At 35.0% G+C, this 285,425-nt stretch overlaps 31 protein-coding genes, 2 long non-coding RNA genes and 1 pseudogene across 45 annotated transcripts; 18 read left to right on the top strand and 16 right to left on the bottom strand.

The window, feature by feature from the left end:
* Positions 1-818: 818 nt before the first annotated feature.
* Positions 819-3,964, top strand: LOC140747570 (uncharacterized). Its single transcript, XM_073080112.1, has 5 exons — positions 819-828; positions 1,055-1,223; positions 2,136-2,176; positions 2,506-2,564; positions 2,639-3,964. The coding sequence occupies exons 1-5, from the start codon at positions 819-821 to the stop codon at positions 3,962-3,964; spliced, it is 1,605 nt and encodes a 534-aa protein (XP_072936213.1).
* Positions 3,965-4,872: 908 nt separating this feature from the next.
* On the bottom strand, positions 4,873-12,087 carry LOC140747569 (uncharacterized). Its single transcript, XM_073080111.1, has 11 exons — positions 12,072-12,087; positions 11,610-11,615; positions 10,865-10,981; positions 10,301-10,354; positions 10,112-10,208; positions 8,952-9,138; positions 8,084-8,305; positions 7,261-7,410; positions 6,242-6,313; positions 5,797-5,922; positions 4,873-5,328 (listed from the first exon to the last, which is right to left on the bottom strand). The coding sequence occupies exons 1-11, from the start codon at positions 12,085-12,087 to the stop codon at positions 5,107-5,109; spliced, it is 1,269 nt and encodes a 422-aa protein (XP_072936212.1). The 3' UTR covers positions 4,873-5,106.
* A 274-nt stretch (positions 12,088-12,361) lies between these two features.
* LOC140747565 (uncharacterized) lies at positions 12,362-16,182 on the top strand. Its single transcript, XM_073080098.1, has 9 exons — positions 12,362-12,615; positions 12,886-12,969; positions 13,436-13,605; positions 13,861-13,896; positions 14,275-14,331; positions 14,618-14,692; positions 14,953-15,202; positions 15,600-15,752; positions 16,018-16,182. Exons 1-9 carry the CDS (start codon positions 12,487-12,489, stop codon positions 16,180-16,182), a joined length of 1,119 nt encoding a protein of 372 aa, XP_072936199.1. The 5' UTR covers positions 12,362-12,486.
* A 146-nt stretch (positions 16,183-16,328) lies between these two features.
* LOC140747564 (uncharacterized) lies at positions 16,329-18,135 on the bottom strand. Its single transcript, XM_073080097.1, has 2 exons — positions 18,124-18,135; positions 16,329-17,838 (listed from the first exon to the last, which is right to left on the bottom strand). Exons 1-2 carry the CDS (start codon positions 18,133-18,135, stop codon positions 16,564-16,566), a joined length of 1,287 nt encoding a protein of 428 aa, XP_072936198.1. The 3' UTR covers positions 16,329-16,563.
* A 3,294-nt stretch (positions 18,136-21,429) lies between these two features.
* On the bottom strand, positions 21,430-34,925 carry LOC140747092 (transient receptor potential cation channel subfamily V member 5-like). Its single transcript, XM_073079341.1, has 16 exons — positions 34,765-34,925; positions 34,144-34,322; positions 33,485-33,613; positions 32,849-32,987; positions 31,523-31,712; positions 29,333-29,486; positions 28,718-28,972; positions 28,122-28,356; positions 27,493-27,636; positions 26,384-26,478; positions 24,891-25,015; positions 23,655-23,789; positions 23,282-23,391; positions 22,670-22,851; positions 22,182-22,424; positions 21,430-21,654 (listed from the first exon to the last, which is right to left on the bottom strand). The coding sequence occupies exons 1-16, from the start codon at positions 34,853-34,855 to the stop codon at positions 21,502-21,504; spliced, it is 2,559 nt and encodes an 852-aa protein (XP_072935442.1). The 5' UTR covers positions 34,856-34,925; the 3' UTR covers positions 21,430-21,501.
* Positions 34,926-35,379: 454 nt separating this feature from the next.
* On the bottom strand, positions 35,380-41,931 carry LOC140747102 (transient receptor potential cation channel subfamily V member 5-like). Of its 2 annotated transcripts, none has more exons than XM_073079355.1 (16): positions 41,841-41,931; positions 41,210-41,388; positions 40,829-40,957; positions 40,023-40,161; positions 39,464-39,653; positions 39,100-39,253; positions 38,554-38,808; positions 38,110-38,350; positions 37,890-38,015; positions 37,726-37,820; positions 37,332-37,456; positions 36,927-37,061; positions 36,720-36,829; positions 36,464-36,645; positions 35,939-36,181; positions 35,380-35,556 (listed from the first exon to the last, which is right to left on the bottom strand). In XM_073079355.1, the coding sequence occupies exons 1-16, from the start codon at positions 41,929-41,931 to the stop codon at positions 35,404-35,406; spliced, it is 2,547 nt and encodes an 848-aa protein (XP_072935456.1). In that variant the 3' UTR covers positions 35,380-35,403. The 2 variants fall into 2 exon arrangements, with proteins under 2 accessions (XP_072935456.1, XP_072935457.1); XM_073079356.1 differs by having other exon boundaries at positions 37,890-38,013; positions 38,114-38,350.
* Positions 41,932-48,047: 6,116 nt separating this feature from the next.
* On the bottom strand, positions 48,048-70,398 carry LOC140747283 (pancreatic triacylglycerol lipase). The gene is made up of 11 exons (XM_073079611.1): positions 70,058-70,398; positions 66,940-67,046; positions 62,723-62,872; positions 61,618-61,755; positions 59,607-59,710; positions 58,549-58,676; positions 56,305-56,445; positions 55,646-55,741; positions 54,568-54,679; positions 50,298-50,437; positions 48,048-48,660 (listed from the first exon to the last, which is right to left on the bottom strand). The coding sequence occupies exons 1-11, from the start codon at positions 70,152-70,154 to the stop codon at positions 48,464-48,466; spliced, it is 1,410 nt and encodes a 469-aa protein (XP_072935712.1). The 5' UTR covers positions 70,155-70,398; the 3' UTR covers positions 48,048-48,463.
* Positions 51,180-52,561, top strand: LOC140747098 (uncharacterized). The gene is made up of 4 exons (XR_012102847.1): positions 51,180-51,255; positions 51,686-51,863; positions 52,011-52,155; positions 52,457-52,561. It is a non-coding gene; the product is annotated as an uncharacterized LOC140747098 (long non-coding RNA).
* Positions 70,399-73,801: 3,403 nt separating the features above from the next.
* polo (Serine/threonine-protein kinase polo) lies at positions 73,802-82,192 on the top strand. The gene is made up of 10 exons (XM_073079605.1): positions 73,802-74,060; positions 75,243-75,467; positions 75,861-76,065; positions 76,538-76,730; positions 77,937-78,163; positions 78,588-78,721; positions 79,380-79,561; positions 80,273-80,406; positions 80,876-80,988; positions 81,125-82,192. The coding sequence occupies exons 1-10, from the start codon at positions 73,962-73,964 to the stop codon at positions 81,317-81,319; spliced, it is 1,707 nt and encodes a 568-aa protein (XP_072935706.1). The 5' UTR covers positions 73,802-73,961; the 3' UTR covers positions 81,320-82,192.
* On the bottom strand, positions 82,180-84,455 carry LOC140747279 (stromal cell-derived factor 2). The gene is made up of 4 exons (XM_073079606.1): positions 84,319-84,455; positions 83,934-84,129; positions 83,524-83,748; positions 82,180-83,038 (listed from the first exon to the last, which is right to left on the bottom strand). Exons 1-4 carry the CDS (start codon positions 84,404-84,406, stop codon positions 82,861-82,863), a joined length of 687 nt encoding a protein of 228 aa, XP_072935707.1. The 5' UTR covers positions 84,407-84,455; the 3' UTR covers positions 82,180-82,860.
* A 242-nt stretch (positions 84,456-84,697) lies between these two features.
* Positions 84,698-86,585, top strand: LOC140747282 (steroid receptor RNA activator 1). The gene is made up of 3 exons (XM_073079610.1): positions 84,698-84,922; positions 85,005-85,406; positions 85,805-86,585. The coding sequence occupies exons 1-3, from the start codon at positions 84,886-84,888 to the stop codon at positions 85,957-85,959; spliced, it is 594 nt and encodes a 197-aa protein (XP_072935711.1). The 5' UTR covers positions 84,698-84,885; the 3' UTR covers positions 85,960-86,585.
* Positions 86,578-100,922, bottom strand: IntS4 (integrator complex subunit 4). The gene is made up of 16 exons (XM_073079604.1): positions 100,694-100,922; positions 100,178-100,510; positions 99,586-99,834; positions 98,973-99,148; positions 98,232-98,424; positions 97,224-97,398; positions 96,344-96,549; positions 95,967-96,089; positions 95,505-95,640; positions 94,823-94,960; positions 94,105-94,264; positions 93,358-93,504; positions 92,626-92,846; positions 89,881-90,023; positions 88,401-88,620; positions 86,578-87,768 (listed from the first exon to the last, which is right to left on the bottom strand). Exons 1-16 carry the CDS (start codon positions 100,745-100,747, stop codon positions 87,572-87,574), a joined length of 2,871 nt encoding a protein of 956 aa, XP_072935705.1. The 5' UTR covers positions 100,748-100,922; the 3' UTR covers positions 86,578-87,571.
* Positions 100,923-101,198: 276 nt separating this feature from the next.
* On the top strand, positions 101,199-103,670 carry LOC140747276 (mitochondrial nicotinamide adenine dinucleotide transporter SLC25A51). Its single transcript, XM_073079603.1, has 3 exons — positions 101,199-101,461; positions 101,746-101,957; positions 102,701-103,670. Exons 2-3 carry the CDS (start codon positions 101,793-101,795, stop codon positions 103,424-103,426), a joined length of 891 nt encoding a protein of 296 aa, XP_072935704.1. The 5' UTR covers positions 101,199-101,461; positions 101,746-101,792; the 3' UTR covers positions 103,427-103,670.
* Positions 103,671-103,824: 154 nt separating this feature from the next.
* CTL17 (C-type lectin 17) lies at positions 103,825-108,707 on the top strand. Of its 2 annotated transcripts, none has more exons than XM_073079602.1 (5): positions 103,825-105,286; positions 106,022-106,279; positions 106,610-106,804; positions 107,096-107,335; positions 108,394-108,707. In XM_073079602.1, exons 1-5 carry the CDS (start codon positions 105,226-105,228, stop codon positions 108,678-108,680), a joined length of 1,041 nt encoding a protein of 346 aa, XP_072935703.1. In that variant the 5' UTR covers positions 103,825-105,225; the 3' UTR covers positions 108,681-108,707. The 2 variants fall into 2 exon arrangements, with proteins under 2 accessions (XP_072935703.1, XP_072935702.1); XM_073079601.1 differs by having other exon boundaries at positions 106,007-106,279.
* A 649-nt stretch (positions 108,708-109,356) lies between these two features.
* LOC140747274 (retinol dehydrogenase 12-like) lies at positions 109,357-113,897 on the top strand. The gene is made up of 5 exons (XM_073079599.1): positions 109,357-109,725; positions 110,579-110,941; positions 111,171-111,292; positions 112,878-113,095; positions 113,521-113,897. The coding sequence occupies exons 1-5, from the start codon at positions 109,608-109,610 to the stop codon at positions 113,663-113,665; spliced, it is 966 nt and encodes a 321-aa protein (XP_072935700.1). The 5' UTR covers positions 109,357-109,607; the 3' UTR covers positions 113,666-113,897.
* Positions 113,898-114,043: 146 nt separating this feature from the next.
* LOC140747272 (retinol dehydrogenase 12-like) lies at positions 114,044-118,987 on the top strand (annotated as a pseudogene).
* A 991-nt stretch (positions 118,988-119,978) lies between these two features.
* Positions 119,979-127,306, top strand: LOC140747270 (lysosomal acid phosphatase). 4 transcript variants are annotated; one of them, XM_073079597.1, is made up of 7 exons: positions 119,979-120,161; positions 120,615-120,883; positions 121,276-121,371; positions 122,952-123,195; positions 123,885-124,181; positions 125,208-125,428; positions 126,165-127,306. In XM_073079597.1, exons 2-7 carry the CDS (start codon positions 120,653-120,655, stop codon positions 126,306-126,308), a joined length of 1,233 nt encoding a protein of 410 aa, XP_072935698.1. In that variant the 5' UTR covers positions 119,979-120,161; positions 120,615-120,652; the 3' UTR covers positions 126,309-127,306. The 4 variants fall into 4 exon arrangements, with proteins under 4 accessions (XP_072935698.1, XP_072935697.1, XP_072935695.1 ...); XM_073079596.1 differs by having other exon boundaries at positions 119,981-120,161; positions 120,637-120,883; positions 122,952-123,191; positions 123,881-124,181; XM_073079594.1 differs by having other exon boundaries at positions 119,981-120,161; positions 122,952-123,191; positions 123,881-124,181.
* Positions 127,307-128,968: 1,662 nt separating this feature from the next.
* LOC140747273 (uncharacterized) lies at positions 128,969-129,791 on the top strand. The gene is made up of 2 exons (XR_012102859.1): positions 128,969-129,091; positions 129,303-129,791. It is a non-coding gene; the product is annotated as an uncharacterized LOC140747273 (long non-coding RNA).
* Positions 129,792-131,135: 1,344 nt separating this feature from the next.
* LOC140747271 (uncharacterized) lies at positions 131,136-133,626 on the bottom strand. The gene is made up of 4 exons (XM_073079598.1): positions 133,495-133,626; positions 133,050-133,408; positions 132,567-132,753; positions 131,136-132,154 (listed from the first exon to the last, which is right to left on the bottom strand). Exons 2-4 carry the CDS (start codon positions 133,397-133,399, stop codon positions 131,900-131,902), a joined length of 792 nt encoding a protein of 263 aa, XP_072935699.1. The 5' UTR covers positions 133,400-133,408; positions 133,495-133,626; the 3' UTR covers positions 131,136-131,899.
* A 4,604-nt stretch (positions 133,627-138,230) lies between these two features.
* Positions 138,231-139,575, top strand: Mnat9 (microtubule-associated Nat9). Its single transcript, XM_073079609.1, has 4 exons — positions 138,231-138,360; positions 138,643-138,752; positions 139,069-139,125; positions 139,207-139,575. The coding sequence occupies exons 1-4, from the start codon at positions 138,284-138,286 to the stop codon at positions 139,554-139,556; spliced, it is 594 nt and encodes a 197-aa protein (XP_072935710.1). The 5' UTR covers positions 138,231-138,283; the 3' UTR covers positions 139,557-139,575.
* A 487-nt stretch (positions 139,576-140,062) lies between these two features.
* On the top strand, positions 140,063-141,233 carry CNPYb (FGF signaling regulator protein canopy b). Its single transcript, XM_073079607.1, has one exon. The coding sequence runs from the start codon at positions 140,321-140,323 to the stop codon at positions 140,978-140,980; it is 660 nt and encodes a 219-aa protein (XP_072935708.1). The 5' UTR covers positions 140,063-140,320; the 3' UTR covers positions 140,981-141,233.
* Positions 141,234-144,100: 2,867 nt separating this feature from the next.
* LOC140747269 (choline-phosphate cytidylyltransferase A) lies at positions 144,101-182,378 on the bottom strand. 3 transcript variants are annotated; one of them, XM_073079592.1, is made up of 8 exons: positions 181,885-182,378; positions 162,304-162,526; positions 154,380-154,477; positions 150,739-150,901; positions 148,997-149,166; positions 146,327-146,553; positions 145,812-145,881; positions 144,101-144,596 (listed from the first exon to the last, which is right to left on the bottom strand). In XM_073079592.1, the coding sequence occupies exons 1-8, from the start codon at positions 182,023-182,025 to the stop codon at positions 144,540-144,542; spliced, it is 1,149 nt and encodes a 382-aa protein (XP_072935693.1). In that variant the 5' UTR covers positions 182,026-182,378; the 3' UTR covers positions 144,101-144,539. The 3 variants fall into 3 exon arrangements, with proteins under 3 accessions (XP_072935693.1, XP_072935691.1, XP_072935692.1); XM_073079590.1 differs by having other exon boundaries at positions 145,820-145,881; XM_073079591.1 differs by lacking the exon at positions 181,885-182,378 and adding an exon at positions 174,147-174,594 and having other exon boundaries at positions 145,820-145,881.
* A 2,475-nt stretch (positions 182,379-184,853) lies between these two features.
* Positions 184,854-197,951, bottom strand: Karybeta3 (karyopherin beta 3). Its single transcript, XM_073079589.1, has 18 exons — positions 197,793-197,951; positions 196,818-197,051; positions 193,606-193,748; positions 193,029-193,230; positions 192,403-192,528; positions 191,867-192,078; positions 190,777-191,008; positions 190,540-190,683; positions 190,328-190,447; positions 189,756-189,951; positions 189,321-189,473; positions 188,919-189,092; positions 188,380-188,684; positions 187,998-188,138; positions 187,573-187,792; positions 187,098-187,398; positions 186,570-186,783; positions 184,854-185,824 (listed from the first exon to the last, which is right to left on the bottom strand). Exons 1-18 carry the CDS (start codon positions 197,907-197,909, stop codon positions 185,741-185,743), a joined length of 3,318 nt encoding a protein of 1,105 aa, XP_072935690.1. The 5' UTR covers positions 197,910-197,951; the 3' UTR covers positions 184,854-185,740.
* A 619-nt stretch (positions 197,952-198,570) lies between these two features.
* LOC140747267 (mitochondrial import inner membrane translocase subunit TIM14) lies at positions 198,571-200,180 on the top strand. The gene is made up of 3 exons (XM_073079588.1): positions 198,571-198,779; positions 198,858-199,097; positions 199,927-200,180. The coding sequence occupies exons 1-3, from the start codon at positions 198,777-198,779 to the stop codon at positions 200,041-200,043; spliced, it is 360 nt and encodes a 119-aa protein (XP_072935689.1). The 5' UTR covers positions 198,571-198,776; the 3' UTR covers positions 200,044-200,180.
* Positions 200,181-201,366: 1,186 nt separating this feature from the next.
* Positions 201,367-207,591, bottom strand: LOC140747266 (growth hormone-regulated TBC protein 1-A). Its single transcript, XM_073079587.1, has 6 exons — positions 207,430-207,591; positions 207,159-207,343; positions 205,675-205,941; positions 205,136-205,318; positions 204,552-204,805; positions 201,367-203,516 (listed from the first exon to the last, which is right to left on the bottom strand). Exons 1-6 carry the CDS (start codon positions 207,447-207,449, stop codon positions 203,412-203,414), a joined length of 1,014 nt encoding a protein of 337 aa, XP_072935688.1. The 5' UTR covers positions 207,450-207,591; the 3' UTR covers positions 201,367-203,411.
* Positions 207,592-208,074: 483 nt separating this feature from the next.
* Sec5 (exocyst complex component secretory 5) lies at positions 208,075-218,975 on the top strand. The gene is made up of 17 exons (XM_073079586.1): positions 208,075-208,310; positions 208,551-208,703; positions 209,163-209,355; positions 209,651-209,762; positions 209,846-210,005; positions 210,339-210,553; positions 210,762-210,877; positions 211,106-211,242; positions 211,940-212,127; positions 212,805-212,969; positions 213,605-213,757; positions 214,275-214,469; positions 216,544-216,716; positions 217,055-217,283; positions 217,764-217,936; positions 218,266-218,325; positions 218,690-218,975. Exons 1-17 carry the CDS (start codon positions 208,202-208,204, stop codon positions 218,772-218,774), a joined length of 2,616 nt encoding a protein of 871 aa, XP_072935687.1. The 5' UTR covers positions 208,075-208,201; the 3' UTR covers positions 218,775-218,975.
* Positions 218,957-232,259, bottom strand: LOC140747264 (ATP-binding cassette subfamily C member 4). Of its 2 annotated transcripts, none has more exons than XM_073079582.1 (29): positions 232,121-232,259; positions 231,607-231,701; positions 230,903-231,056; positions 230,179-230,250; positions 229,186-229,387; positions 228,631-228,768; positions 227,965-228,049; positions 227,641-227,797; positions 227,284-227,497; positions 226,881-227,016; positions 226,716-226,796; positions 226,534-226,631; positions 226,246-226,402; positions 225,711-225,907; positions 225,509-225,591; positions 225,307-225,430; positions 224,898-225,065; positions 224,409-224,575; positions 223,684-223,863; positions 223,287-223,434; positions 222,821-222,971; positions 222,278-222,505; positions 221,745-221,908; positions 221,310-221,444; positions 220,850-221,005; positions 220,484-220,604; positions 219,851-220,089; positions 219,331-219,471; positions 218,957-219,015 (listed from the first exon to the last, which is right to left on the bottom strand). In XM_073079582.1, the coding sequence occupies exons 1-29, from the start codon at positions 232,195-232,197 to the stop codon at positions 218,986-218,988; spliced, it is 4,098 nt and encodes a 1,365-aa protein (XP_072935683.1). In that variant the 5' UTR covers positions 232,198-232,259; the 3' UTR covers positions 218,957-218,985. The 2 variants fall into 2 exon arrangements, with proteins under 2 accessions (XP_072935683.1, XP_072935686.1); XM_073079585.1 differs by having other exon boundaries at positions 232,002-232,138.
* A 3,740-nt stretch (positions 232,260-235,999) lies between these two features.
* Positions 236,000-245,408, top strand: ana1 (anastral spindle 1). 3 transcript variants are annotated; one of them, XM_073079580.1, is made up of 12 exons: positions 236,000-236,233; positions 236,340-236,550; positions 237,176-237,299; positions 237,786-238,342; positions 238,938-239,287; positions 239,498-239,611; positions 239,779-240,430; positions 240,665-240,692; positions 240,765-240,839; positions 240,912-241,015; positions 241,089-241,131; positions 241,367-245,408. In XM_073079580.1, exons 1-12 carry the CDS (start codon positions 236,165-236,167, stop codon positions 245,265-245,267), a joined length of 6,228 nt encoding a protein of 2,075 aa, XP_072935681.1. In that variant the 5' UTR covers positions 236,000-236,164; the 3' UTR covers positions 245,268-245,408. The 3 variants fall into 3 exon arrangements, with proteins under 3 accessions (XP_072935681.1, XP_072935679.1, XP_072935680.1); XM_073079578.1 differs by having other exon boundaries at positions 237,786-238,597; XM_073079579.1 differs by lacking the exon at positions 240,765-240,839 and having other exon boundaries at positions 237,786-238,597.
* Positions 245,409-245,476: 68 nt separating this feature from the next.
* LOC140747263 (HIG1 domain family member 1C) lies at positions 245,477-247,445 on the bottom strand. Its single transcript, XM_073079581.1, has 3 exons — positions 247,313-247,445; positions 246,500-246,610; positions 245,477-246,294 (listed from the first exon to the last, which is right to left on the bottom strand). The coding sequence occupies exons 2-3, from the start codon at positions 246,591-246,593 to the stop codon at positions 246,104-246,106; spliced, it is 285 nt and encodes a 94-aa protein (XP_072935682.1). The 5' UTR covers positions 246,594-246,610; positions 247,313-247,445; the 3' UTR covers positions 245,477-246,103.
* A 4,353-nt stretch (positions 247,446-251,798) lies between these two features.
* Positions 251,799-253,814, bottom strand: CAHbeta (carbonic anhydrase beta). Its single transcript, XM_073079577.1, has 5 exons — positions 253,584-253,814; positions 253,104-253,188; positions 252,826-253,013; positions 252,553-252,741; positions 251,799-252,477 (listed from the first exon to the last, which is right to left on the bottom strand). Exons 1-5 carry the CDS (start codon positions 253,674-253,676, stop codon positions 252,268-252,270), a joined length of 765 nt encoding a protein of 254 aa, XP_072935678.1. The 5' UTR covers positions 253,677-253,814; the 3' UTR covers positions 251,799-252,267.
* Positions 253,347-255,413, top strand: LOC140747259 (serine/threonine-protein phosphatase 2A activator). 2 transcript variants are annotated; one of them, XM_073079576.1, is made up of 2 exons: positions 253,347-253,400; positions 254,064-255,413. In XM_073079576.1, exon 2 carries the CDS (start codon positions 254,064-254,066, stop codon positions 255,048-255,050), a length of 987 nt encoding a protein of 328 aa, XP_072935677.1. In that variant the 5' UTR covers positions 253,347-253,400; the 3' UTR covers positions 255,051-255,413. The 2 variants fall into 2 exon arrangements, with proteins under 2 accessions (XP_072935677.1, XP_072935676.1); XM_073079575.1 differs by having other exon boundaries at positions 253,355-253,553.
* A 2,125-nt stretch (positions 255,414-257,538) lies between these two features.
* Positions 257,539-261,941, bottom strand: LOC140747258 (HIG1 domain family member 1A, mitochondrial). Of its 2 annotated transcripts, none has more exons than XM_073079574.1 (3): positions 261,568-261,941; positions 260,682-260,783; positions 257,539-257,953 (listed from the first exon to the last, which is right to left on the bottom strand). In XM_073079574.1, the coding sequence occupies exons 2-3, from the start codon at positions 260,773-260,775 to the stop codon at positions 257,730-257,732; spliced, it is 318 nt and encodes a 105-aa protein (XP_072935675.1). In that variant the 5' UTR covers positions 260,776-260,783; positions 261,568-261,941; the 3' UTR covers positions 257,539-257,729. The 2 variants fall into 2 exon arrangements, with proteins under 2 accessions (XP_072935675.1, XP_072935674.1); XM_073079573.1 differs by lacking the exon at positions 261,568-261,941 and adding an exon at positions 261,270-261,373.
* Positions 261,942-265,638: 3,697 nt separating this feature from the next.
* Positions 265,639-270,818, bottom strand: RagA-B (Ras-related GTP binding A/B). The gene is made up of 7 exons (XM_073079572.1): positions 270,570-270,818; positions 270,392-270,491; positions 269,250-269,467; positions 268,721-268,887; positions 267,945-268,038; positions 267,124-267,276; positions 265,639-266,436 (listed from the first exon to the last, which is right to left on the bottom strand). The coding sequence occupies exons 1-7, from the start codon at positions 270,579-270,581 to the stop codon at positions 266,257-266,259; spliced, it is 924 nt and encodes a 307-aa protein (XP_072935673.1). The 5' UTR covers positions 270,582-270,818; the 3' UTR covers positions 265,639-266,256.
* Positions 270,819-271,151: 333 nt separating this feature from the next.
* HBS1 (translation elongation factor EF-1alpha (GTPase) HBS1) lies at positions 271,152-273,710 on the top strand. Its single transcript, XM_073079570.1, has one exon. It carries the CDS (start codon positions 271,285-271,287, stop codon positions 273,301-273,303), a length of 2,019 nt encoding a protein of 672 aa, XP_072935671.1. The 5' UTR covers positions 271,152-271,284; the 3' UTR covers positions 273,304-273,710.
* The last annotated feature ends 11,715 nt before the right edge of the window (positions 273,711-285,425 follow it).

Raw genomic sequence — 285,425 nt, 5'->3', positions numbered from 1 at the left:
TATTTTAAAAAAGAAATGATTCAATTTTAGTTTTTATCAAAATCGGCCTCGTAACTCCTTTCAGCATTTTTCGAAAATCCTTATAGTTTCGGATGTAGCCCTGAAGGCCTATTTGCAAAATTCACCCTGTATACGCTAAAAAAATATCACCTTTATCGAGGGAATTGTGTGAATTTTTAAATTTGATAGATTATTTCATTTCATAATTGAAGAAGATTATAGCCTAAGTGATCCTTTCACAGTTCTTAAACTGATTTAACCGCGGGGCACAACTACTTAGTACAAAATATAGAAGAAACTATCATTTATAGAAGTCGCTTGAGTATGCATATGTTTTCTTGTGGCTTAAAATAATTGTATTCAAATCAATTTCTAAAATTATTTTTATAATATCAATTGACTTGACATGGTCATATGATGGCATTTATGACGTATTATTATTCAATAGTATTGGCGGATTAATTATATTGGAAATTTGAAGCTTAATTTAATTTAAATTTTAAATATTATAACTTTACTTAATTTAAACGTACCCAAACGTAATTATTGATTAATCTGTTAAATTATAAATATATGTCCTTTTCAAACACAAGAAATAGTCAAATTGTTCACGCACAACATGTTATAATTATTTTTTAAATAATTTGTGTTCATACAAATGGAACCCGTTGATAAAGCTGGCACGAAAAAATGGAGCTCTATCGACATTTATCTATTTTCCAATGGACAACAATATTCTCCGCCGAGGAAATACCACCTTCGGGCAGAAGAACTGCAGTGGTGGGGAGCTACTATCAGCTACCTGGGTCGGACGCACTATGGCTCCGGGTAATGTTCTAGAATTGTCTACACTGTAACCTTAGATTTAGATCCATTGATTTATAATCCTGCCTGAGATCAGCCACAAATGCACCGCTACCCTTGAGGACTAAACTGGAAAGCCTCGAAATTGTATGTCTCTCTGACCCTTCAAACCAGAACACAGCGCTTAACACTGCTGTTAGAGCAATGGACAATATAGAACTCTTAAAAGTCACTTAAATAAAATACTCAGTAGTTAAAATATATAATTGCAGACATTCTACAATAGATATCTACACGACAGATGGTAGAAAAATTAACGGTCCTCTTGAACTGATTAATGGAGCGGCATATGTAGCTGTGGAACCACCAGACACCTTTGTGGATACTGGTTACGAAGAATATCTTTTGAAAGCGTCAAGGTATTTCTTTTATTATTGTCAAAAGTTGTCTACACTAATATTATAAAGAGGAAAACTGTGTTTGTTTGTTTGGCTGTAATGAATAGGCTCAAAAACTACTAGACCGATTTTAAAAATTATTTCACCATTCGAAAGCCACGTTATCCACGAGTAACATAGGCTATATTTTATATAAAATATATTTGATAAATTGATTTTGAGGCAGTGCAAAGTTTGCCAGGTCAGCTAGTCTTAAATTTATATAGAAGCTTTCATGTATTTAATCTAATGTTAAATACACCTGTCACCCAATTAAAACGGAACATTTTTTTAATAGAGAGCAAACGAGCATGCTATTCACCTGATGGTAAGTGGTTACTGGTGCAAATTGACATCAGTAACCAACTTCATATAGAATAGGGACTCTACCGCCTAAATCCGATCACAGAAGCGTTGCTACTCCTTAGGACTAAAATGGTCTTCTCCTATGTAAGTAAGCTAGCATCCACACTCTTCCATTGAAACAATACCAAAATGATTTACGCTAGAGATGGGTGTGGTGGTTACTCGTGTATGTCTGTGGTCGAACAGTCGTACCTCTAAAAATTCTAATCTAAGCTGGAAGTATGTAGTATGCATGCCCAACACAGCTCTGAAACAGGGCAAAGCAGCTTTGAAATAGAAATCGATATGACGAAGAGTTTTGCCACCTTCTATCTTTACTTATTACGTTTTCACATTCATCATAGCATTGAAATCGTTCAAGTAAAACCAATACAATTTTCATATTGGACATCATAACAATGGCAAAAGACAAATGATTGCCTCTGGCGAGCTCTTTGTTATTCCAAATTGAGATTTACTCGTCACGCTACACTTATAATCCAAAATAGACTTTGTGCATGTCATCAATTAAATGCTGATTCATTGCAGGTCGTGGGACAAACGTTTAGTTCAGAAATCATATAATTCAGGTATCTGTTAAAAATAATACACGTATATATGTTTATATAATACAGAAGTAGCAGAGCCGTCCAGATGGTAAGTGCTCTATGCCAACTATAGACACATGTAATCGACCTCCGAAAAGTTGAGAATCCTACAAGAAGTCGACAACAGATGCTTAAACCCCTGAGGACTAAATTAGAACGCCCCGGATAAGCATATCACACTTATCACACTCTGTCATGAGGTTGTGTTGTTATAAGGCAGAAATCGGTGGAGGTGCCTTCCGAGTCGAACCACTCAGGGTTTTACCACCTTAAAGTAAAGTAAAGTAAGAGTATTTTTTAAATTATTTCAGACACTAAAGATCCCAAGTTAAACCTGAGTGCCGATGACACTATTAAATCTGGCGAAAATGTAAGTGACGAAATAATCTATGATTTCAAGGAACTTTTAAAGTTCTATCATTAGTAAATATATTATTATTTTAGGCTTCACCAAAAGTTGGTGACAATGCAACTTCGTCAATGAAAAATCAGTCAGCTAAGTCTCGACAGATACCACAAAGGAAACCCGTAACTTGTGCAAAGCCAATTCAGAAGAAGAAACCATCAGACCCGCACAATGCGACGTTAAAAAGGATTTGCGCGGAGACAGATAAAATATTTCCTTGTCCTAGAAAAACGTCTTTAAGAAATGAAGTTTCTAACAGAAAACGTTCATTAGTTCCTTGTAGCAGAAATGTGAGCCAAGAGCAGTCAATGTGCTCCAAAAATGCCAGTCAATGTGCAACAAGACGGGAGAAAAGCCAAGACAGCGAATACCATGGTACTCCATCTGATATCAAAACTTCTAATGTAGTAGGTAACTTACCGTATTCATTACTTTCTTGTAACGACTCATTGGAAGTACAAAAGAAGACGCAAAAGAAACGGATATTAAGTGATACGATCCCAGATGAAGTTCAAACAGTCGTCAGTTTATACCATAACAAGGATCGTGACGTCACATCCATAACATCCAACGCCGAAAGTGACCAAACGACTGACATATCTGTAAACCAGCAAAATGATAAAAGAAATTATGATTTGAAGGATCTAAATACTGAAAACAATGGTGCTATTCAGCAAGATGCCGTTGTACAAGAAACTGAACAAATCAACAATAAAGGGATTAACGATCTTACCGTAGATGAAATAAAGACAGAAACGCAACACGATAATGAACCAAATGCCTTTCCTGTAAATAATGAGATTCTAAAAGATGAAAAAGAGAAAAACACTCCATCTAAAATTCCACCGATTGAAAATGTAAGGGAAAATAAATTAGAAAATGAAGATACCACTTCAAACAATCACATTTCCGATAAGCAAGCCACTGATGAATACATTGCTTATATGAATAGAGGAGGCCTATTACTCCTTAAATTTAACATTAAGGTCAAAGACTGCAAAACCATATTTAATAGGGATAAAAGTAATGACACACAATTGACGACGTCACTTATTAATTTGCTTAAAACTGAAAAAATCTCACAAGTCAACATAGACGTTAATTTTAGTAGTGAACTATTGAAATCAAATAATGGACGATGTGTTGAAGATAAGTCCTTACAATCTGTTATAAATAAACTTTATTCTGAAGATACTGATCACATAGATAGTAAACAACCAAGAATAATCATAATAAAATGTGCTTGTCGGGATTATTTGAAAGGTGAGAAAGAAAGAGATAGCACAATATGTGGATGTAGTGATGAAGAAGAAACATATAGAACAAGACCAAAAGAAAAACTGAACGGAATGGTACCTTGGTAGAGTAATACATTTATTTAATTATATTTTATTACCGTTTGCTCTTAGAAGTAGTGCACAAACTTTAATATATTAACATTATTTTATTGGATGTATATTAGTGACATAGAAATAAACAAATATTACATATTTTAGTTGCCAGTGTTACAATGAAAAATATAGAACCTCAAAAGATAATCCACAGACTAATTTTCGTGACACATTCTTAACAAAAGACCACAGATCATCTTTACCAAAAACGAATGGACCCAGAGTTAGTTACTTAGCACAAAAATTTGAAAACACAGATAAAGTAATACCATATAACGGTAAACCATCCAGAAATGAAAGTCATACACCATCTGTGGCTACATCAAGATTTAACGATTCATCAATACTAGAAAGGACTATTGAACATCCTGTCGGCGAAGATAATAATTCAACTTCAAAAAGTCTTTGTGATAAATCCATTCAGACAGACTGGTCTAATGTAATAGTAAGTAATTTTGCTTTTCTAGCAGTCTTTAAATCGTAATGGCTGTATAATTTCATTCCATTACAAAAATATTTTTCAATATTAAGATATCCCTATTTATTTATTTTTTTGATAATGTAAATTGTATTTATGAATTTATGGAAATTTTATTTAAATAGTATCATATAACAATATTCATTAAATATTTTTATTGCTAAGTAAGGATTAGTAGCACTAATCCTTAGTAAGGATTAGTAGCACTAATCCTTAGTAAGGATTAGTAGCACTAATCCTTACTAATATTGAATACAAATGAAGCTTTATTGGTGTTTTCTTTATTATTCAACTTATTGTATTTTAAAACACTTGTTATCAACATTTTGTTTTTAACAGTTTTATCTCTCAAGTATTTAGAATATGAAATATTCATTTTGTGCTCTTATATTTTTAGTTGGAAGCAAGACTGCATGAAGACGAGAACTACACATTTCATTTACCTTCTCTCTATGTGCTGAAACATTTAAGTTATGAATAGTGTACCAGAATATACGATAATTTATTTAAAACAATATTTTTATTCTAACTTAGTCATAAATACATCTATTGTCATTAAATATGACATAATTAATTAAGATTTACTATACAACACTATATATTATTATAACAGCGCTTGTCAATAACTTAATAATTATTAAACGAAGCATTTAACTTGAACTTCATACTTCTGCGCGCAAAATGCTAGTACATTAATGAAAACTATAAAACACAACGGCATTTGCCTAAAACTAGATAAGTTTCGACCGTCGAATGTTTTGAGTTTCTTATTCAAAACGTTTAATGGCTTGTCTGAAAGAAATTGCAGTTGGTGATCGGTTAAATACCGTAAATTCTCAGGTTGCATTCGCGCCATTACCTGAAAACAAAATCATTTATATCGCTGCCTTAAAGTGAAAAAGCTTCACGTTTTTCTACATATTAATAAATAATCATAATCTTATATAATAAAATTCTCGTGTCACAATGTTAGTTACCGTACTCCTCCGAAACGGCTTTACCGATTTTCACCAAATTTTCTATGCCATTAAGAAATAAGGGTTGTTCACCCTTAACATTTTTTTATTTATATGGCAACACAACGTCTGCCGGGTTAGCTAGTATTATAAATTAATAAGCGTTAGTAAAGGAACATGCAAACCTTTTAAAACCAAAAATACGAATATGTGTTACAATATAATACAATTAAACTATTCAAATTTTATCATAAGACAACCTTGAAAACAATAAACACATTAGATTTGAAATATGGAAGTTTATCATACAATGGTCTGTTCGCTTATTACGGTGACATACATAATGATGTGGCATCAATAGAATTGCTTACTTGAGTAGTCAAGCCGGCCAAGGCCTCAGGTTTAATGGAGGCGAGATCCCGTCCCGGTACTTCCGTTAGGAGCAGGCCTAGCCGAGATACGTCAAGTGCGTTCCAACTGTACGCTTTGCCGAGCGCCTGATGAAAAATAATAGGAAATACGCCCATATATATGGAAAAATGTATGCAGATTATTTTTTACTTCTATGTACTTGTAAGGATTGTGGAAATCCTATCACCAATTCGCATTTGCGTTGTTGGCAATAGCCTAACCCGCTCTCATTCTGAGAGGAGACCCGTCCCACCCGTGGGACAGTAATGGAATGATTATGGGCAAATGTTTTCGTGTTCTAAGTGAAGCAATGAATGTAGGCGAAGGCGTCACCGTCTTTCTCACAATCTTTTTCTTCTTTCACATAATATTTTTGTAGACAATTTTATAATTATGAATGTGTACCTGAGTTTTAGTCATCATAGCGAGGTAAAACCGTAGCTGTAAGGAGTCACAAGCTCGCGTGTGATAAAACACCTGAAAAAATTCAAACTGATTTTATTCTTAGATTTTGCTATTAATTTATCTAAAGTTAATGTTAATACTTTAGACTTTTACATTTATGTTATAATGGTGTGTTATTTTTATAAATGCATTATCAACAAAATATATCTTAAATGAGGCGGCCCAACTTAGTGACCATAAAAATCTTTGAAATGTGTATAAATCAGCGAAAAATAAATTTTCTTCAAATGTTTATAGGTAGGTATGCGCGTGAAAAATAGGGCGCCAAAACCAAATAATCAATAAAGTACGTATTTGTGAGCGAAAAATGTCTATAAGACAATTGTAAAATTAAATTACAATATGGCGAGTTTCTTAGGGCCCCATACACTGAATTACCACGGGTCCCATACGGTATACTTACACCACTGGTTATGAGACATATATACTTACTAATATTATAAAGAGGTAAAGTTTGTTACTTTGATTGTTTGTTTGTAAGGGCTAATCTTCGAAAATACTGAACCTACCATGAAAATTCTTTCACCATCAGACAGCTACACTATTCAGGAGTGCTATAGGCTATATTTTATTATGATTGAACAAAAAGTTTAGAAAAAAAATAATGGCATATGTATAACAAGTCAGCCGAGGTTGGGCAAGATGTGGTGGTTTACCGGCGTGCGCTGGCTACACGGTTCCGTATAGACGAACATAATGTGCATCAAAAATGTTGTTATCTATTAGTCCTACAAAAAAGTTAGCGATACTGTAATGCTAGCTTTTATATTCGAATCACTACAAAGGCTTTTTTATTCAATGAAAGAATGAAATTTTATGGGAAGCTTTCAGTTATATGCATGTTAGGTTATGTTTTAACGCGGACAAAGCCGCGGGTGCTGCTAGTAGAAGAATATTTTTGAGTCTGCCTCGCCTGACACGCTCTATGTTTGTAGATGGTAATAGTTATAAATTGTAACCTGATGAGAAAGCTGTAAGTATATATTTTCCGCTATTTTCCTCATGAAAGCCATCGGTACGCCGCAAAGTAAGTTGTTCATCAGATTTAGATAGTTCGGCTCCTGCCACCTTCTGTTCAGCTTAATGTACTTGCTGGCTATCACCCCTACCTGCAATGTCAACTTAGAGTTAAAAGGATTTCCGTTGATTTGTTTTGTAATCACACTCGCATGAAACTATTTTTACTAACAATAGGTATAGTCCGCCTAAACCTGCTAGTCCGCTCTGAATATATAAATGAATCGCGTCGCCATAGTAAATTGTATAACTACACCTGCTCGCAACAACTTCAGAGCGGACTAGCAGTTTGACGGGAACTATAACTATGTAAGTATGTTGTTCTTCAAAATGACAAGATTAAAGCATAATATAATCCGCAGGTAAATATTTTTCACATAAAGAAAACATTCGTTTTAACGTAAAGAAAACAAAAAAGCTATTACTCAAGAGGATGAGAGAAAAACATAAGCACAAAAATAAAATGCATGCATAGTGATTTCTTTTATCAATCATAACCCACACAAACAGAAAGAACAATCTAATACAGACGAGGAAACTCAGTTTCAGAAAAGAAAAATATGTTTGACTTAAGTGGGACAAAATTGTCTCATTTATTTTTCCTATTGTTTTAAATTTTCCTATTAAAATTTTTAGTACAAGAATATTTAAATTGCGCCCTTGTTTCATGTTATCTTAACTTTTAGGAAAGACCATACCCTTAGAAGACCCTCGAAAGACCCTCGAAAGACCCTCAATAAATTGAGCATAAATGATAATACTTACCTGGTGCCTATCTAGATCAGGATGAGTGCCAATATAGTTTAGTATCCGATCGTCCAGCAGATTCAGCCTCGCCATCTCCCGAGCGTTGATGTGTTTGAACAGTGGCCGGTACATCTCCAAAACTTCAGGAGACACGTGGATGGTATCATTCGAGCCTTTCACCACGATCCACGTCATTGCTAGCTTCTCGCGAGATATTTTCAACATAGATATTGTACGAGCCTAAAACATTCAAAGGTTATAACTAAGTTGCAAGAGTGGAAGCGCCTTAAATTTCAGAACATCGGTGATCGTCTTTAGGCAATTTGTTATATGCAGAGTTGGTTAGAGATGTTCATAGGCGGCAGTCTTCTTATCATCATGGGAACCGCATACAAGGAATCGAATTGTTCAAGTCGAGAGTAGATAAGTTTTTTCTAGGCAAGTTTGGTATATCGAATGCTGTATCTCATTTAACATCAAGGAAGATTGCAGTCAAACGTAAGCCTATCGTAAGAAGTAAAAAGAAATGTGAAGGTGGTAGAACCCTTTGTGGTTCGACTCCGGCGGCACCACCGCCACACCTATTTCTACCTAATAACACCAGTGTTAGGCGCTGCTGTGTTCCGGTTTGAAGGGTGTGGCAAAGGAGACATACTTTTCCGAGGCGTTCCAGCTTAGTCAGCAGGAGTAGCGGCGCATCTGTAGCCGACCTTAGATAGGAATATCTAATCCTATCTGGGGTTGATTACATATGTCCATGGGCGGCAGTAGCCACTTTCCATCAGGTGGACTGCATGCTCGTCTGCTACTCCTATATTAGGTATATAGAAAAAATAGGAAGGGTAAACAAAATACATATACAGATCTGTGGTAGAACCTAACTTACGGATCGCAACACATAATCAGCAGGTAATCGCTTGATGTCCTCAACGGTACCCTCAACAAAGATAGCGAAGGCGTCCACCGCGGTCTGCATGTGATCATCGGTGATGTTCAGCATGCAATGCCCGCGGTGAACCATCTCGGCGAACGGGAGATGAACACTGGGCTCGTTGGCGAATAACTCTGCTTTACTGGATTAAAATAAACTGTAGGTATCATAATCAGCCCTTTATTACTTACTAGCTGACCCGGCAAACTTTGTACCGCCTCAAAATCTATTTATCAAATATATTTCATATAAAATATAGCCTATGTTACTCGTGGATAATGTAGCTTTGGAATGGTGAAAGAATTTTTAAAATCGGTCCAGTAGTTTTTGAGCCTATTCATTACAATCAAACAAACAAACAAAGTTTTCCTCTTTATAATATTAGTATAGATACTGGGCTCAGGTTAAAATAGCATTTGGTTAAGCTTTTAAACTCGTTTTTTCTGAAAAAGCTTCCCGTGTTCTTATTAATTTTTTGAGATATCGTGAATATTTAGTTAATTTCACATTTGACTCCAAAAAATTAAAAAACGTACCAGAATCCCGTAAAACCTAGGTAGCAGGTAGAAGTAGATTCTGCGAGACTATTTCTATATATAACTATATGTTATATATAGAAACAGCATTTTACCAGGTTATATGTACATGGTTTTCAATATCAATGCTCTGTTAAAGAAGAAAGAAAATTTGAAGTACTTAGTTCAAAAAAAATTCAGGGAAATTAAGAAAAATACAATCGACGATAATGTATCCTCATTTTGGACGCCGTTTCGACGCTGTTGCCGATTGCAACATTTAAGCTGGCTGTCCGCCAAGGCTGTGCAAAGTAGGATCATTCTAGAAAAATCTAGTAATATCCTGGCTGCGCTCTATTGCGTCTACAGATCCATTCGATGGTGATTTAGCGACATAACAGAGATTGTGTATTAAGGGAGACATATATTTCCAAGGCATTTCAGCTTAGTCCTCAGGTAAGAATCTGATCTTATCTGGAGTTGATTACGGATTTCCATGGGCGGTAATAGCCACTTACCATCAGGTGGACTGCCTGCCTGCTACTTGTATATAAAAAAATATTAGTAAGTAAGTTAGGCCTAAATACTTTTGCTACGTACCGCAGAGCTTGTCCCGTCGGATAGTGTAAAAGTTTATTCTTCAAATCTGTTTCATTAATCCCACTACTATAATTTTCCTTATCTTGTAGGTCTGGAGCTAAAAAAATATATTTTATAACGTAGTAAGTATATAAATATTAAAAAAAGGAATCTTTTAAAATCAATTTTATAATAAACTGTAAACAATACCGTGATCCCCAAATAAAAATGTATATATCACATCTTGAAATGTTTCATACGGATCTGAAATAAATAAAAAAATGTTATTTTAATCATTAAAATAATAAATACTTAATTCATCATAATCATTATCATGATAGTTTTAATGATCCAATTTAATAATTATCCTCATAATCCAAATTATCTACTCCACGAATAAAATCACCACCTTCGTCACCGCCAATTTTTTTTAAGATGTAGCGTTAGCCAAAACGAGCGTACAACCGCGTGGTAACGGTTCTGTCGCCAATATATATCTGTAACCAACTCCATATAAAATATAAGTTCTACCAAAAAACACACAAATGCGGTGAGTGGCACCGCACTTAAGACTACGATGGTCAACTCATATGTAAGTCAGCCGGCATTCACGCCCTTCCATCGAATCGCAAAACTGCTTCACCCTTTAAACAGGCGGTGGTACCATCCTGGTCGAGCTATACTGCTGCTACCAACTTTCATAAATCATCATCATCAAAATCATTATCATCGTTGCGTATGAAATGCTCGATTTTATTTTTAAATGAAAACAACCTTCTTCCGCAGATGTATGTAGTTTGTCGGCGTTAGGTCGTGTTATAATTTTTTGTTTAAAATGATTATCGAATTCGATAATAGTTGTTGGATATTGATAAGCATCACATATTTCGTCTGAAAATGAAAGCTCTTATGAAACTGTTGAACTGAGCAAGCTTAGGTATACAAATCTGTGTTTTATTGTTAATGTTTACCTAAAGCGGATCATAAATGCGATGCTTCTCCTTCAAACTAAGATCACCTCTAAATCTCCGGCGGCACCACCGCCATTTCTGCCTCATCACAGAAGTGTTCAACGCTTCTGTGTTGTGGTTTGAAGGGTGTGGGAAGGGAGACATTCTTTTCCGAGACGTTCCAGCTTAGTCCTTAGGCGTAGCGGTGCATCTGTGGCCGACCTCAGGTAGGAACATCTAATCCCGTCTGGTGTTGATTACAGATGTCCATGGGCGGCAGTAGCCACTCACCATCAGGTGGACTGCATGCTCGTCTGCTACTCCTGTATTATATAAAAAAGAAAAAAAAATAACAAAAAAATACAACCGACTTCTATGTCACTACAAAGTAAAGAATAATTCAAATAAATGTTGGTTTAGTACATATTTCTGAAGTCGGCGCTCTATATATTTCATTGGATAACGATGTAAACAGCGTGTCTAATATGAGCGCCGACTTCAGAAATATGCACTAAACCTCCTTTTTGAAGTCGGTTAAAAAATAACCTCAAGTATGTAAGTCAACCTACATCCACCTTCCACCGAAGCGCAATTGCTTCACGCTCGAAAAAGATATGTTGGTAACGGTTAAACCATAGGTCTACACTGAATCCATGCAACTTACTATTTTGATAAGTAAAAATTGATTTTTGTATTGTAAAGTATCTGTTGGAATAAGCTATCACCAAAATATTTCGACAATATAAGACCGAGATGTAAAATAACAACATTTTACATATTATAACCATTTATCTTTTATTAAAGTCAAAGTTCATGATACATAATTGGTATAAATCAGGTTGGCCTCGTAAAAAGTCGCAATAGATTACTATGACGAATTACTTTTTACCCCTAATATATTATAATACGAGTATATCAAGTAAATAAATTTAAAAATTTAATAAGTAAATATATTTAAAAAGTTTTTAAAAACAAACTTCTTCGGAAATTTTTTCATATTATGGGAATGCATAAAAAAGTTGGCGGACAACTTGGGGCGTCCGCCATATTGGTATAAGAGTAAACTTAAAAAAAAAACTAATAAACTAATCATGGAATTGTCATCGAAATATATGTACAATTCCATAGAATAACAATAATACATACAATTCAATCTGGTTTAAAAATTTGTTGTCGATATATGACCCTCACATATAAACAGGCAATTAAAACTTGAAAAATACTGTTGATTATCATGATCGATGGCTTTGATGATGGTAGATTATTTATAAAAACGTTATACGTTGGCATTATAACGATCGACCATAATGCCCAATAAGTAAAAAACAAACGCCGAAAATGACACAAAGTTGATATTCTCTTCAATAATTGCAAATATTTTTCCAAAGATCGCAGAGTATCTTTTCGTATAAATTTTTATCAGTATTTATTTTTGATAATTTTGCAATGAATTCAACATCTTCGAGTGAGTACCATTTCTCCGGGCCGTACCAATTTGGTACAACTTTTCCGAATATTCTGGGAAATCCGTTCTGCTCCGCAGTACGACAACCTCTTATTTACTACGCAAAAATTGTAAGTACTTAAGAATCTTAAGTTTATTGAACCAAAGATATTGTGTGATTTACTTCATATAGGAATTCTCATGATGTTATGCGCAAAAAATTCTTAGAATCGTGATCAGCAATTAATTTTTAAGCAGCAGCGTTAATGATAATTCTGTTCTGATTATTTCTGGAAACTAAATCTCATCATGATTTTTTAAGAGTATTTAGATTAATTCTACCTTTTTATTTAATTTAATTTTGTGATTTTGTTTTTTTAATTTTGTGAACAATATTTTAGGAAGAACCTTTTCATGGACAGCAAAGTGGAAAAAGGAAAGACAAGTCTAATTATTTTATGAAAGCCTTCCGATGGTATACTCAGGTAAAATTTTGTTAAACTCGATAGAGGCTCTTATATATTCTGATTCATTAAAACTTTGTAGAAATATAACTCTGCGAACATAAGCGACGCTAATCATTTAATTTATATAGTTCCAAATATATTTTTAAGATTGAAGTAATACACAAGCATGCTGATGGTATATTTTTACCGTCCTAATGGATTTTCTTAACTAAATCCATAAAGAACAGGGATTCTAACTGAAATTGATAATAGGCATGTTGCGTTATCACACTTGCCACTCCTGAGGACTAATCAAATCTACAGAAGTAATTTACATAACTCTTGTTGAACGTCAGTATTAACTAAAATGATTCCGACAAATATAAGTCAGCCTCAGCAATATTTTTTGACATTTAGCCCTATACGGATAAACCCAGCCGCGTATTTTACATATCCACGACATAAGGACATAAATTAGTTTATAAATTGATTTTATACATTGCAGGAACATGGATCTTGCCTTAAAAACGAAATCCCTAATTCCCAAGTAAACAATGGTTTCGCAGCATGGCTTGATAAAAAATATAGCGAGTATCTCAAAGGAAGTAATCAGGAAGGATCGGGCTTTGTTCCTAAACAACCTTCCACAATCGAGGCTGATGGAATTCCAAAAAAGTAAACATTTGACTTAATAATTAATTCAGATATTTTTGTAAATCAATCAATATGCAATGTACCTAATGATAATTTTACCTATTCAGACTTTTATTTTCAATATTCATGTATATATCCCTTTTTGTGTTTGTATCGCCGTGGTCATTAACTAGATTAACATATTTAATCCATGCAATCTTTTTTCGTAATTTCACAAAAAACGCGTAATACATGCAATAATTTTTCGTATTTTCTCAGAAACACTCTTATTTTTAGGAAGAAATCCTCCAGAAAATTTGGAAGAAAACGCAGGTATTATAATCAAAATGAAATCAAATCATTTTTTTTTATTCAAAATAGGTTCTTTACAGAGCACTTTTTGAATGTCAATCCAACTACCACCACTTCACAAGGTGTTTCGTTATGGAGAAGAAGCGGCGGAAGAAACTCCATAACACACGTCTTTTAAAAAAATGTTTTTTACAATGTTAAACTTAACCTAATGGTACATATGGAGCTGGAAATACTTCAGACCACACCGTTTTGTCAGTCAAATAATCACTTAGTTTATAGTACGCTTTACATAGCGTTTGTTTAACGATATATATATTCTTATATATTCGTAGGTTCTGTATATTTAAAATATATTTGTATATAAAACGAATTCAACTAATTATGACATTTATTTAGTCCCTGGGGCAAACGTCATGGCTTGAACAGCAAAGAAAATAGCATTGTTCCTGTTAAGTGAGTATTTTTGAAAACGAGGCTGTATTTGTTTATCCTATGAACCTACAATCCAATAGTAGTCCTCCTTCAAAAATTTTACAGATAAGTCATATCTAATAACTTTTCAGAATAAGTATTAATAAATTGCTCATTATTTCAACATACAATTTCGCATTTTTAATGTGCACCAATAAAATGCATAGAATTTGTCGTACGTATTAGAATCTTAGTAATACTACTGTTGTAGAACCCTTTGAATATAAATATATAATTTATGTAACTGATTAAAACATCACCTGTATAGCAATCCTCGTCTAAGCTTCCAGTACATATTGCAACCGCAAGATTTATCCAGAACGACATCTGAATGCTGTCAAAGGTGAGTCCAATTTCAATATACGTCTTACTGTTCTCATTATTTGCACTTATCGATTCGTATAAAAATCCGTATCAAACCGAATTGGACTGAACTCTCGTGGGAAGATAGTAATAATAGTAGGTATTTAGAATATAGTTACAGTCTTCTCTTTCATAGACATAATTGTCTTTACTGCAAAGGATAACGTAACAATCGTAAATGTAAATATAACAAACCTGCGAGAATAAGATCGAATTAAGAAACAGTGCTAAAAATTTCAGAACCTCGCGGTTACAATCCACCACCACAATCATATCAAAGGATTCGGCGAAATGTACGAAAGTCAAAGTTAAATCTAAGAGTTTACTGAGTATTTATAGAGCGCAAGGGGAACGTGAGAATAAGGAGGTGAATCCAAAGTTAAACGCCAAGAATGTTATATGCGAGTGTCTTAAGAAAGACGCCGGCACTCAATATGAAACTTACTCGCTCGAAACTTTGTCACCGCGTTATTGTAAGAAGAATCGTGAGGTAAGTTTAACTAATAACTTAAATTTGGAGCAATTCGAAACGTTAAAGATTCCATTAGAACTAATAACACTTTAGACACAGGTTCTTATGGTAACGGTCGGACTCCCATAATTGACCACCAGTTGTAGCATTTATCTTATTACTATGCCTAATAAAAATATGCACTAATAAGTAGATCAAGCATAGGCCAGTAGACATCTGTAATCAACTTTAAATTTTATTAGTAGTAACATGAATAAATGTTTTGTGTATGAACTCCTCACAATGAATTTAGGTTATGTTTCAGTCAATAATTTAGTCAGCTTAATTTCTATATCCACATATTTAGTCAAGATACAATTTTTATAGCGTATTTACCTTTACTTATTGCAATAAAATACGTATAAAAATATTTTAGTTTGAAGACACAAATAAAACCGACGAGGACACAAGAAAGGTTTGTCTTACAAATAAGTCATGTCAATGTGATGAACAGATTATGACAGCGAATGCTTACCCTCCTCACAATACTCAGGAGTTACAAGAACACTTCAATAAAGAGAATAAAAAGGTACTTAATAAATTTATATTAAAAATATTTTTAAAAATAAGCTTTTTAGTAACCTGTTACTCGTAAAGCAAAAGCCTTTCAATTGAACCTATACTATTTGCTATCTTGACATGCCCCATATTAGATCAAAGAAAGTTTAATAAAAACTAAAAATAAATAATAATATGCGTTGTAATATTAGATCATTTAGCTCTTAATCTTAGCCTCTCAGATATTTATTGTCTAATAGTTTATCTATCTTTTAATATAAACCCTAATATTATAGGACAAAATACAAGGGCCGTTGGTAGATCAAGCTACTTCGAAATTGCCTAAAGCTGCAGTAATGTTTACTGACAATACTAACAGAAACTCTTCAGAATTACAAAACTTAAGCGTACAAACATCTGATCATTCGATAAATCTTGTAAGTACCAATAGAAATGCTTAATACGATTTATATCACATTATTTAATATTGCAATGTATCATTTATATGGAATATCAGAATGTAGTGTTTTTATATATCATTGTTTGTCTGTTTTCTATTATCTTGTACGTCTCGTCTTATATGTTAATATAACATTTACAGAACTATATGAAGTATCAACAGCCAATATATTTGAAGGTCATACACGTAAATTAATAAAAGAGATTGAACTTAAGGTATGTGTGTTGAATTTTATAGTGACGCATCTATTTATACAATAAGTAGGCATATACTTTAAAACAGATAGAAATAAAAAATGTATTATTTACGTGTTTTATTTACAAAAGTCTTACAAATAACATATCACTGACTTGATCTAGCACGACGTAAAGCTTATTTTTAATTAATTCGGAACACCATATGAAATTGATGGTCTAGTATTTGGCAAGAATCCAACAGAAACGCTGCTATCACTTGATTGGCTGCTGCCGCCAGAAATAGGTGCGTCATAACTGGACAAACTTGCAGTAGATGATGACGATGATGATCCACCGCTAGATGCTGTCCTAACATCTATTGACCCAGCACCATCTTGAGGCGACGTGTGAACGAAAGATAATAGTTCCACGCTTGGTCTAGCATTCTCCAGTGATACACCCGACACTAGTGACAGGTATCCCGCTTGTTTTGCTGACGAGTGCTCATTTTCCGTTATGATATTCTGAACACGGTCAACAACAGTTTCGTCCAAAGCTTCCCTGTGTATTTCATTCTGCGATGAGTATTGGTTAGAGTCTGATTGGTAACTTGATATATGATTATTTGTCAATGGTTGGGATTGGAGGGGAAGTGGGGCAGCGAATTGTGTTGACTGAGAAATGGACTGAGGGTACGAGTATCCTTGAGAAGCAAGTTGCTGATGATGGTGTGCAATGACAGCGTGATTCGATGAGGTGAATGGCTGTGGTGCTTGGGGTTGCTGCGGCAAAGGAGCGGGAAGGGGAGCAATGGGTGCTACAGGAGCTTGAGGTACATGGTAAGCAGGCAACGGTTGTGGTTGTGGCTGTGGTTGGGGCTGGGGCACTCCATAGCTCGTTTGTGGGGGAGCTATCGGTTGCGGTTGCGGCTGAGGGTAACTTATTGGGAGCGGTTGTGGTTGAGGTGCAGGGTAATGCACTGGTAGTGGTTGAGGCGCAGGATAATGTACAGGTTGTGGTTGAGGAATAGGTAGGGGATAGGGTTGAGGATAGTTAATTGCTGGTGGGTGGGGAATTGGAACGGGGCGTGGATGAGGTGCAGGTACGTAGACCGGCGAAGGAGGGTGCACTGGTATAGGTTGGGGTGCGGGTTGTGGCACTGAGTACACTGGTGGGGGAGCAGCATGTGCAGGAATAGGCTGGGGTGCAGGTTGTGGATACACGAATGCGGGTCCGAAACTTGGTTGCTGGTAATTATATCCTTGGTTAGGGTTGAATGATGGTGGAGGCGCAGGTGGATGAGGGTGTGGTGCGAATGGTTGTTGTGGGCGCTGAGGGAGTTGCGGGAATGGTGCTGGTGGCGGTGGAGGCGGCGGTGCGGGCCCGTGCGGATACACGAAGGCAGGTGCGTGCGGTGCCGGACGCGGCAGGTGGTACGGTGCCTCTGCCGCTACAGCAGCCACCGCAGCTAATAATATTACCTGGAAATAAAAAAGGACACATTAATTAAAATCTTAGTAAGAGGTATTGTCAATCACTTATTCGTGGTTTCTTAGAAACCACAATCGATCTGCCACGCGCCTATCCAATACACCGTAATGAATAGCAAATAACTTAAGTTCACTGTCTGTAGGTTAATGTTATGCAAGTCATCACCGCGTAATACTATAAGTAATCATATTGTTTGACTTAGGAGGAAAAGTTGACCACGCCTCAGTTGACACCGTGCACATAATTTCACTTTTGGCTGTTAGATGTGTACTTACCGCACTCCTCATGATTATGTCGCTTGGGTCAGTGTGCGGTGTCAACAGAAGATCCTCGGCTATATATACTCACCTCCACCACACATCGTGCGTGCCCCAGGAAAGTCGTAGATACTTTGACCGATTGCACAAAACTTAGATACGTATAGTAACTGATATTTTCAGGACTAACGCATTGTGTGCTCGATCACTTAGAGGCTCTTACGGAGGTTGATTGTATATTGTCGCGTGTTATTAAAATTGTGTCATGCGTTTAAATGTTATACGCTGTTATGCTACTGTTTATACTATCTATTTTATGTATTTATATTAATAACATTTTGGTTATACTGTCGTGAATATTATCATTTCTTTGTAATAAGCTCACAACGGAGATTATTATTAAAATTCGAGTAAGCTTCTATCGTGTAATTCCGGATTTTAGTTTCTCAATCCATTGGGATTGAGGAACTAAAATTTGTTGTAATATAACTGTAATAAATCTGGATATTCCAAATTTCAGTTCGTTTTTCGCAATTTAGCAAATAATTTACTCTTATCAGACGGTATTAAAATAGGTTTTGGTAGATTAGAAATACACTTTCATATATTCCATTTTTCCACAAAATAAACATTAAGTCATAAATTATTAATACTCGTAACACAAGAAAACATTTCTCAATTTTTCAGATACATTCAATTATTTACATGACGTATTCAGGTCACATCCCTAATCTTATAAATCTGATTTACATAACGCCTACAAGCAACATAGTCTTCCCTTTTGTAACATTTAAACGTGGCTTATCTTTTGGTACAAACAATGTTCAAAATTTAAGGTCCTGATAAGATTTTGTTCATTTTGCGAATGATGTAAGCCACCGTAACACAGGTTGAAACAAATGACTCGCAAATACTTACACCTTTGACAATAAGTCGTTCTTGAAAATATGGTCTTGTAACATAATGCTTTCTCGCAGTAGCAATAGAATCTTACTATGTATTTTCAAGGAAAATACTTTGCATAATTGATAAAAATTCCATTTCTATTGTACAAAAATGTCCATTACCATTACTGCGTTTTGCGTCAAGTTTCAATAGTTAAATTAGGCTAGAATACGTATTTAGATTCCAGACATGATTAATAGGAAAAGTTTATCATGGTATTCCATTGTATCCTGTCTCCTTTGCAATACTTATTCCACTTTAAACCCTTCTATTTTTTTATCACCTGGTTAACAGGCTCGTGGATTTATTTTTTATATGACCAACTTTTGGTTACTTGTGTGTTTAAAAGCACGTGTCCATTTTCTTGTCAAGTGCTAAGTATTTCTCAATATATGATTCATTCACAGTTTTCAACATCGCTTATTTAGTTATGGTTAGTAAATATATGTCCTATATTTACTGTTCAATTGCTACTCTTTCTATATGAAGTGATGGTTTGTGTTTGGCATACATTATGTAAGATAAAGTTGCGTTGTGAAGCGTTATGGACATTCAACTTATTAACTTGAATAATGAATATTAATTAATATTAATATAGTTTAATTATAAGACACAGCAACAATAAATTGAATTAAAAAATGGTACTACTGCAAAAGTTGAAGTGAAAACTCCATCTTAATGATAATGACTTATTTCAGTGTAATAGTCTAATAAAATTGATAGTAACACTATTGTTAAATCATTAAAGGGATTAAATTACATTGCAATTATTTTATTCGATTGGTATTAATACTTTTTTATGGTTCTTTTATTCTTGTACGTGTATAAATTGTACTTTACTGTCACATAGTTTGACGCCATGTTGCTACACTGACCTTCCAAAAAACTACCAAGTGTGCATGGTACCATCTTGGATCAGGGTATTTGCCAATAGCATCTGCACCCGTGAACTTAATCCATCATTACGAAATAGTCATTCATATTATAATAAAGATTGTAATAATTTATATTTGCATTTTTTCTATCAATTCATAAATGTCTACTGAAATACTCTTAGGAAAAGGTTTATCAACCGCTATTGGCTATGTAGTTTCGCAAACGTGGTAAATGAATGTATTTTCGGGTTAATAGTGTTACCTAAAGATTAGATTGAACCCCACATTGGCTGCGTCATCCAACAAAAAAAGTGGTTCATTTCGAATCGGCACTAGACGACTTTCTTCATTTGTCTATTTTATTGTTATCTAATTCCATATGAAGGTTTCTGAATCCTGAATAACTTCTTATGTAACTATTACATATCCTCCTCTTCCGAAAGTTTATTCGGAAGAGATTCAACATATCGATAAGACCGCCTTTTGTCTTCACGTATGTAAATCTTAATGTTATGTTCCGTTGTTCTAACAATAGTGTTTCTACTCCTACTTTAAGTTTAATGGCTTAGTGATAGTAAAATCTCTATTGAACTCTCATATAAAATGACGTACGCAAATTTTACGGTCTCACAACGTAATCACTATTTGCTTATCAAACATGGTGGTATCATGGTGTTTGCTGGGAGCCCGGAGGTTGGTTGGAGCAAACAATGAAGAAACAGTGAAATGCTTAGGTTCAAACGTCACATGGTCACAATTTACACCTTCGTTATCTCCGAACGACCGACCAAAATGTGTCGTAACACGGAATATGGAATATTCTTAGATAATAATTCACCGCTCAGCGAGACCTTTAAAATTTCTCCATGTTTACCGCTATGCAAATTGAAAAATGTGTCAGTAGACACACAGAACACGTGTACCTATAGTTTGTTGATACAAACTTTTGTGTCAACGAAACCGCAAATTTTAACTGTTTTAGTCGTCTTTATTAGTAGTATATCGATGGTTTTAGTCCCAATAAGAATTTATTAGATGAATCAAATTAGGTACTCATTTTAAAATATTAAGTAGCAAAATCCAAATGCGGTGTCAGGCGTCTATGACGCTTAATTTTCAATTGCAGAAAAGTTTTAGGTATATCGTGCATTGTATTACTTAATATTAAATAATACAGCAATTTCCTAATATTTGTATTTATTTTAATAGTCATGAATTAAAATTATACATATATTTGTGTATTTATAAACGCGCCGCAAGCTTGTTTAATATAAATCGCTAATACATTGTGTACATAAAACATTGTTTAGCGATAACACGACCTTTTGTATTTTAAATTATTAATTTCATTGGTTTCTTTTTTTCGAGAACACATATTATTATTAACGTTAACGTGTATATATATATTACTAAAATATTTTTTCTAAAGTCTACGAGAAAAATGAGATTACACTAGAAGATTTATAATTAAGCATTTTTGACATATTTGGTTTTATGGAATCTTCGTCATATTCAAAGTCGTAAGTACCTACTTACTTAATACATTAATTTCTGATTTATTCTAAACGATCTATGTTTACTTTTTAGTTGGATAATTCCTAACTAACGGCGGTGGTATTTTTCCCTTAGCGTTTCTTATTTCCTCGTCTCGTTGCTGCCTCTTCGCCACAATCTTTTGATGAGTTCGCTTCATCTCCAGTATTTCTTTCATTTCTTCTTTATCTTCATCCTGCAACAAACGCAAATACTGTAAACTGTATTAAGTGTTATTTTTTTAAGTATTGATTTCCATGCATCGTGTCATATGAAGGTTCACACATATTTTAAGTAACTCCTTATTCTTCTATTTTTACTACCTAAATACCGTATTTTTTTCTTAAAATGTAGCAGTAAGTGCCACTGGTAATAAAATTTAAAATACATTTATAACTAATTCCAACTTTCCTATTTTGTTGGAAGTTATCTAGGGGCACGGTAGTACCCCCCCCCCCCCCCGCACAAGTCGAAAAAAAATTATTAACGATTTTTTAGCTAGGTATAATCTTAAATTTTTATTTTACCAACTTAAAAAAGAAGGTGCTCAATAAGCTTAATTATTTTTAATTAAAAAAGTTAAAACCCCCCAGCCCACCAATTTTTGCACTGATAGTCAAACAGGAACACATTTCCTTATCAAAGATAACAAGAAAACGCCAGAAGAGACTGATACAAAATAAAGGAAGAATACTAAAGATAAGATCCGAAAAACAATCGGACCTTCTGGTTTATCCTCAAAACCAAAGCCCGCTTCCCGCTCGCCATGGGCTGGCTGTACGCCAACAGCTGCTTCAAGCGTTGTGCGGGCGGCACGCCTCTCTCGACGACGAGCACGATGCGCGCCCACTGCCGCTGCCACTCGTTGCGCGTCTCCGCGATCTTCTGGTACGTGTTGCCCATCATCGCGATCAGCATGTTCACCAGCAGGATCGCCACTATTATCATGTATATCACGAACAGTAACTAAAATGCGAGGTAAGTGTTTAGTAAACTTCGTCATTGTTAAATTTTATTGACTCAGCAATATCCTATTTCAATTTTTCCTCGATTCCAATATTACCTAAACATTTAAGCTAACCTAAAAACTGAAATATTTCTAGAAAGCGTTTTGTATTTCAGAAGTTAGTGAAACTTTAGGTTCTTTCTCTAAGGATAAAATAAATAAAATCAAAAGTTACTGTACAATAAATAATGAAAATGTAAATTACTTTAGCCTCTGTTTCGTGTCTAGTATTTTCGAACGCAGCATAGTAATCAGAGAAGGATGTTAACGACATAAGGAACATTGCCATCACACTTTCCATGGGGGATGGCATGGGGTTAGAACCAGCATCATCCACACCGTCCGGGGTACCGGGGTCGTCGAATGATAAGAAAATAATGTAGTAAGCTGAAAGTAAAATGAGTTCTTTGCAATCTCATGTATAAACACATTTGCATGAATAAACTAATCACATAAAATAAAACTTAGATGATAGTATTATCCCTATCATAATCATAATATCATAATATCCGGAGTAATAAGAGAAGATAAATTCTTTTGTAATATTAATTTTAATGCATTCAGCTAATCTAGGTAAAATAGATATTTATGTGTTACATGCCACTTAGATCAGAATAAGTAATGAACGGAATTTATCTGTTGAGTCTTGTATTTCAAAAGAAAATCATTCTGATTTGATCAGTTTTCACCCATTTCTGTTTTAAGAAAACAATTACCCATAATACAATGAAACATGCAATGTTTAAAGCTCATTATAAACAATAAAATAATATTATTTTGATTTTTATAAATTTCTTGGTGATGATTCTTGGATTACCTTGAGAGAACCCCATAACGAAGACCAAATATATGCAAACAAAACGAAGAAGATCCCCCATAACCATTCTGTAAATCATTACCACGAATGGTCCCACTGTTTTAAATCCTCTGGAAACAAAAAAAAAACTACTTAGGTTATCTTCCTTACTTAAAACTAAGTATATTTGAAAGATATGAACTACATAATTATAAATAATGTAAATATAGAGACATACAATATAATAAAATACGTATTGATTCCAAGTTATTTTTCATGAAACGTCTATGCAGCTATCCATTGTTATTTTTTTTTTCAAGAATCATAAATACCTTGATTAAAACTTGTTCATGTCACATTATGTAGTCTTTTACTTTCTACGATTCTAACATACCGACAGAAAAACAAGAAATATGGCGCTGTAGTGAGCATGATGATGACAGCAAGGTGATCCTCTGCCTCCTCCGCGCACCACAGCCGCAGGGTCGGCATCGTGATCATCAGCAGGCAGGAGAAGAGGAACATCACTCTGAACAGAAACGTTGAGTTATCATTCACTAGTGGTGCCCGCGGCTTCGCCCGCATTTTAAAGATATAATATGACATACATAAAACAGAAAATTCGTACATTCATTGGAATGACAGTGGTGCCAGTGGTGATCAGTAAAATAACTGTAGGTAAATTATAAAATAGAAATTCGATCTTCTGGGTTGAAAAATCGATTCACTGAATCGATCCGTTACTGGAGATCGATTAAAATAATCGACTTTTGGGTCCAAAAGATCGATTCTCCGATTAATCGATCTTAGATCGCCATCCCTAGTTCCCGTGGGATTTCCGGGATAAAAACTATCCTATGTCCGTTCACGGGTCTCAGGCTATCTTTGCACATAATTTCATTAAAATCGGTTCAGTGGTTTAGGCGTGAAGAAAAGACAACCAGACAGACAGACAGACAGACAGAGTTACTTTCGGATTTATAATATTAGTAAGGATAAGGATTAAAACATACAATTTGGAGTTGGTAACATTGATAGTTTTAATATATCATGGGTTAGTAATATAGTTATTATATAATTAATACGTGTGACTTTGGCGACAAACGAAAATACGCATGATCTGCATGGCGGCGTGGTTAATTAGTCGCAGAAGATCCGAGTTCTTTTCCCAACGAAAAAAGAAGTTATATTAGATGTAATTGTTCAATGTTCTGATTTTAAAGTTATGTTTAATATTATTTATGTCACATAATGTTGTAGTATTTTTTACAAATACGAGTAAATATTTCTTTCTTTCTTTCTAATTTCTGTGTGGGTGACTGTGTAAATTTGTGTCATGGTTTTTTGTAGCCAAAGTTTTGTCAGAAACGATGGATATTTGATAATATTTCCCTACTATAAATGGTCAAATTTAGTGTTTTCTTAGACAAAAATGAAATAGATTGATTATATTAATTACGGGCTTATATAAATAACTTTTGTTCACAATATTGTCAAATGATTACGTGCGTACATGCGTAAGTGCGTGCATATGCTTGCATGAGCATGTGCGTATGTTCGTCCATGTCTGTGTGAGAGATATAAAGCGAGTGCAATATGCGAAGGTGTTATAAAATAAATTTGAACACACCGGGATGGAACTGTACTCAGGTTCTCGACAAACATTTTGAGACCAAGAAATCTAGCCTCATGCAATGCACCACCAATATACACCAACGCTCCCAACCATAGCACCAATTCAGTGGTAATTCTTACCTTCAAAATAATTTTAATATCAGTTAATCATAAATCCTAATGCTAACTTGCTAACTAATATTATAAATGTAAAGAATGAGTTTGTTTGTTTAATTGCTACACTATTAAGTCTTAACTATCAAGTTGTCTTAAAATTATGTCCCATGTTGTCAGGGGTCCAGAAAAGGACAATATGTCCTTACCATACCATACCACCATATTAGGTACCATATTATGGTAGCTTTAATCCCGAAAAAATACTATTCCCGAAAAAAATATTATACAACTATTGTCATCAACCTCTTTCTGATCTTATTATTATTTTAAATAAACCTTCGCCTACGAGTTCATTCGTATTAACCTTTAAATCTGTTTTGACACGTAAAATATATCGCAAAGTAAGAGTTTGTTGCCGTGTGGAAATCCGATACCAACATCATTATAAATTCTGAACAAAACCGCGTTAATTCCCTCCATCCCGAGCTCTGTAAAATTCATGTGAATAACGTCAACATTTTGCTTTAAACCATTTATACATGAGTTACTGACGAACTGATAGATCGGTATAGACAAACAAATTGACGACAATTAGGTACATAGATTTTATATGGTAAATTTGCATGTTTTACATAATACGTATAGGCGCCCATATAACTAAGTACCCACGTACATTTACAATCCAATATTCGATATGAAGCAATAATCGTAAATTATAAAATTTGACAATCACACATAACACTTTATTTGATTGTTTATAAAGAAATCTTGGAACATTTTATGCCCATTTTTAATAACCAATTTCTGTAATTTTACCTTCCACAGATTGAAACTATGGATTTTATTGTTTAGTAAAATACTTAGATAAATTGAGGCTGCTAGAACCAGAGTGGCCTAACTACATTTTAATGATTTATGACTTATCTGTATTTTCGTAATTTAAAAATGTTGTATAGTCTGCTAGTCCGCTCGGAATATAGAAATAAATCTCGTCCCCGTAGTATATTGTATGACTACACCTCCTCGCAACAACTTCACAGCGGACTATACACTTTTACATTTGTAGTTAGGCTATTCTGGTTCTAACAGCCTCAATTTTATAAAATTCTTTAGAAAATAATCTTTAAAAATTCCTTACATTGCTATAATAATGAACGAACCAAATTTCGACCACTAAGCGACAAACAGCACCTTGTAATAGTTATGTAAAACGTATATCGAAATGTTTTTTTATTAATTAATTAATAACGAAAGTTCAAGTTCAAACAAACGAATACGCAGGCAGAAGCCAGTTTCTCATATCATAATCTCTTAATTATTTAATTAAGACTATACTGACCAGTTTCTTATAAATTTAATTATTTAATTAGGCCTATATGACTATAAACATACTTTCGCCTGCCATGAGTCGTAGTTCATTAACCGACATTCTTCTGTCAGCTCTTCCCACCAGTCTTCCATGTCTATCTCCTTTGTTGGTTCTGTTGCTGTAACAACATCGCCAAGTAAGTATACGAAAGGTCAGCTGATTGATGTAATTGAGACCTCATAGAAATTTAACAATTGAAGACCCATACAGTATAGACAAAGTTTATCTCATAGAAATCAATGGAATATTTGGTCATCGATACAATGAAACGTTTCAACCTTTTTCAATATTGTTCTTATATGTGCTGTTTCGCCAAAATAATTATTAATAGCAAATTATGAATAAAAAATAATTTAATGTATTTTGCAAAAGTAGGGGGTAAACCATATGTGTTCCCCAAGTTTGGGCACTATTTAGTTGAAAGTCTCTAATAGAACCTTCTCCACTTGCGGAAACAAAATGAAGATTGAGTACGCAATAATAACCATACAATAAGTATTTATATAATCATAAAAAAATAACATGAACATAGAAAAAATAAACTTTCAAATATTACATAAATTTTAAAGCCTATTAAACATTGAAATACAAGTTTTAAGGCCTATAAGCCCTTATCAATGTACAAAGATATATAATGTTTCTAATAGAAAGAGCCGTGACCAACTTTTAGAAATCATGGAAAGGCTTGCAAAATTGGTTATACATATGGTACCAACGGGCCCATAATAATTGGCCAAGGGCGAAACTAACTCGGATACAGAGGGATCCGTTCCACAACATTTTCATTACTTTTTTATTTTTAGTATGTGTTATAATAGCTGTCATAGAAGTAAATGTATGATGAAAAGTAGAACTGTCTATCTTTTACGGTTCAATAGAATAATAGCAGTTTCTTGTATGACAAACTGTACTTATTTTCAAGTTATTTTTATTTTTACTTTTTGTTGATGTAGCAGTCACCGTTTTACATACTCTGTAAAAATGTATATGTCTATCTATTGTGGTTCAAGAGATAGAGCCCTATGACATACGGACAGATGGACACACGTACAGACAGCGGAATCTTTAATAGTGTTCCATTGTTACCCTTTAGTACGGAACCCTAATATCATTTAGAATTCCCCATACTTACGTTTATCTTTGTCTCTCGGATGACTTTTGAACCGACCACACTGCGTACCAATTTTCGTGCTATTAAATGCCTCAACTGCCCCTTGATCGACCTCGTTACTGTGTGGTATCGTACAGTTTTCTAAAACGCAAACAGATTGGCCAAGTTTAAAACTTTACTTCAGTTTCTTGTGAAACTAACAACAGTCATTTAGCAAGAAAAAGCTGGCTCGAGCGAAGCGATAGCAGAGTGGTTTAAGTGTGTTTTTGTGGAAATTAATGTGAATTTCTTCAGAACTTGACCAAGCAGCTGTACATTTTTGTATAGAATCATCCATATAGAATCATGGAGACCTGGTACCGACCCTAAATGACACAAGGATGCATTTTTGCCTTCAAAAATGAGGTTGCATTACTCATATTACTATTTCTGCCTTATCACAATACAAATAACTAAAGCAGACTTACACGTGACAGTAACATTAACAGTCCAACTCCGAAAAGTTCCACCAACTTCAAAAGTAGCCTTTATTCATGCTCTATTTCTAGTTACATACATGAATCTACAAACTTTACAAAACTCAATATAAAGTGTAATACTTTACATTTATTTTTATTGATAAATATAAAGAAACCAAAACGTACCAAAATCTATTATCAATTCAGTATCATTAACTAGGGGTCCAGAAGTAGAATTAGTAACTGTAGCATTCAAAGCATGTTCGGGAGGTCCCGGTCGCATCGTGAAACAGACCAGCGACACCAGGAAATAGAAGAAGAAGAATATAAACTGCTGATAGAAACGAAATTTCACAAATGTATTCCATTTCGTTTTTAGAAGATCGATCAGCATGCCTTCTAGCAGCTCCAGATGTTCGTCTTTTTCCTGAAAATTTAAAGTGGTGAACAGCAATATCAGCATTGTCTAATAGAGTTTTAGTTTAAACATTAATAAAATATCTATCGAGACACAAATATAGTAAATAAAGCATTCAATTTCTATTTCGTTACAATTGTAAAGTACCAAATAATTGATCCAGGAAGATAACTAACTTTTACAAAATTTTGAAAGAAGAAAACAATATTATAATTCAAAGACCTTTGAGAATACCGCAAAAGCGAACATATCATATAATATATATATTTCATTGCTATGTTAATACTATCTACTAATAAAAGTTAATAAGGAAACTTAGTACAAGAATATGCATTGATTAATATATAAAATAAATATTCGTAGCACTTACGCCAAACACAACCAAATTCAAAGCAGAATCCTTGCTAATCAGCCCTGTCTCCGTATCAATAGTATCCACGAGCCCCAGGGGGTAAGCAGCACACGTGGTGGCCCCGATCTGCCAGTAGATCTCCCGCTCGATGTTCAGGATGTGGAAGAAGATCTCTGTACGCGCCAGCTTCGCGGCGAGAGTAAGGGGCGTCAGGTTTTGTACGTTGCGGAGGTTCAGAGAAGCTCCAACTTCGTAAGCCATGTCGAATGTACCCTGTTGTGAAATGAGTCATACAGATAGCTAAGGGAAGGCATGAATATGTTCAGGATGTGGAAGAATATCTCCGTGCGAACGAGCTTCGCGGCGAGAGTGAGGGGCGTCAAGTTGTTTTTACAATTAGTTGTGGTGATGATATTGCCTCTGTGTTCTGGCTTGAAGAGTGGTAGATGGAGATGGGCATGAATCGTACTAAATTAGTCTTTGAACATCCAAACATCAGCAATGGATATCAGGTCTTTTAAACCTCAGCTCCAGTCAGTCCCATCAAAATCGAATAAAAATACAAATGATCTAAGTTACTTATATCTAGAGTAGTACATGTTCATTCGTTGCTTCAATACATAAAATACTTACAATTTTGTCGTAGATAACCAACATGTGCAACACGGTATTGCCGTTGGTGTCCTGTTTGTCAGGATTGGCTCCACGCGCCAGGATGAGACGGTAGCATTCCTCCTGGCCCAGACAAGCGGCGAAGCTCAACGGATACTCTCCCCAATACACATACCTATTGCCAAAAGAGAACACAATATATTTGTTTTTTGTTTGATATGAACTCATAATCCTAAATTGTAGAAGTCATACACGAAAGCGACCACAAAACATCTCTTTGCCAAACTAAAGTAGCAGTTGATAATCAATTCTCCATTACACTTGATTATGTTAATTTGGTAGGTTTGGAAGATGGTAAGCCTTACTTAGTTCGACTTTGCTTAACTTGTGTAATATACGTATGAAAGGTGTATGAGATATTCATACATTTTTCATTATACTCGTAATTTACGGCGCCTTTTAATTCTTTAAACTTAAACATGAATCCAAAGAAGACCTTATCTAGATTCGTTAAAAGATGTAAGGAGAGTCGTTATATCTGAAGGAAATATGACAAAACGTTCTCATACACAGAATTTCTAGAAGATTTTCCAGCACAAAGTGCTTCTTTTGTTAAAGCAAGATATAAATCGTAGTTGTTTCAAGATATATAAATATCCCGACGGGAACCATTTGTAAAAACTTTAGATGAAGTTTTCAACAACAGAATATGTAATAAGAACTTTGAATTGAACAGCTGTCGACTACGATGTTAAAATGCGCTCTATTCGCGAATAAAATTAGCCATTAAGGGTCCTCGGCAGACATGCTACTCTTAGTATCGACGATCAACGATTTGGCTGCTGTTTCGGTAGCTTTGAAGGTGGTAGAACCCTCGGTGGTTTGAGTCCAGCTGGTACGCCACACTTATTTCTGCCTAATAAGAGCAGTGTTAGGCGCTGCTATGTTCCGGTTTGAAGGGTGTTATAAGGGACACTTTTTCGAGAGATTCCAGCAAGGTCCTTGGCGGTAGCAGCGCATCTGTGGGCGACATTAGGTAGGAGTCTATACTAATCACAATATAGCGTTGATCGCAGCTTTTGCCGGATGCAGCAACTGAATGCGAAAAACGTGACGCAGCATTCATGCAACTGGCGATTTCGATATCGCGATTGAACGCAACTAATCGCCAATACGTGCTGCAGCATTCGCGCAATCGCCAAAACGCGAATCGCCAATTTTAAAAGTAGCTTCTCTGCTCTCGTAAAATGAAAAACATCGCATTTGCCGCAATAAGCATCGTCATAATAACCCCTCAGAGTTGAAAAGTTAGCTAATTAAGTATTAAATATTGTTCGGAATTTTCCCAAATAAAAAGCTTCCAAGCAAAGGTTTTGATGACATTTTTAATGTTATGCAATGTACTTAAGTACTTAAATAGTTTAATTAAGTGTAGCACTGGATTTCAAGGTACCAAAACGCATTTGAAATAATTTGAAATACCGTGGTCGAGTGAGTCCCAAACTTTTCTCATTTCTAATCAAATAAATTATATGTTTCGTGTAGTTATTAGTTCGAATATTGCGACAGAAATAACAATAATGATAATTTATTGTTCTTATCCAAAAATGTCGTTAAAATTGCTTAAATTCTTACAAATAACTTTGACCTTAAACTTCATTAACACTAGCAATTTCCCAAGAAAAAGGTGTAAAATTTGAAGGCATCAATTAACATCAATGAATGTTAACTAACATGTAACTCAACACTTTACGCTGATTTCATCTGCTAGTACGCTTCGAAGTGTATGATAAGCCATCGATCCCAAATGTCATCATTAGATAATCGTTTAACCATCTCTCAGGTCTGATAAGTAGTTTAAAACAGTTGACATGTCGGAGCTAACAGATACCTTTTTCTATCCGGTATTGGATCTACATTATGAAGTAACTATAGTTCTATTAAAATGGGTGTCTCAAAGCATTGCATTGCATTGTAGTAATTGTAGGCGTTGTGTTGTAGAATCGTGCCGATAAAAATACAAAAGATGTAGGTACTCACCTATGCTAAGTGGGGAAGCAGTAAAAAAGGTAAAGGGGGCTCGGTCTCCTAAATCCCTTCTCCCTCCCTTATATACGCCTATATTGTATAGGTACAGCTAAAGCTCCCCCAAGTAATAGAATCATAAATACTGTCAAACAACTCATCATCATCAATTAATATAGCGCTCACCCATCATAATTAGTGTCAGGTTGTACATTAACCCACTCATGGTCTTGAGAGTCTGATCTCGATGCCTTCTGGTCTTCCGGACACATGAAGTTTCCATAACAGCGCTCATGGTAGTCCGCGCCGGCGTCCAGCAGAAACTTCACCATGGTGGGGTCTTCGTTTACTATTGTCATGTGGAGCACGCTCTCGCCTGAAAAAGATACAATTTCTTCTTGTTTTACAAAATTGAAATAAATTAGCATGCAGTATGCCTTTTTTGTTGTCGAGGGGGAAACCTTCAAAAGGTACCGCGGTGGGAGCGACGACGGGTTATGTGGGACTTTTACCATACTACATCCCTCCAGTGATCGTGCTCGGCGCTGCGTAGAGTAGAGTAGCATACAGTATGCCAAGTGGTATGTGACCAATGCCATCTAAGTATAAACATTTTTTTGACAGACAGGCAGATGCTACCTGAAGGAAAGTAGTCAACGCCGCCTATGGAGATTTGCAACACCAGAGGAGTCGCCAATGCATCACCGGCTTTGAACATCTGTTACTAACTCTATATTAAACAGAAGTTCTACCCAAAGCCAATCACACATGCGTTGCCACTCAAGGATTAATATGGTCGCTTCATATATGTCAGCGGGCATCAATACCCTTCCTCCGAAACACAAGAAATAGGTTTGACAGTGGTACTTCTCTGGTCGAATCAAATGGTTCTAACACTTTTCCAGTGCTGTTATGAGACACACAGCTGTGTAGAAGCAGAAATAGGTATGTCTGTGCAGCTGCAAGTGAACCTTGATGATGATAAACGCATTATTTTGCAAAATACTTTATAATTTTTCTATCCTCGTTCTAGAAAGATTATACGAAGGCCAATTCATTAGATAGAGCACCTGATAGATTTGGGTAAAATATAAAGCGGCTATGATTTATTATGGACACTTCCTCCGTAATCTATGCTAAGTAATGGACGGTGTAACATAGTTAATTAATATTCATTAGTAACTGGGAAAACCAATTTTGATGGAGTAGATTCTATAGAAAATTTAATTTTATCTTTCAATGTTAGCATGGTAAGCATGAGGAAGAAAATAAACTAACTCATTATTTTTCCTGTTTTTTGAACAAATTTAATTATTAACACACGATTCAAATCATTCTCATTCATAGGATACCCGTGCCCAAAAGTGGTCTGCAAATGAGTTGACGAAAAATCAGATGATGATAATACTTATCATGTGTACATACGAGTACATTTAGTAACTTAGTTTAGTAACACACGCATACTTAGTTACTTAGTAATACACACATACATTTAGTAATTTTAATACATACCGTAATACTCATCGCTCATATAGATATCGTTAATGAGTTTAGGATAGAAACGCAACAATCTTTTAGCAAGATCAGCTAATAGAGATGTGGCATTTAACAAGCAGAGATGAAGGATTGTTTCTCCAACTGCGCCTCTCTCCTGGAAGATTTAAAATAAGATATCTTAAAGTTCTTAATACTCATAATATTAAAAAATCGTATGTCCCTACACCATCGAAAAATTAAATAAAGATTTTTATATTAAAAAGTAGTTGTACTAATACGTCCTATCATGTTTCTTCAAAAATGCTAATGCTTATATTTGCAACTTAATGCTCAGGAACATGTTAGTTTATGCTTTAACCAAATATTTTCTTTTTTTTATAATATAGGAGTAGCAGTCGAGCATGTAATCTAACAGATGGTAAGTGGCTACTGCCGCACATGGACATCTGTAATCAACCCCAGATAGGTTTAGATATTCCTACCTGAGGTCGGACACAGATGCGCCGCTATCCCTGAGGACTAAGCTGGAACGCCTCGGAAAAGTATGTCGCCCTTACCACACCTTTCAAACCAGAACCCAGCAGCGCCTAACACTGTTGTTATTAGGCAGAAATAGGTGTGGTGGTGTTCTACCGCCTTCAGTTTTAATACCTTTAAATCCCAGCAAAGCTCCCTGTAACCCAATGGATTGGCGTCGTATTCCTCTTGCGAGACAGCAGGCCAGTCTTTGTCTATGTCAAACTCTTCGTCAGGATTTTCCATACCTCTCAATGGCGGTAACTGAAATATTTTTAACATAGTCCTTTCACTCTTTCATTTAACTATTAAAAGTGATTAGAACTTAGTAAATAAGTTAAGGTAAGAAATTAGAGCTTGACTCGGTAAGTAAATCTAACATTCTAAATAATCAGAACTTTCTTAAAAGTTGGTAGTACCGAGTATTGCCAATTATTCAATTAAGTTAATGAACTTTAAATATAGACTTTTCCAAGATCCAAAGATCTAAAAAAATCTAGACTCTCTAGCTTTTTAATTTACAAGGAAAAACTTACACCATTTAACTAAACTCATTTTCTGTGTGTGAATAGCATAATTTGTAAGTCAAGTATAGTCCGCGCCAAACTGCTAGTCCGCTCTGAAGTAGTTTCTAGCAGGTGTAGTCATACAATTTGCTATGGCGACGCGATTTATTTTTATACTCATAGCGGACTAGCAGTTTTACGCGCACTATACTATGTTTTTACTATCTACTGTATTTTTGCCTCAAGTTATAGTAGTTGCTTATGAGATAACTACTAAGTATCACTCACCAGCTTATGTCTTGGACGTTCCTTGTTCCGCAGCAGTACCAAATGCGATATCGGTATGTACCGTCCCTTGCCCTTATTGTAGAGGAAGGGCTCCACCTTCGTCTTGATGGCGTGGTCGATTTCCGCGTACTGCTTGCTTTGTACAGCACGTTTCATCATGTCTACTAGAAGACCGCCGCCTGTTCAGGTGTAAAATTTTGCTCATCCTATGCTTTTATAACTAAACCTAGAGAAATGAGTTGCAACCATCGAAAGCACCATTCCCCAATATATCAACTTTGAAAGAAACTTTTTGAAATTGATTTTACGGAAATGTCGTAAACTATTCAGGGAATGTTTCGAAATGTCGTAAATTTCGAAAAATATGATCGCATTAAAGATGTTGGGAATTAATGAAAATGGTATATTGCCCATAAAAACACAATTTGTATTGTAACATTGATGTTCACTGATTGCCTAAAATGTCGCACACACTATTTTTCCTTCCTGATACAATTTTTTGTGACAAATCATCAAATATTTCATTAAGATATGAAGCCAGTTCGTTACTACATAATCATTTATAAGCTACTTAATAGAAAACATATTTATTTTATTTCTTCTTAAAATTACTAAACATACCTTTTAAATCGATGAGCTTATAAAGCTTCTGCGTTGAAGTTCCGGCCTGTTTCTTCACACCACTCGTCACATTACTTTCCGTATTACCCATTATGCTATTTTAATGTTCAATTCAACGGCACACCATACAATGGAGGTGTTAATAAAGGGCTTCTAATGCCGTCGAGTTCATCACATTGCATTTATTGATTAAACAAATCTATCGCTAAGCCTAGCAACTAGTAGCATTGCAGTGCATTTAACTGTATACATATTAACGTGTAGGAATATTTTCGTTTAACTTTAAAGTAAAATAATTAGAACCGTTATAAAATTTCTAAAATCAACTCGCAAATTGACGAAAAATGTACAATTAGAATTTGTCAAAATAAAATCCCATTACCGTTTTTTGATTTTATTTTTGTGTCTAACATGCAATATAAATGTAAATTCTATAAAACAACTCAGTAAGTATCTAAGTACTAGTGTAATAAAGATAATAACTCTAATGATATCTAATATCCCATACTAGATACGTGATAAATAATCTTCATTTTGTTCATAAGAGCTAATGCTAATATTACTGCCAGCTGCAGTCGCTGGCGACTATGGACATTCATCGTAATAGCTTATGACATTCGAGGTCGCAACGGTAACAATCTATTTTTTAATGGGATAATCTTTGATGACCAGAGGTGGTAATCGTCCCTTCGAGTCCTTCAACTTTTCTTCCCGCAGCTTCCTCTTCTCAACGATTCGTTGGTGAGTTCTTTTCATTTCGAGAATCTCTTTCATTTCTTCTTTGTCTTCATCCTATACAAATTCACGCCATTGTATATTTTCATAATTATTAGAAATCTAGTAAAGTCACTTGAAATACAATCGTATCGAATGTAGTGAATTTACGAACCTAAAAGTTCATTAACACTTACATTTACATAAAAAATAAGTTATTTTTAAAAGCCGGTTATATCATGATTGTATAGAATTTAAATCACTGGATAGGTATGTGTCTGATGACGTTATTTTTCTTGTTGTTATGAAGACATTGGAGATCAATTTACAAATTACTTGAAATTTTATTTACCCAATGGGGGATTAAACGGATCAACAAAATACCCAAATTACTACTTAGCTTATTTGCACATGCGTAGAAGGTGTGTATAGACAGGTTCTTCAAAATAAATATACAAACCTTTTGATTAATCCTCAAAACTAGAGCCCTTTTCCCGCTCGCCATCGGCTGACTGTAAGTCAGTAACTGTTTAAGCCGTTGTGCGGGCGGCACCCCTCTCTCGACGACGAGCACGATGCGCGCCCACTGCCGCTGCCACTCGTTGCGCGTCTCCGCGATCTTCTGGTACGTGTTGCCCATCATCGCGATCAGCATGTTCACCAGCAGGATCGCCACTATTATCATGTACATCACGAAAAGGAGCTGGAAGATCAATAATTATAAAATTGTCGATATATCCGCCGTTTTTAATGGTGTTCGCCCTATAGACTTATAGTTGTACTAGGCAAAGCGATAAGTTGTTCGAGTAAAAATAATTTATGATCTTGGATGTATGCCACGAGTCAATATTATCCTACAAATGTGGAAGGTTACAGCACTGCCTTTTAAATATTCTTCGTCAGCAATGGAACGGAAAAGTCTACTACTAAGAGTGTTAGTAGAGTTAAAGGTGTTACCTATAAATAACTAAATAGATTTACTTACTTTAGCTTCAATTTCATGATCAGTGCGTTCAAAAGCGCTATAATAGTCAGAGAACGAAGTTAACGACATCAAGAACATAGCCATAATACTCTCCATCGGTGATGGCATGGGATTTGAGACCGAGTCATCTACACCTTCAGGAGTATTGGGATTGTCAAATGATAAGAAAATTACATAATACGCTGAAAAAAATAACTTAGTTTATAAGTGGTAAACATTAGTAGATAATGCTTTGTATAAATAAATCGGGACATACCTTGAGAAAATCCCATCACAAAAACTAAATAAATGCAGACAAAACGAAGAAGATCTCCCATAACCATTCGGTAAATCATGACTACGAAGGGTCCCACTGTCTTGAAACCACTAAAAGATAACCGTTATGAAAAATACGTTAATATGAAAAAAAACTATTACATAAAATAATATATACAATTATTTGAAAGACATTATCACTTCATACCGACAAAAGAATAAGAAGTAAGGAGCAGTTGTAAGCATGATGATGACGGCCAAGTGGTCCTCTGCCTCATCAGCACACCACACCCTCAATGTTGGTAATATCACCATAAGCAAGCAAGAGAACAAGAACATCACACTGTAAATATCGGAGAAAAACATTTTTTATTTATTATTTTAGTTTGTAAATAGAGAACAAATAAATAATTTGGTAAAAATTTAAAACATTATAGTTGTTAAAAAATAAAAGAAATGTAATAAATCTATTCTAGAAGATACGAATGAATGAATAAAAAATAAGGACAAATAACCTTATTAAAAATTAAGAAGTATTTATAAACAATGGGCTGGTGCCGTAAAGGTGACGAAAGATTTTGTGCTTAAAATTAAGATAAAACAATATACCAACCGAGATGGTACAGTGCTAAGATTTTCAAAAAACATTTTCAATCCTAGAAATCTCGCCTCACGTAGAGCAGCTCCAATGTATGCCAATGCTCCCATCCACAGTAATAATTCCGTAATAATTCTGACCTTTAAATACGAATATTATTTAAACAGTATGGGTACTCTTACTTTCTATTTCTTTAAGGGTTTCAGCAGACATTATACTATTAGCATCAGTGATATGTATATAGAAATTTGTGGGAAGTTAGATATAGCGATGAAACAACTGCATACGATAATCACCTAAGCGTGAATTGCTTATGCTAAAAGTAGCGTGTCTTTTAGGGACGTACTTTATACCATAGATATAGGATGTCATAGCGAAAAAAATCTAAGTCTATCAGACTGTTACTTACTTTTCCATGCCAAGTGTCAAAATTCATCAGCCTGCAATCTTCCGTTAGATCTTCCCACCAGCCTTCCACCTCTGATCCTCTTGGCGATTCAGTAGCTATAATAAGATTTTATAACTTATAATAATTATAATAAATATGTGTCTCATTCTCAAATATATACCAACGTTTGTCTTTTTCCTTGGGATGACTTTTGAATCGTCCACACATAGAACCATCAAATTTAGCCCCATTGAGGACTTCACCAGCTCCAGTGTCGAATTCTGTCGAATTGTGTATCATAGTACAGTTCTCTGAAAAATAATATTTTCTTTAACATTTTCAAAAATGAAAGAAATTGTGGGAGCAGTTTTAAATTTATTTATTTGGCATAATGCCATTTCTTACCAACGTCAACCACCAATTCAGTATCATTAACAAGTGTTCCAGCAGTTGAATTAACTATCGTTGAGTTACTAGGACGATCTGGAGGTCCAGGGCGTAGTGTAAAACAAATGATTGACACCAGAAAGTAAAAAGAGAAAAATATGAACTGGCGATAAAAACGGAACTTCACAAATGTGTCCCATTTAGTCTTCAGAAGGTCGATAAGCATGCCTTCTAAAAGCTCTAGATGCTCGTCTTTCTCCTGCAAAATATCACAAGAATGTAAGTAAACAAAAAATAATCTTAACTTATCCTTCAAAAGTAAGTAAGCGTTGGTTTTGAAGACAAATGTGGTGGGTTATCCTCTGTAATCGTATTACTGATATTTCTAAAATATTAAATCTCATATTAAATTTGTGCCTAATTCTTGTAGTTTAGCAATTTTTCCAACATTTACAAACATACCCCAAACACAACCAAATTCAATGCCGAATCCTTGCTGATTAAACCGCTTTCTGTATCAATCGTGTCGACCTGGCAGAGAGGATAGGCAGCGCAGGTGGTAGCGCCAATTTGCCAGTATATCTCCCTCTCAATGTTCAGGATGTGGAAGAATAGATCCGTCCGCGCCAGCTTAGCCGCTAGAGTCAAAGGCGTTAAGCTTTGGACGTTACGGATATTTAGCGATGCTCCTACTTCGTATGCCATGTCGAACGTGTTCTGTAAGGGAAATTAAACAAAGCAATGTTTTACTTGATTTTAAATACCGTAAATCAATAAAAAGCTTACACTTTTAATGGCCTTTTAACAAAAATCTCTACAATGTCGACCTCTACGTCTACGTTGTTGCAAATGTTTATATTGGCTTTGGCTCTACTTGGCGGAGGCACTGCCGTGCCTCCAGATAAGGTTGACCGGTGACTTATTACAAAAAAGAATTATTTTATGCCTCACAAAATTAAATATATTTCCTAGTCAGCTTCATTTATTAAAATTAAATACATTATTTACCATTTTGTCGTAAATAATCAACATATGAAGTACAGTATTGCCATTCGTATCCTGTTTGTTAGGATCCGCGCCTCTGGCCAAAATAAGCCGGTAGCATTCTTCTTGACCCAAACACGCTGCAAAACTTAGAGGGTATTCTCCCCAGTACACATACCTGATGAAAAACAATGAAGATTTTTTTGGACCGTAAATTTTTGTAAGTCGACCTACGCAATAGATAGTTTACAATCATCAAAGTACATAGGTATTTTATAGGAACTACATCAAATATTTAATGAAGTTTTAGTCTTATATAAATTTAAACTGAGTAATCCTTTGAAGATGGTATCATTGAATCCACTCTTTAATTCGTCTCGATAATTACCCGTTATAATCCGTATCAGGCTGGACATTAACCCATTCGTAATCTTGGGAATCAGAACGTGAGGCTTTCTGGTCTTCCGGACACATGAAGTTCCCATAACAACGTTCATGATAGTCAGCCCCGGCATCTAGTAAGAATTTTGCCATTGTCGGATCCTCGTTAACAATTGTTAAATGAAGAACATTCTCTCCTAAAAAAACAGCATTGAAATATGACACCAGTTTTTAACTTCTCTGCAAACTTAAATCACTAACTTACTACATCACAATAGATTGGTGGTTAGAAGGTGGTAGAACTCTTTGTGATAACAGCGATGTAAAGCGCTGCTGCGTTCTGGTTTGAAGAGTGTAGTCTGGGAGAAACTTTTCCGAGGTGCTCCAACTTAGTCCTCAGAGGTAGCGGCGCATCTGTGGGCGACCTCAGTAATCGAATCCTATCCTGGGATTGATGACAAATGTCCGTGGGCGGCACTAGCCATTTACCATTAGGTGGACTGCATGCTCGTCTGCTACTCCCAAAAGCAAAAGATTAATGTAATTATTGTAACTTTAATACGTACCGTAGTATTCATCTCCCATGTAAATATCGTTGATGAGCTTTGGGTAAAAACGCAACAGCCTTTTTGCAAGATCTGCCAGTAGAGCGGTAGCATTTAGAAAGCACAGATGTAGAATCGTTTCCCCGACTGCACCTCGTTCCTGATCAAATTTTCCAGTTCTAATTAAATCGTACTTATTTATACAATGTTGAACATGTTTCCTTGTTCAGCATTCTCAGTACAAGTCTCAGTATAAGTACAATTTTCTTCTGCAGCACTTTGTCAAATATTTCATTTTTTTCTTATTTTCTTACTTTAATGGCTACTTGATGTTGGGCCTCATCTCTCTAAATTTATTTTTTAGTCCAAAGCCAGTTTGAATAACTGGTCTTCTGATTAAATTTTTGTCGATAATTGTTACGCAATAATACTAGTTCATTATGTTTCTTATAAATTAATTATAACGTGCTATAACGCTGTATGGAAAGCGTCGTGAGGAAACCTTTACGCCTATTCTTTAAAAAAAACATTTTTCAAGGGCATGTGAAGTATCTGAACTTGGTCAGCGCGGTGAATTATGGGCTATACCTACCCTTCTTATTGAAGGGAGACCCGTGCTCAGTACCCTTACCAGGAGTTTTTACGTTTCGACAAATATGACTGTTTTGGTATTTATTTACGTATTTGCCCATACAAATTCCAATCAACGCCCCTAGCGATTTTGTCAGAACTAAGAACAGAGGTAAGGGTACAGGAGTGGGATATTTATGGATTAACAACATGTTTTCTGTTACATAGCGTGTATGTATATTATTTTAATACAGTACCTTGAGGTCCCAACAAAGCTCCCGATACCCAGACGGATTAGCGTCATATTCTTCCTGTGTAACAAAAGGCCAGTCTTTTTCTATATCAAACTCTTCATCGGGATTTTCCATGCCTCTTAAAGGGGGAAGCTGAAAGTAAATAATACGAATAGAGCAAATAGTGGGATTTGTAATAATCTTTTTCGTTATGTAATTACTTTTCGAACGCACCACAAATTTTATGAATGTTCTCAGCAAGTAACGAATGCCGAAACTATTTAAAGTCCCCCACGAAAATCACAACATTAAACGTTTGCAACATTAAAAGACCTTTAAAAACATTAGAAGAAAAAGAACTCTTTTGGCGTCTTTTGTGTAAATTGAATATGCCGAAATCTTTACCAGTTTATGTCTGGGTCGTTCCTTATTCCTGAAGAGCACGAGATGCGATATCGGTATATACCGCCCTGCGCCCTTATTATAGAGAAATGGTTCCACTTTCGTCTTAATGGCGTGGTCGATTTCGGCGTACTGTTTGTTTTGCACGGCTCTCTTCATCATATCTACTAGAAGACCTCCACCTGAATATAAATGTAGAGCCAGATGTGCCAATTGTACGATGAACCACAAAATTTTAGGTATATGTTGAAATATTTTTACCGTAATATTATAACATTTCCTTACATATTACTTCCATGTGGTGTTATGCGAGGTTTGTACACTTACACTAACTACAATTACAAAAATCGAATATAGGTACCTATATAATTTGATAATACTAATCTTTAATTAAGTTTATAATTTAAGGACAATTTTATCGCAGTGTTGCGAACTCTTGTTGCATATTATTTTAATGTATTTAGTCTATTTAAACAAAATCATTAAGAGGATATCTATTAACACGTTAGATAAAAAATTGCCGCTACTGAACTGATAAACTTAACGAAAATAAAGTACTAAAAAACTTAGTCCAAAAATCGACTAAAAATGAAATAAAAAATACACCTACTAAAGTAATACTTCTAAATCTTACCTTTCAAATCAATTAGCTTGTAAAGCTTTTGTTCCGACGTCCCCGCCTGTTTCTTGACACCGCTCGTGACATTACTTTCCGTATTGCCCATGATCAGGAATTAAAATTTATTGCTGCCCAAAGTTGGAAAGTTCCCAAAGTTTGAATGCACAGGTTACGGAATTACTTGCGGTCTACGTATCGACGTATCAACTCGGTTGCTGTGACAGCCAGGCCACATTCAATGTATGATTTATGTTAACTATATAAAGCTCAGATTGCTATCTTATCGTTGCCTTCTATTGCTTTGGTAATGGATATTTGCAAGGTTATCTAAGGAAAAGTTCGGAAATTTCAGCAAACAGTACCACTACCAGTTCAGTACAAAGGTACAGATAAAATATGTATGTGTGCTTATACTCGTATGAGGTAAATTTTATACAAAAAAGCAGAAAGTTTTTCACGTAGTACATGTATTTTTCTTTTCTTTACTTGCTACACGTATTCGACTTTATTACTACATTTTTGCTTAATATATTTAGGGTACTACACCATTGTTTATTCGGAAGTAGATCCGGAATAAGTTTATTTACCTACGTACCTATAATATATTAAAGATTAGATCAATATTTGTATCCATACATCCTGACTGAAAGTAAACCGAAAATTCAGACCCAAAAATTATAAAATTCAAATTGTACGTTCGAAAAATAATCATAGAAGGTGTCATTAATAAGGTAATTAATAAGGTGTCATTAATAATTAAGAGAGTATTGATTAATAATCGTAGGAGAGAAATATTAAAAGATAAGGAAAGATAAAATACTTTTTTAGTTAAAAAACATGTTTAAGAAAGTTAATCGTTAAGCCTATTAAAAACATATTAAAACTTACCAACGGAGTCTAATTTAGTCCATAGTTAATCTCGCTGATAACGTATTGTAGGTAAAGAGGTCGGTCTAATGCTCATTTGACATGGAATCTCAACCATCGATTGTTCTTGGCCCTCTAAACCAAATAAATAATAATTAAAGACGTAAAATATGATTCACGAGGTTATAACAGTGGTAGAATAATAATTAAGTAGCACAAGAGATAGATTAAGGACTTTTTAATTTGAAATGCTATGTTACCTGTTCTTCAATCATTACGTTATTTTTATTATTTTTTTATAATAGGAGAGTAGCAGACAAGCATGCAGTCCACCTGATGGTAAGTGGCTACTGCCGCCCATGGACATCTATAATCAACCCCAAATAGGATTAGATATTCCTACCTGAGGTCGGCCACAGATGTGCAACTACCCCTGAGGACTAAGCTGGAACGTCTCGGAAAAGTCGTAAGTTTTAGTACAGTTTTTACAGTTAGTACAGCTTTTCGTAATTAACATAAAGACACGTATAATGTACTTATATACCTAATACATATTACATTACAAATACAGTAGTAAGTAATTTAATTAAATTCATGGTTTTCACTCCTTAGTCACCTTTTACCATATGAGGAAATAGTAGATTTAGGTGGGCGTTATGTAGGAAGTTCATCTATAAAATAATATTGTTAAATAGTGTGTTACATGCCTAGCGACAAGGAGGATCGCTGACGTTGCCGTGTTCATCGATTCACGTGTAACCCAGATGCAGATTGATTCATCGTTCGTTTCAGCATTTCATCATCTCTTTAATTTATTAGATTCAATCTAGATTAGTTAATTTTAAGACATTATTATTTGACACACAGCATCGGTCAGACGATAATTAGGTTTAAGTTATATTGAATTTTTTTAATTAATTAAAGTTAGTTTAAATAGTCTTTGCTTTTTTTAAGTCCTCCGGTTGTCGCTAACGTAATTAGTGGCAAAACCGTAAAACCTGGGGTTAATAAAACTTATTTACCTAGCATTATGATGGTTAATTCACCTTCCTAAATGGCAAACAATCCACCGAATCCGTAATTCGATACACAACATAGTTCTGCGAGCTGTACAGTAAATACTATTCATTAATTTTAATTATAAACTTCCCAATAGCAATCAAACCAAAAAAAAGAAAACCTGTAGACAAGCAAAAGAAAACTATTATTACAAAAACACCAAAAACGACAATAAAAATAATTACTAACACGGGAAATAATGTGAGCACTGTCACTCCCACAATTCATACAAATCCAACGACACCTCATATTATGCTAAAATTTCAAATTCGTCAGCAATTTTAAGTAGGTACATCCCTGTTGAAAATAATTCTCTAGTTACTATTAAATTAAAATCACTGTCGTTATGAGAAACATTGAATGAAACGCTTAATCAATGCAAAATTCTGTTTGCAAAAACTCAACAGTTTCTATTTCAGTCTTTGATATCTAGCCTCGCATCTACTTCATTACTTACTGCATAGAAAACTACAAAGAAGTGTTCATAATGGTACCTATTCATTGTACGGAAATCTATGTACTTACCTATGTAGTAATCATAATACTATAGGTGATATAGGTTAGTGTGAAAAAGATCTTATCGCACACAATGATATGGACGGATTATCGCACAATACAACATTAGCTGATAAGTGTAATGTGTTCGTAACAAGTATGTTAGTGGACTGTTATAAGAACAAAAATATTAAAATACCCGTAGAGGCATTCAAATATCTTAAATTACTTAGCATTACTAGTATTGTGTGTATTTACTTATTTTGTTGTGTTAAATGAGTTACACGATTCGTATTGTGAGATGCGAAAAAACTCTTGACAACAAGTAAAGTTTTCAGTGTTTAAATGAACGGATAAGAATACAGAGCATTTGAAATGAATTAAGAAAGTGGGAAAATTAAATGTTTTCTACATGTTTTAGTGTGGTAAATATATTCGAAGTGAAAAACGTGTTTCCATGAAAGGATAAAAACTACTGGTAAGGATATGTAATTTATGTATCATATTGTTTCGAATGTTTTTCTCCTTGACTTTATACGACCTTCTTAAGAAAAAGACGCGTTTAATCAAGTTAACATTTCAACAAATGTACGATAGTCCTCGTAAAACTATTTGGTTTAATACATCCTCAACGATTTTACTTTAGTAATTGTACCTACCATTGTACCTACGTAGCAATATAAGTATATATATTTTATATATGAGTGTGTTTTATGAATATATGTACCTATACAAAGAGTGCATAAAATGTAACTGAAAAACTAGTTACCGTGTTTATATTTACTGCTTGGTTACTTAAAATGCAGGCTTCTAGTTTTATCTACAACGAAGTTAATCAGGGGTCGAAAATGGGCTTAATTGCTTCTAAAAAAAGATGGTACAGCCATGGCGCTTTTTGGTCTCCTTGGCCTTGCCCCCAGATTATTTATATTATAGTTATTACAAAGTTAATTTGCTTTACCTTGGTATAATCGTTTATTATACCTATTTATATACTCATAACCTACAAGAAAGTAGTATCTCTCTTACTCATTCATCTTCAACCACCCAGTCTGTATAAATATTAAACACTTATACTTACCTACCTACCTTTTTAATAGACATAATAAGTAAAATTAAAATTGTTAGAGAAATCGAAAGATAGAACTAGTAGAGTTCTAACGAGAAGATACCACTTACATATGTCTAGCGCGAAACGGTTATTACATTTGTGTGAAAGGTTAGGGATTGCCGGCTGTCTTACATATGAGGGGGCCATCTTTTTTATAATATAGGAGTAGCAGACGAGCATGCAGTGCACCTCATGGAAAGTGGCTACTGCCGCCCATGGACATCTGTAATCAACCCCAGATAGGATTAGATATTCCTGCCTGAGGTCGGCCACAGATGCGCCGCTTCCTCTGAGGACTAAGCTGGAACGCCTCTAAAAAGTCTGTCTCCCTTACCACACCCTTCAAAACGGAACACGCAGCGCCTAACACTGCTGTTATTAAGCAGAAATAGGTGTGGCGGTGGTGGCGCCGGAGTCGAACCCCAAAGGGGTCTATCCTAACCTTCATCCTTCATCTTAGTCCTCGATAGCAACAACGCTGTAATTGGCTTCAGGTAGATCTCCTGGTATAATTATATGTATAAAGTTGATTACAAATGTCCTTAGGCGGCAATAATCACTTATTTTCATTTATTACTTGTTTATTACTTTACAATAAATAATAATGTTAAATGTAACAGCAAATACGAAGAGTAGGTACTTAATCGAAGCGCCGTTATAATTTATTTAAGAGTCTCAAAAGTTAAATAGCGTAAATTATTCAAGTGTTACTTGAGCTCGCTATGTTGCTTCAATAAATAACTTTAATAAAACTGAACCTTACCTATATAAAATGGTAGTTTCGTCTTCAAAATCTGTATAACCCATTAATGCTGCTTTACCGGCTGAAAACATGATCCTTTAAAAATACGCTTCATCTATTTCAATGAATTTAATTTAATTGTTTCATATACTTTGGGTGGCGTATACTTTTTTTTGTTATATGGTATGGCATGTTCTTCGTTAAGTTCGGATCCTCCCACAATATCTGGAGGCACGGCAGTGCCTCCGCAAGTCGAATAAATTAAATTAAACTTATGAGATTAATTTCGGAGGTTTACTAGTACTAATAGTAGAGTTTCACTATGCAACTCTTGGCTCCACGACGTAGTCCATTGATTCCCAAAGTGGTCCAGGTGGACCCCCAGGGGTCCACGAGAGACTCGCTGGGGGTCTACGTAGGCGTGAACAAAAAATGGAGATCCACAAGATGTTAGTCCACGAAAATTGATCTGCTTATGATAGTAAAGAGCAAAAATATAAGCATAGTTGTTACCTATTAAATTATTAATGTATGCCGTAGGGAGGTAGGCATTTTTGACACAATTTTTATTTTTAATTTTTGGCTACTTTAAGAATGTGGTAGAAGTGTAGTAAGGATAGCAGGGGCTCCATCGAAACCAGTAAACTTTTGAAAATGGTCCACGAGAAAATTAGTTTGGGAACTACTGATCTAGTCGGCTCTATGTAATTATTAATTATTGTATTGTCGATTAAACTAAGTACATTAACTTGCAAAATTTCAAATTGATACTACAATTAAACCACTAAAGGTTGATTAAAATGAAATTTTAATTACTAAAATACTTGGAAACTATGAAATAATATTGTTGAAGTAAATATATTTTTGCTACTCTGTATTTAATGGTATGAAAATTAAAACTAATTAGTCTATCCTCATAGTACTTCGAAACACTTAAAATTACTAATTTATTTTCTAGAAATCATAAAGTAAATTACTTTGTGGGTCATTCTTTTATATAATGGTTTATTCTTAGTAGGTCGTAGATAATTAATCATTATAATTATAATCATTATAATGCACTACATTAACCTTGGTCGGAACGTAATATTGCAAATATAGGTATTGTAATAAATCAACAATGTTTACTTTAAATATTTATTATTATCAATGAATAATTATAATAATAAACATAATGAGATTTAAAATACAGATACTTAATTAATTAAACACAATGTATGATACCTAGTACCTTTTTCCTTATTATTCTTACTCTACATTTTCCAAAGGAAATAATTATAAAGCGGTGTTCATTATAATAAGAGATTTGAGTAAAATGATTTCAGGAATAAAATACACATTTTATATGGCGTAAATTTTGCTTAAATTTATCACATATAAAATATAAATAGGTTTTGTAAATCAGTCTTACAGTTATCAACTTCATTACAAGTCTAGAACTATAAAAATCGCGAAAAGTACTGAAAGATTTTCCATGTAGATTTTTAAACATTTCGACTGCATTTTCATATGAAAAATACATAAAGTCACATAAAATCCACTATTACTTCAGTGAATATAGAAAAATACAATATAAAATGACTTCACCTTATTTTAATCTTATGTACAGGAAAAGCTTAGTTATAATAAAAATAAATGTAAATATTTTTTTTATTCATTTGACACGTCCCTAACTTTACCTAATGTCACGTCCAAAAAACTTGCCAAGCCGTCGCAAATTCAAGCGTGTGGATAGAGCGCTTGGCTTAGTTTGGGTATGTTATCAAGCCAAACGAAGTAGAGGTTAGGTTAGGTTAGAAATAACTATAGTCTGATTTATAATTAGGTGTCCAAAATGTAAACAAAGGTGTTGACCTATCAAGAAAATATGTTTCAAATGGTAGTTTCTCTTTTTTAACGATATTAAAATAATACAACAATAAAAAATAATAATTTAAATAAATTAAAATTAATTTACCTCAATTTCATTTCATACTAGTAATAATAATAAAAAACAAGATTTATGGTAGAAAATAAAATGTGATAATGGTAACACAATCGGATTACAAAACATTTCTTGTGCCGTCATTTTTAAGTTTTGTAGCTGATGTTATTAATTTTCGTGACTGTGATCGAACTCGAATGTTTTCTCATTTTAGGTTTAAAGAAATTTATTTCTCATAAAAACATTTAGTTTACTTATAATGAGATACAGAGATTTGGTTATTATGACTATACTATTGCCTCTGGGCTGTTTAATAAAATGTATTTTTTACATTACATTCGTGTTTAAATATTTCTTAAGTTTCTTCGTTTTCATAATATAGTGACATTTCTTTGTTTTCATTTTGACACCTAATTATGAATCATACTATATCTTTATCATCATTTCCCCCAGTTCCACGGCCACCAACTCCTCGAAGTTGTGGTGGTAGGTGGTGCCTCAGTGAAGTCCATCACGAGCTCCGGGTCTGCGTAACCATCCGTAGGTTTCGTGGTCCTCAATAACCTATCCAAACGGAACCCGTGCAGCAGGTCGCGTAGCAATTCTGGCGCGGGGTGACGTCGCTCCCATTCGGTTGCTACAAATATAATCATTAGAATACCATAATTATCAACCCATGATTGCCCACACCTCTGCCGTCGCAGTGAAGAACGCATTTGCAAAATGATAGTTCCGAAAAAAATGCGTTTAAATTAAAGATTACTATCTAATCAAGTGCAAATACTACAGTTTTCGTTACGATTTGACGGAGTTCTAATCAAGAAACATTTTTTTTTACCTACGTCTTCTGATGCTATTTCTGCAAAAAAAAGTCAATTACGCGAAAATGTCCATAACTGCGTTATTTTTTACGAGGGCAGTGGGCACAGATCTAAGGTTTATTGAAGGTAGAACCCTCTGTGGTCCGGCAACGGCGGCACCACCGCCACACCTATTTCTGCCTAATAACAGCAGTGTTAAGCTCTGCTGTTGTTCTGATTTGAAATGTGAGGTAAGAGAAACATACTTTTCCGGCATTCCAGCTTAGTCAAAGGTAGCGGCGCATCTGTGGCCGACCTCAGGTAGGAATCTAAACTTATCTGGGGTTGATTACAGACGTCCATGGACGAAAGTAGCCACTTACCGTTAGGTGGACTGCATGCTCGTCAGCTACTCCTATATTATAAAAAAAGTACTCCGATATTGAGAGACATGGCTGATGCAAGGCCTTTGAAAATAAAATGAAAAAATATCGTTGGATTTAAATTGAAACTACTGCAAGTAAACCTAATTCCGATGGTTGTATTTGTTTCTTTTGGAAAATTTTGGCACTGTCACCGTGCTAACGAGTCTATAGTCTTTTTGCATCTCTGTGATGAGTTAATTCTATAGTACAAGCCTTTTGCTTTTACTTGTTTATATAGAGCAGAGTTTGTCAAAGTTTCTCGCAGGGGGTCGTGAACTCTCAATAAAAATGATATAAAAATCTAAAAAAGTCAAAATATTTTTTAATAAAACTACATTGCTGTTTAATATAATTCTTTTCGAACTTTTATAATGTATCAAAACTTCGGTAGTTGGGAAAATGTGTTAAGAATCGTAAATATATTTAAACTAAGAAATGTTTCATAATGGCCTAATCGAGGTAGAAACATGTCTGTTTTAGGTATAGTCCGCATTTGTATGAGTGCACATGGATAGTGTAGGTGTGAAGTCAGATTACGTCTTTTAATTGATTTGAACTGGTTTATACTGCTTTTTGGCAATCTGCATCTTCCTCACTTCTTGTACTGATAGCAGTTTTGTTTTTGTGTTCGATTTTTTAGAAAATAGCATCCAATACAAATAAACCTGAACGTGGTGAATAATTAAAAATATTTTTTTGTTAAAATATAATTTAAAAAATGAAACGTTAATACTTGGTACAATTCATGTAATTGAAACTTATAAAAAATGTGAAGACAGATTAAAAGTTAAAAAATAAGGAAAATAAGCTGTGTAGTAGTTAAATCCACCATTTTTCTGCTTTGTAAAATTTTCAAATCACAGACCTAGCAGATTCTATCTAGACTTTCGGGAAAAAAATGAAATATATATCATAAATAGATTCTGAGACGGTACAAAGTTTGCCGGGTCAGCTAGTACTATACAGCTAGTACTAGTACAGCTAGTACAGGGTAGCAACTTACGATTCGCGCTATATACACATATATTACAGATACGGTAGCTACGTACGGCAGTAGGGTTCCTTGTCGGTGGTGAGCACGAAGTACGGCCCCCTGGCGCGCGAGTAGCCGCGCCCGCCCGCCGCGCTGATCCCCATCTGCGCACACGACCCCGCTCTGTCACACGCCGCCACTATAGATGCGTTCGCTCTATAATTAAATAAATTGAAATTGGTCGAAAATTACCCAAGTGATTCACTCTATATTGGAATAGAATTGAAATTTGACGAAAATTACCCAAATGATTCGCTCTATGGGCCGTATTAATAGATGGATCTCAATATCAATCTTAAGTTCGTATCAACTGAGTCGCTCTTAAGTTGCGATCAGCGACTTGAGAGCGTCGCTAATTAATAAATGAGTATCAAGTGCGTATCATTTGATACTGGTCTCAAGAGAAGCATCTCATTCGAAACAGTAGAACAGATTAAAAATATTTTTTAAAATGACAGCTATGAATGAATGAGAGTTGAACATTACAATCACGTCATGCAGCGTTTCGGTTCCGCTCCTTTGCTAATGCAATAAAATGTTTAATGTAGTGAAATATCTCATTAAATATATTTATAAAATAACAAATAGTTTTTAAATTATATATTTAATTAAAAGTAAATGATTTCACGTGCAATATTTTTCGGAAAAAATATTATGAGTTCGATTTCAGATACTGTTACTGTGAACAAAACGCGTCGCGTCATTAGTTTGTTTACTGTTGTTCCATACTTCCATTGTTATTTGTTATGAGTTGGATGTGAAGTGCGAATTATTTAGCTGTATTTACATTAGTTGGACTGTTTTATTATGGAAATGAATAAGAAACCATATTCAGTGAAGTGGAAAAAACGTTTTCATATAATATTGAATTAAAATAATAGTGGAGTTTTAAAAAATTGACGGACATTATGTGCAACAGAAGAACTCTGCATGGTATAAAATTGCTAGTGAATATCTCCCACATACCCCGTCAAGTAAGTACTTATCTATTTTTCATGTGTACAAATAACCTTAAACCAAATACCTAATAATAATTCTTTATTTCATGAAGCATTAGTACAATTACAATCTTCTCAGAGTAGTCTTTAATATAATCGTTTATTTTAATTCAATATCGTCAGCTGCCTAAATTGGGTAAAAAACCTGTAGTATAGGTTAACTTCCATACAGAGCTACTATAATCTTATTAATTTAGAATTAACAGAAACTTTTTTTTTTACTGTGACATAATGTAACTTTTTATTGATACATTTTTAATTACTAACATACATTAAATGTTAAATATAAACTAAAAATGGACTTATTTACAAAATATATACAAGAAAATTATACAGAAACTTATACATACAAATGACTTCTATTTGATAAAAATGGCATGATTTTATATTTATGATAATATTGTAGGATACGAGTAAGCAACGAATGCGTTTTGGATGACCTAAAGCAACAACAATGTGAATAACATTGTCAAATGGAGGCGGCCCTTCTACCAGTGATGCAGAAATGAATCCAAATGTATCGTAACTGACTCCAGGGCTACTTGTTAGTGCTGATGATGTAATTGATTTCGACACTGTATCAGGTATGTATTTTAAATGTTTTAAAAGTTAGTTGTTATTTGAAGTACTGCATCTACATATGTAACTATAGTTAGCTATGCGTTAGTTAAGGTTATACAATAATTAGTAATATTTCAGATTGCATTACTTAATATTCTTTTTTATTTTAGAAATGACTGTTACGCCCCGCCTGATGATACACAAGAAAAGGAGAAAGTAATAATCAAGCCTAGCACTCCACCGACGGTGAACAGCATCTTTGCATCCCCCTGCCTCAATGTTAGAAAAAAAAAGAAAAGCTTTTGATTTTATTAGGTATATAGCTGTTATTTACTTATAATATTATTATTATATTCAATAAAAACAGAGTAAATATAATAGGTATATATTTTAAAACCTATATTTGGTATTATAATTTAGAGTTGCATTTTGAGTAATAATAAATCTCCTATTTAATATAAAAGATTATATTATAAGGAATTTCATTTTCTTTTTTTTTTAGAACTATATTTGGAATTATGAATTAAAGCTACTTTTGCAATAATAGAATTTAATAAGTTTCCTATTTTATATAATTAGGTCATATTATAAAGCATTTCTGGTTTTTCTTTTTCAGGTAAAGCTGAGTAATTTAACATTTAAATCTACTTTGAAAAGGAACTAAAATTTTATAATTGTAATACTAGAAATAGTTCTGTATAATATATTGTTTATAAAATTATATTTGTAGTATTTTTGACACATACCAGCCTTACCGTACACATTTGGTTACACTTTGTATGTAAATAGTAGTAAATATCATTTATAAGTGCAAAGTAGCATGCAATTGAATAATAAGAGGTACAAAAAATACATTACAGAAGTATACTCCAAGAGTATAAATATATGAATTACAATTGCAATCTTAATTAAATCAATCAATCCTGGATATCACGTGAGAAAAAATAAAAAATAAAATAATTTCATTACAATTAGTTAATAAAAATTCCATTCAATTAAAAAATACAACATAAAAATTTAAATCATAATAGCTAAATTATGAAGTTGAATCAAGATATAAATTAACATAAAAATTAGTGATACTGTGAAATAGAAGTGTAAATAGAATCTATACCTTTTTTGAAATCTATTTATAGGCATTTAAAAAGGATTTTGAGCGTCCCTTAAATAAATTTTCGGTAACCGAGAACTAAAGCGATCATCGATATTATCGTTATCATTCATAATAATCGTAATAATCGATTTCGTCGAAAATATTTTCGAAATCCATTTCGCGGCTATACGTAAACGTCTCAAGTCAAGGTCCGACTACACTCAGCTAATACCATCTCAGAACGCATCTCAAGAGGCTACTTGAGAGTGAGTTTGATTTATTAATTAGCGAATGCGATGACAGATCTCAAGTGAGAGCGCGTTTAATGTTAGACACTTAAGTTTTGTTTATTAATACGATAACGAACTTAAGATCGCACTTGAGTTAGATCTCAAACTTGAGATCGGTTTATTAATACGGCCCTATATTAGAATAGAATTGAAATTGGGCGAAAATTACCCAAGTAATTCGCTCTATATTGGAATAGAATTAAAATTGGTCAAAAATTACTCAAATTGTTTAAGATTTTATGAACGTGTTTTTCTAGTTTCTCTATAAATAATCTCATAATAATCTAATAATAATCTCTATAAAGAATTGAAATTGGTCTAAAAATATCAGTTATTCGTTTGTTTTATGAAATCGTGTTTTTCTAGTTTTCCACGGAAAAATACCAATTTTAATATACAGGGTGAATTTTTCAAATGGGCCTTCAGGACCAAATCCGAAACTATAAGGATTAGCGAAAAATGCTGAAAGGAGTTACGAGGCTGATTTTAATAAAAACTAAATCTGCATTTTGTAAAACCCGCCTTGTAAAATAAGCTTTCAAAAAACCAAAATAACGTCTAAATTGGATCAGTAGTTTTTGAGAAAATCACGTTCAAGCTTATATTCATACGTAAATACTACCGCTATGGTAGAATACAGAACCTATTTGATGTCAGTTAATAATTTTTATTTATTCATCTTTTGAGAATTAATTAATTTATTTATTTAGTTTTAATAACCATTTGGTTATTCTTCATGAAATATATAATATTTATGAGTTACAACTTTCATAAAGGAAAATAGAATGGGAAAATCACTTGACCACAAACATATTTTTCCTCGGATGACGTTTATTAAACCTCTTCCTGTGCTCCACATTCTACTCTATGAATCTTCCTTCTTATTTGGTTTCAAAGTAATTTCGCCGTAAAACATTGTTTTGCTCCCGTTTAATATAGTATACCTACTATCCTAACTAATATTATAAATGCGAAACGTTTGTTTGTTTGTTTCACTTTCAAGCCTTAACTAGCAAGCTGATTGTCACGAAAGTCAGTACACACGTTATCAATGGTCCAGAAAAGGATATAGGGTACCTTTTCTGCCGAAAAAAATACCGTACCCTGGGGATGGATACCCTCTGATCGCAAGCGAAGACGTGGGAAAAAACTAGTGCATTTGTGTCAAGTTCCAGTCACATCTTATCTAATAAAAGAGTAACAAACACCCGTATATGTATATTCACAAAATTCAGCGTTCATAATATTATTAATACGATAATATTTTACCCTTAAACATATAGATGTATATGGATCCAATTCACAAATTTGAGCGTTGATAATATTAGTAAGATAAAAATTTACCCTTCATAAGTGAGGTTCCACCGATGGGCTCTAAAGGTGCAGTTGCTGTTGATCAGCGATTCTGTGAACAGCAGGTACGATCGCCCGTGACTGCATATCGCTTGTTGAATCTCTATAACAATCATAAAACACTCTTTTTGTAATTGTTGTCAATCTATTACTGTCCCACTGCTGGGCTCGGATCTCCCAGAGTGAGAAGGATATTTTAGTCTCCTTCTTTTACTGGTGCTTAGTGTACTTATATTTTATTTATTCCTATATGTTTATGCTATCTTAGTCCTATAATTATATTTATTATTATTATTTGAACCCTACCTATTTTTCTATTAATCGCTACTATAACTCCTCACCTAAAGGTTGTCTGGAAGAGATCGCTGGTTAGCGATAAGACCGCCTTTTGTATTGTCTTTAAATTAGTTGTTTATTTTTTATATGTATCTTCTTTTATTGGGTACAATAAAGAGTATTGATTTGATTTGATTTGAAGGATTAGGTCATAGTCTACCGCGTTGGCCAAATGCGAATTGGTAGATTTCAGATAACCTTCAGAACTTTTTTTTTTTAATTTCTCAAATATGCAGGTTTTCATACTATGTTTTCCTACACCGTTTAAGCAAGTGATAATTTATTTCTAATACGCACATAAGTTTGCTCAAAAATCAAGGGTTTCGAACCTTGGTCCCCTCCAATGTTTTTCTGGCGTACGTATGTATGTGTCTTTCTTTGGCACACATAACAGCTAATATGAGGTGTCGGTGCATTCGTCCAAATTATAGGAGTGAGATAGGCTATATTTTTATGTGGATTTTTTTATAATATCTATCATGTCTATGTTCAAGTCTTAATTTGGAGATAAATGTTTTTATGTGTCTATATTTTTATGTGTTTTTTTTTTATAATATCTATCATGTCTATGTTCAAGTCTTAATTTGGAGATAAATGTTTTTATGTGTCTATATTTTTATGTGTTTTTTTTTATAATATCTATCATGTCTGTGTTCAAGTCTTAATTTGGAGATAAATGTTTTACAGTACTTAAATAACAACATACTTAAATAGTAGCAAAATCCAAACTTACTTGCGGATGAAAAAGGTAACAAGCGCGACCACACAGAAGTCCTGTTGACACAACCTGGTTGCTTCATCCCTCCGTTGGGATAAAAATCCGCATGACCTGAGAAAAAGTAAAAAATAATTTTTTAGTACCTACTACTGTTGAATTGTATTTTTTTTTTATAAGATTGAAATATTTAACTAACAGTCCACCTGATAATAAGTGGCTACTGCCGTCCATGGACATCTGTAATCAACCTCACATAAGATTAGAGTCCTACCCGAGGACTAAGCTAGAATGCCTCGAAAAATAATGCCTCTCTTACCAGACCCTTCAAACCACAACACTACAGCATTTACCACTGCAAAAAAATAACAGTAGGTTTGTCTTTTTTTCCATAATAATTATTACTCCTTTTCTTTTTTTACAGCCTTCATTTTGTTACACATAAAACAAACATAAATAAAGAGCTAGCTCAAGTATAATAATTATAGTCGAATTTCCACCAATAAACGGATACTAGTGATTGGAAAATTGTAAAACATAGATCATGGATTTCCGGACCAGTAGGTTCCGGAAATTCGAAGCCGATCCTCGAGAGCAGCCTGCCGTTAGATGACGTCAACTAAGTCCGCGTAAGTTTCGTATACTAATGATTGGAAATAAGATAAAACATAAATTACCAGTAGGTTCCGGAAATCCGAAGCCGATCCTCGAGAGCAGCCTGCCGTTAGTGTGGATGACGTCAACGAAGTCCGCATCAGTCTCATCCAACCGCTCCGTCCGGTCCGTTGTCCGGAAACACGGCTGGGCAGGGTCTAAACCTATCATGAAGAGAAATTATTTAATACTAGCTGTGCCCCGCGGTTTCGCCCGCGTTAAAAGAAACAAGGACACAGCTAGTTCTAAAATATAAGTAGCCTAACTTACTCCTTATTACATCAGCTGCCTACCAATAAATGTCCCGAAAAAATCGGTCCAGCCGTTTCAGAGACTAGCCAGAACAAACAGACAGACAGTATATGTAGTAAAAAGCGGTTATTTCAATATTAAAAACAGACGCTCCAATTTTATTTATATGTACCTACAGATTATACACTTATACCACCAACATGGACTTGGCCAGCGAGGTGGACTATGGCCTAAACATTGGCTTAAACATTTCTCATTCTCAGAGAAGACCCGTGACCAGCAGTGGGACAGTAATGGGTTGATAATGATGATACACTTATAATTTAAGGTGGAAGAACCCTTTGTGGCTCGAATCCAAAGGCACCACTACTACACCTATCTCTGTCTAATAACAGCTGTTAAGCGCTACTGTGTTCCTGTTTGAAATCCGACGCGTTCCTATACTCCTCAAATGGTAGGTACGCATCCGTAACCCACCTCAGGCAGGACACTAATTAAAATTATGTATCTGAAGTCGAGATATCTATGAACAGCAATGACCACTTTCCATTGAGTGGACTGCATGTGCGTGTGCAACTGTGCAATTCCAATATTTAAAAAAACAATAACAAGGACGCACACGACTCCAGAGATACAAATTTTAGAAAAGTATTCTAACTTGATGACGCTATTTACCTCAATTTCTAGGGCGAAATAATAAGGTAAAAAATAGGCAGGTCTGCAACGAGGTAAAAATTGGTGTGACGTTAGTACTGCCGTAGGTAAACAAAGTTATACCACCATAACATGATGACGAACTAATGATAATTACTAGAAAATAGTTTTATGTGGTAAAAACACAAACAACATGACACACCTTGGGGAAAATTGTTTTCCATGACCGCTAAAGTCGGTTTCTTACGCCGAATAGACATAGGCGCAATTACCAAGATGACAGTATTAAAATATCTAGGAAATAATTATTTAGACGAAGAAATACTAATGGTGAAACAATTCTATAAAATATAATCCGTCTTAATATAAACTTTGGAATTAATTACATTTTCAGTTAAATAATTTGCGTTTAAAACATTATACAGAGTGAATTTTTAAAACGGGCCTTCAGGGCCAAATCCGAAACTATAAGGATTAGCGAAAAATGCTGAAAGGAGTTAATACGAGGCCGATTTTGATAACAACTAAAACTGCATCATTGGTTTTTAAAATATTTTTTTCCTTAGCCGGGAATCGAACGAGTTCATTTTGAAAAAAATGACACCTCTATATTATTCCACTATCTGATAGTGTCGCTTATAAGGATCAAATTCTGGGAAGTAATGTTATGTGACAAATTACTCGTAACTCCTTTCAGCATTTTTCGCTAATCCTTATAGTTTCGGATTTGGCCCTGAAGGCCCGTTTTAAAAATTCAACAGGAATATACAGGATATTGTTAAAATAATATTATTTTCGTAAATAAAATACAACACGAAACTTGTCCTCATGCATTTATTATCATTGTCTTAAATTCGAACTACATTTCAAATGAGCAATATGATAAAGTGTATAACTAAGATCCCTACAATTTTATATTCATCCAATAACTCGAGAGCCCTTTACGCCCTATTAACACGAAGTATGAACGATCGTTGATGAATTGAGGTACCCTTTTAGGTACTTCACATAAATTTAACCTAGATTTAAAACTATTTTATTTTTTTCTTTCTTGTTTGAATAATGCAGTGTTTCTTAATTTTTATTTACAACCCCTTTGGTACGTAAAAGTATTTCGCGACCTCCCACCGTTTGCTGTTTTAACATGTACTTTAGTATATTATTTCTATACGAGTACTAAGTACTCAAAATAGAATATAAATTTCGCCGCTAGTAATAACCTATCCAACTTCCGACCGCGCTTTTAACCTTAACTTTGCAGATCGGTTGATATCTACACAAACCACAGGGTATATGAATCTGAAAGCACTTAAAGTGTTTATGAGCATTTAATAAATATAAGATGATAAAATTATACAAACCAGTAATCCTGGCAACTCGTCCAAGGTGCAAGGAAACGTATGACGATATGTGAGCGCCGAGACTGTGGCCTACGAAATGGAAGTCCTTGGTCCTCGCCCCTGTTCTTGCTATTAACTGCTGTAGGAACCTTTATGAAATAAAACATTATCAATACGTAAATACCCTCCCAATAAAGGTAGTATTCTGGACCAACTACGATTCGGTCGTGGGTTTTATTCTTGCAGTATACCTAAGTAATAAGATTTGTCACTCATTGCTGCTATTATAAAAATGTATTTTGAATACACTTAAAAAAGGAGGAAGTCATCTATTCAACGGAATCTTTTTTACGATAAATTAGAGATCGGTAAAACCGATATAGGATCGGTAAAATAGATATAGGATGTCATAGCGTATAGCGTAGCGAAAAAATTCTAAGTCTATGGGTAAAACCGATTTCCAAATAATCCGGTACACAGAATTGGAAACGCCTAAGAAAGAAGTCATATAATAAATAAATAACAATAGTACACATTACAATTATTTCGAACTCACAAATACTTTCACAATATGTTCCCCGATTTATTACAAAGTTTGTCGATAAAACCATAATCGATGTGAACATTCGTTTAGCCCTCATGTTTGATCCCGCTCTGTCGGAATTGTCAGTCACCATTAGAAGGCACATTCGAATCGAATTATGTCGAATCTAATCGTAGAAATATAGAAAATCATCGTCTATCCAACCATAACGAGGAAATACAACATTTGATGGGTTTAATATGTTTATTCGACTGAATCATTAGGGAAATTATTTTTAAAGCGTGGTTTTAAAAATAAAAAACAATACTTATTAGGTAATCCAATAGAGATACATAGAATATTTTCGCAATATGTACATAAAGTAGGTTGTAAGTGAAGCCATTGTAGGATTATGACACAGAAAATTATGTAGACAAATAATGATGGGTGTTTGTGTGTGTGCGTATGTTTGTGCATGTGTATTGCTGTTTTTTAATACATAAATAAGAATAAGTGCAATTAATTATTTAATTATGAAAAATGCTTATAATGTTACCCTGTAACATCGGAGCCAACTCTTCGTGTGTTAGCCACCGCCCGCCAATATTTCCATGTGTTACCGCCCTTGCTCCAATCTACCGCAATGACATTCACATCTTCCTAAAATTACAAATAGGGTTTAGATTATACAATGTTTTATTAATTCGATGACTCTATATATTTACAATTTAAATTTCAGTGGGATTAAAAATAAAAACAATAAATTAAACTGTAAATTAAAAAGGACTTAAGTATTTACAAAATTTACATATTATATACAAAAATGAAAAATAAAAATATAAAAACAAAAACATTACCATAAAAAATTGTTACCATCACTATCTTTGGGCATGATTCCCAAGAAATAATGTTCAAATTGCACAATTAATAATAATTTTAATTATTGTATACTTGTTTTTTTTTATATTTGGATACTAGAATAATAATTGGACACTTAAATCATTTTTTTAACAAAATAACTGGACGATCCCTTACAGCTTAGTTATTTAATGAAAAATAGCAATAAGGGATAGAAGCAATTTTATTTCTCACTCAGTTGGTAAAAATGGTAAAAAAATATTCATATAATATATTTTTTTCGTATATTTTTTTTTTTTTATAATATAGGAGTAGCAGACGAGCATGCATTCCACCTGATGGTAAGTGGCTACTGCCGCCCATGGACATCTATAATCAACCAAAGATAGGATTAGATATTCCTACCTGAGGTCGGCCACAGATGCGCCGCTGCCGACTAAGCTGGAACGCCTCGGAAAAGTCTGTCTCCCTTACCACACCCTTCAAACCGAAACACAGCAGCGCCTAACACTGTTATTATAAGTTAATAAGTGTGGAAATATTTTTGTAACCAAACACAAGTGACTCACAAATGAATAAATTGCGGAAATATAAAGGTAATTCCCAAGCTGTTACCAACGCATCACTATCGGTATATATAAACATTTAAGGTGAGGGTCACACACGCACTGATATGGAACGTTTTATGTGCCGCGAATAAGAATATAATTTTAACCGTTACTTAATGGAACTAAATTTAAAACGAACCTGTTATCGATCAGTTGCTAGTCAGAGAGAAAATACAAAGTTACAATGTTCTCTACTTGTCTAAAAAAACGTTAATTTTAACGATGTTGGTATAAAACTCAATATCGAACTTTATATAGGAAAATATAATTGTCGAGTAAAAAAAAGCCTACGATTATATTTTCCGTAACCATAACAAGTTAGGTAACGTTAAGTGTTCAGTTTTAACCATAAAGGAGGAGATCTCCATTTTTGGCAAAGGGAGATCTCCCGCCGGGCTAGGTGATCATGCCCGGGGAGGGGCCGTGCTTCGACAGTCTCAGTTCGGAGCTTGTATATATGCAAGATGTTTAGAAAACTTCGATAGCGTGATTCAGCAGCGCCATCTCTTGACGAGTAGCGGGAAGTCGCTACAGTTATCCATTAGGTATATTCACTATATTCAGATTGTTTTCCAATAACAAGTTTTGCTTTTACAAATATTTGTCGCGATTTATGTATGAGAGTCTTCTGATCGTAATAATTTTATAATACTTACTTTTATTTTGTAACATGCTACATTATAAAAAATGCTTAAAACGTTTATTTTCTATTATCGTGATGCTGCAATCTAAGAACTTCTACTTACTGCAAACTGTACCAAAAATTAGAATAGGATAGTTTCAAGGTGGTAGAACCCTTTGTGGTTCGACTCCGGCGGCACCACCGCCACACCTATTTCTACCTAATAACAGCAGTGTTAGGCGCTGCTGTGTTCCGGTTTGAAGGGTGTGGTAAGGGAGACAGACTGTTCCGAGGCGTTCCAGCTTAGTTCTCAGGGGTAGCGGCGCATCTGTGGCCGACCTCAGGTAGGAATATCTAATCCTATCTGGGGTAGATTACAGATGTCCAAGGGCGGCAGTAGCCACTTACCATCAGGTGGACTGCATGCTCGTCTGCTACTCTTATATTATGTAAAAAAGCAAGTAATAATAAATACTTACCCATGATAAAAATGCTTTCGTCATTTCACGAACCCATGACGCATTGCTGTGGCTCATGAAGCCGTGGACGATCATAACGGTCTTGCGTTTAGGGCTGAAGTCCACCCATTCGAGACCAAATTGGTTACCAGGAAACACCTGCGAGAAATATTTCCATATTTAAAATTTGAGACCACATGTGACCATGATCTATGCCCATATATGACAATATATGAGTCTGAGCATGTAAATGTGTTCAAAGGTGACCAAAGTATGTTTTATTCGAGTATTTTTCCTCTTAATAGTAATGCATAATGCTTCTATTTAACAAGCTATCAAACATACCTTATATGTACCATGTTGCCGGCTAAAAATGTTAAATAGAAATGCTCACATAAATGTTATTAAAGTGTATAATCTTTAACCAAGCTCTTTAAAAGATTTGCCAATAGTTAGAATTAAGAAGAAACTAAAAGACTGGCTTCTGGATAATAATTTTTATAGCCTTAGTGATTATTTTGACGCAACAACAAAATAATAATATTAATCATATATTCTATTGATATTTATAATGTATTTGAACTGGAATTATTAATAATGTTTAATCTAATGACATTCCCTAAATTATGCATTTTGACGATTCCTGTAAAATGTATATTTGACTTTGACATGTAACTTAATTAACGATGTAGTAATGATTGAACAAGATAGATAAATTTTGCACGCCCAATGTGGTAGAACATAATGTAGGTACTCATTATTATTTAAGTTCCTTTTAATACTATGTTCTAGCAAATAAATGATTTGATTTGATTTGATTTGAATATTAGTGAATGCGGAGGTGTGTGTATAGAAGACATGTTAACCTACATCGTGTAGAGATACCTTAACCATGAACCTATTTCTGTCCTACTGTTACACGCGAGTTCCTTTTAGATAACGGCACCGTTGTAATTTTTAGATATCTCGCAAGAAATAAGGTTTCCTTACGATATTTTCTTTCCTTCTTCACCTTACACATTTTCTATTTCGACCCTTGAAAACGCAACATGCATTACCCGTCAAACCATAGTAATCAATGTACCGCATGTCACAATGATAACAATGATTTGCTTAGCCGTATTACCTGAACTCTCTCGGGTTGGTTTCGTGAAGAGAAGTAGAAGTGTGTGTCGACGTCACTGGAAGAAGCTGGACGCATGTTCAATAAAAACTGTGCGAATGAGCCCAACCCGAAACAATCCACGACATCGGGAACGGGCAGGGACGTTGTGGCCTGAGAACAATTTAATGTATACGTCTTACAGTACTGTGGAAAAGCTCTCCATATATGTTTAACACGCTTTTATTAGCTTTGGTTGTATCTATGTATGTATGTGACGGAATCTTTAAGCTCAATGTTTATCAATTTCCACGAGTCTGATTAATTTGAAACTTTGCACACGTATCAAGGACCGATGACAATACAATAATTTGATAACAGTTTCCCATTATCCTTATTAGATTAATTAATTCCCCAATTTATAAGTTTGTCACAGACTAAAAAATTAAAAATAAATAATAGTTTAAATAATCTATAAAAACACGCATTTATTAATAATGAAATTAAAAATTAGAAAATAATTTAAGTTATTAAATAATAATTAGCAATAAAAGCGTGTTTTTATAGTTTTTAAAGTATTATTTATATTACAATACTAGTGGTGCCCGCGGCTTCGCCCGCATTTTAAAGAAATAATATGACATACATAAAACGGAAAGTTTGTACCTGCATTGGAATGACAGTGGTGCCATCTGTCGAAAATTGGTCTTACCAACTCCCAAACCCTCGTGGGCTCTTGGATAACAACCTTGCTAAAGATCACTTGATCAAATGCATAGTTTCCGATTCTAGTATAACTACTTACGAATTAAAAAATAATTAAAAAAACCTTTTCCCACGGACTAAATTGTGAATCTAAACCATTCTCAAGTCCCCTTGAACAAACACAACAAATTTCATCAAAATCAGTCCAGTCGTTTAGTAGGAGTTCAGTGACATACACACGCACATAAGAGACAAACGAGCGTGCGTTACAACTAATGATAAGATCGCTTATGCATCTCTAATTAACCCCAGGTAACATTACAGGTCAGCCACTGATACGTTGCTTTTGTCGTGGGGAAACCCTGCATGGGTTCCTCAGCTGCGGGGGTAGCGGAGAGGTTACGCCGGACTCCTATGGGCTAAGACTCCACCTAGTTTTATATACCTATATTTCCGCAAAGTAACAAATGATTCGTTTAAGTATGTGGATTGGTATATCATCAAATTTTGAAACATAGTATATTACATACAAGACGTATAGTACGTTATAATATACATAATTACGTACAAGAAATACAATATTGAAAGAATTTTGTATATTAAATACGTAGGTACCTATAGCTTTTTTATAACTTTTATGTAGATAATCGTATTTTTTTGATAATTATCTCTTTCCCTTTTTGTAACATAATATTTAATCCTGCCTAGAATTAATAATGCTTGTAATCGCGTTCATTTCTGAAGGTCTTTTTCATAGAAGCCATTCGTGATTTCTAGTAGTAATCACGACCATTATGTTCTATTCTTGGTTTCTCCTATCCTATGTCAGCTGTGTTGACTATTAACTAATCATATGGTACATAACTAGTAGTAGCAATATTTATCTTAATTTATGAGAAACGTGCTTCCTCAAACACGTGCACTGATATTTCATTGTATGTAAAAATATAATTTCATAGAAAAAAGTTAAAATCCGGCCAAGTGTGAGCTGAACTCTCGCATAGAGGGTTCCTTATAAAATAAAGCATAGGTTAAAGGACAGATTTAACTTTGTAGTACGATCGCTTGATGCGCTAATAATTTTGTAAAAGTAAATTATTTTTTGATATTAAACTACATCTTCAATTATTTACTATTTTCAGATTGTTTCTTATACGTGTTAACGTGCAATAAGACATTTCTTCTGACTAAATTTCATGATTTTATGTGAAGGGGAAGATAATAAAATTTAAATATTTTTTTCACAGCTGAAACTCCATAGACCTGAAAATCTTAATATATACAGGGTGAATCTCCATAAAGTGCACATATTGAAACAGGTAAAATTATACCGCATTTAGTCAACAAAAAAAAATAAAAAAAATAATAAAAATTTTTTTTTTTGGGTTTTCCCGACCTTTTGAAGTTTTTTTTTTGGAATTGTGCACCTAAAGTAAATAAATCGCTATAACTTTTGAACTAAATGAGTTATCATGTTCAAACAAAAATTACAATGAATGCCAATTATAGGCCGTACTGATCCATGAAAAAAAAACAAAAAAGTTTATCTTCCCAGAAAAAAATAGTCAGATTAGTGTGAAGAAAGCAATTTTTTTAGGTTAAATTTCAGTAAACGTGAATTTCCTCAAAATAATCTAGGCTTTTTATTTTATTTTTATTATGTAATGTAATTCTCCGTCGTATTAGCTTTCAAACACTAAAAAAAGCATGCTTCTAACTTAAGTATAACAAGTCACTCAAAGGTGACAGACTGTCGTAGTGATCTATCAATGCTCAGCCCAAACCACTGGACGGATCGGAAATTTGGCATGCAGGTAGATGTTATGACGTAGGCATCCGCTAAGAAAGGATTTTGATCAATTCTACCCCCAAGGGGATAAACTAGGGGATGAAAATATTACTTAGTAACGCGAGCGAAGCCGCGGGCAAAAGCTCGTGTAATATAAATTTAAATATGTTATACATCTACGCGTTACTTAGAAAAAGGTTCAATAGACAGACAAACACATGTCATACTTTTTCCTTCTGAAATACGGAACCTTAAAAGTGTCGAATATTAGATTACTCATTCCGTAAAACATTCAATAACGTCCTTTCATTATCTTCCTGAAATTCCCGTCCAAACGGTCTCGGTGACTAAAATTAGTAACACAGACAAACAGGAAAATACCTACATCATTATAAGGTTGTTTTTTGTGGCATTGGAGTATATATAATAATATTATTATCATAGTAACAAGCTTTTTAAACTGAAGTCAACATTTGCAATTGCAACTGAATTTTCAACCCTTCAAATCCTTAACCGATTGAGCTGAAATATTGCATACAAGACATGTTTCGTGCGGAAACTCCAAAATGGCGGACCAATTCTTTTATATGCACCTATAGATAAGTATAGATATCTCACCGCCTTGTAATTAAAGGAAGCCATTAAATGGCTTAAACGGCTGACAATTCTGCCAGCCATTTAATGGCTGCCATGGTGTAAATTACGCAGAACAATGCCGACATGCGCAGTTAAGTGGTGCAAAAACTTGAAATCGAAGAAAAAAATGCGGAGAAATATCGTTATATTCGTAAATTATCTAAAAACTACATTTTTTTAATATTTTTCAAACACGGAAATAGATGAGAGTGACCATTTCAAGTGTCAAAACTGGTAACATTTTATTGTTAGGAGTGAGTAATCTTTACTAATCTATGTATGCACCCCCATGATATGGTCATCAAATGGAAGTGTTTTTAAGGGATGCGAAAAAGCTTGTTTTAATATCGATTTATATTTAAATTTCAGACACTCACTTAAAATTTATTTGCACAGATCCTAAATTCCTGACTGCAAAAAATAAGTAGTATTTCATGTGCTATGATTATGTATATATATTATTTCTTTCTCAAAAAACATGGATAAGATTCCCTCTTCCATTATACGACATTTCTCTCAAAAGTTATTTTAAAGCCATCAATGTATTTTGAGAAAACAAGCTTCCTGGGGATAAAATAGGATGTCATAGCCAACATCAATAGAACTCGCGACGAACAGACGACAATTACATCCGCTCGCAGCTATATATACCTACATAATAGCAGTAGATAATCTATAACGCGGAAGGAAAATGCGTTATGCATTATAGTTAAAATAGCAGGACTACTAACAATGAAGTAAAAAGTTACATTTATGTTTTATACACATTTTTTACTGTAACAGCATAATGAACTGAAAATTCTATTACTCAGCAGTTTAGCACAGATTATTTTAGAAAAAACAGACGCGATATTCTGTTTAAAATATCGTTTGTATTATAATTTATTATTTGCTTTAAGGTAGTACTCTAGTAGTATATTATATGAAAATAGAATCACGTTGAATACTTAGTATTTTATACATTAATTTACTACTGAACTGGGCAGACGTTGTCTTGCCAAAAATACTATTTTTCCAAGCATTTAACTTTACATTCTTAGTAAGTACTCGTAAATTTGAAAGCGGAATTTTAAACGAAATATTTTAACAATCGTAAAACAAAATCAAATACCTCTACATCGGCGTAGTCCGCGTCAAATGCAGGAGACGGCGACGTTGTATTTACATTTTCCATTTCCAGAAAATCGTGGAGGTCTTCTGGACTGATGAGATTTTCCACTGCAAAGAACAATAACTATTTATAAAGTAATTCAATAAACATGAAAATGAAGATTACGTAACAGTGCAGAACATTACATATGAAATGCAAATAACGAAGAATATAATTGGCTTTTAAATCACTTAGCTATCTTTCTAGCCGACTAAAAGACAACTAACGATCGAACTTTGACGATTTTGTGCCTACTAAATAATGTTAATTTTCGATAGATTGATTATTGATAACTAACGTTACTCGTAGAGATGCGAGACGACGAATAAATCTGGAGCATAACAGCGATCAAAAAGCAATTAATTAAAATGCGACCATACGACAGAGGGATCGACTCTAAATTACTTTTTCCTGACATAGAAAGAAAGTCTTTTTCATCTTCACTCTCTGATCTCATTACTTATTATTTCCGATGACACCGTCGAAATTTCCTAGACCTTATTACAATGTAATCCCGTAATACAAAGTGCTTCCAACTTTTCCTATCAGAACACTTAGACATGGCTTACAATCACGGAGACATAGTGGTACGAAAACGAAAATATTGTCCTTAGCGAGTTTAGCAATAGAACATCTGAAGCATAGCGAAGCTATAGATTTTTTAAGAGTCCAAAAACAGTGACCTAGTGAAAGTAAAAATGTCGCTTGTCTCTAAAATGTTTTCTCTCTATTATATTAAATTTTATAATTATTTCGAAAAGTTCCGAATAAAGTAGTCTTTGAAAGTGGACGAAAAACACAAAAGTTCCATTTGAAGATCGTTGGTTTCGCATAATCTGAAATCAACCATAAGTGCAACTGCAGGAAATACGAAGTATTTTGTACTACTGACTCAAAACACGGTTCTTACCACAGTCTACTAATTTTTTTCGTTGATAAAATTCAAGTACATGGTAATTACCCGTTAACAGAAGGACAAGCAAGAATCATTATCCTAATTACAGGATACACCACACTAATTTTTATTTTATTAGCGCCACTCTATTCGTGGAAGTACTTTAGGAAGTAAAGCCTGTCATTTTCCTTCTGGTAATACAAAATTACACGATGAATCATTTAATGAAAGTTTATAAAGGGTAAATCCCTTTATTAACATTCTTCTCTCGTATCCTTGGTCTTATCAAAGGAGTTATTGAATTGTCAATCCAGTGTACATAAATCATGAAGAATCAAGAACAAGTAATGAGACTGTTTTACTTTCCGTGCAACAGAAAGTAAGCGATTAGGTACTTTGACAAAGCGATAAGTTTACGTAATGTATAAACTATTGAACAAATATATGATTATATGTGCGTGTATTTGTAGCTATAAACATGAAAACCATGCAATATAAATTGCGGTCTGCCTATAAGCAACATTTAGATACCGAGTACAGACAAACAAGCGCGAATACCTACGTGTTTGTTAATACATAGATTCAATAGGAATACTCCGTTCTCCGTTCGGTATCGGTTTTAAGGAGCGACTCAAACGATCATGAGTACGCATTCGTAATTGGTGTTTACATATTTCTCATAGTTTGGTAAGTTACTCAGTGGATTGTTCGCGAATATCTAAACGAGGCATTATACCGAGTATGCTATAAATTAAAATAGCCACATGCACCGCTATCTAGGTCAAATATTGCCAAGACAACCGATCAACATCCTAATGACCTTGGCACACTCAGTCGTGAAGTAATCTTGCAGTACCCCATTACCGTTCACGCGATACTATAGCTATTAATCAAACCTTTTATGTCACCTAATTAATATTCTTAGAATGCATCGTACAGAAAACTCGGTAGTTAGAAAAATGTTGAACAGTTGTTATTATTTTTGCTTCAAAGTCAGTTTTCAACTTTAAAAAGTTCGTGATAGCTCGCTATCGAGTGTTAAAGGTTGTGTAATAAATGTGATTTATGTTTGAATACTACATAAATAATTGTATATAAAGTGTTGTTTTCAAGTTTGATAGGGTTAAGGTAAGAATTAGAGATTGACGTTCAACATAATTTTATATCACATACTTAGGTAAATATAAAATGCTCTAGATATTTCTGTTAAAATAAGCTTAGTTAAAAATTGTTAAGTTTTAGAAAAGCTTGAACTCTATGTAAGCATTTATATTTTTATACATACCTAAATATTATATAACTTTTGTTAACGGTTAAGCATCTACTATTTTGACGTTTTCTAGAATGCAATTATTGTTGCACTTAGTTTGACGCTAATTAAGGTAATTAACTAATTAGCACTAGCTCTAATAAAAATATTATCATATACTCAACAATGGGCATAGATATCCAGAAAAATCCCCTGTAAATTAAGTGATTAATTTTAATGTGATTAATTAATCCTATGAATTAATCACTTAATCACAATCAGTGGATTTTCTTTCCTATTTAGTCTGCACGTGCAAGGGCTGCTGCATTGAAAATTATTTAAAACGCATATCGTGAGTACCCGTTACATAATAAAATGTCTCAATTCCGCGATAATTTTAGTCTAAAGTCAGTTTAACCGCCTTCAATTAAACGCACGCCAATGTTGCTTTTCTATCACTTAAAGACTTTTAAAATAAATTACATTAAGTAAGACTGAGAATTTATTAAAGACGACTTAGTAACGTTTATATTAAAAAGTAGATTAAGTGGGTCTATGAAAGGTGCCTGAGGCTCGATTATATTAATTTGTTGATTCAATAAAAAAATATATATTACCGAGTTATCTACGAGTGCCTAAGGTAATAATTTATATTTATCAAAAAGTCAAAAATATTGGTAATTGAAGTATAATATTTAGTGAAGAAACATAATCATTATGTATATTTTGGTTTTCCTAATACATATTTATATATGTGCTGTTTTCATTATTATTCGGGCTGCAAATTCTCTACATCCACCTAGGGTTGACTGGCAGAGAATGCCATCAGGCATTATGTTTGCCCTTTTGTACATTTCTTTTTAGGGGCATAGATAAGTACTAATCTATGTTTAGGGGTGATGCAATAAATTTTAAAATAAAATAAAAATTCTTACACTCATCTGTTGTACACAACATATCACGATAATCACCATCACTTGATTTTATAATCGTGACAACAATAATTAGGCTAATCGCAAACATTATTTTCATTTTCTTGACGAATATCTATTTCTAGCTTTATGTTCACGATTAAAAACTAAATTAAATGCTGACCGCATCAACACAAAAACTGCTTCGAGACGAAAATAATCGAAATAATAAAAAGCGCGCGAAAACGTCTGCACCCTCTCAGTGACAGCGTTCACAATAAAATAAATTAGCAGTCACGAACAATAAATACTGTAAACAAAACAGAACGCTGACAATGATGACGCTTTAAATATTTCTGCTACGGATATCGTCAGGAAGTCACCTCATATCATAATGATTCGCCAACCAATTCATTTATACCATCGACATAAACTACTTTGTTGTTAATCGCAAAGCCAGTTTTTCCGTTCGCAGCTTCCGTCTGTTTCAAGTTCGTCCTATCATATCGCCTAAAGCAGAGGTCGGCAAACTGCCTCTCGCGGGCCAGATGCGGCTCTTTCAATGTGAAGCTCTTTAGTTCCATGCGCAAATATGATCAATTGTATGTTTTTGAACTACTAGTTAGTATTGTTAGTACCAATCTATGGTTGTATGATTTTTTTTAATTACTTTTAATTTTTTACTTAAATAAAATAATTATTTAACAATAGGACCATATAATATATATTTTGTTTTGAATAAACCCTACTTATGTATGAATATGTTTCTTAACCCTATACTTGACATTGTGCACTTAAATGCACATTAGAATCAGATATTTTTTTTCGGATAATGCGACATCGAATCTTACTAATAATAACTGAAAGCGAATTAGCAAACGTTTCTTTATGTCAGAAAATGAAATCAATATCTGTCTCGTTCACACATTGTAAATGGTAAACAAAATAGCGAGCCGTCATTCAGCGCCTGCGCAACGCTCTCTAAGAATCTTATTTTATCTGAATGAAATTAAGTTATATGTACGAAATTTATATAATCTTACTTTCTGCAAGCTTTATGCAATGTTTTGGTGATATTTTTTTGAGATATAATGTTTTGAATATATAGTAATTCATTACTTTTGTTATGTGTGCATTAAAATGCACACTGCCAACGACATACAATATTACTGTTTGTCAATATTGTGTCTTTAAATGCACACTGCCAACTTTGCTACTATATACTAAGGTTCTGCACACAAGGTAGGGTGTTGGGTGAACAATGTTCAGACAGAGTTTTTTTTTATAATTCATGACTGAAATTAATATTTCCCCGTTTCCACTAAATTCCCAGTCCTTAGCTTGCAATATTTTTTTCAGATGACTGGTGGCCGAAAAATTCTAGCTTTGGTGTCTAAATTGCGTAATTAAATCGGATGTAGAATCCAGCAAATCCCTAGAAAGATGAATTCCAGATGTCTAGGTCTCATAAAGACGTCCCTGAACTCAAGTCCTGTCCAATCAATAGCGTCTTCTGTCAAAAATGTAAACATCTCCAATAATGATGATTCCAGAACATCTGCAATATCAATCCCAGATAAGACCAAATTCCCAGTTGAGGTCGGCTATAGATGCGCCACTATCCCTGAAGACTAAGCTGGAATGCCTCAGAAAAGTATATCTTCTTACCACATCCTTCAAACAAGTGGAATAGAGTCCAATCATATGCTCAAATTTAATACAACATTCTAACGGAAACATGGATGCAGGTCTAAACAGACAAGTCGCTTTATAGCGTACAAATGTGATAGGCCATTGTTAGTATTGTCCTCACAGATCCTGGACATCTTCGTTTGTAATTCCTGGTTGCTGTTTCGTCATGGGAACAGTGGTAAACAAAAATTATTGCCACTCAAAAAGTTTCGAGTCGCTTTATGTGGGAACTGTGTTTTTTTTGGGAGGAGGTCTTCTAATCTCTCAACTCAACTAAAATATCTCAAAACTTGTTGACATGTCATAACTTCCGAGACTTTTATCTTTAGTATTTTCAAAATGGATGATATTTTTTATATTTTTTAAATATTTCTTAGTTTAGTGAGTACTTGGCGGTGTGCACTTAAAGACACATATTTTTTTTCTCGTGAACCTGGCAGTGTGCACTTAAAGACACATACTATATTCTGAAAACTGAAATTCAAAGATTTTTTATTTTATTTTTCCTAATATCCTTATAACCCAATTAACGCAGGGAAGTAGCAAATAGTACATTACAATACGAGGACGAAAAATTTTTTTCTGACAAGTGTGAGTTTGCAGGCCGAGCCGCAGGCGAGGACTGCAATCACACGAGTCAGAAAAACATTTTTCGTCCGCGTGTTGTATAAAATTTTATATTACGGGGTCGGAAATGGGGGTTTTGCGCACGCGAAGCGTGCGTAAAACGTCCATTTACGCACGCCGTGATATAAAGTATATTTTTTTTAGGATAAAATTCTCTACCAAGTATAGGGTTAAAAAAACATTTTTATGCAATTACTATCTATGTATTGTTGGCGACAAAATCATTTTGTGGCTCCTTAAAAATGTAAATGTAAATGTAAATTGTAATTTTTGGCTCTTCCGACTGAAAAGGTTGCCGAGCCCTAAATTTAATAAATAATAATTTCAATAGATATCATGATAATGCCTAAAGGCATGATGTTATAAAAAACGAATATAAGTAAAATAACGCAAACAATATAAACATAATTTAATTAAGATTATTAAGAACGAAATACCAACCCAGATATTGCTATAATATAAAATTATGTACATTATTTCCTAACAAGTCAGAGGATATATATCTGGAGGCACGGCAGTGCCTCCGCCAAGTCGAGCCAAAGCCAAAAAAAGCGGTTCCGTTTATCAAACAAAACAATATTTGCAAGAAAAATTGCCATCTAAGAAGACAAAACTGAAATACTGTTTTATTGAAGAATCTGTACAAATAAATAAAATTGAAATTGAGTGTCCGTTTGTAATGTCAAAAATTCAAATAACAGGTTTTTTTAATTGTATACGAATATACAATATAAATAAAACAAAAAAAAATCAAATGTTTGTGTGTCTTTTTGTACTAGCTAATCTCCGGAATGAAAATGATGTGATGAGGAGTAAATTACACTACTTTTAGAAGAAGTACTAGATTGGGGTTTTGCAAAAAAAAGTTAAATCCCTGTAATCACACAATTTATTTTGACTTTTATCGCCGGTGAATCCGCGGGGCACAACTCGCACTTTAAATATTAATGAAATGCTGGTAATAATATAATTAAAGGTAATTAAAGACCCCCTCTGTGGTTCGAATCCGGTGGCACCACCGACCCACCTGTTTTTACCTAATAAAGCATTCCAGCTTAGTCCTCAGGCGTAGCGGCGCATTTGTGGCAGACCTCAGGTAGGAAACTAATCTTATCTAGGTTTGATTACAGATATCTATGGGCGGTAATAGCCACTTACCATCAGATGGACTGCATACTTTTCTGCTACTTTTAAATTATAAAAAAATCTCCCCCTTAAAATATAAATATTTTAAAAATTATTACAATTTTTTTAAAAGATTTTATTTTATAATAAATTAATTTTACAACACTTATTTATTTTACAATAGCTGATTTACAAAAAAAAATGTTACAAGTAATAAAACAATAATTCTACCATGATATTTCAAATTTGGTAGAAATTTTACTTTTCAGATGGTAATAATGGTAGAAAATGAGGCGCTGTTATTGGTTGACAAATTAAACCGTTTTAAATTTCAATACAACTGCCATGCGACTGGCTTCAAGTACAATTCAAACATTTGCCGTTTGAATCTCCTTTGTGAATTTATCAACAATCTTTTGATAATTTTGCTGTTAAATATTAACGTTTTATTTGACTTTTATCTTTATTTTTAAGCTTATTTATAATGACGTCGATCAAAGAAGACGAAAAGAAAGAAATCCCAGAAATTATACATGATCCCCAAACAAACAGAACGTATCAAAGACTGAGGTTTTTCGGAAAGGTTAGTGTTTATTTTACATCATTTTTATAACTGTAATTAGTTAAAATAACATAAGTGAAACGTAGTGGATCTATTTTCGTAATGCATACGTATCTTAATTTATTTCTCAGAGTAGTGAAGTTGTCATTGTTTAGCATCACATCTGTTAAGTCTTTTTTAGTTAAAGCCTTTGAAATTAAGTGTTTAATTAATAATAAATATTAGAATGATGTTCTTTATAGTAGAATGAATTTATGTGTTTATTTTACGCATAGTATATTTCCATACAGTTACCGAAATTACCGTTAATTTTCTAACATCGTACTGATAACAGTTGTGGCGCCTTACGATAATTATTAATGATTTTTCACTAATGTTAAAGTTCTAATTCGTTTGTGATAAAATAATGGTGCTGTTTTTATTGTCTTGAAAAAACCAAGCACCTACTTAAATTTTAAATTTGAAGCAACTGATACAAGTGAGTTAACGACCTGTGCATATTAAATAGAACAAGTTAATTACTCGTTATTTTATACTTATATTACTAAAACAAACCACAACTAGACCACAAACTCAACTTCCATGTGTGGTGATATGGTGGTGATGATGATTGCCGTTTTGCAACAGGATTTTCATTCATCAATATAGGTTTTCATTAAAAAGGATAGATTGGACTGTACACACAACTAATTCCTGTTTACTAACTTAGCCTACACATTCTGTTATAGCATCAGTCAAATGTCATATGGATATATTACAGGACACATATTTAGTAAAATTTATATAGCAATCTAAATATGGACATCCGTTATTAACATCACGTAGGATAGTAGTACTACAAAATGTTGGTTATCGATGTATTGATTTTGGTAATAGAAGTTATTGACAACTGTAGGGGAATCATGGTCAAATTTACTTCGGCCTTACAACCAATGTTATGTACCTTGTAAAATATGCTAACTTTTCAGGTATTCTAACAGTTAGTCTTAAAGATTAAAGCCAAAGTTCTACACTTACTTCTTGAATAATAGTATGCATTGCATCAGTCTGTATTTAATCAGCTGAATGGCATACCTCCTACTTTTATCACAAGACATGCATAAACAATTATAGTGTAACTAAATGTGCATACCTTTATGCTAACATTGTTATTAATAAACATCCGCAATAAAAATGTACACCAAAGCATTTATGACATTTTAGGGCGGCTTTGCAAAATGTTACGAGATCCAGGACATAGCCAGCAACCAGGTGTATGCCGGCAAAATAGTATCCAAGAAGCTGATGGTAAAGTCCAGCCAGAAGGAGAAGATGGTGCAGGAGATCTCCATTCACCGCTCCCTGCTGCACAAGCATGTGGTCGGCTTCCACAGCTTCTTCGAGGATTCACTTAATATTTATATTATCCTCGAACTGTGCAAGAGACGGGTAAGAAAACAGATTTCACTTTTCTCTTACAGTACTAAAACTCATATATTCATTTACTTATAAACTGTTAATCTTATGTATTCATTGAAAAAGTTTGTCAAACACATAAGCAATTGTCCAAAACATGTAAAATGTTTTTTTTTAATTAAAGTTTTACTATTTGCAAATAATTATACTCATTTAAATATATGCTTAATTTGCATAATATGATGTGAATATTTTAGTCCAATGTAGTGGTAAAGCATCTGGGATTGACTTCAGGGGTAGGACTGTATGGATTTGATCATAGAATTCTACAGGTGGTTACCGTCAGGTGGACTGCTAGCCTTAATAGTAAAAGTATTCCTCGATATCCTAAATCATTTCTCCTAATGTAAGATATTATTCTTTTAGTCTATGATGGAGTTGCACAAGCGTAGAAAAGCCATTACCGAGCCGGAGACAAGGTTCTACATGCACCAGATTTTGCTGGGCGTGCAGTATCTGCACAGCAAGCGCATCATTCACAGGGATCTTAAGCTCGGCAACCTTTTCCTTGATGATGACCTTCATGTGAAAATTGGGGACTTTGGCCTCGCAGCCAAAATTGAATTTGAAGGTAACATGGACTGATACAAAAACACACATTAAGTTAGAAACATATATTTAGTCACTTACTCAAAAAAGAAAAGTAAATTTAGTTTTAAGTGGTGTAATAAAATAAATGTAGTTTATGTTTTCTCTTATCAATCGAATTAAAAGTAGTAGTAGTAATTTCTTATCTTACAGAAAATACCGTGAATTTAAAATGGGTAGAAACTATTATGTAATGCTATGTACACCATAGAAAATTTTAACACAATTAGATTAGTATTTCAATTCGTGTATGTTTTTAATTTTTTTTATCAGTAAAAACTTAAAATATTGTGCGATGCAATGTGGCACTCCAATTTTTAAAATAGGCCAGTGCTCTTTAATGGGAGCACAAAATGTTGTCTTAAAAGTAAAACAAAATGTATCATTTATTACAAAATATTCATTGACATCATTGTAAGGATAAATTTAAGTTACAATCAAATGTTTTCTAAAAGGAGAGAGAAAAAAGACTTTATGCGGCACTCCCAACTACATTGCGCCCGAGATCCTGACGAAACAAGGGCACTCGTTTGAGGTGGACATATGGAGCTTGGGCTGCATCATGTACACGCTGCTCGTAGGGAAGCCACCCTTCGAGACCTCCACTCTCAGAGACACGTACAAGAGAATAAAGCAGTGTGAATATAGGTGAATTATATTTCTTAGTCTTGTGTTTGTACTAATAGATATTTTATCTTATAAATCAGCTTAGAGTTAATTTCATAGAAATTGGCAACATTTATATTATTAAGAGTTGATTACAGATGTTTAAGACCTGGAATAAAAGACCTACATTCCATGGAATTTTAATTTCAGCAAAAAAATACAATAAATAAAAAATATGTACTGCAAAATGATAATGCTAATAAAACATAGAAAAATTTGCGACAGGAACAATATTTGTACAATTTATTACAAAACATAATCAATACAAGAAGAATATTTTATTATTAATAACATATCTACAATTTTATTTCACACATAGCCAGGGGTTGTACCTTGCACTGCAGGTTTGTTTCACGGGCCCCTTGCACAAGTTTGGTGCTCGGTACACGGAGGCAGTTATCAACGATAATACTCTCAAACAAGAATACAGGTTAATTCAATGTGATATGGTGATGGTATAAACCACCAAGCTTCTGTCGTGTTGCAAATATTGATCATTCATCATAATGTGATGGGTGTTATGTGAAATTAATGTTTGTGTGATTATCTTAAGTTAATTTGGTGGAATGTTTTGTTTAATTGAATCATGCCTTCATATGTGACTGACATCAATTGAAATTCATTAAATTTGTGTTTACTAGATGCTCTCTGTGCCACATGTATAAAAGATTTGAAATGATCAGAAATCCAAATGTGTGGTATGTGTGTTGTGTAGTCTTCCCTCAGTATGAATTTAACTAGAGAGGACTGAAGCTCTAAAGAAAATTATGGTGATTTTCCAGATGTGTTGCTGTAGGGTTTTTTGCTAACAATGTTTACCATCTTTGTCAAAAGAATTAAGTTTTGAATGAAAACCCCAACTTAAATTCATAAGTCATTTTAAATTATCGTAAGTTATGAAAAATGTTAAGCAAAGTAACTTTTTAACACAGGACAATAATATAAATGATAACAAACTAAATGTCACCTAATATTTTTACATATAATAAGGTCATAATTTCTCTTTCATTTCTCTGCTAATAGACTGACAAAAGAACAACTTCTAATGAGAATAACTCAGTCTAAAAGTTAACTCTTAATAACAATAATAAGACAGGTTTACCTGACAGGTTTAATACTTTGCTGACCTACGGATAATAATAAAAAGTAGTCAGGAACTTCCTGATTAATATATTCTATACTACCCAGGATCCCGTCGACCCTCCGCAAGCCGGCGTCGTCGATGATCATCCTGCAGCTGCAGTCGGAGCCGGCGCTCCGGCCGTCGGTGGACAAACTGCTGAAGCACGAGTTCTTCTCGTCGGGCATCATGCCGGCCGCGCTGCCCGTGTCCTGCCTCACCACCGCGCCGAGGACGGACCAGCTCGAGGGGCTCTCGCTGCAACGACGCCCGCTCATCGAGGTCAACGGCAACGGTGAGATATGGAAATTTTTGGTGTACATTGAACAGTAGAAACCTTTGTGATACAATTCACAATTGTCACATCTATTTTTGTATAATAATCAGCAGTGTTAAGCACTGCTGTGGTCTGCTTTGAAGGTTGTGGTAAAGACGACAAACTTATGCTAGATGCTCCAAGATAAGAAGATGAACAAAAATAATGCGCTAACATCAGTTTCGTGATAGACAGACAGACTAATAAGTACAGGATGCATTTATTTGTCATCTGCATTTTCAATTTTATGACACTAATTCTCAAAATGTTGTTTATAAACTTTTCCATAGCAGATAAAAACACTAAGGTTCAGCAATCTCATACTGGGCTTAAGTAAAATAAAACGAAAATCTTAATGTCACCATTCTATTGCTAAGCATTCGTGTATGTAATGTCCTCACAGACAACGTGATGGCAGTGGAGTCGCCGGTGAAGCGCCCGGCGAGCGCCGCCCAGCCGCGCGCCGTGGAGCCCACGTCGCACCGCCAGAACATACTGGCGCTGAGGGATCAACTCGCGGCACTGCTTAAGAGCAAGGTATAACATATGGATAGAACCTGGTAGAACCCTTTGTGGTTCGACTCCGGCGGCACCACCGCCTCTCCTATTTCTGCCATATAATAGCAGTCTTAAGCGCTGCTGTGTTCTGGTTTGAAGGGTGTGCTAAGGGAGACATAGAAGGGTGTGCTAAGGAAGGCGTTCCACTAGCTAGCCAGCCACACTAGGGGCTAACTGCACGGATTTTCCAGATTAATAGTCTGTGATTGTACGCAGTTAACCGCCAGTGTGTAGACGGTTTAAGTATGCAACATCGCACTGCCCATCAACTGTAGATTAAATCAGTCTGTTTCTCGTAAGTCGTGCTTTACATAAGAATTGCAGTTTTTGGCATCCACGCATACTAATAAAAGCACATTCCACCAGCTTTTACTGGTCAGAATGAGCACAAATGAATAAAACTATCTGTTCTAACAGTGAAAGAATACCATGAGGAAATGTTCATGCCTAAGAGTTTACAACAAGTCCTCAAATAGGTATTTAACTCCACGAAATATCACTTTACACATCATCATCAACATTAATGTCTAACTAACTGCTGGGCACGGGTCTCCTCTCAGAATGAGAAGGATACTTCACTTAACACACATGCCTATATTCTTATCTTCAAAGGGCTAATGATGTATATTGTCTCCAGTTAAAATGTCGCCGCGAGTGCCTGACGGACGAGCTGAGCGACCCGGCGGCGCAACCGCTGGTGTGGGTCGGCAAGTGGGTGGACTACAGCGACAAGTACGGCTTCGGCTACCAGCTCTGCGACGAGAGTGTCGGCGTCATGTTCAACGACACCACCAAGCTGATCATGCTCGCTAATGGATTGTGAGTTGAATTTTATTGAGTTGTGTAGTGGTTCGGGGGTCGAACGACGTAAAGTACCTTTGGGTTTAAAACACTTTTTACTTTTTGATAATAATTATAATAGTGAAAAAGTGCAAGATACCCTTTTTATCAATTTTTGGGATCTCTTTTTACATGACATCGAAAAACTATTTAGCGGGGAATTAAACACTCCCAAGTATTTATATTATTTACTTGTTATATAGTAAGGTAAAAAGTGAATTAAACAAATAAAAAAAAATATGCTCATTCCCTGTTTTATAGAAACTGGATCTGACCATATCGCAAACCATGGGGTACAAGTAATATTCAATCAACTCTTTAAACCCAAAGAAATTAGAATCTACACTCAACGGAATTTATTTGTATTTTGTGTTATTTAATTTTTACGACGTTATGTGTCATAAGTTTACTGATATTTATATATTTATAGTCCGCGCCAAACTTCTAGTCCGGTCCGAAGTTGTTGTGCGCACGTTTTCATAGCATGTACTCCGTAACGTAAGGGCATACTAACGCAGCTATGTACCCGTGGGCGAGAGCGGGCAGCAGAGGGTGCCGGGAGGGTCCCACGTTGTCTTCATTCCGCAATTTACTTTTGCGTTGCGACTTGTTTCTATATTCGGAGCGAACTAGCAGTTTGGCGCGGACTCTACCAATTACCAATTTTATGGAACACCATGATTATTACAGGAACGTGCATTACATCAATCGACAGGGCCAGGAGCAGTACATGACTATGCGCGAATATCCACAAGAGCTGGACAAGAAAATGAAACTGCTTACATACTTCAGAAGATACATGACTGAACATCTTATGAAAGCTGGTAAGGTCATGAGACATAAAGAACAATGTAAAATATGTTCACGATTTGTAGCCAAGAGCATTAAATGAAGGCTGGGCAGAGAGCAAGTATGGAGATTATTTTATCTTTTTGACTTCCTTCTTTAGCCCCGTACAGAATAGTTACGTGTATCATTAGTTGTCACGCTGCTTACGTCCGCACGATGGCCAAACATCGACAGACCGTTACAAATTCAAACGAGCGGATAGTGTTTGGCTCTGTATAGTTTTGCAAATGCTTAAAGCTGATTCAATGGAGTGTTGGTTATTTTATAGCAAATCAAAGGGAATCTGCCGCGAGCCCTTGCGACGCGTCCACAACGACACATGTTTGTGCATTTGAGTTGCCGGAAGTGTCAGCATAGAAAATTTTGTATCTTCTTTCACTCCCACAATCTGTTACGTAATTGATGATTATGTAATATGTTACTTCAATACTAATTAATTCGCAGGAGCGTCAGTGCCGGTACGCGAGAGTGATGGGTTGTCGCGGTTGCCGCATCTTCACCAGTGGTTCAGAACCACACTTGCCGTTATTATGTACCTGACTAATGGAACTTTACAGGTAAACTTCAAACATATAATGAGAATTGAGAAGCTGAACTTGTGTATAAATAATATGAATACAATGTGGATGCCTGCTCTGTGCACTGTAATGTTCTAATTTTAACATCTCTAATATATTCTCATGTTGTTCACAGATAAATTTCCAGGACCACACAAAGATTATACTGTGTCCACTCATGCAAGCAGTCACTTACATAGATGTAGAGAAGAATTTCAGAACATTCCGTTTCAACACAATCGAGGAGTACGGCTGTGATAAGAAATTGTACACTAATCTCACATATGCACTCGAAAAACTTAATAGCGTACTAGCAAATGAACTATGCTAGTCCAAAGTGTTAGTGACTTAATAGTGTGTAACAATTGATTAAATGAATTTGATGCCCAATCTCCTACTGGCATATAATATGAAGGATTAGTGCTTTATATTTTTACTGCACTACAAGTAAATTTATCTTAGTAAAATGTTGTAACAATAATATTATTATGTAATCACTTCTCATTATTTCAAGTTACACTGGATCTTGGTTTTCGTTTTTTTTTTTTTTGTTATTTAAAGCCTTTTATTTATTTTTAAAGAATGTTTCATCTAAACTATTTCGTACATCGATAATTAATTGTTCGCCTTTCTAGATAGATTTTGGTTGCGAATTTTTACTTGAAATTTTAAGATATCAATCTTATCTCTGCAACCATAAATTGTTTTATGAATTTATGTTATCATATCGTAAGTCGCGGTTGTCTTTGCGTGCCTTCTTGTTAATTAAGTTATTTGATAAGTGAAATTTTAGTTGCGAGCTAGTACATGACCATTTTATCCATAGTTAATGTTGTGTTGCACCATGACTGAGGGGGCCAGGTGCGGGCGGTTATGTGAACATTTCGAACTTTTTATTTAGTTTTATATAACTTGTTTTTATAACAATTATTTCGGTTCTTTAGTTACGTATATCGACATTTTTTCTTTAGACGCCTTTCCTCTGTATTTTTTTAGATTTAGTCAAATTCGTTTAACATGTAACAGAACTTCACATGTGGGATTTACGAAAGAAATCAAATTATAAGATTATCAGTAAGTCAGTATTATGTAAATTGAATGCTCTAGAAGCACCACGAATATGTTACTCGGAGGTTTCTCAGAGGTCTGTTACCTCATATGTAATCTAATATTTGACAATAAAGTTGATAGTATAGATTAGAAACTGCATTTTTATTTTAATATCAAATTTATTTTACACCCTCAACTTGATAAAAATATAATAACTTAAATGGGGTAGGTATGATAAAGTTCATCTTTGGCTGTGACCAATTTAAGGATGATGATATACATAAATAAACTTTACAAAGACATCAATCTGTACTGAACAAAAAGCACTAGTTTATAACAAAACCAAGTACAGTTTTTAATTGATTTTTAATAATTATTTTAATTTACGTTAAATATCAATGATATCAAAACATATATACTAAATTGTCTTTTAGTTAATATAGTTGCTGATCTTGATGTTTGTTTTAGAATAAACACACAAACCTAGCATGCTTATGTAAATCTTAAGCGCAGTTAGACACGACAACATTTCGCTGTTATAGTAGTGATACAATCACAAAAAGACAGCAATATAGTCGCATTATCTCCTGCTTCAAATGTTGCGTGAAAAAGTAGCGCCATGACGCAGACATGCATTCACAAAATGCTCTATTAAATTTCTGCAATTAAATTGGTGTGTAACCGCACTAAGATAATTAAAAAAGTGAAGGATTCTTCCTACACTTACAGTTTTTATCACATTCAACATTTACAGTTAATTACAGTAATGCCACCACTGCTTCATTTAAATTGTGCAAATAAATGACTAAGGTTTGCTACTGTTCATAGTTCTTCATGTATGGCATGTTTCTGCTGATGGGGTAGCATGTCGCTTGGGTGTATAAAGAGTCCCTCTTGCACCAGCCACTCTGAATAGGAACCATATTGTGAAGAGATGCCAACTATCTCTCCCTGACCACTGATAGGCCGACCGAAGGTGCGCCCTGAACCAGCCAAGTATCTGAAAAATAATAGTATAAATAAATGCTTCATGCTCCATTGCTTAACAATTTATTATTTATCCAATGTCATTATCCACAGTCCATCATCTAGTTTTAAGGGCGTGCGTTAAAGTTGGTGTGTGTGTATGGACATTCGTTCTATAAAGCTTCATATGGGCGGCGGGCCATAAAAACCAGTCGCCCGCGCGCTTATCGCGCTGCTCATTGAATTTATTTTTTAATATAAATAGATGAGCCTGCACGGACAACAGTTTATTATATGTAAACAAAGAGCTCGGTAGTGTAAAGCAAGTGTCCATAATATGATCAATATCAACTAAAAGTTCATCCCTAAATTACTCTACTGGTTGCCATTTCACAATATACTAACATGCAGCATACTTTACTCATGCCCAAATTAATTGGATTTATTGAGTTAAAGTACATTAGGATTACAAAATTTCACCATAATTACAATACATTAGGGACTACAAACTTTACTTACGCAGATGTATCCACATGTCTCAACTTCACAGGGGTGTCTCTCCTCCAGAAGTCATTATTACAGACCACAGTCCAGTTATCCCCACTGTCTCCCTCACCATCCTCATCACCGTAGCAGGAAACCTCCTGGTTGCCGGATAGAGGTGACGAGAAATAGTGTGAGTGGAGGTTCTTCTTTGTTGCTACATGCTGTAGCCGGATGTTAGTGTTGCATTTTATGGGTTCCCTGGAATTTTGAACAAAATATCATTCAAACAAATAAAACAGCATTTTAAATTGTTTTACTATGCTTAACTTCTTACATATTCACCATATTATTTTATAAATTTGTATAAATAAATCATTTTTTATCAAAGGTAAGCATTTCCTTTTTTCAAAGAGACCTTTATCAAAAATGTAAAAGCAGCATACCCTCGCTTGCAAGTTTCACCCGCCACGGGCCGCACCAGCCAGTGGCTGTTGTTGTCGTCGGTGACCTCCACCGCCGTCACGGACTGCTGGCCAGACCCTGAGCCGTACTTCACGTCGTGCGAGTGTAATCTTAGCCGCAAATCCGTGTTCATTAATTTTAAAATTGTGCCGCATGATACGAATTGCGCCTTGGAACCTGTAAAACAAAATCAGTATCCACATAAATTAAATCAGAAGATTAATATACCAACTCAGTGATGATTTCCACTCATAACATAAGGCCACGTAATTGTTAGCGGCTGGGGTGGTGTGCGATAAACAGAATAGACATCTTAACCAAAATATTCGTGAAGTATGACATTTTAACAGTCAAGAAACTACATACCTTCAGATATTTGAATTAAGCCTATTAAAATTAAAATAACAAGTACGGGAAATGCCGCGGAAACAATGAAAATCTTTGAAAAAGCCATTTTCCGCCCCACTTCAGCACTTCGTCAATGACAGACATAGACTGACAACTTGACAAGACAACCCAATGACAAGTGACACTGAAATCGATGAATAACATCGACAAAGAAAACACGGCATTATCCTTTCTTTACTCCGATTTGCTCCACGCAAATATTTTTTTTGTAATTCGCAAAATGACCATTTCTTATTCAATTATACAAATATCTACTGTAATATATCATTATTTTAATTCAATAGTTTTATACGTGACATATTCAAGGTGCAGATATTTTATCAGTCTACAAGTGTCAAATATGCCAAAGTCAACTGTCAAATTAGAGTTCCAAATGGTCCGATCGACTTTAAAAGAATAAACGAGATTAAGCAATTCTTTTACATGACAAATGAAAAATAAAGGATAGCAGTTTGCTTCTATTACTCCTTTACTTTGTTACTGAATTGATTTCATCCCAGTCATTGTCCATATTTTGTACACAAAATGGACAATAGCAATACTCCAGTCAATACCAGTAAAGGTAAGCAATAAATATTCAATGTTTTTGATGCCATACATTAGGTGGTGAATTACAGAAATCGTAAATTATCTTTTATTTTTAGTACCATTCGATCCTGGCTGGAACGATCCACCGAAATTGGCGTACAACGCGCAACAGACAACACCAAACCGACCGCGTAACTTTTTAAATAAACGCGTTGCCTTTCCTTTATCGGGGGCTGGCAGCAGCCCTGCACCTCTGCCGGTCAACTTACCACCCATGCCCTCTTCAATATTGCCTCCTCCCCCCATTCCTACCAAACCTTTAGAAGAAGAAATTCAGATAGACAGTGAAAGTACCTTGAAGGAAGTGAAAGCCATATTTTTGGAGCGTGTGGACAGCAGTGATGGACTGGGCACGAAAGCCAACGACATAAAGAGAAGACTAGAGGTAATGGAGGACATGTGGAACAATGAGAAGATAAATAAACAAATCCAGGTTCAAATGCGAGACCTGGCTCATGGTACGTATGTTTTATTTTTACCTTTAGAGTCAATTAAATAAAGTAATAATAAATCCACAGTTAAAAAAAATAAACTCAGAATTCTTTGTCTCATACAACAATTATTTCTCAATCTAAATTACCTTAATGAGTTAAATGATGCAACTTTTACAACACTTTCTGTATTGCAACACTACAGTTATATTACTATAATGAAACGGTAATTTTTAATTAACTACCTTGAAATAAAAAAATAGTAAGCTGTACACCTAATTCAAATGAGGCAAACACATTCTTCATAATGTATAAATGAGAAAAATGTACAAATGCTACAATTTTGGTGAGCAACCCACATTGTATCAATATCAAGTTATAAACTCATTACCGGCAGTATGCTAATAGATTGTTTTGAATTTCAGCTATAAAAGAAGAAAATTATAGTAAAGCAGATGATATTCACAAAGCACTGATGGTGAACCATGTCAGTGCAGTCTGCACCTGGATGCCAGGAGTGAAACAACTAATATATCACTGTCTTGCTCGCTCTGAACTACTGGCTATTGATAAGGAATAAATCATACTAGTGGTATGACCATGATGACAAAATAATATTTCTGCAATGTTTATTGATAACACAGGCTTCTTTAAATGTAGCAAACAAATAAATATCACATTCTAAACTCATAGCCCCACATTGAGATTCCATATTTTGGGTGCTATGGACACATATACAAATACTTGGGTGCTTATACCCAAATGTAAAACGGAAATCTTAATTCATTATTTAGGTATCTGTCTGGCTAGACATTGAACCCAAAATCCACTGTGTGTCAGACAGATAACTGTTTCTCCAAGCGGGTTGACAACACAAAAAAAAAGTCAACAATCACCAATTTATACACAGATATGTGTAATAGATTTATATTATAAGGAATATTCCTAAGCGCATAATCTTTATAATAAAGATTGATATATCTTTGCTTTTTTATGTTTGCAAATAAACTTACTACATAAAATACTATTAATAGAAAATTATATGTTAAGGATAAATGTTGTGTTAAAGTAATTTGATGACAAAAAGTTCAAATGTGTATTTTAGGTACAAAAAAGTGTATTGAAGTATGTATATTGATTGTAATTATGTAAATATGCTAATATAAGTAAAGGAATTCGTAAAAATGAAATAACAGTATTATTTCACATCTTTTTATTATCTTTTTCTGTATTTAACTGTCAAAATATGAATGTTCTGTAGTAATACTTGAGGTAATACATATGAATTTTTATATCAGAACATGTTTTCAAATAAATCACATTCAAAAAGTGGTTAAAACCTTATTATCTACTTACAATGTTATTTAAAATATATATTCCTCTTATTACTAAACTTGGGCACTACTCCCAGCTAGAGGATCTAGCCCTCTATAAACAAGTAATGCCAAAAAAAAAAAGAATTTAAGACACATTGAGATTTTAATATACATCTAGATACTTATTTACAAATCTAGAAAGTAGAGTAATATAGTCAGAACCATAGTCATACAATAATTAAAAAGTTATTACAAGAATAAATTGTTTAAAATTCAGTTTATAAACATGCAGGAAGCATGGGACATTCCTTTTGTACATTACAAACAAAAACTTTCCTTTTGTATCACACTACAAATAGACAAATAATTAATAGTTGAGACTTCATAACCAAGAATATGCTATTTGTACCATTCTTGTAAGACAACATATATGAGGCATTAATTTAACAAAGCCCTGAATGGTAGTAATGAGCAACTTTAGATAATACTTTTAGCCAATGAGCTAAAGCCAAATGTCTGTCTACTGTCCATGAGTTACAATGGGTCACAATAAGGTTTTTAATGCCATGTGTCATGTGTAGCCGAGAGTGATATTGTATGTACGAATACAGGTATGTGTATGTATAATGCGTGTAATTGTATGTATGTGATCATGTACGAATCCGTCTATACGATGTATGTATGTTTACATATTTGTCTGTACGTGTGTTAAATTCACGCCACATGCGTGCTTTTGTGCATGTATGTATGTGAATTTATTGGATAAATCTATTTTCGTCCTTATGTACGCGTGTCCACACATGCATGCTTTTCGTGTACATTTATGCATGTGTTTGTATATTAGAATGTTGTATGCATGTAATTATGTTAGCGAGTCTATATCCCCCGCTTGATGGGCTTGGGCGCGACGGTGACGCGCACGGGGCGGCAGAGCTCGACGAGCGGCGCGGGCTCGCGGCCGCACTCCTCCACTGCGAGGCACACGGAGATGTCCACGCCGCACGGCTCCGTCCACACGCCGTGCGAGATCAGCACCTTCGTGAGCAGACGCACGTTCTGGGTGCCGTCGTCGTCTGGAAATTAAACACAAAAATTATATAGGTATTTTTAAATTTGATTCACATTGGCGTCGCACGTCCTACTGCGAAAATAAATGAGAACCTTTGCAGATTTTAAGATGAGTACTTAATACACCATACAAACCTTTTTAAACATAACATCTAAATTGAAAACTGCACAAACTTTTTATGCTACTTTAATACTCAACATATACATACAACATACAAACAAAGATAAATAAATAGTATACATTTAGATGACCTTTTTTTTCTGACCTAGTCTATAGTGATATTTAGAGTTCGATATTATCGAAAATTCCGATACATATATCTTAGAGCTAAACAGCTTATAACAGTATCCCTGGGTCAACCGTGATATTCTTATTAAGCTGTTTAGCTCATAGCTTATAAGCATAGCTAAGCAATTCACTTGTGTTGTTGATCCAGCTCGCGCAAATGATCTCAGGGCAGCACCAGCGCGTACACGCGGCGGTCGAGGGGCGACTGCACTACAATAGCACACTGAGCGACACACTCACTAGTGTTATGGTCCAGCTCCCGCAAATGATCCCGGGGCGGCACAAACGCGTGCACGCGTCAGTCGAGACGCTGCTCCACTGCAACGATACACTAAGCGCCACACTCACTAGTGTTGTGGTGGTCCAGCTCCCGCAAATGGTCCCGAGGCGGCACGAGCGCATGTACGCGGCGGTCGGGGTATGCGACGCGCACGCGCAGCGCGCCGGGCTCGCGCACGCGCCACACCTCCGCCTCGAGCGCCACGCCCGCGATCAGCCCCGCGCTGAACCGCACCACCGTGTCGTTGTCGCTCGCCGGCTCCACTATGCTCGCTGTGCACATGCGGATCTATGAACGATGCAAAAAAGATGCAAAAAGAGGTCTCATACAAAGCCGGCGACGCATTGGCGACTCCTTTGGTGTTGCAAATGTCCATAGGCGGCGTTGACTACTTTCCATCAGGTAGCACGTCTGCCTAATCGTTAGGTTAAACTATAAAAAATAAAAAAAAAAAACGATGCACGGGTAATGTAGTGTAGGAAGCGGGCTCTTATGTATTGAAAGCCGTGTTGCTTGAATGATAACTTTATTATAATTTACTTATAGAACTTTAACACTAAGTTACATAATACACGGCTTAACTCCACACCACATTAACTGATGTTAATAAATTATATCAATTTGCCTTCTTATGAGACCTTGCCTTGCCTTTCCAACAATTTGATTACTGTTAATATAAATGACTTCAATGTTAGTGTACAGATTTATACAATAGTTTCGATAAAACACTAATCAATTTGCCTACCAATACTAGACACGATTTCTTAATCCATTCAATTACCATCATTAGATATGATGGTTTTAATGTTAGTGTACAAAGGTAGTTTAGAATTTACAGTTAGGAGAATTAAAACAAATACTACCAAACACCTTTTTAATGAAATAAGTCCTATTTGCAATTAATGACAATTTATGATTCGTTTCATTATAACGCACTTATAAGCAACCGTTCAGTTCTTGCTTGTTTTATAATTATAATAAGGCGAATGTATAAATTTGGCCAGCAAGAAAAATATTTTTTAAACAAATAATAATAATAATAAGAACATTAAAACTTGATGGTTAGGTTGCTGTTTATGTACGTTGTATATAGATGTATACAATAGATGCTACTATATGCATTTATTATACAGCATGCATACCCTGTACTCGGCAGCAGTATACAAGTTGTGGCAGAACTTCGTAATACGCAGGCGCGCAACACACACGTACAAACATACGCACACATTCAACTCTCAGACTGGAGGTAGTGAACTATACAGTGAGACTACGAAGTATCGCGCAAAGAGGAGACCCCGAGAATGAGATACGCTGTGTAATGTATTCCATCTCATTCTTTTACACGTTATATGACACACAGATATATATGTTTGTCTCTTTCTACGTAACGCCTCAACTTTTCGTGTTACACTTGATTTTACTCCTCATAAAATTTCCGTACCGGGCCTTATAACTCAAATCGTTTCTTAAGGAGTAAACCCCAAAAATACTACCGTTTGTATGGATAATGTTACCGTTTATGTCACGTACAAATGATTCTATCAATACCTTGAGATTAGGTTTGGGTATGACGGGCAGCGGCGCGGCGTGCAGCAGCGGCTGGAGCGCGCGCGCGAGCGCCGCCGGCTTGTTCTCCGCGCTCTGCGACAGCTGCTGGAACACCGCTATCGTGAACGGGTCCGGCTCCACGCCTGGACAACAACAATTGGGTACTTGACACTAATAACAATAAAATATGAAATATGTTGGATATGATAGCTTATAAGTAAACATAAATTATGCAGTATTTCGTTTATTTTTTAATACGTTCTAAGTATTTTAATTTTTAAAAAGAAATTTTCGATTTTTTATCTGTGGATTTTAAATCCCAAAACGGCGACAGTGCTGCCTTTAATGTCATGTGACGTCACTACATCGAAACCAAACAAGACAAATAATAATTAAATCCATAGAGTATTATAATATACATGTTAATTAAATCGTTTGCTGTTAGAGTTGGTTGAATTTATGTTGTGAACCGATATAAATCCACACTATATTAAAGTTGATAGCGTGTATCTGCTTAAAGAAGATATACAATGCAATAAATAAAAATGAATACAAAAACTTCCGCGAAATAACCTATGGAAATCACAAATAAACAACGTAAGTAAAATATTCTTTACAGTTAATCATTTCGGACAGTTAAAACATTTCTTAGCCGACTTCCGATAAAAGAAAGGTTATGTTTAAGTGATTATCAAGCTTTTTTAAACTATACTTATATTGTTATGTGAACAGCTTTAAGGTTATTTATTGGCTATATTTATAATTTCAGATCCTCGCGACAGCATTATAGTGATGACGCTATAGGGTATGTGCAGTTTAAGAAGAAGGCAAGCTTGTGTTTCATGAAAAGTAAAAGTTGTCCTGAACACAAGGTACATCAAATGTCATGCACAGTGTCTATGATTGTATATGAAAAGGAAAGTATTAAATGGGATTACTGTCCTGCCACCCAAGGATGCTGCAAACATGCAGTAGCATTTTTAATGTGAAGTTGTAGAAGAAGTGAGGAAACAAAAGTTTCTAAAGTGTATAAACAGTAGTTCTTTACTTGCATAAACTACCCAAAAACATGAAGGAAGGAAAACTACCATGCAGTTGCTGTTATTGGACTACAGATTTAATTATGAAAATGACAGTGATAAAAAATATATTCATTTGTTACAGAAAATAATTTTAGGAATTAAGAAAAGCATTAACGCAAGCAGCACACAAATTCAGCTTAGCAAGAGGTTCAATATAAACGAAGGAAATAACAGCTTCAGAATGCTTTGAGGTGATCTGTAGTAATTATTGTAACTGTAACATATGACGATAAATATATACAAAAGTTCTACTGTGTGTAGAACTTTTGTGTTTTGTGTGTGAATAGAACCATATAAACCAAATAAACAAATAAAAGACTAATATTAGCAAATCATGTATTTTTAATTATACAGTCCTGTAAGTTAATCAGTGCACATGCACAAGCACACAGTCATGAAATATTTTAATTGTGTCCTATTAATTACAGAATGGGCTCTTAAAATAGAATTCTCATAGACGTCTTATAATTCTATTCTTATCATAGACATCTATATATTATATTAAATATATGAATACTTCCACTTGCTGTTTTGTTTTGATTACGTCCCGTTCCAATGATTTGGAATTGACGAATCACTCGAGAGTTACTAAATTTATTCCTTTTTCTCAATAATACTTCTCTTACATAAATAGTATAAAATGTCATTGCTTGCAAACAGGATTTAAACATATAAGAATCTGCAAGTTCTTTAACGTTTATGAGATTTGGGTTTAGGAACTTGTATAAGCAAATTTGTTAGGATATTTAGCGATCGTACTTGTACACATCGTCACTGCACACGCCTTGTAATTTGACATTCTTGCAATTGTACTAATAAAAGTTAAATAATTCCCAAGATTTCCCCTGAAGTATGTGTAGCGTCGAAGTTTATTTCTATATTTTCAATGTGTTGACGTCACGCTACGAAATGACACTTGACCGCCTGTTTTGGCGTAACGTTCCGTTTACCGTAATAAAAATATGTTTTTTATTAATAAATAGCCCTTTTTTCGAAAAAATGATCAATGAAAGGCATATATAATACGTATATGAATTCATTAAAACAGTTTCCCAAAAAGTGTCAAGTAGCCAATTGTATTGGAATAATGAAAATAGATTCCAGTTACCATCACAAAATGCCACACAGTACATGTATTGAACGAACGAGGACGGGAATGTAATGAGAAATGTCATTATCGCTCTGTAGTGTATGTGGGTAGGTGAGTCTGCGTCTTGAGCGTAGGGCATAAGTGCAGAGTGTGAGTCAGTCTGTGTGCAACCGTCAGCCCGAGTGGGCGTGGTGTTGTGTCAGTGAGCTAAATAGTATTGCTACTAGTGTCGGGGACGCTAAATAGTTAGCGATGAAGCTAAAACCGAAGTAACTGTACGTAAAGGTATTTTTATCCTAAAATGTAAGACGAAAAAGAGGAGTGGAAGAATATGACACTTACGCGATTTCCTGCTCGTACACGCCGCTGTGCTGGTGCTACAATGTACAATACCTGCCGACGCCAGCAATCAATCTAACAGTTCCGCCGTGGTGCGTCAACGCAGCAGCGACGGATAACGCGGGCGCGGCAGCCAGTATTGCGGCGGGTTGGCGAACATACTCCACGCGGTCATACGCACGAGTTCGCCTGCTCAGACACTCCTTAAAATATTGTTATACCAATATACAATACCTGCAGAGGCGAGCAATCGATCCAGCAGTTCCGCATGGTGCGTGAGTGCAGCAGCGGCGGAGAGTGCGGGCGCAGCAGCGGGCGGTGCGGCGGGGGTGGCCGGAGCGGGTGTAGCGGCGCACTCCACCGCGGCGATAAGACGCGCGGCCGCCACGCGCAGTGCCAGTTGCCACACGCACGCATTCTCCTGCTCGGATACGCCACTGAACTGGTGCTGTAATCTGTGGTGAGGGCGAAGATTGTTCCAATAATTCCGAGAATATCTCTTTAATAATCTTTATCTAATAATCGACTCGACATTGTTGATGTTAAAGGTTCATTTATAAGTTATAGTACTAGTAATGTATGAAAGTGCTGTTAATATAATTGCATCTATTTTACTCAACTCAGGAAACTGTTTGTTTTCTGGGTTTATCATACATTAATATTTTTTTTTGTATGTTTTTGTGACTTTCAATTAAGACAAAAAAATCCCGCGTCTATATGCTTATTTACCCAAATATACAGAGAAGATTGGCCAGAAAAGCTTATTGTAGAAGGTATTATAGGATATTTCTTGAAACATCGAAAAGGATTAAATAGATCAAACAGCGAATCTAAATAAATTTACAGCAATATTAAAGATATGTGATCTAACAAGTACACTCGGTTTACGTAGATTATAACGCAGAAAGGAGTACAACGTACAACAGCACAGTAAACTCGGTAGATATATAAATGAACGTATCCCACCTGAGGCAGTCGGTGGCGAGGTAGGTGAGCGCGTGCGCGGGCGGGCCGGCGGCGGCGCGCAGCGCGGCGTGCAGCGCCAGCACGCAGCGCGCGAACAGCGCCGTGAACTGCGCCGCGCCCGCCACCAGCGGCTCCATCTCGCACAGCCTGCGCGCACACACACACACACACACACAAGTTACTACACTGACGATAACTCAACACATTCGCGTGATATCACCAACTGCACGCACGCATTCACGCGCAGGTGCACACACACACACGCACACCGTGTTAGTACGCTGACTACTACTTAAACACATTCGCGTAATATCACCAACGCAATCTCCAACAGACTGCACGCTCGCACGCACGCATCCACGCGCACGGGCACACACGCACAATACTTCGAACCACAACGTGACCACGATCCATGTAATTGGGTTGAAATATCGACAAAAGAAATAAAGAGACCGCGTATCGTAAGTACCCGTTCCATATTAAAATGTCTAAATTCCGCGATAATATAAGTCTAAAACAAACAAATTACACTGCACATAATTTTTCTTTTGTATTTCATAACAATTATTAACCTTTCATCCTAGAATTAAGGCAAGTGGTATTAATAATGTATTTCAATTTTCAACTAGTAACTTCTATATCTGCAAGAACTTCGTTGTAACTATCTCTGACAAAGAATTAAAAAAAGTTGGTCAATTTAAATAATAAACTTCGAAAATGGATACATGTTATATATTTTATACATACTTGTTGAGCTGCTCCTCAGCGGACTGCAGCATCTTGAGCCTCACGGCAGTGGAGAGCGTGGCGTTGTCGATGTGTTGCAGCACGGTGTCGAAGAACCGCCGCACCGCGCTGTCATCCATCGCCGCCTCGGTGCGTTCCCGACGCGACAACCGCGTATCACCTAGACATTAAACATCACCATGTCTTTTAACTAAATAATTGTTAAGATAGATAACTTTAGTTGGCCTTCTTTGAGGTCTAAAAGACGCGAAAAAGTCAGAATAAAAACAGAAAATATTAGTTAGCCTTCTTCGAATTACGTGAAAAGACTTATAAATAAAATAGCGCAACAATACAACTAAAACAATTAAATAGTTACCGTTATCGCTTTGCTCAAGTTACAGACCAAACGTCAATAACAAAATTTGGTCTTATTAAATTAAGTAAAAAGAACACTGTAAACGTTACAATTATATGAAATTAAAATTAAAATAATAACATAATCCTAAAAAGTGTAATATGTCAAAATATCTTCTTACGTTAACCTATAAATATTTCACAAGGAATTCATGGAAAAAATAAAGCCTTTCTTTACGTTATTTATTTCATTGAATAATCAATTAATTCTGAAACAAACTTGCACTGTCAGAAATATGGCCTGGGCTCTCTGCACGATATGCCTCTACATAAGAAGATTTTTTTTGCAACTCAATAATCAATAATTAAAAATTTATATTACCAATGGGTAAGGGTGGTACGAGGTGCGGCATAGTGTCTCGCAAGTAGGTGTAGTGCTTGACGGTGTGCTCCTCGAACAGCGGCAGCATCGTGCTGCAGTGCTGCGCCGCGTTCAACACCAGGATCAGCACGCACATATCTGAGGTGGGTCAGGATGCTCATTGCACAGAAGCACAGATGCACTGATCAACAATGTCAAATAATACTCTTTATAATTGGGCAATACCGCCACATACTTTTCCGAAGTGTTCCAGCCTAGTCCTCAGGGGTAGCGGCGTATCTGTGGCCGACCTCAGGTAGGAATATATAATCCTATCTGGGGTTGATTACAGATGTCCATGCACGGCAGTATCCACTTACCATCAGGTGGACTGCATGTACGTCCGCTACTCCTATATAATATAAGAAAAAAACCTATAATTCTGCATAGCTTAGCAGTGAGAAGCGCTGCTATGTTCTGCTTTGAAAGAAGTGATAAGAGATGCTTGCATTCCAACTAAATTCCGTATAGTAATTGAAATGCATGTAATATAGTCTTTAAGTAAAACTTTATTAGTATGTAATTTACTACAGAGTCCCATACAATAGGCAGCAGTGACCACTTACCATTAGGTACACTGGGTGCCTTTGCTACTTCAATTTTGAAAAATAAACGTATTGCGCAAAGTGTTCATAAAGGATACAGGCCGGATCCTCGACATCAGGCTCGGGCATATCGAAGAAGGGATGCACAGCGAGCAACCGGGTGGTGAGGGGTAGTACCAGCGACGCGTGCGAGCTGCCCAGTCGCTGCACGCAACGAAACGTTGAACGTTTGTCCTGGGGATGCATAAAATAACCTCGTTATTATAAAGTAAGGATAATAAACATGTCATATCAAATTCACTCTAAAATATAAAATTGATTTGTAATGTATAGCGATAAAAATAAAATTTCATTTTTGTTGGTATTGAAAAGTACCACATATATGGCGTCATACTATACCAAATTACGAACAAGTATTTATAACTTAAAAACTCTGTAATTGGTTTAAACTGAAGATAACACGAAGCGACGAAAGATTTTATTAATTACTCCGATTTATTAAATATTTCTGAATAAAGTTAAATCTCGCTAACCTTATATATTTTGGATTTATATGTTACCTGTGGATATCTTTTGAGATTCTCCAGTATTTTATCAATACACATTTCCAAGCAGGTTTTTGACGCGACCGTACAGGAACCCAACATTCTGTGTAAACCCTCTCTCACATCCATTGAATAATCCTGTAAAGACAACATAAATCATGAAGAATATAATATAATTTCAAATTTCTTAAATTAATTTCTAATGTAGTCCTTATAAGTAACAGTCCTTAACATAACAGATCTAATATCAAATCATTACATATTTATTATTTATGAGAATTTCCTAATGCTAAACTTTGTTCTTTAAATATTGCTTAAATATTTAATAAGCAAATATTTAAGCGTTCTCCTGCGAAACTTATAAAAAAGCATAAAAAGGGCAAACTGTATACCTCCAAAGCCCCCAATATAGTCTCCAACTGATCCTCTCTAAGCACGATGTGGTGTGATATCTTGGTGAGGCTGTCGATGGCGCGCAGACGGACATCCTCGATCTCGTCGTTGAACATGTCCACGAGGAAGTCCAGGGAGGTGGTCGCGAACACCGTGTTCTCCATCGACAGCTGGCACACCGCGTCTACTGCTGCTGTGCGCACCTCTGCAACGAACGATATTGTATATGGCATTGTATTCCCATTTTTTATTTAAAAAAAATGGCATATTATTGAATGTATTGATTTACATCATTCGGAAGAAGATTTTTGTTCCATTAGTATTCATGGAGCTACCTTATGGAAAACATTCACCGTGGCCTTTTGATATTTGTAACACCAGAGTCCCCAATGCATCGCTTTTCGCCATCGGCTTTGAGGAATATCTCTTTTTCCCGTCCCTTAAAGAGTCCCATGTTATATCGTCTAAGTAATAGCGCTTCGGGAGTACGTGGCATACATTATCGCGCAATTCAAATCGTGGAGTATAACGAGTTATCGATCAAGTGTTTGAGACATTACAATAACTGTTAATAAGCATTACTTCAAAGAAAATATCTGTGTGTGTAAATTAATTACCACACTTCAATTAGACGACCAGCGTGGCGGAGCGCTCACCATACCGGTCTGACGCGCAAAGGGTTCCGGGTTCGATCCCCGGCCAGACAGATATTTAAATTATGAATTTAGATTTTTGTTTCTAGGTCTGGGTGTTTGTGTATTTCTCTATGTTTGTGTCCATGGCACCCACGGCACAGGGAATCCTAGTGTGGGGCTGTGAGTACTTGTATATACTTGTGTTTATTTACATATTGTATATATTTGATATAGTTAATGTTACCCATGAGCTCATCCTCCAGCCCGTGCACGAAGGCCCCGGCCGCGCCGCCGGGCAGCAGCTGCACCGTCTCGGTGTCGAGCAGCGCGCCGGGCGCGTCGTCCGCCCAGCGCCGGCCGCTCGCCCACGCGCCCGACCGCACCAACTCCGCGCCGCGCTCGTGTGCCGTGCGCTTTTTCTGAAAGCATAGATTAGTAAAGATACTTCGCCGCCTTGAAATTGAATGAAGCCACAAACGGCTTATTAGTAAGCTCTTTTTTTGAATTCTTGACAAATAATAACATTTTTAGAGAAAATTTACGAATAAACAACTAATACTGCGTAATTTACATAATAAATAAATAATTATTTCAAATATTTTAGGGACATTTTAGCATGGAGACGTGGCAAAACTTTTTTACGCAACTATTTCAATTCTCAAAACTGGGTACATTTTCTTGTTAGGAGTGAGTAATCTTTACTTATCTATATCTGAAAGCAACACATGCGGTTGAAGATGATAATCCTTTTTTCAACTGCCTATGCACTATTGCCACATCTATTTCTTCAAAATTGACCAATAACGACATTGTCATGAATGCTGACACCAACATCAACATTATGTTGGGTACGGATGCAAATAACAACACAGAAACAACCACTGACAATATAGTCTCCAACACTATTCCTTTTTTAGTATTTTATCACCTACCACAAATTAAAAATACTAGCACAATTTTACTAGCCACAAATATCAACGTACATTAGTTTAGAACTTCGTACTTTTTCCAGAAATAACAGGCCTATAAACTTTATAGACCTGTTATTATTTCTATCCTTTCATATATAGTATTCGCGTTATATTATGCGTTATTTAATGTTCATTGGAAAGGCTAAATGTCTAGCCTCCCCTTTACGGTATGTATATGTATCTGTACCATGTGACAATTGTATCAAGAAATTATTCTAGCTACGAAGGTGGAAGAATTTCAATCTAAAATCAAATTTTCAATCTAAACACCAATCACTCACCTTCATGTTACTCATAAGCTGTTTATCAAGAGTTTGCAGCAGGAATCGGTCGGAGACACCACGCGTTGTTCCGAGCAGGGTGCATGCGAGCGCACGGACCTGCATGCACAGGTCGTTCACCGCTGAGCATATGCGGATGAACGCATCGTCCACCATGCGCATCGTCGTTTCGCCATCTTGCAGGGTTATTGAGCTGTTGAAACAATTTTTATTTAAGTTTAAGTAAGTAGTATGCTGGCTGTCCATGTGATTAATATCCTGTGTAAGTATGTGATTAATAATTCAAATTCAAATTTTTATTGCTCATGCATACAGTACATAATTATGGTGTTACGAGTAGGATATTCGAACATGCATGTACCCTGCTAGGGCATTGCAATATCTCCCTTACTGTATCCTTTAAGCTAGAACACAGCAGCATTTGACTATAATTAGAACCAATCAGGTATGTGGTTATAAGACACAAGTAAATATAACATTCTTACTACAAGATTCAAACCACAAAGGCTATGAAACTACTCAGCGATTTTCATCCATTTCAGCCAACACATGATATGATATGAAAATATTGGTAAAGCACTTTGTGAAATATCAAATTTCAACATTTACACACAAATATAAAACACCATAGTAATAAATGAGCATGTAGCAGTAAAGACAATATATTTTTTAAGTACTGCCTAAATATATTTTTTCCTTAGTTCTCTAAAATATCAGGATGGAGAAAATATTATAACTTACTTTTCAGGATACTTATTTCCGAGTAGCCACACAAGCTTGAGGGCCACTTCCCTCACAATCTCATAGTCATCAGACAGAGCAGGGCACACAATGTCATAAAGATTTGCACTTAAAGTTTGCCCTCTCTCATGTAATGTAAGCAAAGACTGGAATGCTTCACAACGGACTCTAGCATCCTACAAACAACAGCTTATATTATACACAAGTAAACAAATAAGATTTTTTAAAATATTATTAGTAGCAACTAACAATCCAATTCATTGTATTTTAAAGGCAAATCTCCACTACATTAATCTTAAAAGTTCATATAGCTAAGTAGTTATTAAAAAACTGCACATGAAAATACATTCTATATTTACAATTAAAATAAAATAAACATATTTTTTTTATTTTACGTAACTAATATTCTCTTCTTTCTTGTACGACCTATGTACCTTATACCTTATATATCTATATGCTTAGTGTACTGCAGAAATTTCCCTATACATAATACATAAAAACAATGAATTTTCTCTATAATACTTTACAAATAACTATAGATAAAATGTAGCTAGAATCAAACTCTTTTTCATAGGCATAATGCTACTTATGATATCGTAAAACATAGACATACCTCAGCATTAGAATAATCCCCTAACAACTTCACAATAGCATCAGCCTCTGTGACCATCTCAGTGGTCCTGTCCGCTTCTGGGATGATAGGGTATAGCTCACTGATGAGCTGCAAGCAGCGACACTTCACCTGGTGGCTGGTGTCCTTCAGGTTATCTTTAGCAACACCAACTAGACGCATCATGAGGATTTTGTCCTCGCACAACTTGCTGCCCAATTTGAGTAGAGTTGCTATACCCTGCGCTATTACCTGGGAACAAAAATAAGCATTTAAAAATGTTGATATCTCATGCAATAGTATAATTTTTATTCAATATTTTAATTTAAAGAATTTCTTATTTCAAATATTACATTCATTATATTTAGAAAAAATATGATCTATGACAGTTTTATGAGTGCCTAATGCCTTAAGTCCCATATCTATCCCAAAAAATACATGTTTTAAGGTTGAAAACCATTATAATACATCAGTACATAATTTAATAACAACAGGTACCTCTTTAAATATATATCAAATAATCATGTAGGATGAACATAAATGATGAAGTTACCCCATAACACTATATCAAAAATTATACAGAAATGTCACTTACCCTATGAGAAGTTTCATTTTTTATCAAATGTATGGTCTCATCTATCAGATTATTTAAATTTGCTCCAGGACACTCCAACCCAATATCGCAGAAGAGCCACAGTATTTTTACCCTGACCACAGATTCCTGTTCAGACTGGAAGTGTTCTGAAAGCTTCTTGATGGCCTCTTCCACGTCCGACTCTTGGAACTGAAGGCAATCGGATATGCGTAGTAACAGTTGTAGCGCTTCATCACTGGATTTGCATTTCTCCAGAAGTCCAACAAATGCTGCAGCTGAACTGCCTATTAAGGGTTTCTTGGCTAGATGCAGCTTCTTTGATGGTGGGCCATCCTGAAATAAGTTTATCAGGAATTGAAAATACCGCCCAAATATATAATGCGCTTGAAATTGCATTCTGTTGACATTTTAGGTTATGACCGTAAATGAAAACAATATCCGTTCGATTATTTATCAATTCCGTGAAGTGCGTGTCAATTAAAATGCAGGGATTTCAATGTTAATATGAAAACTTACCTGAAAAGATTTATTATATTCGGCTAAAGCTCTCTTTTTCAGTACCGCTGCCATGATTCAACGTAAATTATGATATCGTTTGACGTCAGATTTTTGTTTGTTTGGTCAACCCGTAGAAGTAAAACCTATTTCATTCAATCACAAATTAATATGAAACCTGCTGAAAATTACCAAATCTAACAAAAAGCCACAAAACGAATGTCGAAGCCAAAACATACATAAACATAATAATAAATGACATAATTCACATCATTGACATAATATTATGACGTTTTCCAAAACAGACTATATACGTTGTGTGTAGAAAGTATATTCGTTTCTTATGACTACATATACAAATTAATACTATATATGTACATACAAAATAGGACATTAAAAGGCATTTTTCCCTGAATTTGTAGTTGTATTTATTTTGGGTTTAATCACTCTTTAATTAATATTTTCTTTAAATTTTGACAGTCGAGAACCTTCAAAAAAATCCGCAATCCTTCACTCACAAGTCACAATCATCAGTCAGCTGTCATTTTTGGTTGTAATATTTGGTGTGAGAATCGTTCTTGGTGTTCTTACGTTTTTCTAAATACATTGGAAAAGAGTCCTTTACGATAAATATGAGTAATAAAGTGTGAAAGAAGCTACAGAAGTAAATATAGTATTAATATATGTATTCACATACGAGCGCATTACATAGGATTGTAAAATGGCATTGACAAAAAATTAGGGAATAAACGTTTAAGAAATACGTAACATGCTTCAATTTATAACCAGGTAAAATTATCGTTCGCCCGCTATATATTAATTATTAATATCGAGAAAGACCTGTGATTTATTTTACTGTCGATGTTTATTAACAAATTCTGTATATACAAAGTTCAAATTATTTTTTGGACCTGTTTCAAATGTTTATTTAATTAGGTATTACTTCCATAGATTTCACAGGGTAAATTCATACAGAGAATAGAGATGAATTGATTTTTAAGTCTGGGCATAAAAAAATAAGTTATTCTGGTTTAATTTCACCAGCATATATATTTTAATGTATTTTTTTTTAGAAAATGGATAAAAAGAAATAATGCAATGTGAGAGCAAGAAATAGGACATGTCCGAGCGCCAGTTGCTGCAAAGGAGTTGCCTGAGTGAGGGCAATATAAGCATGCCGGGGCGGAATGTTCAGAACCATTGGAGGGAGTATGTCTGTGGTGGGGGTGCAGCCTTTTGCAATATACTCGTCAGCTATCCACTGAACAAGCTCATATTTAGACAGGTAAGGTGGGATTTTAATAGTGAGAAAATATTTTTTTTTATGCATGTCTTTATGGTATAGTGAAGGAGAGAAAGAAGTCCATATGAGTAGCCTCACATCTACATTTCTTCTAATCAAGTACAGGACGGCAGATTACAGAAGCTTGTGTTTACAGTCGCAATGTACTATTCAGTGTACTGCATTAATATGATTGACAAATAATGAGACAGAATTCTATTAAATATTTTTATTACATTTTGCTCATACACCTATTGAGTTAAGAGTTTGTGAATCTTAATTGCTTAAATGTAATTTTATTATACTATTCATTTAGTTTTATAATTCTACTTATTAAGGTCACTCAATTATTTCTTATATTATATTATTAAAATGATTGCTTGAAGTTTATTTTAAATTGAATTACAAAATTTCCTTAACATGTGATATTTGGCAAAATATATATGGTACATAGTACAATAGGAATATGTGTACTCAAAAAATGAAAGGAATTCTGTAAGTTTGCGAATACTTTTTAGCACATACTTAAATTAGGTAATATACATAACAGCAGCTATGACTTACAAGTAATTGCTCAGGTGTGGTGTATATCAACATTAATTTGTGTAAATTTTAATATCTACTATAGAAATAGTTATCAATTTTGTATTGCCAATCAAACAAATGGATCACTTAATGTCATATCAAATATTCTTATCATACTTTCCACATATCAAGGGGATTATAATATTTTTATTGTATTACAGATGATGCATGGAGTTGAGGCTACATTTGCATTGAATCAACTTCAAAAGGAAGGTCTGGGGTATTTGTACCGGGGTATGCTTCCACCTTTGCTGCAGAGGTCGATATCAATGTCTCTTATGTTCGGAGTCTACGATGAATGTCTGCAACCTTTACTGCAGCAAAAAATAAATCCATATGTTGCCAAAACAGTTTCAGGCATGGTCGCTGGCTGCTTTGAGGCTACTCTTATGCCATTTGAGAGGCTACAGACTTTGCTCATTCATCCAAAGTATCACAAAAAATTTAAGAACACAGCTCATGCTGCAAGACATATTGCACGACACTATGGTATAAAGGAATTTTATAGAGGACTAGTCCCAATATTACTCAGGAATGGCCCATCAAATGCAATGTTCTTTATAATTCGAGATGAAATAAAAATAAGACTGCCACAACAGGAAAGTGTGTTTTACAATGGTGTACAAAATTTTATTGCTGGGGCGTCTATAGGAGCTTTTCTTAGCACACTCTTTTATCCATTAAATGTTATAAAAATTGCTATGCAGTGTGAGTTAGGAGGTCCACATCGAACAATTGCTTATGAGTTTAGGTACATTTTACGCAAGAGGGATTTTAAAATTGCCAACTTCTATCATGGGGCTTTACTCAATATATCTAGAGCATTTTTAAGTTGGGGCGTTATAAATGCTTCATATGAGATATTTAGGAAATTTTTATATACTTAGATACATTATTATTCAAATATATTGCTTGTTTTTAATTTTATTTTAGAATATAATGAGGTGCTGTTGAATGTTTGTGGCTGTATATATGAAAAAGAAAAACAGTGCTCTTATTCATGTATTAAGTTTTTTAATGCATTTACGTTATTTATTTTGTCTCATATATTGTGTTGTGTCACATGATGTTCATTGAAATAAAATTTCTTTTAAAAAAATAATCTAATTAAATACAGGTGTTGTTGATGAACTTAAAGAAGTTTTATTAGAAATTCTATTTATAATTTGTTAAATATATACATAATGCCCGATAGTTGTATGGTGTGGCTATAATAGTTATGTTTACCAGATCTTTACAGACTTCATTTTAAGATACAATCCAATTATTCTCTATCTATATGTATGTATTGCACATCAGTAGATCATTGTAAAATGAAACATACTTTGATAATGACATTGCATGCAATTTCAAAAACCAGTATTTTTGTAAAGTACCTACTTTAGTCTCATTATGGAGTATTCAGTTTTATCAGTATTGACAGCATTATTATTATGGATATTGAAAAAACAAGAGCTTTTTTTAAAAATTTAATTTAAGAGTTATGTGACAACTCTGTATTATTTAGCAGTAAAACTGCGAAAATACTTTATTGGCTTTTAAAATCTTAAATGAAGTTTTTTGTAGAACTCATTTGTGTTATTTGCTTTATGTCTGGATGTTACATAATGCACATGTAGCACTATTAAAATAGTCCAGTATCCATTATCATAAGTAACAGATATTTCTATTACCTAGTTTTCCATTTCTAAACTTGCCTACATCTCTCTACTCTATAGAACATACATTTTACATAAAAGCTTATTAATGTACCACTTTTATTAGCTCCTAAGTTGTATTCTGGTAGATAAATTACTGACGCCATATTAAACAAAGAAAGAAAAATCGCTCCAGTACAAATTGGCCCATGTGATCTTATGCTAAAATATGTGAGTTGTGGATTCATTCATACATGCTGCCAATGTCCATTGACCATTGTGTACATGTAAATTATTGTATTTAAATTAATTATATAATAGCGAATGTATGTAGACAATGCCTTATTTATTCCCACTCAATCTTAGCAATTTTTTTTTATCTAATATGGAACATGATACAGAATAAATCTCCAGTATTGAAATATTTCCTTAACTAGTCTTTTTGTGATATTGGGTACTATTCTGTAGTAAAACTAATTTTGTCTCGTACCTACTCTGAATAGCTTATAATGCACCATTCCTTTAATATTATGAGGCATATACTCCTCTGGGTTCCCTATTGTGTACCTATTTAATCATTACTATTGTAAATACGTAGGTATGGTTGAACATTATGCTTTTAAAATATGATTTGTAACACATTACACAATAATTTGAAGTATGTAAATATATTTATTATTTACCAAGTGGTTTTAACCGTAATCTTGTATGTTGTTACATATTTGTTCACGAATCATGACACTTATAAAGTGTAAATTATTGCGAAAACGTTACAGTGGTTGTAGATTTCTTTATTACATCGTGTGATATTTTTATGTTCTTGCAGTGTTGTGTGTATGATGAATAAAAGTATTGGAAATTAAAAACTGGCATTATATTCCCATTCGCCGTTGATAAAGTTTGGTATCATTTTCCGGTTTGAAAATTATTGCAATGGTTACTGATTACTTTATGTACATGAATGCCAGTGGCTTCCGTGTAACATGACGTGGTTTATGTACCTAATACGTAAAGTAAATAAGTAAAAATGTGATTAGCAATGACTCAAAATGATCAACATCCCATACGCACGAGAGACTTTATATCTTGTGTTTATAATTATGTTTGCCAGTAAGTTACATTATTTATTCACTATCAAAATTGATTAAAGGTGTTAATAATGGAGACCATTCCATGGTGTTTTAAATTACATCATGAATAAGATGAGAAAGAAATACATCTACGACCTCTTACAAAATTTATATTTATTTTATTTTATAACCAGTAAAATCAAATTAATTTCCGGAGCAGTTTTAAATATTAAAAAATTGAGTTTGCATGTCCTTAGTTATAATAATTACTTATATCATCCTTTTCTGGACTGGATTGTAATATTATGTACCTATAACCATTCACAGGCCACAGCTAGGCAACGCTGTTTAATGCCATGTGGTATCGACCAGAGTAGCATTATCTGAGACTCCCTTCACACAGCTAATAAATATATAATTACTATATTGTGAATAATCTCCGAGGTCAGCCGCGTAACCCCGTCAAATTAGTGATCTTCTGCAATTACCAACACGCAAACAGCGCAGAGAACACGAAATCACCCTTTGCAGTTGCCTTCGTTGACAACGTTTAATTCTTGACGAGCCGATGCAGTAGACTATGGCCTAAAGACCCTCCCATTCTGTGAGGCGGCCCGTCAAGAATCAAGCCACATCCACGTCAATTTATTGGGAAACGTAAGATAGTTACATTTCTTACACAGGTCTAGATAAAATACCTTCATATATAAATTACCAAACAATTTTGACATTAACAAACTGCCCGTAAATAAATAGTCAGTGTGGATTAAAACAGAATCTGAACGGCCGAAGTTCAGGGACGACTACAGATACGAGAAGGCATTCGGTGCATACTACAAACTGCACACAGCTGCCAACTGGGTCCAAGCTCGTATACGATGTGAAGCGGAGGGCGCACAGCTGATAGTCCCAAACTCACTCGACGAGGCGGACAGCATGCCTGTACTAATATCGCCAATACTTAGCAAGTTTCAAGGCGTGTATGTTGGGATACATGATTTTTATTCGGAAAGAACTTTTGTTACTATTCAAGGTAAGTATTGTAACCTTCGTTGAGACTTGCTATTCATGCCTTACAGGCGTTGCCTTTAGACATGCTGATCTATTAGCTTATTACATACAGATCCAATTTAAAAGGTTTTTGTTGATTTAAAAAAGTTGTGATTTAATAGGTACAATATACTATAAAGAAATATTTTGTCTTCCTCAGGAGTGGCAACCGATCTATGTCTACAATTTTAGGTTCATGTACCTACTGTTTACATTTTATTATACAATACAATACGTGGCGTGTAGTGGAAATGGTCACATCAGATCATTTATTCTCTATTACATGTTTAAAATCCTAAATGTCAATACACAGGTAACCCAATACAAAACTCAATATTAGACTTGCTCTGGGAGTTGAAACAACCCATGCATAGCGGTGGTAGATGCGTGGCCATGCGAAGAAACGGTCATCTCTTTGTTAATCCATGTTCCGAGGCTCTGCCATTTGTTTGTAAAGTCAACGCGAAAGGAGTAAAATACTACGAACAATGCGACACTTTTGATCCACGTACGTATATTGTTAAATTATGTAGAAAATCAAATGTGTTAAACTGGCTGAAAATCGTTTTGTGGGAAGGAAGAGATACTACTTATACGTGGCGTTCCAAATTAGTCCTCAGAGGTAACAACACATGCGTGGCCCACCTCAGAAAGGACTTCAACTTCAACTTATGTAAGGCGATGGTAACAGTGACCACTTATCTTAAATACTTTGTATATATAACAATTTCATAAGTTACCGTTTTTAAGCCGCTCAACTAGTGTATTAACCAGTTAAACAATAAGTGCTATTTAACAGGCTGGAAATTAGGACCGAACGACACATGTTACATGACCCACGAGGAACGTCAAACCTGGCACGACGCGTATTCCACCTGCTTGTCCGCCGGGGGCTACCTTGCCATCATGAACTCCCGGGAGGAGATTGAACACATTCGGGAAGAGTTCAAGAATGTCGACAAGCACAAGACACCTGGTGACTTCGCGTTCTTGGGCTACAGCGACTTACTCCAGAGATATCACTACAGAACTGTGCTTGGTATTTTATGATGGATTTACTTATACGGGTGATTTATGAATTGGTAGATAAGGTTTCCTCATCATGCCCTTTCTCATCGGATTCCATCCATCCGGTATACCATATAAACAAAGCCGTTTTAAGCAAGGTGAATTTGAAGGTAAATCCAGAGACGCCTTATTTCAAACTTCAGGCAGGAATCCAATCTTATATGGGATTGATTACACTTATCCATGGATGGCATTAGCCACTCACCATTACATCAGGTAGACTGCATGCTTGTTTGTTACTTCAATATGATAAAACAAGCAATCTAACGTAAATAGCAAAATCCGTAGTCAGAAGCGAGTTTTATGTGTTTAAACACTAGAAATTGTTTTTTGTGACTCACTAAAAACATAGTGAACTTCTTACCACCACACATTGCCTTTGAATCCCCCCCGAAGTTTCCTATGTAGGTCGATCACCAATACGCGATTCGAGCCTCAGTATAAATAAAAATATACTTCTACAGATGACTTCCTTTTTTTTTTTTGTCGAGGGGGAAACCTTCAAAAGGTACCCGACAACGTGGGAGCGACGCCGAGTTATGTGGGATTTTTACCACACTAAAACCCCCCCGGTGGCCGTCCTCTGCGCTGCGTTAAGGGCTCCGGGATCTCCAAAGGAACGCAACCAGAGTCCTCTTAGCGCGTTGCCCCGTCGGGCTCCGCCCAGGTGAGCTTGACGCTCGCCACACCATCTGGTGTATACGACGGTATGCGACCACACATACCGTCGTCCTTCCCGGGGCCGCTGGCCGGGCGGTTCGAGCTCCCACTCTGGCCGCCCGCAACCCCGGAAGCCCCCTTTTAGTCGCCTCTTACGACAGGCAGGAGATACCGTAGCCCTATTCTAGTCCCGGAACTACAGGGACAACAGATGACTTCCTAGGGCAGGTCTAGCATTATCAGTGATATAAATACCGCTGCTGCATCACCTACTTCATTGAATTGAATTACGTGTAAAATCATATACCTACTTATCATTTACCTAAACTTCAACTTCACAAAATTATTTTTAACAATGTTCCCATTCAGATGACCGCGTCGACGAAAGGGAAGTTGATTGGGATATTCAATGTGGTCAAAATATAAGTAACAAACAAGATTTGCGCTGCGGTGGTATTGGACGCTCTGGGCTACTTGCAATTGGTGACTGCCGCCGTCCTTCCATGTTCTTCTGTGAGAAACCAGCTAAAGGCAGCATAACATTTAAAAGTATTCTAAGACTAAGATCTGAAAAGAAAGAAATTCGCTACAAGCATAAAATAAAGTCAAATACACCAGTTGATATTGCCTCATCTACATACCCACGTAAATATTGAAATAAGAAAAATATATACCTTATAATTAATGTGTTTTTTTATATATTATGGGCTATTGATTTCCCAACTTAGTCTGTCATGAAATAACTTTGGGAAGGGGAGTCCAAATGAGCTAAAGTAGATTGTAGGTTTTGGCCGGTGAATGAAAAAATCGACTTCTGATTTTCTCCCTACAAAACGGGGTTGATTCACCAGTAAATGCATTTTAAGTCTTTTCTTTTCTTATTATAATTTATGACGTAATAACATCTCGGCAGTTTAAATAGGTATCCGCATTTTCCGGGTGCATTATGTGTACTCAGACTAAAAATAAGGAAAGATAGAGCATCAGACTATTGCATTCAAATATTTACACTTGTGAGATTAACGTTTTAAGCCACAGAACACCTATACTTCTAACGGAGTTTTAAGCTATCGTGAACTTATCATGAACGTCACGGCACTTATTTACACGACAGGTTTCTTCCCATTTAATATTGCGCAACAACGAAAACCATCCAAATTCTGAACTTAATGGGCATAATTTTCAATTTACGTTGTATGTGTATGTTTAATGGTGTAAATTACCGTGATTGGCAGAATTTAGTATAATTCAAAATTATTATGATCGAGACACTACTGTATTTTTTTTTTCTGAGACGGTACAGTTGGTACACTATTGACATTGACATTTGACGTTCATATTGTTCATAACCACTTAAACCACTTGATTGTTGTTTTGAAATGAACCGGTTTTGCGAAGGAATAATCGAAATAATATAAAAAATACTATTGTACCGACTATTTCACCTTGTTATGAGAACCTTTTAACCTTCATTATTTATTCCAATATTGCCTTACTTGCAATCCCATCGACTTAAGAAGAGAAGTGTTAAAATATTTACTTCCTGCAGTCGAGTTAACGGTAAACTTATTTTTACTACAAAAATGCCGTTCTTCAGTGGCAGGTGTCTAAGTACTGCTAAATTAATTGGGAAGACTGCTATCGTAACAGGATGTAATACAGGAATTGGCAAGGAAACCGTTCTGGACTTCTATAAAAGAGGTAAGTTGTTTTTTTTTTTGTACAAAATTAAGCCCACCATCGACTTTAAATTTAACTTTAACTGAACACCTGGCCTTGATGACATCATTTTTAAATGGAAAAAAATGCGTAACATTAAAATAAAAGTTTTGAGTAACTCTTATTCTTTTACGTTCATATTACATTTCATACAAATATGTAATTACCTATCTAATCTGCATAAATATGAATAAATTTTAAATGACGTGACTCATGTTACCCTTTTTTGTTTCAAAGATTGAAATGATAATATTCACATATACATCTAGTTCATTTAACAATATTATTGTTCTTTATTAGCATTTACACCAGTATTATGACAATCACTGGACATTTAGTGGAGAACAGATTTGAATTATTCATTTTCTGAGGTACACTATTTGATTAATTTAATAATTAAATAAGCTAATTTAAAATAAGTAAGTTAAAGTAATTTGCTTTGCAGATTCTTTTGAAGTAGATTTTTTGTACTTTAAAAAAAGATAATAATGACATATTATAAATGAATTATGATTTCATTGAGCTTTGCTAATAATAATATTTTACCTACGTTAAACCTATTTATCTTAGTCTAAGTTAACTAATTTAAGTAAAGGTGCATTAAGAAAAAAATCACTCTTAATAATCCCATTCATTCATTATCCCAAAAATCTAACTTTATGTGACTCTGTAAATTAAGAGTAAAACAATTGGGATTCATTCCGTAATAAAGAAAAGTTTGGAAAAAGTATATTTGTATATTATTATTTTCTTGCATTATATTCAAATGGTAATATACTACTATGCAATAAATACTTAGTATAATAATATACTTTTGTCCCATTTTTTTAATTAGGAGCCAGGGTGATAATGGCATGTCGCAACTTGGAGAAAGCTGAAGAGGCCAAGAAAGACATAGAGAAGTCATGTGAAAGCCTCTCTGATACTGGCATTATACTAGTTGAGAAATGTGACCTCTCATCTTTGAAGTCTGTCCGGGAGTTCTCCCAGAAGGTCTTGGAATCTGAACCACAAATTAACATCCTCGTGAATAATGCTGGTGTGATGATGTGTCCAAAAAGTGAGACGGAGGATGGCTTTGAGATGCAGTTTGGCACGAACCACCTGGCACACTTCCTTCTGACGCTGCTCCTCTTACCAAGAATTAAGAACAGCACACCAGCAAGAGTTGTTACTGTGTCTTCCAGAGCTCATACAAGTAAGTAGGCTATTTCAATATTCTAAATTATGTTCTAAAGGAATTCCATCAAAGTTTTTTGAATATTTAGATTAAACTTTTAAGGAATACCTAAATGGATCTATTGTAAAATGAAATAATAAATAAAAATAAAGTGACTATTAAGAGGAAGCAAAAGAATACAAATGTGTTTTCATTTGATATAGCCATAATTCATATGCATGGATCTATCTTAGCTATCTTTTTTCAGGATTTGGCATTAACTTTGAAGACTTGAATTACAAGAAGCGGCCATACAGTGCATCAGAAGCTTACTCCCAGAGCAAACTTGCTAATGTATTGTTTTCAAGAGAATTAGCAAATAAATTAAAGGTAAAATAAAAATAGTACATTACGATACGCGTGGTACAGATAATAGGCTCCTTATATCACAAGTATCGTATACTATTTTATAGCCCGTGTGACATAAACCCGCTTACACTTGTGAAGTAATATGAAAAAATATGATAATTATTTTGAAACTTATAAATGATTGAAACTAAAAATTATGAACTAAAAAAACAATAAAATGTGACATAACCAAAACCATTGAAATTTGATGGGAAGAAGTCTTGATTTAGAAAATTTAGTAATTATTTTGCTCTTGTGATAAAGACAAATCTAACACCACACATACGTCGAAATCTATCAAGCCATTTAGGCTACATACAGGCATCTAAACCAATGACTTATAATGGGAACTCCACCTAAACGTATTAAAGAAACATATGTTAAGCAATCACATAATGTACTAATACATGACTAATACTAGTGATACAATAGAAAATCGATTATCTATTACCTCAGTCATAAATATTCGCGATTACCATCAGATTACCTCAGTTATAAATATTCGCGATTATTCGGCTTGACAAACGTGAACAAGTAACTTTGTAATATCCTTTGCAAATCAGCCACATTTTGTGTGACATGTGCATTTAAATTCCGGAACGTCGCCAAATCGCAACTAAAAAGTTACTATAAATAACAAAAACCCGATTGCTAAAAATATAGCCTATGTTATCTCCACAATTTAGACGAATCCAACGACACATCATTTGTCAAAATTAGTGAAGTCGTTTGAGTTTGCCAAAGAATGAAAAATACATACGTAACAAACATATAGTCGAAAAACATTACCTTCCTAAATCGGTTTAAATACCTTTAATTCATAAACTCAATTATCCAAATTTTCGATAATCCGAATGCCACAAATACGACAGCAAATAGGTCGCTTAGTCGAGATTCTACTGGAGTAGTATTATGGCTAATTTTTAAAATGATTCCTAATTTAAATATCTCCTACTATGGTGTGTAGCGAAAACACACAGTCAAAACAAACAATAAAACTCGATAAAGCCCAACAGTTAAGTCTAATAGTGATGCTATTGCTTATTATATACACAATGGCAAAAACATTTCTAAATACGTCCAAAATAAAATATTAACATAATTATAGCTTTAAACAAAATACTCATTACTCACTTTTAATTTTTAAATGGCATTTAAAAGTATGAAACGTTCCTAGCTATGGTGATTTTTTTACAACTGGAGGGTAGTGTATTAATATTCGTACGGTTTAAAAATCAGCTACTTTGGACACATAAATGCGTGGCTAAAATGCGGGTTTAGGTCACAGAGTGCTATAAACATATTTATGAATTATCAAGTCATTTATTTCAAGTTGAAAATATAAAATGTGAATAAGCTTGAGAAAAATCGACTTTAATTATTCACTTGCTTTTATTTACAATTTAATAAGCTCCTATGTAAAATACAATTTTATATGTTCATTTTTACATATGTATGTTTCAGTTTCAAAATAAAATTTTAAAAACTAATTAAAAGTTTACGTACACATGCAACACCTTTTACATATCTATTTATGTTTCTTATGTGTTGTATTTTTTTTCTCTAGAACAACAACATTGAAGGAGTGAACACATACAGCCTACACCCCGGAGTTATTAAGACTGAACTAGGGCGTCACTTGGACGACACATTGTTTTGGGGAGCAAGACGGATGTTGGGTTTTGTGCTGTCACCATTTATGAAGTCTCCGGAGTGTGGTGCGCAAACCACAATTTACTGTGCTGTTGACGAAAAATGCGCTAATGAAACCGGCTTGTATTACAGGTAAAAATTTGAATTTATTTCAACATTAAGTTGTAGTTTAATAACAATTGCGCACATTTTTTTTTCTTTATTTTTCTATACCATTGCTCTGACAGGCGACTAAGCAATCCACCTAAAGTTAAGCGGACACTCGCCCATGAACATCTACAATCAACTTAGTTCTACCTGAAGCCAATCATGGATACATTGTCACTCCTAAGGACTACATGGTTATCTCATATTCATCCACTCTCAATGAATAGCAAGAACTACTTTACACCTTTCATATAATATGACAGAAATTACATTTAAAAATATTTAATTAATGTATCTGTGTTTATATTGTCTGAAATAAATGATTAGATGAATAAAAATAAAAAATATATTTTTTTATTTTTTGCGATGCTCATCTCTTAGTCATAATTAATATTCTTTAAATATTTCAGCGACTGCGCGGTTGTATCGCCAGCGAAAAAGGCTTTGAATAATGAAGATGCTGAAAAATTGTGGAACATGTCGGCGGAACTCGTTGGGATCGGAGACTACAACCCTTTCACAGCCAACGACCCTGGAGTTGCGCAAAAGAACTGAATAACAATTTTTACCTATTATTATTTCATAAAGGATATTTAAGTCATAATTGGTGCTGGGCTGAGATTGTTTGTAATTTTTATCAAGCAAATAATATGTATTGTTGTATATTAATCATTTATAATACTCATTTTTATTTACCAATTTAATAATAAGTGTAAATCTTTTTTTGTATTCTATTTATATTAAAATAAATAAATTACTTATATGTACATGTACTGTAGTACACACATGTGCTGTATTTTATTTTAAATGTAGTTATAACCAGTTATTATTTTTAAGCGAATGTTGTAGACAATGACTGTGCTTAATATATTTCGGTAAGAATCCCACATAACCTCGTGTCGCTCGCACGGCATGGGGCAAGACCCCAAAGTAAGATGTTCTGTGGCCGTATAAACTGAATAGGTAAGGCGCGGTCTTGTAATATTTACTCTGAGGTTTTTTATGATTGCTCGGCAGTTGATAGCTATTGTCCACGCAAAACTGCTGGTCCGCTCTGAATATAGAAATGAGACGCGTCGCCATAGAAAATTGTATGATTACACCTGCTCACAACAACTTCACACCGGACTAGCAGTTTGGCGCGGATTATATCCGCCTTTTCCGTTGCTGTTGTACTCTGACTAAAAATAAAGAAAGAGCATTCAAGCAGTTATACTTAGATTCGTATAGTCCGCGTAAAACTGCTAGTCTTTTTTTATAATATAGGAGTAGCAGACGAGCATGCAGTCCACCTGATGGTAAGTGGCTACTGCCGCCCATGGACATCTGTAATCAACCCCAGATAGGATTAGATATTCCTACCTCAGGTCGGCCACAGATGCGCCGTAACCTCTGAGGACTAAGCTGGAACGCCTCGGAAAAGCATGTCTGTCTTACCACACCCTTCAAAACGGAACACAGCAACGCCTAACACATCTGTTATTAAGCCGAAATAGGTGTGGCGGTGGTGCCGCCGGAGTCGAACCACAAAGGATTCTACCACCTTCAAACCTGTCTACTCTGAATATAGAAATGAATCGCGTTGCCATAGCAAATTGTATGACTACACCCTCAGAACAACAACTACACCTGCTCGCAACAACTTATCGGATTAGCAGTTTGGCGTGGACCCTAACTTGCCATGGTGGACTTATCATTATTTTTGTGGCTATTTATGTAACCTAGAGTGTGATTTACTCACTTAATGACACAGCATGAAGCATGCTGCTTGGTTTTTAATATCGCGCAACAATGTAACAATCCATTGAAATCCTGAACGTAATGGGCATGATTTTCAATTTGTATTGTATGCGTACATTTGATGGTGTAATTTACCGTGATTGGCGAAATTTGGTATAATTTATTATGACCTCGAAATTTCCATTTTTTCTGAGATGGTTTACTCTGAGAAGATGGCACATTAATGACATTGAAGTTTAATAAATAAGAAAACACTAGGGTATAGGACTATTTTACCTTGTTATGAGAACCTTTTAACCGTACTTAATTATGCCAATATTGGTGTAAAAATATTTACTTCGTTCAGTCGAGTAACTCATTTTTACTACAAAAATGCCGTTCTTCAGTGGCAGGTGTGGAGGTACTGCTAGATTGATAGGGAAGACTGCAATCGTAACAGGATGTAATACAGGAATTGACAAGAAAACCGTTCTGGACTTCTATAAAAGAGGTAAGTTGTATTTTTTTTAAATGAAGGCCACCATCAACATTAATATCAACTTTAACTGAACACCTTGGCCTTGAACTTTGACATCATATGTATATGAAAAAAAATGTGTAACATTCGTCTTTATTAGTAGTATATCGATGGTAACATTTAAATAACAGTTTTAAGTACATTACTTACAAATATTTTAATTACCTACCTGTTTTGCATAATATTACTGAAAGAAAAACAACAAATAAAAACAGTTAAATTAAGTGACTCATGCTAATCATGACTTATCTATGTTATAATACTTATAATCTTTTTTGTTTCAAATGTTTGATGTGTTATTGCAGTCCTCACTCACATATAAACATACATTTTACTTACCTAGGTATATTAAACAAGTTTTTACAAATAGAAACAGTTAATATTTAACTAACATTAACTGTGGTGATCATAATAATTTAGGTAACAAAAAAAGTAGCTTTTCTAAGAGCTCTTCTGTTATGCTGGTCACATGTCCTATATAGGTACATTTACATCAATGGACACTTAGTAGAGCGCAGATTTGAATTATTCATTTTCATTTAATAAGTCTTTCATTTATGTAGAATAAATATATATGATAATTAAATTTTGAGTAAGTTAAAGAATTTGTCTTCCGGGACTTTCATCTTTATTGCAGTCTTTTACTTTTTTTAAATAGATAATAATTGAATATTTTTTATGAATTATGATTGATATTTGCTCGTTATAATGTTTTATCAAGCAGTTTGATTATTCATTAGATATTTTAAGAAAAAAATCTTAAACACTCTTAATATTTATTAAACATCCCAAAAATCAAAGTTTGCGTCACAAATTTAAACAAATAGTAAATAAAAGTAGTTTGGAAAAAGTACATTTATTGATTGTTATTCACTTGCATTATATTCAAAGGATGATATACCTACTACAATATAATAAATAGGTACTTTTAAGTATACCCAATAATTAACTTTGTCTCATTTTGTTAGGGGCCAGAGTGATAATGGCATGTCGCAACTTGGAAAAGCTGAAGAGGCCAAGAAAGACATAGAGAAGTCATGTAAAACCCTCTCCGATACTGGCATTATACTAGTTGAGAAATGTGATCTCTCATCCTTGAGGTCAGTCCGGGAGTTCTGCCAGAAGATCTTGGAATCTGAACCACAAATTAACATCCTGGTGAACAATGCTGGTGTGTGGGGTCCAAAAAATGAGACCGAGGATGGCTTCGAGATACATTTTGGCACAAACCACCTGGCACACTACCTTCTTAACGCTGCTCCTTTTACCAAGAATTAAGAACAGCACACCAGCAAGAATTGTTACTGTGTCTTCAAGAGCTCATATGAGTAAGTTGGCTAATTCAAAACCACAATGCTAAGATGCATGCTACGAAGAGGTGGTAGATTATTATAGTTCGCGCCAAAATGCTTGTCCGCTCTGAAGTTGTTCCGAGCAGGTGTAGTCTACTAATCTATGGTGTAGTTATACAAATTTCTGTTCACACGATTCTTCTTGAACATTGTTCAAGAAGAATTCATGAACATTGTAAAGAATTTACTTTGAATATTTTTTTATATTGATTAATGTATCTTAAGTAATTTACAAGAATAGTAAAAAAAAAAATTTAACAAAAAATACAACCGACTTCTATGTCACTACAAAGTAAAAAATAATTGAAATAAATGTTGGTTTAGTACATATTTGTGAAGTCGGCGCTCAATATATTTAGTTGGATAACGATGTAAACAGCGTGTAACCGACTTCAGGTTAATAATAAGTTTCCGATTTAGTAACTATTGTGTGGAATCAAATTAATGAAATTTGCTTTAATTTGATATAGTTAATAAGCATAGTTCTATCTTTTTTTTAGAACGTGACATTAACTTTGAAGGCTAGAATTAAAAAAACCGGCCATACACTTTAACGGAAGCATACTGCCGGAGCAAGCTCGCCAATGTGTTATTTTCAAGAGAATTAGCAAAAAAACTGAAGGTAAATAATACTATGTTTAAAACATATTATGTTTGTGAAATGTATCAAGCCATGTATGTTTTACTAATTAAAAAATGTTAATAATTGTATTGAGAAAAATAAACATAAATTATGGGCAAAACCGAAGTTTTCAAAACTTTCTCAGTATTTAAACAAAAACCTCACATACATATCCAATACCCTCTAGGTATGTTATAATGTTGCCTTTCCAGTTGTAAGTTTATTTTTTTCTGTAGAGTAACAACATTGAAGGTGTAAACACATACAACCTGCACCCCGGAGTAATAAAAACTGAACTAGGGCGTCACTTGGACGAAACACTGTTTTGGGGAGCAAAGCGGCTTTTGGGATTCGTACTATCGCCATTTATAAAATCTCCAGAACAAGGAGCACAAACCACAATTTACTGTGCTGTTGACGAAAAATGTGCTAATGAAACTGGCTTGTATTACAGGTAAAACAAGTTATTTCTTACTAGCTGACCCGGCAAACTTTGTACCATCTCAAAATCTATTTATCAAATATATTTCATATAAAATATAGCCTATGTTACTTGTGGATAATGTAGCTTTCGAATAGTGAAAGAATTTTTAAAATCGGCCCAGTAGTTTTTGAGCCTATTCATTACAATCAAACAAACAAACAAACAAAGTTTTCCTCTTTATAATATTAGTATAGAAGTATAGATATTATATTGAGTCTTTGAAGTTGGTAGAACCTTTTGTGGTTCGACTCCGGCAGCACCACAGCCACACCTATTTCTGTCTCTTAACATCAGTGTTAAACACACCAAGGGCCATACCCTTGGTGTGTAAGGGAGACATAATTTTCCGAAGCGTACTCCGTCCGACCTTAGTCCGTCCTTAGTCCTCAGGGGTAACTGCTCATCTGCGGCCGACCTTAGGTCAGAAATCTAATCCTGTCTGGGGTTGATTACAGATGTCAATGGGCGGCAGTTGCCACTTACCATCAGGTGGACTGCATGCTCGTCTGCTACTCCTATAGTATAAAAAAAAGTCTTTTTATAAAAATGACTTACGCGCATTTTTTCCTCTATATCACATTGTAGTTACAAACCCAGCAGACCACCTAATGGTCACTTCTGTCCATGGACATCTGTAACGAACTCTGTTCTGCTTGAAGCTAATAACAAATGTATTGCTAAACTTCTAAGGTGGTTAAGATTATTGTCTAATACTTGTGTAGATTAAGCAGCATCCGCCCTCACTGATGGGCAAGAACTGCTTCGCATATGTAAGGCTTCATCGGTCCATCATAATATTTATACAAACTTTCGGATAGTATTACAGAAGATTTCAGCATACTTAAATGAATAAAATATACATATTTTTTTAATACTTATCTCGTATCTGATATGAGTCATTTATAATACTCTAAAATGATTTCAGTGATTGTGCGGTTGTATCGCCAGCTAAAAGTGCTTTAAACGATGAAGAAGTCGAAAAATTGTAGAACTTATCGGCGGAACTCGTTGGGATCGGAGACTAGAACCCCTTCACAACACAGGACCCTGGAGTTGCACAAAAATGAACTAAATATATTTTTTTACGTATTATTATTTTACAAAAGATATTTTACTCATAATTGGTGCTGGGCTAAGACAGTTTCTTATTTTTATCAAGCAAATCATATGTATTGCTATCCTCATCCTCACTTCCTCACTAATATTATAAATCCGAAAGTAACTCTGTCTGTCCGTCTGTCTGTCTGTCTGTCTGGTTGTCTCCTCTTACGCCTAAACCACTGAATCGATTTTAATGAAATTTTGTACAAAGATAGTCTGAGACCCGAGAAAAGACATAGGATAGTTTTTATCCCGGAAATCCCACGGGAAGTAGGGATGGCGATCTAAGATCGATTAATCGGAGAATCGATCTTTTGGACCAAAAGAAATCGATTATTTTAATCGATAGTAGTAAGGATTGAATCGTAAACTATGCATTTGATCAAGTGATGATCTTTAGCAAAGTTGTTGTCCATGAGCCCACGAAGGTTTCAGAGTTGGTACGACCAATTTTCGCCAGATGGCGCCACTGCCATTCCAATGAAGGTACGAATTTTCAGTTTTATGTATGTTAGTATGTCATATTATTTTCTTTTAAACGCGGGCGAAGCCGCGGGAAAAATCTAGTATATTATAATTTAAATACTCATTTTTACGTACCAACCTAATACTAAATGTAAATCTTTTTATTGTTTTCGATTAGTATTCAAATTTTATTACAATAAATTAGTAATACCCACACCTGCCGTATTTTACTTGAATCTTGTTATACACTGTTATTAAATGATAATGCATAATATTTTTCCAAAACCAGAAACGTGTTTCATAAAAACCATCAAGAGTATATTTTCTTCTTTAAACAATATTATAAAGGATTTTTTTTGTAAAATACTCTTAAGAGTCGTATTAATACATGGATCTCAATATCAATTTTAGGTTCGTGTTTTATACGTGAATCGCTCAAAATAAAGCAAAGCTTTGTCTGTGGTGATAACTTATTAGATTATCTATGTGTTAACCATAGAGTACTTCCAAATAAAAAAGATAGTTATATATATAATATATAATCTGTGGTGTGATCGTTGTCATCTCGGTGACATAATCATAATATCAGACATCAGTATTTATCTATGGATTAATGGGATTGTGCTTGACTGAGGAGTACATTTATAAATTATTCAATTAAAATTATTTACGAATGCAAAGTGTTCAGTTTTCTGTTGATACATGAAGTTATTTCATTTACAAAAGAGTTATATTGGAATGTGAAATTATTCAAGTTCCTTTTATGAATGGTGTGTGGTAATTTGATCAATATTTATTTCAAAACACGACCTTGTCGCGGAAACAAGTCGATAATACTTTTTATTTGGATTAATATTTTACATAATTGTTCGTTTAATGTCTATCTAATTATTTTTCTCACGTTATTCATACTTTTCTGAAGTCAACATAACTAAGACATGCGTTACATAAAAAATACAACCCAGTGATTTCAATTGCGAAGTGCGAATAAACGTAGGTACCTCAGAGTAAGTACTAGAATTATATTTACTCGAAGGTAGTGACTATAAAACTAAGCCGTTTATTGCAACTGATACATTATACATCAACAGTACGTATTAGCGTAGTACTTATTAGGTTTTAACACACGTATCTCAGCCCGGAAGATTTAATTAGTTATTCAAGTAATGTATGTTATTCATATGTACATTCCTAAAATGTAATTACAAAAACATTTTTAATAGGAGTGCTAAAATAGTCTTCAAGTGGTGACAGAACGTCGATGTTACGAATGGTGAAGTCCGGGCTAATGGAGTACGACAAGGACGACCACACGTGGCGCAGGCCGTCCACGCCGAAGGTGGAGCAGACCAAGTGCCACCACATCCCCAGGAGGTCCACCACCACCACTGTGATAGTGCTTGGTCTGGCTGTACTCAGCTGCCTGCTCGGGTACTGTGTGCTCAGTGAGACCCTGCCATATGAATCTAAAACACTCCGGCTGGCAATCATTGTGAGTATAGTTTGGTTATATTGTGGTAATAATCTCGCTTCATAGTGAATATGTAGTTAGAGCACCAAGTATATGGGACCAGAATCTCATATGAAAAAAAATGGTAAGAAGAAATTTTTTGAAATACACTGTTATCTTCTAGGTTTGATACCTTAAAGGACTGCTACATGAAAGGAAAAAGTGAATTTTGTGAAATTTTAGACAAGCACAACATGCCAAAAATGTATTTTACCATTAATAAAATTTAAATTACATTTCTAATCTTCTATGTTCCATATAAAAGCGACCCACTGAAACTCGAATCTGATGCTGATGTTGTTTGGTTACATAGATATAAAGATGTAAATTTATAACAATATTCTAAATGACTTGTAATTTCTTGTTATAAACAGTTATTCCGTCATGGAGCCAGAACACCAGAGAGCACTTACAAAAGTGACCCCTTCAAGAACTACCAGTGGCCTGATGGACTTGGGAGCCTAACCAATGTGAGTCAGTTATATTACTTTTAGGCACGATTACGATTCTTACGGCGCCAAAATTTGAATGCGGATCCTTATAGATCTCGACGAGACAAGACGAAAAGTAAGAATAAAATTTTTTGATATCTCGCTTAGTTTTCGAGATATCGATATTTAAAAATCGAAAAATAAAAAAAAAAATATTCTTTTAATGATGTATTTCGATAGATTTTTGGAAAAGAAAACGAAAACAAAGAATAATTTTTTTCGATATCTTGCTTAGTTTTCAAGATATTAATAAATACATTATTAAAAATGTTGAAATTTTATTGAAAATTTTTTTGAAGATATATTTTATCCTTTATTATGATTATCACTATTATTATGATAATAACAATAATAATAAAAAATAAAAAATGTGAGCCGTCACGGGACGCCTGGCAGATGTGAAACATCAACGTTATTTTGTAAAAGTAATATGCAGAAAAGAACATATTGTGATAGGAACTAAATATGTCATAATGATAAAATAAAATATTACGATTTTTTTCCAGATAACGATGACTATTTATTGAATAAACATTTATTTTCATTAAATAGAAAAATTTACAAATTTATTTCAAATCGTGACTACTTAATTCCTTTAATCGCATTAATTTAAGCGCACGGCATGCGTCGCCACGCCAGAAATCGGATTTACGTGCGGCTATAGATGTTTCACATCAAAAACCTAACCTAACCTAACCTAACCTAAACCTAACCTAACCTAACCTAACCAATACCAACTCAAATTTCAATCACCTCTAACTTCGTTGTCCCTTGCCCGATTTCTAATTATTTTATACCATCGTACTCGTCTCAACGATACCTTTTCGCACATACTACTTCCGTTTCTCTTCGTTTTCTAAATTTTTAAATATAATTTTCTCCGTTTTTCAAAAATCAATTTTTGGTTTTTCTCATTTTCCTCCGCCGTTTCTTAACGAATTCTCTTCATTTTTCTTCTACCGTATTCTGCACGTCCTCCCCTATCCGGAGATACCAGTCGCACCCGTTTCCGCCGCGCCGTTCCTCGGCAATTTCACTTTTAAAACGCAAAAAATCGAAATTTTCGAATAATTTTTGAGTATCGATATCTCGAAAACTAAGCGAGATATCAAAAAAATTTATTCTTACTTTTCGTCTTGTCTCATCGAAATCTATACGGATCCGCATTCAAATCTTGGCGCCGTAAGAACCGTAATCCCCCCTTACTTTTATGACTTGCACTTTCCCACATTATGCATCTTTCTTCATCAACATATTTGGTACAAGATAAAGAAATGATCTACCCTAAAATTTAAATCTAACTTTAATTCTATCTTCTAATATTATTTAATCTAATTTTTGGGTAACGGTCTAATCTAGCCTACACACTAATCTCCTGAGTGAGAATTCAAAATTTTTAGTAGTGGATTATCACAACTGTTTTAATTGTTTTACTATCAACTTCATTAGCTCTCCAAAAATTGATATCAAAGTGATTTTACTTAAGATTTTTATTTGTTATTATGTTTACCCTACTTCTTTGTATATTTTAGTAATTGACACTAAACTTTCTATTGCAGGCTGGCAAACTCCAACTGTATGAACTGGGGAAGAAATACCGCAGTTACTATGCAAATTTTATTCCCGAGGAGTACTATGAGAAGGATGTGTTTGTGAGGAGCAGTGACAAATCGAGATGTCTTATGAGTGCTTATACATTTTTGGCAGGACTCTACCCACCCTCAGAAAGGCAGCTGTGGCACCCTGAATTACCTTGGCAACCCATTCCTGTACATTCTCTACCGAGGCATCTGGACAATGTAGGTATTTTGTCCTTTTATAATGTAATAGGTAAAGATAAATACATATATAAATAACTAACCATCGGTGTATATGAGAAGGGGTTATTCAATCCAGACCTCCTCCTATAGCTTAGGCAAAAATTACATTATTCAAACTGGCAGGTTATTCCGACATAATTTATTAAAGAGTAGCAAGTTTAACTTCCAGCATAGACACCCGTTTGGGAACCCCCTTGTAAAGCTGTATATTGAAGTAATATATACTATGGACAGGGGTAACAGAGTTGTGCTATTGATGTATGATAAAAAGATATATGTGAAATAATAAATGTTACAAGACATGCAGGTCAACTTGATAACCTTTTGTTTCCATTTTAGTTTATAATATGATAAGTAACATCAAATCAGACATTATATAAAACTTAACATAAAAATATTCTTCACATATAAAGCCCAGAAATGGATTTTATCCATTCCTTTTCCAGATTTGTAGTCGACAAATAACAGAGCAACCCTTTATAAAAAAAACGATAACAAAAATATATAAAAACCACAAATAAATTCTGATTCAAATTTAGTTATATCTATATCTAGCTAAGTCCGACATGGAATTGAAGAGTATATAGTGTTTTATATCTGACTGTGGTCATGTATCCAATAAAAACCCTTTTCATCTGTGTACAAGAAAATAAAAAACCTACTTTCAGATAGTTGCATCGACAAAGCCCTGTAAGGCCCACAAAGCGATGTATCGCGAGGCGCTCGCGGAAGCCAACGCCAACCAACAGTTTGCCGAACTATTTGACTATTTGAGCAAACACACCAACCAAAGCATGCGCAGCGTATTGGAGGTAGACTTCCTGTTCAGCACGCTCCAAACACAGCAAGAAGCTGGACTGAAACTGCCCGATTGGACTAAGAATGTCTTCCCCCACAAAATGCAGATCCCCTTCATGTTTAGTTTGGCGCTCTTGTCGTATAATGAGTCGCTGCAGAGATTAAATACTGGTAAGTATGTTTTCAATATCCAAATATGATTTGTATTTTTTTAATTTATATTTGATCAAATTTTGTTTATACAATCAAATATAAGTGTATGGGTGAGGTGACTTATACCTGAAAGATGACTTATACATAATATATTATGCGCCCCAATCGAAAAATTTAATCCTAATAGAATTTAAAATTTCTCTTTACATTATTAATGTTGGGAACAAAAATTAAAAAAGAACGGTCTAATTCAGTTTAAAATATAATTTATTAAATAATATTTTATATTGCATTTATTATTATTGCAAGGAAATAAAGATGTTGTTGTTATGGTATTAAATTATTATTAATGCGATGATCATTTCGCATTAAGATGACGTTATAATCCGACAGTAACTGCATTCGAAGGTCGCTGCTAATTTGCATACCGTGCTTCCATTTTACGCTATTAATTAAATATTCTTAATAGGTAAAAATGTCGATAAATAAATAAAATTATTTTCGCCATATCCGTATCTTATATGCATAGGCAAATTATATTATCTATGCCAAGATTAAGTCAGTTACGCTTGTTTCTAAAAAGTATGAATAATTGATATTTAAAAACATTGCGATCTGCCCCAGGGCTCCGGCCGTAAGTGGCCTTTAAACACTATTCCCAATGACTGAAATACGCATAAATGACGTATGTAATACGTATGATTATTTAGACTGGGGGCTACATTGAACTTTCCGTCTCCGACGAGCTTAGTCCGCCACTAAATTTGAAAGTGTTTTTATCACGGACGCATTATGGCAATGCTGAGGATTTAGATGGTCAATTCATACATAAATCATTATAAGCATCCATACCATACCATCAAAAGGCACGGACATGATAGAAAAAATTTAGCCATTGGTATTTTGACCCAGACCATGCTAGTTTTACCACATTTATATTATGATTATTTATTGCAAAACTAGACTTTATAGGATAATTTAATATCTTGTCGACATTACACTATGCAAAACCAAATATGTAGAGTTTTTATTTATTCATTTCAGGTCCATTGCTAGCGGAAATAAGACAGTACCTCTCCGAGTCGGTGAGCCATGCGAACCTGGACCGCTCGCTGTGCCTGTACTCGGGGCACGACGTGACGCTGGTGGCGCTGTGGCGCGCGCTCGGCCTGCGCGAGCTGCTCGCGCCGGGCTACGGCGCCAGTCTCGCCCTCGAGCTGCATGAGGAGCCCGATCATGTGGAGCAGGATAACTTCTATGTGAAGGTTGGTAATCCGCGCCAAACTTCTAGTTCTCTGAAGTTGTTGCGCGCAGGTTCAGTTAGCGTTTACTCGTAACGTAAGGGCTCGCTAACGTAGCTGTGTACCCGTGGGCGAGAGCGGGCAGCGGACGGATGCCGGGAGCGTCCCGTAATATCGTCGTAATATCTACAATTTGCTATTGCGACGCGACTCGTTTCTATATTCGAAGCGGACTAGCCGTTTGGCGCGGACTCTACACAAGCCGTTTGGCGAGAACTCTAAGTATGTCATACTCCTGTTATTTATATTCAATCTAAACAATGTTGCGTCCATCAAATGCAAATGCCCATCAAAGACATTATAACAATTATTTCATACTAGACATTGTCATATTAAAATCTGATAGGGAAAATTTAAATATAAATAACGGGCGATAAGCGTAATAATAAAGTTGCAAGTAAATATAATATTATTTAAAAGAATATGCAACAGTGGTATATAATTTATAAAGTACTACGTAACGGCAAGCACCGAATTTTAACATAACCCTATAATAAAAGTATACACAGAAACATTATGATATACTAACATTATCATGCACTTAAAAATGACTACATGCAACTAACTACAATGTATTACAGCATATATTTATTGCGCAATAGTAGGATTATAGCATACATCAAAACAATACATTACAAAATATACTAGTGATTATACTTTCGATGCTTAATTTTTAATTTTATATTAATGTATCTTCCAGCTATTCTACAGAAACAACACCAAAGTTGAAGTGCCGATGGAATTGAAAATGCCTTTCTGCGACGATCCCTGCCCTTACAACAACTTTGTAGAGCACATCAATAAGCTGATCCCAGAGGATTGGGAGGCGGAGTGCCAAAATTGAAGCTTTTGTCCAAAAAGGTTTGCTAAAGCTTGCTAGTAGAGGTTGATGTTATTGTGGTGGTACATTTTTTTATTGTGAATTACTCAATAATAAGAATTTTAGAAATGAAAGAAATTCTCTGCATAGCCACTTAAATCTGAAAGCTTGAACATTAAACTACATAAGCCATAACTTTCGACCTAATGTTTTGCTCAGAATCAAAAATGTTTTATTCAAATTGTGTACCTTCCATAGCAGCAGCTCTGTGTACATTAAAATTTTCATAACAGCTTATTTTACTGTATTAAAATTATGTTGTACAATTTTTATTATCTGGCAACTAGACATTGTTTTACAGGGTGTTTTTGGAATATTTTTGAATAAGATCATGGAAATTTAAAAATAGTTTTATAAAATGTAGATGGATATATTTTTATGGAGGCAATTATTTTTAATACCTTTTAATTTTAATAATATACGACATTCCCAGTATTGTAATTAACAATTTAGAGATTTTACCACAGTTTTGAGATTATGGTATTAAATATAATGTTTTTAAGCATCTATGTACCTATGTACGAAGTTCTTAATAAGAACAGATTAACAGTGCCATAGAAAGTATTTTGTTATTTGTGTTCACTTTAAAAATTGCAAATGTTATTAATTATTGCACAAAACCTCACACTTTATGAGTTCTTAATTGATCTGTACTAAGTGTTCTCGTAATTTCGCGTTTAGGAACACATGATGACTATTCCAATAATATGAATGAAAGTTATTATTTACACTTATTAATTTGTTGATAATTAATACCTGGTAGTTATGGTTAAAGTATTTCTTTTTTCTTCTGTTAGATCCATTTCCCTTATTTTCTAATGAACTTTATAATTAACAGGAAATTCAAAATGTGAAAAAGAATTGCTAGCTCCTGTTACAACGTTACCATTTAAGTGTGAGCTCATGAAATGATATTTATTACTTATAAGTACATATTTATAGCTTCTAAATGTTACGAGCACCTAACTTATACCTCCGCCACGATGCGAAGAGAATTCATGTAAACAAACCGATATTAGGGTCATCAAAATTTTGGTACTGTAAAAATTACTATTATCCTTGTTTTCATTTTTAATTCAACAAAAAACTTCACAATTAAATTGTATCCATTATTTCTATACCTTATTACATGCAAAGTACTCTCACAACTTTCATATTGTTGCGTATAAACAAAGTTGAATAAAATATCCTTATCAGTAACTAAGTGAAAACCCTGTAAATAAGCGTATGCCAGGTAATAAGAACTTTTGGTTACGATTTTGAAAAATCGAAACAGTCCATCAAAAAAAAGAGTACGTAAATTTCTTTACAACCCCACTTTTACTGCTTCATTTTAAATTAGCTGCATAATAATTGCTTTATAATCCGACTATTTAAAAAACACAATTGCGTTTCGTTTTATTTAAAGTAGCAAATAATATTTTTTGAAGTGTAAGCTGACATTTTAATTTATCCACTATTTTCGTAGTATATGATTAAATTATTATTTGAAAATAATTTTATTTATACTAATGTATAATATTTTAAATATAACTTTATAATAATAGTTCATTGTTACAAATACAAAAAAAAACATTTTGTTTACATTGACTGCTTAGCTATAACGAAACGCACTCTCCGAATTTGGTCGTGTTACAATGATGTTTACAACATGGCTGCTTACGATTACGAGTACTGTGCGTGTTAATATCTCTGTTATCCATTGTTATTTGTTTGTTAAATATTCCTGTTATAGTGTTGTTCTGTTATTTTGTTGAGTTTTTTTTGTTTCGTTTTGTTTGTTTTGTTGTTCTTCTTATAATGAGTGATTCCCAACCGGGTCCGAGTGGCCTGCAGAAGTTTTCTTCTCCAAAGAAGAAACGAGCGAGGTGTTCACTCAGTTCCTCGGAGAAAACAGTTATATGTAACATTTATAAAACTATCGAAGAAATGTGGCCAAAAGATAGTTTTATATACAGTAAAGATGTCGCAAAAAAAACTGCAGAAACTGCCGGCGTACATTTGAGTACTGTGTACCGAATAATAAAAGAATATCGAACTCATAAACGAGTTTCGTCACCGACTCCAGCTCCTAAAAAGGGGACAATAATGGACAAATTGGACGATATGACCTTGAGTGGAATTCGTAGGAAGGTGCACATGTTATTCTTTGATAACGATCCACCAACAATTGAAAAAGTTTTAAATTTAGTGAACGAGGACGACAGCTTACCAAGCTTTAAAAGAACTACCTTTCAAAAAGTTTAAAATAAACTGAAGATTAAATATTTGAAACGGTCGAGACGAAGTGTTCTCATTGAAAAGGAAGAAATTGTGCGATGGCGCTTCTATTATCTTCAAAAAATGTTAAGGATGAGAGAACAAAGACGCAAAATTTATTATTTGGATGAGACTTGGGTTAACGAAGGTACATAAACAATTTTAACTTATTTTTTATATAGAATCAATCATTTCTGTATACTTATTGATCTTTATTTAAACAGTAACCATATAAATTATTATTAATAAGTAGAATTTAAATGTCATAATCAATATTTTATCACATCTTTGGCACACACTGTGTATAAAATTATTTATATTAAAATATTTTAAAGCAATAATATATTATTTGGTTTCAGGACATACAAAAAATAAATTATGGCAAGACCTTTCCATTGAGTCTGCTCAACAAGCCTATCAGGAGGGACTCTCAACTGGCTTGAAAGCTCCATCGGGAAAAGGGAAGCGCTTGATAGTTGTACACATTGGTATGTTATCATCCTAATATTGTTAGCTTAAGATCACATAATTTTAGATGTGTGCTATCATGGAATTGAAAAAAGTTTTGTAAAAAAATAAACTCATGCATAGCTAATCAGGTTAACGTAAAAGTATAGTTTCTATGCCATATAGTCAATATATGATCACTAGACTGCTACATGTACTTTTCACATTTTAATATTTATCATTTTTTTATAGGTAACGAGGATGGATTTGTGGAAAATGCAGACTTAATTTTCGAAAGTAAAAAAGGTGAAGGCGACTATCATAGAGAGATGAACTCGAAGGTGTTTGAAGAGTGGTTCTCTAGAACTCTGGAAAAATTAGAACCAAACTCCATAATTGTAATGGACAATGCCCCATATCATTCTCGACGCTTGGAACGAGTTCCTTCTATGAATTGGTTAAAAAAAGACATACAAAGTTGGCTAACAGAAAAAGGTATCTCGTTCCAAGCAGAGATGATAAAAGCACAGCTTATCGACTTGGTAACACCTGAACGGGAAAAATACTCAGCATTTGTATGGAGGAGTCTTATTCAAAATCTATAATGGGCGGCCAAAAAACCTTAAGGATTTGTATTTTTACATGATGTATTACATACTTGTAATTTGTGCTATTTAATTTAATCATTTTAACCCGTTCATACATGTAATAATAGCTAAATAAATATGTACAAAACTCCAAGTTTCTATTTTTATTTTTAGTTACTACTAAACCAATTTCAATTTTATTTTCCAATCTACTCTGGGAGTAGAGTATTTACTAACTTACAGTCTATTTATTCTCTTAGAGTCCAAATACGAGACGTGTACATATTGCCATGGAGGATATTAAACTACCATTTCTCTAAATTACATTATTTTATTCATTCTGATTAAAATAGAATATCACACAGCATAATATCTAAGAAAATTGTATAAATTCACTTAATACGCATTTAAATGCTGATTTAAAATATATCTTGCGAGATTATTCTCGAAATCTAATTAAACTCAAGGTCAAATATTTATTCGCAATATTTAATTCAAACCAGACATTAGGTATAGTGTATAGAATAGGATAGAAAATAACGGAAATTTTCTTTTATTTTACATAATATTATACATTAATAAATTGTGCTAATGAAAAAAGGTTATTGTTATATGCCCGTTATCGGTTGCTAAGCGACGATTGTTGGTAAACATTCTTCTTCCAATTTGGCTGGAGTATAGGTAATTCTCACCTAAATGTGCCAAGCTTATAAGAAAGTTCACATAAAAATCTTGAATATATAATATAGCACGAATATATTTATTCTATACTTACACTTTACAACTCTTATCGCTGTAATAGATGAAATTGTATTTGATAATATATATTAGCATGAAATGCCAAAATATCTATACCTAACTTTTTCTACTGAACTCTATCTAAATATCTTTGCACAAGAATCTAGCACATAAATGGGAATAGTGTACTTAATTCACTGACAACAATAGGCGGGCTATTGATTGGTTTGGTAAGGTTCATAGCCATTCATGTAAGAATAATAATAATTACTGCCTGCATGCGTAAGTAAGACTTCGAAATTGATTTTCGGTCCTTCTCTTTCCAACAGTATTGGGTCTTACATGAGGTGACGTGCGATATTCTAATGTACACCAGGATATAGGTTTGTTACGTAGACCATTTTCATATGGTAGAGGCCGCAGTTGTTCAACGAATTGTGTAACTAACTTGCCCTTTCTATATTATTATCGTCATCTGTGTGTATCTTAATATAATTAATGTTTGAAAATTGACGCTTGGTGTCTTGATGGTATAAGTGTTGAGAAATAGATTGTATTCATGTGTGTATATGTACTCCAATTGTATAAAGTTGTTGAAATATGTATAAAAGGTGGAATTTAATTAAATGAATGTGCAATGTTATTAGAAATAAGTGATAACAAAAACAGACGTTAATATCTAAATCTTCCTTAATGAATTATACATGTTTATTGTCATATAATATATTGAAATACTAATTTAAAACTTAAGTTATTTTAAAATATGGCATTAAAAATTGATGGACTCTGAGGAAAAAACGGCTATAGCTGAGGCCTAGTATGTTATGTCGACAAGTCTATTTTGTTTTAAAGAAATACTGGTTGACACCTTCAATACAAGTTTAAGGATGTTAAAATGTTAGTAATTAAATGTTGAAGCTGAATGTTTATATCGTTGTTTATTAAAATATACATATTTTATCTTGAAACACTGTTTTTTTTTTTATAAAAACCAACAGAGTATGTGGAATCGTTTATTTTGTGTAATTTTTACAATAAGTGTAAATAAATAGAGTAAAAATATAAATTGCAACATAAAAAATGGACGGCACAATTATTACATTTAAGTAACTATCACTAAATAAATGTTTATAGACATCATGTAGTCAATAGAACATTAAAATTACAACATGAAGTTATTTTTAAAGGTTTAATTAGTTTTGCTTAAAGTCATAATCTACCCTTAAAATAATAAGGTAACCTGGCCCTTAATAGAATTACTGTGATATAACATTATTGACTTGTCAATTATCTTAAGATTCTCGGTGGGCTTAAAAACTAATTACTTGTTCCATTACAATTTCTATACATTTTGTTTTCATGTGCAAAATGTGCATTATCAGTCTTAACTATACTACTAAAAAACTTCGATGTATAATCCTTATCAAAAATACTAATACAAAAAATATGGAAAACTTGTGATATCAAAAAGAACACAATTTGCTTACAATTCTAATATATAAATAGTTACTTTAACTAAGTACTTCAATTGCCACAACATGTCAACACATCCCTCTCTTTATATGCCCTCACAGCTGTGTACACTGTTATTGCTATCCACAAACAGACGGACAGCCAAGAAGTAATCAGTGCGAGTTGCAGCGCAATGCCAGTGTTGATGAAATCTCCGCGGCGACTGTTGGGGGCGTCCTTCTGAATGTAGTCCATGAAGTCGAATATAGCCTGGCAAGCTAGGCGGAAGTGGATTGCTGTGGCATGGTCACCCGTGGCGTGTAGCTCCTGCAGTACAATATATAAGTTACTCTATGTATAGAAAAATAAGTACAGGAAATTAAAGTTTATATTATTGCAATTTCAATATTCTACCAAATGTTTATATAATGGTTTAATACTTTGAGTGCAGTTTTGCCAGAATTAAAATCAAGCCTCATAGTAAATGACAGATTATTAATTTTTGCACATGCGTTATAAAGTCGCTGCTTTTAAAACCAAAACACAGCAGAACAACATTGTTGTTATAAACCAAAACAACAAAAGCTACGACCATAAAGCAGAATAAAAATTAATTTTATAAGTACAGTGGCAATATATTAATTATTTCCATTGCAAATAATAATTAGTACGGAACTATGTTACAAAGATACTTGATATGAATTAATTGAAAGTTATATCAATCAGAATTGTACATTACCCTGACTAAATATCCCCTATACTGATGACAAGTCATCAAAAACCCATCAGTCATAATCGCCGCATGTGTCAGATTATAAATGGCAAACACTGCAGCAACACAAGATGTGGGGATCCAGCAGTATATAACTGCATCATTCTTATGGCTGGCCCTAGTTCTTGTAGTCACCACTATGGTCTCTCCTTCGCTGAAAGAAAATATAGCCATGAGGTTAATATTTTGTTTTTGAGTATGACTCACTGCCTTAACACATACAAAAGTTTTGTGAGGTATTTCAAATTCTTTATAAGATGTTATTATGGTTATTTTTCTCAATCTATATCCACTATTTTATATCTATGTTCCACTATTGGTCTCCTTTCAGAGAGAAAGGGCCTTAGGTCAAAACATTGCAACTTATTTCTATTCTTATCTATGTACAATTGAGTCATTTAAATGATGATACAAGATTGACTCATATACAGTTGCAAATATTATACTTACATCTCATCCATGGCCATAGATTTGTCTCCCTCATACTGCCCCACATTGTTAATGCACACTCTGTACATATGGAACAGTGTCATCACCAATGCATACACTAAGATAGGCAGGGGTGCGAATATCGCGTACAGACACCAGGAGTTGTGTCCACCATTGAAATATTGGAATGTACTGAGCCCATAGAATATGCATCCACAGTTAGTATTCTCCAGCCAACTCCCGGGACACACATCGAGCGTTGCTCGCCAGTGGTTGTATGGTACTGCCACACATACCACCGACACACCTAACAATATTGTCAGGAGGCCGTAACACCAGCACAATCGTCGTTCGGTGTCGTATTGATTCATCGTAATGATCTGAAAATGGTAGTGCGTTGTAACTTATAAAGTTGAAATATAAACTAAAATTTAACTTAATAATTGGAATATAAATGGGAATTTACCTGTAATCGTTTTATTTAAATGCGTTCTTGGCGAAACAGTCTCGTTAATATTTACAAGCTTATATGCACAAAGATTTAAAACTTGTTTTTGTGGTCACTTCTACCTGATTTTTATAAACTTAATCACAGATTTGTAGTTCACCACTTATCATTTAATTTCATGATGATAAGATAGGAGAGGAAATACAGGAATTCTATATTATCAAAATGTTGCTTGAAAAACAAATCACAGAAATCTGACAAATGACAGTTATAGTCAACGAACGACGTCAACGAATTTGTCAAACAATGCATTTTTAAAGTAATTCGAATATGATTTTCTAACGACTATGCCGCATTATTGAAATATTTGATACTTTTCAGGCTAAAATAATTTACAATAAAATGAATTAGATAAAATATACCAAACAAAATATTAATATTATGTAAATAATTAAACAAAATATAATTTGATATTGTTACTGTCATAATTGGGTACTTGACAGTTATAACAATAAAATATGAAATATGTTGGATATGATAGCTTATAAGTAAACATAAATTATGCAGTGTTTCGTTTATTTTTTAATACGTTCTAAGTATTTTAATTTTTAAAAAGAAATTTTCGATTTTTTATCTGTGGATTTTAAATCCCAAAACGGCGACAGTGCTGCCTCAAATGTCATGTGACGTCACTACATCGAAACCAAACAAGACAAATAATAATTAAATCGTTTGCTGTTAGAGTTGGTTGAATTTATGTTGTGAACCGAAATGAAGCCATACTATATTAAAGCTGATAGCGTGAACCTGCTTAAAGAAGATCCATATATGCAGTGCAATAAATCAAAATGGATACAAAAACTTCCGTGAGATAACCTATGGAAATATCAAATAAACAACGTAAGTAAAACATTCTTTATATTTACATTTAATCATATCGGACAATTAAAACATTTCTTAACTGACTTCAGACAGAAGTAAGGTTGTCTTCAAGTGATTATTAAGATTTTTTTAAATATACTTATATTCTTATGTGAACTGTTTTAAGGTTATTAATTGGTTATATTTATATTTACAGATCTTCCCGACAATCGTATAGTGACGACGTTATAGAGTATGTGCAGTTTAAGAGGAAGGCAAGTTTTTGTTTCATGAAAAGTAAAAGTTGTCCTGAACACAAGGTACATTAATGAAAATGAAAATGTGATGACTGTCCTGCCTAGAAGAAGTGAGGAGCCAAAAGTTTCGAAAGTGGGCACCAGTCTGAAATACATAAAGTAAAGTACACGGGAAATAGTACTTCTTTACTTGCGTAACCTACCCAACAAGATGAAGGAAGAAAAGTGACCATACAGTTCCTATTATTGCATTGCAATTTAATTCTGAAAATGACAGTGATAAAAATATATATCCATTTGTTTAATACGGAAAATAATTTTAGTAATGAAGAAAAGCAGACACGCAAGCAGCAGAAATATTTAGCTTAGGTGATCTGTAGTAATTATTGTAACTGTAACATATGATAAATATATACAAAAGTTCTACTGTGTGTACTCACTAATAGAACCATATAAACCAAATAAACAAAGAAATCGGTTAATAAAATACTAATATTAGCAAATCATGTATTTTTAATTATACAGTCCTGTAACTTAATCAGTGCACATGCACCATCAATAATAATAACACAGTCATGAAATATTTTAATTGTGTCCTATTAATTACAGAATGGGCCCTTAAAATAGAATTCTCATAGACGTCTTATAATTCTATTCTTATCATAGACATCTATATAATATAATAAATATATGAATACTTCCACTTGCTGTTTTGTTTTGATTACGTCCCGTTCCAATGATTTGGAATTGACAAATCACTCGAGAGTTACTAAATTTATTCCTTTTTTTCAATAATACTTTTCTTACATAGATAGTATAAAATGTCATTGCTTGCAAACAGAGGATTTAAACATATAAGAATCTGCAAGTTCTTTAACGTTTATGAGATTTGGGTTTAGGAACTTGTATAAGCAAATTTGTTAGGATATTTAGCGATCGTACTTGAACACATCGTCACTGCACACGCCTTGTAATTTGACATTCTTGCAATTGTACTAATAAAAGTTAAATAATTCCCAAGATTTCCCCTGAAGTATGTGTAGCGTCGAAGTTTATTTCTATATTTTCAATGTGTTGACGTCACGCTACGAAATGACACTTGACCGCCTGTTTTGGCGTAACGTTCCGTTTACCGTAATAAAAATATGTTTTTTATTAATAAATAGCCCTTTTTTCGAAAAAATGATCAATGAAAGGCATATATAATACGTATATGAATCTTCGATCACTAATAAGAACTAGATACACAATCCCATACAAAAATGAACTTAAAAAGTGGCGTCAAAATGACGCTAAAAACAAAGAAAAAAAAATTGACGACCGTGGTTTGTCACTTGGACAAGGAATTAGTGAAGACGAACTGTCATTACTTTTTATATTTTTATTAGGTCGAATTAATTAATTTTAATGAACATAATAATAATTTATCAATGAAAGTAAGTAATATGCAGTCACAATTTATTATAATAAAAATATAATAAGTTTAAAATTAAAATATAACCAAATACAAGTAATTTAATTAAAAAATCAACAAGCTGTTTACGCCGTTATCCAACGAAATATATTGCCCACGACTAAATAAATATGTAGTAAACCAACATTTATTTCAATTATTTTTACCTGCCTGCCAAGGAAGGGTTATGTTTTTCGCGCGTATCTTGTATGTTTGTCTTTATTTATTTGATCGGATCTAACAAACGGCTGGATGAATGTCGACAATTGGGTACTTGACAGTTATAACAATAAAATATGAAATATGTTGGATATGATAGCTTATAAGTAAACATAAATTATGCAGTATTTCGTTTATTTTTTAATATGTTCTAAGTATTTTAATTTTTAAAAAGAAATTTTCGATTTTTTATCTGTGGATTTTAAATCCCAAAACGGCGACAGTGCTGCCTCAAATGTCATGTGACGTCACTACATCGAAACCTGTCGATCGCATCGAAACCTGAAGTATGTGTAACGTCGAAGTTTATTTCTATATTTTCAATGTGTTGACGTCACGCTACGAAATGACACTTGACCGCCTGTTTTGGCGTAACGTTCCGTTTACCGTAATAAAAATATGTTTTTATTAATAAATAGCCCTTTTTCGAAAAAATGATCAATGAAAGGCATATATAATACGTATATGAATTCATTAAAACAGTTTCCCAAAAAGTGTCAAGTAGCCAATTAAGGTGTCATTATATTCGTCTCAATGAAAAAATCAAGATGGCGGATTTTTGGCGCGAAATAGTAATATTTCAAAAAAAGTTAACCGAACCTATCGAGTATGATATCAAATGAAAGGAAATTAAACGGAGATTATAAAAACATATAATTTGTATATATATAAAATAGCAAGGTGACTGACTGATTGACTGACTAAATGATTTTTTCATTTTTCAGAAATCAACGTACAGCCAAAACCGCTTAATTTAGAGTTCTGAAATTTTGCACATGGGTTCGCTATATAGCGTAAATAAGTACTAAGAAAGGCCTTTTGGAAATTCTACCCCTAAGAGGGTAAAACAGGGGATGACAGTTTTTTTCAAATCCTTTAATTTTGAAGCAACTACTGTAAAATTTAGTATTTGGCTTTCTGGATAGGAATAAAGACACACCTATTTATCCCTTTCCGAAAAATCAACCTCATAGAGGGCAAAATAAGGGTTAAAAGTTAATTTGAACAACCGTCAATTTTGACGCAAACACTATGAAATTTTGTATCTGGCTTGTTGGATAAAAATAATGAAATTCTACCCCTAACGATATAAAATAATTACTAGAACTTTGAATTACTGAAGTTATATATTCTATAAATCGTAAATGGTGGATGTTTTTCCGAAATAGTAACACGTTTTAAAAAAGGTAACCAAAACTATGGAGTGGGGTATCAAAATAAAGGAAATTAAAAGGTGATTACACACATATTATATGATATATACATGTGTATAACACATCGAGGTGACTGTCTGACTAAATGCGTAAGTTGCTGCGCCAGACACCAACGTAAAGGGAAACCGCGGATCTTTAGCGTGCTGGAATTTTACACATAGGTTCTTTATATAGCGTAAATGAGCCCTACGAAGATAAAATAGGATAATATTGTTTGAACATCTTTTGTTTTTGAAGCAGATACCTATTATAAAACTTTTTTTTGGCTTTCTTGCTAAAAAATGATGAAACGCCTATTTCACTGTTTTTGAAAATTCTACTTCAGCCTTTCTAGTGAAAATACGATATTCCATCATTTGTTAGCGTACTAGACGTGTGATTTTTGCAGTTTTGAACGAGCACTGAGGCATGTTTATTCTCCGAACGTTCAAACACTACTAACCTAAAAGCGCACCCAAATGTCTATTTGGGTGCTCTTTTCGTCGCGCCATTTTTTTGTCGCTGATTGTGTATCTAGTTCTTATTAGTGATCGAAGATATGAATTCATTAAAACAGTTTCCCAAAAAGTGTCAAGTAGCCAATTTTATTATTACCTTTACCCAATTCCGGAAATTTTGTAGGTTAAAATGTCAAAATATGTAAACAATTCAAAATTTCAATCAAAGTGATCAAATCAAATCCAAGGCTCCGAGAACGTTCACCCAAAAATATTGTAATATTAAATTGTGGATAAAATCCTTTTGGTGATAGTATGGAGTTGTGAAGTAGATATAGAGCAGTAGTTTAAATTAGTGTAATAACAATGAAGATCAACGCAAATATTAAAATTATTGGACAAAATGTAATTTTAGTGCCTTACAGAGAATGTCATGTATCAAAGTAAGTTAAGAATACCTATATGAACCTGGTTTATCATCATCAACCCATTGTTATGGTGTTGTTATTGGTTCTCTCTTAATGAGAAGGGTTTAGGACATGGTCGCCACTTTGACCATGTGCAGATTGGTAAACATAACATGTCTTTGAGAACTCAGCCATGCAATTTTCCTCATAACGTTTTCCATCGCTTGAAGGATGTAACTGTAGAATTATGTAGATGTGAGCTATGGAAGGTGATAACACATACAATTTATAAAGTCATATTTAATCTTTATGTTTTAGGTACCATAAATGGATGACATCTGAGGAGTTATTAAAACTAACAGGATCAGAACCGTTAACTCTGGACCAAGAGTATGACATGCAAAGGAAGTGGAGAGAAGATGACGACAGTAATTAAACATTCAGATGTTACAACTTAAATTGTCAAATGAACCTATACTAGAAGTACCATTCATTTTACTTATAATTATTATTTATGTAGACAATACTATTGTATGATGATAATATTAATATATTAAGTCGTTCCAGATTAATATTCTGTGAGCAGTTAGCCTAAACTAATCCAATACAAAATATCTTATCATTACATCATCAAACATTTCCCTATTTAAAAGGTTTAATTATAATTATTTTAAGGCTTTTTTATGAACTTAATAAAAAAATTTAATTGAAACTGCTAACATCAATATTATGTTTATTTTTCAGAATGTACTTTTATTATATTGGACAAAGCTAAATTTGATATTACTAATGATGAAATAGGTAAGACAAATAAATAATACAACATTATTGATGGCAAATTCTTCATCTAAGACTCACCTTACCACACTTGAATGTTTTCAGGATCCATGATTGGAGATACCAATATATTTATAATAGACAAAAATTTGGACCATCCAATAGGTGAAATTGAAATAATGATAGCAGAAGAATCGGCACGAGGAAAAAAGTTTGGTTGGGAAGCTGTGATCCTAATGATGTTGTATGGAATAAAATACATTAATCTATGCAGTTATGAAGCGAAAATATTACTGTCTAATACTATTAGCATAAAAATGTTTGAGAAATTAGGATTTACAAAGACATCGATAAGTAGTGTATTTGAAGAAGTAACTATGGAAAAAAATATTAGTGAAGATTGGGTTGATTGGTTGGAAAAACAATATCAATGGCAAATAAAACCATATGAATAATTTTTATATTTTCTGCCTATTATAATATATATTATTCATAACCTACTGTATAGTATGTTGAGTATATCATTATTGCCCCACAGCAGAACTTTGATTCATTCTCAAAGAGAATTTCTTAGGTCATGGTTCAATCTGCTGGCTCGCGGCTGGTGGTGAAATTTATAAATATTTGGATTTACAGCCCCATACGATGTTCGAATTTATGACTTTTCCCAATAATAGTAACAAAAACAAGGTAACTGTACCAATGTCATAGTATTAGCAACAAAACTTAAGTATTTATTGAATAAATAATATTTTTATTATTATTTTTTTCGTTTTATTTTGGCTTTTCTATTTTGATATAACATAACGCTAGAACACTCGTAAAATAAAGTTGAACAAAAAGCTACATGAGGATAAACGAAATATGGCATCTGGTCAATTTAAATAATCTGTGCTAAACATTCTGTGTATGTTATATACACTTATCATTTCGCTATCTGCCTGCCATTGTCTTTTCTGTCAAGTGTCAATAATTCTGCATTCTGATTTTGTCTATGTTGGTTATATTTTAATATTAAGGTATTAACCTTAAATAAATAGAGCTACCGGAAGAGATTACATTATTATACATGAGTAACTAACTAACTACCGGTTACTAGTGATAACTGGAGCACCATACAGAATACGTACAGTCCTACACTGTGTAAACTTAGTCTAAATTAGACATATACTTAGTGGTGACTTTGTTAATAGTTTAATGCAGAATTTAATCAGTCGAAATGGCAAAGCTCTATATTGTGGTGGTCCATATACTATTACTTGCGATAAACATTCAGTGTAACAACGAAGTGGAGGTTAAAACTGAAGAAGACGTCGGTGTCAAGTACGCGAGCAAATGCGAAGTCTGCGAAATTCTTGCAACGGAATTGCAATCCAGGCTAGAAGAGACCGGAAAAGTGAACGACGTAATTGAAATAGGATACTCATTAGACGACGTACAACCAAAGAAGAAAACTACGTATAAGAAGTCTGAACTGAGATTAATCGAGTCGTTGGAAGGAGTTTGTGATAAAGTTTTAGAGTACAATATTCATAAAGAGAGAGCAGATAAGACTCGGTTCGCTAGAGGCATGAGTCAAACGTTCAAAACTCTACACGGATTAGTGGATAAAGGTGTGAAGGTAGATCTAGGTATTCCTTACGAGTTGTGGGACAAACCATCCGCAGAGATCACACATATGAAGATCCAGTGTGAGAATCTTTTGGAGGAAAATGAAGAGGTCATAGAGGATTGGTATTGGAATTACCAAGGGGAGGTGCCTTTGAAGATCCATTTGTGCAAACATGCATTAAAAGGGGAGGATGACTCCTGTTTGTACGAAGATGTGAAAAGTAATGTGAAGGGAGAAATAGAGACTGTAGAGAAAGACGAATTGTGATTAATGCGTTGGGCATGTTTCACAGTTTGTATGCTGTGGATGCTGTTTGAGAGAAACTAGAACATTTGTATGTGAATCATATGTGGCTGCTTGAAAAGTATTTTTAATTATTGCATTTTGTAGATTTAAGTGATCTTTGTAATTTGATAAATTATTCTATTTTTTATTTTCCTTTTTTTTACATTTATCCAATAAGTGATAATCTCAGAAAGTACAATTTATTATATCTTTTATTAATAATAATGTATAAGTACTTATAACCCTTTACACCCGAGATGATATGAGCGTGAGTTTCACTTTAAAAAAATTCCCACGTGATAGCTTCTTATTTTTCGAAACGCAACCGATGCCGATCGATCGTGAGGAGAGTATCGCACGTGCTACCGGCTAAGTGAGCGGGGTGCAGGCGGTCAGTTGTGCTAGGGACTCGTCCAAAGATGGCAGATTTTTCGACCCGCGCACTGTCACAGGTATATAATTATTTCTGGTATTAAATGTTTAGTATCTATTATTAATTATAGCTAATTTGAAAGCTAAAAGAACACTAAATACGTGGAATTTAGTAGTTTATTCGATTAACTTGCAATTTAGATACAATTAGGTTGCAAATTTCAACTGTTACGATCGTGTGCCTACGGTTGTTGGTGCAGAATAACGTTTGATGAAAATGCTTTTATTGCTATTACCAGTTATGTGTAAGTTTCGTCAATATCAATTTTGTTTGTTTCAATTTTAGGGGTACATTTAAATGACGATCAGATTTTGCCAGTGCGGGGTGAGGAGAAATGTATCGGACATTGAAGATCTTCATGAAAGTGAAGAGCTTCAACCAAATAGATTAGAAAAGTTTCAATTTGAAGAATTGTGCCCTGAAACAGATCCAGAAGCACATGCAGACCCTCAAATAGAAACTGACCTAGAATTGGATCTGGAACTTGAGCCTGAACCTCAACCATCTACTTTAAAATCATCCCTAGAAATTTCTCGCCACCGAGCATCTTCACGTCCAACACATCGAAAAATAGCTTGGAAAAGAATACGTTTTCTGTCTTGAAAAGGTCTACACATCCCTACCAGCATCTCCAGTAAAGTCTCCAAAGAAATATTTTTCTTAATATTTTAATTATGAGGCTCTTGATATGTAACCAGATGCACAAATTTATATTATCTAAGAAGAACCGGTCGAAAACTTAATTTAATTGCAATAGATATGGCTAAAGTTTTCTCCATCTGCATTATCATTGGATGTATTCCCTAGCCAAGAATACCTACGCCTTGGAGACCTGGATTTAAGACGGAGGCAATAACGGAAGAAAGAAGAATGTTGATTTTCATAGAATTACGTAGATTAGGTTTCATTGCCAAGACAGATTTTTTATAAAGACTAATGAAAATAAAGACCGTGATGTTAAATATCTCCAAATTGTTTTAATTTTCTAATATTTTTTGATAAAAAACTATTTTTTTTTGCAATTTTCACGATCGTGAGTGTGACAGTTCCCACCGGAGACTCACGATCGTGAGGGTCGATTTCTGGATTACGTATAAACTCTGGATTTTTTTTCGTATTTTTTGTGGATCCCTTAAGCTATATAAAAAGCCGTAATAAACGTTTTGAATCGAAAATTGCGAAAAAAAATCTCCGGGTGTAAAGGGATAATGAAACAATTTTATGTAGCAAATGCCATAAGTAATAAGATTGTAAAAGGAATGTTAAATAACTATAGTTTTCTCCACCTATATAGAATACTTTCAATATTGTAACATATAAATTGAATCCCTCAAATCAATAAATACTGCTAATATCTGGCTTAGAACAAGTGTTTTTCTTGCACTTTCAACTGTACAAGCAGACATGGAATAGTTATTTATTTTGAATGATTCATATAAGAAAATTATGAAAATGTAGCTAAAAGATACTTGTCTTTTCAAACCAATAGAAAGTTATTTCTTTCATACCTTTTTTTAAAAGAATAACTGAGTTTTCACTCTCTATCAATCTAATTGTATGACAGCCCATTGACATGATACTACTCCCTGCTGCAAAGCATTTATTTAGTGGCATAGTGTAGGTTTTTATCACCTGAGCAGTGGTTGAATATTCATTTATGCGAAATTACACAGTTTCCAAATAAAAGTCAGTAAAATGTCCTACTGAATTGTTGACTCCCCCAAAACATGCCGGAGTCGCAAGCTGAATATGCCACCCAAAACATATTACTGGAGTGCATCATAATATAATAAATTAGAGAATGAGACACAATAAATATTTTACCAATGATTATATCTTCAATATTCTTTCAATTTCAAATTTCAATCTCTTTCATTACTCATCTTACCCACCTTGTCACCACAATAAAGTACATCACCACATAAATTTATAAAAAATGTCTTCCTGGTAAAAAAGAAACTGAATGTAAAATTTTGCAATCTGTCGAAACATGAACTCCTTTGGAATGCTATGCCTCTGATCTTGTTATTGTACGAGGCAAAAATACTTCCATGGTTCATACATATATTCCTATATTTATTGGTCAGTGAAATAGCATGCTGCATTTCAATATGTGTATTTGTACTTCACCTTTATTAAAAATGTGAGGCTATTCTTCCCAAGATGGTTTCATAATCATGGGTACCGTGATTTATCTGTATTTATTAATAATAGAAGTTTAATGTAAATAAATTAAAATTTGCAAATATATATATAACATTGATTTATTTAACTGTCCTCCAAATCTCATGTGAATATTTTAGTTTCGCAGTTCCTATCAATTAAAAAAGCAATTTCAAGACTCCCAAATCGACTTATCATATACATATTTAATTTTCATTCAGTTAAAATTATCTGAAAAGGTTAATGGCCTATTGTAAGATATATCCTGAGGTCAGATAATAAATTATATTAAAAATATTTTTTGCTTATTTGTTACTCATTTATCAGTATTACTAAAAATCGGGAGATAGGGTATATAAATTACCAAATCTACCAATAAGAGAATGCCATCAGGCATTATGTTTGCCCTTTTGCACATTTTTTAGAGGTGATGCAATAAATTTTAAATAAATAAATAAGTCCACAAAAATAAGCTATAAAGGGTAGTATAAATAACAACAAAAGAATGTATTAAGCACCTCTTTAATTAACTGTCAAAAAGTACTATACAAATAATATCTGTGATAAATTTCTGCACCTAGTGCATGCAGTTGTATTTATGGTGCTAACAAATTCTTGGCGACACGCTAGTCACCCTTATGAGAAAAATTTACATAAAAATATAAATAATAATATACGATTAACTATTACAATTAAATACATTCACTCAGTTGTACTCGGACAGCAGACATCCATAATTTTAAGCCGTAACATTCTCTATAATAATTTAAATCATAAACAATACAGCTTGAACAAAATGCTCGGGTGGATCACATAGTGAACTCCTTCGATGTGAACGGACGATGTACATTGTATAAAAATACTATGTATATAGTTGGTTTAGAGCCGCCTATAGATAGGGGCTGGTGTCCTGGTAGTCGTCGTCGCTGTCCGAGCCGTCGTCCGTCAGCTGGCGCTGCGCCGCCTCTTCCGGGTCCCCAGCGCCGTCAGAGCTCGATGCATCTGCACATGACAATCAATGCACACTTAATTAAATTACTATAAACACATTATTGTGTATAATGTAAGTATTTATGTGTAATTAAGGAGTTAGCACTTACAATTTGTGAGATACTATTTTTTTCTTATATTACATGTGTTACGTCATTTCATAGTTTTGAGTAGTTAAAAAAAATATATATATATACGGTCGAATTGAGTAACCTCCTCCTTTTTGGAAGTCGGTTAAAAAACGGTCTCTTATATTTTATTATTTACCTTGTTATAAAAAAAAACAGTCAGAGCTTGCTTAGAGTACTTAAAGTGTTTAAGTAAATGTTTCTTTTAATGTAACGTTTCATACGAAAAATAAACATAAAATATTAAAAACAACTTTATGTTACAAAATATATAATGAGAAGTGTATAGTGCATTAATAAAATAGTAACTACTATAAATAGTACTCTAGGTGAGAATACGGATCGTGAATTGTGTGCAAAAGCTCTACTAATTACAGTGCAAGTCTTAGTCTAAAATTATAAGTACTACTAAATGAATGTTTAATGCACTAACATGTAAAATAATAAGCATTTTTGTGTAACATGAAATATCCCCGTTTTTATACTACGCACGACACTATTGCGTACAATAGACTATATATAATCCGCGATTTTTTATTTAGTATTTGGCGATATTGTCGACAGACTGCTGTCATACAACGCGCTATATAGCGTTGCTGCATGCATGCTACTGCAAGTTCGTCAATGCATTTTGTCGTGTAGCGTAGTAGCCAAACGGGTTTATGCTAATGATGTGCCGAGTCGGCCATTTTTGGTATTTGAGTACTTTAGTACTAATTTAAAAAGAATCGAGTCAGTACTCGAGTCCAGAGTACTCACAATGTACTCGAGTTACTTACGGAGTACTCGAGTACTTTGTAACACACAGTTCAATAGCACAAAGACAAAAAAAAGCGTGTCTAAACTAAACTAAATTAAACAAGTTGTTACTTGCACAATTGATGTTGTATTCACTCGTTTGCCTATATAAGATACATAACACTGGAGTCAGTGTACGAGTACCGTCAGTATTCGAGTATCACTGGTACTCGAGTATCACTTGTTAGTACTAAAGTATGCGAGTTTATATACTCGAGTGTGACTCGAGTTGACCTGCCTCGCCACATCTCTAGTTTATGCAGTGTGTGTTAATGCTGGCTAGTACAAGCGACATAGTTACCCAGTTACCTGCGTGCGGCTCCCACTGCTCGTAGCGACGGGACTTGGGTGGCGGCGGGGACGATGACCCTCTGGAACAATCAGACATACATTAAGCAATATGTTGTGAGGTGTAGACGAAGTTAACAAATAAACTATATTTTCTGGTAAAATCATAAGATCTCAACCTATGTATGTTTACGTTTTATGTGACGTTTATAAATATTATTTATTTTGCCAAATAAATAAATAATGCCTATAATAAAACTTGTTTGTCTGCATATAGAGTCATATGTGCACACAATTAGTATAATCATACGTCCCTGATATATAGTAGTTACTCTCAGATCTATAGTAGGTACTACAAGAATGGTGCTTCTGGAGAAAATCTCAATTCCTACTATTTTGAACAAAAGTAGAATTCTCATTTCGTGTATGAGATGAACACAATCTAGTATGCCAAGAACAGAATTTTAAAGTTTGCTTGACTAGGGATAGATCGATCGTTTTTTTTGCGTTCGCTACGTCATCCATTACCTGTTCATGGGCTCGAGGTCGTCTCCGTTCTCGCTGGGCGGCGGCGAGGCGCGCGGCGACGGCGGCTGGCTGAGCGCTTGCATCAGGCGGCCCTTGGACTCCGCCCAGATGCTGGACAGCCGCCCGTCCGGCCCGAACAGCAGCAGGAACGCGTCGATCAGCTCGCGAGACTTCTCCTCCCACTTCGTCAGGATGTCCACACGCTTCTCGCCTATGTTTGTCATCACCTACAATGGTACTATTTTTAGTATAGGTCATAGATGAGTATAGATATGTGATGATCATCGCCTTGTAATTGAAGGAAAAAGGCTTAAACTAAAAGGCTTAAACGGCTGACAGAATTATGAGAATTGTCAGCCGTTTAATGGCTGTCATGGTGTAATTTATGAGAATTGTAAAAACACGAAATCGAAGAAAAAGTACAGAGAAATATACTTTCATTCATAAATGATCTAAAAACTATTTTTTTATATTCAATTTCATTTTTAATACAATTTCAATTGTCAAAACTGATTACATTATCTTGTTAGAAGTGAGTAATCTACTAATCTATGGTCTAGGTCTAGGTTAGTCTTATAAAATCGACTGTAATTTTAATTTTAATTTGAATTCGACTGCATTTTAAAGCTGCAAACTACTGCAGTTGGAATAATCTTGATATCATCATCATCTATTATTTTTTCAACGTGTGTATATTTTATATCAAATTTTTTTCGAAATATGACAGAAATGTATTACTGTGTCATTGAAATGTTCACCTTCATTTCTTTACTATAAATTTTTCAGTAATAAATAGGTATTGTAATTGTATCCGCGCATCTTTATGGAGGAAATAGGTAATATAATATTTTGTTATCGGTCATATTTTTTTCAAGGACACTTACTTTATTCGATTAATATTTTTTATATTTTTATGCATACGTACAAATTGTTTATTACATTCAATTGTGGTGGTTTACATTTTCCTCATGAATACAATATAAGATGGAACATAACGTAAAATAATAATTTGAAAAATGTGTACGGACAAAATTATCCATTCTATGCAAACAGGTAAGATTTTTTATCTTATTTTGGTGACTACAAAATATACTCGTATAAATCAACAGAGATATTGAAAGAAACAAAACGTTAGACTAACGAGAAAAAAATCAAGGTCTTCACGTCTAAGAAGAAAAACGTGCGCAATATATACTGACGACTTTTGGCCCGGATGAAACGCGATATTTTTTCATAAGGACTGACAATGACTAGAACGAGATACGAGCTGTAATTACAGTTAACAATAGTTCGCAAATGATAGCGTCACGGTTGTGTAAGGGCTTTGGCGGAAGACACGACGTACAGATTGTTTGAACGCTCGGTGTAGGCCGATAATGTCACAATTCTGTACAATTATATTGAAATTTATTCATGTTTTAGGTGAACCATTTGTGCAAACACATTAATATTAAGATTAGACATCTCTAGGATTAACTCAAAGTGTTTCTACGACATTCACGGGAAATATATGTTATATAATTATAATAATCTATACTAATATTATAAAGAGGAAATCTTTGTTTGTTTGTTTGATTGTAATGAATAGGCTCAAAAACTACTGGACCGATTTTAAAAATTCTTTCACTATTCGAAAGCTATATTATCCACGAGTAACATAGGCTATATTTTATATAGCCTATGTTACTCGTGGATAATGATAGAAATATATTTGATAAATAGATTTTGAGGCGGAACAAAGTTTGCCGGTCAGCTAGTATGTTATATTATATTAGACTGAAATCAATTACAAAATAAAAACAATAAAATTAAATTAATAAATGCCCATAAAACTTGGCCGGTTAGCAAAAGAAAGTATATTTTTTTAACGAAGTTACACGATATGCGTTTTAAATTATGCAAGGCTTTCGTATAGAATTTTTATTTTCATTTTAATCGACAAATACCAACAACACTAAGAAAACGCTTATTTAAGATTACAGAGATTATCTAAGATTACTAAGATAAAAATGCTTAAGTTTATTATTTCCGTAAACGATAGTACTAAGTTATCATTAATATCGTTCCTTCATCCATAATTATACTACGGGTTCGTTATCATAAAATATTTAGCAAATCTTATCAATCACGTGTTTAATGTGTAAATAACAATATACAACGTATATACGTGTCCATGTATTATTATTTACACGTGGTATTTGCTAATCGTGGTATATTCATTTTTATTAAAAAAACTAATAAGGATAATTAAAGTAATATTAGTCAGTATCATTAATAAACCGTTGAACATTCTGAGTCAAGTCCCTGTGGGTTATTACGATATTAGTGAATTAAATTATGAGATGACGCAAGATCTGAAATTGCACTTGAAGCATAGATTAAAAATGCGATTTGAGATCTTTTTGTCGCCCCCTCGTCGTCCCCAGTTATGAGCTCTATATACCTATGATCCCAAAGAGGGCTAGGGGATATAGGGGAAGGGGGATATATGGATACTATCATACGTATCTATGCAGCTACCAACTGACCTTCTTTCCCTTGACCTTGAGCTGTTTTTGTCATCCCCATCCTTAAATTTACCGCCCCGTTGCGTATGTCTCTTTACCTATGATCCCAAATCAATCCCAAAGGGGGTACACACTAGGGATAGCTAGGGAGCTACCAACTGACCTTCTTCCCCTTGTCCTTGAGCTCGTCCATCTTGTTCTGCAGCCGGAACTTCTTCTCATTGAGGAAGGACACGTTCAGCTCCTTGGCGGAGTAGCCGCGCGCTAAATTTCGCCGTACATAGATATCATAGTCGCGTACTATTCGCGCCACTATATCTGACGTTGATACGCCTGCAATATACAAAAAAAAGTTTTGTCAATAAATTGAGTATAACATTATTTTTATTCAGAGAATATTATGTGGAAATGGTGACAACGATAGTATAAATCAAATAGAATTAATATACAATTGTATTTTTATTAATTTTAACAGCGATGGTAGCTACGAATATTTTACGAGTTGGATATTATCAATATTTTGTAAAATTGGGAAAATTGTATTTTAACAATAAATTTTACATTACTTGCACACCGTACATCGTCACATTAAATAAATAGATCATATCCAATGATCCTAAAACTTTACTTAATCCTTGTCAGAACCAGTTAGCATTAGCTACGAAGATAGAAGAATTCTTCATAGAAAAATGTTTGACTATAGTAACATTACAGCGATATCTATCTTCTAACGGTTTTCTTAAGGGTATGGTTAAGAAGGTAACTAATAAGACCATAAGAAAATATTATTTATACCATGTATATTTCTAATACAAAATGACATAAGGAGTCCAGAGGAGTTAATTTAGTCTACACGACCACAGTTCACGACCGGGATGCCACACGATTGCATAAACAACACGAGATCACGCCACTTCTGATTACTCATCGAGCCCTCAATAAAATACCCAGCGCTTGTTGTTAAGATAACGGACCGTTCATATTGTATTACAACATTGGATGACTAAATTTGTAAATTTCCGATTAGATATGTAAATTGTGTTTTTATATTTTTAACAGAGTTCATGTGTTGACCAATTATGTACACATTTCCGTATTTATTATTTACAGCAAGCAGAAGAATTCATTGAATGATGAGTTCAGATTTCTATTGTAGGTCTGTGTGTTTGTGTATACGCCTTTGTGTGTGTCCATGGCATCTACGACAGAAGGAATTCTATTGTGGGGCTGTGAGTACCTATAGAAAGCTTATTTAATTTTATTATTATTATATACTTGATAAACTAAATTTGTAATCTTCCAATTATTTATTTTACGTATTTTTCTTTACATTGTTAGCGTACGTAACGGTAAGTAAAAATGTACGTGAACTTAGTGTAAAATTTTAAGAATATGATACATGTAAAATACGTGACATGTAAAGTAAAATGTGTAAATGACGATACACTCCGGCACTGCGATTTGAACGCGGCCACAGAAACTGTGTTCACGATCCTAAATAAATATTGAGATGTAAATCAATTGATTCTGGAAGCATTTTGTCATGTTTATTTCCATATTAAATGCTTCTTCCATGATTCTTATTTTTTCCAGATACGATAACTTTATGATGGAGACAATGGAAACAATAAAACAACTAAAGGAAAGGTAGAATCCTCGGTGACTTAGTGGATGATGTGAGAAGAGGCTTCGGCCTTATAACAGAAATTGCCGAGCTGTTGTGTTCTGGTTTGAGGAATGTGGGAACTGACACATACGTAGGACGTAGGTATATAAGACATTTCAAGATAAATCTTATATCTTCTTAGGTAATAGACCTCACATACTTTTTAAATCTATTACTTAGATTACAGATGTCTTACAGCGGTCTACTAAATCTTATAAACAAACTATTTATCAACCTACCTTCTGTTCTTTCTGTCGCGACGAACATATCCTTTGCCTTGATCATCGCGTACGTGTCTTCGCAGTCCTCCGTCGTGTAGGGGATGTCGTCGTGCGCCACGAAGTCGATCTTGTGCTTCTCGAGGAACTCCTCGTCGTACTCCCACGGCGCGTCGCAGACTACCTGACCGACAATACCACAGGATTATTCAATAGCTCATTTTATCATTGTTTTATTATACTTCTATATACATATGTAAGTTATGGTAATAATATAGGAATAGCACACAGCAGTCCAATTGACGGTAAGTGGCTACTGCCGCCTATGGACATCTGCAATCAACCCCAGACATGACCGAATTCCCACCTACGGTTGGCCACAGATGCGCCGAGGACTAAGCTGTAACGCCTCGGAAAAGTATGTTTCCCTCACCACACCCTTCAAACCAAAACACAGCAGCGCTTAACACTGCTGTTAGTAGGCAGAAATACGTGTGGAACCACAACTTCTACCACCTTCAAACTTCTATATTCCTACTGTATCACTAATAAGGTGTAAGAAAGTTTACGTTATAGGGCATAACTCAGAATTAGTATCGACCGGTAAACTTTATCATAAAGAACATTATAGAAAAATGACGTTATGAAAATTAATGAATAATTACGCTGAGTGATCGATGATCGATCTTAGACCTCATAGCAACTTTGACTTTTTGTAATCATGTGTCCGTTAGAAATTAATCATCACTTTATTCATTGTTGAAGGAAAACGTCGTGAAGAAATCTACATGCTCGACAGGTTTAAAAATAAAACCGTTTAAAAATCTCAATGGCGTGTGAAATCTACAAAACGTCCTAATGTGTCTTTCTGAGAATAGATCCGTGATATTTGAAATATTTTTTTTTTTACATTATTATTATTTATCGATCCAAGATTGCCCCACTATTGGACTCACTAAGTAGCTCAATTCCAGACTACTCTGGCTATGGTTTACTTACACTCTAGTGGATATATGCGCAATGGTAAACTTTACACACTTTGGCGAATATTATCGATTCGCAATCATGTTGTTTCTACAAAACGTTTTCAAGTTTCCAACACACATGCTGGTTATTTTTTACCCAAATTGGTGTCTACGTTTTTGAGACATAATTTATACCATGGCAGGTCGTTAACATTAAAACATGTATACATCAATAATATAGGAATTTAGCCCGTGTGTAACGGAATTCTTGCACACCATGTGATCCTATTATCGACGGTGCGCTATCGCTAACTGTGTCACCTACTTTCCGACACTAGTAAAGTTTCAGATCGAACGTATTACAACCAGAAATGGACGGTTTAAAATATTTAAAATGTGATGAAAGGCTATAGTTTTAAGAGTCAGTCTGAAATAATTTCTTTTTGAATATGTAATCTCAGTATGAATGTAGGTAATCAGTTACGAGTATGTAATTAATTCTTCATTTCTGTTTTCCATTTCCAGAAATAAATAATTCTTTCTTCAAAATATTTTCTTATTTTTAAAGAACTATGGTGTAGATATACTGAAGTGAAATTAATAAATATTAATAATTCCTATATCCTCGAAAAATAAACTTATAGAAATCGTCATGTAAGCATATTATTTATTTTTCTGTATCGTAGATAGATAGATAGCTAAATTATTCTGACCTTCAAATAAACCATTTTTTGTAGCGAAACTATGATTAGATAACTAAATAAATTATCTTTAGAGAAGATAAGATAAAGGAAGATAGGGCATGGCATGATTTTATTTTAAGCGGTAGATAGAATAAGATAAATTTTTCGTCTCTTTCAATTTAATTTGAAAAAGTTACAAATTAAAAGCAAGATGGACGTCAAGTAAGCTTGCAACATGGCGACATACTATTAATCATGTCATGACACAGATTATAATTATAATAGGTATAATTATAATCTGTGTCATGACATAAAGTGTGTAAAATATAAATTACTAAGGTATATCCTTAGTAATTTATAATTTACAATATTTGTATATATTCCAAACATTTTTTTTTGTTTTTTTTTTATTATACTTTTAATACTGGCACTTAATTGCATACCGATTTTCATTTAAAAAAAAATTGTAAATAGAATGTGAGAAAAACAAATTCTGCAATCTCATGGTATTTAATTTTGCTAATAAAACTTGCAAACAATATATAATTAACTGTTGTTTAATACAAAACCGCACATCAGTGTTTTAAGGTAGGTACACTATTCCAATGCGCATTAAGTTATATAGTTGTTAGGAACAGGATAGTCATAGTCCACTCAACAAATGAATTTATGATATGACATGATAATACACTTTACATTGAGTACGTAATAAATCTACTTTCATGATGATACATTTCTCCAATCAAAAGTCAATATGTTAATAGATTATAGTATGACTGTAGAGTATGGTATACGACAGTCATATTATAAGTATCTACAAGTATTTTCAAGAAAATTACACTGCAATCAAGCAATTTGACTTTAATACATATAAACAAATAGATCAAAGTGCAGAATTTCTACGTGGAAACTGTTGTGAAGACTGAAGAGTGTATGTTATCTGTGTTATCTAAGTATAGCAAATTAATCGCTAATCGTTGCTTTATCTAATCTAGTCCTCGAAGATGCGACGATCTGTTAACGATTTACGTTAGGCATTGGTTATAGGTAAGCCATAGATTAGTAAAGATTACTCACTCCTAACAAGAAGTGAGTAATCTTTACTAATCTATGGTAATGAAATAGTTGCGTAAAAAAGTTTTGCCACGTCTCCGTGCTAAAATGTCCCTAAAATATTTGAACTAATTATTTATTTATTACGTAAATTACGCAGTATTAGTTATTTATTCGTAATTTTCTCTAAAAATTTTTTATTTGTCACGAATTCAAAAAAAGAACTTACTAAAATAAGCCGTTTGTGGCTTCATTCAATTTCAAGGCGGCGAAGTATCTTTATCAGATTTCTATTACATAAAACTAAAGAACACATGGTTTTTATAAAACAAAAGAAATATGACTGCTTAAATATATAGCCCACGTTAGAGTAGACAAAGTCAACGACATCTCGTGTGTTAAAATTATTTGGAATTTACGTCATGAAAAAATAATAAGGCCTATATTATTTCATAATGATGAAGCTTTACACAGTTTTGTCACAATAATAATTCCGAGTAATACACGTAGGTAATTAAATGCTTTTCCCGGTAGCTCCGGGACCTGAATAAGGCTATGGTATCCCTGCCTGTCGTACGAGGCGACTAAAAGGGGGCTTCCGGGGTTGCGGGCGGCAAGAGCGGGAGCTTGAACCGCCTGGTTGGCGACCCCGGGAAGGACGACGGTATGTGTATATGATCGCATACCGTCGTACACACCAGATGGTGTGGTGAGCATCATGCTCACATGGGCGAAGCCCGACGGGACAACGCACTAAGAGGACTCCGGTTGCGTTCCTTCGGAGATCCCGGAGTCCCCTACGCAGGGTCGAGGACCACCACCAGGGGTTTAGTGCGATAGGTAAGTAACATCTCCAGTAGATACATTACAAAGGAATAAAGTAGCATAATCTCAATAGAAATCTACCCAACTGTAGTACATGTTGTACAGCGCACATTCATTAATATTAATTGATGATTACCTCATCGACGTATCTGCAATGTCTGACCGCCTCGTACCTCTCGTCCTCCGTCATCACCGTCCGCCCTTTCCGGCTGTGTGTGAGATTGTCGTTGCATACTGTGGAATAAATAATTACATCATTTATTTATTTAATACTTTTTTTTATAATATAGGAGTAGTAGACGAGCATGCAGTCCATCTAATGGTAAGTGGCTCCTGCCGCCCATGGACATCTGTAATCAACCCCAGATAGGATTAGATATTCCTACCTGAGGTCTGCCACAGATGCGCCGCTACCCCTGAGGACTAAGCTGGAACGCCAGGAAAAAGTGTGTCTCCCTTACCACCCCCTCCAAACCGGAACACAGCAGCGCCTAACACTGCTGTTATTAGGCAGAAATAAGTGTGGCGGTGGTGCCGCAGGAGTCGAACCACAAAGGGTTCTACCACCTTCATTTTATCTTATTAACTAAAAATGTGCCTTTATAGGCGACTGCGATAGTTAAGTTTCTCAGGCGTTTGTATGTAGGTACGTAACATTCTTTAGCAGGCCTTGCAGCCCATATGTCTTGTCGGATTTTAATATAAGGTGTCATTATATTCGTCTAAATTGTGGGAGTGACAGGGTATGGTTTTAAGCATTCGGGGTCTGTTTTTATTATACGTAGGTATACTACTTTAGTTCTTTTGTAATTTGATGTACAAAACAGTCCACTAGATAGTCATAAGTAGAAGGAGTAGTAGGAGAGTAGGTTTGTAATTAATTCCAAATAAGATAATAAGATTTTGATTATTCTAAAATAAGAAGAAATCCTCTACCTACGGCGGGGTACATAAGCAATATAAGCATTACGTCTACGCCAAGTACGATATAATACTGATATTGATTACAAAATATTACAAATGCGTTGTTAACCCTGAATTCTAATTTGGAACGCCTCGTGTAAGGGTCGTTTTCCTGTTGCTTATATTTACGCGCGCTTCACCCACGCGCGCGCCACTTGCATCCTTCATATGTGTGGGAGGGACGTGCATACGAGTGTAAACACGGACAGAAAAAACAACTTATGTGTATCTCCCCTAATACACCCCTTAAATCAGAACATAGTAAGTTTTAACTCTGTCGTTATTAGTTATAACTTCGAATTAACTCCCTTTATACTCAAATGGTTATTTACATAATACCAAAATATAAAAGTACTTTTCGAATCGTCTTTTTGTCTGTCTGTACGGGCTAATCTTGGAAGTGAATGAACCGTACGGTTTGCATTTTAACGACTCATTCAAAGATACAGTGATACACTTACCTACATAAGTTATCTGCTACAAATAGAAGTACCTACATAAATTATATGTATTTTTTAAAACTAAAACAACATGAGATTAAACGGGTCGATTCCACGAGCAATATACTTATTTAATTCAATCACTTGGAGGGCAAGTAGGTAACAAGATCTAAGGTTACACGTAAGGGCGTATTACATCATCTACGCTTCCTAATCACTTATTTGGATGGTATAAGTAATTAATAAAGTTAAAGTTAACACATTGAAGTAACCTTCTTTTTTATACATTGTACAAACTCGTTAAATATATTTAACAAAAGGATAAATATAGGATTGCTAACGTAATAATTAATTAATTTAATATTTAAAAATCATTATCAGTTAATGAAATAAATAGGTAAGTAATAAAATTTACAATGCAATTAAAATAAATGTAAATTATATTAATTCATATATACTTATTTTAATATTACAATGATTTATATACTTAAGCCAAGATGGGATTAAAATTTACCTCTTAGTATCCAGCTCTTAAAATAATAACGAATAAATAAGCAATAAGACTAAAAATATTTTATAATGTAGGCCGAGTCGAAAACAATTCCAAGTAGTACCTAATTATTATTAATATTCATTATGACCCACTAACAGTCAGTACCCGCATTCCTTAGGATATGATAGCCATGAACTGGCTAGCACGATATGTTGTGTAATGACACAAATAGGCAACATGAAAGAAACTAGCGTAATGCCACTAATTCCTTACACATTACTATGTTTACGTGTTAATCCACTGATTAAACATAGTAATATGGATTATACACGCCTATATACATTATACATACGTATTGCAATTTGACACTTCAATAAAAACAGGTATTTGAAGTGTCATATTCGAGCTCTTAAAATTCCTTGTATTTTAATAATACTCTTTTCAATACAAAACGTTACATTTATAGGTATAAGTATTTTAAACTAGCTTTAACCCGCCCCTTCTGAAATTTATATCTATCCCTCGGGAGCGGTACTTTTTAACGGAATAAATAAAAGGACTATGTACTTTTCTGAATCCCTGACAATATGTGTACAAAATATCATGACAATAGTAGCAAACAAACCTTACATTTAATAGTTCATTTAAATATTTTAGGTACGATTTAAAGTAGGCTTTATCTATATTAAACAAGATTTTATACCTTATTTAGCTTTCTTACCTATGTACCTAATACCTATCTCTTAAAATGATTTCATCTTGTACACATTATGTTACATTACTCTTGTTAATATTCTTTATTTTTATAGAATCACCTTATTATTCTATGCGAAGTCTGATATTTATCGTTAAAGTTATATTAAGTAGTTGTATAAATTACAAAATGCAATGACACGGAAAATCTTTGCACCGAGCACACATAACGAGTATATGACGCGCTTACCTAAAAGTTTGCCCACGGACTGCGAAATGCAACTTCCGTATTCGTAGCATATCACAATCAACTGTTTAACGTCACAAGATACCTTTGTCGTGATATAATACTTGTTTGTTTTCAGAAAAGCAATGCATTCAACATTGTTTAAACTAAGTTGTGAAGTTATGAAAGATAAACACGTCTAAGACTTTGAGATATCAGTAAATTCTAGACATTTTTTGGACAGATACAGATGTTATGAGAGAGAAGATAAGGATGAGTAGTTTAAAAGTAGTTACATCTTAATTTTTGGACGCAGTTCAAGGTAACTTTAAAGAAAGAGGAGATCTTTCATAATTTTAACATAACTTGCAATTGACGAGTAATTTTGGGTATGTTCTACATATTTTCTTCTTTCTAATATGGCATTGCACCGTCATCGTTATACGCTCTTAACCAACAATTTCCATAAGAATGATCTGTATCATTCTTTCAAAACTTTGAGGTGACGCGCGCGCTGTTCCCGCATGAATCTCCAAGTCAGATGTGCGAGATGAAGTAACTCCAGCTTACCTATAGACATGCTCTAGAAGAGAGCCTACACCGTGGGGACCAAGGAAGAATGCTTTTGCGTACCCGTAGCCCTAATGATGATGACGGCTAAATGATAACGGTGTTCAGAGAAACACCATTGGCGTTTAGCCAGTAACAGCCCAGTATATCCTCTCCACTGCCCCCGCGACTTGCGTAACGAGTTGATCCACGAAAAAAACCTAAACTAACTAATTTGCAAGCTCCTTCTATATTTCCTTCATCTAAGAAGGAAGGTAACGTTAGTTTCACACAAGTCATTGCACCGTCATCGTTACCCGCCGCCAACCAACAATTACCATATTATGACGACAATATATTGCGTTAAGCAGTCTGCGGTTACGTCCGTTCGCGGTGAACGTCAAAATGGCCGGTCACTACCCATATTTTACATATAGGATAGGATTTGCCTATAGGATAGTATAGTGTATAAGCATAATATATTTAATTTCGGGTTTTCTCTTTTAATTATACAGGCGTTTAGACCTCTTATATTAAATCCGTAATATTTTTTATCCTTAAAAGCTATGAAGTCCAATACGATGCATATGAAGGTAGCAATTTGGTAGCAACTATTGATTAAAAAAAAACTCTATTCATTTGCGCAGTTTCTTCTCACTGGATAGGTGACCAGCCATCCTGATGTCAGAATGGCCGGTCACCTTAAAAAGTAGTTTATCTTTTTTTAATCGAAGGTAGCAATTAGTAGCAACTAATAGCAACTAGTAGCAACTAGGTAGCAACTTTTAGTAATTATTTCTATGTAAAATACGGGTAGTGACCGGCCATTCTGACGGTCACCGTCCGCGGTATTGTTACGACAATGTGAAATTACACTTATCTTTACATAGATAAACAGAATATAGCTTATGTTGTAACTTTTAAATAGTGAACCGTCGTCGTCATCATTAGGCCATCACTATCCCAATATGCTGGGCATTGGTCTCCACTCAAGAGTGAAACGGGATTAGGCCATAGTCCATCGCGCTGGCGAAGTATGGATTGGTAGACGTCTCATATCTTTGAGGATTTTTGGCAGATTTTTTTCGATTTTTTAGGCGTTTACCCCTATATTTCCTTCAACGTTAAATAAAACAATAACCTTGAAAAATCTGAGGTCTGGGATTTGAACCTCAAACCCCTGATTTTTAATTAATTTAATTATTAAAACGAAGTAAAACACAAAGACTAACCTGCGTGAAATGGCAGACAGTATGCTCTGTCAGCATACTGTCAGCCATTGCATAAGGCAGTGTATCATTGCATATTATGTAAGGCTCTGTCAGCATACTGTCAGCCATTGTATAAGACAGGTGTTTTTAATTTTTAAATCCGTCCGATCGACGTTGAAACAAATTTATTCAAGGGTAGAGCACAATACACGGAATGACATCAACCAGTTTCAATCCCATTCACGCGAACAAAGTCGTGAATAGAAGCTCGTTGATAAATAAAAATAAATTGTATGGACTGGACTCTGGCCGGTCAATGGCTTAACAAAGTATTAATTCACGGATGAACGTAAACAATAAAATAGAACTCGATTTCCATATAAGTAGAATATTACATAAGCATTTATAGGTACAAAATTAGTGTAGCGCTATTTACACATTGGGTCTGGAAATAGTGTCCTAGATGTGATTATGCGATGTCATGTTTAGAAATAAATATCTTCCTTTAACGGCGAAGGAAACCTATGATTGCATGATAGTTCTATAAGAACAGTCCTTATATTTGCAATGAACATGAACGCACTTCTGTTTTGATTCGTTTTTGCCACTGGTGGCTCTGAGGCAAGGAAGGAGCGGAGGCTCGAAATTGTGCAAGAACAATGCGTAAAAATGCAAAATAAAATATTGTTTAAAAAAGAACGTAAAAGTTCTGGTAAGTCAAAATTTTGACTTATTTATCTGTAATTCGGGACCTTCTCTTGTGGAGGCTCCGAAGCCTTCTCTAAATAGGGCTGTGCGTGAGCTGATGAGGCATCAAGGACGCTCTCAATACACGTCAAGACTAACGTCGCGTCTCGGTATCGACGAAGGCCGACATCGCCACTTTGATCGCGATAAGCTAATAACATAATTATCCACGTCTTCTGCTATCATGTGTCATGTTACGAATTGCGGCACATATCGTATTAACAACTGATAAAACTCGTATGACAAATCTCGACCAATCCGGTGATTTACTCCGATAAATAGGATTAAAATAGTAATTGGTTGTAAGTTTGTACGAATTGTATGCCGAATCTTATATATAAAATTTTCGTGTCACAATGTTAGTTACCGTACTCCTCCGAAACGGCTTTACCGATTTTCACCATATTTTATATGCATATTCAGTAGGTCTGAGAATCGGCTACTATCTATTTTTCATAACCCTAAGTGATAAGGATTGTTCACCCTTAACATTTTTTATTTATATGGCAACACAACGTTTGCCGGGTCAGCTAGTAGACATATAATATTATGTATTAAGTATGTCCTAACTAATACTATAAATGCAAATGTGAGTTTCGTTTCTTTGTTTGTTACACTTTCGCGCCTTCACCAATTGTCTGAAAATTTGTACACCCTTTTTCAGGGGTTCAAGAAAGGACATAGGGTGTCTTTATCCCATTAAAATCTATAATATTCTAAACATTCTTTAGATGTAGGTACTTATTGTACTAACTAGGTGTCGTGCCTATTGAGGCGAGGGAGATAAGGGGGCTTCATGCCCTCGGAAGAGCCCGAGGGGCACCATGAAAGGGAAGCTCCGGTGCGTTCCTTTGTAGATCCTGGAGTCTCGCTATTTGCGTAATGAGGCCACCGAGAGGGTTTTAGTGAATATTATCTCATGATGACCTACATATTGTAATTTAATATAGGATATGAAATAATTCGCCACGTACGTGGAGTAGTACTGTTTAACAGTTAGATCAAAAAATTACGAAAAATATCGGCTTTTTGTATGGAGACTCCCTTTAATATTCAACTTTATTTTATTTTTAGCATTTGCTGTTATACCGACCACCGTAATGCATCCTCTGTGAGAAAGGCAATGCTAAACGACATAAATAATTAGATAATATACATGAAATGAGTTAATAATAAACAATCAAATGACGTCACAAACTAAACTACCACGAAACTATTAATGATAGGTATGTCGCTGATTATAAATAAATTGTTTACCCTGACCTTGCAAACAATGTTTTATTGAGGACTATATTTTAACTGATTAGTTAACATTATTATTTATCACGACTAGTATTTATTTGTATTTAGTACATATCTCGGAAAAAATCGCTATTGATTATAAATATTTCAAATAGGTCAGTCATAATATGTTTTTGTACATTAGCCATTGATTTTTTTATTTAATGTATAATTAACAAACAATGAAATTGTTAATTTGGTTTTTAAAATTGATATATTCCAGAACAATCGAGTAAGTAGGTATGGAATTCGTCGCTAATCGATTAAAAAGTAAATTATCGATGGTTTAATCGTTTACGCAATTAAATCTAATCATGATTCATTTCCATTTTAAATGTCATCTTTATTCTTTAATTAAATCATAGGCAAGCGGCGCTACGATATACTAGCTTGTTGCGCGCCTGTCTACACTCCACATACTTCTTTATTTTAAAAGGCAAGAATGTTAATACGAATAGAGTAGTTCATTTAGTTTGATTTAAAACCTACTTTTGCTTAAATAATTATCTATATAATTTTCATCTAATTTCAAACAGAAACTAATTAATTTTTCGATAAAATTTAATGGGGCTTATTAACAAGCATGTGGTTACCAAATTCTATTGTATAGAAAAACACAGACAGACCAAAATATAATATGCTATTATGTGTAATAGTGTATGTTGAAAATAATTGTACGCGCTAAGTCCTAGCTTAGCGCGTACAATTATTTTAAAAGTAGGTAGGTAAAATTTTTAAAGTAGGTTCTTTGTCTAAACAAATATAAACCTATTAGTTTAATCTTAAGTACTTCGTTAGTTAGAAAATCCGATAAATAAAACGTAAGTTCTCAGCAACGCGCGATAAGGTAATATAGTAATAACCTCGGACGTCGTACCATAATACTTCCATTATGCTATGTAACTAGAACGTAACTAATGTGTTTATTTGCATCGACTTCAATTAACGGCAGGGAAGGTACGGTAGGACTTCCTGAGAAAGGTTTCTCTAAACATTCAACAGTCACTTTAGATTGTTTAATTACGCCAGCCTTGAAAGTTGTGGAAAGTAGACATTAGTATGTAGGATTGAATGTTTCCGGAAATGTATAATTGCATCTAAACATTGTAACAAAATAAGTAACAATTAAATACTAGTACTTGGTTTGTCTTAAGACCCATAACCGATTTTGATGAAATCATCGTGTAAAGCGTCGCTAAAATTTAAAAAGGGCCAGTAATCTAGATTTACTCTGCATTTAGTCCTAGTGATAAAATGGGAAATTATATCGAACTGCTCGTATTTACTCAATAAACTCAATTTCATGAATAATCTGTCACAATAAAATTTGTGAATAAAAACGGCAATTCTTTGATTTTCGTTCGTTTTCTATAGTTTATGAATGCGATACACATTTTACAGACGAATAAAATATTAGACGATTTATAAGATATTAAAAAAATGTAGATCAAACTCACCACCAACAATGAGATAAACGTTAGGGAACACCGTCTTCGCCTGCTGCAGTTGCCGCGCGTGGCCCTGGTGGAACATGTCGTAGATGCCGTCCGAGTAGACGCGCACCTTCCGCGCCGCCGTGCCCGCGAGCGCCGCCGCGCGCGGTATCCGCCCGTACGAGCACCGGTCGCGCTCGGCCACCGCGGCCGGGTCCGAACTGAAGGGGGCTGCGTGCCGTAATGACTGGAAACGAGGAATTGTGTCTTCAGTAACAGCCCAGTATGATATATGTAGAGGGACGGTATCTAGATTGGCTGTGATCCGGCTTGAAGGACCAAAAAATTGCGGCATCATTATTTAAATCCATATCAAGGGGGCTGCGTGTCGTAATGACTGGAAACGAGAAATTGTGTCTTCGTGTGTTTTTATGGAAATCATGAAAAACCACAAAAATATAATTAAGCTCTGTGGCATTTGTAACAAAAAATATTTCCGTAATTCTAATTACACTTAACCTTAAATATGTTACAACATGATTAAACAATTATTATTTCAGGTATCGAAGTACATATAACAGGATCCAAACGACCCGAATTTAATTAATCTCACATTTCTATACATTAGAAATTGCAATGGCCATGTAGTTTACTTGCAGTAGGCAGGTACTAGGTGTGGTGACGGCACTCTCAATCGATCTAACCACTTTTAATTTAATGACACGACTTTTAATTTTCTATGGCACGGAACGTGACAATAATGAATGTGGGAAGGAAAGGCTGTTTGAAAATTCAAACATCACAAATTTTATTACTCTCACACATTTATAGCAATTTATTTTATAGCAAAAGAAATTGCAAATGGGCATGTATTTCTCTTCGTGCTGTATTAGATGTGGTGACGCCACTCTCGATCGATATGACCACTTCTAATTTAATGATATGACATTTAATTTTCTATGGCACGGAACGTGACAATAATGAATACGGGAAGGAAAGGCTGCTTCAAAATATGTACATAAAAATTAAAAAATCATTGTCCAGACACGTTCTCGAGGCGTGAGGTGTAAAAATGACAAAAATGTAGGCGTGAACTCTACACTACAGAGTAGTTCAAACTTGAAAGCAACGTAGGAAATTTATTTATAATCTTACAAGGTTGTAAAGAAACTATTTATAGCGGTTTAAAATAAAAATAATTTAATCTTTAGAATTGAGGAATGTAGAAAATCATTCATGTAGAAATGTACGCCAGGACACCAGTACACATTTGAAAGCAAAGTAGGAAATTATGTATACTCTTACAAGGTTGTGACAAAAACTATTTTTAGCGGTTTAGCGTAACTTAAGACTAGAACCAATAAATATTTAATTCATGTAAAAATATACGTAAAAACACTAGTACTCACTCGAAATCAAGGTATGTAATTTATTTATACTTTTGCAAGGTTGTGACAAAAGCTATTTTTTAGCGGTTTAAGATAACTTAGACTTTAGAATCTTGTGAGAGGAACAAAACAGATGAAGCCTTGGCATTGATTATCGAGCGAGCGTCTCAAGGGCGAGAGAGCCTTGAGTTTCCGTGGTGTGGGTATGGGGAGCGTCTTTATGGCTTTATACTGTTGGCAAATGAAGGTTTTTTTTCTTTGTTTATGGTGTAGACAAAGATTTGAAATCAACTCCTCGGTATTGATATTATGTCAGTGATATAAAAGTAATATTGAAGTGGTAGAGTCAGTGGTGTGATCAGGGAGGTATCACTAACATAACTATTTTACCGTGAAGAAATTCTGCGTTTATTTTTAGTGTGTGGATGCTGCATCACTTACATATGAGGCGGCTATCATTATGAGCTTATTTGTGACTTATATGTGGATTTGTACAAGTAGAAGTTGTTCTATTTAGAGTTCACAAATGTTCATGGGTCAGTCCAACTGACGGTAAGATGACATGGATTGCATCCTACTCTAATCTGATAAAAACCTTTATAAAGTAAGTTAGGATAGGACACGCTACAGTAAGCTGTACACGCATTACGCAAAGTGATATACGATCTGGTTGTCTGTGCAGTTTGTCGATTTTACAGTGTCTCAATGTCGACTAGAAGTGAAAGTCGTAATTCAAGCCACCGGCGGCGTAGCGCAGCCACTGGATATACCATGAAGCTCTCTCCCAAACATAACTAAAATATCTCGTATAGCGAGCATTGGAAATCACGAAACCAGATAATAAATTCGACCTTCATTTCGAACTTAGAAGTGAACCTACGTCATTCGTAGAATCACGAACAGATTTCATTCAGACGTCTGATATTGTTACATCATTTTCATTTGTCAAGGTCACTTTTAGGGTTTTGTTACCGAAGGGTTTGTTTGTTTGTCTGCCACAGGGATATACAACTTAATTTGTTTTTTTTATTGAGTGCATACATGATTGTTGTGACAGTAAATACTTACAATAAAAAAAAGTTAAAAGTAATGGCTGGAGAGCATAAAAATCCGGTATTTTTCAGTTTATTCATTGAGTCCGTAATTGCTATTTACTTTAAATTCTCACAATACTTGCAATGATAATAAATACTAAAAATTCAATAGTAATAATCGGTTATCCACCGTGCGGAACTCTCAATGTCCGAGTTCAACTCGCTCTTCGCCAATCATTGTTAACCACGTGAAACAGATCCAAAGTTCATTGTATTTTAAAATTCAAATATACATGACGTTACAATATTAGTAAGTTTTACGATGTCAAGGTTCATGGGCGGTGATTAGTATGGATGATAATAAAGTGGCGTGATGTGACGTCGACAGCGCCGGCGACCGGTGCCCGACGCCTTATCTCTAGGGCTGCCACGAATACTCTCCAATATAATTTAAATATTTTATCATAATTAAAATCATCCAACAATTTATCAAGATCATAACATTTTAACAACATTTATATTTATACAACATTAAAAAACTACTAGTATTTCAACATCACTATGAAGTCACGCCATAATTTAATCAATAAGGCAGAGTAAGACGACAATATTTTATTGCGCATAATTTAAGCGGATGATCAACAGGACCCAAAAAAAAACAACCCATACCTATAAATAATTGTTAACTGCTTTTTCTTGAGCTTCTAAGAAGCTTAGAAAATATTCAGTGAAAACAAATTAAGTTAATTGCAAGTACGAAACATGTAAATTTATTACAATTCGTGCAACACTAACACATATGGGAATACTAGCAGGCCCTTTTGTACATGTCTATTTTTATAGATGACGCAATAAATTAATTAATAGCGCACAACGTTTTAATTTTTACAGATATTCGTATGTATTAAACAGATTAGTCTACTAACCTAATTAGTATGGTAAATGGATGTTTGCTGACAGCCCTACGTTATCAAAACGCATCCGGCTCGGCCGGCAGCGCTAGCGTGACTGCATTCATCCGTTATCGGGTAATTGCGAACATTTGCATGTTATTAATAGATCTACTTTACTAAACGTAGATACCGCGGGACCACGTGGCGTATCGCAAGTGTCACACACGGTGTTGACAAAACATCGAGATGAAATTAAAGATAGCGATCAAAATACAATGACAAGTAATACAACTGCAATCGAGAATGCAGCTAACTTACTTGATCGTCATAATGAATTTAATTTTAAAGCATTTAAATGATTTTAAAGAATTTAATTTTGGTTGTAACTTTGTAAGTAGAGTTTACTCGATAAGAAAGCAGTGAAGTATTGTGAGAAGGAATATACAAGTATACTTTACTAAAAATAATATTAATTTGTTTCCATAATTATAACATTTCCATTTAAGCTTCTCTAGAAGCAACTACCTATATTCTTCTCTTTTATTTCAAGTCAGTTTTTATTAACAATGCACTCGCTATTAGTGTAATGAACACGTTTTGTTTTGTTTTCATTACTAAAACTAGACTGAAAACCTTGAAACGATCACGATACAGTTTAAAGAGGACAGGCATTAAAAAACTGTTGCAGTAAGCGCAAATCAACGGAATTCGGATCATATTCACAATTTATGTAACCGTAACAATTTTAAGTAGATCACGCGATGATATAATAGAAAAATGTGCTAAAATTGGAGATTAATTTTATTATCATTTGCTTCAAGGGCTAAGGGAAATGTCACGTGGAAAACAATTTGCTTAAGTTAATTACATCCCTGTAAGTAATGGTGATCTAATGTTATTATAGTAACAAATAAAAAGATAGTGCTAAATGATTTTTTTTTATCATTTGCTTAAACTGCGAAGGGAAAGTTAACGTGGAAAGCAACTTGCTTAACGGTTCTGTGCAAATTAAGTTCTTAAAGGGGTGTGATGTCAAACAACCCGCATTTATTAAGCTTGATCGATTAATTTAAATTACTTTGAGAAGGAACCAATGCGGTGGAACCAAAATGGTTGATGATAATGAATATTAAAAGAGATAAAGGTCACTATATAGAGGTACTATTGATCGGAACAGCTGCTGTAGTATAAATAACGTACTTTAAAGGCAACCCGAAATCGCTGGACTTTTATTGTTTCAATGATCTAATTAAATTAAAAAAAAACGTTAAAGCAAACGACGATTAGGAAGACTATCTGTTAATAGTAATAAAGTACTATAGAGCAAAATAAGAAAGATGTTGGTAGCGGTAACTCAACACCGTTAAGTCAATAAGTTACTATTGAGTCTAAATAAACAGTGTATTGAGGTAATTCTACTTACTCGTAAGCTTACAGAATAAAAGCATTACACACAACAAGACTGTTATACAATGAATAAAATTAAACCTTCTATTGTATTGCAGCAGTTGTTAAAACAATACGAAGTTTTGTCGAAACTCAAAGTATTTGAAGTACTTATATGAAAACAGTTCTTATTGATGAGAATGTTCTTTCAATAAGACTTACAGATTGTTAATGGTCACGTAATGTCAAAATAATTATATCGATGGTCACAGACAATAATTAATTAGCTTTAGTGTTTATTGTTTGAAGGAAAGCGTCCATGGGATTAACTCGATATTATTAGCTCATGGACGTCAGGGTTATAGATTCTATATTAGACAAATTAATATTACAGTTATATAAACATGTACATAATTAATTCGCACTGTACAATACTGTACAAACAGATGTATCGTGTAGATTTTGCTGTCCCCTATTCCACTTTCGGTCTACCACCACTAACAATAAATAATGTGGCGAGGTTACCTCTAATAAATCAGCTATTAAATAACATGACGTATACTATTACATTCATCTCGATTCTAAAATCCCCGAGACCGTGATTCATTACTTTATCAGTCCCTCACTGAATAATATTTATGTTGGCTGTATGTGCAGCGCCAACATACAGTCATAGAAACAAACAAAGAACGTTCGCCAGAAAACACATCTCTATTATTTCATATTAAAACAATTTTCGAAACTGTAAAATATTTACGCTTAAAGTGCATCATTGCGAAACTGATCTTTCAGAAAGTACATCAAATGTTACACACATAATTACATAATTATTCATTACAATCTTGCAATGTGATTACAAATTGGTTTCAAAATTGTTTATAAGACAAATAAAGATAACCAAAATAAATTAAAATCAAATATCCATGTGTTATGCAGAATAGAAAACCTGGCAGTTATTTTGAAAATTATAGCTTACATCAGCTTTCTATAGTTTGTGTACGTAATAGAGCTGTACACTCATGTCAAAATACTTGCAATATTGCAATGATGCAGCAAATTTGAAATGATTCAGATTGAGGTAATACAGGATAATATCTTATTACATGAAGCTATCTTCCTCTGTATTTTCTATTGGCAGTGACGATACAAAATAAAACCTAAGAAATATTTACGTGTGCATAAATGCATTGCCATGATGATGATATAATTATTGATGAAGCACATACATGTTTGTATACTGTATAGCCTTAACGTTACGATCGCAAGGAACTTTGGAATTGTCTACAAATATAGATAAATCCACAGTAACTAACAACGGAGAATTCTACTATCTTCAAAATGGCAAAAAAATCGAATAATTAAAAAATGGATAAAATCAGAGCTAAGTTTACAGCTAAGAATACTTCCTGACCAGCGCGATTCTTGGATTACGCAAGAGTAACGAGTTCTTCGTTTGACCTTGTCAACAATTATCTTAAGCTCAGGGTAAGCCGGGTTACGGAGAAACCACCGATGACAACATTCTTTAGGATGATTGACAAGTTCGTCCTACAACTACTACAAAATCCAAATTCAATGTTCATACTATTGGAGACGAGGGTTTAGACCAATATCCAATTAGACATAAAGACCAAATTTCCTTTGGTAATTAATTGAATTCTGTTCATCCAGAAAAACAGAATATTTAATTTGTAGATTGGCATATTTTGATTTTTAGGCACGTACTTGTAAATATTACTTTTCTAATCCAAATTCACACAATTAATATGAACATATTAAATGGTGATAAACCGATTAAAACCTATCAAACAAACAGGACGATCTATAAAACTTCAGGAAAAAGGACAATATAAATGGAAATTTAAAAAAATGCCGACTTTACTGAGCTATAGGTTTTTACAGCACATGTTTTTAAACATACAATTGAAAGCCTTGTTTTAAAAGAACGTCATCTAGATACGTCTATTTGTTTTAACACACGCGTAACAGTTAAAAACAAAGGTACCTAAACTGTAATAATCTATTTGACGCGTAATAATTGTAATTGGATTCATATACACGATATCATTATACAACTACACTGTGCGTTAGGCGTGCAGAACGATTGCAAATGAGTGTATGCGATGTCATGTTTGTTGCATACAAATATTCATATGACATTTTCACTTAACCGTAGGTGTTTGGCGTCACGTGTGCATTATGCGTGGTCACGTTCGAAACAATTCGAAGACCAACATTCCACGGTAACAATACCAATACTCGGAACTTTACTGCCTGCTTCTTATCGATAAGCGAAACTGCTTCGATTGGATTTACGATGCCCCGTGAATAAGAGTAAATGGACATTGCATTATTACAGTGAACAAAGAACAAAATCAAGAATATCTGCAGTTGAAGTTCGAAATTAGATGAAATGGTTTATTAGCAAAATTGGTTATTATTGGTAACATAGATTAATAAAGATTACTCACTCCTAACAAGAAAATGTATGTAAATGGGAATTGAAATTGTCACTGTCATCTATTTTCGTGTTTGAAAAATATTTAAAAAATGTAGTTTTTAGATCATTTACGAATGAAACGACATAAGGATACTACAATTCCGAATAGTTTTACGACTAGTTGTACGAAAGAATTATTGTTGTTGTGGCGACCTACAGCTACTCGACAAGAGATGGCGCCACGAGTATTCTGAATCACGCTATCGAAGTTTTCTAAATACTTGGTATATATACAAGTTCCGAACTGAGACTGTCGGAGCACGGCCGCTCCCCGGGCCTGATCACCTAGCGCGTCGGGAGATCTCCCTTTGCCAAATTGTTAACTACTTAAACTTAACTTGTACTAACTGACGTACGTCAATACGAGTAGAAGTAATATCGTTACAAAATGATAACTCCTCGTTATAAAATATTGCATTTTTATCTGTCTGATTGTAGATTTAGATAGCTACAAGAAATGTAGTTCTTGTTGTAACTAAGACTTAACTACAACTGGTTTAATTAATCAATTCTAAGACAACGCACAATGCATTTACTTTAAAATCTATAAACATATCAAAAATATTGAGATTTGATCGTCATCAGTAAAATTAAATTAACCAGGAAATTCATCAAAGACCAACTATTAATGAATATCTAAAAAATAAGAAGCGATGCTCGTGTAAGTACTATGTACGTACATAGGTACGTACTATGTGCGAAATGAATGTAACGCATACTCACATACAGTACTTAAACAATACGCGTTCCATATCGCACACTGTAATCTGAGTGTGACTATTGTATTTTCCAGGCGGCTCGGCATTTTTATTCAACTGGAGCAGTTAGCACAACCAGGGCTGGACAATGACGTTGAACAATGCGCTGAATAATTAGAAAAACATAAAAGAGCCTTCTAACGAGGAAATATTTCGCGAAGACAATTTCTTAAAAGGATAGGTATTCTCGCTTTTACAGGAGCCAGGCAAAGAGACTTGGGTTGATAAGGTCACCGTAGCGAGATCAGTTACAGCCAAGAATCCATAAAAGAAATTAATTACAACTACTTTTACTTAAGATACTTGTTCAAAATAATGTTGATTGTCGTCCATCGGGTTTTTTCAGTCGTTTTCCTAGTTACAAGGACATCCGGAAGCCGTTATCACAAAAATGTCCGTGTGGAATTCGGACATTATGTTCAGGGAAAACCCCGATTAATTTAATGACAGGCAAAACCTCAAAACTAAATTTACTTAAAAATACATTAGTTAATCTAATACAAGCACACCTCGTGTATAAAACCTGAATTGGGTGTTACTTGGAAAAATCTGAGTTTCATTCCAAATATTCCGGTTTTCTGTAGTTAATATTCGACATAGCAATTGAAGCGATGGCAACACTAGGATGAGGTTATTGTTTAAACTATGTAACAGCTAATTTTAAAACAGTAACAAAGATAACTAAAATAACATTATTAACAATTTTCCGCATTTACTCGCATTAATAAAGCAAGTTTATAAAATATTTTTTACCTCCACAGAGAACAGTGCACGAAGTTCTCACGTGTAAAATAAAAGTGGTTTCATTAAAATAGCATAATAGTGCTTATAGTCCATTTAATAATGAGTCTGTAAAGGTCTCCAGTTGAATTTCATTAATATACTGCCACATGAGTTGCCATACCGAACTTTAAAATAATATGTGGTACCTATATTAAGACAGCAATATGGGTAAAGTTTTTAATAGCGGGAAGGGAGTGAAGTAGCGCAACTTCCTCCTTTACCGGTAACCATCGTAGCAGACGACAAGAAATGAATTCCAGGAGTTAGGAAATAGCAAATTCTTCGATCAAAGTTAGACATCGATTGTGATGTGGTTACCAATCATCGCAAATGGTACAGGGCAGGTCTGTGAGCAGCAGTGAACTTATAAGCTGTTGGAGAGATGGATCATTTTTTTCGATCATTGATTAATATAAAACGATGTGTGTACTTAAATACTCCTCACTCTAAGTTAGAATAAATAAATGCGAACATTGCTGTTGTAAAAGAAATGAATGTAACACATCTAACACACTCTGGTCTTCCAACAAACGATGCCCTTATATTCCCCTTACTTTTAAACATAAATTTACCTTTCATAACGTATACCTTGTTTTATACGTAGATTGCTTGACAACAAATACTAAAAATAAAACTTATGTAACAATCGTTTTATTTATTAACTTTGTTATTTGGCCGCGGGCTGATCTCGCGTGCAATGCCTCTTTATCACTCACCGCTCGTGAATACGACGAAAATAACTATCTTGAACATATTCGTACAAGATGTATGCCACGGTCATTGTATTGAAATAGGTTTTTGATGAATATTAACAGTCAGTTATCGTTGTCATGGGATCTATTCGTTCGTAACTGCTTTGTCAGTTCTGGACTAGAAATTCGTAGGGGACTCCAGTCTATTTACATTTGTGGCCATCACATGGCTTCATCACAATCAATGGCTGATTTTAGTTATTTGATAATGACAGTGTACTGTATAATGATATATAATGACTATGTACTATTTCTGCTAATCCATACCTCGTTGTAATGGATTCTCGTGGAGGTCGCCACATCAGCGAATAAACGGCAATCTTATCAACGGGTCAAGTCCATCCATTATTAAAGATTGTTATCATCTCATTAAATCGAACGGAGAGCCCGCTAATCATCAATGTATATTATTATAAACATGTAATCATCATTATTCTGCATAACATCCTTAGAGGCTAAAGTTTATCGAACTTGAACTCATAGTTATATTCGTAAGCAGTAATCGAGATATAAGCTGAGCGGGTCAAGAACCCAACGTTTGGGATCGTAAAAGCGGAATTTTGACAGTCAAAATTAATAGAAATTTACAAATGGTACAAACTTAGAAAACAGAACGTCTAAGATTAAGTCCATCGAATTTTAAAGCTAATCATCTCATGATTTAAAGTTGAAGGAACATTTCTCAATAACAACTCAATGGTTGGAAGTTCTTGACTTGATATTTGCTATTGGAGTGGACAATACTGCGTTCATCCTTATCATTTTGATACGAAAACCCTATTACTGATGAGTTGAAAGATATTTTTAATAATAAAAAGTCTTATGAATTGTTGCGGAAACAGGGGAATAATACATACCTTGTTAAAATATAAAAAAATGAATTAACACGCTCTTAGACTATTTTTACATACCGGTAAAAAGTTGCTTAAACACTTATTTGAACGATAATATGAAAATAGTGTGTACCTGTCAATAAATCTTTTTCCAACACATAACATTAAGATTTTGAAAATAAAACAATTAGTGCCAGCATTGTTTGTCTTATATTCTCAGGTATTTGTATTAAATATCCTTAATTTAGATATGAATACATTAACCTATTTACTCAAAAGTTTAATTGAAACCAAAATAGAAAATAATTACGACCATTAATTATTATCTGTTACATTACTTTTAACCACATGATTTAAGTTATTGTATGATGAAAACACTTTTAATATAACACTCACACATTTTAAAATTATTTGTGTAATTATTAAAGAATAAAATTTTGATAGATTTCCGTGAGTAAATAACTGCAAATCTATAACAAAAAAGGAATTGTCCGCATCATTGGGTAAAAGTCGATTTATCAGAATTGCAGAACGGGACCTTGAGAATCCAATCCAAGTTTTGTTACGTGCTTACTTACATTCTTGCTGTAAAATAAACATTTACAGTTCATAAAATAGTATCAGCACTTATCGCTGAGAAAGCCGAATTGGTGAAAGATAGTCAAGAATTATATTTGGAAAGATGATAGATATATTAAGAACAATTAACTCAAGTAAATAATCCATAGCAAATTGAAGGAGTTTATTTGACTATAAATGGGAAGTATATTTTCATTGTTTTAGATTCAACATAAATCGTTGTTTATCGAAGCAGATCGTACTTTTTTATTTTGATACTAGAAGATGTTATGACCTTTATGAAATTACTTATAGTATTTCGAACTTTGTGTTCCACCTCGTGCAATGGGCGCGATCGACATTACAGAAAACCGGTTTGATAACTGCTGAAATTGGCCACAAGAACTCAAAATTTTGTCTATAGCTTTACTATAGTATTATATCGAAAATGTATTATGATAAATATTTTCGAGTAAAAAGAAAAACTACTTTATATGAATGAAATTCTTGAAAGACAATATTATTTACTGATCTTCAAAAATCTATGATTTACCGCTGCTTTAAAAGTTTGAGATTTATGACCTGTGATTTTAAGACGAGACTATCCAAATACTTTCTATGCACTCTTAACAAACAGTCCAATGTCACTTTCACTCAATGTTGTGTCGGGAATAAAATTGTTTGAGAAACTTGTGGTCAAGATCTTGAAAAATCATTGAAATATTTTTAACAAAAAAGGTTTTTTGTTTCGTCCAAGATCATTGCCAAATCATTTTAAATGTTTTGTTCTTAAGATCAATCAAGCGAGGTTGCGAATGATTTAGCGGTTTTATCTCACAAGAATCAAAGCGCTCGAGTCAAATTTACACTTCGATTAGAGATTTTAGCGCTACACAATTTTCAAACTGGGGAACGTAGGTGCAGCATTCAAATGCTACATTGAACAATTGTGAAATGTCGGATATGTAAATGTATTACTCACCGGTGGATCTGCGATCTCTGGTTTTGTGAATCCATTTTTTCTGTATCCATTCAAGCCGGTCTCGAGTTTCCCATTGTAGTGCCCATTTGTGAGTGTCGTCGTCACCGTTAACGCTGACATCATGAACCAATTGTCCAACTAACTAACAATTAATAATCGGCGAAGTCACAATTTCAGTTGTACTATCGATACAAACTGTGGAATGTCTGTTGCATCGTTACTAAAATAAAATTAAACCGTAGAGTGATCAGTCTCAAAAAGTAAATCAATAAAATTCACAAATTACGAATTGACAAGCAACGTCAAGATCGTATTTTTTAAACGGATAATAATAATAAGGTTGACCGTCAGTGGCCACTCATGTAATAGCGAAGCACCGCTACGATAAAGAATAACACGAGTGCTCTGCGCGAGCCGAGGGCCGTGACTATGACTAACTGAAGCGATTGCAAGCAAGGAATCGGTGAACGCGGAATGTATAGGCAGCCGGTCCAGCCACTATGCGGGTGTGCGGGGCGGCGCGAGGGAGGGCGACGCCGGTGGCGCGACGCCGACGTGGAGGCTCGTCAGAGTCGTCTGACACGCGAATTGACGCGACGCGCCACGAACCACACTCTCAGAACACTTCGGCCGGTTCACATAAATCGCAAATTCACAATATTCGTTAAATCGAAGCCCTATGAAAAAGGATTGTCCTTTTTCAAGACCACACGGATAACTTTACGAGTCTTATTAATACGAAACTACTTCATCAATTTACTGGAATTCGGCATGGTTTCAAATATGTATTATGAAACTGCTCTAATAAGACGTCACCTCCGCATTTGATAGCTCTACCACAGATGTTGTACATGGATGGTAAACACGCAACTTGTTGTTTGTTACATTTCGAGGAAACCAGACTTTGAAATTACATCAGCCAGTTTTTGTTCTTTTTTAATTTTCAGAATATTACCTACTTTTACAAATATCAGGATTAGAGAAATGGAAAAAGAGCGTAATTTTATTTTGAAATTAATTGATACAGCGACTACACCGAACAGTCAGTATATTTTAAGTATAACGTCATAATTTGCTTTTGTAAATTTATCTAGGCATCACGATACTGGTATGACGCATTATCTCTTTAATTAAACACTACTTGTTAATAATTAGTCATACTCTCATTTGAAAATAAGTTAATCCGTAAACATAATTTTATCAAGCACTAAGTTAATGATTAATGTTTTTATTAATAGCATGACAATATTCTCAATATTTGCATTTCAATGATCCCATTTAATGGAAATTGCAATTGGGCTGAATGGCAGTAACTAAATATTATTACTATTTGTAAAAATAATACACAGCAACTTTCAGTACGGTAATCATATTAAATTATTAATACAACCAGTTAAAGCCATAAATGCGAATCTTAAACATCTAAACAGGAACAACGGAATGTTCCAGGCGAGGGAACAGAAACCCGCAATGCGCTTTTCGGCTATACGAATAAAATACAGAAGGATTACCTACATTTAACTTGCATCTGAAAAAAGCATCATGAAAACACGGGAATCAAAATTCAAATCAGAAAACTCCTAGTACTTATCTAAGTAATTTAATCATAGATTTTGCAGAAACTAATAATCTGAATTCCCCATTCGGTCATCTAATTAGCTGATTCCGATAAGTACCTTTGAGATAAATCTGATTCAAGAATATATATCTATGTCGGAGATAGATCACATCCAATCCAATCTTAATCATTTCACCAATCTCACTATCTTATTAATTTAAGCTATGTGTGACTTTTATGACTAAAACCATAGCTTCCCATAGGATTGAAAAATGAAATTACACGATGATTAAAATAGCAGTTACTGTAGTCAAACATTTTAGGATACTCTATTTTAGAAAGACAAAACCGCACAATATGAGCAATTACGTCATTTTATTCTTAGAAATGTTAATTATAGCACTCACAACAAATACTACACAATATTTTCGCCGCGCCGCATTTCTTACGAAAGGCAACACTGGCCTATTTAGTAGCTTCATCTGGAGTTGTCCTTACGGTCTATTAATATTTACCTATTATTTTAAATATTAGAGGCAACGACCGGCACACTGACCGATATGCGAGCGCCAAATTAGAATATCTTTAGATACATTACGAAGTTGCCAACGAGCAATTGGCATCTCCCTATTTCGAAACACCTTATAGTTACTACTGTTAGTTAGGAGTAGAGAAAAGAATAGCCTACTTTTAACTCCGGCCTACAAACACCTGTCGCCACTCCTATTTCGAAATTTAGAGGAAAAACGGCTTCTATTTCTTCTATTATAGTTTCGATCTTTCTCCAGTTGTAGTAATCTAACACATCTAACACAAGGTCGGTTCAAAAAGTATCGCAAACTTAGAATTTCCGCGGGTTACGTATATTCGTTTTTTTTGTATTGCGTTATGTAGGTACATATGTCCCTCAGTTACACCGAAGCGTTCGTCCATTTTGAATGTTCCGTTATTTTTTTACAACTGCTTTGCTTGGACGTGTTTCGGCTCTTATTCGTTGTTTGCCTATTCCAAAAAATGGATCAAAGGATCTGTATCAATTTTTGTGTCAAAAATAAATTTTAGTGCGCGGACACATTTCAAATATTGACTGTGGCATATGGGAAAACTACCTTGGATCGAAGAAACATTTATCGGTGATCCAAATTTTTCTCAGAGGGTCGAGAAGACGGGAATGACGAAGAGCGTACTGGACACCCGAACACGTCAACAACAGGCTAAAACATTGGTAAAGTTAAGAAAATAGTATTGGCCAATCGTCGAATCACCTTTAGATAAGGTGGCGAGGACCTTAACATATCGAGTGGCTCGTGCCATTCGATTTTTACTAATGTTTTGGGCATGAGACGTGTCGCCACGAAATTCTTACCAAAATTGCTCAATTTCAACCAGAAACAGCATCGCGTTAACATTGTTAAGGAGCTGTTGGACTCTATCCGCGACAATCTAAATAACTAGTGTAGAATCATGAATTTATGGTTATGATGCGGAAACTAAAGCTCACTCATCCCAACGCAAGCTGCCGCACGAGCTAAGACCGAAAAAAGCACGCGAAGCTCTATCAAATTTGAAGGCAGGGGTGCATCATGTGTTCTTGGCAGAGGATAGAACAGTCACTTAGGATAATTATCTTCACGTTTTGTGCAAGTTTTGCGAATAGATACGCCAGAAATGCCCGGATTTATGGAAGAACAATTATTGGCTGTTGCGGCATGATAACGCCCCTGCTCACATGTCGTTGTTTGTGCGTGAATTTTTGGCCAAAAACACCATAGGCATTACCCCGCAGCCACCGTATTCTCCAGGCCCGGCCACCTGTGACATTTTTTGTTTCCAAAACTAAAGAGATCCATGATAGGACGACGCTATGCTTCGATTAAGGAGGAGAGACGGCATCGTAGCAGGAGCCGAACAAGATCATACAAAATGGTTTTTTTTAAGTACTTGAAGGATTGGCAAAAGCTTTGGCACAAGTGTATGGTATCTGATGGGGATTACTTCGAAGGGGACAGAATAGATTTTCACGAATAAAGAACGAATAGAGAATTTTAGAAAAAAACGCTAAATTCGCGATACTTTTTGAACAGACCTCGTATATTGAGATTTTCGTGGAATTTAATATATGACAAACAACCATATTAATAAATAAATCAGCTGGTGATCTTCTTGTGTACCTCACTCACCGTTGGGCGCAGGCTGTTGAGAGCCACGGGGAGGCATTGGCCGTAAGCCTGGACATCGCTAAGGCCTTTGACCGGGTCTGGCATAGGGTCCTTCTCGCGAAGTTACCATCTTACGGTCTTCCCGAGAGGTTGTGCACATGGACAGCCAGCTTTTTGTCTGAGCGGCATATTAAGGTCGTAATTGACGGGTGCTGCTCAGACACGAAGCTCATCAACGCTGGCGTGCCCCAAGGGTCTGTATTATCTCCCACGCTTTTTATTCTGCATATCAATGATATGCTGCTAAAAATCGGTGGCATTCATTGCTATGCAGATGATAGCACGGGAGATGCTGTGTACACAGGCCGTGCGAACACCTCTCGGACATTCGTGGAAGAAAGCAGAATCCGACTTGTGTCTGAAATCGAGAACTCTCTGGAGCGGGTCTCGGAATGGGGTCGTCTTAACCTTGTTGAGTTCAACCCCTCGAAGACACAAGTCTGCGCGTTTACCGCTAAAAAAACCCCATTCGTCATAGCGCCTAAGTTCCAAAGTACCCCGCTCACCATTGGTAAAAGTGTAGGGATCCTGGGAGTTGACATCTCGTGCGACGTGCAGTATCGGAGTCATTTGGAAGTTAAAGCCAAGTTGGCTTCAAAGAAACAGGGCGTCGTGAACAGAGCCAAGCAGTACTTCACTCTGGGGCAACTCCTTCTGCTTTATAAAGCGCAAGTGAGGCCCCACATGGAGTACTGCTCGCATCTCTGGGCAGGGGCACCACAATACCAACTTAACACACTTGACTCCGTACAGAAATGCGCGGTGCGAATCGTCGATGACCCAGCGATCTCTGATCGGTTAGAACCCTTAAGCCTTCGGAGGGACATAGGTTCCCTCTGCGTGTTCTACCGACTTTACAATGGTGAGTGTTCTGAGGAACTGTTTGATCTGGCGCCTACGTCGCCTTTCCTTCATCGCACCACTCGCCGAAGGATGAAGTTCCATCCACATCAACTGGACCCGTGGCGGTCCTCCACGGTTCGGTTTAATCGATCATTTTTGCCGCGTACGTGCAAAATGTGGAATGAACTTCCTCCTGAGGTATTCCCTCAGGACTATGACATGGGGCTCTTCAAGAGGGGTGTAAAAAGAGCTCTCCTTCAAAGCCGGCGATGCATTGGCGACTCCTCTGGTGTTGCAAATGTCCATAGGCGACGGTGACTGCTTTCCATCAGGCAGCCCGTCTGCCTTATCGTTAGGTTACATATAAAAAAAAATAAAAAAAAAAATATTAGGTTAATTGAGGAGTCCCTGTAGTTCCGGGACCACAGTACCACCGGGGCTACAGTTTCTCCTGCTTGTCGTAAGAGGCGACTAAAAGGGGCTTTCGGGGTTGCGGGTGGTAAGAGTGGGAGCTCGAACCGTCCGGCCAACGACCCTGGGAAGGACGGCGGTATGTGTGGTCGCATACCGTCGTGTACATCGGACGGTGGGGTGATTCAATCTCATTTGGGCGGAGCCCGACGGGGCAGTGCGCTGAGAGGACTCCGGTTGCGTTCCTTTGGAGATCCCGGGGCCTCTACGCAGCGCTGAGGACGGCCACCGGGGGGGTTTAAGTGCGGTAAAAATCCCACATAACCCCGTGTCGCTCCCACGGCACCGGGTACCTTTTGAAGGTTTCCCCCTCGAGAAGAAAAAAATTTAATTGAGGAATCTAGCGGCGCGTAAAGACCGGGATTTAAGGTACACCATTGTTTTTTTATTCAACGATATTTATGATTCTGTATTTTTGTTGGTCGTGACACCAGGTCCGATTTCGACGGAATGCAACTGGAATTCTCTGAACGCGGTGCCCTAGCTGATTTCCTTTCCGGGGCCACTAATTGGACGGTTTGAACTCTCACCCTTCCCGCCCCTAACCCCGGGAGCTCGCACTTAATTCATTTACATCGAAAAATCGAACTGCCTAGTCGTAAAATGCATATTTCCGAAGGCGCGGAGGTAAGCTGAGACCGTACTGTAAGTTAACGAGGTATTATACAAATCATTACCGTGACGAACGAGGTCGTTTCAGCGACATCATATTCCAACGTGACATAGTATTCTGTGTACACTTTAAAAACTACGCAGCGTGGTAGCGATCACGCCACATTGTTGGCCCACAGCCCAAGCTATTGATCATTTGGCTTTCATATCACTCTTCAGAGGAAAACACGTACGATTTTTATCACGAACCATGGCTATGCAGTTTTATCAGTTTGACCTATTTTATGACTGATCTATTCAAACTTTTACCGTGATTAATATATTTAATATTAGTCATTGTATAATATGTTTAATATTAGTCATTTTATAACTATGTTTATAGCTATTATATTTTATTAATAATATTAATAACAAGTAAGGAATTCATTTGAGAATTGACAAACAATCTTGTTTTGGCTACAAGCTTCAATCAGCTGACTCAATATTAAGAGTGGAGTTTACAAAAAGATTATTTCTATACTTCATGTCATAAATACGGTTTCAGTTAGGTAGCAGAGGCCTTCTGCAAATCTCTTAAAGTGTAACAAACATGTACACTATTCGTTTTGTCAACAGTGCTCATACAAAACAAATATTTAATTGCACATAGCAGAAATTTCATGTTATCTTATGAATTCACTTGCACTGTAAATATTGTAGATATATCATGAAAACAACCTGGCATGACTTGAGCTACATTTATTTGCATAATGCTTAAATTTTTGGTTAAAGCAATATTTTTTATACCATCCTTACTAATATTATAAATCCGAAAATCTGTCACTCTGTCTGTCTGTCTGTCTGTCTCTTCTTCACGCCTAAACCACTGAACCGATTTTAATGAAAATTTGTACAAAGATAGTCTTAGACCCGAGAAAGGACATTTTTATCCCGGAAATCCCATGGGAACTAGGGATGGCGATCTAAGATCAATTAATCGGAGAATCAATCTTCCAAAAAATCAATATTAGTAAGGATTTAATCGTAAACTATGCATTTGTGATAATAACAACACAATTGTGATAGTTTCAATTAAAACTTCTACTTAAATGACTTTTTAGTTCACTAAAGAACAAATAATAATCTTTGCTACATGATATTTTACATACAAATGTACTACAAAAAATGTTTGTCTCATTATTTTAAGTGAAGGCAGGTTTTAGTCAACTCTCTTTAATGCTCCTGTTGTAATACAATTAGGCAGCTATCCGCAAGATTTTCTCATACAGTAAAGTTTTGCTTCTGTTGAAGTTCCTTTTTAATACAGCATTAATCATAAATAAAAACTTCTTAAAAATTATTACAAAAGTCTTTATGTAATTAAATATTTTATTTTTATTTCAATGCCCAAAATTATTTATTTTATTATCAGTATTTTGGTCTTGGTTATAACAATTGGTGACAAAATCCAAGAAATCTATATGAGTTAATAAACAGCTGTATATATTTGATTTATTGTAATTGTTTTCCATTTGTACCAGTACTCATTGTTTTATTAAATCATTTGGGAAATCGGATCTACATAAATTCACTATTGTATTATCTTGTGAATGAGCCTTGAAACCCTAACAGTGTTATTATAAAAATATTTATAATATCAGGTTTTAGAAAATTAACTTTAATATGAACTGTAATAAATTACTCACCACATAATAAAATTATTTTTAACAAAAAAAATACTCATCCTTCAATTACAATAATACAATTTTATGGGCATCACACCACCCAACATATTTATTAAGCTTGTTTTGTTGTAATTGTGATTTTTCCTCATTACATTTTTAAACACAATTATTCAGAACACTGAGAAGTTTCCTTAAACAATCATAATTACAAATTGCAACATACTATAATTTTATTATTATATATAGTTACACAAGCAATTGGTCACATATTTGTTTTCTGTGCGAGTCAATACCAGGTGTGTTATGATAATGACGACTTCGGAACTGATGAAATCATGAGAAATAGTAATTGTAAAACAACAATCTCTTACCGGAATGGGTTCAAGTAGGGTCTGGCTGGTGCTGCAGAAGCTGGTCTCGCTGCCGTTGCGTCCCTCCCCGCCGCCAGCCTCGAGCGCCTTCGAACTCATGTCCTCCTCGCTCTCTTGCCGGGTCCTCTTGCGAGACATCATAACATGGCACCTACTGTACTAATTACCAACACTTAAGGCACTTAGGTTTTAACCTGTATCTAGTTATAATCAACAACTCCCACACTCACGAGTGGTGCCTTTCGCACTGCCAAATCAAGTTTCATAACCTAGCTGATCATGAATGCAGTGCCGTCAACTATCAAAGTGCGCAAGTGATTCAAATTTCTGGCGGGACTAGTAAAATGACAACTAATATTATCAATGTGCATATAAAATAAAAACAGCGACAAAGGATTTTATAATTTTAAATAAATAAATACTCTCTGAATAACAACAAAACAGAGAGATGATCAAATTCAGAACATCAGAACATCACGTCATAAAAATACATGGAACTGTCAAAATCGAACTGTCATTGGGGTTACTACTTATAAAAAAAATCTGCATAATAATATTTTTTTTTGACTGGCAATACCATACACAAATCATTACACAAGTATATATGAAACAAGTTAAATTAGAAATAAATAATGTGTTCAATATATTTTTAAATGAAAACTTAAATATACTTTAAAACTAAAAGTTATACACTAAAATATCTAGAGGAACCAAAGAGGAACCTATACAAGAATAGAGGAACTAACGATGTTTGCTGCTTCCTATTTTAAAAGGCGGCAACTTTCAAAACACGAATATGAGTAATAAAAAGAACAGAATTATAAGGGAAAACACGTTATTGCTACTACATTTTACTGCTAGTCAAAAATGATTAATTAATTTAATGAAACAACTCTTTAGTGTAAGTATTACATAAGAAGATTCAGGGCGTATGCTTAAATTTGCGCGATGTGGACGTCCGGCAAGCCTGGGATTCGCAGAGGGCTGCAAGTATTCGCAGCGTACGACCCGAAATATGCGCTCCGTTAGGAGTATAGGTGTTCTGTGAATATGCGTAACTGCGGCGCTCAACTGATTTGGTGAAAAAAAATGATTAGAACATATCTGTAAGGGCCGTGCAGCAGACAGCTGCTGCCCGCTGCAAGGTCCTGTGACGCTACTTATACAATTATAACAAACGCGAGCATACATCCGCATCAGTTATAATGTAAGTGGTTAAGGGAAAGTCTATTGTTTCATTGCAATGAGTCATTTCAGATCCGTCTGTGGGTCTATTGAAATGTAAGGGCGCTTTTACTGTCTTGCGTTTCTACGTCCGCGCCCCGCACGCGCGTGCCACACGCACACATGAATAACCTCGCCACAGTGCCTTCGCGACTCGTATGCGTGTGTATGTCACAATATATATAGTATAGGATATAAGTAGCATGCGTGCGGGCGTAAACACGCGCGACAGGACGAGTGTCCTTATTATATTTATATTGCAAAAATTAGCATCCATTCCATTCCGCGGCAATGTAAATTGTGAAGCTACGAGGGTGCGTTTTTAAGTCCGCGGTATGGCAGGGTTGGAGGGGGGATAGCGGGCTCGTTAAGGGCGGTACGTGTTAAGTGACTCATAAATAGTATAAATATAAAGTTTTATCACAATTGCATCATTACTTTTAAAACTATCGACAATTAAACAACTCAATCCGGAAGAAAATTGGAAGTATGGAGAAAATCGAGCATCGCGCCGTTATAAAGTTCCTTACCAAGCAAGGAAAGTCTGTGAAATCATAATGGAAGAGATCTCATCGGTTTACGGGGACTCTTACCCTGGAAAAACGATGGTTTACAAGTGGAACAACCTTTTTAAGCAAGGCAGGGATTCACTTGAAGACGACCCACGACCAGGACGGTCTGTTGAGGTGACCATTCCGGAAACGATAGCGGAAGTCGAAAAATTAGTACTGGAAGATGCTCGGCTAAAGAAGAAACAGCTTGCAGAAATGGTTGGAGTATCGGATACAACCATTTTTAAAATTCTGCATGACCATCTTGGCATGACTAAGGTCAGCGCGCGGTGGGTGCCGAGAATGCTCACGCCGCCTCAGAAACAACAGCGCGTTGAATGTTCCCGTGCGTTTTTGAACCTCTGTGGAGAAGATAAGGATATTGTACTGAATCGAATTGTTACTGGAGATGAAACTTGGGTTCACCATTATGAACCTGAGTCTAAACAAGACTCCATGCAGTGGCATAAAAAGGGTACAGCACCTCCTAAAAAGTTTAAGGTGTCACAATCGGCCGGCAAACTCATGGCGACAGTCTTTTGGGATGCAGAAGGAATTTTGTTAATAGATTACAAAGATAAAGGTGTCTCTATAACCGGAGAATATTACGCAACAATCTTGGAGTGGTTAAAAGAAGCCATCAAAGAAAAAAGACGAGGAAAATTATCCAGAGGTGTCCTGCTGTTGCACGACAATGCGCCCGTACACAAGAGCCGTATTGCACTGGCTGCCCTGCATAAGGTGGGCTTTGATATTTTAAATCACCCACCCTATAGTCCAGACCTGGCTCCCAGCGATTATTATCTCTTTCCAAAAATGAAAAAAGAGCTTCGTGGAAAGAAATTTTCTACAGACGAAGAAGTAAAGGACGCAATTTCCTCGTATTTTTCCGACAAGGACAAAACATTTTTTTATGAGGGTTTAAATAAGTTAATACAAAGATCTGAAAAATGCATTCGTCTTGCAGGAGAATATGTAGAAAAAGAAAAATAATTTTGACATTTTATTTTCGCTCCTTGTCCCTCATTCCGCGAACTTAAAAACGTACCCTCGTATATATAAAAATTTGGGAGACCCAATCACAATTATCCATCGGCCGCCATCTTGAACATTTTTTTTATTACATAATTAACTTCGAAATCACGCTAGACATAAGTGTGTTGAAGTCATTATCATAATAAATAAAACTACCAATTTAAATGTCAATAACTTTTATTTTAGTTAAACAAAGAAATGTATATATAATATTATATATATTTATTGAATAAAATTATTTCTTACAAACAGACAAGTCTCGTCCATTGCGAGAAACTGCTACAAGTTCCCAACGCAGCCGAATATGGCAAACTAAAATATTTAATGTTCCTGAATGCAGGGGGTCCAATTTATCGTGTTATATGGAATAAAATCATCGCCTAGACAAGTATTTTCATTACACAAATGAATAAAAATGCATAATTGCTTCCAAAATAAATATAAGCAAGCAAAAGATTATAAAGGATAAAATGCACGAAAATTGTGAAACAATTCATTTCGTTATACCTGGCTAATTAATAACCCTTTAATTTTTATACGATAAACTCTACTAACGTAACAGGAAGCCAAAAATTTTTAGACAATTGGACCAACCACATTATGGTCTAATATGGCTCGTGAAAAACAACATTTTAGAAATCGACATCTACATGGTCAACAAGGTACTACTTTTCAACGGGTGAACATCAAAAAATAGTAAAAATATATCACAGCAATTTTTAGCCCAACAGATGTTCTCTTTAAGAATGAGATCGCAGAAACAATCCTTAACATGGATAGAAATAAAGTGTACATATATTTCATGATTATTAAATTATTATTATTAACCAGTCTATTTAAACGGAGAAGACACATAAGGTGTAGAATAGGTATTTTTATATGCCATAACAGTTACATTATATAAGTTTTAGTTATATAATAAAGGCGGTTGATGAAGGATTAGTCAATACAATGATGCCATCGTAGAGGGAGCGTGACTGGCAACGGAACGCAGTGTGGAGCGGCGTGTGGCGGGCAATAAATAGAGATAGCGGCGCGAGAACTCCCTAAGTCGATAGCGCCACCTTCAGTGCCTCCTGGTGTTCGGAGCTCAGCTGCATGAGGCACGAGTTGAACAACTCTGCGTTAGTCTGAAATATATTGTTAAAATTAGACTCCAACTAGATAGACCTCAAAGTTTAATTACACTGTATTGAAATGCGCTTAAAACTAGTAAAAATTACAAAAGCTTACATTACTGTATTACAAAAAAGGCTATTTTTCCTGTCACGCCCACTCGCGTAAAATTAAAGAATCTATGAAATTATAGATATATAAATAAATGTTGCAAGTAGTGCACGCGTGACAGTAAAGGTTTTCAAGATATGTATCAATAATCACCTATACTCCGATTCATAATTAGGTGTCCAAAATGTAAACAAAGGTGTTGACCTATCAAGAAAATACGTTAGAAATGGTAGTTTTTATTTTTGTCGATATTTAAGTAATACAACAATAATAAAATAATAATCTAAATAAATTAAGATTAATTCACATTTTCTAATATTTATATCACCTCAATTTCGTTTCATACAGTAATAATAATAAAAAACCAAGTTTATGGTAGAAAATTAAAATGTGATAATGGTAACACAATCGGAATCCAAGACATTTCTTATGCTGTCATTTTTAAGATTCGTAACTGATATTATTCATTTTCGTGATTGTGATCAAACTCTAATGTTTTCTCGTTTACATAATGCATTTGTTAAATTGTGTATATTTGTTAAATTTTCGTTTTTTGTTGAGTTTGTTAAAGTTTGTGTTTCTTGTTAATTTTGACAGTGACATTTCTTTGTTTATATTTTGGACACCTAATTATGAATCAGACTATACCTGTATTTGTCTGACGAGTCCGACCATCTGCGCGAACACGGGACTGTCGTTGGGCACGGCGTCGCGCAGGAACGCCTCCGCGAGCATCGCGATGACGCGTTGCGGCGCGTCGGGCGTGCTGAGCGCGGGGTGGCCGCCCGCCGCCAGCTCGCACAGCAACGAGTACACGTGCGGCGCCTCCTCCGTGTCCTCCACCACCGGTAACCAAGTGAGCCTGGAACATAGATAATCGTGTTTGAGTAACAAATGTATAACTTTCAATTTTTTTAGCTCATAATTTGTATTTGTACTGAGGAAATACTACGAATACGAGTAGTTAGGAAACCAAATAACTTGTAACCTTTGTGTATAAAAATAGTTTCGGGGGGGATAAAAAGTATTCAGTGGTGATATGATAAGTGATATAGTTTTTGAGAGTAACTAAATTTATTTCATACAAAAATGCCTTTAAAAACTAGGGAGCAAATACGCGCTATAAATTGAAGTTGTTTTTATTTTCTTATCATTGTACATATAAGATACACTTACCAATGCCTAATGATTTCATCCCTGTTAATCTGTGAGTGGTTGTATTTGATAATCTTGGTGACGGCCGAGATGGCGTTCTCTGTAGCGTTGAGGTTCTCGACGGACCGGGAGCCAGGCTCCGCTATGAGTGCAGCGAGTAGTGGCACAGCACGGGCGCATGCGCCAGCGAACTGTGCACCTCCGTATTGCGCCAAAACACCGCAACCGTACGCCGCAGCCTGGCGCACCTCCGGCTCTGGCTCGCGCAGTCCGTTCAACATGGGTTCCAAGAATATATCTTGATACTTAGCACACGCGGGTCCTACAACAAAAAACATAATTATTGAATAAATAAATGTAGTTGCATCACTTAGAATTAATTAACAGACTTCATTTTAAGTTTATATTTATATTATGCTTATTTGCATGGTACCTAAGCCACTAAAAATAAAAGACATTGGACTTATTGTTAGATATTGCAATAGTATAAATTTACCTCCGTATTCGATAACGTCATCAAAAATGCAAATCGCCCATTGCCTATCAGAGTAGGGCCGTCCAGGGTTCAAGAGTTGGATCAAATGTGGCAACAAGGAATCAAGATGTGGGAAGAAGTTTTCGCGATAAGCGATCATCAAAGCGTGCAGTACGTCCGCCACGCGCGACAGTCCATACACATCTTCACTATCCTCATCTGCAAGCTGCTCCTCTACAACCTGAAGGGAGTTTCAATTTTTTTTTAATTAATATTATATTATATATTTTTTCCATAGCGAGATATCGGTTTTGATTAATATGTAGTATGTAATTTTATAGATATTTTCAAATAATAAACATATTAAATGATAATCATACGCGATTTTTCAAGTCATCATTAATTGTTGTTCTCAATGGCAATTACTCATAATGAAGACTACTAACCTCATCGTAATCTTCGTCGTCTCGCTTCTGACGACGTGCAGCGGCGCGACTGAAGTGCTCCGTGAGCAGTTTGTTCAGTATGCGAAGCACATCAGCCATCATCTCGTCCGATAGGCAACCAGCGCCCAAAAGCTCAATGCACTGCAATAAAAAATATTTATATAGTACTTAAAATATGTATGTCCAAAATATTTTATTTTTATATATTTAGTGAACAATAGCTAGCAAAGAACATTTAAGTTATTCAGTAAAAAATCATAAAACTTTAATGCATAAATCTAAAATTAATAAATTTAGCCTGAATTTTTGGTTTGAACTTACAACAGCCAATTTAGTGGCTATTCACAAGTCATACAAAATATTTTATTAAACTGATTAGCACCTTTGCGAGACTGTTCAGCAATTCAACTTGAACCTCTTGTTCGGGCTCCGCGTCAACGGCCTTGAGTAGCTCGGGGAGTATGTACGCCCACATGCCCTGAATGTACTGCGGGCCGCGGATCCGCGCGCACTCCAGCAGGTACGGGAGCGACTCCGCCGCCGCGGTGCGGACGTTGTCGTGGAAGTAGAACTTCAGCATGGGCACCATTAGCTTCACCACATCTTCGGCATATTCGGCGAACGCCTCCTTGAGCTCGCGAGCGTAACAGACCAACATGTCGCAAGCTGACGCCTTGTCTTCCAGACCTAATAACAAATTAATCTGATATGAGATCATTACAGGTTTATGTGTGTTTATGAAAATAGGAGTAGTTTTGAGACAGGTTATTGAGACAAGGTACAATATTTAATTTACGTGATTATAACATTTCACTGTGTAGCATGAGTGGAAATAATATTTATTGTAAACTTCAATTGAGTGATGTCATAAAGTGATTTTGTATTACAACAAATAATAGAAAATTTTAATCTCTATTTTACCTGCCGTCTTAATGCCAAAGTTTTGTTGTTCGCCCAATGTGACGAAATGCCAGTCCAAATCCCCCTCAATTGATTCAAGGTCATCATTGTCAAGTAGTGCCACTTCGGGCTTCATAGCTGCCGTGCGCATCACTGGCTCCATAACCATGGGTAAGTATTGAGCAAACTTCTTGCCTGTAATTACATTGACATATTGAAAAATATGAGTAAATCCCCTTTTGTCGTCCTCGATGCTGCATCGAGGATTCCAGAATCTTCAAAGGAACATAACCAACATATTATTATATACAATCGAAAAGTTTACCCTTAGTAAGGTAAAAACGAACTTTGTATTTTAAATATCTACTGTAGATGGAAGATGAAGCCTTTTGAAACTTAATGTCATACAAAACTAGAACTTACCCATAATCCTACAAATACGTGACCAAGCCGATATAAGGTATGATGTCTGCGGGTCATCAGCTGGGAGCTGGTCATTCTCAGTGTGAGTCTTCAGTAGCAGGTCCATCACTTCTGATGCATCATTCATGAACTTCTCTTCTCCAACGGCCAAGCCTAAAAGTCATGCATTTTATAAATTACAAGATCGAATATAGGACATAAATATGTAGCAATTAAATTAAAATCATATTGTGTTGGTAACAATTTTACGTATTTAAGAATACTCATTAATATTTTAAAACAGAATAGGGTAAACACAGGGAAAGTACAAAAAACACATCCCTTCCAGTTTCTTTCATATAATCTACAATCATTTTCAAAAACTTATTGGCACTACCACAAAATTGGTAAAACATAGATGGTCCGACGTGGTATATGTAAACAAATTAAACTCACCAATAAGGCTAACACATTCAATAGTCTTGCCACGGAGCATCTTCAGCTCATCCGTGTTGGCATTCGCAATGATATATTTGAGACAGGGCATGAGCCGGTCGTAGTACTCTACGAAATCTTTCTCAACAGTATCAGCTACCGACGCGATGGTAGTCACGATCTGTTCCAGTACAAGCTTTGTACCGCGTTCCACCAACTGTAAAATTAAGTGTATGAATACATTAGTGCGATGTCTTAGGACAAACATACTAGGAACAAATCCCATATGAGATGAAATGAGAAAATATGTAAAATTCAGTTCAATTATTTTAACTATGCTGGCCAGAGAAAAGGCTAATATGAAGTTAAAACCACCATATCTATAAAACCGAATGTATAAATATCATATTGTGTAATATTGTTTTTGGACTGAGATCCCTGATTATCTATTTTGAGATAGAAAGGGAGCAATCGCCATATTTAATCTCCCAATGATATGGAAGTGACTAAACCTATGTAACGGATTTGCCACTAACGAACATTGGAAACCAGTACTAAACATTCTCAAGTAAATCATTGTTTATAATTATTACCTCTTTGAATTTGGTAGTCAAAATTGTTTCAAGCTTGTTCATCAGAGGTCCAAGATAGAGAGTTAAAATTGGTTTGGGACAATCCTCACTGAAGTTGACCAATGCTGCAGCTGCATGAGCCTGAAAGATACCAAAATAATGTAAAAATGCTGAAAAAAATTTAATATTAAAAAGCTATTAAGACCTGCCAAATATTGTGTGCAATATATTACCTGCACGCGAGGATTGGCATTATCGTCGAGCACCATCAATAGACCAGGTACAACTTTGTCATGGAATTTCTTTTCAAAAACGGGAGCAAAGTCTGTAGACATCTGTCCAACCGCATTACATGCTGCGTATCGGACACGAGGATGCTGTAAAAACAACATTAATTTAGAATTTATTATGTCAAATAAAGAACAAGAAGAATAAAGAACATGTGAAAAATTATAAAAAATTATACATACAGGGTCAGTAAGATAATTGAGTACACCGGAGACAACTTGGTCGAGCATCTGTTCCATTTGTTTGTGGCATCCTTCTCCGGCCGCCGAGACCGCCATGAGGGCCGCATGCCGCCGCCTCCAGTCAGGGGAGCTCAACATTTCGGGCACCTGACCCACGATCAGGCCAAGCATGATCTTACCACCCAGCCCGCAGCACATGCGATCCAATGCAGATTCGGCTGCGACGTGGTTGCTAAAAATACATCACGATTAGTGACAAAGAAAGACGAGGGGAGGACAAAGTTTAATTTAAACAACAAATGTTATCGAGGGACTGACATCCTATTTCATATAGACAAAGGATGCTAATTATCTCGATATTAATCTTGTAAGATTCCCCAAAGCGACAATTAACAGAACATGCAGCCAACAAAATGAACCTTACCCACCAAGCAAGAGCATTTGTATGTACCAAAAAAAAAAAAATACTCCAACATTTATTTGAAAACCAACCACATACGATTATTATAACCTTTATAGACATTTCCTTCACCTTATTTATCCAGTCAATATTTGTGTCATCCATTGAAAATTTGAATTGAATTGAAATTTGGATTTAAATTATACTCAAATATAATAAGACAAAACAAACACAAATTACACTAACTTCAAACATGACGATTACAAAATTCCAATTTAGACATAAACAACAGCAACAATTCATAATTTAATACCAAAAAGCTTTCTTGACTTATAAAAAAAAACTCAAATTGTAATATTTTTTACTAATTTACTAATTGTTTATAAAATAAAGATATTTCCTGTTTATGTAATCAATACAGTCCATGATTGGTCAACTGACTTTAAGATTGGTTCAAGATAATAAAGAAATAAGTTAATTTTAAAAATTCAAACAACTCAAGTACGTAATTGATATGCTAAATGTAAACATAGTTATTGCTTTCTTTCATATCTCGTAACTTTAAATTTAAAACCTATAATAAAACATAAATAAAATAAAACATTGGACATTACAAAAGCGATACAACAGGACAATAATGACGCACACAATATGTAATATATAATAAGGTTTGTACGACACAATACTAACAGTTCATTGTCGTCGTCGGCGACGTCGTCCTGCAGCGCCCAGTCGGCCTCGTCGTCCAGCTCGCACATCATCTGCAGCACGAGCGGCGTGAGCAGCCGGATCGCGTTCGGCACCTGCTTGCGCACCATCGCCGGCGCCGTCTCGCACAGCGTCACCAGCGTCTCCATCGCCAGCTGGCGCCAGTTGTCCTCGGCGTCCGCGTCGCTTATCACCTGCACACGATTTATATGTTGTTTACAGGACTATGTTGTGTTACATTTACTATGCGTAGACACTGTTACAGTTAAGGCAGTAAGATCACGACTGCTATACTTGTATGTTACATTTACTATGCGTACACACAGTTACAGTTAAGGCAGTTAGATCACGACTGCTATACTACTCCGTCAGTTTCAGTGTAGCCTTAAAGTCTTATGTTATAAACAATATGTATACCATTGTGGTGAATTGTTAGTACAGTGTGAACTGTTGTGGAAAGTTGAATATGTATAGAAAAATACTGTAATTAGTAAAGAATGAATAAGTAATGTACCCACCTTGATACAAACTTGGAAGATCACTTCCACTTGCGGCCTGAGGAACTTAGGCGCTGTCTCGGCGAGTTCGATTAAGACTTTCAGTGCAGAGTCATCTTCTGACTTCTCGATTGTTTCAATTACAAACTGCAAAATTTTTGAATAATGGATTAACAAAAGTGGCAAGAAATTTGTAGTTGAATAATATTTGATTTTTTATAGTTGTACTGAGGGCTACTATCAAACTTCATCCTATTGAAAGGGTGATGTTAGCGAAATCCTCAGAATTAATTTTGCACATTTTGGCAGTAACACATCTCACTATGAGATGTGCACGTAGGAGTTTTATGTGCATGATTAATTACTTCCGAATTAATAAACGCGAAAGTAATAGTAACATTTTACACGAATTAACTAGATTTAAAGCATTTATATTCTTTTTATTAGAAAAACAATACTTTTTGTAACAATAAATTTATAGAAATAGATGCTAAATCTTTTTATACATAACACTAGAAATCCTAGTTGAATGAGGAACTATTTAAACAATATCATAAACATATTATATTTTGGAATATTTCTTTCTATAAAATATAGGTATAATTGTGGTTCTCTTTGTTTTATATTTGTAAGAAGCCACTACACACCTGCATAAGAGGAAGCAGTACATCACCGAAGTGTTTGAGAATGGCAGGTTCCTTGTCGTGGTTCAAGATGAAGGCGCCCACCGCCTTCACGGCCTGCATGCGGAGCGTGGCCGACTCGGTGGGCTGTAGCGCTGACACGAGCATCTGTTTGATGACATTCAGGTTGTCGTTCTGGCGGTTGCCGAATACGCCGGGCACTGACCTATTAAAAAAAAAAGTTATGAATTTTAAACAATTGTTTTATAATTTCATTGAATTATACTTGTCACTGAGATTTACAAATCAAGGGAATCAAAACTGTTATAAGCCTACACACATAAAAGCAGTGCAGTGCTGCACCTGCAAAATAGGCGACGTCGTTCGTCGTAACGTACGAAAACGTGCAGTGCGCCTCGTATTTAGGCGTTAGGACGACACACTTTTTTGACAAAACTTTAGAATTGTCTCTTTATGCCACGGTAGCAGCACGCGATTCCAGAACTTATCGAACTTGAAAATATGTAATGTGAAATTTCATTATTAGTTGTCATTACAAATGCATTTTTTTATTTCAGTACCCAACCAGTTTGAAACTTACGTAAACATTCGTATTCCAGCTTCTTTGATGTTGGGATCCTGTGCAGAGGCGCAATTGAACATGAACTGCAAGAATTCTGGCCATTGATTATTGCCGTCGTCGTCGAGGTGGTTCCGCGCTAATTCTGATACCACGTCACAGATCTACGGACAAATATTCAAGCCATGAGTATCCAACACATAAAACGCAACCAATCAACAGTTTATAGATATTTGATTAAAATATGTTTTTGAAAAATTGTATCCATGATTTTTTAAATTATTTTTTGTTATTTCATATCATTTGTATAGCAATTTTGGAGCTTTAACAGCTTTCTTCCTTTCATCTATAATATGCATATTGTTCTATGAACCTAATGCCTTTTATCAGGCTAAAATGTCTATGAGTCTATATGATCCTTTGGACAAGTAGTAAACTTTGCTATCTGCTCTGCTAATTTATGTTATAGTGATAGTTTACTTTATTACAGTGACACATGCAGATTCACCACAGTCACACCTACTTCTATTTTTATCTTATAGCCGCTATATTTACGCCACTGGCTTTTATTTTAAAGGATGTAGTGAAGTAGACATTGAAAAAAAGACACTCTAGAGGCAGAAGTGGTGTACGAAGTCGAAAATGTAGGATTCATACACAAATGTTTAAATTTCACATTCAAAAATATTTCGTTTAAATCTATTCATATACCAATTTTTGTATTCCTTGGACCTTTTGTTTATCGACATTGTCTAATTGGGCGGATGAATAATCGTGTCTACAATAGGTACAAAATTAGATCTCTGAACATTGGCCTGATTCATTTATGAGTCAGAAATAAAACCGAGGGCACCACTTAATCATGTTTAGGAAGAATTTTTTCGCGGCAAAGCGGAGCTTATCAATTTATGATGTGCTCACGTATATAAAACACACGTTTACTAACTAAAAATAGCAAGCGTTAAAACCGGTTTCATTTCTAAGTATTCGACTTTAAAACGAGTCTTGTGTTTATTTTAATAAAATCATATAAAGATAAAATTTTCTTGTCAGATATATCTAGATATTAGAAATACTTGTGGATATTATAATAGGAATTTCGCTAAACTATCGCTAATAGTTAATGTTAGGATACAAACAGAGAAACATTTTAAAACATTGTATTGTCTTAAAACAGACATCAGAAATACGTTCTAGTGTAGAAAATACAAACGCAAACAAAGAATCTATTTCGATACCTCGTTGTAGATGTTAAATCCATTTAATTGATACGAGAACAAACGCAATTTTTGCTGGCAGGTTGTAACAATGATCCAGAAAGCTATTAATTATTTAATCGACTATTGACTGTGTCAGATTCATGTTTTTTCAACGATATGACGAATTTACGTCAATTGAAGTAACGCAATGACCTAAGGTCGGCCAAAGATTATAATGGAACATTGTATTCGAAAATAGTACTATAGAAATGCAAGATTCGAAAAACTGCTGAATAAGGATTATTTTCATCAACTTATTTTTATACGCATTTATTCTAGAACAGTCAATGGATTAAGAATGTTATAGAAAATAATACTTTGTGATTGTTTTATTAATATTGCGTAAGTTGCGCTCAACCGAACGTAATTAAAATCGCAAGACAATTATATTCTAAGCAATAGACATATTTGATGTATTCGATTTTTTATATAATAAAATCTTTTGAATGTTGGCTTTTGTGGGAAGGTTATTTGCGCGATAATTATTAAGCCTGTATAAGTAAACGCGTTTATTAACGATCAGAGGCAATCATGTGATTATGATAATACAAATATCACTAATTGCCAGTTATTACTAGCTAGAATATCGAGACGATAAGTAGTAACTAATAATTATCTGACTATTCACGTACGACCCTTTTGCAAACGAATCTCGATCGTTTAAGAGGAATCGCAGACCGAGGGTCGCTTGTGTTCTATTTTAGTCATAAATATTATTCACTTAAGCCCATGTATCTCGTTAGATGGCGATCGATTGCTTCCAGCGACTGCAATGACGCGCCTCCGTACGCTGCCTTAAAAGGAATACCTAATGGGTCGCTTTTGTATGCCAGTGAATAATAAATTGCAAATAGTAGGCACAGATTCACGCAGAGGTGCTTTACATTTGAATAGCTTATGCCTATCGGGAATAATGTAACTTTCCAATAGCGAAATGTGGAATTGAAGCCAGTAGGTCAGTAATTATCGCGATTATCCGACATACGAACATGTATAATATTTGCGTGAAGTATGACTGCACATCATAGACTAATGTAATTTGTAGTAAAGTAACTAAAGACTGAAGTAACTTCCTTTTAGTAATTTGGTAACCATTTACATACAGAAAGTCTGTGAAAATCGACGTGTTATGCGTTGGCAATGGACTGCACGTTAATTGGCTCAACAAGCGCGCTATATAATTTATAGGCGTGGCTGTGTTAGGATCTATTTGTCTATTGTAATTTTAATTAGTTCCAGAATTTATTTATGTTAATTTTTAAAATCTCTTGGTATTTTAGTCTACATAGGTATGACAATGTGTGGGTTAGTGAACTCAGTTTTTTCGACACATATTTTGTATCACTAAATTCAACATATCTTGAAAAATTATTAAACAAAGACTAAAATAAGTCATATGAAATAGAAAACGACATCTTTATATTTACAAGTTTAGTTTTGGAGATTAACATTTATGTCTTTGTGTAAGATATATAAGTATTTTTTCTATTACAAAATATATTTCCTGCACATTTTTAAGTTATAATTTGTATTGAATATAATAATTATTGGTATAAAAATGTCTAGGTGGATAAAACCTTGACTAAACCACAGCTTTCCTATTAAAATACCTACTACAAGTCCAAAGTATAAAACACAATAACATAGTGATTATTTCAATTAGCAAAAAGATGTGGTCAAAGAAACTACAGCTCCATATGCTTCATGCTTCCTATAAGTAATCCAATCATTGTATAATGTAATGAAATAAATGTGCATTATGTTTCTGTCACTATTTCAATGAAACCTTTTTAAAGTGCCGGTTGGTTACTGTCATAGTAAGATTCCTGTATAGCAATTTATAAAAAGTATAAAATATTAGTTTTGATTTTCAATTATAATTCATAGCAGAAGAGTTGTTAGATGAGATGATTGTAATGTCAAAAGAGATATTGTTGATACAGGAGAATAAAAAAAGTGTGATCATAATTATACCTTTCTTCGTAACTGTTGGCTGACATCCATCTGCAGTGTGATGAGCAGCTGTTCCCTGAGCATGGCTTGCTGTTCAAAGGGCAGCTTGGGGAAGAATTCAAAGAACTCCGCGCTGAGGAGGCGGCGTAGCAGCACGGCCGCCGTCTGGCGCCCCTCGTCCCCGAGGTCGACATTTTGAATAGCATTCACTAGGTGTACTACTTTTGTCTCTGTTGGAATGTTGTTGTATGCTTCCTATGAACAAAAATGTGTCTGTCAGTACAGAACTCCTGAGGGCCTTTATGATAAATAATGATGTACGAAATCTCAGGCTGCATGTTTATTTTTGGGTTTTAATTAACTGACCACTTTTCTTACAAAATTAAGTTGTCTTAAATTTTGAAATGAACCTCTGTGTATTTACAGTGAAATACACAAAAAACTATACAAATGTTAAGTAACTTGAAAAAAAAAAAACAAAAATTATAAAAAGTAGGATAAAAATAAAAATATTGTGCACATAGAATGTTTTTCTTCTTTTAAAAGAATAATAAATTGAAATGTAATTTTGCATAAAATGAATATACATATTGTAGATCAAATAATATTATAGTCACGTTGCAATTATATTTGAAACAAATCTTATTTATACTGTAAATAAGTACATCAGTAAATTACAAATTAAATTGAAATCCACATGTCGGAAACGCCGCCCGCGGCCGCTTAGCGGCATTGGTTAGGCGCATAAATAAAACTTACCCACTCAGCATAAAATATTGCACTGTCAAAATGCACCAAATTTACTTCACAACTTGATACGTATCCACAACATTAAAATATTATTTTAACTTTTGTTTCACAAAATGTTAATCGAGATCCTCCATGACCACGTTTTGACACGAGGCCATACTTCTAGATTTCTGTTACTAGAACGCGATTGCCTGGATCAATCGTGGAGATGTTATAATTAAAATGTAAAAAATCACAATCACTTACTTCTGCTTGGGAGCGGGTGTCATTATCTGTAGCCAATAATGTATTTAGTAATTGGTAAAATTGCGCCTGATCTCCTGCCATGTTGAACCTCTTCAAAAAGGCCCAATTTTTTTTCATAAAATTTTACGCGGCCGGCTATTGTTCCATTGTGTTGCCAGTATTATTGACTATGACTTTCCGATCATAAACGGTTTTCAGATCTTATTTAAATAAATAAAGTCATTAATATTTTTTAACTCAAACTGTTTAGTTATTACACTTAATATTCATGGTGCATTATTGATCATACATCTTTTGTTTTTTATTTGTTTTTAAATAAATCTGAAGAAGAACTATTTTTTAACATAAGATTTATTGATGGCTTATTTAAGAAAAAACTTTTTACAACGCATGCTACTCATTGATCATAACATATTTATTTTGTAGCCTCATTAATGCCTTGAAATGTAATATATAATGCATTGTAAGTATTATATACTTGAAATCCTAGTGAGTAATTTGGAACGAACCAAAAAATCCAAATAAATATTATTACATCCTATAATTACTTAAGTCTATATCGATTCACTAGTTTAACAGGGCAATTTTAAAATTAAAAGCTAGGGCTGATAGGGGGAAGAATAAAAAAAATATTATTGTCACGATAAAACGTAGTAGTTCAATGTATTAACGTTTAAAAACCGTAATTTATTCATGTGAAGCAAAAGAGTAGAAGCCAGGGAGTGAAAGATGACAATTAGAAACAAAATAAGATAATATTATGTCATTTCAATTCAATATGACAGTGACACTTGACAGTCACATTGGCAGGCAGACAAGACAAGTTGAAATTGAAATAAATCAAATCCAAAAATCCAGCACACAATCATACGAGTGACAATCTTAAAAATTTCAAACATTTTCTTTATAAGATGCGCAATTGAAAACCATTCGAGCATTAAAAATAGTAGTAGCTGATAAATAAGTGGAGTGTATAAATTAATTATGGTACGCTGATGAAATAACCTTTAACTGGTTTCATAATAAGAGGCAATAAACAATATTTTAACATGAATAACATTCCAGGGTACTTCTATTATATTAGCTGGGCTAGGGATGGCCGCAGTGGGGTTTGCCGGGCGCTACCTGCTCCGTCAGATGCCGAACGCTTCGTCGAGATTCGCCGATGCTATGAAGAATTTGCCCAAGTTTGACGCCGAATCGCTAGCTAACTCTAAGTATTACAAAGGTGGCTTTGAACCTAAGATGACGAAAAGAGAAGCTGCGTTAATATTAGGCGTCAGTCCGACAGCAAATAAGGCTAAGGTAATACCTGAACTTAGAAGTTAATTATCACTTGCTTTAACGGTTAAGGAATACATCGTGAAGAAACCTGCACGCCTGAAAAAAATCTCAAAGGTGTGTGAAATACACACTTGCCCAGATATGGTGGAATCTAGCATAATCATTCTTATTTTGAGAGGAGACCAGTGCCCAGCAGAGGAACGGTAATGGGTTGATGACAAATACTACTCGACCAAGCCTACTAGACGAATGTCAAACATGACGTTACTCGTAAGCTGCATACAGCATACCGCTGGCAAAAAAATAACATGTGCGAATTTGATCAATGCCTATAAAATGAGTTTTAATAAACTTCTGTCTAATAATTTATACTTTAACTACTGTTACGAAAACTAATGAGTACAAAAAAAAATATGTAAAATGTAAAACTCACAATATCATTGTTCGCTCTCTGCTATGAATAGTCTTATTAATTCCCATTTTAATGCTGTCTAAGCATACAGTACAGTCAAAACTTAACAAACAACGTACTAAATAACAAAGAAACAATAACTATGTACATTGATAACAATAACAACATTAAACAAAACATAATCCAGAAATTATTTGTGAATTGTGAGACTGAGAGTTTAGCTGCGAACAATACTAGGGTGTGATCGGGGCATCAGGAGGTACTCTGGGAGAGAGGCCGCATTCCACCCATTCGTCTAATTGGCTTGGTCCAGTTGTACCTTAACATTTTCTTCTGTTTGAATTCAGTGAATCTGATTCTCTAAGGGTGTTGATAAGATAGATTTTTTTAGTTTCAGTTATCTGTTTGTATAGAGAACACATTTTGTTATTTTTTCAGATTCGCGATGCTCACAGAAGAATAATGTTGTTAAACCATCCAGATAAAGGAGGCTCCCCACTTTTAGCTGCAAAAATCAATGAAGCAAAAGATATTCTGGAAAGTGGAAAATCATGAGGTTCACTCACATATGGACTGGCAATAACTATTGAAAAAATTAAAAATGAATTATGTTTCATATAGTTATATTTTGTTAAATATGTAGATAAACTTAGGATATTGTAGAAATAAAATACATTATCAAAGCATTGTTATATGTTGCTTTCAGTTAAATGGATTTCTGCCTAGTTAGTTGCATTTGGGTATTTAATAGTTGTCTATTTTCCCAAAATTAAAATACCTTGCTTTAAGCCAAAAAATTAAGCCCTGCAGTCGATTACCGAATACAATTCAACTGCAATATGTTTTAAATATAAAAAGTATTGTACTTCATCACACTATATAAATAAAAGGAGGAACAGTGTCTATTGGTATGGGAGTTTGATTATAAATAATCAAATACATTAATTTCCTGACCTCTAAATTAATTATTTGTATATCGTTAACCCCAGGTATTGAACCCAGAATCCTTCACATGTGTTGCATGAGATGTAATCAACTTGTAACTTGAATTACAAGTTCTGCTATTATAAAAAATTGAAATAAAATTCAGTTTCAACATCTCAACATTGTATTCTGTTATGCTTTAAACATTTTATGGCAATACTCTGTGCAATAACCTGAATTTTACAATTCAAATATGTCATTACTGAACTGTTAGTACAACTGAATAGGATTGATTAGAAAAAATAAGCGCATTGTCTTCAAATATGTAATTAGTAATAGAACCAATTGTCATACCCATAATTTTACCACTTAAAGCTATTTAACATCTATTCACACACACATATAAAGTTTTATTTTAACACGATAAATATAAGCAGAATTTATTTTATATGGCAAATAGCAATGTATTTGCACACTTATAATGTGAGTAAGTTTTGTTATTGAGTGAATAAATTTATACTGTTTTTAACTTCATCATATGAAAAAGAACTGGACAAGATGCTTATGAATATACAGTGTAGTAGTATACAACATATGTAGTAGATATTTAACAGCACTTTGTCACAAATCATTTTATTATGGATATGATTTTAATAACAAACCAATATTACATACCTAACTTATTAAAAAAAATCTATATTTTACGAAAACTCATGTAAATTCATTTGTGACAACACAGCATTATGAATGTACACAATAAAATCAAAATATTATAAATATAGTAAAAGTAGTTAAAAACAAACTGAAAAATGATTTAGCTGCACTTATAGTATAATAAGTAAAAAGGCATTTTTATATAATAGAAGTAGTAAAGGAGCATGCAATCCACTTGGATGGTTAGTGGCAACTGCTGCTCAATAGTTAAACACAGCTGCAATACTGCAGCTGCCTAAGGGATAGGTCGAAAAGCCTCGTATAACTGTTTCTCTTTTGCGTAAACCTTTATGCTAGAATACCGCAGCGCAACACTTCTTATAAGGCCATGAGCTGTGTTCAGGTCCATACTTCGGTGTCAAACCCAGAAGAATTCTTGCACTTTGAAAATAGATTACTGGCTGTAGACACGACAACTAAGCAATTTCCTGACGCAGGGCCGAGGTTTCTTCCTAATGGGTACCAGATATAATCGGTACTATACCATAAGTAATAAGGACTACTGTGGCCAGGGTTCATTTTTGATCATGTGCTGTATATATACATTGTAAAATAATAGAGAGGTAGATTTTGATTATCTTGTTAAAGACGTGCGTTTCCAAAACTATTGTAAATAACTTTAGAATATTGTATAACATGATTAAAAATATCAACTGCTTAAAGGAGCGATAATTCATTTTTGCGTTTATTTTCGGGGCTGATTGTTTAGAAAGTTTTTGGTATACAACATAATTATAGCATTATTGCTAAACAAACAGATCAGTGGTCTTATCAATCTGCAATCAATATGCTTAATATTACAATGTACAGTAATAATTATATAATCTATTACATTCACATTCATACAAAACAGTGCTACTGCAAACTTTGTTCATAATCTAAAATTATAACAAAAATAATACTAAATAACAATACAATTTAATGATATGCAAAAGAAAACTTTTATTTTATCTTATAAAATTATTTATTGTACAAATACCAGTGACATGCTGAAAAAAAGTTTGTCATGTTAGAATCATACATAAGTATTTATAAATACATCCATTATTTGGATATAAAAAATAAACGTTTTACAAAAGCTGTATAGACTAGTAAGTGTTTGTACAGTGTTTAAAAAAAGTATGATGCGCATGTCACAGGACAATGGGAAAATATTTCCATGACACAACCTATATTTTTATATTCTAGGAAGCAAGTTACATTTGTGCTATGCATAAAATCGCAATAAAATTTATAATATTCCATGTCGTAAATCTACTTTTAAAAATCTTAGTGAACAAAAATTTATAGTTTACCATTCATTTTATAGATAACGGATGTTAATTATTTTTGTTCTAATAGTTCATGACAGTTGTTTTCGAATATAACAATCGCCTCGAACTAGATCTAGGTTCTAGGCTGAATAGGTGAATAGTGACGTCACTTGTGACGTTACAATCACGACGAAAACAACCTAAATTATAGAACGGCGAAATTCACATTACGTATAGATATGCGCCTTACATGGAAAGATCAAATGAAGGACCCTTACAATTAATTTTCACATTGACATGCAATAACTTTCTTTATACTAAATGTTCATATTTAATTTTCGATTCATTAACACTTAAAGCATTTGATTATATAAGTAGAATTTTAATAAGGATACAATGTACACCCAATTACGAAGTCAAACATTACAATACATAATAAAATTGTAATTTATAAGTCATAATCGTGAATCTATTTACAATGTAAATTTTACATTAAGTAAATACATTGTTACAACAGATGACATCAGTTATTTGAGGGCTGGAAACAATCATAACAGCAATATAATAATGATTTTCTTGATATATAGTTCAATTATGTATTTATAATTATATCTGATTGATATTATCGGACCCGTTTTACTTTGACGTTGTGATGCCTGTAAGTACATTGAAAATATTTAATAATGTAATTATAAATATACCTTGACGTTAAGGTAAAAAATATTATAAGTATTAAATCATTTTTTATTGTAATGCCTGGTTCACCAACAAACATTTTACAAATGTAAGCGACACTTTGAAACAAGAATAGTAACTATAAGTGTAAATCAAATCATCAATTGCTCTCAAGTGAAATCGTTTACCATTTTAATCTCTTTACCGTTCGAGAATTTTGGCTTAGGTGAACCAGGCCTATGAAAATTGTACGTATTACAAAACCATAGAATCCGTTAAAAATTTAAGTAGTTAGTATTATTTTGGTATTCTTTTGATAAGACTGAGATCAAAAGTTCCTTATGTATAAGAAGCGATTCACCGCGGTTCCTTCTGTTGTTGCTCACGGCGTTGCTTCGCGAAGCGCGCTCTCAGCTTTATTATGGTGGCGTTGGAGAGAGTCCCAGGTACTTTGAATATCGACTGTAAAAATAAATAGAAAAAATTTTTTACACTTAGAGCGTTTTCAGATTATCCGATCCGATATCGGTGTCGGACGACGATAGCCGACATCCGATAGCCGACACCATGTGCTATTTTCACATATTTCCGACAAAATCGTTCCGATACGGCCATTTGCTCGATAGCTTAGTGCGGACAGGTCATCATGGCAGACTATAATAGAAAACTTTATTTGCTGTATCTCTTATATTTGAGACGCAAAAAAAAAAACCATGTAGGTATTATAATGTACTCGTATGTAAACGTGTAGTTCTGTTTTCAGATTTATTAAAAGTGTAAATTACTTAAATACCAGTCTTTTTTTTCTCATCTTGATTTAAAACTTCATATCCCTCTTCAAGGTATTCACAAACTTCTCGCCAATTATTGTCTCGGAGTATTTTATTTTTATATTCCTCGTGAGTTTTATCCCACAAGCATGGTTTAGATTCTACCAGTTCAATTAATGTAATTATATCGTATTTAAATGATGACGACGCCATGATGACAACCAAACTAGTAAACAAGCTCAAAATGGCCGCCGCGCATCGGGCTCTACGCACACAGAGACAATTTAGATACACGTAGAGCACACATACAAACATTATCGCCCGACGGCTCACGGGCGTCCGATGGTGTCGCCAGCATATCGCTGTCGGCTCCGATATCCGATATCGGAACGGACAATGTGAAAGGCAGGTACATGTTTCATACATTTTACTTACCCCGATATCGTATCGGCGTCCGATACCGATATCGGATCGGATAATGTGAAAACGCTCTTATAATTAAGGTTACCCTGATGTAGTGTATGTGGGTAGGTCGGTATTTGTCTTGAACGCATACGTCACTACTGTCATAGGTGAGTGCAACCGTTGGCCCGAGCGGGCGTGGTGGTGCCTTCGTGAGCCAAATAGTATTACAATCGTGGTAAAGGAAATTATGCCTACTAAGTATATGTAAGTATCTATCTACTATATTTTGTCGTAGAACGTCGTATAAAATATGTAAACGCACCTGCATAAACTCGTGGCAGTGCAGTGCGCTGGCATTCTTCACGATGGCCTTGAAACACTCAGCCAGCGAGGTAAAATCGTTGCAGGCCATGATCGAAGCACGGTTGTTCTTTATCAACGTCAAGCAAACTCTGAACAGGATCTTGGAACCTTCGTAGAATAGACAGTCCCATATCCGGAGCACGGTTTCAATGGGAAGGACTTCGGCAAAGAGACACACAAACCATTTCGTGGTTATGACGGCCCATGGTAGACCTGTAAAGGAAAAAGTATTTATCTCAATTAAAATCTCAGAATGTAAACACCCACATATCTTGAGACCTTGAGAGACAATGAGTCTCCTGTTACATCATCTTCTAATTGTGTTAATATCAAGTGTATAATCTATTATAATTTCACAAATATATTTCCACGAATTTCCTAATTTTCATTAAAAATGGTTCAATGTCAACAGTGTTTATCAAACTTTTATCAGCTAAATATAATCACATGAGACATTGTAAACATCTTGTAAGTCATCCAGATAATCAGAAACAGATTTCGCAATTCTCTTATCACTAATCTCATAAGATGATTTGGCCTTACCTAGGTTTATGACATGCTGGTGTACATCTGGTGCTTTAGATTTGACTAATTCTGATAACACCTCGATGTCCACAATCAATCCATCCATTGTTTTAGTGTAATAATCTGGAAGTATTTTCTCAACTAATACTTTTAGCAGCCAGAATGAAGTTTCTTCACTTTTTGTTGATAGGAGGAGTAGTCCTGAAATGAATATTACAATTTTATAATATATGCGTTATAGTGAGTACAAAAGGTACTCCCTCACTGAAACATTTGTCTTCAATATAACAGTCCAAGACTAGATATTAAACACAGATTGTATTACAGATATTCTCTCATTATTGCAATATTTCAAATTGTAATATTTACAGTTCACACACTCTAATTACCTATTCTGCTCATTCATCAATATAATTCTCGATTCTGAACATTATTAATAGTCAAATGTTTCTGGTGAAGGAGCGTCCTAAGGATGAATACCAATTTCTAATAACAATCCACTAATATTCGATTGAATATGAAAAATATTATTGTATGAAACATGCATGTTAACTCACCAGCAATATAATTGAGGCCCTGACAATAGCCGACTACTCTATTGTTGTGTGCGTAAGCTATGAGTACATTGAACAGATGGGTCTGATGATTGGCTTCCTTTGTGAAGTAGATGTTATCGGGGAATGTACGTGGCAAGTCCGTTTTTACCAAATCAACTAGTTCCTTTTCGAATGGCCCGTCCAAAATTTTTTGGTAGAGATCCGGGGACTGGTCTTTCATTCTCTCTGCCTCTGATATCGCCATCCATACTGATGGACGATGCTCACCTAAAAGAAGTTTATACTTTCAAATTTTATACTTTCATTCATAATATTAATAGAAATGGAATTTGGTAAAATAAATTGTATTATTATCAAGCAATATATTTAAAACCGATCAGTGACGTGGATATCATTATATAATCAGATTTTATAAGAACATTTTCAACATTAATTAATATAGGGTTCCAGGGACAGATTGTTAAATATAAATAGACAACTATTTTTTATCATACTGATGAAACAGGTTTGTTATAAAATTTTATAAAACTGTGATTATCCTATTATATAATTCATTTGTGTCATGTGTGGAAAATGAAAGTCATGAATTCTAGTAAATTTTCCATTTTACCATAAATTTGAATTTTTAATCACAATATTCATATATTACATCAATTTATATAAGCGAGGTTCAAATAAATATACAGAATTAAAGCTATCAATTTATACTATAACTTTAATTACTTTCATTATAGTAATAGTAAGTTTAGTTCAAGTGTTTTATTTAAAAAATATATTTAATGTCTAAAATTGGATTAATTAAATAATTCAAAACTGTATTTCATTAGCAGCATAGATTAAAAGTTCTAATTGATTACCAGTTGCTATCAAAAATCAGTTATAGATATGAAAACAATTTAGATAATTTTACACATGATAAATTTATTTAGACATAAATAGTAATAAATCAATTGTACATTTTATACTTATCATTCAAAATATTACGCATGAGTAGGATCTATTCAAATTTGTCCAGCTTAATTATCAAATGACTCACCGCCCAATTTAAACCCCTTAACTCACTTTATTAGTGAACGAGATTGGTTTCATTTGAGTTTTATAATTTAATTATCATATCAGAGCTGAATACAGTGGAAACAGTTGCAATGCAATGTTGAATGGTCACATTTTTATATAATTATTTCTATATATGGAACATTAACATTCCTGACTTATGGCTATTATATATTTAAAGCCTTGCTCATAGATTAACATCAAAAACTATAAATACTATAGAGCAATAATATATTCTTTAGTAAAACTATTGTGCCTGTTGCAGCCCTAGTCTTGCTGCCATACAGCAGAAGCATATAATAATATAATAAATCACTTTATTTTTACAGGTTTATATAACCAGGAAGGTATGATCTATTATTAAAATTGATTAAATACCTATTTCATTTAGTATTGAGGTATAAATAACTTCAGCAAACCGGAATACTCACTCGGAATCCCTTTGCGCACGTATCTTTTAACCGTGTTCGTACGTTTGACCGACTTTCCTTCGCCGAGTAAAATGGACCACTTTTGGGCTCGTGAGGCAAGTACCTTCAAATAAACAGACATGAACTCCTCATAGCTCTCGTAGTCGAAGTCTTCGTGCCTTTCAAAACCGTACTCATCCACGGCACTGTAAGGTCAAACAAAGTAAGGCATTAAAGTTAGTAAATAGAAGCTTGAATCACATTTTAATATATTACTTTATTGAAAACGTACCTGAAATTTGAGTGGGCCATTTTATTAGTATATTAGATAAACGAAATTTACGACACAAGCAGCATAATTGTAAGATTAGGCGTGTTAATTATTTTAATACGCCCCAAAACACCCCACTCAAATATCTATCACCCCCGCATGACAGCTATTAATTTTCACAAAAAATAACACTTTGCCATCTGTGGTTTTCTTTTTTTTTCATATTGTAACTTTCAATAAGTGTTGAAGATTATATAATGTTATAACAAGGAAAACATAAAAGTATTTATATTTTAATCTTGAGATTATTCAAAATTTTGAATATAAATTGCAGGTCTTGCTGTTCATATTATTCATCCGTTATTAATGATCGATCTATCAATGGGGCTAAATGGGAACTGGCGCTACGTATGGATCAAACATAATAATAATAATGACCAAAGAATATTTTATTAATAAAAAGTTACAACAGAAATCAATTATTTCAATGATATACTTTCGTTGGTGTACAATAAAGCATTTTTGTATTGTATTTGTAGTGTATACTTTAATATTTTGGTCCGAAAATAAAACTTCAGCGGGTGGCAAAAGAAGTTGTATAAAATACCTTTCATTCAATGCTGTCAATGTCAAAGTCAGAGTAACTGCCATTGTGTCAAATAATATTTGACAAGTAGGTTGATTCGACAAATCCAAATGTTTTATTTATTTATTTATTCTAAGAGTAAAGAAAATAATTCATAGTTAAATTTTGGTTCATTGTATACTTTAAATACTCATTGATAAGTAAGTTATGGGCCCTCCTCCTGTTGTCACGGGCATATCCCCAAAAGAGGGGCCTCCGGGCACGAGAGTTACTATTCGTGGGGAGTTCCTGGGGACAAGTGTAACCGACTTGATTGGTATGTTATTAAGAATATGTGTTTCCAACTTTCCCATTGTAAACATAATTTTATACATATATAGAAATTTCAGTACAGTCAAGGTAAAACTTATGAATGAATAGAATTGTTGATCCATATTTTTTTCGTTTCCTCCCCTTTTTTAATAGTTTTTAATAATTATATTGTACAAAAAATAATTAATTCTAGTAAAATAAGTAGTATAGGTTGAATTACAAATGTAATATTTACTTTAACTAGGTCTCAAGATATGTGGGTGTGACTGCCTGCTGTCGGCGGAATGGAAGAGTAAAAACAAGATAGTGGCTAGATCCGGGCCTTGTAAGGGGCGAGGAGATATCATAGTCACTACCAGGTCTGGTGGGGAAGGCACCTCTACTGTGCAGTTCAGAGGTTGGTATACCTTTACGAGGTTTCTTATAAAATACACATTGTATTTTTTTTATAAACAATTTTTCTTCAAGTTTTATTGAAAAAATACATTGGCCTGGGTGAGGGATTGAAATGATAATAAAAGAAGTATAGTTAAAATAGTTTATTATCACAAAATGAGTACTACAGCTTCATATTGTGGTGTGCTAGAAGGGTATTGTAAAATTGAGTTGCATAATATATATTAATGTAAACCAATTTTAGACCCAATAGAAACCATCCCTAAAAAATATAACAATCATGTAAAATAAGTAGTAGAATCTTACCCGATACCCATCCTCAAAAAATAAAACAACTATATAAAAAGTGGGATTTTTGGGACATTTTTTATACAATTGTAAGGCAATGTCTATATATATTTGGTAGAATTCATGCACAGACTTCTTTGCCATAATTATAACAAACTTAATATCCTTGTAGGGTACCATGAATCCATAGGACCCGTTAAAGAGAGTGCAGTATGGGTGGAAGAGGCAGCACCACCAGCTGTGCCGTGGGGCAGGAGACCCATGTCACCCACAGCTTACACCCCTCCTGATCCCTTAGGGCTCTCCACTGAAGGGGATGACTGCAAGTTCCCTGAGGAGGAGCTGAATGAGCTGTTTCCTGATGGGTTAGTACAAAATAAATGAATGTAAATATAAAATGGATGCAAACACTAATGTGATGGATGTTTGAAATAGTTATAATAATCAGAAAAGTATTACTATTTGATAAGGCTTGTAAGGCTATTAATATTCATATAATTTACTTACATAATTTACTAAATACTTTAGTCAAATTAATATAGATATTATAGATATAAGTATATAAAATGAATACATTGATTTTAACATTATTTTTATCAAGTTTTAGTATATAATACTTGTTGAAATAGTGGTAATTAAATTGTTATTTCTATATATCAGTTCTGGCAAGCTGTCAGATGAGAATTTCCATCCTGGCTGGTATCTGCTGGAACATCACAGCAACACTTCCTATGAAGACTTAAAGGCAGGAATGGTTTTCTTACAGAGAAAGGTAAAAACTAAAAGGGCATGTTTATGTATTTGTTTAGTTTTTAAATTTTTATATACTTTCTACTTAAATATATTTTATTTTAGGTTGAGGGTCAGAAGGAGGGGCAACTGAGTTTCTTAAAAGCAAACACTGGAGCAGTAATGGACCAACTAGATCGCCTTGTTTTACTCAAGAACATGTATGAGGAAGACCAGAGGAAGAATGGAAAGGAGCCTTTGCCTAGTTTACAGGCTGCTATTGAAGGTATATAGTTTAATTTATCTTTGACTTTGCTTATAGCACTTGTAATGGTTTTGATAAAGGTAAAATATTTCACAAGAACTTAATTTATCACAAATATTATACCTTATTATTACCATCCACTAGCGCCACTCTTGAAGTGTAATTTTAAAATAATCCCAAAAAAACTGTGTCTATGACCTTTGATCTCTTGTTTGGTCAAAAGATTACTTTTATGCCATTGTGGCTATTTCATTTCGTATAAGTTTTCTTTAGGAAGTTTCAGAGTGCACCTACTTGCATTATTTGTTAAATCAAAATATGTTATTTAATAAAAAGGCATTTTGGATATTTCAGAATCAATACAGCTTGCAAACTCTCTGTTCTCCGAGATCCTATCTCGCAAGGAGAACGCGGATAAGACGCGCGAGGCGCTCTCGCTGCTCACTCGACACAAGTTCCTCTTCCAACTGCCTGCTTCTATTGATAAGAATATACGCAGGAAGGAGTATGATCTTGTTGTGAATGACTACACGAGAGTCAAGAACTTGTTTGGAAATACTGATGTTAAGGTAAGACATTTCAGAAAGTAAGGTAAGAATTTATTTCTAAATTCATTTTAAAATAATGTACTTAATGTTTCACTTCATTACTCACAGGTATTGTCAAGAATTTGTATTATTATAGTTACTCTATACAGACCAAAACCAAAATTGTGATTTTGAAAATATAAAAGTAACTTGATAAGACTAATTTTTAATAAAGAACAAATTGTTACAGCTCTTCCAAAAAATCTTGGACGAAATAGATAAGAAAATTGAAGATTTGAAGCAGAAATTGCACACTAGAATGAAGACGATGCCCATTAATGTCCAAGAACAAACCAAGTATATAAGGTATGGTACACAATGTAGTTACATTAGTTCAGACACTAGAGCACCTTTATAATTCAATAAATTTGGTTTTTGTAAAAGTTCTAATACTTGTAAGCAGAGAACATATTAAAACGCTTTACTGAGAAAATTTCATATTACCATTTTATGTTAGTTGTATTATGTAATGTTAGTTTGGTTAACAGGCTATTGCTAGGTAGTTGATATATGTAATATAATAATTTCTTGCAGACTGCTTATCAGTTTGAACTGGGAAGGCGACGCTGCGTGGACAGCGATAGTTGCTCGCAAGGATTACTTGATGAGTTTGATGAACAAAGTAAAGGATCACTTCAAGCAGAAGGAGGAACAGGAGTCCACTGAAAAAGGTACAAATTCTTCTTTTAGTATTTTGTATTTGAAATTCAATTTTTTTTATTAAAACGTTTATCAATTTACATTTGTTTTGGTGTGTGTGACAAGATAGATCCGAGGGTATTTTTAGCGTGGCCGAAAGTGACGCCCGTCGCTAACAAACACATAATTCCGTGCTGATGTATGACATCACTTATTTGCAATTAAATTAGTTGGAATGCAAAAAAAAAATGATCATGTTAAACAAGACATATAACTTTTTACATGTGGCCCTGATGCCTATGAGTTAAATACGAATATACTGGAGCTAACTTTCATTACTATGTAAACATGATTGTAATTATATTAAAAAAAATTGGTTATAAATAACAAAAAAGACAAACCGCTGAGTTTCTTGCCGGATCTTCTCAGTTGAGGTTGTGTTCCGATCCGGTGGTAGTGTAAGAAAAAAATGTAACTGACAATTTGTAGGCCTATACAAAATAAAGACATTTCATTTCATTTCACTATTACCTTTGGTTAATTTTAATATAATATTTTATATGTCAATTAAACATAATTTGTTTGTATTATGAACACTACCCTTACCCCGCAGTTGCATTGATGAGTCACAGCATTCTTAACGCGAACGAACTATAGCGTTTTAAAAATGCACTTTCGCGTTTCGAATCTAGACAGCTCGCACCAACTCTTCTTAACATATTATACCAGGTCGTCGCAAGGCGCGCGATGGCGCGGAGGGTGAGGGCGCGTGGGGCGCGGTGCGCGCGGCGTGGTGCGGCGCGGCGTGCGGCGCGCTCGCCGCCGAGCTGCACGCGCTGTGGCCGCTCGCCAAGCGGTACTTCGCCAAGGACCTCGCCGGCGACCCCGCCGCGCCCGACCGACACGCTGAGCTCAAGGTGACGAGCGCCTCTGGTAGGGTCACGCACGACTCGTGAGTTGGTCAGGCCCGTCGAGCTCAAAGTTGACGAGCGTCTGGTAGTTAGTTACGTCAGAGACGGAAGGTGCGCGAGGCAGGCCGACACGCCGAGCTCAAGGTGACGGGCGTCTGGTAGTTAGTTACGTCAGAGACGGAAGGTGCGCGGACAAGATCAACACGCCGAGCTCAAGGTGACGGGCATCTGGTAGTTAGTTACGTCAGAGACGGAAGGTGCGCGAGCCAAACTGACACGCCAAGCTCACGGTCACGAGTATTTGTTAGGGGGTACTGTTTGTCAGGTGTACGTGCCGGGTCGACACACCGAGCTCAAGGTGACAAGTGTCTGTCAACGATGTACCGCAGCTCATGGACCTTAAGCGGAAGATAGAACTATACATAATATATTACAATAATTACGAACGTTTATTGGAACATACTTCGTACGTTAAGCCTCGCAAAGATTTGGGGCGCGGAGTGTGGAAATACACGTACACTGCTAAGACATAATTTTAATCTTTACATTGGCGTTGTATAAGTGTGTACTACATATTTTTATGTTTTTGATAGTAACCAGCACCATAATACCACCAGTTTAAAAATAAAATGATTTTATAAAATAAAAATGTTTCAGTATACAAATATTTTATATTCGTACAGGAAATGATAATAGCGGCAGTGGAGCTGTTCGCGGAGCACATGCGCGCGTGTTTGTTGGGAAACGGTACGGCGAGCGCGGAGGCGATGAGCGCGCGGCTCGCGGCCAACCTGCGCCATCTGCGCGAGGCGTACGACTCGCTGCTCAAGCTGGATCTGCCTTCACAGGTAGGTCTACGCATTGACAGTAATTAAGCCAATTTGGTAGCAATATATTTATTTCTTTCTTTTATTTTACCTCATTAACATGCTGCAAAATCAATTATATTAGAGACAACACAGTGACAAATGTCGCTCACAGTATCGACATAATTTCGTCCATTCATCCGCAAACAAATTGCATTTAAGGTATGAATTCAGGAAAATATTTATATGTGAAAAGCCTCGCGCAGTGATAGCCTTATGGTCTAGAAACTCGTCCTATTGATCAAGGGGTCCGAGGTTCAAATTCCAGGCACCTCTAATATTTGAGAGTTATGTGCGTTTTAGAAAATAATTATCACTTGCTTAAATGGTGAAGGAAAACATCGCAAGGAAACCTGAATACTTAAAAAATAAAAATAAAAGTTTTCAAAGGTATGTGAAGTCTATCAATTCGCACTTGACCAGCACGGTGGACTATGGCCCAATCCTTCTCTGTCCGAGAGGAGATCCGCGCTCAGCTATGGGACAGTAATGTTTGGATGATGATGATGATGATATTTTTTTCTGTCACTGTACGAGACGCTACATGCATTTCTCATCATGTCAATAGTTGTGCAAATTATACAAGGGCGATCTTATCCAGATATATTTGTCCGCAGCCGCTGAGCATAGTGGAGAAGGTGATATTCGAGTACCGCGTGCACGGCATGGCGGTGTTCCTGCAGCGGGCGCTGCGCCGCGTGCGCGCGCTGCCCGACCTCGAGACGTGGAAGATCGAGGACTTCTCCGACTACGGCGCTATCACGCAACTTGTGAGTATATTGTAAATTTTTCACCCTTTGTAAAAAAAAGTGAAAGAGGCGCCAAGCGGAGGTCACGTGGTTTTTGGGCGTAAAACATTACCGCTCTTGTTTCACAAAAGTATCACTTATGAGTATGATAGTTATGTATGATACGGTCTTTTTGATTGGTCAAATAGAAAATTATAAACAAGGCCACCTATGTTACTTTCGCTATGCTAAAGCATGTGCCATTTCATTCGAACATATATTATCACATGTAAAGTGTATTGCCAATCATTTTATTTTCAGAATAAGTATTTAAATCAAACGAATTTACAAGTTAAGTAGGGATTATAATGTTAAACCGAGTAGAACAGCGGAACCAACATATTGCTGTGTATTTTGGGCTGTATTTAATTTCAAGAATCACTTACCTTTGTCTATGTTGATGCGGTCGTATATTTCTTATATATTTATAAATACAAATAGATTTCTTTTGACTTCTAATACTAAAGTTCAGTCAACACATTGCATTTTGTCTTTCCAGCCAAGCCTTTTGGAAACCTACATAACAGAAGCGCTATCATCGATCCACAAGTGCGTGTTCACGAGCGGCCGGAGGGAAAGTCCTCTGTTGAGCGAAGGCAGCGAGCCGCTCATAGCGCTCCAGAAGCAGACGCAAACCATCTTCCTCGCCTACGTCACTGTGCTGAAAGATCTCGCATTGCATCATGATGATCAGGTATGATATAGGCTCAAGGACAAAATATATGTACTTCTAACTCAAGATATACAGTCCATCCGAAATCAATTGACCTATTATGTAAATAAATATGGCCATTTAATGTTCATTTAAGTAAAAAATATTTTAAAGTAGTTTATGTTATGTGATCTTTCCATAGAAAAGAAGATCAAGTAGAAGTGGTAAGTACGAGCGAATGTATCGGAACCGTTGTCGCCAAACTCACACTTGCGTTTTACTTGTTACATATAACACTACTAAAGTAAATATCATTTTATTGGTCATTTATAGTTAACTCGAAAGTATTCTAAAATATACAGAATGAATATGTAAAAACAACTTAGGCGCGTATAATATTAAAGTTTATTTTTCTACAACACATAAAAGCATTTACGTCATTTAGTATTTGAAAATGTAGTTCCGCTATTTGACCATAGATGGCAGTGATTGGGCTTTATGCAATTATAGCCCTAAGCACTTTAAACTTACGGACCAAACTTGCGTAATATTTCTCCTACTGGAATAGTGACAAAAGAGTTTATTTACGATAAAATTATCGATACTCATCGATTTACTGTGCTAGCTATAAATGTAGAATAGAATTAAAATTAAACAAGGATTAATTATTAAAAAGTAAAATAAAAAACATAAGTATTACATCCTAAAAATGAATGCACGAAACGAAAATGTTCCCGAAAGCAAACCGATGCTGTTGAAAAGGGCAGCTTAAGATTTTGTTACATATATAGAGTAACAGATGAAGTTTTTAGCTATTTAAGCTGCCGCAGATTTTAAATTTGTTTTAAAAATATATTATAAAAAAAATAGTTAGGTTAAAATGTTCAAGACTCTAAATACTACGTACTACATAGTTAACGTATTTTTGTACATAGATATATTTTGTAAATGATATAAAGTAAATATATAAATGTTAAACATTTAGTAATTGTTCGCATCCTTAACAATTATATAGCATCGGTCTATTTCTCCTTACTAGTAGCACTCATAAATCCAAGCCATCGAAAAATAATGAGATAATTATGTCATGAGAGATATGATATGTGAGTACACCTCAGCTATGTGAGTTACAGCTATTACGTAGTAGGTATTACGATACTTTTTGCCGCAAGAACCTAATTTTAGATTTATATAATTTTATTTTCTAAATACATATAATATTTTCCCTTTATAATAATGTATATTGTAAAATATCGATACGAAAAATTATACTTGCCCCCATCACTTATTGAGTAGCGTGGATTCTTCTAGACGTTTTGGTATGGTGGAATCAATTAAAAAATGAACTTTATTTGAAAGCATTAAGGTTGATGTTAGCGTGACTATGTGGAAATTATTTTTAAATTTGATATTTTTAAGATTTTAGGAAATATAAAATAAAATTGTACTCAGTGATGGTACGAAACACCTCCATTTTTAATTGTCTTCTTTCTGCTATTATTTTTACATTCCAAAATAGCATAATATGTCTTAATAATTTATTTTATAGAATTTGACAAACATCTGTCTCGAACCGACGCTCAAACATGAGTAGACTCGTTTGAAGGCAAGTGAGAGTAACAACGCCTAGTAGTGGAAGCCGCGCCACGCCTACTTAGCACTTCCACTTGTTTTTTCTGTTCCATGGATCTTTCATATTATATTTAATTTTATACACGACATTTATCTGTTAGCTGTATTTAAGGTAGCTAAAAAAAGCAATACCTTTTGGGCTAAGTTTTAATATCTTTCCTTATCATCTTTATATTAAAGAGAGAAAAAAATGCAACATAAAGAAACATACTACCAAAGATTCACTCATTACCGTTAACAGCTATAAATTATTTATAAAAAGTATAGTCCGTGCCAAACTGCTAGTCCGCTCTCAAGTTGTTCTGAGCAGGTGTAGTCATACAATTTACTATGGCGACGCGATTAAGTTCTATATTCAGAGCGGACTAGCAGTTTTACGCAGACTATAATGTATCGCAGGAGTTCAACAACACGAGCCTCAGCTACAACATTTTTTGTTAAACACCGGATCAGAGCTACATATTATTTATTGAATGTATCGCAGGAGTTCAACAACACGAGCCTGTCGGTGGCGCTGGACCAGCGGCTGGACGAGTCGCGCGCGCGGCTGGCGGACTCGCGCGCGCGCAGCTGGCAGCAGCGCCTGCTCATCGCCGCCGCCAACGCGCAGTACACGCGCCGCGTCGTGCTGCCCGATATCGCTGCTGCGTTTGACAGGCGAGTGAAGTGTCTAACGGGTCTTCGTCAGATCGGTTGCAGATTATTTTGAACGAGTTATGACACGTGTCTTTTGAATGCCTTTGACACATCGATTGGTACACAGTAATCAATTGCAACAGATGCGCTACTGACGAGAGCAGAGAGCTTCTTCCACAGGTCAGTAACTGTCAAGGGTATTTTTATTCTAGCTGAAATGTCTTCGACAAGGTTTTAAGGGATGTTTTGCTAAGCAGTGTCAATTAGATTTTTGGCATTGTACAAAATAAAATATATTATTTCCCTGAAATCGGAAGGTCTCTTTATCATCATCTATAAATTATCATTTTTTTATACAGATTCACCTTCCCGAAACCAGCTTTAGCGCTGCAGACTACGAAGGACGCGCTCAGCAACCTGGAGACTAGTATTGCTGAGACATATTTGGAGCACAAGGGCGATCCGCTAGTGGGCACGATCGAGCCCAGCATGTACATGGGACGGCAGCCAGACCCCGACGCAGTGGTTGATGACGCGAGGCCGTACATGTATGAGATCATCAATAATCTCATTGCTGTACATGCGGAGGTGAGTTGTTGTGTGTTTTGCGTAGTTATTTCGAATATTATAAAAAAGTAATCGAAATTGTAAGCAGTGATAGCCTAATAGTTAAGAACACGGCCTTTCGCACGAGAGGTTCGAGGTTCAAATTCCTCTGATATTTGAAGTTATGTGCGTATTAGAAATTAATTATCACTTGTTTAAAACGGTGATGGAAAACGTCGTGAGGAAACCTGCATACTTGAGAGATTTATATAAAAAATCTCAAAGGTTCGTGAAGTCTACCAATACGCACTTGGCCAGTGCGATGGACTATGGCCTAATCCTTGTCATTCGGAGAGGAGACTCGTGCCCAGCAGTGGGACAATAATGGGTTGATGACGACGAATAGAAATTGTATTTTAAGTGTTGCGTGCGCGGTCGTGCAGGTGCAGCCACGTGACACAGCGATTTACTTGAAATTGCGCTTATACAGAAGATGGGCTAATGTTATGTATCGTACGTCAGGTGGACAGTGTATGCGGCGCGGCGTCGTCCCGCTACGTGCGCGACATCTGCGAGACCGTGTGCGAGGAGCTGGCGCGCCTGGCCACGTGTGCACCCCGCGCCGGCCGCGCCTGGCGCCTCGACTGCGCGCTGCTGCGGCTGGCCTGCGCGGACCACCTCACCAGGAAGGCCGAGTGAGTGTGTGCTGGGCGGGCGGCACCTGCGGACCGTGTGCGAGGAGCTGGCGCGGCTGACGGCGTGCCGGACCAATAAAGCTCTTTTGGATCTAGGCTTAAGTCGTTTAATGTTTATAGGTCACATTAGATCAAGAAGTATGTTTATTTAACATTTTAATTTCTTACTTAATCTTTACTTTTAAGTGGACATCGTGCTTCCATTAAACAAATATGCTTGTTTGTTAAGTTAATCTTTACTTTTAAGTGGACATCGTGCTTCCATTAAACGAATATGCTTGTTTGTTAAGTTGTTAAGATCGTAAAACAGTTTTCCATTTCTCTTTCAGAAATTACTTAGCAGAAGTCTTAGCAGGAGTACCCCCATTAGAGAATGAAGAGGATAAAAAGTAAGTATAACGTGATATATCACTTAGGTTGAGCCCGCGCCAAACGCTTAGTCCGCTCTGAATATAGAAACGAGTCGCGTCGCAACAGCAAATTGTAGAGATCAGCGGGACGAAGGCAGCACGGAACCCTCCCGGCACCCGCCCGCGGCCCGCTCTCGTCCGCGGGTACATAGTTACGTTAGTGTGCCCTTACTGTTGCTACGGAGTATATGCTTGTAGTTGTCTTCGACCGCATTGGCTCTCTGACTACACCTGCGCGCATTAACTTCAGAGCGGACTAGAAGTTTAGCGCGGACTTTACCTCCCTCTTATTACAACGAAAATCATGTTTCCTATTTTTTATTTTACTATTGTATATTTTCAGGCAAATAGACACTATAGTGCAAGGGTTCAAGAAAAAAATGGAGCTGCAGCTCGCTAGCCTCAATTGCAATATGGAGATTGTATAACAGTCAATTGTATATAAATCCATTATTTAATATCATGATGTATGTAAATATTTTTTTATAAATAATGTAGAAATGCTTAGATTATGAGTTATATTATGTATACATAAAGGTATAGATGAAAGAATAGCATATTTAACATAAATTTATTTATCTTTAAGATAAGAATAAAATATATGAAAATTATTATAAAATAATTTAAAACCAATGTCTTTTAATGATCCTTCTTCATGATTTTGTAATTCTGAAACAAGTATTACATCTTTATTTCAATATCAATTTTATTATATAAAACAACAATAAAATTAGTTATTATATTAACAACGGATGTGAGCATAAACCCATCCGATCTTGTATGTTTTTAATATAACCTTAATTTGGTTTTGCAATTATATTGTGAGTGAATGAGACTTATCAGACTCAACAGGCAAAAGGATAACTCTGTGAAAACGAATTAAAAAAAATAGACGTCTGCTAGTGCCTGACTGTTGCAAGTATTAGTATACCGGAATATAGTAGTATGTAGTGCAGTATAAATATGATAAAAAATATAAATTACTTCTCCAGCCATTTTGTGTAGAAACTGTGCCATGGACGGGCCAGTCTCCGCGACCATCTTCCTGAAGTAGCTCTTTTTGTTTTGGAGAAGTATGTGTGGGTGGTCGAACTCCATGAGACGGCCGGCGTCGAGCACTAATATCTGAATACATAGTTATTAGATACATACAATACATAGTTATTAGTTATAAAAACCTTATTTATTGATTGCCTTTATAGATACACAGCCTTAGATCGTTTTTTTGTCAGTCTATTCCGTCTTTTCCCTAAGGAGGCCCGTGCCTAAGGCCCCCGACATAAGAGGGGCTCCAAAAAGCCAATACATTCGTTTACAAGACACGCTAAGTTTAACATTAATCTACGTTAATCTACATTTAAATGTTCTACATTAAATTTTTGAAATCGAAAATGTTGATCATTCTCAGAATTATTTTTGTGGACTTTCGAGGACGTTGGGTTTTTATTTTTCCGTACATTATTTCTACGTAGGAACTTTCCGTTAAATCTTATACAGGACTTGCCTTATCAGAATCAATGACAGTATTCAGCCGATGCGCCACAGTGAGCACAGTACACGTCTTGAAGTGTTCTCTAATAGCGGTCTGTATGAGCGCGTCGGTCTGCGCGTCCACGTTGGCGGTGGCCTCGTCCAGTAATAGTATGCGGTCGTTGTTGACGATGGCGCGCGCGAGGCACACCAGCTGACGCTCGCCTACGCTGAAGTTGGAGCCGCAGTCTGATACTTGCTTGTAGAGCGCGGCTTTGAAATTGTATTCATGTATTAGCACAGATTAATAAATAGTTACGTATTAGACTACATTTATAAATTATAATATTTTTTTTTAAAATAAGTTGGCGTAAACGAAAGATTATTAAGTTAATAATTAGCATAGTTCTCTATTTTAAAAAAGTCTGGGGAGGACCCATAATTTTAATCTTGTCAGTGCGCAAAGAAACATTTACCAAAAATACAGTCATTTCATAAGTAAATAAGCAAAATGTTGTGTACATAGTAGGTGCCTAAGTAGTTTAAGATTTCCACATAACCCTGCGTCGCTCACACGGCACAACACCTTATGAAGGTTTCCCCCTCGTAAACAAAAAAAATGGCCCTTAAGTAGTAACCAAAAATAGAGGTATCATTAATGCCATACCAATTCCTTCTTCTTCCGATAATAATTCCACGTTGTCGAGAGCTTCTAGTAATAGGGCGTCAGAATATTCGTCAAATGGATCTAAGTTCTTTCTCAAAGTACCGCTAAATAATACTGGTTCCTGAAATATTTAAATAAGTAGTTAATAAATAAGGGCTTTTAATCCACCTAAAATAAAATCGTGACAACGTTGCTAAACTAAAGTCGGCCATAAATCCAAAAATTATAATAACCGTAATAATGGACGGACGGTTTGGGTGTACCATGCCAACCATCCGAAACAAAATCCCGGCTACTACCACATACTACTATTACGGCTATAAGTACTATGAAACTAGAGTCTTAAATGTTCATTTCTTTAGATACCTGCGGAATGATAGATATCTTTTTCCTCAAATCTGTTAGATTTATGGTCGAAATATCTAAACCGTCTATAGAAATGACGCCTTCCAAATATGCCAGTCTGAACAGAGCCTGTATGATGGACGACTTCCCCGCTCCTGTTCTGCCCACGATACCAATCTGTAAATAAATCTCCACGTATTACCAAGCTGTTTGCAAAAGAGAATATAGACAAAGATAATGAGTTATAAGACAATTAAAATTTTGTAATGTTTCGGAGGAACTATTATATTAGCAAGTTAGCAACACATAACACCATGCCAAGCAAAGTTCCCTCGATATGAGAAAAATCAAGTTCTTAACTATAGGTTAAGTGTGGATTAATAGCGGCGTTATAAAGTGATATTTTTTTAAGAAGAAAAAAAGGAGTGAGATGTCTCTCAACACAATATTTTCTTCTTTGGGAATAGGTGGAATATAATACCTTTTCCTGAGGTTGAATGTTGAATCTTAGTTTATGTAGAACGTAATCTCCATCTGGTGTATATTTTAAGCTGAGATTATTGAAATCTATAGCGCCCTCTGAAGGCCAGCCAGGTGGTGGCTTTTGATCAGGTACCTGGTAACAATAATATTATTTTATCTAACAATGACGAGCTAAGATATTGTGACTTGTCCTTTTTACAAGCTTTTTATGAACTTGCAGTGTATTCTATTTATTTTCTATATGAGAATAAACTTTATAGCATTATTACTAAGAACTTATTTACTCAGTCTAATTATAATTTACGGCAAATTTTCCTAAAAAAATATAAATACAAATGTAAAGTTTGTGTACACAACTAGGTATCTAATATTTTTTGGTTGTTTCCTAGCGATTATCTACTTATTTTGGATAGATGAAGCAATGAATACTTGCAGCCATAACAGTAGATTCCTGTGGCAACTTGGTGTATTCCAACACTCGTTCGACGCTGGTCATCTGGTTCTCCATTTCTGCTGACTGTCGCATCCCCCATTGAAATATGCCGGTCAGAGATATCGATTGAGTTATCACTAGACCTACGTTGCTGCCTTCCATGTCTGTTTAAGATAATTATTTAAACATAGGCAGCTTTTAACTAGGTAGTTAGTATATAACTTATATTAAGATAGATTTTTGTTAAGTGTCCTACACAAATTAAAAGGTTTAAGGCGTCGCTTATAATTTATTTTATATCCATTTGTTGTCAAGTGGTTATAGCAGATAGCGTAGAAGTCTACTTGAAGAAAGCAGTATCAATTTCAACTGGTAGACTTGGATGGAATTCGAACAGATATAAATGTAAAAATGATCATGAAGTCCATCTAAAATTTTGTTCTTAGCTCACGCGCCTTCAAAAGATCAACGCATATGGTTTCGGACCATTTAAGAATGATACAGCATATCTCAGGATTAGAACTAGTACGAACCGGTCTTCATCAAACAGCTGAAGGTAACACAAATGATAAACAACAGGCAGATGACATCCAGGAAGTATCCGAAGGCCCGGCTGCACGTGATGAAGAGGTACCACGCGGCGCTGTGCAGGTCCTGGTGGCGGTCGAACTCATGAGCCAAGAGCAGTTCCGCGCCGAATGACCGGATGGTGGGTAATCCAAGAATTGTAGCGTTCACGTGACTGAAGACTGGACTGCGAGCTGGTGAAGTAAGTTTGATTAATATGAAATCCTTCAGGTCCTATTGTAAAATTGATCTTGATGGGCTTTACAGCTTGATGGAGGATTTGTGACTAGGCTTAGTTGGGAAAGAAGACAGAATCCAGTACAGAAGGATGGTTTTAGTTTCTCCGTTGCAGGGTTGTACTAGGAGCCACAGTAAGCCATGTTGTACGTCAGAAGATGATAAAAAAATTAAGGCAACGTCAATATAAAATCCAAGGTAAGACTAATATCGTTATTCGTTTATTTCAAATCTATCCATTTAGAGTCTGGTTAAATTAACCCTGTACTTACTTATTCCTTCTAACCGTTTTATTGCGCCAGTTGTTCTTATGTAAATTAGTCGAAATATGTAAAATATTATCAGCGCTGTGGCAATTGCTATCAGGAGAGTTACATCTGTTGCTAATATTACCAATATAACTCCAACAAGGTTTAAAATAATCTAAAAAGAAAATTAATTAGAAAAATATTACGTTTGAAAAACGACCTCGTGTAGTAGTTAACTCTTTATAAACTTTTCTACCTGTTTGTCAAGGACTTATGAAAATAAATACAACTATTTCTAAGATTAGGGAAAACAAAAGAAAGGTTTTTGATGTTTCATAGTTTTCAAATAAGCTTAATGTCAACATTTTCAACCTTTTTAAATTAAAGAAAGACAGTTATTTTGTAAGTGCAGACAAACACTTCATTATTATTTTTTTCCATATATTATCATTAAAAACTTGGACTTTAATATTAAATTATGTTTGTAAACCTGAAAACAATCCAGCATAGCTTGGGGCAGCAACTCGTCTACGGAACCCATGTCTTTGCTAAATCTGTTCAGAATTCGTCCTGAAGGATTCGCGTGGAAAAAGCTCATTGGAGAATGCGATATGCAGTCAAACATTTGGTCATGCAATCTATAAAAATCTTAAGTTGAATAGAAGGACAAATAAATACAGAGTTCCGCATGAAATTAGTATTAAAGATATATTGAGGGAATTTAATAATTAAAGTAGATAAAATGACCAATGAAATTTAGTAAAAATATACTGGTATTGCTACATTGCTATTAAAGCCAGAATAATATGAACCTCAATCGATTCCATCGAAAAAAAAACCGTGTCATGGTCACATATTTAGATCTACAATGTATTGTGGGCCCTCACTTGATAGAAGACTTCATGCATAAGGAAAAGAACATGAAAGCTCTCATCAACGCAACTGCGACTGTCGCTAGTGTGAATATTCCAAAGATCAAAACGAATGCTTTTCTCTGAAGTCCATATTGCATCCATAACATAGTGTCCATCGTGGCATCCCCAGTCAAACGGTCTTCGGCCTGGCTCCTATTGATCAAATAGTGTGGAATTACAATATAATTCTGTTTTGAAGGGTGACAGACTTTTCCAAGGCGTTCCAGCTTAGTCCTGAGGAGTAGCGGCGCATCTGTGGCCAACCTCAGGTAGGAATATCTAATCCTATCTGGGGTAGATTACAGATGTCCATGGGCGGCAGTAGCCACTTACCATCAGGTGGACTGCATGCTCGTCTGCTACTCCTATATTATAAAAAAAATGTACATGCCTTACGAAGAATATTTTTAAAATTTAATTAAGTATATACAAAAGGCAATCGCCGCTCCAGTTACATGCAATGAAAGTAAAAGCAAAGTTCTTTCAACTTCTATGGAAGCTCTCAACGAAAAAAGCGAGCATGCAATTTTGTGTTCGCTTTAATACGTAGAATGTGAAGAAAAATATCGACAACGTGATTCCGTATACCTGTCAATCTTTTAGCAAGTACGGGATGTTGCCCTAAAAGATTTAGATGTAAAGTATACAATTGTAGGGTAGCTCATTGAACTGAATTAATTTATATCTAACAGTCCAACCATAAACTTATCCAGTAGTCACTAGCACTCGCGAAGAACTGTGCCAGAAGGAACATGAATAACACGAAGGTGACGTAAAGGCAGACAGCATCCGCTAAGAAATATTTCTTGTATACTGATCCTTGCACGCGTCCTTTTGTCTGAGTTTCTGCTATTGGTTTTTGATCCTGTAATTGCAGAAAAAACATAACTGACTGAATATGTAGTTGGGTATTAAGTAAGTATTAGATGAATGCAATTACTCATAAGTAGTTGTGTTAATGAAGTAATCTGAAAAAAATGCTCTACAATAAAAGCTCTACAATAGAATAAGAATAGAGAAATAGAAAGAACAGATATAGTTACTTGAATACAAGTATATTACTCTTCCAGATCTAGTAGATGATGTTAAAAACCATCTGTACTGAATAATAATAAATCAAGTAGAATATTTAGAGGACATGGTATACATTTTCAAATATTAGTATTAGTACTAATTATGTCACTTACCGCAATACTAATGCTGTCGAATATTAGTGACCAATGAGACCGGTGAGATCTTGCTAAGCTAATGGTGCTGGGTTGTAGCGTTGACGTGCTATGAACACTAGTTGTGTCGTCTTCCCGTACCTCGCGAACTTTCTCTTGCATTAACTTTATTATCGCTAGTTCACCCTCCTTCAATTTCACAATTAATTAAAGTTATATTTATCAGTATTTCTTACGCAACTTGGATATGTAGTAAGTAGATACGTAAACAATGCAGCTCGTGATATTATTTCAAACATTACGATCATTGTCATTTAGTTTGTATTTAACATGAAAAAAATATTTACTTAACGAAGCTTAAGATTATTTTTTAAAGTACGTAATATTCATTGTTAAAATTAGGATTTCTTCGTAAATTTTACATAATTACATTCAAATCATCGAATTCTCCTTGTGCAAGGATTTTGCCTTTATCCATGATTACGATTTGATCCACTGATTTTATAAACTGCAGTTGATGTGTGATTAGTATCACTGTTTTTTTCGACAGGTACCTAAAGAAGAATGTGAATGAATTAATCAATTATGCCATAACTTTAATTGATAAATAGGTAAGTGCTATCGAAACTAACCTTTTAATACAGTTTTCAAATAAGTGCCGTGCGACCTGTGTGTCCACTGCAGATAGGGGATCGTCTAATAAATAAATATCAGCCTAAAAGAAGATTGTAGCGTAAGTACTCATTTAAAAAAAACCTATTTGATGTCCATAAATAATTACATATTTTACGAAATTTTAATACGAAGTTAAAGTTCATGCTTTTATTACATTACCTCCTTGTATACTGCTCGGGCCAAATTGATTCTAGCACGTTGACCACCACTCAAAGACACTCCTCTTTCGCCGACAATAGTTTTATCACCGTGAGGGAATAGTGAAATATCTCTCTCCAACGCGCAAACTTTACAAACCTCCATGTATCGCGCTTTTAGGAATGGTTGGCCGAACAATATGTTCTGTCTGACCGAACCTGTAAGTACATATGCTTTATTTTACAGGTTCAATAAAAATATTGAATTCTGCTGGCTTTAAGGATTTAAGGAATTATTAATTTATTTTAAGGTGTGCGTATTGTTTATTGCAATTTGCGATAGTATTTCTTAACGGATCCATTAGTATTCGTCAGAAGGTGTATTATTTCTAACCGCCTGAATTAATCCGTTAAAATCTGACAATAAAATTTATGATTTCTAATATAATTACGTAAAATTATTTCTAAACGTGTGGCTATCTTTGTGTTAATTTCCTTAGTTTCTATGAAGTCAATGATATTGTCTCCATAATCTACTTTAAATTAAAATTGTTTACCAACAAACAGCCAAGGGTCTTGACTGGCGTAGCTTATTGATCCGACGACGCTCATGCTCCCTTCAGAACACGGCAGTTCATGCAGCATCATGTGCAGTAAAGTAGATTTGCCAGAACCTACTGCTCCTATGATGGTTGTCAATGTTCCTGAAAATATCTAAAAACAAACTTAGTCGTTACAAAATCTTATGATATACCTACGTAATACCATTTTGGTTCTTATAGAATCTCTTACGGTTATGTCAATTCGTATTTATTTCCAAAACGGTCGTATATACATTCACTTACATTAAATGTTATGTCCTCTACATCGTCTTTTTCTGCTGATTTTATCCAACGACTACTGGCTTTTTCGAATTTTACTACAACTTCATCCTTTATTGAGTCTGTTTAATCAATTACTTTAATGTTAAATACTTATTACATCTCATTCATATATCGATATTAATATGACATTCACGAATTTCTACCTTTTTTGCTTGTTTCCTTTGTTGAAGTACTAGGTACAGGTCTATTTGGACGATTCCTCGTTTGGTTTGGAAGGTCAACATCTAGATGACAAAGGGTTTTAAATTAAGATACACTATGAACAAAGATGCTTATATTGAAACATTGAATAAAGTAATTTAACCAACCAAGTATCGTGACCCTCTTTTTAGGTTTATTAGCATCTAGCAACAGTTCTGCATTTAATGGTCGTTCCGGTAGCTGGCACTCTTCACTCAATAGGAAGTTCCTGATTCTTTGTACCGCGACAATTAATTCTGCTATCTATAACAAAGCCCTATATCGTCAATATTTGCTGCCCAATTACGTATAATTAAACTGATATCAACTGAATATAAACTGATGCCATGTTAATGGAGATTTTGTTTTTATTTAATTTCAGATACAGGAAATAGAGTGGAAATGCGATAATGTACCAAAAATCTACTTTTATGCTACTCCTTAAAGTATTCTACTACTACTATTTTGATCTTCATCGCATATATTTCCTTCAAATTAGTTACTCGTTACTGATTATTTGAAAATCATTACATGTCCGACAGCCTGAGGAAAGTACAGCGTCATAGTTTGCTTCATGATGTTGTAGTAGCAGGTGAGGTAGAAGACCTTCTCCACGGTGATGCGGTTGATGTAGGTGACGTAGAGCAGCACGGTGATGAAGATACTGAACCGCGACGTGAACATGATGAACGACATCACTACTCCACGAATGTAAGATGTCATCTTGATAAAGCCGATTTCTTGGCTGAAATATAGATATTTCAGATTGTGTCTAACCAAGCTTGCAGACTTATCATACAGTTCAGTAGACGCTTTATAATAGCCGATCCATGACACAGACTTGCTTAAACCTATAGGGAATATAAATCTTTTTTGTTCCAATATTACCGTCTCACACCATCAATGATTTTTCGAAAGGATTGCTCCCATGTGTACATTTTTATCACCTCCATTCCCATTATAATCTCGTCCATCAGTCGGACTCTTTCGTCAGATTTCTTAGCTGTTTCCCGCCTATAGTGAGCTGTGCGTGTGCCAAGAAAAACTGAGACAAAGGAATTACTTCATTATTACTCATTGTTTTGGGTAAATAATAATCGCTTACAGCATTAATACAAATAACCGTAATAGACACGTACGACTGCGGTAATTTGTCAATATTATTAAAACACGTGACAACTAAACATTAAATTTAAAACATTGTTTACTCGCCTTGAAATGGGACAACTCCTATAACTATGAGAGTTCCATAAATCGCAGGCATTCCCATTTCTCTATACAAATACGCTGTTATCAACTGAAAAGTTTATATTCGAGATTAAAGTTGTGTCAATGTGTAGGTTGCGAATGATCATTTCGAAAAATGAACAACTAAACAATAAGTACCCTTTGTAGAACCCTTCGTGATTCGACTCCGGCGGCACCACCGCCACACCTATTTCTGCTTCATAACATCAGGGTTAAGCGCTGCTGTGTTCTGGTTTGAAGGGTTCCAGCTTAGTCCTCGAGGGTAGCGGCGCATCTGTGGCCGACCTTAAAAAATATCTAATCCTATCTAGGGTTGATTACAGATGTCCATGGGCGGCAGTATTCACTTACCATCAGGTGGACTGCATGCTCATCTGCTACTCCTATATTATAAAAAAGAACTTACTGAACGGAGATTTTTTCTGTACCGTCGCAAAGATCCATTATATAGTAGATAATTTTGAGAAATATAATTTTGCTCGCGCTAGCTATATGCAGATTATTAGGCTGCACACACCATTGACAACTTTTTTAAAAAACTCTCAGGCGTGCAGGTTTCCTTAAGATGTTTTTTGACAAAACCAAAAGTTTCGAACCACTAGGTTTTTATAATATAGTGAATTTACATACAATTGTTTCAAAAGGTCCAATCCAGAGATAGTGAGCAAAAACAGGTCCAGAATCGAATCGGTTCACATCGTTTGCCATCAAATTAACCACAAGTCCTCCGCTGTTTTCTGACATAGCTTGAAGACTTACTTTCAAAGCCTTAAAACAAAAACAATAAATGCCTAATTAAGTTATTTTGTACGTCACAACAGTAACAAAGGAATAATATGGATATATGGATATCCTTAGAACTTAAAAGTACATAGACTTAGTCTAGTTCACATAGACTTAGTCTAAAGGTCCAGTTGAAACGGCTCAGAACATAGCAGTTTGGCAAAGGGAGATCTCCCGCCGGGCTAGGTGATCATGCCCGGGGAGCGGCCGTGCTCCGACAGTATCTCTTCGGAACTTGTATACATGCAAGATATTTAGAAAACTGTGATAGCGTGATTCAGCAGCGCCATCTCTTGACGAGTAGCGGGAAGTCGCTAAAGGAGTTTTGCAAATGGCGGTGGATTTGCAGTACCATTTAATCAAATTCGTAAATTTTGAAATATATATTTATTCCATAACCACCTTTCTGTAGATGAGGCTGCAAACGCCAACCCTCATCTTCATGCCGATGTGCATTACCCCCATCATAAAGGGGTGTTGTACGAGGACGTTGGCCATGCTGCAAAACACAATGCCGAAAGAGAAGAACACAGCCTCCCCCCACGATATCGCACCTTGCATATTGTTGTAATTGTAGAAACGTGATAAATATGTGGATTGAGAGCTGAAACAACATGTCTCATCGTCCTTATCATTTTTTAATACTAATCCTGCACCACTTTGTTACTTGGTATGACTAAAAAATAAAGGTGATTAAACAGTAACTCTTATTGGTATTATTTTATTATTGAAATTTGTTTATCATTTGCTGCAACGGTACTGGAAGATGTGACAATTGCTTTGTGTTTGGGAGTTCTTTGTTATGTGAAGTCGGACAATTGGTACTTAGCCAAATTGGTAGACAAAGTTTTAAACTCTTGATTTTTCTCATTTTGCCAGAAGACTCGTCAGCTGCCAGTACCGGGTTGGTTTACTTGTTATGGTGATAAATGAGATATATAGAGTTCAATTGGGGTGGGTCTTGGGTGAAGCAGTTCTTGGGTTTCGTTGGTAGGTATGCCAACTAACATATGAGGCCGTCGGTTTTAAGTAAAAGCCCTGTTCTAAATGGTGTCCGTTATAGTTGTCCGTGGGTGGTAGTGACTACTAATGTGTACTATCAGGGTTAACTGGTGGGCTGCATACTCATTTGCTATTTTAACGTTTCATAGTAACTCATGGACAGTATCTTATATATAAAATTCTCGTGTCACAATGTTAGTTACCGTACTCCTCCGAAACGGCTTTACCGATTTTCACCATATTTTTATATGCATATTCAGTAGGTCAGAGAATCGGCTACTATCTATTTTTGATACCTCTAAGTGATACGGGTTGTTCACCCTAAACATTTTTTTATTTATATGGCAACACAACGTTTGCCGGGTCTTCTAGTATTGCATTAAATTTACTTACGAATTGGTATATAATTCTTGAGTTGGACTGTAATAGCGAAGAAGAAGCCCCAGAAATAAGGGTTGTTGTAATCTAAAAAAAAAAAAAGGACATGACGATAATTATGTTTGTATTGGAATTCGAACTTTCCGTGGGACGGTTCGATCCGTATCCCAGGCACACATCTTTTACTTTTCGAGGTTTGTGCGTATTATAAATTAATTGTCACTTAAGTATTCTATTAAAACTCCTGGGGGCCTACCACCATCTTTTAAAAACCATCATAGTTCAGGAAAGTTTTATTTCAATAGTGCATAAACATTATTTTGTTTCGTACCACGACCTCCTTAAAACAGTTTTATTTAATTCTGCCGAGCGATGTCAACTTAAACCCTTATTCATTTTTCGCCTATCCATTGTATAACACCAACTGAAATTCTCATATTTTGCTTAAAAAAATAAATTTCCAGCTAAAAAAGAATGAATAATTAATTTATGAAGAATTAATGAAGAAAGAATGAATAATTTCGATCTAAATCATACAAAACTGCTTATTGTAATATTATAAAAACAATCTTACTTTAACGAGGTCGTGGTACGAAATTTCAATGTATGATTAAATTAATATTATTTTAAGAGATAGTAGTAGGCCGCAGTCGAACTTCAAAGAATTCTAAAATATTTCATACTACTTACTTAGGTATATAATATTATGATACCTTATTATGAATATACTTATTCATACCTTATTATGAACTCCATGGCTGCGAGTATCAGACCATATAACATAAGCTCAGGTCCAAATACTTTGAATAAAACTTTCCATAAGCTTGGTTTTTTGGAATCTTGACGGCTGGTATATTCCACTTCTCGTGCCCAACCCTTTTGCATTGCATCTCCTTTGAAAAACAGGAATTATATTATTAAGTGGCTACTGTCGCCCATGGACATCTGTAATGAACCCCAGATAGGATTAGATATTCGGCCACAGATGCACCGCTATCCCTGAGGGCTAAGCTGGAACGCCCCGAAAAAGTAAGTCTCCCTTACCACACTCCTCAACCCAGAACACAGCAGCGCTTAACGCTGCTTTTATAGACAGAAATAGATGTGGCGGTGGTGCCGCAGGAGTCGAACCACAAAGGGTTCTACCACGTTCAAAAGTGGATTCTTAAAAAGGCTTATATGTTTACTTTTTGTGTAAATGTATGATACATTGCTTTATTTACATTATCTTTCATTTTCAACTGAAGACAGTAGGTATGCAATTTTAATGACTAGGTACAGGGTACGTACCTTTACTGTTACATATGTATCAAATTACGCTAACCACGTTTGGAACGTATCACGTAATATATTACAGGTCCGATAAAATGGCTTAAAATATACAAAGCGCACGTTAGAATTTTACTAATATTGTAAAGGCGTAGTTAAATAACAATTAATTACCAAGCACATCCGAACGGTGTTCTGGTAAAGGTGCGTATAAGTCGTTTTCTTGTATATCCCTACTGTAACCCAGCATAAACGTTTCCAATGTCCAACTGAAAAATAAATATGTATGTATAGGTTGCGGTGAACGCAAACCTACCTTGCAGTAAAATATCTCATTTCTATTTCTTCATAGAACTAGAAAGAAGCCAGGTAGTGGCAACTTAGCTAAACCTACCATAAAACCTCACAAAATATTTGAATTTGTGGGTGGGTTTGAATGTGTAGGTCGTTTCTTTCATAACGTTATAGTTATGAAAGAAACCTACAACCCGCGACTAATACGACTAATAAATCCTGCATAGATGTCTCCTATTATAAGAAAATAATGAAAATCAATGAAATTTTAGTACGTGAAGGCTAGCTCCCACCACCAATGTTAGGTTCTTATATAAGTCTTGCTGTTGATTATAACTATATGTATAACTTTCTTCATATGGCCAAGACCAATAACGAAGCATTTAATACACACCCAAAAGTAAGAATAGAGAACAAGTTTGCTTTGTATCGCGGATTTGATTGTCTCCGTTGCTTTGGACCTGTATCCATTTTACTTCTCAAATCTTACCTTGAATTAGGGGCAGAATTCAAGTTGGTCGTGACTAAATACTTACCGACTTTATAATATGTGACGGCTATACCGCATATGCACGGCATATGCACTGGCGGACTAAAGTGGTGGCAGGTGCGGCCCGCCCTCGGCCTATGGTTCTGGGAGACCGCCGGATGTCTAGACATTTGGCGTAAGAGTCAGTCGTTAAAAGGGGAGTTACGGGAGATATTATGTTATCTTTAAATGTTTTTGAACGTTTAAACCCCCCATAACACAGCTATGGAAACTACGTCCAAAGACCCCACTTAGATATAGTAAGTAGACGTCTGCTAAATTCTTATCTGATTATGTAGTTTTTAAACAAGTTCTTCATAAGATGTAAACTATTAACGTAATTAAACATGATAAGTACTATCAGTCGTAATAGTAAATTATTCTTTTGTTCTAATTTATTAAATTGAATTGACGTTTTATTAATCCTCAAATTAAGAGGATAATCGGTGACGTTAAAAAATATGGTACGTGACTATTTACTAATTTTAGTAAAATTACCTCAATATCATGTTTTATTTACGCAACGTCTATTTACTATTTCTAGGTAATTCTACAGTATGTCGAAATAATAGATGTTTTTGTTTATTGCTGTATAAAAGGAGACTATGTGAACATTAAATCTTCATTCGAATTAAGTAACTATATTAAATATGAATATAATTTTTATAACGTTATTTGGAGTTGCTTGCCTAATAGCAGTGAGTTTTTAAGTTACAATTATATTATCCGATAGTTTTAGAACGCTTCAGTTGTTCTGTTTAAGTCGATGATTCTTGTTTTTATTATTATCTTGTTGAAAATGTAACCAGTAGCATCTATTTGTAATGAAATTTACTTCCTTTTATCTCGGTATTGTTTTAAATACGAAAATACTCTGTTTAATTTAAGTATATTTCTTTCAGTTGTCTCATGGACAATGCATACGTATACGATCCGGCACCAACTGTCCGTCAGCTTGCGGCAACAACTGTCAACCGTGTGCCACTTCCGTGGATGACCTGACCACACTGCTGACAATCATACGAGCTCTTGAAGAAAAAGAAGGTTCTAAATCCGGTATCAGCAATGCTGAAGAAATAATTATGCAATTAGTTAATGCGCTGGTTTACGCCACTACTCAAGGCGTTGGTACCAAGCCTTGTGTATGCCCTGGCGGTACGGGTGGAGGCAACGGAGGGGGTACAGGCGGTTCAGGTGGTACAGGCGGTACTGGGGGTACAGGCGGTACTGGGGGTACAGGCGGTACTGGGGGTACAGGCGGTACAGGCGGAACTGGCGGTACCGGAGGTACAGGCGATACTGGTATTTCTGGTGAAACGGAACATCCTCCCTTGCTCAGTATCAATCTCCTTCATCACGATAACGGTGTGCTAGATTTAAGCTTACTAAAAGCTAAACTGTTACATTTAGGCCTTGGACAAGATGCAGTTGAATCTTTATTAAATGATGTTGGACTATTGTAACAAGTAACAAGCCAAGCCTCTCATAATCTATTGTAGTGACTTTTAATCTGTGGTGTGGTGGGTTGTAGCGGTGGTCGTTGAATCAACGAACTAGTTAAATCAACCGTTGATTCACTTTCAACGAATCAACGTTAACTCAATAGAAATTAACTAGTTAACTACGTCAACGACGTAGAACGGAACGTTTCGTTATTTTCAACGTAAATTTTATTTTGTTTAGAATTAAACTTACGTTAAAAGTAAAATGTTAAAAATATATATTTTTTATAATATATGAGTTGCAGACGAGCATATATCTTAATTTTGTCGGTATAATAACATAATTTAAACTCCAATTAAGAGAATATATCTAATAATTATTTATTATAAATATCGAGAATTTATATTTATATAAATTCTTGATATTAAAATATACACTACGTCAATTTTTTTTCTAAAATAACATTTACCGCACGTCAGTAGAGACGCGTTGATCGTTGCAGCATAGTTAAAAACCGTTTATTGTTGATGCAACTTGAAATTAGTAGCACGTTAACTCGTTGACGAAATTAACTAGTTGATCAACGGAAATCAACGTTGACGTTTCGTTGACGGAAAAAACTTCAACGACCGCTAGTGGGTTGCGTGCTTGAGGTGAGATGCGGAGTGGCGGGAGAGATAGACTTTTGGCGGGAAGCCAATTGTCATAATTGTCTTTGTTATACATAGATTAGTAAAGATTACTCACTCCTAACAAGAAAATGTACCCAGTTTTGAGAATTGAAATAGTTGCGTAAAAAAGTTTTGCCACGTCTCCGTGCTAAAATGTCCCTAAAATATTTGAAATAATTATTTATTTATTACGTAAATTACGCAGTATTAGTTATTTATTCGTAAATTTTCTCTAAAAATGTTTTTATTTGTCAAAAATTCAAAAAAAGAACTTACTAAAATAAGCCGTTTGTGGCTTCATTCAATTTCAAGGCGGCGAAGTATCTTTACTAATCTATGTTGTTATAAAATATTTATGAAAATATATCATCTTCAACTAAATGTTTCTTTTATTGTGATACACTCAAGAAATATAGCTGTATAGTATAAAATTTAAGTAGGTTGTAGGTACATGATAAAGCTGGCATCTGAAAAACATTTATTTTTAATTTTACTCCTGATTTCTCACTCCTGAGTCCTGACACTACATTAGTATATGGCTATTCCTAATAATTCCTATATGGCTACTGCCTACTATAATTCTTTGCTCCTGACCATAGATTAGTAAAGATTACTCTTAACAAGAAAATGCTATCGTGGAGAAAATTTGACAATTCAAATTTCCATTGTCACCTATTTTCGTGTTTAAAACTATTATCATCATTTACGAATGAAAATGAAACGATATTTCCACGCACTTTTTCTTCAATTTCGTGTTTTTGCACCACTTAAATGCACATGTCGGCATTGTTCCGCGTAAATTACACCATGACTGCCATGAAATGGCTGACACATTTGTCAGCCGTTTAAGCAATTTAATGGCTTCCTTCAATTACAAGGTAGTGAGATATCTATGCTTATCTATGGGGGAGCCAGGAAATTATTAGTTTTTACCATAGATTAGGTTTTTACCATGCTTTTTAACCGACATCCAAAAAGGAGGAGGTTTCTCAATTCGTCCGTATATATATTTTTTTATGTTTCTTCGCGGATAACTTCGTCGTTTATGATTCGATTTTGATGATTTTTTTGTTGCAATAAAATATTTTAAAGGTGGTCCTCAGGGGCTCAGTCAGGGAACGACGAACGACGTCGTTCGTCGACTTCAGAAATATGTCAAACGATATGTATTGTGCGCCGATCGGAAAGCGGAAACGCCTGAGGCGAAAAATTTAATGGAAGCCTGGGGCGGAAAATTGAATGGACGACCCCAGTCTAATAATGAAAACCCCTGTGTTATAGACATTTTTCACCGACATATACGTATCTCAGAGATGGTTTTATTGATTTTTTTCGCTGACATATATCCTGACGTGCTATTTTTAGCTGATGACTCATTACATATACAGAGGTTGCATCTATATGAACATTTCAACCAACTGATTTTTGGTTCGGAAGGATAGCAACTGAGTTTGGGGGGGCCCAGGGCCGCAGGTGTGGGGCGGGCCTCCCCTCCCCCTTTAGTCCGCTTAATACTGGAAAATAATATAATATGTTTTGTTATAAGATGTCAAATGTCAATGTCAATAGTTATTAAGTTATATCCTACGTCAGTAGGATAATATATCTATGGTTTTTACAGAAAGGAAATACGTTGCAGTTGACGTTTCGACGTTAGTTTGAAATTGTACTGTTTGTTGTCAAATATCTAAAAGTAAAATAGTTTTAATTTAGAATGAATTTAAACATACCAGCATTGGTTTATTTAATTGGGTATATTCAAACTTTGCCTTCTTTACTTTAGTTGAATGTTAAAATGACTTCTCAAGCTGACACATTGAAAACAAACGAATTTCTTCGTCGTCGAAAGTTGAGACTTCAGCAGGTTTGAATTTTATTGAAATCGAAGCTTTTTAGTTTTAAGTAAATCTAAAATACGTAAGGATATAATTAAAGTTAGTCAATTATACTTTCTGTTGTTATTTATTTAGGTTAGGGAACAATCGAAAGACATAGCAAAGAAAATTAGACAGCGCGCCAAGGTTGAACAGTTGCGGCATGTAACACATGTAGATTCAAACAAAGAAAAGGAATATCTTCAGCGGCAAGAGAAGCTAGTGAACCGCTTGGAGCAACTCTATTCAAAAGGACTACAGAACATCGGGGCTGGTCACAAAAATGCCTCTGAAGTAAACCAAACAGGTAACTTATATGTACCTTAAAATTTTTTTGGTTAAAGGTTTATAAGTCAAGGTCAAATTAGTATACAAAGATAGGGGTTTTTGTTGCCAAAATTTTTCCTTTGTTGTAATAGACAGACTAAAACTGTTCATACATGATATTCATTGAATACTATTGTACTGATTAAGACCTATTGTATTGCTTGATTTGTTTTATTTTATATATAATAGCTACTCCCAGCATTGTTACAAAACATTTAAAAAACATATTTGTAAAAAGAAGGTTGAGTATATAAATTTCATTGTTCTCAAATAACAATGACCATGGTAACAGAGCTTTAATCCGATAGAAAAGAAAGTTCAGGATTTGATAGACATTGAACAGATAACTAAATGATAAGTTTTCTTGTTTTGGGATAGGGAAAATCTTAGTGCTGGGCTTTGAGTGTAGAAAGTGATACCAATTATTTGGGTGGGTTTCTGATTATTTGTGTTTAATTGTGTGTTAACACTTATTTTTCAATGGTTGTAAGGTATACTGGACCAAGCAACATTTAGTGAACTGTACAAGAGGTTTGCAATTGAAATGGGATAGAATGTTAGTTATAAGGTTATTACTTAAACACTGCTTGTATTGTCTGTTCTAGACATTCCTGAAAAGAAAGATTTGTCAAAATTACGTGGGAAAGAGGCCGCCGCTGAATTAAGAAAGAAAAAACAAGAAAAATTAGATGAACAAAAGAAGTTACTAGATAGAAAATTACAAGCAAGGTATAAAAAATAATACATGAAATACTTATTATCAGCCAACTGTGCAGGGTTATGTTTTTCAAGTGTATATACTAATGACTTATTTTTTACATTCTTCTACAGGCCAAATGGCCTTATTATTAGACTTTAATATGATGATGTGTCATTGAATTCATCTAAATTGTACGAGTGACTTTTAAACAGTTCTTTATTGCTTTTATAATATCTAGAATTCTTTATTTCATAAATGTATTTTTTTATTTAAATCTGTAGATAAGCTAAGAATCTTTTATCTATTTTTTGTTTAATTTAAATAGGAAAGAAATGATATCTGATACCTCATCAATTTGTTGTAACCAAATTAATCATAATATGTACCCCATGATTGGTTTGGATAAATTATAATTTTGGTATTGATATTCCATATGTATACAATATTTTTTTTTAAATAATAGCACCAATACTACAACAAAATAGATAAATATTTGTGAATATTCTCATTTCCAGAGAAGCCGCCAATGAACTCAGTCGGGAGAAGTCACAGATTGTTGTAAACAATTTGACAAAGTCATCTTCCAGTAAAAATATTAATGAAGCACAAGACAAAAACATCAATGCAAGTGAAAAAGCAAGTGAGGTCAATGAAAATACAGAACAAACGCATAAGGACAAGTCTGACTTAGTCACAAGGACTGATATGGGTACTCAGTGGGAATTTGAAGAAATACCATATGAATGGGAGCCTAATATACCTGCACTATCAATACCTAAAGACGATAGCCTGAAAAACTCTGGGAATGATGCTGAAAAATCCGATAAAAGCAAAAGACTCAACTTGTTTGCGTTAAGTGATGAAATGCCATCCAGTTTGCGTGGTGGGGTCACCAGCATCCCAGATGACCAAGTACTCATAAAACCGTCATTGACATTAGTCTCTGAGTATCTGCAGAACAGAGGATTGCGACTAAGAGAACCAAATACAACATTGCTTCAGAAAAAAAGTACAGACGACCTACAGAGTATAAAACAAACATTATTGAGAACGAGGGCTTCCAGAACTGATGGTAGTGTATTTCCTCATATTTGTCATGTTCTTGACGAGCAAGTTATACCAGCACCCAGTTGGAGAGCTGAAAAGAATTGTGAATTTTGTTCCCACAAAAAAGAATCTCTTCCTCGATACACTTATAAACCAAATAATGTTTCCTTAAATAAGATTTCAGCATTCAGATCACAATTACAAGATATGTCCTTGAGTTTTGACAAGTCAAATCCCTGTACATTTACTCGTAAATGCCAGCACAGGCATAAAAGTCCAGGTGACAAGATTTACATTGCCTATAGTGGCTTTATTTAGCAGTCATACATCATAAACCATTTCTCATTACTGGAAGTTATAATCCTTTTATGTCTCGTTTTGTATATTGATCATGGTTACATTTTTGTGGTAACAATACATTGTTTTCATAAATCATTTGTTGAATGCTTAGTCATGTTACCATCGGGGTGGTCCACACGTCATAATATATTTTAAAGTATATAATTATAGTAATAACGTATATTATCACAACAAGCAATAACAATCGCACTTGTAATTCATTTTTTCATATTTCTTTTTTTTTTTAAACATTCAATTATTAATAAAATATTGATATTTAGTTTCAGGTAGATCAAACAATATGGCAAGATCTGCCAAATCTATGGATCCAGATAGCGCACTTAACAAGAAAAACACAGTGACAATGTATGACCATAACACTAGAGACACAAGAGATTTGCCTCGCAATATTCAGAAATTAGTTGTTCGTGATCAAAGTGTTGATGAAGATGCTTACTCACAAGCTCTGAAAGAAGCCTCAGTGCTTGGGAATGATGATAAAACGCAACGCAAAGTGTTAGAGGAGGCGAGGAATAGAATAGCTGTGACGAAGCAAAATGTTGATAAAGAATACAGGGATACTCTAACATTTCTTAACTCCTTACCAAAAGAAAGATCTACTAGGGCAACTGTATGTATTACACAAACATTTTTATTATTATACCTTATTATACTCCTTTCAGCTTTTTAGTTATAATATTTACCTAAACAGACCAATGACTTGTAAGATCTTTTGCTTTGGATGATTAAGTTACGATTAGAAATTTAGTATAATTATGAAAATCGTAGTAAATATGATATGAGGTTCATATAGTTATATAAAATATAAATTTCATTTTAGAGAACAGCGTATATGGATGGAGACCGGCAGCAAGAAATGAGGGAAAAACGTCAACATAGGCTGCAACACGAATATCAAAAAATAGAAAGGGAGTGTAGCAAACACCATTGTAAGGTATGTAAAGATGGCCATTATTAAATTCTTAAATTAGAAATTTGTAAGTACTTTTTATCAGAGAGAGATATCATAGAATTTATTAAAAAATATCAAAAAATTAATGTACTACATAGAAAAGAAATAGAGTGGATCCATCAATTAAAAACGTGTCTTTTGGTTTCTAGCATGCAAAATGTCGAACGATAATACAGGATCACAACAGGAGCAAGTCTAAATCGCCTGTTAGGATTGATATAGATAACAATGTAGTTAACAGAGATTTCCAGTACTCTTGGATGCCAGTACCTGAAAGTGATGGTAGCCTGGCTATTCACACTATACCTAACACATTGAAAGACAAGCCCGGAAACACAGTTAAATTCAGTTCTGTTGACACTTATCACGAATACAGATCGCGTCATAAACACACACCGCCTACTAAAGACGTCAACAATGAATCACATAAGAGAGTTGTGGAAACTGTTATCATACAAGAAAATAACAATGATTCCATGGAATCCTCATATGAAACTGATACAAGTTCTGTAGAGAACTTGCAAGTAAAACTAGATAATGTAGGCCACAAAGCAGATAAAGATAAAATAGACGATGCCGAAAGAATAATTATTTACAAAGTAATGGAATCTAAAAAGAGTAAAAAGCATAAATCTAAAAATAATTCTATGAACAAGGCTAAAATGAATGAAAGGGAAAAACATAACATTGGTCCTGAAAATAATAGTGAAGTAAGCCATCAAGACGCACGTCATTTTACTAAAAATGATATTAGAGATAACAGAAATCCGAATACTGTTTCATTTACCCAATTACAAGAAGGTAAGAACTTACTTTATCTGTTGATGAGCAAAAATGTTTTTTATCTGTCTGTGAAGAAATGTTTCAAGGGTATGTATGTCCATTATTTGGCATGCCATACAGCCCAAATGGTTTTATGGAGTCCTTGGATTCGTCTTAATTGTGGGCGGCTTGATTTTAAAGGATTTTTTGTTTTTATAATATTCACTAGTTTTTTACTATAGACTTGAATCTCACTAAACCCTTTCTTTTCAGGAGTGTATAAGAGCGTGAGTGCGAATGGGTGAGTTATCAGTAGAGATACATTAATATTTAATGCCTTCCTTCCTATTAATCCTATCCTATCTTCCTTCAGATTTTCTTACAATATATTGAGCTGTTATACTAATGTGGATATGTGGCAACCTTCATCGGAACGCAAACCGTGGTGGTAAATACAGAGGTCAAACATTGCTTATCATTCCATCCTATGACTTAAGATTAATTTGTGTTCTCTTTGTAGGGACAATGTTACTTCAATGTACTTCTCAGATGACCAGCAAGAGGGTAGATGTAACCAGCATAACATCAAAACCCCCAGTAAAGAGAAAATTCCACAAGACACTGGTAATTATTTTTACTATTTGTAAGATGTTTTAATTTTTTTTTTTATTTTTTAACACTGTCTTTATTTGTCTAGGTGCTGGTGCTGCAAAAGAATTTGGTGACACTACAGTAAATAGGTAAATATAATATCATAATTAATTTAAAAATTTCAAATCATTATCTCATATCAATCAGTGGGAATTTGTAGTTTTTCTTTTATATTTTATTATTATGACTATAAACGATAATAACACATGTAATGAAGAATTAGAGCTATTCTTGGCTTTAATCCAGACCTAAGATGTTCAATTCATATCACTCTTCTACGATTTTCATTCATAGTAAAAAAGTACAATATTATTTTTATTTTAGGTCTTCCAAATCATGTGAAAATTGCAAATGTACAAGTACTGCTGCACATCAACACACTAATCATCCTTCAGCTGCTACATCCAGTTCTTCATTCAAAACTGCTTTGAATGATAAAGCTATCAATGTTCAGCCTGATGGCGGTTATATTAAATTTGTAAACGAAGGGGGACAAGACGCGGGTAAATTTTATGTAGGAGCGTCTGGCTTTCTAAAGGACGATGCCTATGAAGTTGTTATAAAATTAAGAAAGAAAGAAGCAGAAAAGAACGCTAGGAGTCAATCTGACGATAAAGACAAAACTGAGACTGCGAGTACTTTGTCAGATAAAAATAAAGAAAAAAATGAATTTATTCAACAGCCAACTATGGTTCAAACATCTAATACAGAATTAAATTCTCCCAACACATATAACGAAGATAATAAGCAGAAAGATGACAGACCACCTAAAGAAAATCCTAAATCAATAATACCCACAACACAAACACAACAACCCGCACCAAGTCAAGATAATAATTCTGTAACACAATTGGAGGCGAATAACAGTTCCAAGGAAAAATCTCCAGAAGAACCTCCTAAGACGTGTGACAAAGCTGCATGCACAAGTTTCCGAGATTCCTTTGCAATTCCAGCCGACGCGCCGAAGATGGACCCGACACCAAGACCGGCTACTTCCATTTATACACAAACTACGCACAGTTCTCCAATTCATAGGCCTGTTTTTATGCATCTCAGTTCATCCACGTCAACAACGTATATGAGTCCACCAGATTTAGTATTACCAAGATATTTAAGAAAAGGAACCTCAGAAATTTATGATGACACATACGAACCGGCTTCGAGTGACTTAAATTTACAACATCTGAGAAACAAGGAGTGTAAAGCGTGTAGATGTGGTAAATGTAAAAAGCACATCAAGGTGAACGCTGATACCCCTCCAAATACTTCTAGAAGTACTGATATTACTACTGACAATGCTAACACTGATCAACATTGCAATAAATATGTAGCTAATGAGAATGGACGCAAAAAAGTTAAACCTCATAAATGCAAAAACCGTTCCGATAGTAAAATTTGCAGTAAACAAAAATTTAAAAGGAGTTCTAGTGAAAATAAAGGGAAATATGCTGGGAGTAATTATTCTACTTTATCCAATAAGAAAAGCAAAATAAACCATAATCTAGGCAAAGTGAATTTGAATCCTATAATAGAAAATTATGTTAAAAAATTGTTAGCTCTTAACAAGGAAGGTTTAAAGGCGATAGAAATAGTAAATCAAGAATGTAGTGGTGTTACTACGCCTGGTAGTTCGATTATTGACGTACCGAGCAATTTCACTAAGAACAAGCTTACAATGTGTAACAAAATATCACTAGAACAAATCAAGAATAGTGTGAAAGAACAGATACTTAAGAATGTTGAAGTACGAAAAACGAATTCAAAATGTAATGTGAAAAACGCAGAAAGTCAGACCGACAGGAACGTAAAACCATTATATAAGTACAATAGAAAACGACCTGTACATAAAGTAAAGTCACTTAATATTTCAAAACAATTCATTAAAGCTAGAGAAAATAGACGTCAGTCAGGTCAAAGCACATTAATCACTACATCGCCGTTATCAGTATATTCAAGAAAAGAAAAAAATGTTCGGGGAGATTCAAGCATTGATGGGACGAATTCCCGATGTAAAAATTATCCTAGTCCAAGACAAATGAGACATAATCAAGAATTTTCAAACAACAGCTCTAATTCTGAAAGAAATCCCATAAAACCGCCAAAAAGTCGTGTTGATATAATAAATACATCTCTCGCAGCAACAAAAACAAAAACTGGCAATTATCAGGTTGAAGAGAGGTTGCGACGAGGTGATTACCCTTATCAGTCTCATAGAATCACTTCTACAAATCAATCATCAGAATCAGAATCATCAAATGTTACAAGGAATCGCAGAAAGTTATCTACACCACCCATTAGTATTTCAACCCAAACTAATCATGTTGATAGCGAAGTAGAATTAATGAAATTGGCGGAAGATAAACTTCAAAACATGGAGAAAATAGCAGATTTAACTGAAAAATGTACCCAACGCTTGTCTAATCTTGCTAAGGTCCTAGAGGAAGTTAGGAGAAACAAATCATTAGCTTATAGTCAAATTTCTACTTCCGATTCCACTTCAGACACAGATCAAAAGTCCGACAAAAATATTCAAGCAAATAATCGAGTTCATACATTTAATCCTTCAGTTGAAATCCAGACCTTAACAGAAGCTTTATCATCTCTGCCAACGAGTCCGAAAGAACCTAAAAATGACGATACCAATACTTCGTCAACTTATGTCCCAATTTTGACAGACATCCCCAAACCTGAGACATTTAAAACTCCATCTCCCGTATCTTTTTCGACGGGAAGCGATAAGAGCGATGTGGATATTATGGTGGGACATCCATGCGTCAAAAATAGAGGGAAACCACCGCCTGCTCTAACAAGAATGAATTTGAAAAATGTACCTGAAGGCTTCGTCGTTCCACATGAATTGTCAACGGTAGTCGAGGTTGATTCACCAATGAGTTTAAAACTTAAAAATCATACGACTCGACTTGATAATGAACATGACATTACAAATATTGAAGGCGGTGATGATAATCAGTTTAGTAAAAAAGATGACACACGTGACGAGCCTGACACTGAAAATAGAAAGATAGACCCTAAGCTTACGAAGCTTAACAAATTTAATATCCCTAAAGGGATGTACAAAACTCAATCTACGGATTCATCAGACGATTCTAAAATTAAAATGATGGATTTGAAACAGTTCAATGATATAATGCTGAAGCCATTTATTACTTTGCAGGAATATGCTAAACAATACAATATAGTAGAAACAGATGATGCATGTAGCCGTAATGGAATCTCAAAAGATGACCACGTGAATGATGAGCTTAGCTCTCTTCATTCCGAGGCAAGTCTTCCTGATGTCATGGCTGAGCTTATGAAAAGAAACTTAATCAGTGAACCTTTTAAATTTGAAACAACGTCAAACGTAAATTCAACGACCGTTTCTTCTGAGTCTACATTGTCTTTGCTAGCATTATCGAGAGCGCGTAAGGACAAAAAGAAATCCGGCGTGATAATTAAGAATAAAGAGAATATCACAGAAACGTCCGAATCCTTAAGTATTTCATCAAATCCTGATTTAGAACATGCATTCCAGAGACTCGGCATGGGATGGGCTTCTTCTACACTGAAGAAAACTAAGGAGAGACTTGCGCTGTCTTCATCCTCGAATACATCTAGTTCTAGTATGCCTCACTTCAAAATCAAAAGTTTTAATTATCAAGATGTTCCAGAATTATCTAAAGAATCTATTATGTCTTTACTGAATAATTCAAATAAAGAGGAAGTTTTGAAGCCACATGAAAGTGAAACCGTGAGCGAGACTGCAAGGAACGCTTTGCAACAAACATCTTTGACAAACTCTATGACTGTGAAAGAATTTTTAGCTAATGAACTCGCGAAAAAGATAACGTTTTCAAATAAATCTAATAGAAATGCAACAGAGGATGACTTTGTATCGTTGTGCGAAACTAAAATGCCTGAAGAAATAAAACACTCGTCTCTCAAACCTGACGTAAATGAAAAATCCGTAGATAGTGGTCTAGGTGGCAATAACAGAGCGCGTACATCGACTCCCGTCCAAATTTTTAAATCGATGACATATCACTCGACTTCTAGCTCTAATACATCTAATGGATTATTCAGCAATGCCGACGACTTGTCATCTGTTAAAGGAACTTCCAATTCCATTAAGAATCATCCCACATCCGACAAGGACGACCTAACCATTCCAAATTATAGTCTTAAAACGAGAAAGGAGCTGTCTGATCGCAGTAAAAGTGATTGATATTTTTTATGTTTTGTTATTTATGATGAATATTATTATATGAATTATTTTATTATTGTAACTTAGCAGAATTAATTCGGTGTTGTAAATTTTAGGACAATGTACATTTGGAATAAATCAATGTAAGCTTTTTAATATCAATTTTGTTTTCATTTCTCTATGTGATATACTTCTTAATGGACAAGAAAAGGGAAATAAAAAAAGAGTAGTTAATTTAATGTTAGCAATTTTAATAAATAATTCATTCATTTACTTATAATTATATAATATTCATAACACACTGTATCACAAAATAATATTCATTTTATGCCTCAGACACATTTGAATTGATGACCCATTAGGTTAAAATTGGTGTGTATATTAAAGATTCGAGATTTCCAAATGTATATTTACATACATAGTTGGTGACATAACCAATACATAATGCTAAGATCACAGAACACAATTCTTAAACCCCACTAAAAATAACTTAAAAATATGCATAATGGAATTCGAACGGTGTCTGTAAATGAGTGGTCTATAAATAAATTTTGAGATTTTGCAACTGTCAGTAAGTTTGAGAGATTCTCTATTTACAATACTGTACAAATTATAATTTTCCTAATGACATTGATGCTACACACAACATACAAATTTTGCTAGTTGCCCATTTTACTAACTTATCAGAAAACCAAACAAATAAAAATAGCTAAAAAGCTTGGCTTGTAGATTATCTAATGAAGTATTACATAACTGTGGTTGGAAGTTTAGTCTGGTCTTTTCATGCAACAATTGTAAAACTTTATCTGATTAAGAAATAAGTTAAGTATCTGGGCTGTAGTTGGAATAATGTAACATTATTCCTTTTTTTCATCTTTGAACATATATTTGGATGCTAACTGATACGCTAGACCGATTGTGAGTGCAGAGACCACTGTTCCCTGCGCTGCAACCCTAAGCTGCATCAGGAACACACTGGTACTCATTTCACCTCTTGTTTTGAATTTATAAGCACCAAAGCCGCAGACTCCTATCAGCCCCAAAATACCTGTAAATGAAAATAGATTTATTAAATAAATATGTTTTTATATTTTTCAACCTAATCCTAAAATTAGATACATTATTCAAGTCTGTCAAATTTACATGAATTACATATTATGATTTATGATATAGGAACTGTTACACAAGCATGTGATAATTTATTGAACTTTTGAAATTATTATTTGCTATTATATTGCTATTTTACAACTTACCAATTATCATAAAAGGCGAGTCCTTAGACTTTCTTGCAAGCTTGTCTGTCTGGGACTCAGTTTTGTACTCAAAGATGGGGTTAGACTGCGACATGGTGAGATTGAAGGACCCTGGAAGAAGACTTAGACAATTAAGTTGCTAAATTACACTCACACTGAAATATTAATCTTTGAAAATTGTTTGTGCATTATAAATTCCAGCTGGTACAATCATGAAGTTTTATACAACGGGTACAATAGCAAAGACAAGTACCCATTGTGTAGAAAAATAATGTATTCTGAACATATCACACATATAAACACACTCACACTTTCATAACTTTTCACAAGACAAAACTGACACATTAGTGTTATGAGGAAAATGTAACATATACTATAATAATATTAATATAAAATTTTCCAACTGTGTCATAGCATGACTGTAGCTTCTACCAAAGAGTAATACTATTATTATTCACATAATAGCATAGCCAACTTATCTTCTTACAGAGTAATATTCTCTTCTTACTCAATGCCAACTGCGAGGAATATTTTTTGAAGTGTGATGTTCAAGGACAAGGTCAAAGAAAAATCATAAGACACGTGAAAATCCGTTAATAATTACGGTATTCTAGTCCAAATCATGAAATAAGGGCGTAGTTAATAAAGTAATTCTTTATAACTGAATTTATAAGTTAATTATATAGCTCTTAGGTCTAAAATATCTAAAAACATTGCATGCAAATTACATCAAATGATTTCTTCAGTTCTTATTAAGAATCGAGTATGTATATTTAAGAAAAGCATTGTTATGTTATGCAATTTTACACTTACTGAGTGGCCAATTTAGGAAACTATTAATTATGTAATTTTCAGGTTTTTCTTAACATTGCATCACAATTCCATTTTATGTCCTTTTGCCAATGCGCGACTTATATGACACTGTCAGAAATGACAAGAATGCATGCAAGCAAGACGGGACTTCATACCCACCGGTCTCTCATATGCCGCGTCTGCGTTTGCAATATGGGGGTGGGTAGGGATTATTCGGGTCTCGAGGGTACCCTCTTTGCCCGGGCAAATTCTCAAGGGGTGAATACCCCCCGGATTTTTTAATATTCTTTCATAATAATATAATATTATTAATAATATGATAATATAATGAGACAACATTAAAATTATACCAACCCCGCTGTTTCGCGGGGGGTACGGGACTCGGTCAAATTACCAAGCTGGCAGTCCCCCTCCTGATGGTCGGAGGGAGGAACCAACCCTGGGAGCTCCCGCGGAAGCGGCCGCCCCTCAGGTGGTCGATCGTGAAGAGGCGCGAACCCCTTTAGGTGGGAGTGTGGTCCGGCCTCAGCTCGCTCGTACATCGAGCGAGCGAGGCGGACCACAAACTCCTCCACAGACTGCATTTTAAGGTCGCGCTCCAACACGTCGTTCCTGACGTAGCGACCAGCCCCCACGATCACTCGCAAGGCCAGGTTCTGCTGCGCCTGGAGACGCTGCCGGTTCGACCTAGAGACCAACGCGTACCATGCCGGCGCCGCGTAGGTGAGTCGGGAACGAATGTAGGTCTTGTAGATACCTAGTTTCGTTCGTACCGGTAACCTGGATGTAAGCACCGGTCGGAGCATCGCTCGGGCCACTCGGGCCTGGTGGATCGAGTGCTCCACCTGCGGGGTCATACGCAACGAGCGATCGATGCTACATCCTAGGTATTTAACATGGGTCTGCCAAGCTACCTCCGTTCCCCGGAGACGTAGCGGCGACGGCATAATACGCTTGCGGCTGAATAGTATTGCGACTGTCTTACCGACATTGACAGCCATGCGCCACTTATCCAGCCACATAGGTAATAGGTCGAGCAGGCGCTGCATCTTGGCGGCAGCTAGTTCAGCTCGGCGGGATGACGCGAAGTACGCACTGTCGTCCGCGAACAACGCGAGCATAACGTCCCGTTCCCACTCCTCCAGGTGACCGCGAAGGGTGGGAACGTCGTTGGTGTATAGCGAGTAGAGCCACGGCGAGAGGCAGCTTCCCTGCGGCACCCCCGCACATATGGGCCTAGGGTCTGAGGCGACGTCCTCGACCGAAATATAGAACTGCCGCTCACTTAGAAACGATGCTATCAACCGTGTCAGCCCCGCCGGGGCAGGTGTATCCATCATTTTGCACACGAGCCCACTGTGCCATACACGGTCGAACGCCTTCTCTATATCAAGAAAGACGCCGACGGTGTGACGGCCGTAATTAAGCTCGGATGCCAAATGATGGATAACCCGCGTGAGCTGTAGCGTTGTAGAGTGGCCAGCGCGGAATCCGAACTGTTCGTCCCTTATATTAAGGAACGGGTGCAGTCGTTTCAGCGCCAGCCTCTCAAACAGCTTGGCTGTGGTTGACAGCAGGGTTATGGGGCGGTAGCTACCCAGGAGACGGCGGTCTTTCCCCGGTTTCGGGAGGACGATTACCTTCCCTAGTTTCCAGATGGTCGGGAAATGGCTGGTGCGAAGGATGCCGTTGTAGACCCGGGTCAGAGCGACCAGGGCCCCTCGGGACAGCATACCAAGCGCCATGTTAGGGATCCCATCGTGGCCTGGAGCCTTACGTCTGGATAGACGTGAGGCCGCCTTCCTTACCTCTGTGGGAGAGATAAACTCAATCCCTTCGAGTGCCGGAGTCGGACCCCTAAGGAAATCCCTTACTCTACCCTCTACCTGCTCATGGTGCGCGGAGACGTACGGTGCGGGTGGGTGCGGTGAGAATTGCACTTGCATGTACTCCGCAAGCACCTCCGCGCGGTCCTTTGCTGCGTGGACCCGCCGCCCCTCGCCATCTAGGAGGGGGGTGACGGGGACCTTAGCTCGAGTTAGCTGTCTGTTCAAATGGTGAAGTGACGTCTGCGTCTCGCTCGCCTGGTCGATCCTCATCTCCCAGGCGGCACCTCGCAGCTCCGCCATCTCAACAGACAGCCGCTCGGCCAACGCATTGAGGTCACGCTTGACCCGGGGGCATCGGGTGCGCGCCCAGAGCTCACGCAGTCTACGCTTTTTAGCGAGAGCCTCGCTCAGACGAGCTGGGAGAGGTGTTGAGTAGCGACCCGCCTCCACAGGGATCTGGGTGGTCGAGGCCGCCAGGGCATTCTGTATAGAGGTTTGTAATACCTCGGTGGCGGCCTCGATTCCCTCGGGTGAGGAGAGAGGGCCGCTGAATTTAACAAATGGTAAAAGGTTCTTAAATTTCTCCCAGTCCGTCTTACTGCGGGCTCTGGGGGGCTCTACACACGCCGCCCCTACACCAAGGGTGACCAAGATGGGCAGGTGTTGTGTGTCTAGGTCATACAACACCTCCACGTGGACTGGACACGGGAGGTTCTTGTGAAATACTATGTCCAGGACATCGGGACGGTGGGACTCAACCGAGGGGATATGGGTGGGAGCCTCGGGCCCCTGTACCTCATACCCTTTGGCCTCGGCGTCTAGGTACAGCTTCCGACCCGCGGGGCTGATGACTCTAGAACCCCACGCCAGATGTTTTGCGTTGAGGTCACCAGCCACCAAGGTCGGAGCACCACCGTCCAAGATGTTATGGATGTCCTGCGGGTCAAATTGGGGACCTGGCGGGCGATATGCCGCGTAGAGACGCAGCTCTCCTTCCGCCACTTTAAGTGCGACCCCTATAGAGCGCGTAAACTTAAAGGGCGGTAGTGACAACTCCTCGTGTACTACGTCGTGACGGACCGCCACCGCGGTGCCCCTGTAGGGGAGCCCCTCTGGTGTGGTCTCGTCTCGCCGATACACGTGGTAGTTGGGCAACTTCAGGTCGAGGCCTGGCCGCAGCTTGGTCTCGCCCAGGAGCACGACATGTATGTCCTGCTCATGTGCGAGACGTCGCAGCGCGCTCAGGTGGGATTTAATCCCCCCTGGATTCCAGTACAGCACCCTGAGAGACGCCGCACTGGATTCCAAGGAGGTCGGACACGATCCTACGCACGGCCGTAACAAGGTCCGGGTGCTGGGCCACTGCCTCGCAGATTGCCTGTGCGGCTGTGATGAACACATCTGCGGGCGTGTCCAGCCCGAGGGCCCGAAAGGGCCGCGCAGCGGGGGTAGGAGTCTGGGAGTGGCACGGTTCTGTTACCTCGACCCTTGGCCGCCTCTGCGGTCCCTGTCGGCTAGTGCCCTCCACGACAACAGCCTGGGCTGGGGGATGGGCACGGACGGGGCGTGGTGCGGGCTGACGCGGCGGCCGTGAATGAATGAAGAATGCATGTGAATGAAGTGAATAGAAGAATGTGACAAATTGACAATAAACGACAATCTGACTACCTTTTGTCTGCGACACCGGTTCTTTAACCGAAAAGCATGAATTTTTACTTTAAAAGTAAACCAGCCGTGCTTTATCATGATTTTAATGGATATTTTTCTTATTACAAGTACGAAATTTTAGTGTCTGCTTTACTGGGTTTCTCAATAAAAAATAAAAATAATCCGAATGTACACACACACATTATATCGACATATGGTACGGTGCGGTTATCAATAGTATCTTATAAAAAATATATTTCGAGGGTTCATAATTGCGACAGCGACATAGGGTACAAAACAAAGAGTATAGTAACCTATTACAAAATAATATGAACGAAATGCTGTATTCGCCTGCTTACCTCACTGTCACAAATACAAACTTGTAGATAGAGCGTTTGACTTGTTTTGTGTAGGTTTGCTAGCGGATGTAGCATACCTTTTGATCAAGCCAAACCTTTGTAGTGGTTAGAAGTTTACGGCCATAGAGTATTATTATGTAAGTACATGTTGTTTACGGCCTACGCCAGATATGGACATCGAACGATATTTTCATTTTTCATTAACCATCCTTACTTAATATTATAAATCCGAAAGTAACTCTGTCTGTCTGTCTGTCTGGTTGTCTCTTCTTCACGCCTAAACCACTGAACCGATTTTAATGAAAGATAGTCTGAAATGCGAGAAAGGACATAGGATAGTTTTTATCCCGGAAATCCCACGGGAACTGGGGATGGCGACCTAAGATCGATTAATCGGAGAATCGATCTTTTGGACCTAAAAAATCGATTATTTTCATATCATAATCTATTATATGTCATATTATTTTCTTTTAAATGCAGGCGAAGCCGCGGGCAAAGACTAGTTTCAAATAAATTTGAATTTGTTATCGACACGTTTTTCAAGGAAAATTTGCAAATATTTTCAAATTACGCACAAAAATAAAAAAAAAAATTCCATTTATTTAAAAAAGTCTTAAAATAATGCATTCATTCAATTTTGCGCAAGGAAGTATATAATATGTATAGGCAAATTAACAATAAAAAATCTAATGTAATATATTATATATATAATGTAATATATTAAATCATAAATAATATAATGTAAAACTAAATTATAAGTACAAAAGAAAATTTTCCACATTTTTAAAACACCTAAATTATATAATATTTGGGTAAAAATATGTATAAAATTAAGATCGATGTGATTAACATTATTTCTACAGTCTTCATATACAGGAATAATTTTATACTTACATATCATGGGTTAAATAATAATCTTAATTATTTTAATCATATAGCGATTTCAGACCTGTAAATATTTTTTAACAAATAATATTAATTGTGCACTTCCATAAATTATATTTGTACAATCATTGATAAAGTATCTCGCTCGCTATAATTGGCCCCACACAAGTGCTTAATTCACTTTTTGATGCTTACAACTATATTATATATCCTTATTTATAATAATAATTATTCATTACGAGTAAAATCGACGAATCTCAGATAATATATATTCGTAACTAGATTCGTCGATTATGATAAATCTTTTGGCACGTCTGCTAAAATAGTAGATATCACCGGTGTAAATATCAAACCATAATGCATGAATATGTAGGTCGTGTTTTTCGAGACGTTTTTTCAGCATACCATATGATGCCACATTTTGAAGTTGTTGAAGAGTGTTTACCTAAAATTATAAATCGATATTAGACATAATTGTTATCAAGTACCACTAGCCAAATACTTTAAAATATTAATATACCTGAGATAGCTTATCTTCTATACTAAACTTATCATCTGGATCAATGTAAGCAACAAATTTGCGTTGCGGAGTTTCCCCGATAAATAACATGGGCTTATTAAAATCACCCTTCATTTCTAAAAATTTATCGAGACTTGTTTGTCCATGTGTACACAACCATGATTTTAATGGAGATATACGTCTTTGCTCCTGAAACAAAATAAAGTTCAAAGATAATTTTAATATGTATAAGCATAGAGTAGTTATTCAATTGAATGGTATTGTATTACGTACTATACTAGATTCTTCTTTACTTTTTAATTTGTAGAGGAGATTCATAGCTTTACAATCACTGTGACCGCAAACGATAACATGTTTAATATTATTTATTACACAGCTAAGTTCTAATCCTGCTGGTTCGCAACTCGTCATTTCATCAATAAAGTGTTGAGAATGTGGTATCAGATTACCGGCATTTCTAACTGCAAAAAATCATTTAAGGATTAATAAAGGGGCATTTAGCAAAATAAAATAACGTACAGTTTTACTTCTACTTTATTCTAATTATTTACCAACAAACATATCTCCAACTGATGTTTCTGTAAATCTTGTTGGAATCATTCTGCTGTCCATACAAGTGTAGAACACTGCTTTCGGCTGTTTTTGGGAAGCAATATTAAATTAAGTAAAGGTATTAAAATATATTTCTTATTAATATGTCACTTCCAGGATCCAAATTCCCAATTCATTCATTTCTTTAATAGCAACATTTTAATTTTTCATGTAGGTAACATGCATAAATATGTCAAAATGGCAGTAAAAGTCATAGTTCAGCAAATCCACCGCTTGTCATTATTTCAGACGTCAAAGTCAGTATTCATTATTATTACCTAAAAGTTTTGTATATTAGTACGAATAAACGGTATACACGAGCTCAAAGGTATATTTTTAGATAACAAAGGGCTAATTAATGAATGTACAATAGTTGCTATCGCATATTTTAGTGAGGTGTAAAGTACAAGGTTAGTTTTTATCGTCTATAAATCACTTACCACTGGGTTGTCTTTTACTTCTTGGAACTGTTTGACCATGCTCGCTCGGTCGAGCACTCGGTATCTCATAATACCTCGTAAAATTCTCTCCATGATAGTGTTAGGAGCTGGCCGATTAGCTCAGTACGGCTAATAAACGACACAGAATTAGCTTGTAACCGTACATGTGTTTAGTATGATTTTGACACTTGTGACCTTCATTAACTACGCTTATCGCGGCCGCCTCGAGTCCGATTCATTGGAGTAGAATTAACATACTCTCGTATTTATTGCCAAGGGCGGGGAAGATGATACTCATACAATTTTATCACTCATATCTGTTGATTGCTGAAAAATATTTCTGTATCTTTCGTAATCTGATAAGTGTACATGTTTTTAAGACTTGATAGGGTATAATTATTGCCTTTTTATGATTGTATAATTATGTTTTAATTAAATTATGCAACATTTTTATTAAATGAGATGTTATCTTTTCCTTAGATGAATGCAGAAAGTGTAATTGGTGATGGATCGAAAATGGAGCCGCCCACACCGACCCTTCCTGTTAACCACCGGTTTGTGGAGCCCCAAAAAGCAGTCAAGACGATTACCGACATGGCCATCTGGGAGAAGTCAGAAGCCTACATGGAGTACACAGGATTTATTGCAACACTCAATGAAGCTATCAAAGCCAAACCTTTATCAGTTGACTGCAAAGTGTCAGAAAATGTTACTAAGGTCATGAATCTCTTAGATAAAATTGATAATTTGATTAGTGAGTTTCCACCCATAGAACAGCCTCAAAGGTTCGGTAACGTTGCCTTCAGAGATTGGTTAATAAAGGTAAAAACAAGTTCAACAATATTATTACAGGAAGCATTAGATTCAAAATTGCATTTAGCTATACCAGAAATCAAAGTGTACTTAGAGGAAAGCTTTGGAAATGCAACTAGGATTGACTATGGAACAGGCCACGAGATGGCATTCATCATGTTTCTCTGTTGTCTCTACAAAATAGGTTCCCTTCAAATAGACGACAATATAGCCACAGTGTTCTTGATATTCAATAAGTATTTATCTATTGCTAGGAAGTTGCAACAGACATACAGAATGGAGCCTGCAGGCAGTCATGGTGTGTGGAGCCTGGATGACTATCAATTCGTCCCATTCATTTGGGGAAGCTCCCAACTCATTGATCAACCAAGAATATATCCACCAGCAAAGTTTTTGGAGGATGAAATTATTGACAAGTATTGTAATGACTACATGTTTCTGTCGTGCATTAAGTATATTAAGGAAGTGAAGAAGGGTCCATTTGCAGAGCATTCTAATCAACTGTGGAGTATAAGCGCGGTTGGTTCATGGTCGAAAATAAACCAAGGTTTGATCAAAATGTACAAGAAGGAGGTGTTGGCCAAATTCCCTGTGATCCAACATGTTTACTTTGGATCACTTTTTCCTATTCGCAGATTTCCTCTTCATCGTTGATTGTTTGTTGGACTTATCTTTCTTCACACCTGTCTGCTTTGTCCCAGTGATAAAAGTAAGCTGTTCTGTCTCAGGTGTGGTAAGGTAGACTAAGGCATTTCGATTCAGTCCTCACATCGGACACTATTGATATGTTTTGAGATGGGAACATATTATGTTTTATATGTCTGTGTTCTTATTTAGTGGCCGTGATCTCGTAACATCAGTAAGTGTGCAGAAGATCTGTTTTTATAAATGTATTAGATTGTGTAAACTTTGTTATTGCGTGGTATCTGTTAGTTTTGATGAAATTCTTGTATATTCATCCAAACATTCATTGTTTTACAGGTGTGATTTATTACTGTTTGCTGTTTTTTTATCTTAGACCGTCACCGAACCAATACCCAGAATGAGATGACGGCGCCGAAGTAACAGTACATACATTTATTATAGCAGCTTGTCGCCGCCGATATTCCGAGTAGATCGGCGTGACCGCTAGATTGGCACCGAGATTTTGACTGGCCGATGTGCCATACAGTGCCGTCACACGCGTGACAACTTGAACAAACTAAACCGACGTTATTGGTCGCGGCGGACAAACTATCGTCGTCACGTCATATTAAAATCGGCCCGAAATAATCTCGTTCTAGGTATCGGTTCGGTGAAGGTGGCGGTGGACATACGGCCTTACTCATTTATGAAGTGAATATTTCGAGCACAATAACTGCAACTGTTGTTTGTAAAATATGAATAGTATTATAAGGAATACAGCAAAACTAGCCTTATAAAAAATTAATTGCTGTGTTTTCAAAAATTGAAATGTGATATTAAATCTATGAAGTAGTATTAATAAGCTAATAATTATTGATATTGTTTTTTTGTTTTATGGTATCTTTATATCTGGAAACTAAAAAAATCTGGTCTTCTACTATCTTGATATCTGCCTCATATTTTATTGAAAATTTAAATTTTAAAGTTATGTATAATAAATAACTTCTCGATTGACCTCATAGCTACAATTAAAACTAGTCGTTGTTTTGGTTGAAATATATTTGAAACAAACATAATATAATGTAATAAGGTCTATTCCAAAATATTTATAAACCTATTAACTTACATATGTATTACTGTGTAATCTACATAATCATTTTGTGTAATAATAAAAAAGTATTTTTCATTCAGTAACTTACTTCACACTCCCTATTTCATTAATTAATTACTTACATCTAACTTGTATGTAAACAATTTTTATTATTACTTATGTAGTATTAATTTAATTAATGTAGATACCTTCTTTTATAAATATTACTTTATATGATTTAGCATATTTAATTAGTGACTTAAAAAGATGGGTGATGCAACTTTTTCTTCCTGACGCAGACTGTAATTATGAAACCAGATTAAATAATTAAAAAGTAGCATTGTCATTATTATTAAATAAATTATAAATACTATAATATTTCTTTCAATATACGAGTAAGTCCTCATTTTTACAGTCGATGGATCCTCTATAATTTTGGTCATAAAATACAATGTGGTTTTGGATTTTGAATTCCTTGTAACTCCTTTGTAAGCATTATTGTCATAGCTTTAACGAAAATAAAATACGTTTTTTATTATGTAATTATCTTATATTTTTATTATTAGATAAATTCATAAGCGAAAATTTTTACAAGTCAAATTTTAACTAACATAATATGACATATTTTTTTGTCACGAGAATAAATAAAATTATGATAAATAAACATATTTAATACAAGATCACAGAGACTGACAAGTCTACCAATAAATGTAGATTTTGCTCGCAGCTTCGCCTGGCTATTGTTTGAAACGGTAGAGAATCCTGCTTGTTTAAGCTTTTTCATAAACTACATATGTGCCGATTAATTAAAATCCGAGCAATAGTTTTTGCGTTATAGATTATCAAATGCATCTTCCTATATAGGCTACTATAGTCTTTGCATCCATCCATCAATGCTCACAACATTCAAACGCGAAAGTTACAATAATATTCGTAAGGCTACCCCCAAACCTACAATAACATTGTACAATACTAATGTACAATATGATTGAAAGGCGTTCTGACTCCAAACGACCAATTATATTGCATAATAATACAAAGTGCACAATGTTTTCGTGTACAGTCACAGAATAGTATTGATTGAGAATAGGTCTGTCCATAACGAAACACCTTGTGAAGTGGCGGTAGATGTATTGACATTCAAAAAGTGCACTGTAAAGGACCCATTTGTAATAAAAAAAATGTTTTTATTTGAGTAAAATTTTACCGGAGTATATTTTTACGCGGAATACTGACCCTACACGATGCAATAAAAAAATATGGTGCAATAAAAATTAAACTCGCTCAAATTTTCGTTCAATCTTTTTCGCAATTTTCAATATTGCACAATATAATTGACCGTTTAGGCGCTCTCAGATTATCTTACGTATTTTTATTGTTACCTAATAGCAGGTTTCACCTGCTATTAGGTAACAATAAAATAAAAGCGTTGAAACCACTCTTCCCAGTAAGCTTGTCCCCAGATTACGTCAACATCTTCAAATGGAAATGTCGCCCTCCATTGAAAAACCAGCTAGGGCTGCCACTGTAGCTGTTTATTCTATTTATTTCAAGAACAATGTCTCCTTAAAAATAATAATACATATCTACTATGTTAGTTGTAATTGGTGCTCAGGGACTTAGTGTTCGTTAGACTTTAAAATGTCGCTGATAGCATCTTGTTTGCTGGGTTTATTGAAATGGTTATTGTAGAGCGTGTACGCCATGCCGGCGGTAAGCGCGCCGACAGCGACACCTTGCGCCACCACTCGGAACTGCATGAGGAATACGCTGGTGCTCATGGCTCCACGGTTCTTGTAGGAGTATGCGCCATAGCCTACAGCTGCAGCGAGGCCAGCGATACCTGGAATTAGAATTAGAAATGCATGTCTTAAAGTGGTAAATTCTTGTAGATTCACCGATGATTGTATTTCTGTAGTAGAACGAAGCGGTGTTGGTTCCTGTTTTGAGGTTTTAAAGCGTAACACGAATTAAATTCCAGCTTCTTTTCATGGTTAGTAAAGTATTTAGTATTACATTCGCTAAGGACTAATTTGGCTATATCTAGGTGTTGGATTCCTGTTATTATGCTACTATTGTCAACAAGTAATTAATTAAAAAATCAAAAAACCCGACTGCACTATAAAATTCTACTAAAGTAGAATTTCCAAAAACGGTGAAATAGGCGTTTTATTAATTTTATCCAGAAAGCCAAATACATAGTTTCATAGTAGGTATCTGCTTCAAAATCAAAATATGATCAAACAATATTATTCTATTTTATCCTCGTAGTGCTCATATACGCTATATAAAGAGTAAAATTTCGAGCACTCTAAAGATCTGCGGTTTTCCTTTGCGTTGATCTTAATCACAGCAACACTACTCATTTAGTTAGACAGTCATCTCAATGTTTTATATATATGTATATATTATATAATGTATTTGTAATATCTTTTAAGTTCCTTTATTTTGATATCCTACTCGATAGGTTTGGTTAACCTTTATTAAAACGTGTTACTATTTTGCAAAAACAATCCACCATTTACACTCCATAAAATATATAAATTCAGTAATTCAAAGTACTGGTCATTATTTTACCTCCTAATGGGTAGAATTTCATTATTTTTATCTAACAAACCAAATACAAAATTTCATAGTGCTTGCTAAAAAATTGACGATTGTTTAAATGAACTTTTAACCCTTATTTTACCCTCTACGGGGTTAATTTTTCGGATGGGGATAAATAGGTGTGTCCTTGTTCCTATCCAGAAAGCCAAATACTAAATTTTAGAGCAGTTGCTTCAAAATTAAATGATTTCAAAAAAACTGTTTTCCCCTATTTTACCCTCTTAGGGGTAGAATTTGCAAAAGGCCTTTCTTAGTACTTATTTACGCTATATAGCGAACCTTTGTGCAAAATTTCGGAACTCTAAGTCGAGTGGTTTTGGTGATACTTTGATTTCTAAAAAGTAAAAAAGTCATGTAGTTAGTCAGTCAGTCAGTAACCTTGCTGTTTTATATATATACAAATATGTTTTTATAATCTCCGTTTAATTTCCTTTCATCTGATACCCTCCTCAATAGGTTCGGTTAACATTTTTTTTAAATGTGTTACTATTTCGCGCCAAAAATCCGCCATTTTATTTATTTTTTTCTAACACTTATCTAAGAACAGTCGGGTCATTGAGACGTATATAATGACACCTTAACTGTCGAAATTCATCCAGCCGTTTGTTAGATCGGATCAAATAAAGAAAGACAAACATACAAGATACGCGCGAAAAACATAACCCTTCCTTGGCAGTCGGGTAAAAAATTATGGTAGGATTAGTCTTAAGTGTGGTAGATATTATTTATTAGTATTTCTGCGTATTGGATTAAGTATCAACAGTTAATGTTTACCTTAAAAGGCATATAATTATCCGTGACTTCCCAATCTTGTTTGTATACCAATGGTGTACGAGTTTAGAAAATGATTACGTAGTAGCTACTCGTATCATACAGAATTATTGCTCCATTCAGCAAACAAATCTTAAAATAACTTCCGTACAAGTAACGGGGAACGTTTTATACAGGCAACATTCAGTCAATACACTATGGAAATAACAATATAAAATATTTTCAAATATTGTATCTGCTACCTATATGCCATATGAGTCTAAATGTGTTTATTTTTAACGAATTAAGAGGCTTAGCTACACAGTATCTATCATTATAATCGATTCTCAGAATCGTGAGGTTAAACTGTAGGTATATGTAGCGTAGGTGGTTTGGTGATTTGAGCAACGATCATTACAATTTGAAACAATTGACGAAATAGCACGTAATCATCTGACGACAGCTGCACCTCACCATCATGATCTCATGTCAGTAGCTACACTGCTATAGTATGTAGCTACAAATTGTATGTTTCCGATATATTTACTAATTTACTCTGACTAGCAGACTGTGTATTTTAACTTTTAATACAATATAATATTATATAATAGGTACCAGTTGACTACGTAGATGGTTAGAATATCATGTAACGGAAGTAATTGCAAAGGTAAATGTTTACTGGAAATATCAGAATAGAACAATGCAGTCGGTAATTATAGTCGTACTCATTTATTCAGCTTTGATTTAGATTAGTAGATCTGTATTTTATGCCTGTATCTAGAATAAACCCTACTAAAATACTCCTAAATACTGGCGGAGGTTTTTTTCTATTCTCATTATCTTTATCCATTAACCATTACTGAAGTCGCCATATACTTAATCATAATAATATTACATATTTTTTTAATGATAAATTGCAACGTTATTATTGCGGTTCAGCCAAAATTAGACCTATATCCAGGGGCTAATTTCGAATGTATAATTTAATTGGCGTTGACTATCGGCTTGGACCGATGAGGAAAGAAAAAGCAATTAAGAGCCAATACTCATTATTTTAGGAAATAAGAATGAATTGAAGCTGCATAAAATTGGGTCTTACCTACTTCGTGTAAGGTGATATATGATTTGACTGAGGTTAAAATTGAGGCATAAACGGATTGCGGCATACTAGTAATTAGGGTTAATTAATTTTCCATATATATAATACCACTTACCGATTACCATAAACGGAGATTCCTTTGATTTACGGGCTAATTTTTCCCCTTGAGTTTCTTCGTGATAGTCAAAGACTGGTTTTTCTTGTGCCATTTTCAAAGCTGCAATATCAATGTCACAAATGTATGTTTTCTTAAAGTAAACAGATTGATATGATGACCATTGTTATAATCTAAGTCTAGTATTCCTTTAGATATTGACTAACAGCAGACAGTGAATGAGTTTCCTTATTTCTTATCTTTACCAAGACGATAGGCCGATGTGTATAAAAGAGCGGATCTTGAAAATAAAGACTTGTTTGAATTAAATTATACTGGATATAACTGCTTCCTGGTACGTTAATTGTCAAAAACTTTAATGTCATTTAATTAATCCATTAAGTTACATTTAATTTGTTTTTTGGAATTGTAAAATGCAAGAATTGTATCGGAGAAATTTTCCTAGATTTACTAGTCGTTTATAATATGTTCATAGGCGAATACATGCACAGATTACGCTCTGAATATCTAATTGCTTAATTTGTTCTAAAAGTTCACACAAAATTATTATTAATGGTATCAAAGTTTAATTTTTTTTTAAATACTTACAGAATAAAAAACACTGTTAGATAAAAACACCGTAAAGAGAAGCCCAAGGCCGTAAATTTACGAATTTATACTGTATATTTTTGCACACATCACACTAATAGATAAGGAGATCACAGTAGCATGCGTGCGTTAAATTTATCAATGATTGAAGATAACATTCAATACCAAGGTCCGTTTCAATATTAACAGGGGAACGACACGACCGCGCTAGCTAAATTCTATGGAATAACTACCAAACGATAACCACTAGAAAATATCTTGCAAGCGATTATGAGCTCAATGTCTTTAAAATTTATACTATAAATGGGTTGGTGTATGATAATTGTTACGAGTTGTCCCTTTGTAGTGACTTGGGTTGTCGTTATTTCATAATATTCTAGGTAGTTGTACTTTTATTTTCTCAATGTTTAGTCAGTATTGCAGCACGCGCCTCCCTCCATAAACATTCGTCATACGAATATTTCCACACGTTACGTTATTCCTATATAAGCATTATGCGCCTGAACATGCGAGTTGATACTTCTATTAGATAGAGAAAAGATTCAAAGACTAACGGCAACGCTGACCACTCGTGGAAGGAGTTTCTTGTAATTTTTATCATGTAGGTGCGGCAAGTACCTAAGGAGAAATGAATTAAATTAATTGTAGTAGAGTGTGAGTATTGAGTAGTGTCATAACTAACATTGACGTCATATGGATATTATTGTGACGAAAATGGGCTGAATAGCTATAATAATGTTTATGCGACCAGCATAGGTAACTTTATTAACATAACGCTATATCGTTATGTTAATAAAGTTACCTATAGCCATATAAATATACTAATTAAAATACATTATGTTTTGTCATGTGAATATTATCAGAAGAGCGGGTGTGTTCAATTTCAAATGTAAAATAGATCATAAGTAATCTATTTTTATAGTACTCACCTATCGTCTTTTCGCTGATATCGAAGTGGCGAAAAATGACAAAGAATGCAATTAGACATCTAAGTTCGTCCTTTTTAAATCCTTCGATTTTAAATTAATAAATAGTTTATCGAATAGAATTAGTCAAATTGCTAAAATAGCGTGAACATTAAATATGCATAATTATATGGAATTGAAACAACCAAAAAATGTTTATAAGCTTTAATATAATTTAAAATGTTTTGAAACAAGTAGAACAAATAACAGTAATTATGGATAACTACGGATATATTACAGGGTGTTTATGATATGTTACACATGTGAATTATATTTAGTGTTATATATCTGATATCGACACCAGATATAACACTATGTTAACTGGTAATTTGACCATTTTCCTTTTCTGGGGTCAATCAACAAAATCATAATAAATAAATAAATATTACTTCTTAATAGTTTATAATTACAACATTGCAGGTTTATTTTTACAATAACACGCGATTTATGTAAAAGTAAATTAATTCTTTAACTTGAATACTTTTTCAGGCCTGTTGAGACAAAAATTACATGTTATTGACAAAAATAATGAGATAAATATAATTTTGGAATGCAGTATGGTGTGTTCACTGAGCAGTTGCAGTAATTTTTAAAGATTTTTAAGCGTTCGGTTAAAATATATAAATATTATCAGATAAATTTCTTATATAGGAAATAGTGTATGAATACAAGCAACTTGATATTAAATGGCCACTGTTGGAGAGAGCCTCACAGAGGTGTCTTAACGAAACCCGAACACAAGTTTGTTATTCATTACTTATATTGTAACTATCATTGTAATAATCAAAGTAATTTAACAAATAAAAAAAGTAAATGAAGACAAATTAATGTTACGTTTAACTTTTATCTTATAAATCAAATATGCGAACCATTTGCATAAATCAACGTTAATAAAAGATAAGAGAACACATACTCAGAAGTGGGACAGTAACTTAAAGATCGATAAAACATGTGTAACTGCTTTTAAATCTCATTCGCTATTTTCTTTTATAAAAAAATCGTATATGAAGATATTAACGATGTACTCATTACTCAATAATCTTAGAATATAAAAAAAAAATCTGCGAAATTTAACATAATAAAGATATCTTAAATTCTTGATATAAAACGGAACATTTTTATTGTTCGTAATACATCTAATTTTTTTTCATTTATAAAGCACAGGGTATTAAGCCTATGCTAAACAAAAATAACAGTAAGTAGTTACTGCCGCCCATATAGGGACATCTGTAATCAAATTGTTGGAGGGGCCCCTGGTTACTTATACAAGCTACGCAGTAACATCGTTAGCGTGATTCAGGGAACACACAGCGCCATCTAGTTCAGTTAACACGCATTTATTTTTATATTCTAAGATGGGTACATTTTCATATTGCAACTACAAACCAAAACAGATCACAGTCATATATTTACGATAAGGTACAAAAAGCTGATTTAGGTACATGAAAATTTTATAGTAGCTACTTACCTATTTAATATAAAAATACACTAAGCTTACATATGCGTTGATATTTTACAAAATTGAATTACAGATACTCTCTTGCTTAAAATCTGTCGTAATTATATCGTTGTTTTTTTATAAATTTACAGTTGTAAATGAAATTATAAAATAATTTTGAATACCTTGGATGTTTTCTCTTTATTTCGTCAGCGCGATAATAAATGTTTCACAAGCTGTTCTATATTCTTTTATCAGATAATGATCGTTGATCGCTGATGCAAGTTTTCACGATTAGGGGGTCCGCTAAACAGGCGCGTGTGCACCGAGCGGTCGTCCGCTCCTCACGGAACCCGCTATGAGCGTTCGTCACGAACAACCCGCGGCAAGTAGTGGCGCTGAACTATCGATGAACACGCCATGTGGCCGCCGCGCATGTAAAAATCGGGTGCTTTTGGCCCTGTTTATACTATTTTTCAATACAAACACACTATCGTGCATTGCGACAGTTTTAGCGGACGCACTTGGTACTTGCGCCAACCAATAAGTATTTTTGGAGAGCGGCTTAAAGCATAATTCTGTAACTATTATTTGATAAATTTACATTCATATTCCGCTAATTTACAATTTACATACAGCTTAGAGCCGGTCCACACGGCGCGTTGCGTCAGCGTTGCGTCGACGTAGCGCTGTGGCTGCGTCATTTTACATACTAATAATCATAGTGTTCACACGGTGCGCTGCGTCGACGCGCGCACCGTGTGAACACTATCACACGAACACTATCACACGGATCGACGCAACGCTGACGCAACGCGCCGTGTGGACCGGCTCTTATGGCTGATAATAATGAAGCACTCAATCATTCATTACAAGGAAAGTTTTATATGCGCGTTGGTGGGCTTATACTATTAATTCAAAACAATTTATGGAAGTGTCGTTGTCTTAACCAATTACATTTGAGAATTTCGCAAAGGTTAACTTTTGAATTATGCTGAATCGAGTAAAGGACATGTTACTTACGTATAAATACTCCAGTAGCTGGGATATTATTGTTCGACATTCAGAATACAACTAGATATACAATGAAATAGCATTCCACACAATATGTGCTCACATATTTTTAAGCCAAATCATTATGTAGAATAGATCTGAACGATTTTTCTTAATAAACATTCCGAATAAATAATTACCACAAAGAAAATAAAGAAAAATATAACCTATACTGTATCTTTAATTAAAAATAAATTGTTAACAATAACAATGTAAATTTAGACTTATCATACATTGATTTTTATTCTGTATAAAATTTTCAAACAGACGGGTAAATCCTAAACGATATAACAATAGAATTTTGAAGCATTATAATTTTAACAAAATAATTTACTCGATGTTTTTTGTCGCCGACGACGAAGTTATGTTAAAATATATTAATAATAATATTATATCGCTGATGTTACAGCGCATTCAGACCAAGGGAATAGTCAGTCAGGGATTTTTAATCGTAAGGTTGTCTACTTTTATATTGGTATTAAGCTTTTATTCACACTGGACCCATAATCTGTTGCTTGAGACATATATTTGGTTTAGTGTGAACAAAAGTTCAATACGAATAGAATAGGCAGGAAACTGCCTTATGCACTAAGTAAGCTTCTGACGGCTTGGTGTGAACGCGCGTTTTAGTCAGAACGCTCTGAGAATGCATTCCTGATAGGTTATCCGAAACTGTGTATCCGAATGATCAACGTAACATAAGTGACGTCAATTTCTGAATACATCTATGTATTTTTACTGTCTTCGTCTCGCTAATATCTACAATTTGCTGTTCCAACTGTATATTTAGAGCGGACTAGACGTTTGGCGCGGACTTTACCACTATGTTTATTTCTGGTCCTATTCTACTGCCCCAGACTGACAGACTTTAGGAGTGAATTCTCTGAGCAGGCAAACTGTAATGTTTTAACCAACTAATTTTAGAACAATATTGTATGTAACTGCGTCAATGTTATACATATATATAAAGAAGTTGAAAATTTCGAGCCCAATTTTCATGAATATACCTACATGACCGTTACAAAATAGATTTAGTTTCCAGGTACAAAAATCCTTATTCCTTTACTCACAGATTATTATGAATATAATGTGAAAGCTTGCTTTGGCAAGAGTTTCCTCATACTAAGAACATCCATATGAAGATCCATAAGAAGTTTTATTGAATTCGTGCGCGGTGTTGTGTGAGTTAATTGTATTAATATGCACTGTATATGTATGTTTGTGTTCTTAGGTCTGTAAAGAAATACGGTTTTATACAAAAACGAATTATATAACTGCTTAGATGATATCCAAAAGTAAGCCTTTTTTAATTAATGCTATTTAAGATACCTTTCACAACAACAATATAAAATTTACAAATTGTCTTATAAATATAATTGGTTGAAATCTGTCACTCCAATTTAAATAATAAAGTTTGAACATCTTAAAGGCAAAGCTAGCATCGTATAAACTAATGATAATGTGTAACCATACAACACCGCGCACAAACCCAGTGAATTAGCCTATTTACATTGCATTATCTACACCCATATTACTGGTACTGGCTTGGCGCGCTCGAGGAGACCTTCTCTAGCTTCTCGAAGTGTTTCCTCGCGTTCCTGATGTTGATGAGCGTGGCCTCCGACGGTATCTTGGGGTCGGACATCTCGACCATCACGTACGTGTTGCTAGTGAAACCGTCTATGAACGCCGCGAATACGCTGTTACGCACCTGAAATTTGATAATAACATTGAAAGTATATTATGTTTAATTAATTGGTGTTATCATATGAATGTTTGATGGTTCGACTGTTTGTATGTTCTAATAAGAACTGTTATAATATTTTCCAATAAATGTTACAATAATTCCAATAACTTTTTTTAAAAAGTCACTACAATGTCAATCAATAATAAAAAGTCACTACAATGTAATCTAACCTACTACCTAAGGCTTTAGCCTTAGGTAGTAGGTTAGATTACCTAGTACATACATATACATTACACAGTGTAGGCTAACCTAACTTACTACCTAAGGCAGGTAGTAGGTTAGATTTAGCTTTAGCCTTAAGTAGTAGGTTAGATTACATAATTTCCTCGTGACCCGGCACCGAGCGTCCAGAGTTTTAGTCGGTAAGAGTCCGATATACCCCTTTTGCTCCCCTGGGCAGAAGATCTATGAGGATTTCTCCGCGTGTAGATAAGTTCTAAAATTTCATTATTAGACGTCCTTTGAATCCTTAAAATATGATGTCTCTAATATTATTTTAAGCGACAATCATCATATATCCTCAGATATTGCTCGTAGGCCTTTTGATTTAACAAAATCAAAAATGCTTTCAAGCAAATGATGAAAGAGTCTATAACATTTTATTATTAACACTGAATTAGTAAATTTAGAGTTATCGTTCTAATCACCCACCTCCATGCTCTGGAACTGCGCGGCCAGCTTGGAGCAGGACAGCTTGAACTGCTTCACGATGTTGGACACCTTCTCGAAGCGGTGCGTGTCGTGGTGCGGCCGCCGCTGGCAGTGCGACACCACCAGGAATGTTGCACGCTCGAATAGTAGCACCTGTTAGCATTATTTTAAAGAACCCTTTGTAGTTCTACTGTAAAGGCATCAATGTTATCTATACATATAAATAAAATTGAAGTGTCTGTTTTTAATATTGAAATAAACGCTTTTTACTACATGCATATGAATATACACCAAAATAACCTTTTATTACAATTTTTGTTTGTCTGTTTCTGAAATAGCTGGACCGATTTTGCCGGGACTTTTATTGGCAGGTAGCTGATGTAATAAGGAGTAACTTAGGCTACTTATATTTTAGAACTAGCTGTGCCCTGCGGTTTCATCCGCGTTAGGTTTACTTTTTAACGCGGGTAAGCAGCAGTGTTAAATGATCAATTGTTTTGGTGTGAAGGTTTGGTTCCACTGCAAAGGCAACATTGCCATGCTTGAGTGTGTAATAGCCGAGAAACTTACACAAGGCATATTGATTAAATCCTCTGTGAGATCTAACACAGGTTCTTAGACTCACAACTGACAGGTTCAGACTTTCAGACTTCCATCACAGTTGGTTGGTTATAGATATCCATGGGCGACAATGACACAAATTGTCTATCTTATACTGATCACTTGCATACCCATTTAAAATAATTTCATTCATTTTATTGTAGCATGTTTTCCCACCTATCTCTAATGTTGTAAATAAGTAAATTTTATGATAATCTTACCTCATCTGCATCCACTATAGCTGCAAACTGTTCCAATGATGACTCCAATGCCTTAACATTAGGTATTAATTTATAAACTATGCTTGACCATGCCCTGGAAAAAATACTATAGTTTGTACAGTATTCAATACTTATATAGGAGGTACAAGTAGTAGTGGTTTTTTTATTTTTTTTTTATAACAAGAGTAACAGACGAGCATGCAGTCCACCTGATGGTAAGTGGCTACTGCCGCCCATGGACATCTGTAATCAACCCCAGATAGGATTAGATATTCCTACCTGAGGTTGGACACAGATGCGCCGCTACCCCCGAGGACTAAGCTGGAACGCCTCGGAAAAGTCTGTCTCCCTTACCACACCCTTCAAACCGGAACACAGCAACGCCTAACACTACTGTTATTAGGTAGAAATAGATGTGGTGGTGCCGCCGGAGTCGAAGCCCAAAGGGTTGTACCACCTTCAGTGTATGTCCGGGAAGGTATCACCGCTCCGCACCTTTTACTACCACGTGACCATCTTAGTTTCCAGGAGTAGCAACTAATATATCTGTGAATTGCTCTGATCTGTTTTATATGGAGTTAGTTGCAGATGTCCATGGGCATTAGTGGCTACCTACCAACATGTGTACTACATGCTCATTTTCTAATTTAATCTTCTTATAAATAAAATAATGTTTAAAATAATTACCTTATTTAAATGTAGTAATTAAACACCTATATCTTAAGTGGGGCAGAAATATCAGATAAGGAATAATATGAGATAAAAGAAATACTTACATATACAAAGTTTCGTCCCATATACTTGTTCTAAAGCAGGTACATTCCAATGGTCTAGAGAGCCTTTTCAAGTCTTCAACTCTTTCTTTAAATATTTCTTCCCGCCTCTCCTCTGCCACTAAGTCCATTTTGTGCACCAAGCAGAATATTCGGGCTTCTGGTGAGTTCTGTAACAGGTGACATATTATATTATATTTATGCAATAAAAGTGTTAAATAACTAATTTCACTGACTACAAATTTTGAATTGTGGTCAAATCAAAATCTTCATACAATGTGTTTTTTTTTCATGTTAGAAGTAGCAATGTAATCTAATGGTAAATGGTTACTGTTTCCTCAGTAAGAACCGTAAGAATAGAATCCTACCTGAGGTCAGCTACACAGGTGGACCCCTGGCATGCCTTGGATAAGTATATTATACAGAATACATAATTATTATACAGAAATAGGTGTTTTGGCAGTGACTCTGGTGTCGTACTGCAGTAGGTTTGCTACATCCATAAAGTATGCAAAAAGTTAATTGTTTTTACCTGTAAAATTGCTTCCAGGCATGATTGGTAATAATGTGAATCCTTTTCTAACTCTCTGCTCTCAACATCAAACACATATATCAGTACTTCTACATTTCTGAAGATATTGTCTCTTTGCGAGGCAAAATAATTCTCCATGAATGCCTCCTGGCCACCACAGTCCCAAAGATTGAGGACCAAGTTGCCCAGAAATCTTACATGCGAATGTTCCACATCAACTGTGAAAATAAATATGATTTAAGAAATTATTATTTTTTTGTTGTTTTCCTGCTTTAACAGCAGTTGGGGTTTTTCTATATACACATTCTATATACACATAGGCAGAATGGCATTATCTTTCTTAGAGACAAAACAAAAAACATTTATTATTAATATCAATATGCCTTATTTATTATTATTGACATAATTTATGTTTCAACAGAATTTTCCAAGCCTTTCTTAGATATTGCATTATATAATTAAATGCTACTTCTGTTTAGAACACTTTTTAATATAAAGTTTTGCAATATAGTCATTAAATGTTGTTATCTAAAGTTGTTACACATAGCAACACCATTGCATAAATATATGTAAGTAATAATAAGTACATAACTTATGATTCACAACTATAAACAATAAATGTACTTAGACTAGGTATAATTAAACAGATATGACTTTGTACAACACACATTACTATGACTTTTATTTAACATTTAAACAAAACAAAGATAATAATAAATTAGTTCATGTTCACAATCATACACAATATATCAAAATATAGAATTAAGTGAATATGCAGACATCTGATGGTACTTAAGGATAAGAAAATCACTAAAATTTAGCTGATTTGTAAATATGTTATTTATGTTATGGACTTAAATATATGATATTTAAGTATTAACTTAAATAAACTTCAGTTTGTTTAAGTATATGATTCAATTCAGTAACATTTGCTCATCAATCAATGCAAAATCATAAATTTTAAATGTGAGGTCAAATTTAAGCCATTAATTAAATTTTAACAATTGATTTTGATTTAAAAATACAAATTGGTATTTATGTGGATATTTATCAAAGTAACTTACTTATCAAAAAAGGTTTCAAGGGAAATTGCCCAAAGAAATTAGTGACTCAGTCAAGGCAGACAACATATGACCACTTACTTGTTGCCCCTAGTCGTCGTGTGTCCCTGGCGATATAGTTTGCAAATATTATCGATCTCATACTCGTCTTTCCTGAGCCACTTTTGCCCATCAACAATACCTGAAAATGAAGCAATAAACTAATAAGAAACTTATTTCATTTGTTACAGTCATAAAGTTAAGAAAGGAGAATAATTACCTTCTTCTTCATATTGGAAAATTTGTGAGTTCTGATTGGAATTAAAGTTAGTTTTCTAAGATGGTTTTTGTTCGGAGCACCTAGGAAACCTGTATGAGCGAGCAAAAGGTTAACGTACTAAATATTTATAAGTAAAGTGGGGATACGTTTTTTGTTTATATGAAAAATCTAGACAGAAAATGTAGGCGTAATTTTCTACGTGATGATTCGTTTAACAATGACAGTTCCTTTGACATAAGTACTCATGACACAAAGGAATGACAGTAATGTCAAAAGTTTGATTAACTTGACAACTCATATGTTATAAATAGAACCACAGTGGATACAAAACAAATACAAGTCTGTGAATAGAACAATGTGGATCCAGTTTTAGAGTATTTTCAGTTTTAAAAAATGCTTATTATTGTTTCTTAGTTTTTATTTTATACAAGCATAAGAAAATAAATGATAAGGAAGTAATTATAACCAACGTTATTAGTAATTATAAGCAAATTATTAGCAACGTAACTGACTCCACAAATGAGCATATGCCCTAGCCACTAGTCATTTTGATGACATGCATGATGCATAAGTATGTACTAATCTAAAAGTAATCTGTGGCTGTGCTGTGCTGTCAATGTCACGGCATTGTAGCTTGGAGAAACGTGTGGAGTATCCGGAAAAATAAAACAAATATGTTTCCACGTCCATAAAGTTTTACCGTGCTACTTTAACAATGGCTCGTCACCGCAATGTTAGGAATAGGAATTATTCAGACGACTACGATTACGACGATGTTTACGGGCAATCAGTGGAAGAAGACAGCTGCTTGTCTCCCAGCGACACTGCACAGTTTATGTACGATCGCTCCCGGAACCAGCAGGCGATATCACACTTCTTGGACAGCCAAAACGATATCCAGGAAGATGTAGAAGACGAGGAAACGAGACCCAGTCTCGAGCGGCGGGAGTCGATGGATCTGCGGAGCCTCAAACTTACCGAAGATGACGAAGCCAAGCTCATGTCCTGCTTGGACGAGCTACGAAACGTTTTAGGTGACTCTATATCTGATAATATACTCATTCAATCGGTACTCAATCATAACTTTGATTTCAACAAGTCCTTAGATGAGGTTCTGAACAATAATAAGAATAAAGAGACTAAAAGACCTACAGACGCAGTCAAAATACCCCCTGTGGTTGTCGTTGATAATATTAAAGCGCCGGTTATTACAACTGATGCTACAGCGAAGGTGATAGCAACAAAATTGGAACCAAAGAGTGCAGCTGTTACGAAGGGATTTAAAGTGGGGCTCGATGGTAGCTCTGGTAGTCGGCCACAGACACCGAGAGATCAATCTCCTGCTACTGATAGGATTAAGACTGAATTTGTTGAAGACAATCGTGTAAAAGTTAAGGAAAATAAATTAGATGCTAATGCTCAATACTCAAAGGAAAGAGGCTCGGAGAAGGATCATCTGTATATTGTAGTTATCGGTCACGTTGATGCTGGTAAATCAACTCTGATGGGACGTTTACTCTGTGATCTTGGTGAAGTCAGTCAAAAAACATTACATAAGTATGAACAGGAGAGTAAGAAGATTGGAAAACAGAGCTTCATGTACGCTTGGGTGTTGGATGAGACTGGTGAAGAGAGGGTCAGAGGGATCACAATGGATGTGGGGAGAGCTCAATTTGAAACTAAGACAAAGAAAGTGATTATTTTAGATGCCCCAGGGCACGCTGACTTTATTCCAAATATGATAACCGGTGCAGGCCAGGCAGATGTTGCATTGTTGGTAGTTGATGCTACTAGAGGAGAGTTTGAGTCAGGATTTGACTTTGGTGGTCAAACTCGGGAGCATGCTCTCCTTGTCAGATCTCTAGGCGTTAACCAGTTAGCTGTCGCTGTAAATAAATTAGATACAAGTAATTGGTCGCAGGAGCGGTTTACTGAAATAACTAAGAAGTTGAAGGCATTCCTTAAGCAAGCTGGGTTTAAAGACTGTGATGTCACTTATATACCTTGTTCAGGACTCACTGGAGAGAACTTGGTGAAACCCCCGGTAGAAGCAGAGTTATTGACATGGTATAAGGGGCCCTGTTTATTGGATGTCATCGACAAATTTAATGTACCTGAGAGACCAGTTTCAAAACCCTTCCGTTTGTCTATCAATGATGTTTACAAGGGAACCGGGTCCGGCTTTTGCGTAGCTGGGCGGATAGAGAATGGCGTCATTAACAAAGGAGATAAGGTACTAGTTTGCCCTACGAAAGAAATGGCTGAGGTGCGAAATGTGAGTATCAATGACATGTCCAGTAATGTGGCATTTGCTGGCGATCAAGTCAGTGTGACGTTATCAGGAGTTGATATGCAGAACGTATCAATTGGTTACATATTAAGTGATCCCGTCCAACAAGTACCTGTTACTTCCCGGTTTGAAGCAAGGCTGGTGGTCTTCAATGTCAAAGTGCCGATTACAAAAGGATTTCCAGTTCTGTTACATCACCAATCATTAGTTGAATCTGCGAATATTGTAAAACTGAAGGCACAGTTAAATAAGAGTACTGGGGAGCTAGTTAAGAAGAAACCTAGATGTTTAGGCAATAATTCGGTAGCAGTAGTCGATATAGAAGTCTGTAGGCCCATTTGTGTGGAGCGCTACAAGGATGTAAAGGAACTCGGTCGTGTAATGCTCCGTGTTTCCGGAGTCACAATCGCAGCTGGTCTAGTGACAGATATTTATAATACCTGAGTGATCTGATAGATACTATTAATGTGTCTTAGTTTCTGCCAATTTGCTGTAAAATTATGTAATGCAGAGGTATAATGTAGGAAATTGTAGAAATTTGTTAGTGAGAGTTGTTATATTTATGTGAGGTACAAACCTCAATTGTTAATGCAAATATTAAACGATTCTTGTAGCCATTATAGCAATAACTTAATATCCCTTAGGATAATATAAGCCTAGTTTTATATTGTATCTTCTCTGCATTATATAGTTATATGTATGTACTAGTTTCTGTTGTTTAGACGCTAAGATATTTTAATATCACACCATGCTTGAATTGTACAATAATGTATCGTGCTATACATATTATAAAGATTATCATTCTTTAATAATGAAAATTATTTATATGCTAATAAATGTTATAGAAGTTGTTTTGTTTTTTATTATTTTTTTCTTATTAAATAAGAATTGTCTTTCGATGCTTAAAAATTATAAGTGTGCATTTATTATGCTAACCTTTTCACAATAAGTACTTGTATATATAAAAAGGTTTTATTTATTTATTTCGTTAAGTAGATTTAATTTTTCTGCAATCAACCCCAAATAGGATTAGATATACCTACCCGAAGTCAGCAACAGATGTGCTGTTACGCCTGACGACTAAGCTAGAACACCTCAGAAAAGTATATCTACGTTACCAGACCCTTCAAACCAGAACTCAGCGTTTAACACTGCTGTTATGAGGCAGAAATAGGAGTGGCGGTGGTGCCGCCGGAGTCGAACCACAAAGGAATTTACCACTTTCAAAACCTTCAAACACCTTCGAAAACATTTTGAAAATTCGAAGGCGTGTAGATTTCTTCGTGATATTTTCCTAATACTGTAAACAAAATAGATTGGTATCTGTTTTGAGTTCAGATGATTAAAATAGTATTTTACTTATCAAAGATTTTGAGCTACAAATATCGGAGCATAAAAACTAGGCTCTACATTTTATTTTATCATAGGTAACTCCTATATATTTGCAAAAGTCAATGAACTACGTCTTCTCGCCTGATCTTAGAAAAGCGTGTGTACTTTAGTAGACTATTGTGTTAGGCGTCAGAGAAAAGCTTTCAAGTGTCATATTATGTAGCTTTTTACAACTTTCGGATTGCACGTCTGCAAATTTTATTATTGTACAAGTGAAAAGATAACATTAGGTTTCGTTATTAAAACATTATTGAGGGTTGGGAACATAACAACGTAGCAGTGTATCTTTTTTTACTATTATAATGTGCATAAATGCCCTTTATTTTTAACCGACTTCAAAGAGGAGATGGTTATCAATTCGGCCGGTATCTTTTTTTTTTTACTTTTTGGTAAAAACATAATACAAAACATTCTAAAAAGTACATAGAAGGTAACGGTAACTTAACGGACGCAAGCTTTAAAAGCTAATTATATACCAACAACTTGGGCTAATAAAACGAAATATTAGTTGTGGCGAGGAAACATTTTCCGGCAACAGGACCAAGATTCAATTTAGATAAGTAGTTTGTCGACGACAGCTTGTTACGCGCTTTGCAATCAACTTGGTGCTAATACTATAAGAAGTTATCTAGTCACTTTAGTGTTACATGGCTATTAGATAAACAATCATTATTAATTTTAGTATCTGCTGTATAATCTAGGTATACAAAGGAAACAACAATAAAGTTTATACTATAAGTAATGTATTTGGAAAATCAAATAAAAATGTTGATATGTTTCAGAGTAGAGCGCACTTTCGAATTTCGTCTTGTTTTTACTTCGGAGACATCACTGATACCTGTTTCTGCCTGTGTTTTGATTCCAAGGGTCTACTAAGGGAGGGAGGTCTGACTTAATGACCTGAAGTAGCACCTTCTCACTGATTGACCTTCAGGGGCTTCGTGTAATCGAGGCATGTTTGTTTATTACTTCATAATACAGCTTTATGTCAGTGTTATCATTGACATAATAAAAAATATTTGCAAAAGTCAACACTAAAATAATTATACAATTATTTTAGTGTTGACAATTTCTTGAACTGGCTTATGTACTAGTTCATAAAAATAGCATTATAATTTTAATTTCATCATTGTTGTAATACTCGTAGGTAATCATTTAATTATCGTCAATTTCTCGAAATAGCTTACTCCGCGACGAAAATGAACGCGGCAAGTGTCGTAGCTTGTGAAATTTAATTTCCTACTCATTTCCCAGTAGCTGCGATGCTCTTTGTTTGTCGAATTACTTCGGCCTTCGCCATTCGATGTTCCTTGCCTCGCGCTTATTGATTTTCATTACACCCAAGAGCTTCCTAATGGATTTTTTTGTATCATTAGAAAGATCATTACCCTGTACTCTAATGTTATTGCGTAATTTCTATTAAACTGTACAATGTACATGCCTACTGTGTTTGTAAATAAATAATATGTAGAGTAGGTAGGTATGCACTTAGCATATTATATTATATTATATTCGGTCGTCAAATGTTATAAATTCGAATCTTCGATAATTAGAAGAAGGAATAGGAGTTGGAATTGCAGTTACGCCAAGGATTTTTCGAACCTCGGACCTCTGGATGGAGAGGCTGAATTTCCAATTTGGATATCATACAGTAGTAGGTATATACAATAAGTCCGTAGGAGTAAAACGCCGTTCAATATGTTTTGGGCAATCATTTATATTTGCTGAAAAGAGCAAAAATAGTTTAAAATTTTTACTATTGACCTGCCTATATACTTATTAGTTTCATACAGTATCGTTCCTATGTAACAATATTATGTATTTATAAAGCATTAAGCATGTAGTATATACCTACCTAAACTTTCATAGATCCAATAGGTACAAACTTCTATCTTCAAACTATACCCTGGAGAGGTAAGTTCGTAAGACGGCAATTACGAGCCCACGTGTACCGAGATAGCACTTTAACCACTTTGGAACATTAACATCTCGTAACGAACTGTTTGGAACTTGGGTTTCAGCTGCAGCCTTATTGATTCACTAGTTACCAACTCGTTAGACGTCGTCGGGATTCGGAATTCAATAGAGCGTCTGTTTTGCACAAAATGTGGTTACTTTCTAGAAAATATAAGTACGTACGGCTATATTTTGTAAATTCGTATGATATGTTATTGTAATACAATAGAATATAGTATGTTCGAAGCGTATGTTTGTCTCTGTTCAATTATATCCATCGGAACAACTTTTTTCACAAAGATGACTGCAAGGTTGTACAAAAAGTTTAAGTTACGTGTTTTTGTATAAAACAGGGGTCTACGTGCAGTCAACAAGAGATGCCACTCCTGAGGGCTAAGATTATCGTATCATACGTAGATAAGATCACCTGGATCTGCATTCTGTATCCTTCTATCGAAACAAAAGAACTGCTTTACGCTGGAAATAGGTGTTGTGGTGGTGCCACCCCGGTCGAACCATACGGGTTGTAACACCTTTCGATTCAGCTTGCTCCTATTCTGTAGCAGCGTGAACTTGCTGTCATGAATCACAAATAATTTTAAGTTCTCCACATTCGTAGAGCGATAAGGCAAAACTACACTTGACAATAGGTATTCACGATCTTAGCAAATAACCACGTCCTACAATTACAATGGACGCGTGACACATATTCCACCTCGAGTGAAATCTCCAACGGTTGTTTGTAGTTCTTAACTGCAATGAAACTATTACCGAGCTATGACTGCAGATTAAAGTTGGGACTTTGAAGTACCTAGTTGTAGTGGAGTACAAGTTAAAGTTTGCCGGTCGTTGTATTTGTGTTCAAATTAGTGGAAGGCGTCTGCCGTCTAATCAGATAACGCGGTCAAGCAGATCACGTCGACTAAAGGGATTTGTCACACTGTTGAAGAGTAAGAGTTTTTTGAGAGTTGGTAGAACAATATAGCCTGAATCAGGAAGTACCATCGTTACACCCATTTCTAGCGGGAAGCAATTCTGTGCTTCGTTGAGAAACTCTGAATTCCGACTAAGTCACATATAAGGCGACCATCTTAGCCCTTAGGAGTAGCAACACATCTATGATCGACTTTAGGTAGAATAACAGTCCTGAACGGAAATGGTTATAGATGTTTATGAGCGGCAATTACTGTTTACCATAAGGTGGATCAACTAATCTACCATTTCAATCTCATAGGGCTTTTTTACTGATTAATGTATACATTTTATGCAGTATAAGTAATAGTAACGGAGTGAGTGAGTACGAATAGCATGAATCCTTACTCCAGGTAATTCAAACGACATCTATTGTTAACTTAACTGCTTTTTCCGGCGTCACCGCTTCCTTGCCGGCGGTAGGACGAGAAGGCGAGACCCGACTACTTAAGTACCCTTTAGTTAATTAGTACTTGTCCGCTTTGTTGCTTTAATTAATCAGTGCTGCGCCGGAGGGATAGGCCAGTGACAAATAGTGCTCGAGATCATAGCCTAGGGAAACTCTGAACACTTGTTACTCTAATTAAATAACATACATTGGCCACTAGTTTTCTATTTATTTAACGAACGTATTTCTCACTTAATATATTTTTTTATTATTTTCTTCTTTGGCAAAGGGAGATCTCCCGCCGGGCTAGGTGATCATGCCCGGGGAGCGAATGTGCTCCAACTGTCTCAGTTCGGAGCTTGTATATATGCCAGATATTTAGAAAACTTCGATAGCGTGATTCAGGATACTCGTAGCGCCATCTTTTGACGAGTAGAGGGAAGTCGCCACACTTCTATAATAAAAGAGAAGAAGTAGCAAGTGACCTGCAGTCCATCAAATGGTATATGGCTATTGGCAGTCGTGGATATCAGACATGTACCTACTCGTATAAGCCCTAGATAAGAATAGAGTCCTACCTTCTATCTGAGATCAGCCACAGATACGTTCTTACCTTTGAGTATTAAATTGGATAAATATGACTTTAAGGGTTTCATATTCACATGATATGTTACTATGTGTATTTATTATGTATGAAAGGCTCTATAGAATTTATAGGGTCTGCTCAAATATGAATAGGTTTTTTTTTTTGTAAATTGAATGTCGGGGAAACGTTAATAATAAAGTTGTCTGCAAGTAAAGTAGAATAATTAAGAAAGTAGATTAATTAATTAATTATATGTAAAAATGGTGGCATTGAAAAAAGAGAATAATTATTATTAAAAAAAAAAGACAAACCCGCTGAGTTTCTTACCGGATCTTCTCAGTAGAGGTCGCGTTCCGATCCGGTAGTAGTTTAAGAAAAATATTGTACCTGACAATTTGTAAGTGCCGTCGTTGGCCTATACAAAATAAATATATTTCATTTCATTTCACACTACTTTCCCTGCTAAGAATTCGTTATATTTCGGATGATTATGTAGAAAATAGATGTCAAGATATTAAAGGGTCAATGAGATTTAAAATTAGGTAACGGTAGATAAGGTTATTATTATAATTTGTAAGCTTAAATATGCTTCCTATCAAATCAAACAACTTTTGAAAAACCGGCTTTAAAAACTGAGCTTAAACTTAATAATGAGTACTGAGAACTTCAATAATGTATTTTTCAACCATTCCAAAGTTCTTTTACTGAACAATAGAGAACAAACCCGTGACAAACAGCTCGAAGCAATCTACGGAACACTTTGAATACTTGTTAGTGTAATTAAACTTCACAAATTGGTCTCTAAACAGCGCCATTTTGGAGGATTCGTAGGAATAGCTAAGGATGTTTGGAAGTTTAAAGTGTAATTAACTAGCCAATACATTAAAATAGCTTTTTATAAGGATTCTGTCTTATTTATATACTTATTACATATACTGTCTCATTTATTATTAACTAGTTTTATATCCGTGCAGTTTGATTATTTATTTTGTCTATTTGCAATTGTACTGCGTGTTCCTGAATAAAGTATTTCTTTCTTTCTGATAAGTTTTCAGAGGTATGTGGATTTATTTTTAATATTATTATTTTTTTAGTATAGTTGTACCACCTTCAATTTTTCTGCACATCCCTAAGCTTGACTGGGAGAAAATGCTATTTAGCATTAAGTCCGCCTTTTGCACCACACTGTTTTTAACATGGTCAATAATCATGACAGGAGACCCGCCACTAGTGGGACAGTAATGAGTTAAAAATCGCCCACGATGTTTTAAGACGAAAAAGTGCGTTTCTATTAAAATTATGTAAAAATGTCTACGTAACTAGTTTTAATTTTTTTCAGCCAGGCTTCACTTTATCTCAGTCTAGTATTAATCATTAATTGTTAGGAAATTCAATAAAAGCTTTTCTCCTGTTCTTGTGGGAGCTTTGCGATAAAAGTATAAAAGAAGCTCATGATAATAGTGATAATAGAATCACTCTTATATTAAAATATAACATTGTGTAAAAAATCATTTTATCTTTAACTGTTTTTTGAGTTTTGCAGGCAAAAATATACGTAAGATGATTTTTTATGTATTCAGATTGCAATGGAAATTAAGACAAAATATACTACATCCAATCCTCCTCACCTGAAACTTAAAGAACGGACCTAAAATATAAAAATTGCGGATAAAACCTTACGTAATGTTTTTATACCATAGCCGGGGCCTGACAAATGTTTTTACAACATTCCTAAAGAAACTTCGCTAGTCCGCCATCAAACTTTGTTCATTACCATTGAATTGTCACTCCTGTCTTCTTTACTACTCTCATAAATAACGCCCACCCGCAGTTTACTTCGCGACTGGAACAAATTACCCGAGTTGGTAAATATTTTGCCCATTTTTTACCTTGTAGTAGCAGATTCATTTTTTTACTTGTATCTATACTAATATTATAAAGAGGAAAACTTTGTTTGTTTGTTTGATTGTAATGAATAAGCTCAAAAACTACAGGACCGATTTTAAAAATTCTTTCACCATTCGAAAGCTACATTATCCACGAGTAACATAGGCTATATTTTAAATGAAATATATTTTGAGGCGGTACAAAGTTTGCCGGGTCAGCTAGTTACTTATAAATTAATTAAGAATAAGTGGATGTCACCTGGAAATGTTTCAAAATAAATTGCATCCAGACAAATAAATAAAAAGTTAATGTTACAAAGTTTATGACTAAACTTAATCACAGCGCATAACTGTTGGTTTGCATGCATCGTAAAACTATAGGTCATATGTTTGATGTCGTAAGGCAATTATCAAGTATTACTAATATTATACTTAATATATTAATAAAATATACCTAACTTAATAATATTTTTGAACGTGGTACAACTCTTTGTGACCCGTCTTCGTAGGTACCGCTGCCACTGTCCCTGTAGTACCGGGACCAGAATAGGGCTACGGTAACCCTTGCCTGTCGTAAGAGGCGACTAAAAGGGGCTTCCGGGGTTGCGGGCGGCAAGAGTGGGAGCTCAAACCGTTCAGCAAGCGACCCCGGGAAGGACAGCGGTTTGTGTGGTCGCTGTAATCGCTGTAATCACCAGGGATGTGAGAGGAGCGTAAATTGCTCCCCCCAGGGCAGAGCCCGATAAAAGGGCATCGCGTTAGGAGGACTCCGGTTGTGTTCCGTTGGAGATCCCGGAGTTCTCCACCAAACGCTGAGGACGGCCACCGGGGGGGTTTTAGTGTGGTAAAAATCCCACATATCCCGGCGTCACTCCCATGGCGTCGGGTACCTTTTGAAGGTTTCCCCCTCGTCAACAAAAAAAAAAAAAAAAAAAGGTACCGCTGCCACACCTAGGAATATCTGGTTTTTTAAAAGCAGTATTAAGCGCTGTTCTGGTGTAAAGGGTGTGCTAGGGGAGATATATTTTTTGAGGCGTTCGAACTTAGTCCTCAGGGGCAGCAACGCATCTATAGCCGAGCTCAGATAGCATTTTAGTCCTATTTGATGCCTTTTCTACTACGCCTAAGAACCCTTGTAAAACTACGGGATACAAAACAAGTTTTACATAATATATGCGTTGTGGTACTGACGATGTATATATTCGTCTAACACGGGCGCTTCACACAGTTACGCCAGTTGGTTTTAGGCATATAAGGCAGTCTATAATCGGTAGTCTGGTCAACGGTCCACACAGCCTGCGTGTGACGGATGTTACACAAGATTACTAGGTTGTTAGGCGTATGGTACGACTGGCTCTATCTGCTACATTGTAGCTATACTAAGCTTTATAATTACGTACTAAATTTATATGAATAACTATATAAAGGTGCTACAGTTATACTGCTTGTTGATTTTTAATATTTTAGAATCTTTAATGTTAGTGTCTAAGACAATAAGGGTTTAGTTATTTACCATTTATATGCCTTAGCACAACACAACACATACTACAATACAGGTCTGTGATATACACTTATATGAAACATTTAAACTTACCTACGCCCGTAATTTATAATCAATCTATTTTTTCCTACCAAAGATCGAAAGACAATTTCTAGTATTATTTTTTATTTTCATACAATATCTCACATAACTATTCATATAACAAATGTATTTTGATTACAAATGAATATAACGTTATTTGTTGGTATGTAGAGTACGTTTATGCAGGGCAAACGTTGCAAGTTAATTTGAAGCAATTAACGCCGTCCGATGGAGATGTAATTTGCACATGTATTAAATATCGATATCTGTACTATAATAACAGCAACTGATACTGCAGGCTTAGGATGCAGAAGGCAATTATATTTCATCGTTTTCAAATGTAAAAGTACAAAAGGAACCTACAGCTTCATCATCATCATCAACCCATTACTGTCCCACTGCTGGGCACGGGTCTCCTCTCAGAATGAGAAGGAGGATTAGGCCATAGTCCACCGCGCTGACCAAGTGCGTATTGGTAGACTTCACATACCTCTGAGATTTATTTATTTTTTTATAAATCTCTCAGGTATGCAAGTTTCCTTACGATGTTTTCCTTCACCGTTTAGCAAGTGATAATTAATTTCTAATACGCACATAACGTGCCTGGGATTTGAACCTCGGACCCCTCGATCGAGAGGCCGAGATTCTTAACCACTAAGTTATCACTGCCTTACCTACCTACAACTTATCTGATGATAATTGGCCACTGCAGCGCATCGACGTCGACCCATTACTATCCCACCCCGCTCAGAATGAGAAGGATTAGGCCGTAACACCGCACTGACCACTGCGTGTTGGTAGACTTCACATACCTTGACTTTTTATACGATCTTTCAAGAATACAGGTTTCCTCAGGATGCATTCTTTTACCGTTAAAGCAAGACAATGGATGGTAATTCACCCCAGTTACGTTTGCAAGATATATTATTTTGACTGAAAATTCACTGTGTTTTACTTACATTTCTTCTCTGAATGGAATCAGAAGTAATACGACACAATGTGTTGTTATGTAGGAACTCCGTAACGAGTCCTTCAGACGGTTACGTAAAGAGGGAGTTTAGAATTGTTATATATACAGGAATTATTAAAAAAAAATACATCCTTTATTATAGCGACATGGGATAATATCGCTTATAAGGACCAAATACTGGGCAAAGCTCATTTTAGAGATTTTTATAAATTGTCATATAAAGCTCTCCCTATGCGTATTCACCCTGTACACGTATTCCAAAGAATATACCCTAACGTTGATGTGGCAACAGTCTAACAAAGGAGGCAATATTTTATTATCAAGTTTTGCCCGTAAACTAGCGGGTGGCATGTGATCATATCTGCTAAAACGTTATATAATTAGATATAATATAGAGCTGCTATACCTACTCTAAGATTGCCACTGTCGTAGAAAAACCTGGAGAACAGTGTCAAATTGAGTTTATTTAGGACATCTTCAGTTCGTATGTGTGCTCTGTAGAGGCTAGAATGTGTTTTAATCTATGTGACGAGGAAAACGTGGCTTCCTCAGGGACTTTTATGGGCCTTGGTATGCCTTCAAAGTATGCTACTTTGAAGGGATACTCGTACCAATGCAAGGAAATTAGAACGGATAGCAGAATTAATAACCATTAAAATATGTATTTTGCTCTAAACTATTTAAATGATATAATCCAAAAAACATGATACGATTATACCTAATGTTTGCTTAAAATAAGAAGTTGTTATGTTTTATATTTTTTGATATTTGTAGTTTGATAAATTCGACAATAATCCAAGATTAACAACATTCTCATATAAAGTTTGAGCTTATCATTAGATCGGTCGTAGCGTCGTAGAAACTTAAAGGTTTTCTGAAATTTATTTAGTTTGTTTTCAAAGACTTCTAAGCACCGAGAATTTTCCACTCATTACGTAAACAAACGAAGTGGAAAATGGTCCCGAAGTGGAAAACGGGAATTTCTGTTCGGCAGGACAAGATCCATTTACTCGAAAATAGGCTAAAATTTCAAGTAATTGATGGTGTCGTAAGCAAAAGCTAAATATATTTTGTGAAATTACGAGTAAATGTATTTTACAATGCTGTCTCTAAGTGGAATTTACAGATAAAGATCTAATATTAAATTAATAATAAATCAGCTCTGGTTAGATGAAATGAAATATTAGTAGGGATTGTTTTATTTACAGTTAAGTTTTGAAGGTGGTAGAACCTTTTGTACCACACCATACCTATTTCTGCCTCATAACAACAGTGTTCAGCGCTGCTGTGTTCTGATTTAAAGGGTGTGGTAAGGGAGACATACTTTTCCGAGGTGTTCCAGGTTAGTCTTCAGGGAAAGTGGCGCATCTGTGGCCGACCTCAGGTAGGAATATCTAATCCTATCTGTGGTTGATTACGGATGTCCATGGGCGGCAGTAGCCATTTACCATGCTCGTCTACTACTCCTATATAATAAAAAAAAACCTTATACGTCTTGGTTTAGATTACTTACAATGATAGTTATGTTTGCCATTCAACATCCTGACCAACAAACATTTTCCTTTAACGTTTAAGCAAGTGATCATTAATGTCTTATAATACGTAATTATCATAGATTGTGATATGCAAAAGGTACGTCATTATTACGTAAAAGACACATATTTGTTTTTATACATTGTTGACACCTCACTAGTTTAACCAGTAGGTACATAAGGATACTGGATCAGCTTAACTTGTCCACATTAGTTGGACACATAATTACACGGCCATAAAGCGAAGTTAACGCGTTGATGATAACCATTACTTCCTAATGTGGACAGAGGACGCACCACATAATCGAGAATGTACTTGTAGCGATCATTCCCACCTATCTTGTTAACGAGGGTACTTATGGTCGTGTCGCGGAAATGATGCGTTGACTAGTTTAGGTATGTAGCACATCTGATGTCTTATATCTGTAACTCGTAAGATTCCTGCCTAAATTTGTAGATATGACTCGAAGTCGATAAGTCGAAGTTGAAAAGCTTTATGTATCTGTGTTTATTACATCCTTAGATACTACAGTTTTTCACATTAACTTGTTTATACTTAGAGTAAGATATAATCTAATAGAATAGAGTAAGAATATAATTAAAAGGTGGTAGAATTCGTCGTCGTTAGAATATATAAGGAAACCACTCGTGCTTAAGCGCTGCTGTGTTCTCGTCTGAAAGAATTTGTAATAAGAGAGATAATCTTACGTATATGTACACTATATCAAGTGGTTCCATTTGCATCAAGGGTAGCAATGCATCTATGGGCGAGATTACATATAAACTTCGGATAGATACATATAAGTACGACATATCTACGTAACTTTATATTGTTAAGTTCTATTAAAGTTTACAATAAAGAATATTCTTTCTACTCTATCTATACCTAGATCCTATTTGAAGTTGATGGCAGATGTCCATGGTTGACAGTGGCCATCAGATGGATACTCGTATGCTACTTTACAATACAAAAAACCTGTTTAGCTAAATACTACTTCGAATTACATGCAGCAATTTTGAACCGGTTTTAAGTTACCTTCATCAATTTGTACGTGGAAATGATTTGATTTGATTTGAACAATTTCCGTGTTCTGGTTGCTATGTAATTTTCCTTTAGTACGCTAAATGTACAGATATAAGTATATTACTTACACGTAACGTAATCACTTCTGTAAATTGGTTCAGGTAATCCTCACATCAGGTGCTGTATGAAAATGATATCGCCAGTGTACATGAAGATGAATGTTAAGTACACATCTGACTAAAACAATAGACATACTCAACGTGAATTATCTTCAATTT

The sequence above is a fragment of the Epargyreus clarus genome, unplaced genomic scaffold, assembly GCF_041222505.1.
Source record: "Epargyreus clarus isolate Ecla_fem2 unplaced genomic scaffold, WU_Ecla_fem_2.2 ptg000014l, whole genome shotgun sequence".
Lineage (NCBI taxonomy): Eukaryota > Metazoa > Arthropoda > Insecta > Lepidoptera > Hesperiidae > Epargyreus > Epargyreus clarus.
The sequence above is the reverse complement of the archived record's forward strand: the minus strand, read 5'-3'. Positions and strand labels throughout refer to the sequence as shown.

What these genes read in the sequence shown, in the direction of transcription:
- LOC140747570 (XM_073080112.1), top strand. An exon ending in TATCTTTTGAAAGCGTCAAG is followed by an intron (nt 1,224 to 2,135) that starts GTATTTCTTTTA and finishes GATTCATTGCAG; the next exon opens with GTCGTGGGACAAACGTTTAG. An exon ending in TCAGAAATCATATAATTCAG is followed by an intron (nt 2,177 to 2,505) that starts GTATCTGTTAAA and finishes AAATTATTTCAG; the next exon opens with ACACTAAAGATCCCAAGTTA.
- LOC140747569 (XM_073080111.1), bottom strand. An exon ending in ACATACATCTGCGGAAGAAG is followed by an intron (nt 10,355 to 10,864) that starts GTTGTTTTCATT and finishes TATTTATTTCAG; the next exon opens with ATCCGTATGAAACATTTCAA. An exon ending in CCGACGGGACAAGCTCTGCG is followed by an intron (nt 9,139 to 10,111) that starts GTACGTAGCAAA and finishes ATTTTAATCCAG; the next exon opens with TAAAGCAGAGTTATTCGCCA.
- LOC140747565 (XM_073080098.1), top strand. Translation starts at nt 12,487, where the DNA reads ATGAATTCAACATCTTCGAGTGAGTACCATTTCTCCGGGCCGTACCAA. An exon ending in ACATCTGAATGCTGTCAAAG is followed by an intron (nt 14,693 to 14,952) that starts GTGAGTCCAATT and finishes TAAAAATTTCAG; the next exon opens with AACCTCGCGGTTACAATCCA. An exon ending in TCAATAAAGAGAATAAAAAG is followed by an intron (nt 15,753 to 16,017) that starts GTACTTAATAAA and finishes CTAATATTATAG; the next exon opens with GACAAAATACAAGGGCCGTT.
- LOC140747092 (XM_073079341.1), bottom strand. Translation starts at nt 34,855, where the DNA reads ATGGGTAATACGGAAAGTAATGTGACGAGTGGTGTGAAGAAACAGGCC. An exon ending in AACGTCCAAGACATAAGCTG is followed by an intron (nt 33,614 to 34,143) that starts GTGAGTGATACT and finishes AAAATATTTCAG; the next exon opens with TTACCGCCATTGAGAGGTAT. An exon ending in CCTGACACTAATTATGATGG is followed by an intron (nt 29,487 to 31,522) that starts GTGAGCGCTATA and finishes TTTTGGCAATAG; the next exon opens with GTATGTGTATTGGGGAGAGT.
- LOC140747102 (XM_073079355.1), bottom strand. Translation starts at nt 41,931, where the DNA reads ATGGGCAATACGGAAAGTAATGTCACGAGCGGTGTCAAGAAACAGGCG. An exon ending in AGCTTTGTTGGGACCTCAAG is followed by an intron (nt 40,162 to 40,828) that starts GTACTGTATTAA and finishes AAATTTGATCAG; the next exon opens with GAACGAGGTGCAGTCGGGGA. An exon ending in CCTGATACGGATTATAACGG is followed by an intron (nt 39,254 to 39,463) that starts GTAATTATCGAG and finishes GTTTTTCATCAG; the next exon opens with GTATGTGTACTGGGGAGAAT.
- LOC140747283 (XM_073079611.1), bottom strand. Translation starts at nt 70,154, where the DNA reads ATGAAAATAATGTTTGCGATTAGCCTAATTATTGTTGTCACGATTATA. An exon ending in TGGAACCTCACTTATGAAGG is followed by an intron (nt 50,438 to 54,567) that starts GTAAATTTTTAT and finishes ATTTAATTATAG; the next exon opens with AGCGAACGCATCTATAGTGG. An exon ending in CGACAAGGAACCCTACTGCC is followed by an intron (nt 48,661 to 50,297) that starts GTACGTAGCTAC and finishes TTATATTTGTAG; the next exon opens with CAACCGAATGGGAGCGACGT.
- polo (XM_073079605.1), top strand. Translation starts at nt 73,962, where the DNA reads ATGACGTCGATCAAAGAAGACGAAAAGAAAGAAATCCCAGAAATTATA. An exon ending in CATCGAGGTCAACGGCAACG is followed by an intron (nt 78,164 to 78,587) that starts GTGAGATATGGA and finishes ATGTCCTCACAG; the next exon opens with ACAACGTGATGGCAGTGGAG. An exon ending in ATCATGCTCGCTAATGGATT is followed by an intron (nt 79,562 to 80,272) that starts GTGAGTTGAATT and finishes TGATTATTACAG; the next exon opens with GAACGTGCATTACATCAATC.
- LOC140747279 (XM_073079606.1), bottom strand. Translation starts at nt 84,406, where the DNA reads ATGGCTTTTTCAAAGATTTTCATTGTTTCCGCGGCATTTCCCGTACTT. An exon ending in CTTAATTCAAATATCTGAAG is followed by an intron (nt 84,130 to 84,318) that starts GTATGTAGTTTC and finishes TTTGTTTTACAG; the next exon opens with GTTCCAAGGCGCAATTCGTA. An exon ending in AGACATGTGGATACATCTGC is followed by an intron (nt 83,039 to 83,523) that starts GTAAGTAAAGTT and finishes ATTATTTTTCAG; the next exon opens with ATACTTGGCTGGTTCAGGGC.
- LOC140747282 (XM_073079610.1), top strand. Translation starts at nt 84,886, where the DNA reads ATGGACAATAGCAATACTCCAGTCAATACCAGTAAAG. An exon ending in TCCAGTCAATACCAGTAAAG is followed by an intron (nt 84,923 to 85,004) that starts GTAAGCAATAAA and finishes TTTTATTTTTAG; the next exon opens with TACCATTCGATCCTGGCTGG. An exon ending in AATGCGAGACCTGGCTCATG is followed by an intron (nt 85,407 to 85,804) that starts GTACGTATGTTT and finishes TTTGAATTTCAG; the next exon opens with CTATAAAAGAAGAAAATTAT.
- IntS4 (XM_073079604.1), bottom strand. Translation starts at nt 100,747, where the DNA reads ATGGCAGCGGTACTGAAAAAGAGAGCTTTAGCCGAATATAATAAATCT. An exon ending in AATATAATAAATCTTTTCAG is followed by an intron (nt 100,511 to 100,693) that starts GTAAGTTTTCAT and finishes AACTTATTTCAG; the next exon opens with GATGGCCCACCATCAAAGAA. An exon ending in CGTACCACCCTTACCCATTG is followed by an intron (nt 94,265 to 94,822) that starts GTAATATAAATT and finishes TTTAATGTCTAG; the next exon opens with GTGATACGCGGTTGTCGCGT.
- LOC140747276 (XM_073079603.1), top strand. Translation starts at nt 101,793, where the DNA reads ATGTCCGAGCGCCAGTTGCTGCAAAGGAGTTGCCTGAGTGAGGGCAAT. An exon ending in ACAAGCTCATATTTAGACAG is followed by an intron (nt 101,958 to 102,700) that starts GTAAGGTGGGAT and finishes ATTGTATTACAG; the next exon opens with ATGATGCATGGAGTTGAGGC.
- CTL17 (XM_073079601.1), top strand. Translation starts at nt 105,226, where the DNA reads ATGATCAACATCCCATACGCACGAGAGACTTTATATCTTGTGTTTATA. An exon ending in AACTTTTGTTACTATTCAAG is followed by an intron (nt 106,280 to 106,609) that starts GTAAGTATTGTA and finishes GTCAATACACAG; the next exon opens with GTAACCCAATACAAAACTCA. An exon ending in ATGCGACACTTTTGATCCAC is followed by an intron (nt 106,805 to 107,095) that starts GTACGTATATTG and finishes GCTATTTAACAG; the next exon opens with GCTGGAAATTAGGACCGAAC.
- LOC140747274 (XM_073079599.1), top strand. Translation starts at nt 109,608, where the DNA reads ATGCCGTTCTTCAGTGGCAGGTGTCTAAGTACTGCTAAATTAATTGGG. An exon ending in GTCTTCCAGAGCTCATACAA is followed by an intron (nt 110,942 to 111,170) that starts GTAAGTAGGCTA and finishes ATCTTTTTTCAG; the next exon opens with GATTTGGCATTAACTTTGAA. An exon ending in AATTAGCAAATAAATTAAAG is followed by an intron (nt 111,293 to 112,877) that starts GTAAAATAAAAA and finishes TTTTTTCTCTAG; the next exon opens with AACAACAACATTGAAGGAGT.
- LOC140747270 (XM_073079597.1), top strand. Translation starts at nt 120,653, where the DNA reads ATGTTACGAATGGTGAAGTCCGGGCTAATGGAGTACGACAAGGACGAC. An exon ending in GACTTGGGAGCCTAACCAAT is followed by an intron (nt 121,372 to 122,951) that starts GTGAGTCAGTTA and finishes TTTCTATTGCAG; the next exon opens with GCTGGCAAACTCCAACTGTA. An exon ending in GCTGCAGAGATTAAATACTG is followed by an intron (nt 124,182 to 125,207) that starts GTAAGTATGTTT and finishes TATTCATTTCAG; the next exon opens with GTCCATTGCTAGCGGAAATA.
- LOC140747271 (XM_073079598.1), bottom strand. Translation starts at nt 133,399, where the DNA reads ATGAATCAATACGACACCGAACGACGATTGTGCTGGTGTTACGGCCTC. An exon ending in TCTATGGCCATGGATGAGAT is followed by an intron (nt 132,754 to 133,049) that starts GTAAGTATAATA and finishes ATTTTCTTTCAG; the next exon opens with CGAAGGAGAGACCATAGTGG. An exon ending in ATAGGGGATATTTAGTCAGG is followed by an intron (nt 132,155 to 132,566) that starts GTAATGTACAAT and finishes ATTGTACTGCAG; the next exon opens with GAGCTACACGCCACGGGTGA.
- Mnat9 (XM_073079609.1), top strand. Translation starts at nt 138,284, where the DNA reads ATGAAGATCAACGCAAATATTAAAATTATTGGACAAAATGTAATTTTA. An exon ending in AGAGAATGTCATGTATCAAA is followed by an intron (nt 138,361 to 138,642) that starts GTAAGTTAAGAA and finishes TTTATGTTTTAG; the next exon opens with GTACCATAAATGGATGACAT. An exon ending in TATTACTAATGATGAAATAG is followed by an intron (nt 139,126 to 139,206) that starts GTAAGACAAATA and finishes GAATGTTTTCAG; the next exon opens with GATCCATGATTGGAGATACC.
- CNPYb (XM_073079607.1), top strand. Translation starts at nt 140,321, where the DNA reads ATGGCAAAGCTCTATATTGTGGTGGTCCATATACTATTACTTGCGATA.
- LOC140747269 (XM_073079590.1), bottom strand. Translation starts at nt 182,025, where the DNA reads ATGATGTCTCGCAAGAGGACCCGGCAAGAGAGCGAGGAGGACATGAGT. An exon ending in CGCGACAGAAAGAACAGAAG is followed by an intron (nt 149,167 to 150,738) that starts GTAGGTTGATAA and finishes TGTATATTGCAG; the next exon opens with GCGTATCAACGTCAGATATA. An exon ending in TCAAGGACAAGGGGAAGAAG is followed by an intron (nt 146,554 to 148,996) that starts GTCAGTTGGTAG and finishes GTACCATTGTAG; the next exon opens with GTGATGACAAACATAGGCGA.
- Karybeta3 (XM_073079589.1), bottom strand. Translation starts at nt 197,909, where the DNA reads ATGAAAAAAAATTGGGCCTTTTTGAAGAGGTTCAACATGGCAGGAGAT. An exon ending in TACTGCTTCCTCTTATGCAG is followed by an intron (nt 192,529 to 193,028) that starts GTGTGTAGTGGC and finishes AAAATTTTGCAG; the next exon opens with TTTGTAATTGAAACAATCGA. An exon ending in ACGACGAAGATTACGATGAG is followed by an intron (nt 187,793 to 187,997) that starts GTTAGTAGTCTT and finishes AACTCCCTTCAG; the next exon opens with GTTGTAGAGGAGCAGCTTGC.
- LOC140747267 (XM_073079588.1), top strand. An exon ending in CGACAGCAAATAAGGCTAAG is followed by an intron (nt 199,098 to 199,926) that starts GTAATACCTGAA and finishes TTATTTTTTCAG; the next exon opens with ATTCGCGATGCTCACAGAAG.
- LOC140747266 (XM_073079587.1), bottom strand. Translation starts at nt 207,449, where the DNA reads ATGGCCCACTCAAATTTCAG. An exon ending in ATGGCCCACTCAAATTTCAG is followed by an intron (nt 207,344 to 207,429) that starts GTACGTTTTCAA and finishes TTGACCTTACAG; the next exon opens with TGCCGTGGATGAGTACGGTT. An exon ending in GGGCCTCAATTATATTGCTG is followed by an intron (nt 205,319 to 205,674) that starts GTGAGTTAACAT and finishes TATTCATTTCAG; the next exon opens with GACTACTCCTCCTATCAACA.
- Sec5 (XM_073079586.1), top strand. Translation starts at nt 208,202, where the DNA reads ATGGGCCCTCCTCCTGTTGTCACGGGCATATCCCCAAAAGAGGGGCCT. An exon ending in AATGAGCTGTTTCCTGATGG is followed by an intron (nt 209,356 to 209,650) that starts GTTAGTACAAAA and finishes TCTATATATCAG; the next exon opens with TTCTGGCAAGCTGTCAGATG. An exon ending in ACGGCGCTATCACGCAACTT is followed by an intron (nt 213,758 to 214,274) that starts GTGAGTATATTG and finishes TTGTCTTTCCAG; the next exon opens with CCAAGCCTTTTGGAAACCTA.
- LOC140747264 (XM_073079582.1), bottom strand. Translation starts at nt 232,197, where the DNA reads ATGGATACAGGTCCAAAGCAACGGAGACAATCAAATCCGCGATACAAA. An exon ending in TTTGAAAACTGTATTAAAAG is followed by an intron (nt 225,431 to 225,508) that starts GTTAGTTTCGAT and finishes ATTCTTCTTTAG; the next exon opens with GTACCTGTCGAAAAAAACAG. An exon ending in AAAACGGTTAGAAGGAATAA is followed by an intron (nt 222,506 to 222,820) that starts GTAAGTACAGGG and finishes TTACTTCACCAG; the next exon opens with CTCGCAGTCCAGTCTTCAGT.
- ana1 (XM_073079578.1), top strand. Translation starts at nt 236,165, where the DNA reads ATGACTTCTCAAGCTGACACATTGAAAACAAACGAATTTCTTCGTCGT. An exon ending in GAAAGTTGAGACTTCAGCAG is followed by an intron (nt 236,234 to 236,339) that starts GTTTGAATTTTA and finishes TTATTTATTTAG; the next exon opens with GTTAGGGAACAATCGAAAGA. An exon ending in AAGAGCGTGAGTGCGAATGG is followed by an intron (nt 240,693 to 240,764) that starts GTGAGTTATCAG and finishes ATCTTCCTTCAG; the next exon opens with ATTTTCTTACAATATATTGA.
- LOC140747263 (XM_073079581.1), bottom strand. Translation starts at nt 246,593, where the DNA reads ATGTCGCAGTCTAACCCCATCTTTGAGTACAAAACTGAGTCCCAGACA. An exon ending in CTCGCCTTTTATGATAATTG is followed by an intron (nt 246,295 to 246,499) that starts GTAAGTTGTAAA and finishes TTTCATTTACAG; the next exon opens with GTATTTTGGGGCTGATAGGA.
- CAHbeta (XM_073079577.1), bottom strand. Translation starts at nt 253,676, where the DNA reads ATGGAGAGAATTTTACGAGGTATTATGAGATACCGAGTGCTCGACCGA. An exon ending in GTAAAGAAGAATCTAGTATA is followed by an intron (nt 252,742 to 252,825) that starts GTACGTAATACA and finishes ATTTTGTTTCAG; the next exon opens with GAGCAAAGACGTATATCTCC. An exon ending in TAGAAGATAAGCTATCTCAG is followed by an intron (nt 252,478 to 252,552) that starts GTATATTAATAT and finishes TTATAATTTTAG; the next exon opens with GTAAACACTCTTCAACAACT.
- LOC140747259 (XM_073079576.1), top strand. Translation starts at nt 254,064, where the DNA reads ATGAATGCAGAAAGTGTAATTGGTGATGGATCGAAAATGGAGCCGCCC.
- LOC140747258 (XM_073079574.1), bottom strand. Translation starts at nt 260,775, where the DNA reads ATGGCACAAGAAAAACCAGTCTTTGACTATCACGAAGAAACTCAAGGG. An exon ending in ATCTCCGTTTATGGTAATCG is followed by an intron (nt 257,954 to 260,681) that starts GTAAGTGGTATT and finishes TTCTAATTCCAG; the next exon opens with GTATCGCTGGCCTCGCTGCA.
- RagA-B (XM_073079572.1), bottom strand. An exon ending in GCCTGGAAGCAATTTTACAG is followed by an intron (nt 268,888 to 269,249) that starts GTAAAAACAATT and finishes CACCTGTTACAG; the next exon opens with AACTCACCAGAAGCCCGAAT. An exon ending in CGCAGTTCCAGAGCATGGAG is followed by an intron (nt 266,437 to 267,123) that starts GTGGGTGATTAG and finishes ATCAAATTTCAG; the next exon opens with GTGCGTAACAGCGTATTCGC.
- HBS1 (XM_073079570.1), top strand. Translation starts at nt 271,285, where the DNA reads ATGGCTCGTCACCGCAATGTTAGGAATAGGAATTATTCAGACGACTAC.